The following is a 214,396-nucleotide window of genomic DNA, read 5'->3' as shown; positions in this document are numbered from 1 at the left end:
ACTGGAAAGACGTCACAGGACTGGTAGACGAGTATAGAAATGGAGAAAAACGTCAATGTTCCGGCACCTCGACCACCCTAGACAACAGTGTGGTACCTACATGGAAAATAATGGAGACGTCAGGCTTGACATGGAGCTGAATGGAATGGAATGGAGACGGAACTACCATATGGAACATCGTGGGACAATGGAAAATGGACAGTAGTACGGAACGTGCAGCGAGGACTTTTTGGTGATACGAACACAGACGTTTAAAGTGGTAAGTCCATATTATCTATTATTATGGTATTTCCTGATTCGTATAATATAAAGTATAAAGTAATATTAACGTAATTATCATTTAAGACGCACATTACCTTTTAAGTTTTACCTATTTTTACTTAATTATTCTATTTTAATTTCCTTATGATACCAATATTTATCAAAATATACAGAATTTTTTTTAACCCTGATATTAGTTATTATAGGATGTAATATACATTTTATTTGATACTGATTTTTATATGATTTTTTTATATATTTACCAACATATTTTATCTTTGCTGATTCTTATCCATTTATTATGGGACTACTGATTTTTATTACACTTTTATTGGCTAAGCAGTATACCCCTTTTTAATGGTGATTTATATTGAGTGATATACTGATTTTTTTTATGGCAATTTACTATATTTTTACTATTTTTGACATAATATTTTTCATATATATTTACTATACCTCGTAAGACTGTCAAATTTATGCGTTCGTTACGGGTACAGGAATAAGAAAATTATGAATAAATGAGTAGCAACAAAGTTACTTGGGAAGATTTCATCAAAATAGTTGAGGAGATTACGCAAGAAGTAACAAGACAAAGTAGAAGGGTCTTGAAGAAGAAAGTACCTAAATCTAAGGATATACAAGAAGAAGTAACGACACAGCTAATTAAATTGTATAACAAATTCACACATTTAACGAAGAAAAATTGGGAAGCGCTATCGGTCAAACAAAGAGAAGCGTGCAACAAATATTTCGGAAAAATAAGAGACAAAGTTATACGCTCATTTCAAGCTGTAAACTTAAGGACAGTAGTTCCAAGTTCAATACATCAACTAATCGACAAGGAAATAGAGGAAGAACAAAGCGACGAAGAAGTAGAAGAGGAAAAAAGTGACGAGGAGATAGAGGAAAAAATTGACGAGGAAATAAAAGAGGGAAAAAGCGACATAAAACAAGAGATAAAAATATTAAACATGGCTCTGACAATCAACGAATTTTTGAATATTGCAAGCAAGGTATTGTCCAACGAGTTTGATGGAAGCGCAGGGAAATTACAACCATTTTTAGACGCATTAGAGTTACTTGGAAAAATAGCAGAAGGACATGAAGAAACAGCAATAACATTAATAAAAACAAGATTGACTAATAAGGCTAGAAATCTGATAACTACAGAGGATACGATCCCACTTATAGCAGCGGCACTGAAGAAAGAATTAAGAGGTGACAATCCGAAAACGATAATAGACAAGTTAACAAAGAAAAGGCAAGGAAACAAAGATGCAGCAGTGTACGCATCCGAAGTAGAGGAATTAGCGGAACAGTTGAAAGTAGCATACATAGCGGAAGGAATGCCATTGGAGCTAGCGAAAAAATACACAACGGAAACAGTTGTAGCAACAATGAAGCTAAACGTTAATACGGATAGAGCAAAGTTAATACTGGAGGCAGGTAATTTCACAACACCGCAGGAAGTAGTATCTAAATTTTTATCGATTGATACGACAGAGGAGAACACACAGGGAAGAGTGTTCAATTATAGGACGAATTATGAAAATAGGAGAGGACAACAGCAATACCGAAGAGGATACCACAACAAATACGATAGAGGAAGAAGAAATAACTTCGGACAACGGAACGAAGGAGAAGAAACAGGAAACCAACGGAATTATTCCAACAGAGGATATAGACAATTCAACAACCAAACGTACAGAGGAAACCAGAGAGGAGGACGAAACAGAAACGTAAGGCTACTTGAGTTAGAAGACAGCCAAGAGGAAACAGAAAACCAGCAGTTGGGGTTTTGAATGAACGAAACAAGGAAAGTACACAGTCAGAAGTGGAATATAATATTTACAACTTCGACTTAAACCTAACGAATTTTGTACGAATGAAAACAGGAATCCTAGAAAACACAAATAAATACCTTTATCATAGACACAGGAGCTGATATTTCAATACTGAAATGTTCACAAGATTTTATGAAGGAACATGTGAAACCAAACACAAAAGCGAAAATAAAAGGAGTAACTAAAGGAGAATTACAAACAATGGGAGAAGTTGAAACAACACTAGAAGTAAAAGGATCTCGATTTGAGCATATCTTTCAATTAGTGGAACCTAGCTTTCCTATTCCAACGGACGGAATCATTGGGAGAGACTTCATTTCAAATTTTCAATGCATACTAGACTATGCTAACCTTAAAATGCACATTAAAGAGGACAACGATTGTTACATTAGTACAAACATTTTGGATAATATAGATAATGACACGATAATAATACCGCCCAGATGTGAAATTTACAGAATCGTAAAAATTTTTCAAACGCTGAAGAACGACAGGATAGTGGAACAACAAGAAATACAACCAGGAATATTCATAGCGAGAGCAATTATTTCAAGTAATAATCCGTACATCAAAATTTTGAACACAACCTACGAAACAGTAAAAGTAGAGACAAACGAAATCAAAACATTAGACATTAAATTATTCAATATATATAGACTGATCAACGACAGCAAGGATAGGAAAAAGGAATTACGGGAATCATTGAGGTTAGACATTCCAGAATACATACGCGATAAGTTAGTATCTTTATGTGAAGATTATTCAGATATATTCGCCCTAAGGCACGACATGCTAACATGTAACAACTTCTACGAGCAGAAACTGAGAGTTAAAGACCAAACTCCGGTATACATTAAAAACTATAGGACACCTCATGCACAAACAGAGGAATTAAACCGGCAAGTGCAAAAACTGAGAGGCCAAGGAATAATAGAACCGTCTACATCAGAATACAACAGCCCAGTAGTACTGGTACCGAAAAAGGCGATAGATGGAAATAAAGCATGGAGATTATGCATAGATTTTAGACAACTGAACAAGAAAATAGTCACAGACAAATTTCCTTTACCAAGGATAGACTCGATACTAGATCAACTAGGAAGAGCAAAATGGTTTTCAGTTATAGACTTAATGTCAGGTTTTCACCAGATACCATTAGAAAAATCATCGAGAAAATACACATCGTTTAGCACAGAAAATGGAGCATTTCAATTTACCAGATTACCTTTTGGATTAAATGTAAGCCCAAATAGCTTTTCAAGGATGATGTCAATAGCATTTTCGGGATTAACACCAGACAAAGCATTTCTTTACATGGACGATATAGTAGTGATAGGAATATCTGAAAAACATCACCTAGACAACCTGAAAAAGACATTTGAGACATGTCGAAAATTCAATTTGAAACTTAACCCAGGAAAATGTCAATTTTTTAGAAGAGAAGTAACATATTTAGGACATGATCTTTCTCAGGAAGGAGTATCACCAGACAAAGCAAAATATGCAACGATTGAACAATACCCGACACCTAAGACAGCGGAAGAAACAAAAAGATTCGTAGCATTTTGTAACTATTATAGACGTTTTATTCAAAATTTTGCTGAAATATGCAGACCACTCAACAGATTATCAAGAAAAGGAGTAGAATTTTTTTGGTCAGAAGAATGTGAAAAAGCATTCAATAAGCTTAAATCATCTCTGATGAAGCCACCGATCCTAAAATATCCAGATTTCAATAAACAATTCATCCTAACAACAGACGCATCCAACGAGAGTTGTTCAGCAATTTTAAGTCAAGATTATAACGGAATAGACCTACCTATAGCATACGCATCAAGAAGTTTTAATAAAGGAGAATGTAATAAACCTATAATCGTTAAGGAATTACTAGCGATTCATTGGGGAATTAATCATTTCAAATGTTATTTATATGGAGCACCAACATTTTTAGTAAAAACGGATCATAAACCACTAACACATTTATTTGCAATGAAAGAACCAACTTCGAAACTTACAAGAATCAGATTAGATTTAGAGGAATACGATTTCGAAATAGAATACATAACAGGGAAAAATAACTATGCAGATAAGATAGTCTTTCAAGAATAACATTACATCAACTAAAGAACCTATACATAGACAATACCCATATATTAGCTATAACACGAGCTCAAGCAAGAGAAAATAAGAAGGAAGCAAGGCAAACGAAGGCAGAAAGCGAACTCGCACTACAGCCAGAAGCCCACAAACAGACAGTAAGAAAGGTACTAAATAATTTAGAGGCGCATAGACTACCAATTTTGTCTTTTGGAGCAGAACTAATCTCACCAAGGGCATTAGGGTCAAAAACAAAATAAAGTGCAGCAAGAGCATAGCCACAGGATTCAATCATTTCGATTTAAACCAAATGTTGGCACAGCTTGATAAGCTGGCGGTAGAGAATGCAGTACGTAAAGTAAAAATATACGTAAACGATATTATTTTTAAAGTGTGCACAATTGAGGAATTTATTAAACAAGGAAACAAAATATTAAAGAATGTTGAAATATACATATGTGAAGTACCAGAAACAATAGAAGAAGACAAAGAAAAACACAGGCTAATAGAAGAATATCACAATCATCCGATGTTTGGAGGACACGTAGGAAATAACAGACTCATAAAGAAGCTAAAAGCAAGATTTAGATGGAAAAAGACGTAAGAAAATACGTTAAACAATGTCATAAATGTCAAATTAATAAACCGAAAAAAACACATGTCGAAGAATTCGTGATATCGGACACTTCTTCCAAACCATGGGACATAGTATATATAGATACGATAGGTCCATTCACTAAAAGTAACGAAGGTAATAGATACTGTATAACAATGTTATGTGAACTTACTAAATACGCGGTCAGCATACCCGTGTGCAATAAAGAAGCAGATACAATAGCCCGAGGAATTTTTGATCATTTCATACCAACATACTGACTCATGAAGCAAATAAGAACAGACCAAGGCACAGAATATAAAAATGAAGTAATGCAGGAATTAACAAAGCTATTAAAAATAGAGCACAACTTCTCAACGGCATACCATCCACAGTCCATTGGAAGTTGCGAAAAACTACACAGAACATTAAACGAGTACGTAAGAGCATTCATAGATGAAGACAGAGAAAATTGGGATGTGTGTTGCAGGATGTTCACATACTGCTACAATACAACCCCTAACGCGTACCATGGTTACACACCGTTTGAACTATTATATGGCAGGAAGGTTAACCTACCAGAAGACCTTACACAGGAGGTTCAACCATGTTACAATATAGATGCTTACTACAATGAGTTACGTTACAAACTACAAAGCGCACACGAGAGAGCTATAACCTTCTTACTAAAGCACAAAAAAGAGCGACAAGAAAAGAATAAGCTCAAAGCAACACCACAACAATTTAAAATAGGAGACCTAGTCCTGGTAAAAAGGGAAGAGAATGGTAAGTTTGATAGTCTTTATGTAGGCCCTTTCACAATAACAGAGGTAAATAATGTTAATTGTAAGATCAGATCGGAAAACAATAAAATCAAGGAAATACATAAGAATAGACTATATGCTTACAATCCGAGAACACCGTGAGTGACAAGTGAAACGGGAACAGTCTAGATAACGAACATTTTCACTTTTATTTTTTGTATCTAATTAGTATTTATAGGAAAAATGTATATATTGTACTTCGTAAATCGCAGCAAGTAATTAGTGGTACTATTAGAAAAATTTTCTTCCTTTTCCGTAGTCAGAAAATTTTCGGGGGAAGGGGAAGATGAATTGGGATACACAGCATCTCAATAAACATCATATTACAAATAAACCTTTTAATAATTAAATGTCCGTGGTAATGTTTGTTTAATAAATACGAGTAGCCTAGTTTTGCATGCTAGTATTTGATACAAGGTCGAGTTGCAATAATATTCAGTGGGTGTTTATTAACAGTCAGCACTTTAAATCACGGTCACCTCGGCTTACCAAAACAGTAAATAAACAATAACCGACTTTAATTATATTTTTACGAGAACAGATAAAGGAATGGGCAGTTGAGATTCGACGGGGTAACATCGAATTCAAGTAAATAACATACCACCAGTTACTTTCTGTGATATAGTTAACGTGTAAATAAATGACTTAACAACGAACTATATTTACTACATCAACCCTCATCTTCGGGGTAACCACCCCTAAGTATCCAGGGTGGCACAGAAGGCAGGAGCCACCATAGATTGATGCAACTGATTTATTTAGCGAGATAAAAGCTTTATAATTAGGTTCTTTAATTGCCTAACTCATCAGATCCACTTTATATTCTTCAATATATATTTGAAAATAATCTAACTTCATCTTTACCAAATATCACTGTTTCATGAAGAATCATCCTCACTTTACCGTTGTCTGTTGCTTCTGGTGAGAGATCATTTTCAAAATTAAAGTTCATTAAAAATTGTTTGAGCTGTACTATGGTACAGGAAAGATTATCTGGTTTGGTAATATTAACAATCGAGCAAGAGCTCGTCAATAAAATTGACTTTAAAGATATTATAAAAGAATTTGCTGCAGTCAAATTTAGAAAAACACCCAATTAATTCAATTTAGATTTAAGGGCGTTGGCGCAAAATTTCGCGCCAATGTATATTGTGCAATAGTGCAATATATACATTATGTCTTTTCGAATCCTGAGAAAACTAATATGTAAGAAATTTTAAAAAAATCTAAACGCAGAATGAAAGAGGACCGAAAGTCCTTGAAAACTTCTATATTGTTTATTTTAATAAATTACAGAAGTGAAAAAAAAAAGAGAAAATCTAGTGTAATTTTTAATTTCAAATATCTCATTCAAAAGTACTTTTTGGTCATTCTAAGGGACTTACGGCCCTCGGTAATAATGTAATCTTTCATTCTGCGTTTAAATTTTTCAAAAATACTTATTAATTTTTTTAGGATTCGAGAAAAATTAATGCATTTAAAACACATTGGCCCGAAATTTTACGCCTACGTCCTTCACTAATATACATATTAACGTTTTATTTGTTTTTTGTCATTATCAGTAAATTAGTTACAAGAAAAATAAAATTTGAGTTCTTGCAATTTCTGTTGTTTTATTACGAGTAAAAAATACAAAATCATAGATTTATTTCATAATTGGATATATAGATTTAAAGGGCGCCAAAATATATTCAGCACGCGGGCGCCGCTCAACCTTGCGGGGGCCCTGTCTGATCCTATACTAATAGTTTGTATTAATGTCGTGGTAAGGCCTGAAAATTTTTCTAATTATTTTTTTCGCTTGAAACGTCGAGGTTTTCTTCGTTTACTTTGGTCATGGTATGGTCCACATTTCGCATCCATTTGTTAGTACAGGTCTGACGATGCGGATTTATAGATTTTGATCTTAGAACTTCTTGTAAGATTTTTTGATTTTATAAGCTGATCTAGTGCGAATAGACAGCGATTTGCCGATTGGATTCTGCCTTATTTCTTCAGTAGCATCGTTGTAAGCTGTGATTACGGCCCCCAGATACTTAAAACGTTGTACTCTTTTGAAATTGAAGGTGTTGACAGTCACAATTTGTCCTATCCTGTTTCTTCGAGTTGTTCTATTCATACACATCTATTTCGTCTTCTCTTCATTAATATTCAGCCCTACTTCACTTGTTGCTTCTTTCACCTTCTCGAAAATGTCTTTTATGGAGTCTCCATCCTTTGCATTTCATAATTAATTATTTTTCAACAAATTTATTTGTAATAATGCTATACAGTCAGCTACGAGAAATTCTTCCTCTAGTGGATTTGGATTTTTAAACTAAATTAGGCTGAACAAGAAATTAAATTTGTTTGTTCATATGTCAACACCGAGTTAAATGTGTGAGATAAATATTTTGTAAAGTTAGAACATAAATAATTTGAAACACAAACGCTAATAAAGTATTGTATTTGTTTATCAATAATAATAATCAGGGGCGGCTCGTGATAGTATAAGGTGGTGAGGCACACTACACCTGAGGAATTTTATTATTATGGTTAGCTTCTCTTTAATGACCAGAAAGTTGATTTTGTGACGTCATAACGCTAGGACGAATCTAGGACCAATAATCCTGGACAAAAAATCCTCACAAATTATCCCTGGACAAGAAATCACCAGACAAATAATCCCCGGACAAATATTCTACAAAAATTTTTTATTCAAAATATCCCTACAAAGAATTCCGGACAAAAAATCATCAAGAAATATTTGCTGCCAGCTAGTTCTCTAAAACTTTTCCAGTGAATTATCCGATCGACTCCAATGCTTTCAGCCTCAGTGCATAAAGTTATTTTGAATTCCAATTCCATATTGAAAACTTCAAATTTTACATAACAAAAGAGTGTGCGTTTTTTCAAAAATCGTGGAAGATCTATGGGGAATGAGCAGGGCCGCGTTTATGTCAATTGACGCCCTAGGCAATTTTCTAGTAGCCGCCCTTCAAACATGTACCATTTTTGCGAAAAAAAAATTGCAATCAGAATTTTTTATTTAAATAAGAATACACTAAAAATATATTTAAACTACGATGTTCATATACATATAACAGGAAAAATTATCATTCCAGTTCGGTCGCATCAGATTTCTTTCTTGATTTTTTTTTGTGGTAGGGGAGCCCAAGCAGGGATTTTTGCAGTTACTCGAGCGTGTCAGATTATTACATGGGGAGAAACCTTGTACCCTAAAAATGTACCTCTACCATATATTGACTCTAAATACGGGGGAGTTCGTTAAGGGGGGACGAAAAAAAATCTATCCTTAGAAAAACTCAAAATCGTCAGATTCAGATAAGGTAAGTTAAGTACATGCAAAACAGTGTATATTTCAAAAATCTGACGATTTGAGCGGGGCGTAAGGAAATGGGTGAGTCCCAAAGTTTCACAAAAAAAAAGAGAATATTTCGCGAAATGAATGACAGATCGAAAAACTAAAAAATACGTACTCAATATTTTTTTTAAAATCTGTCGAATGATACCAAACACGACTTCGCACGGAGAGGGGTTTGGGTAAATTTAATATTTTAAATACGAAAATTATAAACACGACCCCCCACGGAGGTGAGGTGGGGGGGGCTAGTTTAAAATCTTAAACGAAAACCCCAATTTTTTATTGCACATTTGGATTCCTTGCGTAAAAATAAGTAAACTTTTATTGCAGACTTTTTTTCGAAAATTAAATTAAAAATGAAAAGTCCCCACTAAAATGGAAAACTTTACTTAACTTTTTTTGGTTTTAGGACCTACTTTTCACAACCCAATAAGTCCCCAAAGCGCCCGAGCGACTGCACATTTAGCATACTTTGCTCCCCTACCATTGGTAAAATCATCTATAATGTCGTCATAGTTTATCGCCTTTGTTACGTCAGTTTCTATGGACAAAATCAAATTGCAAACAAGAATGCAAACATTGAATAATACTGACTCTTTGGCATCAAAAATAAAGTTATATCCAGTGGCGACGCGTGCCTTGTTCTATAAAGTGTTGCCAAAACCAAATGAAAAAAATCTTATTTAAAAAAAATATTTTGAACCTCTCAAATATAAGTTTGTGTTTTCAATCCTCTGGGATAAAATTAAACAAATCACTATTCCCAAATTATATGTAATAGGTAAAACAATAAAAAACAAACTAAACAGATTATTTTACCATAAAATTAACATAAAAAATGAACAAGTAGGAAAAAGAACATATTTTGAAAACTATTGTTTATATTTTAAGTCTTCCATTTTAAATAATCTCATTTTTTCTTCAAAATTATATACTTATAAAAAAATATACAAGGAGAATGACTTTTCAAGTAGTTGATCGATTACGCAGCGATACTCTTCCATCTTTAAATGCACGCACACTGTAATCTGTAATAGGTACTAAACTGACGTTACCAAAACAAAAATTGGTAACAAGCCTACTGATATACACAGCGGGCCCACGCCGTCGCTCCTTTAAAATTTTCAGAAACGAACCAGTCCCGACCGATAGCGAGGATCATCCTGCGTAACCACAATCAAAAGTGGTAACAACGTATAATAAAGTGCAACGGATTCACATAAACTCGACAATATTTTCGTGCGTCTAGTTGGCTATTTACTGAATTAGGTACACTTCGCGTCAAAAAAAACTGGTACAACTCTTATAACCGAAAATCGTGTTTTTCAAGTTGTGTAAGTTGATCTTGTCACAAGTGTCATTCTAATTTCTAGGGCAACGTTGCCAGTTCAACGAAAACATTATATCAAACTAGGTAAAAACGGGGCTGTGCGACAGACCGCATTTTTTAATATACTAAAAACTAAAACAATTGTAATTTTCCGTCATCTCAATTAAGTATCCATACATGGATTCCTGTTTTATTATAATTTATGAAAATATTTCAATTAAAAAATAATGATAGATAATAAATCTTGACATGAATTTAAATTATTATGTTTAATGTCAAATCGAGAGGTGTGATTGGTGCATTCAGTTGTGTAGAATAAATAAAACACTGGAAAACTTAAAAATTTAATTTGAAATTAAGACAAAATGAATAACTTTTACAGTGAACAAGTGTGGAATTTAAATATGTATTAAAATTCGAAGTATACATTTTAAACGTTATTTTTTTGTATTTAGATTTAGTGCAATTCCGTTATCTGTGATGGCAACAACGAAGTGATTCACGAACAATAATTGTCAGTCTGAACACAGGTTTACATTGGGAAAAAAAAGTGTACCAGTTTTATATGACGCGAAGTGTACTATTAACAAATATTTCTGTTGGTAAAAAATATAAATGGAATGATTTTATAGTAGTCATAAAATATTTATTTGAAAGATTTTTAACTGTTACCAATGGTAACAGTGGTTACATGAACGCTTCTCCAGTGCTTATGTCTACAATGGGACTTCCAAGTTGCAGTATAAATCAAACCAAACCAAGTCTTTAGTTTCTGCCTAATGTGCAAAATACATTTACATTGAAGTGTTCAATGACACGCCTCCTTTGCGGTAGTACATGCCGCCCAATAATCACTAAATTTTACGACTTCCATAATTTTTGAATTAATAGTGTTAAGAGAATGCAATTTGTTTTCTAGAAAGTTTTCCCGCTTCTATTCCATTGATGGATGTACTTAAATGTTATTCGATTTTAGTTCTTATATACAAATATTTTTTTGTACAGTATTTTTGCCGCCTTCTCATAACTTGCCGCCCCTAGGCAACTGCCTATATATTGCCTAATGGATAAAGCAGCCCTGGGAATGAGCTAAGGCTGTGGGAATCATGTTGCAACATTATTCGCTGAAATCTTTTGCTCACTCTGATTTGAATGTATGTTCAAAAAAAATTTACAAAAAAAAACACAACCACAGCATATATGCATATATATTGTATACAACATTTTTGAAACACTTAAAAACTACTTTTGTATGTAAACGTCCGATGTGGAAGTGGAAACGTTAATAAAATCATTTTTTAAGTTAAATTGTATATGTAATCTTATTTCTCATTTAGAATAATAAATTACATAAATGCCACAAAGAAAAAATAGCTTCAGAACAATATATTATTAGGTGATGATGAACAATGATTTAAAATGAACACTGTTTTAAATACATATCCATAAACTTCTAAAATATAATAAGCCATTCGTATATACCGCGCGTACATAGAAAGCAGAAAGCTATTATCGTTGATTGAAATATTACACTGGTATTACCAGTGTAATATTTCAATCAACGCTATTATCTACAATCGACTTGTGCTTGTACTAGTCGGCTCAGTTCGGCTATTCCCGTTCCTCGGAGCCTGAGGCCGTTCGGCTATTCCTATTGCGGAGCCGGAGGCAAGCCTCAAGGATGGATGAATTTTGTTCCTAGAATTGGTGGCACATTTTTCAAATTTTGCCGGTTAAACTGTTGGCGTTGTCGCATACTGTTGCAGATGGTGTGAGGCTAGCTTCAACCTTCAACTGTAATAATTTGAGAAAGTTGGAATGGCACGTGGAAGACGGATATATAAGATAAAGAGTCAGGGCCGTACCGATTTTAATTTTTTTCATAAAAATAAAGGTATTTAGGAAATTTCAAAAAGCTAAATTATATTTAAAAAACTGATTATAAAACAACGAAATAACGTAAATAGTCGATTGATATACTGGTGAGGCACTGCCTCATAGGACAAGCCGCCACTGATAATAATATGTATTTCTTTCTGAAACTCTACTGTTGAAAAAATGTCCCAGTTTTCTCCGTGCCAATTCCTAGCAGTTATATAATTAATAATACACTAACATATAGCGACATCTAGTTAGTAAGGCTTAAATTTGCGCTCACCAAAATTGCAACTGTCATTTTTGTAAATCATTTATTTTATCCTAAAATTCCAAACTAAAAACTTATTTGTAATAAGAGTGAATTTAACATAAACATTTTTATTTCTTTACTGGTTACCACACATAGCAAACTTGTCTGCTGTGGACATAAAATCGTTTGAAAATAACTGTTCCAAAGTATCGTTTCTATCGTCGTGTGTGGTCGTGTACAGTTGAGTCCGCGAGTCTTTACCCGTGCGTCATTAATACCTGGCGAGATAAAACACATCATACTTTTTATCTAGTATCATTCTCTTCCATGCATGAAACTCATGACAAACCAGCTGCCGTTTGTTATTAAGTAACAACATATGTTATTTTTATGAACAATCTAGACTTAGTGCATTGAAAAGAGATAGGTACAAAAAAAGACGATTCGGTATGTTTTCATATTTTAAGCACAATTTGTTTGACGTTTCTGATTTGTTTAATTTTGTGGCTGTCAGTCAGTTGAACTTTTTGCGGTTTTTGTCGAATTTTTGCGTTTTGAAGTTTCTTTATATTACACAAACAGTTGTTTTCACAACTAATTTTATATTGGGCTTTGAAATTTTAAGGTAAATAATTATATTTAGGCAATTAATATTTAAAACATACAAAGCTAACGTCATTCACACAGTAAAGAAATGACTGTGTTTAGATTTCCGTCAAAGTGAATAAAATGACAAAAATAAAATATGTAATTGGATTTTTTTATAAATTGTTTATTTATTTATTAATCAATAATAATAATAAAAGAATTTATTAAGCTACTTCAAATGTGGCTGTAATTCTGCGCAAAAATTTTGAAGCAAAACTTACATTTGACATTCTATATATTTGATAACGTCAAATTTTATAATAAAACCCATAATCGGAACAGTAGCCACTTTCTGTCAGTTGTTGTTGCGTGAAATAGATTTCCGACTTATTTCCTATACTTTAAGTGATGACGCACGGGTAAAGACTCACGGACTCGACTGTACGTGTAGTGTATGTGTATTAAGTGCGTTCGCGGGTGCCTGTCGGCGACTAGTCGGCGTCAAATTAGCAGTAAAACGCATGCGCACTTTAAAATGTTATAAATAATATCGTTAATAGATAAATATACAAGGTATATTTACCTATTATATTTTAATAATCAGCTATTAATATTAATTAAAAGTAAATATATCTTGTATATTTATCTATTAACGGTATTATTTATATTAAAGGCGGCTGCACAATTGCCCGGGAACGGGAACGAGAACGGGAACGGGAACGGGAAAAAAGTTAACCTCTACGTAAATTAATGTTGTAGATGCACAATAACTGAGAACGAGAAGCTGTCCGGTAACGGGAACGGGAAAGTTGACCATGTTTTAACTTTCTCGTTCCCGTTGTATCCCGGAACCAATCAGAAGGCAGTATTAAAAATACTGTCAAATGCCCAATAAAAATTTGTAGACTTTAGACTGTCAAAGTTGAATGATATACTTATATCAGAGTTCTTTGAAAAAGCCGTTTAGTTGAGACAGAAAAAGTAATACTGCAATAATTTTTGTCACGTAGCTGCAAGAACTATATTCCGAAGTTAATTCTGAGAAAATTTGGATAAAAATAGCTAATAATTTGGAATTTAAAGTTTGATTGATTTTTTGACAAGGTAGTGGTGTCAAAATTTGAATTGCTGTCCGCTTTTGAAAGTCAGGTATTTTAATAAAATCTTTTATAAATTATAATTCTAATAGCCTAAATTAAAACACTTTAATAGAATAATTAAAAAAAAATTAAATAAATAAAGCAAACTAGTTTTAAAAATGGGAAACACGTCTGGGGGTGATAAGCCCCCAGATTTAAATTTAGTCGAAAAAAATGATAACTTTGATGTTCCAATGACTACAAATACGAGTTATATAGGCAATCTAAGTAATAATAATAATTTAAGAAATAACAAAAAACAAATAATTGTTACTGATAAAAAAGAAAGTATAAATTTAAATAACATCCCATCTAGATATGATATTTATGATAAAGGTCCGTTTGAAGTCTATATAGAATCCAATAATGAAAATTTGAATATCGGGAAATATAACTATTTGGCCATAGCTAGAGAAATCTATGATCTAAAATTAAACGAAATCTTTAAAACTCATAAAAAGGGGATAAATAGAATTAGTGTGGAATTTAAAAACAGAAAAGCGGCAAATGATTTTTTGGATTCAAATACGTTAAAAGATAAAGGATATGACTTGTTCATCCCTAATAAGAATGTAACCTGTAAAGGTATTGTAAAATTTATCAATAGAGACTTCACAGAGGATACCCTGTTGAAATACTCAGAACCCAATACAAAAAATTGTAAAATTATTCATGTCAAACGTTTTAATAGAAGAATTAAGCAAAAAATGGATGAGATATCTCAACAGGGCAGCCAAAGTGAGGAGGTGGTTACACTTCTCCCAACTGGAACTGTTTGTTATACCTTTACAGGGACTACTTTACCGAGGGGAGTATTGATCTGCGGTATAGAACATAGAGTCTTGCCATATATAATGCCAGTGATACAGTGTTATAACTGCTTAAATTACGGGCACACCAAAAATCTGTGCAAAACAAAAAATAGTAAATGCATTAATTGTACTAAAATACATGAACCAAATGAAACGTGTGTTATGAAATGTGTTCACTGTAACAGTATTGAGCATAATAGCACAAGCCATCAATGTCCCGAATTTATGAGACAAAAAAAAATTAGAGAGATGATGTCTTTAGAAAATCTATCTTTTTTTGAGGCTTCTGAAAAAATTCCAAAAACAAAAAATAATAATTTCATTAACCATCCGAGTGATTTCCCTGCCTTTCAAGGCACTAAAAACCTGGAACCACAAAGTATCCCATTAAACTCTAGACGAACGACACACGTCAGTAATCAACAAAAATCCAGCACTTATAGTGTCACACTTAAAGGAAATAAAAGGCGAGCACAAGATAATGGGACATACGATAAAGATCTACACAACGAGAATATATTAAACCCCAATGGTAGGTTGCCATCCACTTCCTCCATGGCATATAGTACCCCAAATTCACCAAATTTTAATAAAACCAATAAACAAACCTCTGAAAACGTTTTCAGAGAAAGCTCTCAGTCCCTTCAAGATATTATGAATATGGCTAGTAAATTAAATAATTCAGACAGAGAACATGTTCTCAATTTTATTGCACAAATTTGTAATTTTAAAAGCATAGGCTCACCTACGTTTGACACAGGCTATTTAGATATTAACTCATCACCCCCATCATTTTATGGATCAAAATAAAAATAAAAAATTCCAAATGCAAGGCTGTTTCACTCTCATGCAGTGGAACATTAGAAGTATTAAACCAAATTATGATAATTTAAAAATCTTCATTAAAGAACTTAAACCAGATGTAATCTTATTAAATGAAACATGGACAAATAACACGTATATATTAAATATAAAAAACTATTTCATATACAGGGAAGATAGATATGATGGATATGGTGGCATTATGATCCTAATTAAAGATAGTTTTGAACACACTAGTATACGAGTGAGCAACTCTGACAGAACATCAAATATGCAGGTGATAGGTATAAACTTACCAAAATTTGACCTAAATATAATTAATATCTACAACCCTTCAGGTCAGCAAATAAAACAATCGACATGGAATAATATTAAAAAAGATTTTCACAAACCTTATATAATCATGGGAGACTTAAATGCACATGATCAGGTATGGGGATGTGCTGGTAACAACCATAATGGGAAAATAATAATGGAATTCGTTGATGAAGAACAATTAGTTATAATGAATGATGGTACCTCCACCAGAATGGTACAACCAGGGCAGAATCCATCAGCAGTTGATCTTACCATAGTAACTCAAGATTTAGCATCTAAGTGTCATTGGTGGGTACACCCAGATAGTGGACAAAGTGACCATTTCCCAACTATATGTGAAATTATCCAAACACAATCCTCAAATGGAGGCAGCATATTAGGTACCAGAAGAAATTTCAAAAAAGCAAATTGGCCAAAATACATGGGCACTATAGAAACAAAGCTGTCTGATCGACATGACGTGGATTATAATGAATGGCATAATATTGTCAATTCTAGTGCAGAAGATAATATCCCTTACATAACAGTTAGAGATAAAACTAAGGGGGCACCATGGTGGGACAACGAATGCGATGAGTTAATAAACAATAGACGAAAAGCAATCAAAACCTATGTAGATAACCAAACCGTGGAAAATTACATAAACTGTAATAGAATTAAAGCTTTCGTTAAAAAACAATTACAAATTAAAAAAAAATCTAGTTTTAGACGATTTTGTGGATCACTTACGAAGGAAACTCCAGTTAAAAAAATTTGGAGCACAATTAAAAAATTTAAAACTCATTTTTCTAATAGCCATGTAACTTTTCCCAATAACGAAACCTCGATAAAAATTCTAAATAATTTAACTTCATGCAATGTAGATCCCTGGTTTAAACTTCTGAGCCCTAGCAATGAAACTGTTGAGGAAATAACCTACACTGAGTACACTAATATAATATACTCAAAAAAAGATAAGGCCACTGGTATGGATAAGGTATCATATTCGATGTTAAAAAACATACCCACAATAGCAGAATCCCATTTGATAAAAATTTTCAATAATATATTAAAAACAAGTAAGATACCATGGCAGTGGAAACAAACACTAATATTACCTTTCCTAAAACCTACTAAATGTCCAAACAGTCCAGAAAGTTACCGACCAATCGCCTTAACGTCATGTGTAGGTAAAATTCTAGAAAACATAATTAAAAATAGAATAGAATGGTTCGTAGAGCATAATAGTATTTTGCCCAGCTATCAGCTGGGCTTTCGCAAAGAAAGTGGATGTAGTAATGCGCATGTAGCGCTTTCCCACATAGTACTTAATGCTTTTACTGAGAGAAAAGCGGTTTTAACGGTCTTCCTTGATCTAAAAGCTGCTTATGATAATATAGATATCTACCTTTTATATAGAAAAATGGCGGATTTAAAAATACCATATACATATAATAACCTAATTTTTGAATTCTTAAATAACAGAAATATTTATATCCGAGATAGGGAATACCAAATAATTGGACCCAACATCACTGATAAAGGGCTGGCTCAGGGATCGCCCCTGAGCCCACTACTATTCAACATATATACCAAAGCGCTACATGACATTATTCCATCTAATTTCAGGCTAATTCAATATGCAGATGATCTAGCCCTCATAACAGTTGGTGAAGATATAAATAATCTTATAAGATTAACTAATATATGTCTTACTCACATAATTCAATGGTTAACAGAAAATAAACTACCCTTGTCCCATGGTAAATCCTCTGCAGTAATCTTTAACAAAAAGAAAAACATCATCAATAATATTCCGGTAAAATAGAGGGAGAGATAATTCCTATTAGAGAATCAATTAAATATTTAGGGACAATATTCAATAATCGACTTAACTGGATTGAAAATATTAAACGTATCGAAACACAAGCTCAAAAAGGTTTGAATATAATGAGGGCAATATGTGGAACCTGGTGGGGAGCAAACCCCCATACAGTCTCATTAATTTATAAAGGAATCGTAAGACCCCATTTGGATTATTCATGTGCAATATTAAAACCCTGTAGTAAGTCCCCACTCTTAATATTAGATAAAATTCAGTTTAAAGCTTTACGAATCATCACGGGCTGTATGAGATCTACCCCCACTAATGCTTTGCTAGCAGAAAGTGGAGAAATTTCATTAGATGCAAGAAGGAAAATACTGTGCGCTAAGTTCTATCTGAAAATCCTAGCTGATCTGAAAAATCCACTGAACGAAATCCTGTCAGAGTTGGGAACCAAAGTAAATTATAAAATAGGATTTTGGAAATCACAAGAGCCACCATATTTGATTGAAATCAAAAATAATTTTGACAAATACCTCATTAATCTATATAAAGAGAATATTAAATCCTGCTTTCAGATCGAACTGAATTATCTTACGGGAACATTTCAGACAATTTTCTCAACCCACAAAAAAATGGAAATCTATACTCATCAGGAATTTCTTAATGAATTTTCAGCTTCATATGGAAATTATACATGGGTATTTACAGACGGTTCTTTAGATCCCGAGTCGAGGACAGTAGGTTTTGGGGTACACATACCTTCAATCAATTATAACTATGCATCCAGATTACATGAGCACACTCAAATATGCACTGCAGAAATTATTGCAATTAACAAGGCAGTATCTGTTTGTATTGAAAAAAATATTAAAGAAGCAATAATTTTTTCAGATGCTAAAAGTGCTATCCAAAAATTACATAACACCACCTGGGGGACAAACAACCATATTGTAAACCTAACTAAAAGACTTATTATTGAGTCAATGGAAGCAGGATTTAATATAATCTTAGCTTGGATTCCAGGCCATACTGGAGTAAAGGGGAATACAGAGGCTGATAAATTGGCAAATATAGGCAAGACTTTAAATGTTCCTGCAGACATTAAAATAGATAAATTTGACTTTTTGCCTTTTATTAAACAAAAAATTGTAAACGAGTTTAAAGTTGAATGGACAAAGCAGTTTAAAACTAAAGGGAAATGGTATCAACAATGCCAAAGTGATTTTTCTATAAACCCTTGGTTCCACAAATTCACATTTGTGGATCGAAGGCACTTAACATCTATATATTAGAATGCGAACGGGCCATTGTCACACACCAGACCATTTGTTTAAAATTAATTGTAGTGATACTCCTTTTTGTGAATGTGGACAGATAGGAAGTATAACTCATATGTTACTTGAATGCCCAATTAACAAAACAAATCAATTTGACCTGTATCAGGAACTAGTTAATATAGGAAGTCCAACCCCTATTTCAATACAAAATCTCTTACATAATATTAATGACCAAACCTTAAGAAAGATCAATCAATTTTTAACAATATTTCAAATTAAAATATAAAATAAAAATAGTTATTTGAAAATCATATCACAATGAATTTAAAGAAGGGAATATGGAAAAATCCAGACCCTTTGAAAAGAGGATTCCCTTCCAGTTAGTCTAAATACGAGGACTGGCCAAGTACCTAAGAGGTGGAGCCCATGAAACTACAAGAAGAAGAGAAGAAAATTTGTTAGATGTGTGTGACTAGAGTCTGTAGCACCAAACAAAAAGAAATTTCGCAAGGCTATGATTGGCCACAAAATCCCGGCTTGCGATTGGTTAGAAAGCTGACTGTGATCATAAGATATAACCTAGAATTTAAATTTTAGTTGACCGTTGTTTGTTGTTTTAATGTCTGTGCAATATCCAATAAAAATAAACAAAATATAGAAGAATAATAATAATATTATGTAATTGTAATGATTTATAATTTCCTAAAGAAATATATGCTTTAGAAAGATGTAACATATTTAAAGAGAAAATGTAAAATGAGATGTAAAATCTTGAGAATCCAAGAGCTGCATGTCTGAAAGCAAAATAAATGAAACTGAGGGCATAGATAGATAACATTTTACTGGTAAGCAATGACATATTTTAGAGGTATAAAGAATCTATAAAGCCTGTCACATTAAAAAATAATTGCTTGAAATACAGAAATTGCTACAGAAATGTTAATTTTCTAATCAGATATACTATTTTTAGAAACACAATGAATAAAATATCACTGAATATGAGAAGATAGTTCATCAAAAGTTGGCGATGTTTAAGAACAATTTTGCTGCATCCAACAATCATAATCGCTGCTGTCAGTCATACAAAGTAAACTGTGCGAAAGTTTAGTCCTATCAAAATTTAACTATGGTGATGTTGTGTATGGGCCATTCCACGTCTGCGCGTCTGCTCTAGACCATCGCGACAACGAATATTTTAGTGTGCAACATAAGAAGTACGAAAGTAAATGGCTGTAAAAATTATTCCAATAAAGAAGAATGTAATTTGCAATTTAGTTTCGTACTTCTTATGTTGCACACTAAAATATTCGTTGTCGCGATGGTCTAGAACAGACGTATATTCGTGGAATGGCCCATATGGACATTGTATTCGATCAGATGACAGAGGAAGAATTCGGGGGGTTCAAAAGACACCAGCCTATTTGTCACAAATTTAAAACATGTAAAATGGTTGAGCGTGGAAAAGAGAAGATTTCTACATGCTGCTTGTCTGTTCCACAAAATTATCAAAAACTCACTACCAACATATCTTTTTAAAAAAGTTATACAGTGATGAGCGCCCTAATAACCGGCAAAATAACGCAAAGGTGGAAAATATTAAGTTGTGAGATAAACAGAAATGAAACTAGTGGAGGTGGTAGATTTAGCGATAAAAACTTATAAGTTTACATTTTACTTATTGTTTCCCACCTTTAGACGTATCAGATGAGTATTTCAACTAAAACTGTCACAGTGGCAGTTGCCAAACTCGTCCAATACATCTAAAGGTGGAAAACAATAAATATAATATAAATGTATAGGTTTGTATCGCTAAATTTCCCACCTACACTAGTTTTATTTCTTTTTATCTCACAACTTAATTTATTAGCGCACTCATCACTGTTTATAGAACTGACATAAGGGACACAGAGCAACAGTGGCCTAACTGCAAAAAACAAAGTTTTGAGATAAATGCAATCTTTGCATTCATATTTACATTGTGCTTATGGGATGATGCTACAAATTATGTAACGATATTTAGCCAAATATACAGGTATGTTGTGTAGACCCTTGTTAATTTGAAGATTTAATGTTGCTACTTTTATTGATGTATTAATCTAAAAATGCTCAATTTGTGCTTTTTTTCTCTTGCTTAAGATGAAAAGTCTAGGTGCTGATTTCTTGAAATCGGTACCAACTGATCTTCAGCATTTTTTTTAGTATTTTGTGCATAGAGGTATATCGTCATTGTCAGAGCCAAACCTCATATGTACATTATTGACAAAATCCACTATTTTTTTATTTATAATTACAACACATAATACTGATATAATCTTCTTAATATTATTTCTAAATTTAAAGAGTATAGTACTTTTTAACACATTTCGGCAAAATGATATTAATTCTGATAAAGATAAAAAATATATAAGAGTTTTTTTCATTTCCTGAAAAATCTCACAACATGCACATATGTACAAGATTTGGCACTGAGGCCGACGGTATATGATTATATTATATCATGTTATATTTTGTGTATTGTTTGAATTTGAACAAAAAATGCAGACCTTTATTGTTATTATTAGATGCAGATATTTCCTCTTGTATAATATAGTAAGACAAAACATTGAATATAATAAGTGTTACCAAATTAGTTCAATTTCAAATTTTTTTCCTATGCAGGAACAATGTTGTAAATGCCAAATCAGATTTTGTCTACAACTTTTGAAAAACATGCAAGTAGTAATGATTTGAAAAAAGCAACTTTATGAGGATAACATGATAGATTTTAGGATGCATCAAGTAAAGTCTTAATATTCCCAATGCTCGGCAGTACATTATTTTGCACATATAGAACTTTGTTCCTGGAAAACCAAAATACAACTATTGTGGTTACGCAAACATTGTTCCAGCATAGGATTCAATTATTATCATAGAAGACACAATTTTTTCAAGACATGACTACTATCTGATGTATCTCTTTTAATTGGAAAAATGCCAAATGTAATATTCAGTCAAATTCTTAGTGTTCCGCACACACATACACACACTTTGTCTAGATCTAGAGTGATGCGTAGCTATTTTTCCACTCTATGAGTTAAAGATTAAGGACAGGTTGTTCTTCCAACATGTTTATTCTTTTCTTGAACCAAACGAATTAAGGTTTGTCAGGTTTGACAGCTATCTTCCACTACATAAACTTTATTAAATTAAAAGCTTCATGTAGATTTGTTGCAGTACATCCTTCATTTTGTATATTTGGCAGCTATTACTGTATTTCATACATACAGAATTACAATAATCGTGGCAGTACTAGCTGTTCTCATGTTTTGAATAAATATTATAATTTCCAACTAATAACATATTAAAATAATATAATATGACCAGGGGTTTTCTGTAGCTTGTAGATTATATGTGTATTAGAGCACTATTTTCCATAGTTAAAAATATTATTTTATGTATAAATTTTATGAAATAAAAGCACATACTTATCTAAAAACAAATTTATTTTATTTTACAAAAAGTACATCTCAAGTATATTTTGAAATATTATATAGAATGAGTAGAGAATGAAAGAGTATATCTATTGGAGAATACACAGGAATACTGAGAACAAATAGAGAAGCAGGGATCTATATAAAGATGATCAACTCTAGGAACTCGTTCACTAAACCCCTAACAAAACAGAAAAAAAACCTGATATACTTGAAAATTAAGTCAGACTGGTGATCAAACTCAAATTTAACAAACCACCAGGTCCAACAATTAAAATACTTTGAAGATGCTATAAGACCAGATACAGAAAACATGGAAACACTCATAAAGAAACGTAACTAGAAAGCAATAGAAAATTTTAAAGATTTGTTTACGAAAACTAAAGATTGGTTCCCACATAATAAATTTGGCAAATGTAACACTGTTTATAGAATAGAATATCTTTATTAATTCATTTAGATGATAGTGTGCTTAGCGAAAACACCGTATCTGCAGACATCACATGAGTAAAATCAATTTTTGTTAAAGTATTCGTATACATTTACACAAGATACGGCATAAGATGCGGTGTGTTTAATGTGTTTTGGTTTAACTTACGTCATTTTTAGTAAGCAAATAAGACATATATGCACATTTGGGTTAGAAAGAAGTAAAAATTTAATTTTTGCAGATACAGTGTTTTCTCTAAGCACTGCAGTATAGGACAAGCCATATATGTAGTTACATAGAACATAATCAACAAGTCATACAGGACAGTTATATAAAACATAATCAACAAACTATAAATTAATAAAAAAAGATATGCAATATAGAGTGTCTCTGAACCCGTCGGTCCTCATTCCTTGTAGTCTTTTATTAAGTCAAAGTAATCATTTAGGTTGTAAACACATAATTCTATCAAGCATGATTTTAATTTATTTTTGAATATTATTTTCATTTCTCATATCAAGTGGCAAACAATTGTAAAATTTAGATCCTGTAAAATCAGGACTAGTTTCAAAAAGAGTTGTGGAATGTTTACATACGCTTATCATCCTCCCGTGCCTTGTCGGGTAATCATGATAGTCAGAGTTGAGAGTAAAATTTTGAAATATAGTTTTAACATGAATAATGCACTTATAAATGTATAAAGCATGGAAAGTCAGTCTGTGATCAATAAAATATTTACGACATGATTGTCTATTATCGATAGATATTAAATATCAATCTAATAATTCTCTTTTTAGTTACAAAAACTCTAGAAGAGTTTCCCTACAAGACAACATTATAGGCTATAATATGACTCATATATTATATGAGTAAACCAATGCATAGTACACACTTATCAATTGATTGGTATTAAATAGAGTTTTCAACTGAAGGATCGCATACTAACCCTTATTCATTTTTTTGCAGACTTTAGTAACGTTTTCATCCCTTGTCATATTACTTTCTAGAATGCTACCAAGAAATAATGTATCACTAAAAGGTATTTCCTCAGAACTAACTGTGATCTTATAATCATGGGATGGCTAACTGCACGAGTAGCACTGCATACAAATAGTTTTCTTTGCATCATATACCATTAAAGAGTTCCTTTTACACCAGGTTGTAAATTCCTGTGCTACCAAGTTCATTTTGGATAAGGGTTCCGACTTCAGTTGACGAGTCAACTACAATAATTGTTGAATCATCTGCATAGAGAACTGTATGATCTGCAGTTAAAAAATTTATCAAATTTATCATTCATCATTCTCTTTGCCTTATCCCTATGCGGGGTCGGCTTCCTTAATAATCTATCTGCATTTCCACATATAAAATTTATCAAATTATTGACATATAAAAGAAATATTAAGGGTCCTAATACGGAGCCCTGTGGTACACCTTGATCAAGATTAAAAACAGATGACTTCTTATCGATTTTTACTAGGAATTTACGATATTGTAAGTATGACCTTAACCAGTTCAAGAAATGGCCCGAAAACCAAGGGCTTCTAATTTATGCAGTATAATGTCAATGTCAATTGAGTCAAAAGCCTTAGTTAAGTCAAAAATGAGTGCACCCACATATCTTTTTCGATCCAAAGCAGCGTGGATATAATTAAATAATGAAATAGAAGCACTTTCTGTAGATTTGTTAGGAAGAAACCCATGCTGGCATTTATTTAAGATATAATGTTTGTTCAGAAAACTTAACATTTTATTGTAAATACACTTTTTGATAATCTTAGAGAGTACACTTGTTACAGTGATTGGCCTGTAATTATCAACCAAACATGGATCCCCCTTTTTGAAAATTGGACTAACTACTCCCGTTTTAATATCACTTGGAAACTTGCCATCCTTGACAGATAGGTTGATGATGTGAGACAGAACTGGAGATATATATGTACATCATAAGTTGATTGAACCTCACTTATCTATATACAATAGTGCACACAAAAAAAAGTTACAGCCCTTTGAAGTTACAAAATGAAAATTGATTTTTTTTCGTATATCGAAAACTTTTAGAGATTTTTTATTGAAAATGGACATGTGGTATTCTTATAGCAGCAACATCTTATAAAAAAATTAAAGTGAAATTTATGCATCCCATAAATATTTTATGGGGGTTTTGTTCTTTTAATCCCCATTATTAGTCTTTATATATTTAGTATTAATCCCCATATCATTAGTTAAACACAATGTTTTTAAAACTTTTTTGCTTCTTAGTACTTTTTCGATAAGCCAGTGTTTATTATCGACATATTTTGAATATTTGTTGAATCCACCACATATTTGTATATGGTTAAGTACGATTAAAGAGACCTGTTAATAATCTGAAAATTTATTTATAATTTGCATTTTTAGGTGTATTTTGAAAAAGAAGCCACATCTCGATAAAAGGTGACTTGCCAAAAAAGACTAAGAGGCAAAAAAGTTTTAAAAACACTGTGTTTAACTAATGGTACCACAATAATAGTTTAAATGGAACGTACACAAACGTTTGGGGGCTTTAAAGGAACAAAACCCCTATAAAATTTTTATGTAAATATATTAAAAAAAAAGCCGCATCTCGATAAAAACTGGATTATCGAAAAAATACTAAGAGGCAAAAAAGTTTTTAAAACGTTGTGTTTAACTAATGGTATCACAAAAATGAATTAATCGGAACATACACAAAAGTTTGGGGGGGTTTAATGGAACAAAACCCCGTAACATTTTTATGGGGTGGACAAACTTCACTATAATTTTGTTTTAAGATCTTCCTGCCACAAGAATAATACATGTCCGTTTTCAATAAATAATCTCTAATAGTTTTCGACATATTAAAAAAAATCAATTTTCATTTTGTAACTTTACAAGGGCTGTAACTTTTTTTATGAGCACATTTGTACTAAGGTAAGTTAGGTTCAATCGAACTATTTTTGACCCCAGAATATGTGGTATAATTTATGACCAATCTTTTCGGGACACCCTGTATAATTAATAAGGTATTACCAAAGTAGAAAGTAAAATAGTTAATTACTAATTTATTAATCATATTTCGTCACCATTTTGATATTTTTTTTGCTTGGACTATAGTCATTCAGCCAGTCTCAATCAAAAGTAAATGTATTAGAGATATTAGATATTGTTAATTAGTGAAACATGGTTATTATATTACAATTTTTTACTTCTTATTTTACCTACTCATTACAGCTAATGTACAGTTACGTTCACTGAATAGTTTACACTTTAATTTTTATATTGTAATACTGTAAAATTGCAGTGTCGTACGGATTTGATAAATGTCTAAAGTCAAAAAATCTCAAAAAGTCAATGCTTGTCAAAAATTTCGTGAGTGTTGAAAAATAAAATAAGAAACTAAACCATATTAAGACCGTAATCCATTTTATTCAAAAAAACTTCTTTCTATATTTTCCATTTTGATAAATTTTGTAAAATTTATTTTTGTTATTTTGATTTTTTAATTTTAATCAACTTATTCTAGGTACACCACTGGCAACGTCACTTTGACGCAAGAGGTGCATTTAAACGAGGTAAAAATTTAAAAAATCGGTTCCTAGATAAGCCAGCCTGTAAACTATCCACTGGCCGTAACTACATACTATGTTAATAAATAATATAAATATATTATACTTGATGTTTATCAAGAACACATAGTGTATACATTTTACAAATAAAAATATTAATGTTAATATTTAAAATAAATGTATTCTTTTTTGTGGTTTGTTTTTTTTTTGTCACTACGATAAGATGTGATCTTATTTTGACACATCTTATTTTGATATTTATTTGTAATAGTTATTTTATCAGTGGTAAAAAAGACTTTGAAAGGTCCTAATAAAAAAATTTCATTTTTGACTTATACATACTCTTAATACATAGCACTATAGAAATAACTTTGATAGGAGACTTGTTTTGTATCCTTTACCTTACGGATAAAGTTGGCCTTTTGTATTTTATAGTTAAACATTAAATCTGGATTACCACTAACATTTGTTAGTCAAAATAAATCTTTTAGCTTTTTACTAAGCTGAAGAATTTCAGTATTGATCCAATTTCTGTTGGTATTATTAGTTATGCGTTTTGATATTAAAGAACATGTTGTAACAATATGATAGGAGACAGAGTTCAAAAAGCTCTATATGCATCATTTACATCACCTTTAAACTTATTTGTAGTGTCTAGTTTGCCTAATGCCGCACTAATATATACATTCATGAAAAACCACAAACTGTTGAACTAAACAATATGAACCTTGAAGTAACTGATCATACAATGTTTTTAGGTGTTCAAATTGATGAATTTTTAAGCTGGTCAAACACATAAAAGAAACTGCAATAAAGTTTAGCACATAATATTTCTGATCCAAATTTGGCTTATTCATAAATAGGTAATTTGTAAATAGGTCCTTTGAATCCATTCTAACAGAAAATATATTTAGGAGAGAAGCCAATTATTCTAATTTCACTAGAACTGAAAAATCATGTGAACTTATGAACGAATATCGGTTTCCACGTGTATAATAATAAGATAAACCATAAAGGCATAAACCCGTTATAAATTTAAAATAATATTTTATGTATATTATACCGTTGATAAATTTTTAAATTTCTGAGGTTATAGTTATGACAAGTTGACATGGTCGCTTCTTGACCAATCGCAAGCCTAAAATTTGTGGCCAATCATAGCCTTGCGAAATTTCTTTTTTCGTGCCACAGACTCTAGTAGTTTTACTGACAATTTTTATACATTTTGCATTAAAAAAAATGACGAACGATTGATTTATTTATTGGAAAAATAATGTCCTCATCCGTATGATGATTGATGTAGATCATAGTACGTACTTATATGGTAATTAGATACATAATAATAATATAAATATTTGAATGATATGCTTTTTGTCTTTATGCTGACAAACCTTTGTGATTGAACACATATTGTGTAAATTAGGTCCAAGATCATAAAAAACGAAAATATTAAAAGCTCGTCATCAAATAAATCCATATTTTTAGAGTTAACAGACATTTTCTTTTAATAAAATTAGAAAAAGATCGTTCCACAAAATTTATTTTGAGAAGAAAAATAATTAACAGCACAAGTGACAATGACACAAAACAGCTGTTAACCATTTAATTGTGAATCTGCTGATACTTTGTTTCCGTTCTCGTTCCCGTTCCCGGTCAATTGTGCAGCCGCCTTAAGTGAAGTTAGAAATTGTCGGCGACAATTTGTCAACTGAACCCGCGAACGCACCTAGTTGCTTGTGTTGTTCTGGTTGTTCATTGGTTGTGTTTATGGTTGTGTTCGATGCTTGTGTTCGGTCAACGGAAATAACTTTTTACGAAAATAAAATTTCGTTCACTTTTTGTCCGACCGTCGGGTTGTTTGTATGATTTGTACTCTATTAGCGATATTCTATTATTTTTTTAGAGCAATGGCCGCCAACCAAGAAAGAACTTTTATAATGATCAAACCCGACGGTGTCCAAAGGGGCCTTGTTGGAAAAATTATCAAAAGGTTCGAACAGAAAGGATTCCGTCTAGTAGCAATGAAATTCATGTGGGTAAGTAATTTACAATGATTTTATATCTAAATTATTCAGATAACACCACATGGCAAATGGCAAGGTCGTCCTAACTTGCCGGTCGGTGTCTGGTGTCTGGCGCCTTGGTAGATAGATATCGATTTTTATATTTTTAATACAGCGTTGGCTATATCTTAATACATTTATAATTTATAAAAGTACCTAGAATAGAATTCAGTAGAATTATCTTGGTCGTTCTAGCAGCAATTAAAACTTGTGACTAAACTCAAGGTTGTTATCAGGTGCAAACTAATTATCTTAATTAAATTATCAACCATGCATTGAATCCCTTAAAATGTATATTTCTCCAAAATGTTGTATTTCAGTACATACCTATATGGTTACATTTTTAAAATTATGAAAGTAAGGGTATTCTAAAAACTGTTCTCTTATTCCCTATTTTATAAACTTTTAGTATAAGTCTTCCATTGGGGTTTGTTGTTCATGACCAGACCAGATGGTTGGGAATTACATTTCATAAATTTCGTAAAAGAGCCTATATTATTATAATCAATGAATACATTTATCGCTATTATCCAGGAGAACAAAAATATTCTAGAATACACCAGATTTACACCAAAAATAAAGCCTAAAATACTGTTATTGAAAGTACAAGGCCTAGAAGGTTAGTTTTCTTCTCGTAGCATTACAATTCAGGCTGGGTCTTTGCTGACTGCACAACTCACTTCCATCTTGAAGGGTTATGAATGATAGTTGAGTCAGTGTGTAGCCCTATTGTTTTTAAATCTGACCATATATCCATCTCATTTGTGCATGTTCTAAGGGCCTTCTTCTGTCAGGACTTACTCCCAAATTAACTTGCTGAGGCAGTTATCAGGGTCTCCATAGCTGGTCAGTGTAATTCTACTTACTTCGTGGTTTTTTGGCTGACTCGACAACATGTCTCTACTCTTCTCTGTCTTGAGCAATGTCTATTCATTTCTCCACACCCATATCTTTCATGTCTCCTGCTATATTATTCGCTCCTCCACTATTTGTTCTATACTGATGTCATAAGTCATAAATTTCTATTTTACATCTGATTGGTTTTTTGCTGATTGGATAGGGCTTTTCAATAACAGCCATTTGTTTTGAGCTTCTGGCATATGTTGTATAATCGGTGTATATTAATATACAGTAGAACCTCAATTATTCGTCAGGGCACCGGACCAAGGGTATGATGGATAATTGAAAAGACGGTTAACAGAACATTAAAAAAAACTACATACAGTCCCTGGCCATATTATTATGACCACCTATAAATTTTTACAAAAATCAACTATTCCACTAGGTAAGTTTTGTTTAAAATATTATTTTTAAATTTAGTTTTGTTATGAAATGTTAATGTTATGCATTAACTATAATATATTTAATAATAAACAACAATAAAATATTTGAAAATATTACATATTTATATTTTTTTAATATTTTGTTGAACTTCTGACCTTAATCAGATGGAAAATATTTGGGAGCTTTTAAAACGAGAAATTTCCGATGAAAATGTCACTAATGAAATTGTTTTGATTAAAGATTAATATATCATTGAAACCACAATGACAAATTAAAGCAAAAAAAATTTAACTGCATTCAAAGTGTTCCAAGACAGGTACTAGCGGTTATCAAAGTTAGAAGGGGGCTCAGCAAAATATTTGAAAAATGCAAATATGCGATATTTTCAAATGGTTCATTGCTGTTTATTATTACATGTATTATATTTGATAATAAACACCAATAAAACATTTAAAAATATCACATATTTTTATTTTTTCATTATTTTGTTGAGCCCCTTTAACTTTGATTAGCGCTTGTATCTGTCTTGACATATTCTGAATGTAGCTAAATTTTTTTTTTCCTTTAATTTGTCATTGTGGTTTCAATGATATATTAGTTCTTTAATCAAAACAATTTCGTTAGTGACCTTTTCATCGGAAAATACTCGTTTTAAAGGCTCCCAAATATTTTCCATCTGATTAAGGTCAGAAGTTCAACAAAATATTAAAAAGTATATAAATATGTAATATTTTCAAATGTTTTCTTGGTGTTTATTATTAAATATAATATAGTTAATGTATAACATTAACATTACATCACAAAATTTAATTTAAAAATCATATTTTAAACAAAACACACCTAGTGGAATAGTTGATTTTTGTAAAAATTCATAGATGGTCATAATAATATGGCCAGGGACTGTAATACAGCCCTTAAATTTTATTTGTATGTTTTGTTTGACAATATAAGAGGTATCTGTGCTCGTACAATCGAATCAATTGGGATTAAAATATTCTGAAATCTGTTGCTGTTGCTTCACATTTTGCAACAGCTGAATTTCTTAATCGGCGTAAGGTCATGCAATCTACTTTGTTGGCGTCTTCTTGTCGAGAGTATCACTTGATAAAATTGTTGCATGTGCAATTCAGCTTCTCTAGCCTCTTTACACAAATCTTTGTTAGTTGCAATAGCATCATCGGCATCACCACCATCAAATTCCTAGTATGTAGAAGCTTCTGAATCTGTTTCGTCCACCTCTGTTGCCACGTGAATAAAAACAAAAATTGTTTACATAAACAAATGCTGTGGTAGCATAACTGTACATTTCAGAGAATTTTGTTTGGTTTATCGCCATGCTCAAAAACAAAATGAATTGTTGACTAAATTTTTTCTTATGTAGTCAATAATATAACTTATGTAGGGACCCTGACGGTTAACAGAGGTAACAGTTAATGGAGAGACGGATAATCGGGGTTCCACTGTACATGGATTATACGAAATATGACAGGAGCTCGAAACAAATGACGATAGAAGAAAAGCCCTATGAATTATTTTGCTCTCATGTTAAATCTGTGGTTATGTTTGCAGACTTTTTGTTTTCCATCCTGTATCTTCCTCCTTTGTACCTTTGTAGACACTTGATGATTTCATTCATGATTAAATTGAAAAATATAGGGCTCAATGAGTCCTCCTGTCTTATTCTGCTGCCTAAGTTGTCAATCTATTCTTACTTCCATTTTACATTTATGAGTCTTACTCTGTCAAATGCTTTCTTCAAGTCAATCAGACCCAGAAATGTTGGTCTATTATACTCGAGTGATTTCTCAGTAATTTACTTTATGACGAGTATTGCATCTGAACACAATTTCCAGTACGAAAACCCTGTTCGAATTTTAATTGTAAGTTTCAGAGTAGTATTTAACAAGTTATTACCTCAATAGTTTTCTGGCTGCTTTTAACTCCTTTTTTGAATAGTAGAATCAGTTCTCTGATTCTCCATTCTTCTGGTATTTTAGTGTTTTATGATTTTTTTAATTGTTTTGTCATTGCTGCTCCACAATATTTCAGTAATTTTTTTGATATTCTGCCTTTACCTGTAGCTTTTCTGTTCTTCAGCTTTTTGCGAGTTTTTGTAACTTCCTGTATATCACAGATTGTAGACCATAGTAGACCATAGAGATTATTTTATGAAGAATAATTATTTTTCGTAAAATTAATAATAAAAAAGTTTCCCGCATGGTTCCAAATAGTGTATATAATGTCTATGTAAAATGTTTATTTGATTACTATTAGTGCTGTAACCATTAATTTTCTTTTTCTGTTTTTCAGCCTTCTGAAGAACTTTTGAAGAAACACTACGCTGACTTAGCTGGCAAACCTTTCTTCGCAGGTCTAGTAAAGTACATGAGCTCTGGCCCAGTAGTGCCAATGGTATGGGAAGGTTTAGGAGTAGTAAAAACCGGTCGTGTTCTCCTAGGTGCTACCAATCCCGCTGACAGTGCCCCTGGCACCATCAGAGGAGACCTCTGCATCCAAGTAGGACGTAACATCTGCCACGGTTCAGACGCTGTTGAATCAGCAAACAAGGAAATCGACTTGTGGTTTACTGAAAAGGAATTAGTACCCTGGACACCAGCTGCCAAAACTTGGGTCTACGAAGACTAGATAAAATACTCTTACTATCTTTTGTATTTAATAAGTAACCAATAACAAAAATAAAATAAAGTCGCTAAATAAAAACATTTGATACAGTCTATCTTTTTTTATTTATAAAATCTCTTATTAATCTAACCTGATTTTATCAAATGCAGTGATGAGTGTACTAATAACCGAAAAAATAACACAAACAATGGAAAACATGATATGTTATGGAATAAAATGAGATGAAACTGGTAGAGGTGTGAAATTACTAAGAGAAACCTATAAATTTACATTATATTGATAGTTTCAAAACTTAAGATGTGTCGGAAGAGTTTGGCAACTGTCATTGGCATGGGAATTTTATTTTTTTGATTTTATTATATTTCACATTTCCCGTGACAGTTTGATTTCGCTACGGTTAAAGATGGCAAATTCTCAATATAAAGTAGACCTCCAGGTCTCTTGATAATTTCTCGCCTCTATTAGTTTCTTCTCTTTTTATTTCACAACATATGTTTTCCGTCTTTGCTGTTATTTTGTCAGTTATTAGTGCACTCATCACTATACAGTGATGAGTGTGCTAATAACCGGCAAGATGGAAAACATACATTGCGAACAAAAAAGAGGTGGAAATTATCGTTATAAAAGTATAAATTAACATTACATTACATATAGGCCTGGATCCTGCATACCAAAAAAAATTGATTAATAGCTTAATGGTGTCTAGTCGGACAAACTATGGGAACAGGGGAAGTTTTAATTGTGGAACAGTTTAAAAATTTAGAACGTCAGATTACGAAAACGTTCCACGTATTTTGACAGAACATCCAATTGATTTGTTACCCTTTCATTAAACTCTCATGCAAAAGTCAGACTGCTATTACTAACCAACATGATTCCCGTCATTTGACATGTTCCACTCATTACAATGCCCACTTGGTGATAAACACTGTGGTGTTCCTTTCTGCATAACTATTATTGTTATTATTGTCATTATGTCATTCACTCATGTCAATGTCATGTCATTGTCATATCATTATATCACAGTTTGTCAATCATAATGTATGTACAATTTTAGTTTATTAAAACCTTTAATTCTCAAGGTTTTCATTATTACAATTTAATAAACTAAAATTTATTCAACAATGGATAAACTACTCAAGCCTGATCGACTAGACATCGATTCCAATTCAACAAATGCAACACAACTCTGGACACACTGGAAGAGAACCTTTCAAAACTTTCTAGAAGCAGCTAATGTTTCTGAAGACAAAGATAAACTGAATTTATTGGTGAATTATGTAAATCCTGTAGTATATGAAGCTATAGGTGAATGTACCACCTACACTGATGCAACTGCTACCTTAGAAAAACTATACATAAAACAAAAGAGTGAAATATTTGCCCGGCACACATTATCTACACGAAAGCAACAAGTGGGTGAGTCCATTGATCAATATTTACTAATCTTAAAACACTTAAGTAAGGATTGCAATTTTCAAGCAGTGTCTGCTGATAGAAATAAAGACGATTACATCAGGGACTCTTTTATTCGAGGTTTAAGTGCTTCAAATATTAGGCAAAGACTACTTGAAAGCGCCACTTTAACATTAGATCAAGCATATAATTCAGCCAGAGCTTTAGAAATGGCCCAACAACAATCAGATTCATATATTATGTCAAATTCTATTGTAAATTCTATTACTACTGATAACACCCTTCAGAATACTGCACACGAAACTGATCAAAACAACTTGACTAGCGCAGCTACCTTTTCAAAATGCTGGTTTTGTGGAAAAAGTCGCCATACTAGAGATAGATGTCCTGCTAAAAATCACCAATGCTCTTGTGGTAAATTCGGACATTTTGAGCAAGTCTGTAAAAGTAAGAATCAAAAACAAAAATCACATGTTCATAACAAAACATCTGCTGCTTTAGTTGGAATGCTATCTGCTGCTTCTCCGTCCTGTTTATCAAAAGCTATAATAAAAATTCATGTAAATAATTCTGAGGTTGAAGCTCTAGTAGATACTGGTAGTACAGACAGTTACATTTCAAATAGTATTGCCATTCAAAATCAACTACAAATATTCCCTACAAATTTAAATGTACAAATGGCTTCCTCATCTTTAAACTCTCCAGTTTGCGGCTTTTGCATTGTTAACCTAAAAATATCTGAACATACCTATAAAAATTTTAAACTTTATGTTCTAGAAAACCTATGCTCAGATGTCATAATTGGTCATGATATCCTTAATAAACATTCTGGAGTGCAGTTCAATTTTGATGGTAAGAAACCTCCAATTTCAATCTGTAATCTAACAACAGCAATTGTAAAACCATACCCACTGTTTGCCCATTTAACAGGAAACTGCAAACCTATCGCCGTAAAATCAAGACGCTATTCCTTTGAAGATTCCAAATTCATAGACACTGAAATTCAAAAATTATTGAAAGAAAATATTATTGAAGCAAGCAATTCTCCATGGAGAGCACAAGTACTAGTTACTAGTAATACAAATCATAAAAAACGTATGGTTGTCGATTATTCTTTAACTATTAATAAATTTACTGAACTAGATGCCTACCCTTTACCAAATCTCGAAATTTTAGTAAATAAAATTTCTCAATATGAATACTTTAGTTCAATCGATTTACGAAGTGCTTATCATCAAATTCCCATACTAGAACATGAGAAAATCTATACTGGATTTGAAGCATGTGGCAACCTCTATCAGTTTACAAGAATTCCATTTGGTGTCACCAATGGAGTAGCATGTTTTCAAAGAACGATTAACAACATAATAGAGAATGAAAGATTAACAGATACATTTGCATTCCTAGATGATGTCACTATTTGTGGAACAACAAAAGAACAACATGACAAGAATCTACAAAACTTTATGGAAATCGCAAGGAAATATAAATTAATTTTAAACGATGAAAAATCGAAATTCTGCATGACTCAAATTAATATACTTGGATATACTATTGAAAAGAAAACTATAAAACCAGATGCTGAAAGACTGCAACCCCTTATCAATTTACCAGTACCAACAAATATCACTTCATTAAGAAGAATTCAAGGAATGTTCGCCCACTATTCAAAATTCATACACAAATTTTCGGAAAAGATACATCCTATTGTCAATATCAAAGAATTTCCCTTAAATCAAACTCAAATATATGCCTTTGAAAAGCTGAAACAGGACATTGTAGAAGCAGTAGTCACTTCTGTTGATGAAAATGAAATATTTACAGTTGAAACAGATGCCTCCGAATTTGCCATTGGAGCTCAACTTACACAACAAGGAAAACCAGTAGCATTTTATTCAAGAACACTTTCAAAAACAGAACATAATCATTCAAGTGTTGAAAAAGAAGCTTATGCAATTGTGGAATCCATAAGAAAATGGAGACACTATCTTATGGGCCGACACTTTAAAATTATTACAGACCAAAGGTCAGTTGCTTTTATGTTTGACTTAAAATCAACATCTAAAATTAAAAATGAGAAAATAATGCGTTGGCGTATAGAACTGTCCTGCTATAAATTTGAAATTATTTACAGACCTGGGAATCAAAACATTGTTGCGGATACTCTTTCAAGAATATCTGCTGCTATTCACCCCACTATGTCAGATAAAAATTTATTCAATTTACATAACACAATGTGTCATCCTGGAATAACCAGATTCTATCACTGGATACGATGTAAAAATCTACCTTATTCTTTAGAAGATGTCAAACGAACTATCTCTTCTTGTCCAATCTGTGCTGAAATTAAACCAACATTTTACAAAAACAAAAGCACTTTGATTAAGGCTACAGCACCTTTTGACAGACTGAATATAGACTTTAAAGGACCTTTACCATCTAACAATCAAAATAAATATCTGCTGAATATTGTAGATGAATATTCAAGGTTTCCATTTGCATTCCCATGCTCAAATTTATCATCTTCAACAGTCATCAGTTGTTTAACTGAGTTGTTTACTACTTTCGGAACTCCTGCATATATTCACAGCGATAGAGGATCTTCATTCTTGTCTGCTGAGGTAAAATCATTCCTAACAAGTCATGGTGTTGCTTCCAGTCATACAACTCCATACAACCCTCAAGGAAATGGACAATGTGAAAGATATAATGGTATCATTTGGAAAACAGTTCAACTAGCAATTAAATCTAGAAATCTTCACATAAACCAATGGCAAGATGTACTACCTGATTCTTTACATTCAATTAGATCTTTACTGTGTACCTCTACTAACTGTACTCCACACGAACGTATGTTTAATCATCCCAGAAGATCAACAAATGGTACATCTATTCCAACTTGGCTTAGTACTCCTGGAACTGTTTTCCTCAAGAAACATGTTAGAAATTCGAAATATGAACCTCTGGTGGAAGAAGTCCAACTCCTAGAAGCAAATTCAGACTATGCACATGTCAGATTACCAAATGGAAATGAAACCACAGTATCGGTCCGACACTTAGCTCCGAGAGGAAATACTTCCCTTTTGGCAGTAGATGAGGCAACTATTGAAGATAATGAAAAACATGTAGAAAACCAGTCCCCCATGATAAATCAAAACATGGAACCATTGAACAGTGTAGAAGAAATTAATACCATAGATAGTCAACTTCAACAACCTTTTTCTGCTCCTGGTGACGGTCCAACTACTTCAACTTCAGTTCCCCCAGAACTGATATTGCAAAAGCGAATAAGAAAGCCTCCTTCCCATTTACAAGATTATGTCAGAAACTAACAGCGTGGATGAATGTGGTGTTCCTTTCTGCATAACTATTATTGTTATTATTGTCATTATGTCATTCACTCATGTCAATGTCATGTCATTGTCATATCATTATATCACAGTTTGTCAATCATAATGTATGTACAATTTTAGTTTATTAAAACCTTTAATTCTCAAGGTTTTCATTATTACAAACACCAGTCTGATTTTTGCATGAGAGTTTAATGAAACGTTAACAAATCAATTGGATGTGTTCGACAAAATACATGGAGCGTTTTCGTAATCTGACGTTCCAAATTTTTAACCTGTTCCATAATTAAAACTTCCCCTGTTCCAGTGTTCCCATCAAAGTTTGTCCGACTAGACACTGTTAGGGCCGGTTGTTCGAAAGCTAATCAACAATGATCATTATCAAACATTTAATTACTGTCACCAACTGTCAATGTCAACTTTGTTTGGGTTGCTGAAAACAATATGAAATTACTTAATCAATTATGTTAATAATTGTTATGTTAATTGATTAACTAATCTCATAATTTTAATCAATTATGTTTTCAGCAACCCAATAAAAGTTGACATTGACAGTTTTGCTGACAGTAATTAAATATTTGATAGTGATCATTGTTGATTAGCGTTCGAATGGTTCGAACAACCGGCCCTTAAACTATTAACAAATTTTCAGCGTGCTATTAATCAACTTTTTTTGGTACGTGGAAACCAGGCCTATATGGAAAATGAAGAATTTTTGATTTTTCTGGACAAAAAAATCTTAAAAAATTGAAAATTAGAAAAATTTTAAAATAGAAAATTTGTAAAATTGAAGCCTTAAATTCGACTATGTATTCTTCTCATCGAATAGTAGTTTATCCATCTGACACATTCAGTTGTGTAATAAAAGTCTCAGATATCCGGAGTAAACTAGATATTCTCCTTTTCATGACCATTTTTCAGTGAGTCACAAATTATAGAAAAAAAGGTAAGTCCCTGATAATACACATTTATTCTAACATGACATTTTAGTTAAATCTGACAGTTGTCACATTTTATTTTCAATTTGGAATAAAAACAAATCAATTGTGTCTATTGCATTTATAAAATGGTATTTTCTTTGATTTGTATAGTCTTATAAATTGTACAGATTATATTAATAATATTATGTATTATTTTATTTAATAAATAATTCTTTTTTGATTATGGCGCCATCTATCGACAACTAGAAGAAATGTTATAAATGTAATCACCGACGTGCCTTTTTTCTGTCACATACAATTTAATGCGTTAGAGAGAAATCGAAAAATTGTTACGCACTGAAAAATGGTCATGAAAACTGTACATATTATGTAGAACTTGATTTGCCAAAATTGTAATTTTTGGACAAGCGTTGTTTTTCAAATAAACGCTTCAATTAAAACAATATCTGATTATTCTTATTTATGCGTTTATAAACGCGACGGTAGACCGCACACTAGAGTAGCACCAAATAAAATATTTAATAAATACAAGAGACAATTCAAACAGAAATTAAAAATAAATTAGATAGGTAGGTATCTACCTTTGAAAATTTGTATATCTAGGTAAGAGATACATAAAACTTTCTATATAAATTTTTACAACAAACATGTCGTTTTTTTAACATAAATAACAGAAATTATTGTTTATTTCATCTCAATAAAACCTTATTTATTTATATTTATTGTTGTTTATTTATTATATACCCACTTTTCCCTTCCCATAATTATATACACACCTTTCCATAATTACATCGTTGGAATTTTTGGGCAGAAATTGTTTAAACAATTTTTTTAAACAAATACAAAAGATCACGTTTTTTTGCTCCGGAACATATATTTTTGAGTTTTGTGGGTCATTCTGAACAAGAAAGGTATCTTGTAAATTTTCTCAGAAATTGATAGTTTTTGAGTTATAGCCGATTTAAAATCTGAAAAATGCGAAAATACACATTTTCGAGGCCTAAAAACTCATATTCAAATTAGTATTTTTGAGGTTGCCAGATACTTAGATTGAAGACTGAACATTCAGCTTCAAGATTCTGAAGAGTGATCGCGTCTAACTTTAATTTATACCGTTGTTTTTTAATTGTTAAATACATATGCGTGTTTATCCGATTTTTTGCCGGGGCGGTGCGCTCCGTTTCAAAAATGTCCTATTTTCCTCCGAAAAATACTTTTTCTAGATTCTTTGGGACATTTTATAGAAAATATGTTTCTTGACATTTTTCTCAAAAGTTAATAGTTTTAAAGTTATAAGCGATTTAAAATCCGAAAGTGCGTTTTTTTCGGATTTTAAATCGCTTATAACTTAAAAACTATCAACTTTTGAGAAAAATGGCAAAATACTTATTTTATTTAGAATATCACAAAGAATCTAGAAAAAATATTTTTCGGAGGAAAATTGGACATTTTTGAAACGGAGCGCACCGCACCGGCAAAAAATCGGATAAACACGTATATTTAACAATTAAAAAAGAATGTGTGTGTACTTTGTACGCACGTAAGAAGTTATACTTCTATTATAATATAATTTCAACGAAATAAATATACCTACTTAACAGTTACAATACAAAAAATTAACAATAATTACCAAAAATGAACCAAAACAATGCCAAATATTAAAAAAAAAAGAAAAAAATATGAATCGTCCAGGATTTGAACCCGCAATCTCGCGATTTTTTGATCTCTGGTCCAATGCTCTACCAACAAGGCCATCAAGCCGCATGCTACTTACCTTTCAGATATACATAATTATACATCACGGTGACAAGTGAAATATAAAAATAGATGTTTTATTATTTTACGCCCAAGGAAGACAAATCCAAAGACAAAAAATTATAATAAAAAACCTTTTAAACCACCTTTTTCAAATTGCGCAAGTTGCATTATTAATATTAATGTTAATAAATGAAATATAAATATTTTGACGTTTCACAATTTGACAATTCACTTTTAACAGCAGTGCCTTAAAAGCACTAGTGCCTTAAAGTAGCATTTTTAACGCTCCTATGGAGTCCTAAAAATTGCATTTTTAACACGTTTGTAGAAAAATATATTTAAAAACACTAATATATTATTTCCACACCTTTTCTGGACTGATACATACATAAATTAAAACATTTTGAAGTTTAACTTCAAAAATATAATATGAAAACTATTTAAAAGGGCAGTATAACTATTAACTAACCTTTGTTGTTTCTCTTTCCACAAATTTTAAAACGCAACAACCATACATAACCAAACCGTCAACCGTCCAAACCACAGCTGCCTATTTGGATAATTTTTGACATGTCATTTGAACATCCAATCAGAACAAAGTTATAATGCGCATGCGCCAGGATCGTAGGTTTTAACATATAAAAATTCACCCTCATATGGCTCATATGACGCGATCACTCTTCAGAATCTTGAAGCTGAATGTTCAGTCTTCAATCTAAGTATCTGGCAGCCTCAAAAATACTAATTTAAATATGAGTTTTTAAGCCTCAAAAATGCGTATTTTCGCATTTTTCAGATTTTAAATCGCCTACTCCAAAACTATCAATTTCTGAGAAAAATTACAAGATACCTTTCTTGTTTAGATTGACCCAAAAAATCTAAAAATATATGTTCCAGAGCAAAAAAACAGGATCTTTTGTATTTGTTTAAAAAATTGTTTAAAACAATTTCTGCCCAAAAATTCCGCCTGGCACCCTTCAGATTTGTTTAAAGGGGACATTTTTGAATAGGAATCCACAAAGAAACCGAATCAGAAATTTTTTTCAGACGGGAGCGGTCTCACCACGTGGACTATTTCTATCTTTGTCGGATCGGTACTCACCGAATGACGTCGACTTTGCTAAGTAACAAGACATTTACTCAACGCACACACTACACTAGGTACCGGATACAATGGCCATTAGTCGTCGAGGCATTAAGCTAAATAAATATTGGAGTACCCATCCGTAAAAAAAATCGCAAAATGCTTTATTTACCTAGCTTTACCTCTAAAACCGTATTAGAAAAATGAAATAAAAAACACTTGAACGCGAAATTATTTATTTAAAAGCAATCACAAATTTAACTGAAAAACAACACTGTTGTATAATAAAATTCTGTTGATTACATGATTTTTAATTTAAGTCCATAAAAAATGATAAACTTTAAAAATATTCGGCGATTTACAAAAATAAATGGACATAAATCTTTTTGACAGTATAACTTTTTGTAAAAAAATATTGTTTGAGGGAAGAATCAATACACAACTAATTTTAAATAAAGTATTAAATAATAGTAAATTAAGAAAAATCAACTTGTGCCTCTTATTTATTTGTAAGGAATCAACATTTTATTGCGAAAGACTATATTTTTGGAGTAGTAAAATTATTGTTTCAGTCTTGTAGTCAGCATTGATTCTTCTAAGTAAAAGTAGATAATAAAGAATACAAAAATAACATGTTTTTGTTAAATTTTTAATCTTTTTTGTATTTATCACAAATGGAGTAATAATATCTAAATTTAATTCATTTAAGACAGTATATTAATTGATTATAAGAAATATTTCTAATAGAAAGTATATATTTATTTTATCCTGAATTTTGCAATATTTAATATCTAATTATTATTTCTTATAATCACAATTTTATTGATTTGATGATACATACTATACAAATATTATCTTAAATGAATCAAGTCTAGTGTTCGATAAATGACGAAATTAAAGGATAAAGATGGATATATAGACCAATCAAGTTAGGTTTTTAGTCGATATACTTGAAAGGACAGGGTTTGACAGTTGAAATGTGTAGTATGAGATATTACAAAAAGACCACCATCTTGGGATTCATCAATTTTTTAGTGGAACAATTTTTAAATTAACAACAAAAACGTCAAACTTAGTTTTTTGCTCATAACTTAAAAACTTGTTTATTTAGACATTTGACGTTCACAGGTAATTTTTCAGATAAAAAAGATTTATCGAATAAGATACGCTAAATGAAAATAGGTTAATAAACACAAAAGTTATTGCAAAACGGACGACAAAATCGCTGTTTTTGGATATTGTTAATAACAATTTTATTGTTGATTAAAATTTGTTTTAACCTTGAGGGTATTAAAAATGTTTGAATGGTGTGCAAAAAATGGTCCAGATCTGTTAAATAGTTTTTGTGAAATTGAATTTGTTTATAAAAATTTTTGAAAAACGAGATAATTTCTGAGGCTTGTCAGGTTAATTTGGCTGACTGGATTTAAATGATCTGGGGCTTATTTCCTTCGTTAAGATGTTTACTAATAGTCTATAAAATTTTTTTTAAAAAAGTTACACAACTTTAAAAAAATTAAATGTCCTACCACCCTCTGGGGCTGAGACGGCCCCTTTTTTTAAATCACTGTTACGTAAATAACAACATTAAGAACTGAAATTAACAAATCTTTTATAAGAAAAGTCAAAGTTTTCAACAAATTTTTTAGCTACAAAAAATATTACAAATTATTTAAACAGGAGGGTTATAAACAAAGAGTATTTTGCGTTCCGAGTAAAAAATAGTGGGTTGGCGTAGCCTAATGAGAATGAATTGACGCGCTATTACACTAACAGCCAGTATAGGTGAAATTTGCTAGTCATTTTAGGCACGATAAGAGCCTAAACTTGAATAGTAGAACCTAAAAGAAAACGTATGGACACTGTGCCGTCACGTTATAGTGAAACACATGCGTCGACAGTGGCGCATCAAAGTTTCCACTTATGGACGGGATAAATAAATTAAAAGGTACCCTCCCTCACTAACACAATTCAATTTATTTCACTTATTAAGTTCTATCTGATTAACAAATAAGACTAGTAATACTTAACCCGCGAGCCGTCGCGCCGTTAGATAAAATCTAACATTTTCTCCTTTTTCGCGATAACTTGATGAAAAATTTTGCAATTTTGAAAAAAATTCGTAAGTTCCTCGAGGAATGGTGTAGTAATGCGCAGCTATTTTTTTTTTCTTCTTCTTTTTGTGGAATTTTATGGCTTTAGGGAGAGCCAATTAGCTTTAATAATTGTTAGAAATAATATTTCTAACATAGCAAGTAAATAAAAATACTATAAAATAAAAATTTATTGTAAATTCGTATTGTGAGATAGAATGTAACACGCGACTGTTCACGTTACAGAAGTGAGCTTTTAGAGAATATAAAGGAATTGTTCAACATATGTCTAAATCATTTTTAAAAGGGTGATCACAGACCTCGAGAATGACTGACCTATAGACCCATGACCTGTTAAACCGCCTCTACAAGTTATTCACAAGAATAATAAACAAATAGAGTGGAAACAAAATTTCAGTTTTACCAATCTAGGGAACAGGCAGGTTTTAGGAAAAACTTTGGCACTTACGATCATCTGCATTTCTCAAAGGGATTATACAAAAATCCGTCGAATACAACCGACCATTGGTCCAGAATTTCGTAGATTTTCGATAACAGAGTAATAAGAACGTCAGACGAAAGTCGTATAGATCATCGGTACTCTAAACTGATCGCAAAAATTATACAAGGTGTCCCAAAAGTAGCGGAATGGTCGAATATTTCGCGAACTAAACATCGGATCGAAAAACTGAAATACACGTTTTCAACATTTTTAAAAATCTATCCAATGACATTAAACACGATCTCCTACTCCAACCCTTGGAGGTGGGATGGGGGGCAACTTTAAAATCTTAAATAGAAACCTCCAGTTTTCATTGTAGATTTAGATTCATTATATAAAAGTAGGCAACTTTTATTCGACACATTTTTAGAGTTATGGATAGATGGCGTTATAATCGGAAAAAACCATTTATCGTGATACCATAGGTAAATTATAGAAACGGTCTAATATCTCGAGAAATACACTTCCAAATGAAAAACCAGAAAATAACATGTTTAATATTTTTCAAAAACCTATCGAACAACACTAAATATAACCCTCCACCCCACCCCCTAGAGGTGGAGTCGGGGGGTAACTTTAAAATCTTAAATAGCAACCGCCATTTTTTATTACATATTTGGATTCGTCATAAAAAATTAAGTAACATTGATTCGAAACATTTTTTAGAATAGTTGATAGATGGCGCTATAACTGGAAAAGGACGATTTAATAGCGCCATCTATCCACGATTCTAAAAAATGTTTCGAATCAATGTTGCTTAATTTTTCATGACGAATCCAAATCTGTAATAAAAAATAGAGGTTGCTATTTAAGATTTTAAAGTTGCCACCCACTCCACCTCTAGGAAGTGGGGTGGGGGGCAAGAACATACATCACATTTACTTTTAACTATTTAGAAGGGAAATAAGCCATGAAGAAATAAAAAAAAAATAGATAGAATGAACTATCTTTCAGTAAAGTCGTCCCAGGAACGCAACTGATAAATATTGGCAATATCATTTTGAAGTCTTCTATTTTAAAGTGTATAATATATGTCCGAATAGCCAATATAAATGAGTCAGATTAAATAAATTATTAGAAGAATTTTTTTTTACTTAGCAACAACATTTTTGTTTAATTTAGTAGTATTTTGTATTTTGACAACAACACCCGATTTGGGCTTCGAAACGTTAATAAAATGATATTTTCAATTTAATTGTGGCTTATTTCCCATCTAAATAGTTAATCATAAAAATGCCACAAGGAAATAGCTTCAGAACAATATTTACTTTTATTACTTTATTGAAGTAGATTGTAAATTAAAAATAAATAAATAAATAATATATAAAAAAAAATATCTGAACACCTCCAAATTAGTTAATTATTTCGAAAACAGAGATAACATAATTCAAAATTTTGATTCCGATTTATCGAACACTACAAGTAAAGTTACTCACTAATTAAGAACTTAGCTTACCTTCTAATTTCGTTTAATGAACTAAATTAAAGTTATATACAAGTAGACAATAATTACAAAAAACGATTTCTTTATATTACACCTATCAGTAATAAATTTATAAAATTTAAACTTGTATAAGAGAGAACGAGCCCTATTGTTAAATTGTAGAATTTGCATTTTAGAAGTGACAAACTAGATCTTTTACCTCAACGTATCAATATCAATAAAAGTTACTATTATTTTTTAAGCAAAACGGAAAAATAATTTTCATTTATAAAGTTGATACTAGCTTATAGTCCTGGATCCCGCGTACCAAAAAAAGTTTATTAATAGTGTTGTGAAAACAACAGTTAAATTAATTCGCATTTTTATAAATCTCTCTTGTAAATCTGTTGGGACAATCTGTATTGTTTGAAAGAATTCATTCTCTGAAAACTTAAGTGTTAGCGTTGTGTTGTTTTGATAAAATAGACATGTTTACTATTTATCGTCTTCGGGGTAAAAGGCATGTCGCTTTGCCAAAGAAGAATAATACCGGATTTATACTCAGCCCTGTTCGACAGGGAAGTGGGCAGCGTGAATGTGTAAATAGCTCACTCGCGCTGCTCCTCGTCATGCTACTGCCATTGCACCTACATACCCAAAAAGTCGGTTCTAGTGACGGAAGTCAAAGGAGAGAAGTCAAAGGCGGGTTTGCCGCCGGCAAAGCGGCAAGTGAGTAAGGGAGCAAGACGATGTTGTTGTCACATTCCTTTCTTGTGAGTCGTTCGGTAATGAGTTGTGGGGACATTGGCGAGGAACTGATGTAAACACCTCAATCGCGTTGATATCGTATTTCGGGCAATATTTCCGTCAACGGCAGCGGCAGTAGCAATAACTGAGTATAAATGCGGCATTACATGTGTGTGGTCCTTTTCAGGCAGAAAAGTGTAAACTAAGATATTAAGGCAGTGATTTGAATAGAATTTTAGAAGTCTCTCGCCAGCCTCTCTAAGTTCGTGAAGATACGGTACGCTTTCCGCAATAATTAGATTAAATACTCTTTCTCTTTCGCTATTAGGACAATTTGTCGTTAATTCCGCATATTTGTTAAACTCGTTGTTGTTAATAAATGTTTTGTTCGCTAACCCTTTTATTTCTCGTTTGCACAATCCTTCATATCGTGTTTATTAGTAACTATAAAACCAGACCAAATAAATTCTTAGAACCCATTCGCCCTAAAAGTTCACTAGTTTGTTAATATCGAAGGACTCTATTGCTTTGGGACATATGCGTGTGGTCCTAAAATATTCACTTATGTCCAATTAGGCAAAAGGTAATAATTAAACCCTTTTCGCCACTGTTGGGGTGAGATTCAATAAAAACTCACACCAAATAGCAATCTGAAAAGGACCCCGCAACACTCCTTATGGAAAAGTGGTCCCGGTCAAATTTACGAAAATTTGGTCAATGATACTTCTCGGTATGTAGATTAAAAAAGTCCATGGGACCTGGGTCTGAATAACTACTATTCTCGAGTTACAGACTTCTGAAGTTGCTGGATTCGAGTGCTCGCTTTACGGTAAGTGCACTAATTCACGGTCAAGTTAACGAAAATATTTATTATTGGAAGAAGAAAGAATCATTTTCTTCATGCATACTTGCGTGTTGTATATGAATTTGTGGTCAAAAATAGATGCATCGTATTTTAGTCTTCAGAAAATCTGCGAAAAGTCCTCAGAAAAATAAAGTAGTGCGATATAAAATGTGCTACTAGAGTGATGTAAGAATTATCATGTTTTCATGAATGCTTCACAGTTATCCAATACCAGCAAAGCTGAAGCTCCTCATTATCTTTAGAATACTACTGAACAGTGGCGGATCTAGGGGAGGGGATGAGGTGATTCCACCCCCAATGAACGAGAAGGAGCTATGGTGGTTGGGGTTGTTTACCCCCGACGAGGGGGTTGATTTGTAAAACACTATTTATCAAACATGTATTTATTTACCAACACTAAATATACCAGTAACGAGTTGGTGGGCAAGGTCTATATTCTAACTACTTGATGTCTAAATAATGAATAATGAATAAAGAATGATCTATGTAATACTTTCTCCGTATATATAAATAAACTCGTAATTGTTTTGTTATGATTTGACGACACGATTGTGACCGTGAAATACTCATAATATCAAAATCGCTGACTGATGTGTTCTCGAACCGATTGGCATAAGCCTACATTGTCACCCAGTTATTTTACTATAAACAATAATGTTTGTTTATGACCTTTAAAAATTAAATCGATATGAATTGTTCTTATTTTTGAATGCTAATATAAATCCTGTACAGAGCCGTCAAAACACATTTATAACCAAAGACCGGATGGTGTGAGGAAAAGACGTAGGCTCAGAGTACGATTTAAGGACCAGGTGGAAGACCGGATCAAAACCGGTATAATTTGACTTGAACTTTCAAATGCTGTAAGAAGAATTGCTATTTTATTTTTTAATCAAAAGTTATTATGGTACAAAACTTGCAATTTTTCGATTTTTTGAAAGTTTAAGCGCGTTTATCTCGAAAACTATGCTACCAAAAAAAACTTGTAAGGTCATTTTTTGCTTAGAATGGCCCAAAAAATACAAAAAAATATTTTGTGTTGCGAAAAATCGCCGTTATGTAATTCTGCAAGTTCTTTGTTTATAACAATCTTATCGACATCCTGATCAACTGTTACCCAAAAAATTCGTGTTCTAAGTGGTCAAAATACATAAAAAACTTGGGTAAGTCCATCTAAATAAAGGAGACCGTTGTACCCCCCTGGCGACAGTACTATGTGTATTTGTCTGATTGAAGAATCTATTGTAACTGGCTGAATGACTAAATGTCTAGTCTATACCATATAAAAAATGAATTCATTTGTGAAAGGGATACAATAATGTAGAGTTGTAAATATTTTATCTTAATTTTTAAAACTCCTGTATACAGGGTGAGGCAAATAAAGGGCCTATTAGAAATATCTCGAGAACTAAAGGTAACAGAATCATGAAAATTGGAATAAAGGGGTTTTGAAGGATGATCTATTAAATGAAAATATTTTCATCTCTTTGCAACTTCCGGTTATACCGGAAGTTACTAATAACGTCGTTTTTTTAAATGGGACACCCTGTATATTTTTACACTTTTGGATTCTCTTCGATATCTTCTTTCTTAAAATATGAGGTTTTGTAATATTATACAGGGTATTTTAAAAGATAATTACGTTTTTTTATTAATTTCGTAGCAAAATTAACACCCTGTAGAATTGTAGTAGTTTGACATCTAAAACTCTACTTACGTTCAAATGATTTTTAATATACTCTACTATTTTTAAGAATCATTAGTATAGCTAAATTTTTAATTTAAGTATACAGGGTTGGTCGAAACTCGGAATGAGTATTTTCTGAGTTTTCTTAAATGGAACACCATGTATTTTAGTATTGTAATGAAATGATATTTTATGGTACTTTTTTATTTCTTAAGCATTCCCTATACCTAACTGCTTTAATTTGTGCTTAATTGTTAATCGTACCAACAATCATAACTAAGTAGTTATTTCGATAGCTAAACCATTATTGGTAATTTTAAGGACCCGTCTGGATTAATATGTATTTATTTCTGAAAAATTATCTGGGATTGAGTATTTTCACGGCCAACCTAATAAAATTTTACGTATTTTTTGTTGCAATTAGTGTTTAGCTTGAATCACCAATAACTCACAAATTAAAGCAGTTAGGTATAGGGAATGCTTAAGAAATAAAAAAGTACTATAAAATATCATTTCACTACAATACAAAAATACAGGGTGTTCCATTTAATAAAACTCAGAAAATACTCATTCCGAGTTTCGACCAACCCTGTATACTAAAATTAAAAATTTAGCTATACGCTCTGAGCTTCGCTGGTGGCGCTCTTAGCGGATTACTAAATCAACTTTCACCGGTAATTTTTAAATTTATTATTTAATTGTTATCGCTTAATATTTACAACGCAAAAAAGTAATTAAATTGTAATCGATTTTTTTAAGATTTTGCTAATCATTTTGACGTTCTATTGATAAATTTCTTACTTCGGATACTTTCACAATTATCGTGTAGATGGCGCCAAGATTAATATATTAATTTATAATTACATATTACGGAACATTAAAAAAACTTAAATTCAGTATTTAAAACGTAAGTATATTTAAGGTAAAAATATATACCACAGCTTTGACCAACTAATATTTTTTATAACTAACGTTTTTAATTTTAATTTTAAATTAATCACTTTGACATTTATGTCAAATTTCCGGTAAACGTTTACAGACTTGCCACTATTGGCGCTCGCGAATTTGTAAATATCCCCTCTACGTACGAGCTCACAGCGTATACTAATGATTCTTAACAATAGTAGAGTATATTAAAAATCATTTGAACGTAAGTAGAGTTTTAGATGTCAAACTATTACAAATCTACAGGGTGTGAATATTGCTACGAAATTAATAAAAAAACGTAATTACCTTTTAAAATACCCTGTATAATATTACAAAACCTTATATTTTAAGAAAGAAGACATCGAAGAGAATCCAAAAATGTAAAAATATACAGGGTGTTCCATTAAAAAAAACGAAGTTATTAGCAACTTCCGGTATAACCGGAAGTTGCAAAGAGATGAAAATATTTTCATTTAATAGATCATCCTTCAAAACCCCTTTATTCCAATTTTCATGATTCTGTTGCCTTTAGTTCTTGAGATACTTCTAATAGGCCAGTTATCTGCCTCACCCTATATAATTTTTTCTTTAATAATTATTACAAAACATGAAACCAGTGTCCGTCGACGCTCTTAGGGACAGATGTGTGGGCGTATCTAATCGACGGGTAGTTTAATGAGAAGATTGTGTTTATTTTCAATCGTCTTTAAGACATAAAGATAAACAAGTAGCCGGCTTGACTAATTTTTATAGCTTTCGTTTATTGGAAAAGGTCGGTACATACTTTGAACCAATTTTAATGGATTGGTTCTCAGAAAAAAACGGAAAAGGGAGATTAGCAGTAAGAGAATTTTATTTAGCGTGGGGGTTGTATAAGCAGTCGATTTTATTAACATCAGGATCTAAATGTACTTGTTCTTTGGGAGAATATAAAAAGACGCTTTAAGACGCAAAGAGACGCTTTAAGACGAATATTATGATAAGCCGGTTATAATATTGATTAGACGCAATTATTTCCAAATACATTTCTTTTATAAAAACACGTAAATTTTGGTCTCAATTAGACAAACACTTTTACATTTCGTCAATTTAATAGCATCTATAATTTAGTTATCTATTTATTTTATTAATTAAAACTGTTAAACATTACACGGACTTTTATTACTATTGTCTTTAACGAATCCTACAATAATATACAAAACTTTTAGGCTGACATTATAAAAAGATTATAATTTAATAAAATAAGATAATAATTGGAGATAATGATCCATAGTTTTCAAAATATAAGTATATTCATTTAATTTTCACATTTTAAAACATTTATTGCAAGTTCTGCGGTAGTATGAAATGTATGGCACTATTGGCTATTCACTCTTTTCATAAAAAAATTTAAAAAAAATCGTTTTTTTGCTTCAACACACCAACAAAATTAAAATTAACACTTAGCCCCTATTTCGTTAATTGAATATAAAGCCTCATTCTGTTTAAATTCTGGCGGCATATTCAAACTTTCTATAAATTCTAGATAGGAATTTCTAAACAGACTCGATTGAGATTTCTTACAAAATTCTTTATACACTGAAGCACACCTTTTCGACATTTCAGCAATACATAGCTTTTGCTGATTCGTTCTAGGTACAAAACTGGATATTCTGTTGCTGATGTCCTGTAAATTCATCTGTAGTTTCAGATTATCGCTGGCAGAAACATACCTTTCTTGAAGTTCCATAAAATCTTTAAAGAGACCAGCTTCACTATTCCAGTGTTCTATATCTGCTGATCCGTCTTCGATCTCTCTAATCAAGAGTTTGATAATGTCGTATTGTTCGTTAATGAACAACGAAGGGAGCAAATGTTCCACAAGAATGTCATTTGCTTTACAGTAATCTTTGGCATAGGCAAAATGATTGAATGCTTCAAAATATCTTTGACTCAACAATGTTTTTTCTCCTTTCACACGATGGATCCACTCTGGTGGTATCTGCATGTTATTAACTAAATTATTTTCTGATTTGATTCCTTCTTTGTCGACGTCTGGAGAAAGATTCCTATCTAAAATTTGCATTACCAGCGTTTTTTTCAATGCGTTGTCTTTGAGATGTAGTAACACTAATATTGACCATTCCCATTCCCCTAGGGATTCCAACTGGTTAGAGAAACTGCTGCAGAGTTTGTTTTTTTCGGCGTCGTCCATGATGCCTACATCTAAGGAGAGGAACAGCTGAAGCAGTAACCAACTAAAAGACAGAAAAATTGTGAATTTAGAGTCAAGCAATAAATGTAACGATACAATTATACAGAGTGTTCAATTAATTCGGCACCATATGGGAAACATTATTTTTAATTTTATGAAAGAAAGTTATTATTTAGAAAAAATTTTGCATGTTCTAAAACCCAAAATACAATCATCAAAATATTAAATTTTTTCAGTTATATACAAGGTGTGTCAAAAAATATGAACTCGTTAAAATTGAATTCTGTTTTAGAATTTTTAGATCATTCAGAACTTTTTATAAAGAATGAAATGATTAATACGATAGATTATAAAATAGGTAATGTCCTTTTACTCATCACAAACCAGTAGTTTTATTTTTATAATATAATATTAGTTAACAAAATTAATGAATTAAACATAAATATAAGATAATAATGAAAATGTAAATAGGGAACTTGCATAAAATTTTAACTTCGAAAAAAATGTTAAAAATCACAACAGAACATAATTTAAAACATGTATCAAAGATAAAAAAATTGTTTTTGTGTTCCGTTTGGCCCCTGAAGACGATTCTAAATTCAAATCATTGCAGCTAGCCCAAAACTCATCGTGACGTCATATGGTTGTATGTTTACATTCTGCACCAACAAAGTAAACAAAATTGTATATACTGTTATATTCCTATTTGACATAAGAAATAAAAGTCTATACTTATATTTAAAATTAAAATAAAAATAAAGGTTTTCGTTTTTTATCGACCGCGGGCATGTAAATTTGGAACACCCTGTAAAAAAACAAATTTTGTATAGGTAGTTTTTAAGAAAGTGTTTCGGAGAAGTGTTTACGAACCCCAGGAACAATACGACTCAAGTAAACAATTAGAATGATGTTTAAAAAGAAAGTGTTCGTGGAAAGATTTGTCAATAACCACCGATAACTCATATTCTAGTAAATAAGATAATAGGTTAATTATTTATATGGGAAATAAGCCACAATTAAAATGAAAAAAATAATTTTATTAACGTTTCGACGCCCAAATCGGGTGCCGTTGTCAAAATACAAAATATTACTAAAATAAACTAAAGTGTTGTTGCTAAGCAAAAAAATTCTTCTAATAATTTATTTAATCTCACTCATTTATATTGGCAATTCAGACATATATTATACATTTTAAAGTAGAAGACTTTAAAATGATATTGCCAATATTTATGAGTTGCGTTCCTGGGACGACTTACTGAAAGATAGTTCATTCGATTACATGAAATTAACCCCAACTCAAGAATATCCGTCATAAAAAATTATAGCATGTGATATGTCTTTAAAAAGACAACCAAATGCAACGACAGTAAAATTCTCGCGTTAGAGACCTCATAGTAAATCACAAGGGAAAACCAGGAAAAACCTGTGATACTATCCCGACATCGTAAGTATTTGGTCTTACATTAATTTACTCTCAAAAAATAATACCAAATTCTGACTTGTAACATGTTTAAATTATAAATATTATTAATAATACTAGATATATAAGTAATACTAAAATATGTACTAGCTCGATATTATTGACTTACTAATCTTGGTATTTTCTTTCTATTGACTTCCTCTTTCAGTATGGGTAACCACATCCTACTGCATTCTACCGAGGAATTTGCGACACAATTGGTTTCATTTAGCATAATTAGAGCCGCTTCTTTGATTTTTCTCTTTTTACTATCTGATTCTTTCAGGACTATACTTGAATCTCTCCACTGAATTCTATGTTCATTATCCCATGCGTGTTGACATATTTGAGATCTCTCAAATTCTCTATTTTTAATATAAGATTGATGTTCACTTATTCTAACGTCTAATGGTCTTGATGTCTCACCTAAATAAAATTGTTCGCATTCACAAGGTATTTTATAAATGCAATTTTTTGTTCTTTTGAATATGAGGACAAAATTAGAGATCTAATTACAAATGGACCTTATAGCAAATTAACGAAGGATCCAACGAAGACACTGAAAAACAAAATATATAGAGCTTTATTCAAATTTAAAAATGATCTAACATACTATCAAAGAAAATTAATGACACCTCACTACAGTAAGACACCACATTTTTATGGAGTGCCGAAAATTCATAAAGCGAACATACCACTTAGACCCATTTGTAGTACCATCAATTCTCCTTGTAGTGAACTATCAAAATTCTTATTAAACATTCTAAAACCATTTGCTAATAATGATGACACTTTTATAAAAAATACAAAACATTTTTTAAACAAATTATCAACTATTGAATTTAATCCAAATAATATTTTAGTAAGTTTTGACATAAACAGTTTATTTACAAATGTACCATTAGATAAAACTTTAAACATAATCAAAACGAAATTAGAGAATGATAATACATTGGCAACTAGGACAAGACTAAATGTATCAGCTATAATGGAGTTATTGACATTATGTACCCATAATACCTATTTTCAACTAAACAATGAATTCTATAAACAAAATTTTGGTCTAGCAATGGGCTCTTCTTTATCTCCATTATTGGCTAATATATTTATGGAGGATTTCGAAACTAATATTATTTCTAAACAAAATTTAAAACCCACAGTATGGTGGAGATATGTAGATGATGTGTTTTCAATATGGCCTCATGGATCAAAATTGTTGGATACATTCCTGAATATTATAAACGATCAAGAAGAGACAATAAAATTTACAATGGAAAAGGAATACAATAACAGCCTACCTTTCCTCGATGTTTTGATCTCAAAGAAGGATATTGGATATGAGACTCAAGTGTATAGAAAACCAACACACACCAACAGATATCTCAATTACAAGTCAAATCACAACATCAACGTTAAAAAGGGAATCATTAAATCCTTATATGATAGAGCCAAAATTACTTGTTCTAACGAAAATTCCTTTTTAGCAGAAAAACAATTGTTAACATCTGTTTTATTAAAAAATGATTATCCTTTATCGTTTATAAATAAGGAATTGTCAAGATTGGATCGAATGGAACAGAACAACTTAGAACGGGATCCTACAACATTCACCAGAAATAATACGAGGAAAATATCAATACCATATATAAAAGGACTATCCGAGAAACTTAAAACAATAGGAAATAAATTCAACATTTCAACAACATTCAAAACAACAAACACATTGAGATCTATTCTATCTAAAACTAAACCTAACAATGATCAAGAAAGAACAAAAAATTGCATTTATAAAATACCTTGTGAATGCGAACAATTTTATTTAGGTGAGACATCAAGACCATTAGACGTTAGAATAAGTGAACATCAATCTTATATTAAAAATAGAGAATTTGAGAGATCTCAAATATGTCAACACGCATGGGATAATGAACATAGAATTCAGTGGAGAGATTCAAGTATAGTCCTGAAAGAATCAGATAGTAAAAAGAGAAAAATCAAAGAAGCGGCTCTAATTATGCTAAATGAAACCAATTGTGTCGCAAATTCCTCGGTAGAATGCAGTAGGATGTGGTTACCCATACTGAAAGAGGAAGTCAATAGAAAGAAAATACCAAGATTAGTAAGTCAATAATATCGAGCTAGTACATATTTTAGTATTACTTATATATCTAGTATTATTAATAATATTTATAATTTAAACATGTTACAAGTCAGAATTTGGTATTATTTTTTGAGAGTAAATTAATGTAAGACCAAATACTTACGATGTCGGGATAGTATCACAGGTTTTTCCTGGTTTTCCCTTGTGATTTACTATGAGGTCTCTAACGCGAGAATTTTACTGTCGTTGCATTTGGTTGTCTTTTTAAAGACATATCACATGCTATAATTTTTTATGACGGATATTCTTGAGTTGGGGTTAATTTCATGTAATCGAATGAACTATCTTTCAGTAAGTCGTCCCAGGAACGCAACTCATAAATATTGGCAATATCATTTTAAAGTCTTCTACTTTAAAATGTATAATATATGTCTGAATTGCCAATATAAATGAGTGAGATTAAATAAATTATTAGAAGAATTTTTTTGCTTAGCAACAACACTTTAGTTTATTTTAGTAATATTTTGTATTTTGACAACGGCACCCGATTTGGGCGTCGAAACGTTAATAAAATTATTTTTTTCATTTTAATTGTGGCTTATTTCCCATATAAATAATTAATCATAAAAATGCCACAAGGAAATAGCTTCAGAACAACATTAAGATAATAGGTTATTAAATTTGTAAAGAGGATTAATGTGGAAAGTAAAATTGAAATGGGGAATATTATTTTTTCTTGAAATCCATTAAGATATTTAGAAAAAGGAAAGTTTGTGTTGGTAAATACGGATAATTGAAAGTTGCATGGGATTGGTTGATTTTGAATGCTGGAAGGGGTATTTTAGAAGGAGGAGAATTAATGAGCAAGGAGAGTCAGTGTGTTTTGAGCGATCGAGAGGCGAAGCCGAGTTTTCGAGAAGAGTGTACAAAAAAGTGAAACGCCCTGTTTGGTTAGTTTTGTTCTTAAAAAAAAAAAGTAAGATATCGTGGAACGAGTGATAGACCGAGTCGAGATAGTATATAACTCCTTGAGTCTAGAGTATCCCGGTTTTGTTGAAGTGTTTGAAAAAGGTAGAACACGGCATCAGGAGAAGGCAGGAACGAGGGCTGTACGAGGCGTAGTTTTCAAAGGAGCAGAGGCATTACTGGAAGACTTGGACGAGTCTTTGGATCGCAACCCAAGCCAATAGGAAACGTGTTTTGTGTGAAGACATTGTCAAATCATCAGTAAAGGTCAGTCTATTTTGTTAGGACATGAATGTATGGTTTGTGTATTAAATAACACATTGAAAATTGAGCTACACAATCACTATAAAAATTTCATCAAACCTCAATCAATTTGTTACTGATAAATCATAATAGTTCATTATAAATAAAATAAATTTGGAGACAAAAAGAAATAAGATTCCCATTTTTGTAGCTGTTGTATTAAATAAAGATAGAAAGATAAGATATAAGAAATATTAAGCAGTTATTGCCATTTAGATAAAATAAACGATTTTTATAATTTCTAATTGAAATCCGTATGTGTGTATTATTTTACTCTCTTTTATCTATCCCGATTAGGAATCCACTGAGAAATACTTTGAAGCCACGAAAGTAAGTAATTGATATTATAATTTAGCCCTGATATTGACACTATATTGGTATTTGATCTGTTTGATTAATGAGATAATTATTGATTAATTAATTAAGATAAATTACATCTGAGAACATCATTAGATTTCAAAAGTAAGATCACAACAATACATAATTTTAAATTAGACATTATAACGTTAGTAGAAAATACAGCTATGTGACGTCACAAGTGTTTTTGATCGTTTGAACTATTTTAAATACATAGAAAACTTGTACTTTTACAAAATGGCACTAAACAACACTTAAAGTGTTTTCTTTTATTTTCCATAGTAAACCTTCTTTCCTTTCCTTCAAAAACTATCAAACTCCAATATCAACAAACGGGTATATATTATTACCATAACATACGATAAATGTCATTAGAATATAAATATTTTTCCCTTATTCCGCGACAATGAGCTGGCCAAATACAAAAGTAGGTGGAGGCCAATAAACTAAAGAAGAAGAACAAGAATGTACCTAAATATAACCATAAATATAAACATAAATAAAGTACATCTGTGACGTCACGGGTTGTTTGAACTATTTTAAATCACAGAAGATTTTAAATTTGTACTTCTAAGTTATTATGAGTTTTTGAAGCGTTAAATTTTTGGAAATCTCATTTTTAAACAAAACATTATTATGTAATAAAAAAATGTGCAAGTTCCCTATTATGGATACATTCTATATTATATTTAACACATTTAAATCAGACAAAGTGACAAAATCGGCTAATTGGAAATAGTTGGCATGTACCTAATAACATTGGACAGTTTAATATCCCTATATACCAACGATTTACCATGAATGTGATTTAATGCTTGAGAAATGTCATATATCCCACACAAGGGATTCCTCTGAAGCTTACGCTTGTAATGTTTTGTATTCACTGAATTAAAAGACACTACAAACGCTATGTATTTATTAACAGTTTAAAAGTGACAAAAATGCAAGATGTGATCTGTTCTGTAGTCGTATGAACACTGGGGTTTTTCAAACCTCAGTGCAAAGTGCGCATCTATGCGCTCTAAGTTAAATTAAATTTGGAGGTGAGTGGCGTGTACATCATTAAACATATATCTGCAGACAAAATCAGCCAAACTGATTTGCGATATCTAATGAAAGGTCGTACAAAGCTGGTTTTGTTGAATATAGCATGATAGCACTACGATACTTTAGTGATAAGCAGACATAAAATTTCAATAGTATACAACATGCTATAAACAGTAGTGACTTCTGTCGTAAGTCCCACGTGCCGTTAGTTATTGTCTTTCGTTTTTGAAATCTATGTCTATATATGTATAATAAAAATAAATTAGAGGGTGTCACAAGAAATTGGAAGGTGACAGAAAAAAATAGGAGGGGTCAAAAAAATAGAGGAAGTCAGGAAAAATTGAAGAGAGATACGATAAAATAGGAAGTAAAAAAAATTGAGTGCTGCGACTGTAGGGGACAATTGATTGTATTTCCCGTCGCATGGCGACGGGTACAATCACTAGTTATACAGTGAGGACGTTTGAGTTGAAATAAATTCATTATCTCGAGAATGGACGAATTTGTAGAAAAACCCTGAGACAGGTCGATTTTTATTTTTAAATTATGACTTTTTGGCATATATATCATACTAGTGACGTCATTCATCTGGGCGTAATGACGTAATCGATGATTTTTTTAAATAAAAGTAGGGGTTGTGATAGCTCATTTAAAAGGTTATTTAATTCCCTATTTAATAATATAAAGCACAACCTCATTATTTGGACAGGGTGGACAAAAACAATTGACACTAAAACAAGAATGTAAGCAATTTATTTAATTCAAAATACATTTTACTGCTGTAAGAAAACAGGTAAAAATGTTTACTTCACAAATAAACATTGCTCTTCGCTTAAATTCAATGCTCAAACTCAAACTGCTAAGACACAGGTGGGTGGCAGCTTTAACATTGAATTTAATCGAAAACAATATTTATTTGTCAAATAAACATTTCTTTCTGTTTTCTGACATCACTAAAATGTATTTTGAATTATATGAATTACATACATTCTTCTTTTTGTCTTAATTAATTTAATTAAAAATTAATTTTCTTGAATACCCTGTACAAATTATTATATTAAACTTTATATTACTGAATAGAGAATTAAATAGCCTTTCAAATGAGCTATCACACAACCACCACTCTCATTTAAAAAATCATCGATTACGTCATTACGCCCAGATGAATGACGTCACTAGTATGATATATATGCCAAAAAGTCATAATTTAAAAATAAAAATTGATCTGTCTCAGGATTTTTCTCCAAATTCGTCCATTCTCGAAATATTGAATTTATTCCAACTCAAACGTCCTCACTGTATATAAAATGCGTGAAAAGAAAGACTAGAAGAGAAGCAGAGACAGTGCTGAAAGAATTGTGTTAAATAATATGGTTGATAATAAAATATATTAACTAAGAATTAAACATTCTAATGCCATGAAATTTAAAAGCAGTTATACAGGGTGTAACAAAAATACAGGTCATAAATTAAATCACATATTCTGTGACTAAAAATAGCTCGATGGAACCTAACTTACCATAGTTCAAATGTGCACATAAAAAAAGTTACAGCCCTTTGAAGTTACAAAATGAAAATTGATTTTTTCCAATATATCAAAAACTATTAGAGATTTTTTATTGAAAATGGGCATGTGGTATTCTTATGGTAGGGATATCTCAAAAAATAACAGTGAAATTTGTACACTCCACAAAAAATTTTATGGGGGTTTTGTTCCCTTAAACCGCCCCAAACTTTTGTGTACGTTCCAATTTAATTATTACTGTGGTACCATTAATTAAACACAATATTTTTAAAACTTTTTTACCCCTTAGTATTTTTTCGATTAGCCAGTTTTTATCGAGATGCGGCTTCTTTTTTAATGTTTACATAAAAATTTTATGGGGGTTTTGTAACGCCCCAAATGTTTGTTTACCTTCCAATTAAATTACTATTGTGGTACCATTAGTTAAAAACAATGTTTTTAAAACTTTTTTGCCTCTTAGTATTTTTTCGATAAACGATTTTTTATCGAGATATTAATATGTTTCAAAATATACCTAAAAATGCAAATTCACAATAAATTTTCATATTACATATTACCAGGTCGCTATAATCTTCCTTACCATGTAAAAATTTGTAATGGATTTTACAAATGTACAAAATATCTCGATAAAAACTAACTTATCAAAAAATTACAAAGAGACAGAAAAGTTTTATTAAAAACATTTTGTTTAACTAATGGTACCACAATAATAATTTAATTGGAACGTACACAAATATTGGGGGGGGGGGTTAAGGGAACAAAATCCCCATAAAATTTTAATGGGATGCACAAATTTCAATTTTATTTTTTAAGATGTTCCTGCAATAAGAATGCCACATATCCATTTTCAATAAAAAAATCTCTAATAGTTTTCAATATATTGGAAAAAATCGATTTTTATTTTGTAACTTCAAGGAGCTATAACTTTTTTTATGTGCACATTTGTACTAAGGTAAGTTATGTTCAACCGAACTATTTTTGGTCCCAGAATATGTGATTTAATTCATGACCTGTCTTTTTGTTACACCCTGTATATAATAATATGTACCTACCTTAACCAGTAATCTAGGTGATTATCTGTATGAGTTGCTGAATTCAAAACAGTACTCAAACGATGTGCTCTTGATTGATACAGTACCAATATGTGATATAATAGATCAAAGGAATTTTCTTCAGCGTAAGTAGATTCGTAAGGTGGATTTGGCAATTCTGCATAATTGTACTCCTCGAATGCTTTTTTATATAACTCTATCACCATTTCAATTGGAGCTCCAGATGGAGAAACATACCTGAAATTAAAAATGTATTTATACTCCATATATTCAAAAATATTCAATGATTTTGTTTATAAAGTCGATTCGCTTATCTCAGGTAAATTTTTACAGATTCGTAGGAAACCTATAACACAAAAATTCCTCCCTCACACTAGGGTCAATCCAAGCTGTCCAAGTGGTCCAAAGGTGGTTGCTTGACTATTTTTAATATTTTTTATTTTTCTACCTTTTAAACTTCAGTCTATAGAGAGTACAAAATTGCATTCATTTTATTTTTAAAAAATTTATTTTGCCGATGACGGCCATTTTTGTTAAAGCGTATCGATAATTTTCACGAAAAACATGGTTTCGCTCTTTTGCTAATATTTTCACCGAGGTTTGTCCTAGAACAATAAACCAAAAACTAAACTTTTTAGAAAGGTATGTTCTAAAAAAACAGCCTATAGCATTATTTAATTTCAAACTACCCTTAAGGCCTTAAATGGACCTCAAAGTTTGAAAAGGTAAACTGATAAAATTTCATTTTCAGCATTTTTTTAACAGCATAAGGCAAGCTGATATTGGTTTGTAATTTTTTTGTGGAAAAGACACGTACATACTTTAAATAAAAAAAGTTTGAGCTTTGAGACTTGAGTAAATTTTTTCAAAAAAATCTCAAAAATGTAATTTTTTGAAAAATCTCAAAGTTTGACCCCTTATATCTCTCATAAGCACGCATGAAATATGGCTGAATGTTAGCCCCTAGCAAGTAGAATAAGGAGTAAAAAATTTAGAGTTGTAGACTTACGTCATAATATAGGAGTTACAGGCCTGAAAGAATAGTCAAAAATCATTAATTTGAGCGTTTTGGGCAAGTAATTAAAATTCAAATAAACTGTCTAATGAAATAAAAATTAATGTTTTATCAACAGATTTCACAATGAATACAAATGTATACAGGGTGGGCCAAAGAGAAGAGTCCACCTCGATATTTGGCAATAGTTACCTATTAGATTTTAAGGAAATGCCGAAATAGGTCCATTTTTATTTTTATATTGCAATTTTTTGGCATAAATTTCATACTCCGTGACGTCATCCATCAGAGCGTGATGCCGTAATCGATGATTTTTTTAAATGGGAATAGGGGTCGTGTGATATCTCATTTGAAAGTGTGTTCAATTCTCTATTCAGTAATATAAACATTATTATCATTATTTGTACAGAGTGACCAAAAAAATATTTTTTGAATTAAATTAATTGGCACAAAAAGAAGAATGTATGTAATTTATTTAATTCAAAATACATTGTACTGCTGTCAGTAGAAAAAATGTTTATTTCACAAATAAACATTTCTGTTCGCTTAAATTAAATCACAAACAGCCTTCCACCTTCCTCTTGACAGTTTGAACATTTAATTTAAGCGAAAAGCAATGTTTATTTCCAAATAATAATTTTTTATTTTATAACAGCAATAAAATGTATTTTGAGTTAAATAAATTACATACATTCTTCTTTTTGTGTCAATTAACATAATTCAAAAATTATTTTTGTCACCCTGTATAAATAATGATTATTGTTTATATTACTGAATAGAGGATTGAACACTCTTTCAAATGAGATATCATACGGCCCTTATTCATGACGTCACTAGTATGAAATATACGTCATCCATCCTTTATGGATGACGTCACTAGTATGAAATATATATAAAAAAAAGAATGTGTGTGTACTTTGTACGCACGTAAGAAGTTATACTTCTATTATATGATTATAAACTAAATTAATATACTTTTTATTTATGTTTTATTTAAATATTAAACTAATTTATACTTACTACTTCCCAAACATTTTTATTAAAACAGTGCCAAAAATTAAAATAATAAAAGAATAAAACACACACAAACACATTAAAAATGCCACAAATGATTTCTGAACATTAATTGTCGGAAATTTTTTTAACTAAATACGTATTTTCTGAAAATAAAATTATATAATAAATATACTTACAATCATAAAATGTATAAAAAAAATAAAAAAATAAAAGTTTCTATTGGGATTCGAACCAACTTATCAGCGCGGTTGGTATTGGCGTTGTATTGGGGTTCATTCGCATTAAACGCTTCGCCACGGAGACAACGTGTCATTATGTACGAAGATCGACTAACTAAACGGATTAAACTTTTGACATTTTTGAATTACATAAATCAAATTATTTTGATTTTGAATTGAAATGATTTAGAATTGAAAAAATACAACAAAACATAGAGTAAGAAAACAATATATTAGGTGAATATTGATAGAAATTTTGATGGTAATCAAATTATGTAAATAAAAGTATTACATACTATGTATTTTGGTAGGTTCAAATAGGTAGGTACCTATGATACATTTAGAATTATTACGTACCTGTTGCTTTAAAAACTATTTAAAAGTCACTACAATTATAAACTTTTTTGTTTCTGTCCTCACAACAATAAAACTAATATATTATACATTTGTTTACCTTCATATTGAACAATTATTTATTATTGACAGATCATTTCAACACCCAATCAGAGCCCGTATAACGACTAATACCATACTGTCGGTGTGCGCATGCGCGCAGATCAATATAAATTCACCCTCAATCTCAATCGCGCCTAAAGAAGTATAACTTCAAAAATTGTAATTTAATAATAAAAATCGACCTGTTTCGACATTCCTTGAAAATCTAATAACTGCCAAATATCAAAGTGAACTATTTTCTTTGGCCCACCCTGTATAAATTTGTATTCATTGTGAAATCTGGTGAAAATAGATTAACTTTTATTTCATTTCATAAGACATTTGAGTTTTAACTACCCTACCCGCAAACGCTCAAATTTGGACCAATTTGATTTTTGACCATTTTTTCAGACCTGTAACTCCTATATTATGACGTAAGACCACAACTCCAAATGTTTACTCCTTATTCTACTTGCTAGGGGCTAACATTCAGCTAAATTTAAAATTTTTTCATGCGTGCCCATCAGAGTTATAGGGGGTCAAACATTGAGATTTTTCAAAAAATTTTTTTGAAAAAATTTACTAAAGTCTCAAAGCTCAAACTTTTTTCATTTAAAGTATGTACGTATGTCTTTTCCTGAAAAAAATTACAAACCATTATCAGCTTGCCTTATGCTGTTAAAAAAATGCAGAAAATGAAATTTTACCAATTTACCTTTTCAAACTTTGAGGTTCATTTAAGGCCTTAAGGGTAGTTTGAAATTAAATAATGCTATAGGCCGTTTTTTTAGAGCATACTTTTTCTAAAAAGGTTGGTTTTTGATTTATCGTTTTAGGACTAGGACAGACCTCAGTAAAAATATTGGCTAAAAAGCGAAGCCATCTTTTCCGTGAAAATGATCGATACGCTTTAATAAAAATGGCCGTCATCGGCAAAATAAATAAAAAAAAAAATAAATGGAATTTTGTAGTCTCTATAGACTGAAGTTTAAAAGGTAGAAAAATAAAAAATATTAAAAATAGTCAAGCAACCAACTTAATTTATATTGGACCACTACTTGGCATGGATTGACCCATTATTATCAGCTGAAATAAACTCACTGAGGTTATCAAAGAACAACCTTTAATACATACAAGACATAAATGAGGAAATCTCATCTACGACGAAAAGGAAAATGTTGGGGATTATTAACAAAACAATGTGATGTAACTTTATCTAGCAAATAAAAAAAAATAAGCAAAAAAATTCAATACTAATACAGCCTTATTAATAAAAATTGCTTAGTCCAACGTTAGTCTCGGACTACTTAGTCCGAGATTAAGCGAGTACTAACTTCATTTTAAGATTGTCATTAATAAACACGGACTAAGCTCGGACTAACTAAACCTTCCTTAGTCCTAGTTACAACAAATTTATGTTGGCAACCCTTGCGAAAAAGAACAGAAATGGAGAGAATTTTGCGAAAAAGAAGAAAATGTAGAGGATTTAACCTCTCTTTCCTCTAAACAGAACAGCTGTTCGGTCGGTGCCATTTCTGCATAAATTTTAATTAACTTTTGTTGGACTTCGTTCTGAGAAGGTGCTACCTGTTGTTTTATATTTTATATTATTGTATTATTGTTTTGTATTTCATATTAACTGCTGTACCTTTTGAAAATCGGTATTTGATTTTAAATTTACCTTCTAATTCCTCTAAACTAAAAATTTTTTTATAATTTTGTATATTTTGATGTGACTCACAAGAGGAATATCGTTCCGCTTCCGCTGATTTCTATCCTCATTTAATTCGTCTATTAATTATCTTAAATCATTAATAAAATAATATCTCTCCATTATCAATAATAACATAATAACGTTATTATATATTTATTATACAAGCAAGCAAAAGCAAATAATGCATTTAGCAAGTTTGTAAGGTTATGAATACAAAATGTCAAGTTAGTCTCGGTTTAAACCTACTATTACCTCGGATTAAATTTTAGTCCGAGACTAGAGAGGGTTTAGCTTAGTCCATCGTTAGTCGCTGTTTATTAATAGGGAAAATGAATGGTATTGACTTAGTCCTCGGACTAAAGTTAGTCGGGCGTTAGTCCGTGTTTATTAATAAGGCTGTTAGTGTTAAAAAGCTTACCACATGTGCATTCCAAAGGCTCGTTTCCAATCAATATTCTCGAAAATATTTACTTCATCTTTGACAGGAATTCCAGAAAGGAGTAGATATATTCTTTTCATATCTTCGCTGATGTGATTAGAGCTCATGGATTGATACCAACTTTCTATCTGTTCTTGAAGGAACATTTTTGTTCTGTTAGTTAAACTCAATTGAGACAGTATCAATGACAAATTTGGAAGTCTTTTGTCTATAGCCAAATTTGCTGCTTCGTTTATTTTGAATACGGAAAGGTTATTGAAGATCTCCTGAGCTGGTTCTTGACTAGGTTCATCATAATTTGTGTTCATTCTTAACCTGAAAATCAAATAAATTTTAGTAGGAAGTGAAGCACATATGGATGTGAAACGTGGACCCTTTCAACCACTGAAGAAAATCAACTGAGAATATTTGAACGTAACATACTAAGGAAGATATGTCTATTAAGCCAGATCATCCATTTCATAAGTCCATATTTGGAATAGTTTCATATTTTTTTGCTAATTTTTTGCTAATTTATTACCACAAAAACAAATTTTTTGCTCCACCCCTAACCGAGAAACAATGGTTGATCTAGCTTAATATTATGTCACATCATCGATAGCCATATCTCGCGAACCTAAAGAGCTAGAAAATCGTACGACGCGGTATATTTTTTTGCTAATTTATTGCTGTCGATCTGCATATGCAACATACCCCAAAACCACCCCTGCTTCCCTTACAGCTAAACAACACCCCCAAAAAACAACGAAAAATCTTGAAAAATGATTTTTGTGATATAGTTGACGGTTGATATTTAATTGCTAATTTTTTGCTGTCATTAGCCGTAAAAAACAAATTTTTTGCTCCACCCCTAACCGAGAAACAATGGTTGATGTAGCTTAATATTATGTCACATCATCGATAGCCATATCTCGCGAACCTAAAGAGCTAGAAAATCGTACGACGCGGCATATTTTTTGCTAATTTATTGCTGTCGATCTGCATATGCAACATACCCCAAAACCACCCCTGCTTCCCTTACAGCTAAACAACACCCCCAAAAAACAACGAAAAATCTTGAAAAATGATTTTTGTGATATAGTTGACGGTTGATATTTAATTGCTAATTTTTTGCTGTCATTAGCCGTAAAAAACAAATTTTTTGCTCCACCCCTAACCGAAACAATGGTTGATGTAGCTTAATATTATGTCACATCATCGATAGCCATATCTCGCGAACCTAAAGAGCTAGAAAATCGTACGACGCGGCATATTTTTTTGCTAATTTATTGCTGTCGATCTGCATATGCAACATACCCCAAAACCACCCCCGCTTCCCTTACAGCTAAATAACACCCCCAAAAAACAACGAAAAATCTTGAAAAATGATTTTTGTGATATAGTTGACGGTTGATATTTAATTGCTAATTTTTTGCTGTCATTAGCCGTAAAAAACAAATTTTTTGCTCCACCCCTAACTGAGAAACAATGGTTGATGTAGCTTAATATTATGTCACATCATCGATAGCCATATCTCGCGAACCTAAAGAGCTAGAAAATCGTACGACGCGGCATATTTTTTTCCTAATTTATTGCTGTCGATCTGCATATGCAACATACCCCAAAAGCACCCCTGCTTCCCTTACAGCTAAACAACACCCCCAAAAAACAACGAAAAATCCTAAAAAATGATTCTCATGATATGGTTGACAGTTGATGTTCAATAACAAATTTTTTTCTATGATAAGTTCTATCGATCCAAAGCTTATTTTAAATGTTTTTTAATGATACTTATGCACGTATTATAAAAATTGAGTTATCCATCGAGTTATCATTTTTCAAGATTTTTCGTTGTCTTTTGGGGGTGTTGTTTAGCTGTAAGGGAAGCAGGGGTGGTTTTGGGGTATGTTGCATATGCAGATCGACAGCAATAAATTAGCAAAAAAATAAGCCGCGTCGTACGATTTTCTAGCTCTTTAGGTTCGCGAGATATGGCTATCGATGATGTGACATAATATTAAGCTACATCAACCATTGTTTCTCGGTTAGGGGTGGAGCAAAAAATTTGTTTTTTACGGCTAATGACAGCAAAAAATTAGCAATTAAATATCAACCGTCAACTATATCACAAAAATCATTTTTCAAGATTTTTCGTTGTTTTTTGGGGGTGTTGTTTAGCTGTAAGGGAAGCAGGGGTGGTTTTGGGGTATGTTGCATATGCAGATCGACAGCAATAAATTAGCAAAAAAATATGCCGCGTCGTACGATTTTCTAGCTCTTTAGGTTCGCGAGATATGGCTATCGATGATGTGACATAATATTAAACTACATCAACCATTGTTTCTCGGTTAGGGGTGGAGCAAAAAATTTGTTTTTGTGGTAATAAATTAGCAAAAAATTAGCAAAAAAATATGAAACTATTCCAAATATGGACTTATGAAATGGATGATCTGGCTTAATAGACATAAGGAAGATATCTGGACCAACCCATTGCAGCGATGTTTCGTAGAGAATTAAAATGAACTTATATTAATAAGAAAGAAAATAAAAGAGGCTAAATCCACCTGGCTGGCAAATCAATGTAGTGAAATAGAAGAATATTCTAAAAAGTATGAAAGCTTGAACATGCACAAGAAAATAAAGGAAATGACAAATACACAGCGAAAAAAGAAAGATGGAAAGATTGTTTGCGTGTAATGTCCTCTCTCAAAGATGCTTAGATATGAACCTGGATATTTATTCCTGTTTCACCGACTTCGAAAAAGCGTTCGACAGGGTCCGATATGAAAACTAATAGAATTATTGAAAAACGGAGATATAGACAGACGAGATTTACGAATTATCATCAATCTGTATTGGAATCAAAAGGCCAATATAAAGATAGAACAACAAGAATCCGAGAATATTGATATAAAGAGAGGGGTACGACAGGGTTGTGTTCTGTCGCCGCTACTGTTTAACCTATACAGTGAAGCCATATTTCAGGAAGCGATAGCGGAGCTAAGTGATGGAATCTCTATAAACGGAAGAATAGTAAATAACATAAGATTCGCTGATGACACCGTTATAATGGCAGACACCCTGAAATCGCTACAAGAATTGCTAAATAGAATTAACGATTATTGCATTCGATACGGACTAAAAATAAACAAGAAAAAAACTCAATTTATGATCGTCTCAAAAACAGAACATGGAAATGAAAGGTTAATGATAGAGCAAACCCAAATAGAAAAAGTAAAGACATACAAATATCTGGGAACCTGACCTGGGAAAAATGACCAAAGCGAAGAAATTAAAGTCCGAATTGAAACTGCAAGGCAAGTATTTATAAAAATGAAGACACTGCTTACAAACAAAGACCTTCAGTTGCCTCTCAGATTGAGGACTCAAAGATGCTACATATTTTCTATATAGTATACGGAATGGACGCTTGGACATTGAAGAGACAACACATAAGAAGAATAGAAGCATTCGAAATGTGGTGTTACAGAAGAATATTGAAAATTCAGTGGGTTCAAGGATTACCAATGTTGAAGTGCTACGACGTTTAAATAAGGAGTTAGAAATTATGAAAAGTATAAAAACTAGAAAACTGGAATATTTGGGTCACATTACCAGAGGATAAAAATACGAGTTGCTGAGAATTATTATGCAAGGAAAGATCCAAGGAAGAAGAAGCATAGGTAACCTTAGATAATGGTTTAACTGTAATTGATTACAACTTTTCAAAGCAGCAGCAAACAAAGTGACCATAGCCATTATGATATCCAACCTCCGATAGGAGAGGGAACTTTAAGAAGAAGAAGAGCTGGATGAACTAATGCAGAGCGCAGATATTGTTAGATTTGTAACGTCACAAAGGCTAAACTGGCTTGGTCACTTAGAAATAATGCCAGATAATCGAGCTGTAAAAGTATTCCAGAGATAAAAGCCCCAAGCAAATAGAACCAGAGGAAGGCCCCCGTAAAAGATGGATAGACGATGTAGAGGAGGATCTTAAAACCATAAACATCAGGCATTGGTGAAGAAAAGTATACGACAGGGCAGAATGGAAGAACATTGTTAAGCAGGCCAAGACTCATAAAGGATTGTAGCGCCATTATAGGTGAACAAGAATTAAATGAAGCAATGATTCTACCAAATTTTGCAATTGGATGAATCCCACTGAAACTTATTGTATTCGATTTATAATATACTCCTTCTCAAATATACCCGGAACAATAATAAAAAAAAATAAAATATTTAAAAGTGAATTAAACAAGGAGATGGGCTAAGTCTTCTACTATTTATAATAGTCATGGATACCTTAATAGACCAGGAAGGATCTGTTTTTAGGTGGATGTGAGAGGTGGCATTCGGATTTTTACGGATAAAGTTAGGTGATAACTTCGTTAATAATAATTGAATTATGCTCCTTCTCAAATATGCCCGGAACATTAATAAAAAAATAAAATATTTAAAAATTTCAAAAAAATTCTTTTTTTTTTCTACTTTCTTTGACTATAACTTTAAAACGATTCATTTTGGAACAAATTCGTATAGGAATAAATCAAAAATAATTAAATTTTCTATCAGATACAATTGGTTAAAAATGTCTTAATTTAACACCCTTGCTGAAAAATAGCACTAAATATAAAATAAGGGGGCAAAACAAGCCTGTCTTTATTCAATGTTTTTCCATCACTTAGGTTACACTTGGAACCTTCCTAATTCGCTTAGAAAATTTTTGTAATGTGCTAAAACCGTCCACCAAATTTCATTGAAATTGACTTACTAGATTTTGCATAATAATTTTGCAATCTAAACTTTTTTTAAAAAATTAAAATTTTTTAAAATCTTGCACAACAAAAACTAGAACATACAAAGATTTGTCAATTTTTTTACATATAAAGAAGCACTCCACCTGTTTAATGCACTTTACAGAATTGAAATCGGATTATTTAAGCAGCCTCAGCAATGATTTAAAGTAATAAACAATTTTTTGGCTTATAAACAAATTAGTGCTGTGTCAAGGAGGGGGTGCTACGGGTTACTTTATTTAGATGGACTTACCCAAGTTTTTTTATGTATTTTTACCCGTAGAACACGAATTTTTTGGGTAACAGTTGATCCGGATGTCGATAAGATTGTTATAAACAAAGAACTTGAGGAATTACGTAACATCGATTTTTCGCAAAATAAAACATTTTTTTGTATTTCTTGGGTAAACATTTTATGATATTAAAAAAAAAGAATGTGTGTGTACTTTGTACGCACGTAAGAAGTTCTACTTCTATTATGTGATTTAAACGAAATTAATATACTTTTTATTTATATTTTATTTAAAAATATTAAACTAATTTATACTTACTATTTCTCAAACATTTTTATTAAAACAGTGCCAAAAATTAAAATAATAAAAGAATAAAACACACACAAACACATTAATGCCACAAATGATTTCTGAACATTAATTGTCGGAAATTTTAACTAAATACGTATTTTCTGAAAATAAAATTATATAATAAATATACTTACAATCATAAAATGTATAAAAAAATAAAAGTTTCTATTGGGATTCGAACCAGCTTATCAGCGCGGTTGGTATTGGGGTTCATTCGCCTTAAACGCTTCGCCACGGAGGCAATACGTCATTATGTGCGAAGATCGACTAACTAAACGGATTAAACTTTTGACATTTTTGAATTAAATAAAATTATTTTTATTTTGAATTGAAATGATTTAGAATTGAAAAACTACAACAAAACATAGAGTAAGAAAGAAATTTTGATGGTAATCAAATTATGTAAATAAAAGTATTACATACTATGTATTTTGGTAGGTTCAAATAGGTAGGTACCTACCTATGAAATTTTTTATTAGGATACTGATACATTTAACAATTATTACGTACCTGTTGCTTTTAAAAACTATTTAAAAGTCACTACAGTTATACTTTTTTGTTTCTGTCCTCACAACAATAAAACTAATATATTATACAACATTTGTTTACCTCCATATTGAACAATTATTTATTATTGACAGATCATTTCAACATCCAATCAGAGCCCGTATGACGACTAATACAATACCATACTGTCGGTGTGCGCATGAGCGCAGATTAATAATAAATTCACCCTCAATCTCAATCGCGCCTAAAGAAGTATAACTTCAAAAATTAGCCAACTTCTAAGTGGTCTACTTTTTGTTCAGAAAGATTTTAAAAAATTTGAACTTTTTTAAAAACATTTAGATTGCAAATTTATTATGCAAAATTTATTAGGTCGATTTTAATGAAATTTGGTACACGATTTAAGTATGTTACAAAGAATTTCCTAATTACTAAGGTTCTAAGTGCCACGAAAGTGGTTAAAAAATATTGAATAACAACAGACTTATTTTGCCCCCTTATTTTGTATTTATTGCTACATTGCAGAAAAGGTAATACCTTAAGACATTTTTGACCAGTCGTATATCATACAATATTCAATTATGGGCCATTCCACGAACATACGCCTGTTTTGGATTACTTCGACAACGAATATTTTACTGTACAACATAAGAAGTACGAAAGTAAATGGCGCTAATAATTATTCCAATAAACAACAATGTAATTTGCAATTTACTTTCGTTCTTCTTATTTTGCACAGTAAAATATTCGTTGTCGAAGTAATCCAAAACAGGCGTATGTTCATGGAATAGGGTATATCTTTATTTTATTTCTTTACGACTTTGTTCCAAAACGAATCGTTTTAAAGTTATAAGCAAAGAAAGCAGAAAAAAATCGATGTCTTTCGAAATTTTTAAATATTTTAATTTTTTAATAATGTTCCGGGCATATTTGAGAAGGAGCATAAATCAATTATTATTACTGAAGTTGTTACCTAACTTTATCTGCAAAAATCCGAATGCCACCTCTCACATCCAAAAATAGACGTTTTTTCGCAGATTAGTCCTGGTCTATTACTGAACAAGAAAAATGAGTTTCCAAGTGATGAAAAATGATAGACTGTGAACAAATTTACATAAACCTCCAGAAGACGAGGCCCATTCTGAGCACCAGGTGTCTCGGAGACTATCGCCGACATGATATTAGTGTCCAGCGACTCCAAAAATACTGAGTAAAAGAGTAACGAAATAAAAAACCAAATCACCAAATCCTTACCATTCACTAAGAAGATATCTTCTGTTAGAAACTGTATTTTCACTGGGTCCCCAAAGCGAATCCGCCAAAGTCCATATACTATGTAAATATCTAGCTTCTTTAGTGTTATGTCTTTCTAATAAAGTTGAAAATAAGTTGGACTGCTTTTTTAAATATCTAGCATTTTTTGTAATCGTAAATGTTGGTACGTTATTACTGTCTAATTCATAGCTGCTTTCTTCCAGAACGATTTCCAAAGATTTACCTAAAATTTCCTGAAAATACAAAAAGATTAAGACTATTTTCAGACCGTGACAAGACATTTCGTAACGGCGACAGTTCGAAACGTCAAGTAGTCTTAAAAAAAGTACCATTATTGTTAGTATAGAAAAGTATGCAAAATGCCTTTTTGTATAATAATATATTTTATATAATAATGTCTTTTTGTATAATATGTCTCAGTAATATTAAATGTACCCCGCACAAATCTTATGGAAATTAGATCCCAGTGGATTTTGTTCATACTTTGAGAAAATACTCTTTGAAGCATCCTGATAAAAAGTTCTCATGGGCACAACTCAATCGTATGAAGGATTTTCAAGATATAGAGGCACAAACTCGGAAAATTATAAGATTTACTGCGTATTCCAATTCTCTGAGTTACTGGTTATCTGGCAACATGTACAAGTTTGGATCAAGGAAAAGTACTAGCAGTCTAGGATTTTTCCTGGATATCCAATGGCGACCTTTACTTTGACCTTGACGTTCAACGGACGTCATCTTCTAGAGTTTCAAGGGTTTTTGGCAATTAATTGATATAAACAGATTACTCATAGGTTTTTGGGATCGCTAAACACGAATATGCCGTCAGAATTGACTTCCGGAGGACGTGGTGGCCAGGGCCACAGCTAGGGACGTCATCTTCTACAGTTTCGATGGTTTTCGGCATTTAATTGATGCAAATGAATTACTGGAGGGTTTTTTGAGGTCACTAAACACGAATATCCCACCAGAACCGACTCCCTAAGCACCTGGTTTCCAAGGTAAATGAAAGGGGCTCCTGGAGTTTCGAGGGTCTTCGGTACTATATTAGTACAAATGGATTAGTTATAGGTTTTTGGGGTTACTGAACACGAATATGTGATCAGCACAGACACAGGAGCACCTGGTGCCTAAGACAGGTTATCTTCTGGAGTTTCGGAGGAATCAAATGGATTACTCTTAAGTTTTTAACTCCAGAAGATAGCCTGTCTTAGGCACCAGATGCTCCTGTGTCTGTGCTGATCACGTATTCGTGTTCAGCAACCCCAAAAACCTATAACTAATCCGTTTGCATTAATGTAGTACCAAATACCCTCGAAACTCCAGGAGCCCTTTCATTGAACTTGGAAACCAGGTGATCCGAGAGTTGGTTTATATCAATTTAATGCCGAAAACCCACCAAACTCTAGAAGATGACGTCCGTTGAAGGTCAAGGTCAAAGTAAAGGTCGCCATTCTTCTTTCTTTGATCCAAACTTCTACATGTTGCCAGATAACCAGTAACTCAGGGAATTGGAGTACCCAGTAAATCTTATAATTTTCCGAGTTTCTGCCTCTATATCTTGAAAATCGTTCATACGATTGAGTTGTGCCCATGAGAACTTTTTACCAGGATGCTTCAAAGAGTATTTTCTCAAAGTATGAACGAAATCCACTGGGATCTAATTTCCATAAGATTTGTGCGGGGTACAATTTGCTAAATAAATTGAATGTTGGCGTAACAAATTATAATGAACTGTCGCCGTTACGAATTGTTGGCGTTACGATTTGTAGAGTTACAAATTGTCGCGTTACTAGATGTCATGGAACCTGTTCAGATATTCACATTCGAAATACTTACATCAATAGCTTCAAAGTTCTTTATGGAGCCACATTTAATATCGTTGAGAGTTAATTGGATACCACCTTCTGGCTTGGAAACCACATTGTAAAAGTTAAAACCTTTTGACCATCCTACTTTATATGATTTTCCCCTAAATATGCCCATGTCTTGGTAACTTCTGATTTCCATTAGGTCATCGCTACCCTCTTTTTCTAGAAAATACATATAGGTTAGAGAAATAAGTAAAAAAAACCAACAATTGTTTTGAGTAGTACGGAGCTCTACAATAAGAACAGGAGTGCTCGAAATAGAGCAAGTGTTTTAAAGACCAGTTATCCACGAATACTTTACGTTTTTTTTATTGCTCACTTTGTAATCATGTATTATTACTACAAAAAATTGAAATAAGAGCTAATAATGTAAAATGGTTGACTTTGTGATGTACATCACTATACTTTTCGTTGTTATGGGAATGTGAAAAACAAAAATTAATTTGCAATCTGTCACATGAGATTAATTATATTATTGTTATTACTGGTCGTATATTGCTTAAAAATGAGTTCTAACATTGCTTACTTAAATACAGTCCGTCTAATTTACTTACCGTTGCACGTCATTATTTACGTTAGAGATGTAAGTTGACATTGTTGCCCAATTACAAAAAATTCTTGAATTCATTTTAAATTAAATATATCACACAATTTTTGCGGAAGTGGATTATACAGCAAAACAAATTAATATTCAATGTAAATAAATAAAAACTTTAGAAATAGAAAACAAGAATTAAATTATAATCTTACGTTAAAGTACATAATAAAAACAGTAAATATAATGAAACAAATACTTATAGTAAAGAATATAAACAAATATGAAGTGTCATCACCGCAACTGTAAAATAAATGTTACCAATTTATGCCAAAATATCACCTTCGTTCGATTATAGTTACAGTGTATTCCGAACAAATGTGCTTCATAAAAACGCTTTATAATTCATTTATACAAATTAAATGAAACATATTATTGTGTATTTCTTTAAGTTAACATTAATAGAAATCTTTAAATATTATTTCTACGCGTATATAATAAAATATGCCTAGTGGCTGTCACGCCAGTGTACTTGGCAAAGTGATAAGAACACACCTACCGCCTAAATATTTCGTGTTTGTATCATGTGAGGTCTCGGGCTATGACGCGGATGACATTCAACGGTAAGTAAAATAGATGGAGTATAGTAAAGCAGAATCGCAGTTAATAGCGCAAAAATCGGAAGACGCTTATAATATTTGAATAAAGCTTTTTTCTACAATCACTGTTCAAAATCCTGTGACACTATTTAGTCCGCTCACGAATTGGCCTATTTCTTCCCGAAGCTTCTCGGCGTTACGAGACAATACCATTCCTATCCACGGCGTTCGGAGACGACCGCTGCCGAAGTATATATAGAACCGAGATTCGAGCACAGGCCAGTCATTCATTCATCGAAGCGCGTCGCGTAATTTAATGTATTCGAATCGAAGATATGAAATGTTTTTATTAGTTATCGGAATTATTATGTTCAGTTAATTAAATCATAAATTTGAGTTTGTAAATAAATTAGATGTGTTAGTTGGTGTTATTTGTAATCATTAAAAATAAATAAGTGATGTAAATAAAATAATATAAGTAAGTCTTCCTTTATTTAAATTAAACTTAATGCCTAAAGATATAAATAAATAAAATAGTAGAGTCAATCGCGTAACAATCCACTTTTCTGCACAGTTTTATGTTAACAAACTTGCTATTTTCTCACAGTATAAGATATATGACATTAGTGTACAAAAAAGTGAGGTTTCTGTGCCGGAAAGTTCTTTTCTGCACAGTTGACTACCTTTCTGAGTAACGTTATATTCTGTTTACATCCGTGGTTAAAGTTATGGAATAGAAATTAAAGTATGGATGTTACAACTGTTTTATTTTACAATTTTATTCTTAATAAACATTTTATAATTAATATCAAATAACCAATAAGGATTTAGCAATTGCAGCAAGATACGTTGAATGAAGTAGGTTTTGTGGAACTCCGTGACTGCATAAATATAATGTCAAATGTGACACTATTGTGTAATAACTTTTTAAAATAATTTAAATTTAAACAAATTAAGGCAGTGCATTAACTTTTTAACTGATTTCTGTGCAATTTGTTTAGGTATAAGGAATTTAAATTGATTAGTATTAATTAAATACAGTTTAAAACATAACACACATTATTATAATTAATCTTCGTTTAGAAATTGTGATTTTTATTTTTAGGAAAAACTGTGGTTGTAGAAAAAGTATAGTGTGTAACACGTGCAGAAAGGTAATTTCTCACTTGTTTGAATTGCGGCAACTTTTTAAACTCGTGAGAAATTAGTACCTTTCTGCACTTGTTGCACAATATACTATTGAAAGATTTGTTAGTAATATTTTATTCATGTTTTCTTTATTTAACTTTACAAGATATGTACTCCTGTCAGGTCAGATCAATATTTAAAACTGTTGATTTTGTCATCGAAACTTTAAAACACGCACGTTTTTGAAAGTTGAATTTAAACACGCTGATGCGTACTTTAATTTAAATAATAGCAAAATGAGGTACCAATAAAAAAAATTAATTATTGCAACATCATTTTGCAAAAACATGTGCGTTTTCTGCTTGTAAACATTTAGAACAATTTTTTAACCATTGCCTGTAGGAAAATTATTTTTTCATATTTGGAAAGCTTGCATTTTTCACAAATTAAAAAATATATTTCAAAATTCAGTTATTTCGAAAAAAATCGTCATTATAAATACCTTTTTTAAATGGAAAATAACGCACCACCTTAAAAATGCGACATTTTTGATGTCTCGTACTTCCTAAACCTGTTGTTTGATTTTAGTGATTTTCTTAGTATATTATAGCTTTATTTTTCAAGAATATCGATGTAATAATATTATTGCTAAACAGGTAAGTGTCATTGTACACTGGGTGTAATAATGATAGTGTGTTTTTCCTCAAAGTTTGGAACACCGTGTAGAATATTCTAGTGTATATAAAATATTGAAATTAAAACTCAACTGTAGCCTTAGGCTTTATTAACATTTTTCTTTTTGATTCATTCGCTTGTGTTGTATAATAAAACAGTTAGATACTTTAACAACTAACCATGTTATTCGTCAATACAGGGTAATTCTAAATAAGTGCGACAAAATTTAAGGGGTAATTCTGGATGAACAAATAATTGCTTTATTTATTGCTCTAAAAGCGGTTGAGATATGCAAATGAAATTTAGTTGGTTTTATGAGGTAGTTTATTGCGCATTTTTTGACATACAACTAGGAATTTTATATTCACCATTGGAGTGCATACGGGATGTATCTAAAATGTTTATACCCGTATGCACGCCAATGGTGAATATAAAATTCTTAGTTGTATGTCAAAAAATGCGCAATAAACTACCTCATAAAACCAACTAAATTTCATTTGCATATCTCAACCGCTTTTAGAGCAATGAATAAATCGTCAGTTTGTAAGAAAAAAAATAATATCCCGTATCTCGGAAACGAAGCATTTGTGAACATATAATTATTAGGGGAGTGCAATTAGAACGAAAAGATACAATGTTTCGGAAAAAATCAAACAAGGTTATATTTTCCTAAAACTTTTTTTGTTAGTTTATAAATATGTTAAAGTAAAAAGTTCTACTCACAAATTTCGCCGCTAATTGTTTATTAATTGTTTAAACAATAACAATTGTTTTGTATAAATAATGTTAAGAATATGGGTGAATTCAACATTTTATTTTGATAAAAAATGTTTTTATTTTAGTTTTGATTATGCTGAATCCGAATCTGACATTACAATTTGCAAATTCAAAATGGCGGATTTTTTCCTAAAAATCCCTAAAAAGTAGTTGTAAAATCCGAATTTTTAGATAAAACGTGTTTGTTTGCATATATGTGGATATTTTTGAGAGCTTGCTGAACCTGAATCAAATTTTGATAATTTAAATTATAAAATGGCAGATCCAAAATGGCGAATAACTCAAAAATAGTTGTAAAATCATAATTCTTTACAAAATGTATTTATTTCTACATATATTTATTTTTGAGTGCTTTGATAAACCTAACTTAAATGTTAACATTATAAACTATAAAATGGCGGATCTAAAATTCGGATTTTATAAAAAACATAAAAAAGAACATTTTTCTAAAACATTTATTGTCTATATTTTCAACAGGTTTTTGAATCTGAATTAAAGATTAAAAATTTAAATTTCAAAATGCCGGATCCAAAATGACGGATATTTAAATGAAAAACAAGTAGAATCCAATCAAACAAATATGGAATTTCATTCTTAAAAAAAAAGATAAACAAAAATTTTCACAATAATATTAAAAATTAAAATGTATTGGAAAGAATATTAAAAAAAAAAAAACAAATTTTCGATTAGAAGGATATAATTACATATTGGAACATAGTTTTTAATTCCCAACAACTTTTCTTTATAAACATTTTCGATATTGTGAAATATAAAGGTACTTTACTCTTGAGTGAAATTCATATTTTTTGACATACCTCGTACAAAATTAACAAAATTTGATATTTGATGGTTGAATCTTATGTTATATACGTTGCAGAGTATTTTATAAAGAATAACCTTTTTTTCGTAAAACTGATATTAAACAAGTTATCAATAGGTTCCAAGTTACGCAGACATACTGTATAAGAGCTAAAAAAAATTTTTTTGTTGAACATTTATTATTGTTGAAGCTTATTTTTAAATGTATTTTAGGTAAGTTTTACAGAAAAAAGTTTTGATCACTCTGTATATACATTTTTTCAGCCGGTAATTTTCGGTTTTTGTATTACATTTTTGTTATCTTTCTAAGTTTTCTCAAAAATAAATTGTTTATTTCATTTTTAAACTAAAATAATTCAGTGTTTTTTTAAGAATACATCCCAGGCTTTAAAAAAATAGCAAAAAAATTGTATTAGATTTATTCAAACTTGAATAATACCGTCTTAAAATGGTGGGAGTTCTGTCAAACTACGAAGTTTTCAAAAATTGCATTTTTTGAGACATCGTATTATTTGAATTAAATTTTTGAGATTTTTTTTGAATACAACATCGTTTAGTAAGATTATTGAGGGTTAAGTTGTGCAAATTTAAGAGTTTTATAAGTAAAATTGTATTAGTTACACATTTTTAAATCATTTTTAAACAAAATTCATGTAAGGCTCACTTTTCGCCCACACCGTTCTTATGTCCATAGATTATGTTTCTTTTTATTTCAACCATAAGATAGATTATTTCATCTTCTTTCATGTCCAATTTGTAAAATTTCTTCTGATCCATTAGTTAAAGAATTACATTAAAAAAACTCAATCGTGCACTTCTTCCAACGCTAGTTTACAGTGCGCCAATGTGTGTGAGAATGGTGACTTTAGCGTTATAAATAAAAAATTACAGAAGCTAGAGATTTAATTTTAGAAAAATCTTTATATAAGGTTTTTTTTGTAAAATTTTCTGAATTTTTCAATGGTCAAGTCATTTTTTTTTTTAAATTATATTTTCGGAGTTATTTAAAAAAACATCTAACTTCGCTGTTCATTTGTTTAATAAAAAATGAAGCACCCACTTCTCGAGTAGAACTTTTTGATATGTTGTTTATTAAACATTTCTTAATGAAATTACAGAAAGTTTTATCTTGTTTGATTTTTTCCGAAGTGAAAATCTAAATGCACTCCCCTATATTAAGCAAACGGCGATTATTTGTTCATGCAGAATTACCCCTTTAAATTTGTCGCACTTATTTAGAAACACCCTGTATTGATGAATAACATGGTTAGTTGTTAAAGTACCTAACTTTTTTATTATCCCACATAAGCGAACGAATCAAAAATTAAAATGTTAAGAAAGCCTAAAAGTACAGTTGAGTTTTCAATTTAATTTCAATATTTTATACACGCTACAATATTCCACAGGGTGTTCCAAACTTTGAGGAAAAAACACATTATCATTATTATACCCAGTGTACAATGACACTTATCTCTTTAGCAATAATATTATTACATTGATATTCTTGAAGAATAATGCTATAATTAACTAAAAAAATCAGTCAAATCGAACAATTTTAGGAAATACGAGACATCAAAAATGTCCCATTTTTAAGGTGGTGCGTTAATTTTGATGTTTAGTATATATTAATCAGTAACTAAAGCAGAACCCTTACATATTTCAAGTCAGTTTCAACTTGCTCCCTTATACCCATAGTAGTACCAAATAACTTTTTCATGCTATAAAACACTTACTGCCATAATTGTAAACTTTTTCGACTTTAGGCCTCAACATAATCCTCTTCTTGGGCGGACATTCTTCTCTTACTACAGGCATTCTACGAATTTCTTCTGGAATATCCAAATATTGTCTTATTATAGAGATATGACTACCACCACCATCAGATGATCGGTCATCCTCAGCGAATAAAGTAGACTTCATCACTTGTATATTTTTGCAAGAGGTAAACGGATCGTGTGTTAAATGTAAAGGCATATCCGTGGGAATCACGTGATAATCTTCTTCCGAAATATTGTCTACGTACATAGCTGTTTCTATGAGATCATCCTCTGGTTGAAAATGGGCACCTTCTTCGACGAAAATATCATCGTCAAGGCCGAACTTTGGCACCTAAAGAATAAAAAAGAATAAGAGAATTATAATGAATCGAAAATATACAGGGTGTTTCATTATTAATTGAAAATATTTTAAGCTGTAGTTTCCTGAGCTCAAAATATTAGGGTTTAACCCACATTACCTAGTCCGAAAATGCTAGTTTTTTTAAATACCCTAAGCACAGTATATATAGGGTGAGGCAGATAAAGGGCCTATTAGAAATATCTCGAGAACTAAAGGCAACAGAATTATGAAAATTGGAATAAGGGGGTTTTGAAGACTGATCTATTTAATGAAAATATTTTCATCTATTTGGTTATACCGGAAGTTGCTTATAACTTCGTTTTTTTAAATGGGACACCCTATATTTTTTCACATTTTTGGATTCTCCTCGATTTCTTCTTTCTTAAAATATAAGATTTTGTAGCATTATACAGGGTAGGTTAAAAGATAATTACGTTTTTTTATTAATTTCGTAGCAATATTCACACCCTGTAGGATTGTAGTAGTTTGACATAATAAACTCTATTTATGTTCAAATGATTTTCAATATACTCTACTATTTTTAAGAATCATTAGTATAGCTAAATTTTTAATTTTAGTATACAGGGTGGGCCGAAACTAGGATAGATTATTTTCTGAGTTTTCATAAATGGAACACCCTATATTTTAGTATTGTAATGAAATGATATTTTATGGTACTTTTTTACTTCTTGAGCATTCCCTATACCTAACTGCTTTAATTTGTGCTTAATTGTTAATCACAACAACAATCTGAACTTCGACGGTATTTTGATAGCTTAACCATTATTGGCAATTTTAAGTATCAGTCTAGATTAATATGTATTTATTTCCAAAAAATTATTTGTGATTGAATATTTTCACGGCCAACCTAATACCATTTCACATATTTTGTGTTGCAATTAATGTGTGGCTGGAATCACCAATAACTCACAAATTAAAGCAGTTAGGTACAGGGAATGCTTAAGAAATTAAAAAGTACCATAAAATAACATTTCATTACAATACTAAAATACAGGGTGTTCCAATTAAGAAAACTCAGAAAATACTCATTCCGAGTTTCGACCAACCCTGCATACTAAAATGAAAAATTTAACTATACCAATAATTCCTAACAATAGTAGACTATATTAAAAATTATTTGAACATAAATATAGTTTATTATGTCAAACTGCTACAATCCTACAGGGTGCGAATGTTGCTAGAAATTAATAAGAAAACGTAATTATCTTTTAACCTACCCTGTATAATGTTACAAAACCTTATATTTTAAGAAAGAAGAAATCGAGGAAAATCCAAAAATAAAAAATATACAGGGTGTCCCATTAAAAAAACGAAGTTACAATCAACTTCCGGTATAACCGGAAGTAGCAAAGAGACCAAAATATTTTCATTAAATAGTTCACACCTCAAAACCCCTATATTCCCATTTTCATGATTTTCTTACCTTTAGTTCTCGAGATATTTCTAATAGGCCCTTTATCTGCCTCACCCTGTAGAGGTTCCACAGTAAAATCACTCCTCTGTCGGCGCTTTGATCTCAAGAAGTAATACCGGCAGTACGCAATTGGTAATTCACCAGTGGTGGATGCGGGTTTTCCCTGTTAAAATCCGTACGTTTCTATGCGACTAGCAATGCGAGAGTGGGGCAATAGCGACTAAGAACATTGCGCGGTCGCCATGCGCGACTACAGATTTTACTTCCAATTTTTCGGAGAGTGGTTTTATTGTACCTCTTTATACTGTGCCCTAGGTGAAGTAAGAGCTCTGAGGTGCTACATGTTTTCGATACTAAAATATAGACTTAAAAATTGAACACTGAAGCAAGAACACTTATGTAACACTTCTAGTCATTTAAAATATGCTGTTACTGAAGTATAGGACACAGAAGAAAACGAACACGGAAGTATTGCGAGAAATGGGCAAACAATACGAAATAATAAACACAATTTATAAGACGTAGGATGAAGTAAACACTTCTATTGTATTGAGGTATATGAATTCATATTTAGATACTACTTGGTATTACTACTTGATACTAAATACAACAGAAGTACATGAATTCATATATAGTATTTCGTAAAAGTATGTATGTATAGTAAAAATACTATACATACCTAATAGTACATTCTTTCACGGTTTTTGCTGTAAATTTTAAAGAACCGCTTGGATTGACATGAAATTTGGCATACGCATAGCTAACATGTCAAAGAAAAAAAGTGATATGGTGCCGATGTGTGCTTTTGCCTTAGGGGTGAGTTTCACCCCATCTCGGGGGTGAAAAAATATATGTCCAAAATATGTCCCGGAATGGATAAACTGACTAATTTTAAGCAACTTTTGTTCTATAGAGTTTTTTCACCAAATCAATACTTTTCGAGATATTTGCAAGTGAATATGTCCATTTTTCAACAAAATAACCAAGTTTTTAGACGGTTTTTCGCAAATAGCTCAAAACATAGGCATTTTGTAAAAAAAAATATTCTTACCAAAACTATAGCCTATAAAAAAGTGAAAAAAATATACAGTATACAGTAAGAGTCACCCTACTAGATAGGTACATAGGAACCTTGAACTATTACAGTCCTGGACCTGGACCCTTCACTTGTTGCAATGTTTATATTTATGTCTAGTGACGTTCAGAACCTCAGAAAATGTATATAAACTGAACATTAAAATAGAAGGTTGAAAAATAATATATCAGCTATATTAAATACAGCTGATCTGATTTTGAGGTTTATAGTTGTCATTTTGTTAAAGTTGTAAAAGTTTAGTAAGTTAAAGTGTCGTAATATTCTTGGTATTTGAATAAAGTTATTTTAAAGCAGAGTAATAAGACTATTAATTAATGTATATTTTGTATAAAAAAAAAACAATTATTTTGAATAGTTTCTTGACAGTAACATGACAGGGATGAACGTCACATCTGAGAAAGGACCGGATTAGCCCATAAGCATAGCAATTAGGTACCTACCCATGTGTCTAGTATTGTGGCGCGTACTGTATATAAGGTCTCTCTACCTAGCAAAAGCAGAGTTATAGCTAACGAAAAGTAGGTTTATATTCGAAAAATCCCAAATAGAATAATTCAATGTTAAATATCCAAATAATGAAGCATTCTTGGGGAAAACACATTACAACTTTTTTAAAGTGTTTAAAAAAAGCTTTATATCTGTATTTATAAAAAAATTTCTAGCATCAAATGTAACCAAATTGCTCAAAATAAAGTTGACCCCTTTTGTTTTGGCAAAAAAAAAATCAGGAAGATCACCCCCCAATTAGCAACTTAAATGAAATTAATCGTTACCGCTTCACAAGTTACTTTACTTATGTAGTGTTTATATGATCTGTAAGTTTCATCGATTCAAAGTGCTTATTTTTGAAAAAAATTAGTTTTAAAGTAAAATTTTTAAAAATTTTAATTAAAAAAAATGCTTTTTTTTCAAAATAACTTAAAAATTGTTAGAGATACCAAAAATCTTAAACAATAAAAAAAGTCGGTTTTATTTTTCTGAAAATTCCACACCTGTAATTTTGAACCAATCAAAATACGTTATTTTGACAGATCACCATGGCAACGGAGGTATTTTATCGGAAATTTTTTGCTCGTGGGGTACCCAACAGCGAATTATAGTGGAAATTTTTTGACGTTTACAATAACAGAACATTTTTGACAGACTGGTTTTTATTTGTTACATAATTTAGTTTTGATTCATTTTCTATCACTTGTAGTTACTCAAAACTTATGTAAAATTGAAGAATATACTATTTTCTATCTTGAAATGGTATTCCCTTGCAACTACAATGAGTAGAAATTACGAATTTGAAAGCCTAAATAATTGCTGACAAAGCTATGGCGCGCTATTAATCTGTTCATGCAGCTTTGGATTTTCAAATGCAAATTTGGTGTGGAATTTTCTTACCGAATACCACGCGAAGTCAAATTAATATCCGGAAATTTTTTTTTGATCATGAATATTTTTAGAAAATTTCCCTCGTCTGCGACTCGGGAAATTTTCAGAATATTCATGATCTTAAAAAAAATTTCCGGAAATAATTTGACCTCTAGTGGTATTACTAGTGAATATTTTGTATTTTTTTGTTTTTCTGTAAGACAAAAATTGGTTAAGATTCGGTGTTTCTAAATTTGCATACACTCGTGATAAGTGACTCGTTCAAGTCCTTTTAACTACAGCTCTATCAAAAATAAGGACTTTGAACCGATGAAACTTACAGATCATATGATCAATACATACGCGAGTAAAAAACTTGTGAAGTGGTAACAATTAAGTTCATTTAAAATACTAATTAGGGGGTGATTTTCCCGATTTCTTAGCAAAAAAGGGACCAACTTTATTTTCGGCGTAACTTGTTTACTTTTGATGCTAATTTTTTTTTTTTTGAAAAACAAAAATAAGCATTTTTTAAACACTTTAAAAAAGTTAAAATGAGTTTTGCCCAAAAGTGCTTCGTTTTTTGGTTATGGCACGTTAAAATATTCGATTTGGAATTTGATGAATATGAACCTATATTTCATTAGCTATAACTCTGCTTCTACTAGGTATAGTGATCTAATACATACACCATGTTTTTCACTTTTTTACGTGCTATATTTTTGATAAGAATTTTTTTCCGAACAAATACTTATTTTTTGAGTTATTTGCGAAAAACCGTCTGAAAACGTGGTTATTTTGTAAAAAAATTAACATATTCACTCGCAAACGACTCGAAAAGTATTAACTTGGTGAAAAAACTTTATAGAACAAAAGTTGCTTAGAATTAGTCATTTTACCCATTTCCGGACTTATTTGGAACATATATTTTTCAGCCCCAAAAGGGGATGAAACTCACCCCTAGGGCAAAAGCACACATCGGCACAATATCACTTGACTTTTTCTTTGACTTGTTAGCTATGTGTATGCCAAATTCATGTCAATTCAAGCGGTTCTTTAAAATTTAGAGGTTTTGCAATATTTTATCTTTAAAGAACGTACTAGAAATATGAATTCATATACATAAATAGAACAGAAGTGTTTACTTCATTCTACGTTATCTTATCGAAGGTATACAGCCAACTAAAGGGTTTACCCTTTTTAAAGTTTTAAAAATAAAAAAGTTACAAAATCTGGGGCACATAATGAGGAGACAGCGATATGAAATCATAGTACTGATAATACAGGGAAATATAAGAGGAGGAAGGAGTATAGAAAGAAGGAGAGTGTCATTGTTGAAAAATTTAAGTTACTGGTTTAAATACAGATCCATAGGTCTCATCAGAGCAGCAGTAGATAGAGTAAAGATAGTGATGATGATATTCCACCTCCGATTGGGATACGGCACTCAAAGAAGAAGACGTGTTTATTGGAATGAAGAATAGTTATATTTACCTGAGATTTAGTTGGTGACGTTTTTTCAACAGCTTCTTTTTCAACTTGTTTCTCCACAGGTTTAGGAACAGTGACAACTTTGGCAGCTTTTTCTGCTGCTTTCTTTTCAGCTGCTTCTTTATTTAATGGTGCAGCTTCATCATCGCTTTCATCATAACCATATCGAGAAAAGTGGTCTACTTTGAAAACCCACGATCCAGTTTCTGGCCGGTAATCGACAAATTTCGCATCTTTGTTTTCTGTTACCTTACGAAGTTTTTCAGAAAAGTTCATGAGTTGAAGTTCATTGATATCTTTAACCAGCGTGTTGCTACCTGGTCTTTTTGGATAGACATTGTCTAAAGTTACTTGAGCTTTTCGATTTAGACCCTAAAATTTTAAAATAAGCATGTCAATAACTTTTTTTTGAAATATACAATCAACCATATTATCTTGCTTAAAATGAGTCCTAAGATCTATTAAACCTCCAATGAAGAAGACTTGCAGCTACGTATAACTTGGGTGACCGAAGTATGTGTGAATATGGGCTAAAACTTAATACTTGTAAGACAAAACGAAGTTGCAACCAATGAACATCACAGCATATGGAATAAAGTTAAAAAGAGTCCATAATATTACCTATTTGGGTGCCGACGTTAACGATAACTGGGATATAAATAAAGAAATAAGAATATGCATTAAAAAAGCCAGAGTTGCCTTCTATACCTTTAATACAATCAGATTGATATGCTGCTACATATAGAATGGACTCTTACAGATACACTAATGAAAAATTGGAGGCCTTTGTGATGTGGATCTATTGACAGCGAATGAAAAAGAACACAGAAATAACAAAAACAATATTTAGGCCATTAGGTCAGGAACCAAAGCTTTTCACCTCGCAATTTTTACAGAATGGATCGATTTGCTTGAAAATTTGAGAATAAGTAGTGGATAGTCCAACGATCAAAATCTATATGATGCCGAAAGGCGCTTTTACCATGGGGGTGGTTGCCACCCCATCTCGGGGGTTGAAATTTTTTGTCATATTTTGACTGCAAAAATTGATAAAACCATTCATTGTAAGGAAAAAATGTTCTATACATTTTTTTGATAAAATTAATAGTTTTCGATTTATTCGCTATCGAAAGTGTTAGTTTTGTATAGAAAATCATTTTTTAAAGCAAGTTCTTGGGAATTAAATAACCTACAATTTTATATTGAAACATTTTTTCGTATTTCTGATGCTAATCTTTCTATTCTGAAGAAAATGGCATTTTTTACCAAAATACAAAAATTCGTTATTCGCTTTTAACTCCAGTTTTTTAAAAACTAATCATTCTAAGCCAGTCAAACTTCTAGAATCTATTAATAATACATAAATAAATGAGAATGAATAAGGCCTATAACTAAAAACACCGCTAACTTACATTATTATGCTTCCAATTGGATTTCTCCTTTTTTTCAAAAAAAAAATATTGATTTTTTAACCGTATCTTTTTTATTTTTTATCTTAGAAAGTTTGGTAAACAATAATTTTGTAGGTTTTTATAAGATCTATAAGCCTATTAATATTAAATCTTTTTAAAATCCTCAGTCTCAAAAAGAGGTGACTTTAAAAGGGTTGGTAAAGGTGGCTTTTGCATGTTATTACAAGTTTTAATGGTCAATAGCTCGCTCAATTTTTATCGTAGAAAAAAATTTTGCAAACTAGGTTCTTGGGAATTAAATAAGCTACAATTTCATATTTAAACATTTTTTCGTATCTCTGATACTAATATTGCTATTCTGAAGAAAAGGCCATTTTATTCCAAACTACAAAAATTGGTTATTCGCTTTTAACTCCATTTTTTTAAACTAATCATTCTAAGCCGGCCAAACTTCTAGAACCTATTAATAATACATAAATAAAAAAAAGACCAAATAAGATCAATGACTAATTTTAATTTGGGTGGTGATTAGAGGGTTGCTTGCGATCACCTTTTCGCTGATAAAAATTGGGACTGACATTCTTTTCATTATAAGTCACTTAATTTTAGAGCTAGACTTTTTTATTTCTGGAGATATATATTTTTGAGTGCTTTAAATTAGTTTAAACAAGTTGTTCTCGAAAAATGCATAGTTTGCCCGTCTTTTGACTTTGAAACTACAATATTTAGTATTTGACGAAGAAGAGCCAACTTATAATAAAGTATAGCTCGATTACTGTTGATCTTAAGAGGATCGGTACGTATTTTCGGCTGCAATGCTATTCAAATGGGGATTCATTTTTTTCGAATCCTGAGAAAACTAATAAGTATTTTTGAAAAATTTAAACGCAGAATGAAAGATTACGTTATTAGCGAGGGCCGAAAGTCCCTGAGAACTTCTATAATGTTTATTTTAATAAGTTACAGGGTGAAAAAACTAAGAGAAAATTTAGTGTGATTTTTAATTTCAAATATCTCATTCAAAATAAACTTTTTATTTATTCTAAGGGACTTTCGGCCCTCGGTAATAATTTAGTCTTTCATTCTGCGTTTAAATTTTTCAAAAATATTTATTGGTTTTTTTCAGGATTTGAAAAAAATGAACACAATGCCGTGGTAATATTTTCCAAATCTGTCTTTGTCTTACAACGCACTCAACCGAATATAATATTGTCAGCATATATTGTCAGTCAGACACTGACAATCAGTGACAATTTTAAATATTTGACATTGCATCGGGAATATTTTGAGAAATTGATTAAATATTATTGATATATAGTGTATTTGATAAATAATTGATTTAAGACGTGAACTTAATAAAAAGTTATTTATTGTGTATTATTTGTGGAAGATCCAAGCAGAGAATACATCAGATATATCCTGTGATCCAAGTATTTTGTTGTTAGAGATGTTCAAAATCGTAAGCGTTCCAAAATAACAACATATTATTAAAAAATCACTTTAACACTTTTTCCTCTTTTCTCGATTGATTATTAGTTTTTGTTGTACAAATAAATTATTACAATCAGTGAAAAGATAGTTAGTGAAAAAATTATCACATTTATTAACTGAATTAATAATTTGCAATTATAAAAATAACAGTTATCCAAGAACATTCAAAAGCCTCTTTAAATTAATTATGACATTTTCAAGTAGAATGACATTTTAGTAATGTTTACATATCCATACCAGTGTGAATTTTACTACACGTAATTTGCCGTGTAAAGACAGAAAAAGTAGGGATACACGTAAAATATTTGCGAATTATGTACCCATAGCCTTAAAGAAAATTGAAAAAACGGTTTTGTTTATTTTTTTAAAATGTACATTTTTGTTAAGTAAAGTTGTTTTGATAAAACGAAAACTTTTGGAGTTATTAGCAGGAAACTGATTAAAAACATTGAATTTTTCGATATAAAACAAATACTTTCGATAGCGAATAAATCGAAAACTACCAATTTTATCAAAAAAATGTATGGAACGTTTTTTTTAGAATGAACGTTTTTACCAACTTTTGCGATTAAAATATAATAAAAAATGTCCACCCCCGAGATGAGGTGGCAACCACCCCATGGTAAAAGCGGCTTTCGGCATCATATAGATTTTGATTGTTGGACTATCCATAACTTATTCTCAAATTTTCAAGCAAGTCGATCCATTCTGTAAAAATTGCGAGGCTTTGTTCTATTTTAAGCTTCATTACTTGGACTACTAGACCTGGATCCCGCGTAAGAAAAAAAAAGTTGATTAATAGCAAGCTGAAAATTTGTTAATAGCTTAACGGTGTGTAGTCGGACAAACATTGATGCACGGGAACACTGACACAGGGGAAGTTTTAACGGTGGAGCATGATAAACGTGTCGTCCTGACAAGTTAATGATGGTGAAAAATAGCAAGTTGTTTTTAAATTTATTCAATAGCCAACGTTATATAATATATGAAAAAATGTTTGTCCGACAAAAAGGTTGGGCATTTTAACGAGTCCGACACGTAGAACATGTCACATCACAGGAACTATGTTGGTGATGAATAACAGTCTGATTTTTGCATGAGAGTTTAATGAAAGATTAAAAAAGCAATTGGAAGTTCTGTCGGACAAAATGAATGGGAAATTTTCCTAGTCGGACATTCTAAACATGTAAGATATAGACAAAAATGTTGGTGATAAATAGCAAGCTAATTTTGATTTGTTTATGTACAAATTATATTTTGTAACGCAAAAAGTTATATGTCGGACAAAAAGTTTGGGCAAATCGAAGGAAATAAATAAAAAACATTTTTTCAGAATGACTTAGTCACATATTGATAAAGCTATTTTAGTTGTATATTATTATTTATATTCACATATTTGCATGTGCATATATATACATGCACACTCCAAAAACAGTGAGGTAAGTATCAATGCATGTATATATTGCAAAACAATTATTTTTTGGGTGGAGTTTGTTCTAGATATTCTCAAAATGACAATAAAAAATGTCAAAGAACATGTGAAAGCAATCTCTTAGGGTTTTCTAATTAGGCGCATCAGAAAGTACGGAAAATTTCCTACAAAAAACGTTGTATACTTTTTTTCCATACTCAAATCTTAACCCTGTAAACGAAATTGAAAAATGTGAAGAGTCTAAAATTTCGGTGCTTATAAGAATAGACGTAAATATGACACATTATGCTTAGAAGTATGTATTAGAAGGCCGCATTTGTCAGTGTGACACTTTGTGCTACACAAAGTAGTATTTGAAAGTACATGGTCTCTGAGTTTCTGTTTGCCACGTGTGTTGGAAATTAAAATTTATATTAACTATGGAGTATTTTTGTGTCTATTTTTGAGTGTCAACAGTTTAAATTTTAAGTCGCCAAATCAAAAGTGAAACCATTCAACGGAACATTTTTGAGTAATTTTCGAACATTTTACAAAGTTAGTAAAATACTTGGTCATCAATTTAATGAGGTTCAGTTGCCAGATAATTGTGAAAGTTCTATTGAATATCATTCTTCGTGCTATAATGCTTTGCTTGATTGAAAAAGGGTACCTAAAGATATTATTACTAAAATTGTATAACGTAATTTTTCTCAACTTTCTACAAATGGAATAATAATGTAATTAATATGTCACATGGCAAGAAATAATTTGCTGCCAAAATAAATCGATTAGTTTAAATTTGAAGTTACGATTGCAATTTATTATGAATTATTGTCAAAAGTGACAGTTTTTCTTAAATGGAAATGTATTCATAGACATAAGGGTAGACAGGGAATACAGTGAAAACAGTCGATAGGTGGTCTATCTATCTCTTTTAACCAAGCGATCCCGCGCATGTGGCAGACAAAGATAGCTAGACCACTCAATCCATAATATAATTTGCCTGATCTACTATAAATGTATTACAGTGAGGTATCTAAATGATGTTGAGATAAATCGGAAGATATCGATTGTAATTGATTGCAGGTACTTTTGACATAGAATAATTACCCCTTATTGAAATTTCAAAAATTATTTTTTTAAATTGTCCGACTACAAAATCTACCCCTTATTTTTTTCCGACAACAGTCATTCTTGGTAAGGACTAATTTACTTAATTAAATTTCGTCTTTGTCGGAAAGCTATTTATCACCAGCATTTTTGTCTATATCTTACCTGTTTAGAATGTCCGACTACGAAAACTTCCCATTAATTTTGTCGGACAGAACTTCCAATTGCTTTTTTAACCTTTCATTAAACCCTCATGCAAAAATCAGACTGCTATTCATCACCAACATAGTTCCTGTGATGTGACATGTTCTATGTGTCGGACTCGTTAAAATGCCCAACATTTTTGTCGGACAAACATTTTAGCATATATTACATAACGTTGGCTATCGAATAAACTTAAAAACAACTTGCTATTTTTCACAATCATAAACTTGTCAGGACGACACGTTTATCATGCTCCACAATTAAAACTTCCCCTGTTCCAGTGTTCCCGTGCATCAAAGTTTGTCCGACTAGACACCGTTAAGCTATTAACAAATTTTCAGCTTGCTATTAATAAACTTTTCTTTCTTACGCGGGATCCAGGTCTATACATGTAATGAGACAACCAAACAGGTATAATAGTCCAGAGAAATAAGAGTTTTCTCGTGACACATCCCCCCCCCCAGGCCGATACCAAATTTTTTGAGTAGTATGGACATCTATATTAATAACCTTTGTTTCCTGCAGCCGATTTTGATGATATACATAGTTATAAACACATGAAGATAAAAAAACCGTAAATTTTCGCTTTTTTCGTCTATAACCAAAAAGTTAAGTACTTTAAACAAATTTGTGAGTAAGAAACTGATAAATCGTCTAAAAATTTTCAATATGGCGTTCGCTGAATATGTCTATCCTTATTGGTTGCTTAGAAAATTGCAAAATAAATAATAAATTTTGAGTTTTTATAAATATTCATAACTTATGTAAAAATTAACTTAGAACCTTCTTGTTACACGGAATGCTGAGACTTCTGTTGCTTAAATCATATCCTAAATTTCAAAGCAATTGGTCAAATAGTTTAAAAGTTATTTAATTTGTTTATCCCAAATTCATTTTTTTGCAACACTATAAGTCAGAAAATTATGAGGTTACAGTAATACTTCTGACAGTTTATGGAAGATCATTTATACTATTGACTTAATTAAAAAAATGACAAAAAGTAATTTTAAACAGTGTAAAATTATTTTGCAAAAAATTCGTCGATTTTTTGCTTACTTATACAACAATTAGAATAACTTTTTAACCGTTACCTGTAGAAAAATTATTTTTTCATATTTGAAAAGACTGAATTTTTAGACACATTTAGAAAGAAAAACAATTGTCCTAGGACATCTAGGGACGAAGTTAGCCCCCCTTTTTTTAATTCACATGTTTTTGCAAAATAATTTTGCAGTATTTAGAATTATTTTTTGTCATTCTTTTTTAATTAAATTAATAGTATAAATCTTCTTTTTTCATAAACTATCCAAAGTATTAGTGTAACTTCACTATTTTCTGACTTATAGCGTTGCAAAAAAAAATAATTTGGGATAAACAAATTAAATACCTTTTAAATTATTTGACCAATTGCTATGAAATTTAGGGTATGATTTAAGCACCAGAAGTCTCAGCATTCCGTGTAATAAGAACGTTCTAAGTTAATTTTTACTTAAGTTATGAATATTTATAAAAACTCAAAATTTATGATTTATTTTTCAATTTTCTAAGCAAACAATAAGGACAGACTTATTCAACGAACGCCATATTGAAGTTTATTATACGATTTATGAGTTTCTCACTCTCAAATTTGTTTAAAATACTTAACATTTTGGTAATAGACGAAAAAAGCGAAAATTTACCGTTTTTTGATCTTCATTTGTTTCTAACTATGTATATCATCAAAATCGGCTGCAGGAAACATATAGGTTATTATTACAGATGTTCATACTACTCAAAAAATTTGGTTTCGGCCTGGAGGAGGTTGTGTCACCAACAGGATATTTTTGTTCCTTATTTCTCTGAACTATAACCTTCTACACCTCATAATACAGGGCAAGATCGCCGTAAAAAGTGGACCAAGCTGAAGAAGCACATCCTTGCTCAGAAAACTCCGGGAGTGGTATTAAGAGACCACTGCTAACCTGTTTAGAGCTGTTCTAAAAAAAGTTAGTAGATATTACCAATATGATTGGCAACATTCGATAATCGGACAGGGCACTGAAAGAAGAAAATGTACATACCTGTCCTATAGGTGGCTTTTTGTCATCGTCTGGGTAAATATTAATCTCTCTGTACCTAAAATGAACAAACTCATCTAAATTTAGCCCAGACACATCCATTTCTTCCGGAAAATAAACATTTCCATATCCTTTCCTCCCAATTGTGAAACCTTTTACTATGCATCGTCCATCTTCATCAACATACTTCATCAGCTCTTCTGGAGGTGGTAAGGTATAATATTCCGGTCTAGTACAAACTATATTACAAGGGTAGCTTTTTACACAATCTCCAGAACCCCCAGATTCAGTCGGTTCAATGTCGACTTCTACTGATACTCGATTATTCTTTTGTATATTTTCTAAAAAAAAAGTAATATAAATTAATTTTATAAACTTTATAGTTTTTTAAAGCCTTAGTTAAATTACAAGAAGCTAATTAAATATTTCATGTTGGTATCATGTGACGTCATGTGTGACGTCAGGGTATGTATATTGTATGGACCTGTATATTGGAATAAACACCTGTGATCTAAGAATTATTAGCAATCTTTACTGGAATCAAACATCGTCTATCTGCACAGAAGCATGAGAATCCGATATCAAAATCAAATGTGGGATCCAACAGGGATGTATACTGTATACTATCACCTCTGCTGTTCAACATATACGTACTCTGAGGAGATCTTTCAAGAAGCAGTAGAGGACGTTGAAGCCGGAATTCAGATTAATGGAGAATATACCAATAAAATCAGATATGCGGACGATTCAGTGGTATTCGCCGACAGTTATGAAGCCCTCGAAGAGTTATAAATAGTATGTTCTTTAAAGTTAAATATTGCAAAACCTCTAAATTTTAAAGAACCGCTTGGATTGACATGAAATTTGGCATACACATAGCTAACAAGTCAAACAAAAAAAGTGATATTGTGCTGATGTGTGCTTTTGCCCTAGGGGTGAGTTTCACCCCCTTTTAAGGGTGAAAAATATATGTTCGAAATAAGTCCGGAAATGGATAAAATGACTAATTCTAAGTAACTTTTGTTCTATAAAGTTTTTTCACCAAGTTAATGTTTTTCGAGTTATTTGCGAGTGAATATGTTAATTTGTCTACAAAATAACCACGTTTTCAGACGGTTTTTCGCAAATAATTCAAAAAGTAAGTATTTGGTCGAAAAAAGAATTCTTATCAAAAATATAGCACGTAAAAAAGCGAAAAACATGGTGTTTATATTAGGTCACTAAACATAGTAGAAGCAGAGTTTAGAGTTATAGCTAATGAAAAATAGGTTTATATTCGTCAAATTCCAAATCGAATATGTTAACGTGCCATAACCAAAAAACGGAGCATTTTTTTGGAGAAAACTCATTTTAACTTTTTTAAAGTGTTTACAAAATGCTTATTTTTGTAAAAAAAAATTAGCATCAAAAGTAAACAAGTTACGCTCAAAATAAAGTTGGTCCCTTTTTTTGGTAAGAAATCGAGAAAATCACCCACTAATTAGCATTTCAAATGAACTTAATTGTTACCACTTCACAAGTTTTTTACTCGCGTATGTATTGATCATATGATCTGTAAGTTTCATCGGTTCAAAGTCCTTATTTTTGAAAAAGCTGTAGTTAAAAGGGCTTGAACGAGTCACTTATCACGAGTATATGCAAATTTAGAAACACCGAATTATAACCAATTTTTGTCTTACAGAAAAACAAAAAAATACAAAATATTCAGAAAAGTAAAGCCGACTTTTTTTATTGTTTAAGATTTTTGGTATCTCTAACAATTTTTAAGTTATTTTGAAAAAAAAAAGCATTTTTTCAAAATAAATGTTTTTAAAATTTTACTTTAAAACCAAATTTTTTCAAAAATAAGCACTTTGAATCGATGAAAATTAGAGATCATATAAACACAACATAAGTAAAGTAACTTGTGAAGCGGTAACGATTAATTTCATTTAAGTTGCTAATTGAGGGGTGATCTTCCTGATATTTTTTTTGCCAAAACAAAAGGGACCAACTTTACTTTGAGCGTAACTTGTTTACATTTGATGCTAGAAATTTTTTTTATAAAAACAAAAATAACGCTTTTTTTAAACACTTTAAAAAAGTTGTAATGTGTTTTCCCCAAGAATACTTCATTATTTGGATATTTCACATTGAATTATTCTATTTGTAATTTTTCGAATATGAACCTATTTTTCATTAGCTATAACTCTGCTTTTGCTAGGTAAATATAGTGACCTAATATATACACATTTTTTTCACTTTTTTATAGGCTATAGTTTTGCTAGCAATATTTTTTCAACAAAATATTTACTTTTTGAGTTATTTGCGAAAAACCGTCTAAAAACGTGGTTATTTTGTTGAAAAATGAACATATTCATTTGCAAATAACTGAAAAGTATTGATTTGGTGAAAAAACTCTATAGAACAAAAGTTGCTTAAAATTAGTTAGTTTAACCATTTCGGGACTTATCTTGGACATACATTTTTTCGCCCCCGAGATGGGGTGAAACTCACCCCAGGGCAAAAGCGCACATCGACACTATATCACTTTTTTCTTTGACATGTTAGCTATGTGTATGAGAAATTTCATATCAATCCAAGCGGTTCTTTAAAATTTAGAGCAAAAACCGTGAAAGAATGTACTAAAATAGGATTACAGAAATAAGTAAGGAATATGAACTTTCACTAAACAATAAGAAAACGGCAGATTTGTTGGGTCAGATGTAGCAAGCAGATCTTCGTTTCTGATGATGCTTGATCAGAAAATACTTAGAAGAGGTCAGAAGATGTCTTATACCAAGCATGTTATTAATTAAATTGAATATCTGTCACATCATGAGGAACAGCGAAATATAAGGATTGCTGCAATTAATTTCCCAGGGAAAAACAAGAAGGAAAACGAGGACCAGGAAGGCAAAGAATTTCCTGGCTGAAAAATCATCATACATGCTACAAGACAACAATTACAATTTTTTTGAAAGCAGCAGTGTGCAAAGTACAGATTGCCATGATGGTCATCATCATCAACATCCGAAAGTAATACGCACCACAAGAAGAAGGGTATGAAAAGCCATAAGTATATGAGATCGAATTACTACACACATGTAAGATTCCATTGTAGAATAAATAAAAAGGGACAAAACTTAACAAAACATAAAAATGTCGTCTAAATACTCACCATGTGAACTATTTCTAACAGAATTATCTAAAATGAAAGTTGGTGATCCTATTGGCAGACTAGAGTCGTTATTTATTGTATTTTCAAAGTTAAGTTTAACATGAGGTCTTATCTCATTTTGTAAAGTAGTACTATATCTTATATTTTGAATGTTTACGTTTTCATCGTTTATCGGCGTATCAGGCGATTCAAGGTGTTTCAATATATCCATCCTTTGAACAGCGGGAGAGTTACTTTCACCACTGCTTGGTCGACTCTTCAATACTAGTTTTCTGCAGTTTGTTTTAATATAATCCTTGCTGTCTTCTGGAACAGGAGGAGATGCCAAGTCAAAGAGACTATCCTAAAATAAAAAAATAAGTACTATTACTTATTATTACGGAAGAGAATCTGCAACAAATAATAAACATTTACATAAAAGAACTAAGAAAAACGAACATGTAAATAAACACTGATAAGAGCATAACAATAGGGAACTTGCATAAAATTTTAAATTAGAAAAAAATGTTATAAATCACAACAGAACATAATTTAAAACATGTGTCAAAGATAAAAAAAGTTTTGTTTGTTTTTCGTTTGGCCCCTAAAGACGATTAAAAATTCAAATTATACCAGTCAGCCCAAAACGCGTCGTGATGTCATCGGGCTATATGTTTACATTCTGAACCAACAAAGTAAACAAAATTGTATATAGTTTTAAATTAGACATTATAAACGTCAGTAGAAAATACAGTTATGTGACGTCACAAGTGTTTTTGATCGTTTGAACTATTCATAGAAAACTTGTACTTTTACAAAATGGTTTTATTTTACCTAGTAAACCTTCTTTCCTTTCCTTCAAAAACTGTATCAAACTCTAATCTCAACAAACTGGTATATATTATTACAATGACATACGATAAATGTCATTAGAATATAGATATTTTTCCCTTATTCCGCGACGATGAGCTGGCCAAATACCCAAGTAGGTGGAGGCCAATAAACTAAAGAAGGAGAAGAATATACCTAAATATAACCATAAATATAACCATACAGTTAAACTATGTGACGTCACGGCTCTTTTGAACTATTTCAATATCGCAGAAGATTTTAAATTTGTATATTTAAGTTACTATGAGTTTTTGAAGCGTGAAATTTTGGAAATCTCATTTTTAAACAAAACTGAACATTATTATGTAATAAAAAAATGTGCAAGGTCCCTATTGTTCTGAAGCTATTTATTTATAGCATTAAGCTATCAGCTAGTAGAATAGGCAGGATTCCGAAAGAATTACAGTACAGCAGATCATCCTCTTACAGTCAGAACGCTAATAAAGAAAGACAATGAATATCACTTGAATTTATACATTGGCTTCATTGATTATGAAAAGGCATTCCAATTCATACTACTTTGGTCAATGGAGAGTGCTATGAACAACTGCAGGATATATTCTCGATACAGAATGCTCATACATAATATGTACAAAAAAGCTACAATGAAAATACAAATAGATGAGAAAGCTAAAGCTATACCAACAGAGGAGTTCGCCAGGGAGACGTTATTTCACCGAAGCTATTCACACTGGGACTGGAAGACGTATTCAAAGATATTAACTGGGTAGATAAAGGAATAAATGTTAATGGAAGAAAACTGAGTCATTTGAGATATGCTGACGACATTGTAATGACTAAAAAGTTTAATGACTACAAGTTTCGAAGAATTGCAGACCATGATATCGCAACTATTTCAAGATTCGGCAAAAAAAGAAGGTCCTAGGATGAACTTAAAAAAACAAAAATAATGACGAAAACACCGAACATTAGACAAATAACGTTGAATGACATAGATTTAGAAACAGTAAGCGAATATATTTACCTGTGGCATATATAGTCCAAGTAATGAAGCTTAAAATAGGACAAATCGTCGCAATTTTTACAGAATGGATCGATTTGTTTGAAAATTTGAGGATAAGTAGTGGATAGCCCAAGGATCAAAATCTATATGATGCCGAATGGCGCTTTTACCATGGGGGTGGTTGCCACCTCATCTCGGGGGTGGAAATTTATTATTATATTATGACCTCAAAAGTTGGTAAAAACATTCATTATAAGCAAATAAAGTTCTATACATTATTTTGATAAAGTTAATAGTTTTCGATTTATTCGCTATCGAAAGTGTTAGTTTCATATTGAAAAAATTAATGTTTTTAATCAGTTTTCTGCTAATACCTCAAAAAGTTTTCGTTTTATCAAAACAAGTTTACTTAATAAAAATGTACCTTTTGAAAAAATAAACAAAACTGTTTTAATTTTCTTTAAGAACAATAGTAATCGAGCTATACTTTTTTATATGTTGGCTCTTCTTCGTCAAATGCTAAATATTGTAGTTTCACAGTCGAAAGGACGGGAAAACTATGCATTTTCCGGGGATAACGTGTTCAAACTAATTTAAAATATTTAAAAATATCTATCTCCAGAAATAAAAAAGGCCTCTAGCTCAAAAATTAAGTGACTTATAATGAAGTCAGTCCCTATTTTTTTTCAGCAAAAAGTGATCGGAAACAACTTCCTAATCACCACCCTAATTAAAATTAGTCATTGACCTGATTTGGTCTTCTTTATTTATGTATTATTAATAATTTTTAGAAGTTTGATCAGCTTAGAATGATTAGTTTTTAAAAAAATGGAGTTAAAAGAGAATAACGAGTTTTTGTAGTTTGGTAAAAAATGCCCTTTTCTTCAGAATAGAAAAATTAGCATCAGAGCAACGAAAAAATATTTAAATAAAAAATTGTAGATTATTTAATTCACAAGAACTTAGTTTGAAAAATTTTTTTCTAGAGCAAAAATTGAGTGAGCTATTGACAATTAAAACTTGTAATAACATGCAAAAACCACCTTTATCAACCCTTTCAATGGCATCTCTTTTTGTGACTGAGTATTTTAAAAAGATTTAATATTAATAGGCTTATAGATCTTGCAAAAGCCTACAAAATTCTTTTTTTAAGAAACTTTCTAAGATGAAAAATAAAAAAGTTACGGTTAAAAAATCAATATATTTTTTTGAAAAAAAAGGAGAAATCCAATTGGAAGCATAATAATCTAAGTTAGCGGTGTTTTTAGTCATTGGCCTTATTCATTGTTCTTTATTTATGTATTATTAATAGATTCTAGAAAAGTTTGACTGGCTTAGAATGATTAGTTTTTAAAAAACTGCAGTTTAAAGCGAATATCGAATTTTTGTCATTTGGAAAAAAATGCCATTCTTTTTAGAATAGAAAGATTAGCATCAGAGATACGAAAAAATGTTTCAGTATGAAATTGTAGGTTATTTAATTTCCAAGAATTGGTTTGAAAAAAATTTTTTTACGGCAAAAATTGAGTGAATCGTAAATGAGTATGCAATCGAAAAACATTGATTTTTTAGATATAAAACTAACACTTTCGATAGCGAATAAATCGAAAACTTTTAATTTTATTAAAAAAATGTATAGAATGTTTTTTGCTAAGAATGAATGTTTTTATCAACTTTTGCGGGCAAAATATAATAAAAAATTTCCACCCCCGAGATGGGGTTGTAACCACCCCATGGTAAAAGCGCCTTTCGGCATCATATAGATTTTGATCCTTGGACTATCCACTACTTATTCTCAAATTTTGAAGCAAATCGATCCATTCTGTAAAAATTGCGAGGTGAAAAGCTTCGGTTCCTGGACTAATAAAGAAAGTTAACAAAGAAAATCAAACTGCCGAAATTACCAGAAGAATAAGGTTGGCGTGGGCAGGATTTAGAAAACTGAGTTGGATCTTGAAAAACACTAAAATAGAACAACATTTGATATCCAGAGTTTACGATCAGAGTATCCTCCCTATACTAACGTATGGTTCACAGACGTGGAGACTCACCAAGGCCAATATGGATAAAATAGTAAAGGCACAGAGAACGATGGAAAGATCAATGCTCGGGGTGAAGCTTACAGACAAGAAAACAAATAAATAATGGATTCGAAGTAAAACCAAAGTAAAAGACGCAGAAGAACATAATGCCCAACTGAAGGATAAAATATGGAAACACGAACTACAACAATGGAGACCATGGTTAGGAAGGAGAAGCAGGGTGAAGGCCACAAATGAGATGGGCTTGTACAGGATTATCAGCATCCAAAATAAGAGCAAGACATATTCATTTAATTTTTAAATGTCTTACAAAACAAACATCACGTTTGTTGTTAAATAATTAGGTGACACCGATTACTCAACACAAGTGCGTTAGTTTTCAATAACGCTTTGTCAGCTATTCAATATTATTCTTAATTCACGGCCAGACCGTGTCAGCATTGAAAACATCAATACTTTTCTAGTTTATTTATAGATACAAAAAAAGCATCGCGGATCATTCTTTTATCAATTATCATTCGTGATTCACATACATTATTAGACAGTTAGATTTCAAACGCACCAACTAGTTACTGTGATATTTAGAGTTTGTAAATAAATAAGTATTCAGCAAATAGTGTCTACTTCATCAACCCCTATCATAGGGGGTAACTACCCCAACTAACATAGGACGTTCCTGAGGGTGGAGTACCACCATAGGCTGATGACATTAAGAAAATTGGAGGACACAACTGTAAACAAGTGGATTGAATTGCGGGAGGCCTATGTCCAAAGTTGGATTACTTAAGGCTGAAGAAGAAGAAAGGTGGTGTACCCAGAAGGTACAGGGGGCTATTTTTAAAATTAACATTAACATTGGAGAGGGCTAATATCTTGAAAAGCGTTTTATACAGTTTTTAGATAAATACGAAGATTGTTTTACTTACCTTGATACTTCTAATAGGCACAACTCTCAATTTGGAACCTGTAGAAGTAGTGACTTTGTTGGAAGCATCCAATAAGGACTTCAATTCTTTTGGGTCGGTGGCTGATATTGCGGCAGGACTGCTCTTTAATTTTGGCTCCAAACCAGCGAGATGAGGAGCATCTCCAAAGGGATCTGCTGTCAATAAGGCAAGGTTTGTAGCGGTTTGTTGTTCAGCGGAAGGAAACAACCTATCAGTAATAAAATATGGGTAAATTATACAAATTAATCATGAAAATTATGTAGCAGTGTTAAAATTATATCGTGGGCGTACTGGGAAAATCCACTTAATCACAAAAGTAAAGTTTGGACAAAAACGCATTTAAACATTATTATACCTTATGGCAGCGGTCGGGGAACCGGGGTAAATTACCCCAAACGGGGTAAAAATGAAATTTTTGGGGGGTAAAAATGAAACTTTTGTGAGTAAAAAGTATATATTTTTAATTTTCTATTTATAAAAAGAGGCGATTTTGTTTCTTTTTGCTCTTCGCCATGGGGTAATATCAACTTACACAAAAATCTTTTGGGGTAATGATTAAAAAAGTTCCCCGACCGCTGCCTTATGGCGTACGTCTTAAAAATCGGGTACACTAGCTGTTCGAGTTTTGGTACCTGGATATGATTTTGAAGGATGTTAACCACAGGTGGTGTATATATACCTACATTTGAAAAAACATTATTTAATTCATGAAAATTTGGAAAAAGATGGAGTTAGTTGCTTTTCTTTGTCATTGAATGTACCGATTTAAGCACGGTGGATGACGAATTTGGAGATATACGGTTTTTCCTGTTAACATATTGATGTTTGTGGATTTAATGGTATTAAAATGTCAAAATTGAAAAAAAAATGGAGTTAGTGGATTTTCCCAGTACCCCCACGATATGTAAAAATAAGACATCAGATGTATCAGATGACTTAATGAGTTACAAGTTATTCCTCATGCCAGGGACGGCTCGTGATAGTACAAGATGGTGAGGCACACTACACTTGAGGATTATTATTATTATGGTTAGATTTTCTTTAATAGCCGGAAGGTCGATTTTGTGACGTCATAACGTCACAGAACGGCACCGTATTTATTTTAAGGCTTGCAAACGATATTAAATATCAATTTTATTCGCAAAAGAATAGCTACGAAAGTTCTAAGTCTCTAACAGGTTCATACTCATAGTAGCTGTTTTTTTAGCTAAAAATAATAATTAATATGATACCACATATCAAAACAGCATGAATCAGATGTTTCGTCGTTGGCTCATCAGCGTTGAACACTTGAACAGCCATATTAAGCAAAATTTACATTATATACTACAGTGGAACCCCGATAAGTCGGCCCCCGATAACCCGTAAATCCGGCTAATCCGGACCGATTTTCATCAGACAAACATTTCAACAATAAAAATGTATGTAATTTAATATTTGAGAGATGTGTATTTGTGTAATTTGAACTATAGGATAGTAAAAATGCCTCATGGCACACGGCAGCAAAGTGACGTTCATTTTCTCGGATTATCGGAAACAACAGGCACCTGTAATATTCCTTTATTAAGTTCAAACTGTCTTAGCACTATTTAAAAAAGACTAAAAGACTATTTAAAAAATTATTTTTTAAACAATGGTATTAGTCTCCACTGTTCTTAAATAACATAATATCGTTCCGATTGTGACTGTATTGTGTGGAGTACAGTCTTGTATTGTTCGCTTCCGTTTGCTTAGGTTTGTCTTTGCGTGTTTTTAGTAATTTAGATGTGTACTGTGCATAATATATTTCATGTTGTTTCAATTATAACGGAGTTTATACTACATTCGCTCTCGCGAGATTTTTTTTGAGACATTCGGAATAGGAAACGTACAACACAAAAATTCCTACCTCACACTATTAACTGCTAAAATCAACTCAAATCAACTTAATCTTTCGTTAAAAAAAGAAGAATTATTAGAAATAGTGGGAGTGTCTACTAATCTCATAAAATTTTGTGAAGTTTATTTCTACAAAATATTTTTATTTTGTACAATAAATAATTTTCTCATTTGCTATCAATACATTATAATGGTTTAAATAAATAAATATTGATTGGCGTAAGGTTTATGTTATTTTTATGTCTGTTTACTATTAATAATATTGGATATGAGCAGGTGCGTTGGTTTTGTAGTAATTTCCAGTCACTTCTCACAACTGAATTTTTCAAAAAAGAAATTACTAACGTCAGTGTCAAAAAAAATCTCGCGAGAGCGAATGTAGTATATCTGTAAGTATACCGTATTTTATTAATTTTTACCATATTCTCCGGCTAACCCGGATTTTCGATAACCCGGATCGACCGCGGTCCCGATTAATCCGAGTTATCGAGGTTCCACTGTACATGAAAACAACGGACAACTGATTCCAGTGGCGTAACTGGGGGGGTTGGGGGTTATAAGCCTTAAATGCCTTAAATCCTTAAAGCCTTAAATCCATACCCCCAGAGACCCACCAGTTGTAGCCCCCCTTAGGATCATTCTGGTTTGGCCGTTGACTGATTCTGTTATTATTAATCACTTGCCAAAATGAAATTATGGTACGCAAACAATATACCTGCAAACACGTGATAATTTCATTTTAGAACCAATTTTATTATATTGTAAATGTATTGCATATATGCAAATAGAAACAAGCAAGTAAGCAAATTACGGTTATATTATAAGATTGTTTTTTTATGTTAAATAAACTAAGGGTTAAATTTTATTTTTTTGGTTTTTTATTTATTTTATAAACAGCGTACTTAAAAGTAAATGAATTATTATGAGAGAAATCATAATTTCTAATTTTTTTATTAATTTATTTATTTAATTGACATTGGCAAATGACTTTCAGCCAGTCAGAGCATAATAACATATTCTAAACATCTATTGTATCTCTTATACTAATAGTAAGTACACGTAACTAGAACAAACTGCTCTAACAAAATACCTAAAACTGCAAAACCAAGCTAGAGGCATATTTTTGCCTGCCTCTGAAAGGATACTTAATCCCGCTTCCAAAAATTATTCTCAGTCATGCTGCCGGCCGATGTCCGTCGGCTTCGTAATTTATCATAAAAATAAAGTTAACAAAAAAAGTTTTATAATAAAAATTAAATTATTTAGCAATTTTCAAAAAGTTAAATTGTATTTAAAGAATTATTGATGATGATATAACGAAAATAAAGTTATTTAGCAAATTTCAAACAGTTAAATTGTATTTAAAGAATTGATGATGAAATAACGAAATAACGTAAATAGTCGATTGGTATACTGGTGAGGCACTGCCTCACCTGCCTCATAGGACCAGCCGCCACTGCCTCATGACTTAATATTTCATCAACTTTGGCAAGATCATGCGTATAATGCTTTTTAGTATGTTAAGTCGGTTCATTCAACTGAGATTCATTTTGACAGATTCAGAGTGGGAATCAGACAACACAAAAATTCCTACCTCGCACTGTTAACAGCTCAAATAAACTTATGTATCATTAAAAAAAGAAGAATTATTGGAAATAGTGACAGTGTGTACTAAACTCATACAATGTTGTGCAATTTATTTTCTCAAAATATTTTTATTTGGTACAATAAATAATTTTCTCATTAGTTATCAGTACATTATATTCAGGTGTAAATAAATAATTATTGATTAGCGTAAGATTTATGTTATTTATATCTGTTAGTCTGTTGACTACTATAGCGTTTTTTCACTAAGTCAATACTTTTTGAGTTATTTGCGAGTATGTTCATTTTTCAACAAAAAAACGTTTTAGAAGGTTTTTCACAAATAACTCAAAAAGTAACTATTTTATCGAAAATATCGAAAAAATATTCTTAGTAAAAATATAGCTCACAAAAAAGTGGAAAAAATTTCAAATAATATTTATATTCTATTTATATATAGAAAGTATATAAAAAAGCTTTATTTTTGTTTTTAAAAAAAAATTCTAGCATCAAAAGTTAAGCTCAAAATAAAGTTGGTCCCTTTTTTTTGGAAAAAATTGGGAATATATGATCCCCTAATTAGCATTTCAAATGAAATTAATCGTTACCGTTTCACAAGTTGCTTTACTTATGTATTATTTTTATGATCAAAGTGTTTATTTTTGAAAAAAATTGGTTTTAAAGTATTTTTTTAAATTTTCAATTTTGAAAAAAAAATGCTTAAAAATTATTAGTGATACCAAAAAATTTCAAAAGGTAAAAAAATGTAGGTTTTGCTTTTCTGACAATTTTGGAATTTTTGTTTTTCTGCAAGACAAAAATTGGTTAAGATATGGCTGTTCAAAATTTGCATACACTCGTGATTAGTGACTCAATCAAGCACTTTCATATACAGCCCTTTGAAAATAATCACTTTGACCCGATGAAACTTACATACATAAACAATACATACACAAGTAAAAAAGCTTGTGAAGTGGTAACGATTAATTTCATTTATGATGCTAATTAGGGGGCCATTTTCACGATTTTTTTACCAAAAAAAGAGGGACCAACTTTATTTTGAGCGTGACTTGCTTACTTTTTATGCTACAAACTTAAAAAAAAAAAAAAAAACAAAAATTAAGCTTTTAAACCCCTTAAAAATTTTGTAAGTTTTCCCCAAAAAGTGCTTGAAGTTCGATTTGGAATGAGATTCGTCAAAAGCATGAACCTATTTTTCATTAGCTACAACTCTTCTTCTACTGGGTCTAGAACCCTCATATACACACCATTTTTTCTTAAGCTATATTTTTGCTAGGAATATTTTTTTCGATAAAATACTTACTTTTTGAGTTATGTGTGAAAAACCGTCTAAAACGTGTTTTTTTTTGTTGAAGTATGAACATATTCACTCGCAAATAACTCGAAAAGTATCAACTTAGTGGAAAAACGCTATAGAACGAAGGTTGTTAAGAATCAGTTATTTTATCGATTTCCGGATTTATTTTGAATGCTTTTCACCCCCCAAGGAAGGGTGAAACTCACCCCGAGGGCAAAAGCACACATCGGTACAATATCGCTTTTTTCTTTGACATGTTACCTATGTGTATGTTAAATTTCATGTCAATCCAAGCGGTTATTTAAAATATACAACTTTTGCAATATTTTACCATTAGTGAATGGACTATAAACTCCACGACATTCAATGTGGTGTCCTACTGAATGATTAAACCTTACTGAATAAAAAAGAAATACTTACGACTGCTGAGCAGCTTGTGGCTGGAGATTAAATCCAGTATTTGTTGGGAAAGTATTACTCTGAAAAGTGCCCAATCCTGTTGTGCCAGTATTGTTGAAAAATCCTCCTGGTTTGACAGCATTGTTTCCAAAAAGTGGGGCAGCTTGAGGTTGTAATCCTAAATAACATTTTAAACATTTTATAAATTAATTTAATACATAACACAGGTCAACAAAAAATAAAATTTTGAGTCTGTTATTTAGTAAATATTTTCTGTTTGTATTGGGACCGTGCAAGTTCGGAAGAGCGACATATGGTTTCAGAGCTCAGCAACATTTTTAGCACTTTTAATTATATTGGCCAATTATATTAGTCCTGGTTGCTGGATAATTGTCAAGGCCATAGCCCAAAAAAATAATAAGAAGATAAAGTAAGAATAAAGTTATGTTATTAAAAGGTAAACAACTGTATAGTCGGTTCGCTAAACTCAAACACAACTGGCTAGTGATTTTAGCAAGTAATTTTGCCAATTTGCTAAAGTTGGCAAAAAAATAATTACTAAATAGTTAGGGCCGGTATTTCCAACCTCACTTAAGCCAAAGCTTACTTTAAGCCTTTGCTTAAGCTTAAATGCCTGTATTTCCACTTCAATTTGAGGCTTAAGCCTATGCTTAAACCAAATAATTTTAAGCTCACACGGGAGTTGGTTTAAGCCTTTGCTTAAAATTTGTTTTCTGTTTTTTGAGGTTATTTCTATAGATTATCAATTATAGAGTTATTTTGAAAACCAACTTTTGAGTAGTAACGTTATTATTAGATTATTAAATAATAATCTAATAATCTATTAATTTATTAATCGTAATAACGATTAATAGAATTCTTACTACTTTTGGAAGGTGTAGGCACATAAAAATTATTTATTTCTTTATTTATTTATTCCATGCTTGGTAGGTATATTTATTTTACAAAAATAAACTTACATTCCAATTTGACATTTCCTATATTCCTATATATGCAATAAACAAAATTACAAAGACGGATCTATTGCTTATGCAAAATAACAATAAAAATATAACCAGAGAAAATACAGACAATAAACTAACAACACATGTAATATGCACACAAAATAAAGTGAAGTAAATGACATTGATACAGATGACAAGATAAAATTAAATGTCAACAGTAGTGGTTTTTACCTCAGAACAGTTAGTTCTGGCATTTTGACGTATTCAGAGGTACCAAACCAATTAACTTTACAGTTGAGCATCAGTTTAGTTAAGGAAGTGATGGAAATACGGCACCCAGCTTAAGCTTCTCCTTAACTTTTGACATAGGCTTAGCTAAGTAAAAGCTTAAGTAGCTATTGAAATACCGGTCCTTAGGGTCAGTATTTTCAACCGCACTTAAGCCAAAGCTTACTTTAAGCCTGAGCTTAAGCCTAGATGCCTGTATTTCCACTTCAATTTGAGGCTTAAGCATAGGCTTAAACCAAATAATTTTAAGCTGGCGCGGGAGTGGGTTTAAGCCTTTGCTTAAAATTTGTTTTCTGTTTTTTTGAGGTTATTTCTATAGATATAATTCTCGAGTTATTTTGAAAACCGACTTTTGCGTAATAACATTATTATTGGATTATTAACGATTATTAAAATAAAATTCTTACTCCATTTGGAAGGTGTAGGCATATGAAAATTATTTATTTCTACAATGCTTGGTATATTTATTTTACAAAAGTAAACTTACATTTTCAATTTGAAATTTTAAGGAATATAAATCCAATATACAAAATTACAAAGATGGATCTATTGCTTATGCAGAATACCAATAAAAAATATAACCAGAGAAAATATATGTACACAATATACTAACAACTTGCTAACAACACATTTACCATGTACACAAAATTAAGTGAAGTAAATGACATTAATACAGATGACAAGATAAAATTAAATGTCAACAGTAGTGGTTTTTACCTCAGAACAGTTAGTTCTGGCATTTTGACGTATTCAGAGGGACCAAACCAATTAACTTGACTGTTGAGGAAGAGTTTAGTTAAGGAAATGATGGAAATACGGCACCCAGCTTAAGCTTCTCCTTAACTTATGACAGAGGCTTAGCTAAGCAAAAGCTTAAGTAGCTGTTGAAATACTGGCTCTTAGTAATTTTGCCAATTTTGGCAAAATAGGCAAAAAACAAAAAAAATACCTACTAAAATCTTTAGCCAGTTGTGTCTGAGTTTAGCGTTTATATGTAGTAAATAAAATTAATTATTAAAATGCAGTATTACAAGTAAAATACCTACAATTAATTAAATTCACTTCAATAATTGAATATCATATCAATATTGTGGAGCATATTAATGCATGATTTCATAATGACAGTGAGTATAAAATATGTCAATATGACAATTTCAATTGACAATATGAATTATTTAAGTACTTGCACATAGCGAATACATCGAAAATTAAGCAAAAACTTAATAAATAATAAATATAGTTTGCTTTTGTACCTATAGAATTAAATATCATGATTCGTCAAGATTCTAATGCCTTTCAATTTATAAATCAATTTTTCCGAAACTATCAGATGCTGACAATTATTACAAAGAGCTTATTTCTAATATGCTTGATAGGTTCAAAGTCATGGGTTGCAGGATGTCTCTTAAAGTAAACATGCTACATGCTCACTTGGATCAGTTTAAAGACAACTTGGGTGCATATTCAGAAAAACAGGGGAATACCTTTACCAAGATGTAATGAACTTCAATCAACGGTATCAAGGAGAATATAATGAGAACATGATGGTAACTAAGTTTGTGGGCTCCTACGAGATAGTCCTTGTTTATACAATAGAAATACCAAAACTGTTCATGTTTTAAAGTTTTATTCGCTACATCTTTTAAGTTATGTAGCGCAAATAAGGTGTGCGTGAAAAGAATATATTATTAGTGTTTTTAGTAAATATATTTATTATAATTTTTGTGTCTGTGGATTTGTCTTCCTCGTAATAAGTATTATTGAAAATGTTTATTTTCAATTAATCTATCTTTCCGTGATTGTAGTTATGTCCGAGAAATGATCGTGGTTCATCCACACCACTAAGAATGACAATTTTTAATTTTCTTGTTTTTGTAAAGAATATTTTAATTTATTTTCTTTTCAATATTATAATTAATTATTAGCGAAAGAATTTATTATTTCCATTGTTTCTAATTATTTATTAGTTTTTGGGACACACCGTGTATACGAGTAGGCTAATACCTAATTCAGTGAGTATCAATTTTTATCTTTTTTCAAGTAAAAACCTTAAAGTTTTTTGTAATATAATTACCTACCTACTCGTATCATTTTTAAAAACAAAGACATTCGCCAACCAACTCTCTTGGTAAGCAGTCACAATTCCGAAAAGTGTATTGAAAATAAATATAGTCCTCGCGAGTGATTTCTACAACTCAACAATAGCAGTACGAAGAATAGCAGGCCTGCTCCAGCTTGTTCAACGAGAATTGACAAGGTAGGAAATCTTTCCATTGCAATTTACTTTAAGGTCCATTTTTGTACTGTTATTTTTTTATTTTAAATTCACCCTATGCTAAACAGTCCACTCATAAAGCTCACTGAGTTAGTAGTCTCCTCCAAGAAGATTTAGATCGTATGTATACACAACGGTGGTAGCTCATCGGTAGAGCATTCGCATACGGATCGAGAGATCCCCCGTTCAAATCCGGAAAAAATTATTTTTTTTTCTTTTTTTTTTAATTTTTGGTATTCTTTTAGTTCTTTCTAAAATTAATTTAATATTTAAATACAATACAAAAAACTGTTTAAAGTAGATATATTGATTTCGTTGAAATCATAATATGAAGTTAGATTATATTATAATAGAAGTATAACTTCTTACGTGCGTACAAAGTACACACACATTCTTTTTTATTTTATAATTAAAGTTAATAAAAATATATAATTTAAAGTTTATTTATTTTTTAAAAATAATTTAAATTAGAAAATAGAGCTTTTTCATAAAATTTGAAATTTCGTTCTAGTAAATTCCAAAGCCATCTTTATTAGATAAAAATATTTTTTCTTTCTTTAGTTAGGCATAAGTAATCAAAATCAGAGGTAAAGAACTCAGACTCAAAATTCATGTTGACTAGTGGAATCCATACACTTACCTGTACCAAGTGTGTTACCAAATGCCGGAGTTGGAGTAGTACCAAAAGCAGGCGCTGCCGGTTTACCAAGGGTGGAGCCGAATGTGTTTGTACCAAAAGTATTGGTGGCTTGTCCGAAAGCAGGTGTAGTCGACGTTTGTCCGAAAATTGGTTTATTTGGTTGAAACAGACTAGACGCCTGTGTTGAAGCGGCAGGTGTAGAAAATGAGAAATTGGCATTTGGTGCAGTTCCAAATCCTACAGTAGGCTGAGCCGGTTTTCCAAAAATTGATCCAGCTGTATTCTAAAAGTAATGGAATTTCAATAAATTGATAATTACGATGACGCATACAAGTTGAAGGGCTGAAATAATACCGGACGGAAATAATAAATATAGTCTGTTCGCTAAACTCAGACGCAACTTTCTAGATATTTTAGTCGGTAATTTTGCGAATTTTAGAAAAATTGGCAAAAAATAATTACTAAATAGTTAATAATCACTAAATAGTTAGTAATTTCGCCAATTTTTGCAAAATTGGCAAAAAACAAAAAAATTATCGACTAAAATATGTAGCCAGTTGCGTCTGAGTTTAGCGAACAGACTATAATCATAATATATCGACGCATCCAACGAAGACAACAACTAACTCAATTTTTGGCGTTTTTGAGTTACACCCCTGACAAATTAGATAACCGTGATGCCTTTCACCGAACAAAGTTCTATGTTAATTTGTTTACGTTTAGGCAACCAATTTTGCACTTCGATATTGTACTAACTTATATATCTTTACATTATCCCACGAAAACTATCCTATCTCCTATCTGAGATAGGTAATAAGCTATCTCAATCAAAGTTAGTATAGTCTTCCTCGGCATTCCGAACGGAATCGTCATTGTCTCGTGAGTTAGTATAGTTTTCGCATTTTAAGGTTAAGTAAAATACGCCTACGTGAACAACATTGTTTACGTTTTAAAAGTTGTACAGCGCACATAGGAGTATTTGGGTAACAAAACCGGACAAAACTATAATAACTTATATTTAATTTATTCTACCTGCCATTTCGTACATTTAGACTAATTACTGGGTTTGGGTCAGGTAAATACTTTATACTCGTATATGACCTGTTTAATATGCTTTGAATTTGGAACTTATTTAATTGTTTATGCAAATAATCGGATTAAGTGTTGATAGCATAATGCATTGTAGGGATTAAGTGTTACTAGGAGCGAGTTACTGAAATAAATCTAATAAGACTGCAACACAACAAATAGTCATAATTAAAGTGTATTTAGACTTTGCATACATTATACTACATTTTAAATATTTTTTAGCTAATATTAATCGTCTTCTTCTTCACTTTCATTTTCTTCCTGATCTGTATTATCGTCGGTATCCTCTTCATGAGATGTAGTTGGAGTAAACAAAATGGCGGAAGTAGGCGGATGATTTAACAACGTTGTTTGTTAGCCAACAAGTTTATTAATACTACTATGCATAAATTGTAGCCCGACAAGACCTGACACATTAACAAAAACACTGCTGTTTGTTAAATTTAAGTAAAAAGTAAAAATATACCAAAATAATTACTTTTATTATACAGTGCTAGTCAAAAGTCCGTACCCCCCCTCGTATCTTTTGATCGGTTATACCTATAATAGTGAAATTTGGAGGGAGGAAATAAACGGAGGTAAGCTTCTTAACTAGTCATGACAGGTGGCGTAATAGTGACAGATGACGTTACAGAGCCACTGTGACCGATAATATTAAATGGGACTTTATGGCAAGTGATACCTCATTTGAAAGATTCAAAATACCTATTCAGTTATACTAATTTTTTTGGGTTTAAGTTGATTTTGATTTTGGTGAAAAAATTAAATAAATATAATATTGTACTTGCGCATTTAATTAATAAAAATTCAAATGTCCGCCTATGGGGTTTTTTTTGTCAAAAAGATGACGTTTTTCTCTCTGATTCTGGCTTTGGTTTAGAACTATAACCTTTAGCCACGTAATTGTATAACTTATCACTAAGTCAGGGGAGTAATGTGTAGTGTGTGTGTTGAGTAAGTGTCTTGTTACTTTGCAAAGTCGACGTCATTGTCTTTGCAAAGAGACGCTGATTGTTTCCGAACGTCTGCGGTCCCTACGGTGAGTACCGATCCCACAAGGACAGAAACTATTTTTCATTCACTAATTTATAATAAATGAAAAATTTCTGACCCTGGGAGTTCGAATCCTACCAGGGTCAGAAATTTTTCATTTATTATAAATTAGTGAATGAAAAATAGTTTCTGTCCTTGTGGGATCGGTACTCACCGTAGGGACCGCAGACGTTCGGAAACAATCAGCGTCTCTTTGCAAAGACAATGACGTCGACTTTGCAAAGTAACAAGACACTTACTCAACACACACACTACACATTACTCCCCTGACTTAGTGATAAGTTATACAATTACGTGGCTAAAGGTTATAGTTCTAAACCAAAGCCAGAATCAGAGAAAAAAAAATGACGTTTTTCAATTGTCTAGTAGTTTTTACGTCAAAGTCAACATTTTTGACAAGTAATCATAGGCGGAATTTTGAATTTTTTAAATTAAATGCGAAACTACAATTTTATATTTATTTCATTTATTCGTCAAAATTAGCTTAAACTCAAACACAATTAGTATGACTGAATAGGTATTTTCAATACCTTTCAAACGAGGTATCACTTGCCATAAGGTCCCATTTAAAATTATCTGTCACAGTGGCGCTGTAAAGTCATCTGTCACTGTTACGTCACCTGTCATGACTAGTTCAGAAGCTTACGTCCGTTTATTTCCTCCCTCCAAATTTCACTATTATAGCTATAACCGTTCAAAAGATACGAGGGGGGGTACGGACTTTTGACTAGCACTGTATGACTATTAAATATGAAAAAGAATTAATTATTCATTAGTTGTAATTTTAAAATAGAATGCACATCTTCTTCTTCCATATTCACAAAGTTTTTCTACTAAACTCCTCTACACAAAAACACAGTATTAAATTTAAAATTCACAGAAACTAAAAACGCCGAGATCAAAAGCAATCGATTTCGCCAAGAACTAAGTTCCAACTAACCTAGCTGAGAGGTGCACACCAGGAGGTTGGATTTATACCTACCATTAGATGGGTCGGTTACTTACGTAAGGGAAAATGAGGTTTAGCCAGGGTTTTATTTAAGTTGCCGATTTCGACTTTTGTCCGGTTTTATTAAATAAATACTCCTATGTGCAGCGTATAAATTTCTATTAGATAAAAATAATACATGTGAATAGAAGGTGCATTTTATAAATATAAATAAGTATCCAGGATGTACTATCCAGGATTTTCTCGATTTTTTCCAGCGAATACTGTACTAACTCATTCAAAAACCATATAAAGAAAAAAAATTGACATGTTCAAAAGCACAAATAGAATAATATGGTAAACACAATGGATAAATATAAAAACAATTTAGTAAATAAGAAACCCTGATTTTTTGCATTAATCAAAACTTTATCTTGCTTTATTCGAAAACTTAAAAAAATGAGTTAGTACAGTCTTCGCTGAATGAGTCGATATGATCTTTACCATAAGCTATCCTTTTCTAGAAGATAGCTTATGGTTATTTTCTTTCTTGCATTTGGCAAGATGCAACATATTCTAAAAATAACGCTACCGATTTGCTTGAAGAAAAAAGATTACAACCAGTGCATACTGCCGGTAATAACATATGGTTCCGAAACCATAACTTTGATTAAACATTCTGCAAATAAATTAAGAATAATTCAAAGAAAAATGGAAAGAGCAATGTTGAGAATAAAAAGGAGAGATATGGTAGGATAGTGAGAGAGAGGACCAAAGTAACAGATGTCATAGAAAAAATTGCACAAGCCAAATGGAGATGCGCTGGACATTTAGCACATTTAAATGATAATAGGTGGACCAAAAGATTCATAGAATGGAGACCTAGAGAAGATAAAAGACACCGAGGTAGACCACCAAAAAGATGGATGGATGACTTGAGAAGAACAGTGGGAAATTGGATACAGAAGGCACAAGATAAAGAACAATGGAAGAATATGGATGAGACCTATATCAAAACAGTGGATCCAAGAGGTTGAGGAATGATGATGATGATAATCCTTTTTTATAATATCAACAACAGTTATAAACTATTTACTTTGTTTTGTGTTCCGAGTTTATGATTTGATCTGCTTGGGTAACAATAATTATTAAAGATAGGTATTATACGCCAGCCAATGGGAGCAAGAATAGGATATTATCTCCGAATTCTATCCTTCTGCATGGATTTTAATGAAATTTTGGACCTAGCCTCTATTTATCTCCTGATTCAAAGTCTACCCTATGCAAATGTGTGCTTTTATCTTGGGGGTGGTTCACACCCCTTCTTTGGGGTGGAAAATTTTTTGGTTAAAATTACCACGAAATTCGCTAGAGAACCTAATTCTAAGCAAAGACTGTTCTGTAATCTTTGAAGATATTCTTCTTTAGCGACGAATCGATTGAGGGTAAAATTGTACATCAACCACGCGCCTGCGCACACTGACAGTATGTAGTTCATTGCTAATCTTTCAATATAGGTATGTATGACAATGTATGTATCTGTAACCGTGCAAATAAGTCATTAAAAGAATATATTAGTGGTTTTAGGAAATGTATTATTTATTATAATTCTTGTGTTTTTGGATTTGTGTTTCCCTGTAGTAAAATAATAAAATATGTAAGCATAACATGTTTACAGTTTGTCGCCGTGTTGTGTAATTATATCCGAAACTTACGTGTCAATTCAAGTGGCCCGATGGCGTAGTTGGCAGACCGGTGGGACAGAGAACGGAAGCACACGGAAGGTCGCGGGCTCTAATCCTAGACGATTCATACTTTTTTTTATTTTTCGTTATTTTAATAAAAAATTTTTGGAAGTGGTAGATAAGAAAGTTAGTTTAATTTTTAAATAAAATACAAATAACCTGTTAGGTATATTTACTTCGTTTAAATTACCTATATAATAGAAGAATATCTTCTTACGTGCGTACAAAGTACACACACATTCTTTTTTTTTAAACTCAATACTTTTTGAGATATTCGTGGTTGAAAATTGGCCATTTTCACTGAAACATAATACCTTTTCGAACGGTTTTTTGCGAATACCTTAAAAACTATGCATCTAACTAAAAAACTATATTAAACATTTTTGTATGTTATAAAAAAAAACAAAGAGACACTTGTCTTCATAAATCTTCTAGTTATAAATACTAAAAGAGATATATGGTAAGTGAAAATAGTTTGTTTTTTGGTACATTTTCAAATTGGTGTATTTTGAAATAACAGAGAAACGGTCGATTTTAGGTATATAATGCTACTAATACCTTTTGTAGTGCTTAAAAAGACCTTTAAAATAAGCTACATTAAAGGCCCATTACATTAAAACTAAGCGAGATATGCTGCAAACAGAATTGATATTCTTGTTTTCATGAACATTTTTCAGTGCGTCACAGTTTTTCGATTTCTCTCTAATGCATTAAGTTAGATGAGACGGAAAAAGCGGTAGCTCCGTGATTAAACACAAAAATAATGCAGCATTACAATGGTTATATACATAAGATGTCTATTCCTAACCTACGTTTGATTCGTTGATATTTAGAATGCGCGTTTTTTCTAGCCAATCAAATACACGTATTACGAACATTTGACGAAAACTTCGTTCATTTTGGCCATTTTTTAGAAGTGTCAAAGAGTCAAGTGACGGTTATTATTCAGGTCAGTATTTTGTGTACCTGTCATTTTGAAATTTCGAATTCGACTTCCCTTGTGTTTCACAACGTCTTTGTGCATTTTTTTTGTGTTTTGGTTTAGAATTTAGTTCGTTAAAAGTTAGTCATTGGCGTGAGGAGACTAGAGACATTTGAGATGTACCGAAGAGTGCTAAATATCTCATGAGTAGATAGAATAGCCAACGTGGAGATAATGAGACTTACCCATAAGGAACGAGAAGAACTAACAAATAAGAAGAAAACTGAGATATATGGGACATGCGATGAGAGATGTATATCTAATACTCCAGGTCATTATGCAAGAAAAAGATCTATAGTAAGGAGACGTAACTCATGGCTGAAGAACCTTAGGAACTGGTTTGGATGTAATAACAATGAATTATTTAGAGCCGCGGTTTCAGAAATAAAGATCGCTCTGATGACTGCCAACTTTTGAAGCGGAGACAGCACCTAGAGAAGGAGATAAAAACACAAATAATGGATAGTTTTGTGTCATTTTTTAATGTTTCCATATTTATAAATTTAATTAACAATATTGTTTACTTTTTAATTTTATTCCCCTTTATAAAAAATACCTACATGTTAAGGCTATGGGTACATAATTCGCAAATATTTTATGTGTATCCCTACTTTTTCTGTCTTTACACAGCAAATTACGTGTAGTAAAATTCACACTGGTATGGATATGTAAACATTGCTAGAATGTCATTCTACTTGAAAATGTCATCATTAATTTAAAGAGATGGGTTTTGAATTTTCTTGGATAACTGTTATTTTTATAATCACTAACTATGTATTCAGTGATTGTAATAATTTATTTGTACAACAAAGACTAATACTCAATCGAGAAAAGAGGAAAAGTGTTAAAGTGATTTTTTAATAATATATTGTTATGGAACGCTTACAATTTTGAACATCTTTAACAACAAAATACTTGGATCACAGCATATATTATCCTGATGTATTCTCTGCTTGTATCTTCCACAAATAATACACAATAAATAACTTTTTATTAAGTTCACGTCTTAAATCAATTATTTATCAAATACACTATATATCAATAATATTTAATCAATAACTCAACATATTCCCGATGCAATGTCAAATATTTAAAATTGTCACTGATTGTCAGTGTCTGACTGACAATATATGCTGACAATATTATATTCGGATGAGTGCGTTGTAAGACAAAGAGAGATTTGGAAAATATTACCACGGCATTGTGTTTATTTTTTTCGAATCCTGAAAAAACCAATAAATATTTTTGAAAAATTTAAACGCAGAATGAAAGACTAGATTATTACCGAGGGCCGAAAATCCCTTAGAATAAATAAAAAGTTTATTTTGAATGATATATTTGAAATTAAAAATCACACTAAATTTTCTCTTAGTTTTTCACCCCTGTAACTTATTAAAATAAACATTATAGAAGTTCTCAGGGACTTTCGGCCCTCGCTAATAACGTAATCTTTCATTCTGCGTTTAAATTTTTGAGAAATACTTATTAGTTTTCTCAGGATTCGAAAAAAATGAATCCCCATTTGAATAGCATTGCAGCCGAAAATACGTACCGATCCTCTTAAGATATTGTGTAAAAATCAAATATACTAAATTACTAATTAGTTTAATTCCACCAGCTATTCACCTATGGCTAAGTACGATTCTAGCATCTGTCAGATTCGTCAATAATTACATGAAATAAGTCTCGACACACCCAATACAGTATATGACGTCATAATTAATGACGCACTGAAAAATGATCATGAGAACAAGAATAACTAATGTATTTTAAGAAAAAATGAGAAGTAAGTAATATTAACCCCCATCCACCAAAATGTAAATGCATCGTTTTCCTTCTACAATACCTTTTATTATAGTGTTATTTCTATGTTCAAAAAGTTGGACGGGTTTAACATGAATGGTTTAAAAAAAAAGATCCAATTATAAAGCGTATTTTTAAATTTTCTTAAAAATCTTCCTTTTTCTCCATGTAACTTGAAAATGATAAGAGATACAGTAATGAAAAATAAAAAGGAAATTTTAATCTGAAAAAACCCTACATTTTTGTATGGTATCTTTTTTTCGTATTTCTTATCTTTTTCGAGTTACATAGAGGAAAAGGAAGATTTTTAAGAAAATTTAAAAATGCACTTTATAATTTGATCTTATTTTTTTCAAAAACCATTCATTTTAATCCAGTCCAACTTTTTTAACATAGAAATAACACTATAATAAAAAGTATTGTAGAAGGAAAACGATGTATTTAAATTCTGATGGATGAGGGGTTAAATACACTTCTCATTCTTCTTAAAATGCATGAGTCATCAACTTTTTTGCAAAATATCTCGCTTAGTTTGAATGTAATCGACATTTAGTATTGCTCATTTTAAAGGTCTTTTCAAGCACTACAAAAGTTATTAGTATCATTATACACCTAAAATCGACCATTTCTTTGTTATTTCAAGTTGAATACACCGATTTGAGCATGCAGCAAAAAACAAACTCTTCTTACCTACCATATCCCTCTTTGTATTTTAGCTAGAAGATTTATGAAGAAACGAATCTCTTTGTTTTTTTATAACCTACAGAAATATTTCATATAGTTTTTTGTAAGATGCATAGTTTTTAAGGTATTCGCAAAAATCGGTCCGAAAAGGTGTCATTTTTCAATGAAAATAGCAAATTTTCAACCACGAATAACTCAAAAAGTATTGAGTTTTCAAAAAATAATTATAGAACAGTTGTGGCCTAAAATTAGGTTCTCTAGCCTCTTCCGTGGCTATTTTAACCAAAACATTTTTCACCCCCGAGAAGGGGTGGGAACCACCCCCAAGATAAAAGCGTACATCAGCATAGGGTAGACTTTGTTTCTTGAGCTATTCCCTACTTACTGTGAAAATATCAAATATCAATATCAACTTTTAAATCAGCTCTACCTTTCCTAGCTAGAAGGGGGAGCAAAAATAAATATATCTAAAAAGCAGATGATGACAAATCTTGTAGTCAGCGAAGATATAGGAATAAAATCCATAGATCAGGTAATGGTCTATAAATACCTGGGTCATGAGATTCGCACAGGAAAAGTTAATTGGACTGTTATGCTTCTCCGTCGTATAAGATTGACTTGGACAGCCTTCGGTAAGTTGAACCATATTTTCAAATCGTCTGACATACCCAATATGCCTTAAAAGAAAAACCTTTGCTCGGTGTATTTTGGCGGTGTTGACTTACGGAACGGAAACATTGACCATGACAAAGAGAACAGTGCAAAATATCCGTGTGTCTCAAAGGGTGATTGTGCGTGCTATGTTGGGCATTTCACTACGAGACAAGATTCCAAACCTCCAGTTACGACAAAGATCAGGAGTGGCTGATGCAGTAGATAGAATAGCAACACTGAAATGGAACTGGGCAGGTCACATGGCTCGAATGACATAACAGATGGGCAAAGCAGATACTGGAAAGGAGACCAACAGATGATGCCTACAGAAGCCGAAGTCATCCATCAATACGTTCAACAGATGATCTAAAACGTTGTCTTAGGAATTGCATGCAAGAGACACAAGATCAGAACAGATGGAAAATTATGAGGGAGATATATGTCCAGCAGTGAACAAGCGAAGATTTAATGATGATTATTTCAGCATTTCTAATATATATTTAACCTACCTGTGTATTTGTTTGACCAAAAAGACCTCCTCCAGTATTAAATCCAGATTGCTGGGTAGTCGCTGTGTTTGTACCAAAAATAGATGGTGTTACACTACCAAACGCTTTTGGTTGTTGTGCTGCTCCAAATGGGTTGTTGGTTTGTGTATTGCTTCCGAATCCAAAATTCAGGGATGATGTACTTGTAGGGGTTGCAAATCCTTTAAAAAGAAACAATTATATCAACTCTATTGAACATCAGTACCATTATCATACAAAATTTAGAATGACAGAATGGTATACAATCATTTTTTTGGAATACAAGTTTAATGTTAAATATTACCAAAAAAAAAATTACTAAACAATTTCCAAAAGTGAAATTTAACAGGACGAGTAGTAGGTTTCCTCAGAATCCCATAAAACCACTTTGGAATCATGTTACATACAATATTTTTTTGCAAGCGATTATTGTTATGTAGTTGTTCCTATCTTTAAAAAACGGAATTATAGCATTTATTATTAGGGGCAGTTCAAAATCAAGGGGCAAATCTTCAAAAATGACCCCCCCTATGTAACGCCCCATTACAGTGCGTTACATAAGGGGAGGGGGGGTCAAAAATCTTCAAAAATCGCGTTACGTAATACTTGAACGCCCCCTTAGGTTTTCACATAAGTGTATCACTAACCTGTTGCCGGTTTTCCAAAAAGTCCTCCAGTTTGTTGTTGCTGATTTGGCATTCCAAATCCAGTATTTTGTCCAAATGTTGATGTGCTCTGACCAAATCCAGTAAATGCTGGCTTAGAAGCATCAGGTTGTCCAAAAAGTGAGGGGGCGGCGGACGACACTTGATTTCCAAATGGTGTTGCACCAAAGCCACTTTGTTGTTGAGGTCCTAAAATAAATTTATTTATGAGATTTGCTCCTGATTCAACACATATTATTGTTTGCTGTTTTTGTTTTTTCTTCCCGATTTTATCTTACTGAAATGTAGAGAATCTTTCAAAAAGTCTTTTTACACTTTTTGCTTGCTTCAATGTGGTAAACAACAAAATATTTAAATTGAATATATTTTACTAACCTTTTCTGTTCGCGGCATAATCTTCGTATCTCAATTCCTCAAAAGATTTACTCTCATAATCCTTCATACAAGTTATACTGTGAAGTTTAGTGTTAATACTGTTGGAAACACCATTTTTTAGCATTGTATCAGTTCCTGTTACAGCATTGAATTTCACACCTCCAGTTCCTGTAGATTGCTGTCCAAATGCAGAAGTTGTGCCAAATAAATTACTTGTTGAAGGCTGAAACATGCCAGATGTTTGTGGTTGAGCCGCTTGTTGGCCAAATAGAGTTGGTTGTGCAGGTTGAGCTCCAAAACCAAATGCTGCTGGTTTGTTTTGTTGACCAAATGTGGAAGAAGTATTAAAAAGACCTCCAGCAGCAGGCTGTTGTTGTTGTCCAAAAAGGGTAGTAGTTCCTGAAATATATAATTAGTTTTAGTTAAAATGCTTCTTCCGTAGGTTTATACAAAATAAAGCGTAGTTTTTATTTTCTTACCAAATCCTGTAGAAGGTGTGGAAGCAGGTGTTCCAAAACCAGTACCTGCATTTTGAAATAAGTTATTTGGTTGGGCTTGACTTGATGGAAAAAGTGAAGTGGTTGCAGGTTGTCCAAATGCAGATGTTGAAGGGCTTCCAAATCCACCTGCAGGCTTACCAAATAATTGGCCTGTTCCAAAGGGGTTTGGTGCAGCTGCAGTAGTTGTTCCAAATCCTGTGAATTTCCATATAAATATTATTTACTGATTAAAATTTTACTCTTACAAAACAGAGCAGTATTATAGGATGAAACAGTGACAGGCCACTTAGATGGAATGAATGAGATGAAGTCATCGAAACATTTATAATCAAAGACTGGATGGAATGAGGAGAAGACGCAGGTCAGCAGCATGATTGATTACCAGGTGGAAGATGACTTTTAAGTATTATGAGTACAATATTGGAAAACAAAGGCGAAGAATACGCAGGAATGGAAGCTGATTCCAGAACAGGGCAAGACTCACTATGTGTAGAGCCAATGAAGATGATGATTGATAGGTTGAATTAATACAGAACATATATATTTTTTAATCGATTATATTAATGAATTATATGAAGGGCACAATATCGTAAAATCTGTTTAAAGTCAAATACTGTCATAACTTGTATTAACTGGGATATGTCCAGAGAAAAGAAGGTACAAAATCAATAAAGAAAATATTACAATAGAAACCACAATTACAATTAATTTCTGATTACTATGGTTTAAATATTTATATACTGTAGATATTATTGGACAACCTATGTACAGTAGGAAAAATGAAAGAATACCCATGAAAGAACATATAAAACACGCTGTATTTTCCTGTCATTGTGTCAGACAAAAAATTGGCCAGTGCAAGTACATGTAATAATTATCGTTACATGTACTTGCACTGAAAAATTTTCTTTGTGCCACAGTGACAGGAAAATACAGCGTGTTTTATATGTTCGTTCATGGGTATTCTTTCATTTTTCCGACTGTATATGCCAATAAATGACATAAAAGAAGCTATAAAAACGACCATTGTAATATTAGCCATTTTCTATTTCTTACAACAGACATACGTTTGCCTCACATATTTTGGTTTATTTCCTATAATTCGAATGATGACAATGTGCAAAGATACAGTGGAAGAACTATAACAAAAGACTTGTGTGCCTTAAAATTTCTACCAATTTCAAAAATTTAAATACTTGACTCTTAGTCTTAAATAAATTCAATATAAAATACATTTTTGAGCTATAAAATAAATTTAACAAATATGATTAGGTACACTTCGCGTCATATAAAACTGGTACACTTTTTTTTCCCAATGTAAACCTGTGTTCAGACTGACAATTATTGTTCGTGAATCACTTCGTTGTTGCCATCACAGATAACGGAATTGCACTAAATCTAAATACAAAAAAATAACGTTTAAAATGTATATTTCGAATTGTAATACATATATTTAAATTCCATACTTGTTCACCGTAAAAGTTTTTCATTTTGTATTAATTTCAAATTAAATTTTTAATTTTTCCAGTGTGTTTTATTTATTCTACACAATTTAATGCAGTTTTGTCCTACAATTTACGAGAAACCAATCACACCTCTCGATTTGACATTAAACATAATAATTTAAAGTCATGTCAAGATTTATATCTGTCATTATTTTTGAATTGAAATATTTTCATAAATTTTAATAAAACATGAATCAATGTATGGATACTTAATTGAGATGACGGAAAATTACCATTGTTTTAGTTTTTAGTATATTAAAAAATGAGGTCTGTCGCTCAGCCCCGTTTTTACCTAGTTTGATATAATATTTTCGTTGAACTGGCAACGTTGCCCTAGAAATTAGAATGACACTTGTGACAAGATCAACTTACACAACTTGAAAAACACGATTTTCGGTTATAAGAGTTGTACCAGTTTTTTTTGACGCGAAGTGTACATATTTATATTTAATTTTATTTATATTAATGAAATTAAAAAAAAGCATGAAATTTCGTTTATTTTAACTGTTCCTCTCGATTTACAAGCAATTTTTCAGTTGTAATCAGCAAAAAGATGGGTACCTCATTGAAATCTAATCTCACTATTTTTTAAATTGTGTTAAAATAAATACTTAGGTAATTATATTTTGATACATTTGATATTTATCAGAGATTAAAAAATATTGATCTCACATCAAAGGTAAACTTAATATTTAATAGCAAAAATTAAATTTAAAAACAATAAAAATTTGTTTATGAAACATTAAACTTTAAATATATTTTAGCCAAAAACAAAATAAAGCATTATAACATGTTCACTGAGCATGAGTTCGGTTGGAGTCGAAGTGTGGAGTCAAAGTGATACTTTACTAGATGAGCATGACTCTGATCAGGGACAGTAATCTGTTGATTTTAAATGGCTGTATATTTTTGCTGCTGTAAATAATAATAAATGCTCATGTACCAAAGTAATACAGTAACTGCAGAAATTGACAGGTATATATCTAGCCAATAGAGCATACTATGAATTAAAGAAAGTTTTCACATCAAACATACTCACAAAAAGAACAAAAATATTGATATATAGAATTCTAATCAAGCCTCACTTATACATCAGAAATGTAGATGATAACAAAAAGTGATGAAGAACGGTTAGGCTGTTTTGAATATAAAATCCTCAGACATATCTATAAAGGTGTGCAGGAAAACTGATTATGGTGTAGAAGCTATAATTTTGAGTTTTACCACTTTTTTAGTGAGCTTAGTATTAGTAAATCTATCAAAATATACAGGCTGAGGTTGAGCCATCAAAACACATTTATAGCCAGAGACCGGATGGAGTGCGGAGAAGAGACGTTAATATACGAAGAATTGCTAAGAATTGCGAAGAAGTGTAGATTCCTTGAAGGAGTAGGAGAGGAAGACCAAAGAAGACCTGGGTGGAGACGATAAAGCATGACATGTTGGTAAAGGGGATAACATTGATATGATCCAAGATAGAATTGTGTGAAGAAATGCAATTAGGGAAGCCGACCCCGCATAGAGATAAGGCAAAGAGAATGGTGATGATGTTGTTTTTAACTATTAAGTAAATGATATGAACAAAATACTTACCAAATGATGTCGTAGGGGCACCGGTTCCAAAGGCAGACTTTCCAAACATCGCAATTAGGACTTACGACCTCAAATCGTAATTTTCTAATCCTAAAATCCAGTTCACTAACCAATTATGTCTCAATAACTAACACTTTACCATCAAAATATCAACGTAAATAAATCTAACTTGTTATTAATATAAATTTTTATATAAAAGTCAACACCTTCCACCACTCGTTTATAGAGTCGTTGAATGACAGATGACAGACAGATTGAAGGATTGGATCCTGCACGCGTATTGGTCAGAAGTACTTGTATAATTTAAATTTTTTTCATGAATTTTCTACTTACTTTTAGTGCTTTTACAAGGGGATCTTTAAATGTCTAACTTTCGATTTTTTATTGAAACTACGTTATTAACAGTAATTTTTAAAGATTCTTGTGTACGGTACGGGAAAAATAATTTATTGTGTAAAGTTTTGAAAGATGTCTGTAACAGTGTTGCCAAAGTTACAGAAAAAATGCAATGACGTATATGACGTCATTGGAAAAAGAATCATAGGACCGAAATAATTTGTAATACAGGATTATTCAATATGTGGCAATTTTAAATTTTTAACTCAAATTCGCTTTGTAAATTTTAAAGTCCTAATATAATGAAAAAGGAAAAAAAGAAGCAGACGAAAAAAAAACTATCAAACATAAATGTCGAGAGAAATAGAATAAATCAGTAGATATGAGAGTGAGAGACGATAAGAAAAGTAAAAGTAAGGCAGAATAAAGTGAGGTAATATTCTTGTAGAAAATGTATTGAATGCGGGAAAAATAATTTAAAATCTTGCAATATTAGAAATTATTGTGTAAAATTTTGAAAGATGTCTTTAGCAGCGTTGCCAAGATTACAGGGAAAATGAATCATAGGACAGAGATAATTTGATTAGTATTTTTACTACAAAAGCGATATTATAATGAATTTATTAATAAACATGGCAATAATGAAAAGTCACATTCTAATGTTTTGACAGTTCTCTTACGTCAAAAATTTTGACCTACGTATACCTCGTCCAATTTACTTACCGTTGCACGTCATCCGCGCCATAGCCTGTGACAAAATACCAACACGAAATATTTAGGCGGTGGGTGTGTTCTTTTTTAGAATCAAAATGATTCTAAAGGGGAACACACCTACCGCCTAGATATTTCGTGTTGGTATCATGTCACAGGCTATGGCGCGGATGACGTGCAACGGTAAGTAAATTGGACGAGGTATACTAATATCGCTTTTATAGTAAAAATACTATATGCTTGTTTATTACAAAAATACGCTTACGTCATTCGAGATTTCTGACGTCAGAACTCCACAGCATTGCCAAAGCATTAGATAGAATATTAGCATTAGCCTTCGGATGACCAAGGGCATAGATAAATAATATAGTATTACCAAGGGGGTCAATTAGAGCTCAATGTATGTTTCTCTTCAGTAAATTGAGAAATATATTCAATTTGTAACTCATTATTATACTGGGTATACTCATTATATTGTACTGGGTTATATACTTCGCAGTTGTGCTGATCTTTCCCTTAATACAATAAAGGCTGTTTACTCATCATTGGTTATATCTATATTAGAATTCTCCTCTATTGTCTGGTCACCATTTTATAATGTTCATGTTGTTTGTCTTGAGAGAGTTCAAAATAAGTTTTTAAGATTTGCAGCATACAGATTGGGATATAATGTTATTGAACTAAACCACAACTATACCATCATCCGTAGTGATCTCAATTTGTACTCCTTAAAAGACCGTAGAATTATAAATGATCTAGCTTTTATTTATAAACTATTAAATAGTGAAATCAATTGTCCTGATTTATTAAAATTAATAAACTTTAATATTCCAAACCATAATCTGAGAAATAATAACTTGTTCCATGTACCTCATCATTCAACTAACTATGGTCTTAACTCACCAATAGATAGAACTTTAAGTCGCCTGAATGATTTGGACATCGATTTATTCTCTTCTTCCAGTCGAGTATTTAAAAACCGACTAAAATCAATTTTTCCCGTCAGCACTTATGTTTAATATTTAATATTATATTTTCAGTGGATTTGTTAATTTTTGCCATGGATAATGCTTTTGTATTATGTAATGTGTTAATTTTTTATTGTCTGTAGTTAGTTGATTAATGTCAGTTTATATTATATTATTATGTATTGTCACTGCATAACGTGGATTGTGTGTATGTTAAATTTAGTTTTATTGTAATGTACTTACTACAGTTTTATGCTGTCACACTTTCATTTAATTAATTTAATTTTATTTTTAGTTTTTTACTGTTTTACTGGACTTTACTAATACTACTTTTACTTCTACTTATTGTTTATATATGTATATTTTTTTTTGAAATTGGGGAAACCCGTAAATAAATAAATAAATTATTTTTTTATCTGACTTTAATAATATCATTCGACTAGATACCCTCTATCTAATTAGCCTTCTTCGATCCATCTTTGGACATAGGCCTCCCCAATCCTTTGTTCCATTCTTCTCTGTCTGTCACTACAGTTATCCAACTAGAGCCCACGTGCTTCTTGATATCAATTATCTGCCCATGTCCTTTGGGGCCTTCCTCTGCTTCGATTATATTCCCACGGTCTCCAATTTATAAGAATTTTGTTCCATCGGTCTTCTTTTTGTCTTATATTGCTTTCTCTTTTATCCAGTCGTTTCTCTTTATATCCATTAGTATTATGAGCAACATTTACCTTTCCATTGCTTTGCGTTTTTATGATTTTGACCATGTTTGCTTGTGTAAACGTCCACCTTTGGTTTTAAGATGTGGATATCTTTTGTTTTTAAGGATGTTGTTTAGTTTGCCAAATTCCGCCCATATCAGTCTAACTAGTCTTTTGATCTCTATTTTATTCCCTATATTTCACAAATAAAAATATTTCCTGAATTTGGGGTCAAAGATGACACCTTCCATGTTCCAATTTTATAATAAGAAAATACCGCCTATTATGTGGAATTCCGAGTAATTTTACGCTGCCCATTATCAAAATATATTTGCCTTGTACATACATAAATATGGAGGCTTTCTTCAAGATTTGGCCCTTGAACTAGTTACACCTTTCATACAATCCCGACCGCGCCAAGGTTTACATAAACACATTCAAACAACCGTAGATATGGTGCCAACAAAATTTTCAGAAGATGATGAGGCAACTGACAATCCCAGAAAACTGAAGTAAAATTTGCACATTCACATCGAAAGGCAAACATTTTCTTCACAAGGAACGAAGGAACATTCCAATGTTAAAAAAAAATGTCCAGGCGGGCGGGCGGTCATTAGACCCAGGAATCAATGAAATCTATCCGGAAATGTATAAAAAAGGTGGTGTTCAACTTTTGCATCAATCCATAAACTAATAGTCATATGACAGAATGAATTGGTACCAGAAGAGTGGCTAAAGGGAATAATAATATGTCCGTTGCATAAAAAAGGTGATCAACTGGATTTTAAGAACAATATAGAGGCATTACTCTGTTAGCATCTTCGTATAAAATCTTAGGCAATGTACTTCGTTTCCGAGACACGGAATGTTGAAATTTTTCTTACAAACTGACGATTTATTTATTGCTCTAAAACCGGTCGAGATATGCAATTGAAATTTGGTAGGTTTAAGAGGTAGCTAGTATGCATTTTTTGACATACAATTAAGAATTTCATATTCACCCTTGGCGGGTGAATATGAAACGGGTAATATGATCGGTTCATATTACATGTATGTGTGCCAATGGTGAATATAAAATCCCTAATTGCATGTCAAAAAATGCGCAATAACTATCTCTTAGCATGTCAAAAAATGCGCAATAACTATCTGACTTACCTAAACTAACTTAACAAATTTCATTTGCATATCTTAACCGGTTTTAGGACAATGTTCACCATATGCGCACGGAAGGGTCATATTACCCGTATGTGCGCCAATGGTGAATATTAAATTCCTAATTGTATATAAAAAAAATGCGCAATAACTTAAAACCCACCAAATTTCATTTGTGTATCTCAACCGGTTTTAGAGCAATAAATAAATCACCAGTTTGTAAGGAAAATTTCAACATCCCGTATCTCGGAAACTAAGCATTTGCGGACACACGTTTATAAAGCAAACTGTCATTTTTTTATGCACAATTACCCCTTAAAGTTTGTCGTTACTGAAGAAAAACATGGCCAGTCGTTAAAGTACCTAACTTTTTTATTAGCCAACATAAGCGATTGAATCAAAAAACAGAATGTTAAGAAAATCTTAATTTGATTGGTACACCCGGTATACACTGGCAATTTACCTGTCTAGTAACCATATTATGACAGCGATATTGTTAATGAATAAGGCTATGACATTAAAAAGATCACTTAAATCGGACGACAGGTTTAGGAAATTCGAGACATCAAAAATGGCCCTTCTTTAAGGTGGTGCGTTAATTCCTTGGAGTAGTGTATTTGAATTATGAAATTTTTTATTTTTGAAGATGCGTCTCACCAAAAATGAGTTAATGGAATTGGTTGAAGGAAGCTTAAGACCAACAGAACTGAAAGAAATTAGGGAAGACCTCTGTTCAACTTTGAACGCAGAAGGGTGGATGATGATGTGCTACTTATCATTCTTCCATTTTTGTTTGCTTTCAAAATTCAACAATAAAAAGTAAAAATAATAAAAAAATTGTGTTATCAAAAATACATATTTATTTATCTCAAAATAGATATTACAACTCTAATAACGAAGTTATAAAATATTAATAAAATACAAATAGAAAATAATAAACATATTTATAGTTTAAAAAGTTATGTATCACCTAATATTATGCTTATTTTCATCGCTGATTTTTTCAGGAACCGATTAACGGATTCCGCTAATTTTTTTTATTATTTTAGATTTTTCTTTGGTGTTTAAGGTACGATTACGACAAAGACTGCAGACAGCAATTACAGTTGTCATAATGACATACGTCATTGCTTTGCACTTTTAATATGTATAACTATTAGCAACTGACGTTCTGCCGGACAGCAGTTGCAGTCAGATGTCGGAATCAGTCTCATACAAATTAATAGTACAAAGTATGTTACGGCGACAAGTGCAACTGACGTCTGCAGTCGTTATCGTACCTTCACACAGTTGGCCAAAGGTTTACTTAAACTTCTTTTTTGTACTTATACCGGGTGGAAAAAAAGAAATGTTTTTCTTATGTTGTTTGAGACACCTTGTAGGGGGGACAAGGTACAAGTGTGAGTGTGCATCGAAATCGTATTAGTCTTATGTTTTGTGAACATTTTGTTTTTTGAATGTCCCTGATATCTTTAGAAACAAAGAACATATACGGTTTTATTGTGTAAAACTTGTGTGACCAGAGATAAGAAATTTTTGATCGATTACTTCAATAGGTAAAGCCTGAACAGATTGATTTTTGTTCTGACCACCGCAAGTGTCCCTAAGTAGTCTAACACTTGGGGGATTACATCTAAACAGTTTGCTGTTCAACTATGTGCGATTAAGAAGCTTGCTGTAGCGAACTCGGCTGGTTCAGTGTTCGGTTTTCCCACACAGGTTTTGGGAATTCTTCTTTTTCTTTTTCGAAGGACCAGGTGGGAATACAGCACCTGTAAGGAACTTACTTTGTTTTTAGGTGGATGGCTCTAGTTCATCCGTTACATTTCTTTAACTATTTATAATGGGAAATAAGCCACAATATTATTAAAAAATGATTTTTATTAACGTTTCGACGCCCAAATCGGGTGCCGTTGTCAAAATACAAAATACTACTATATTCAGTAGTATTTTGTATTTTGACAACGCCACCCGATTTGGGCGTCAAAACGTTAATAAAAATCATTTTTTAATAATATTGTGGCTTATTTCCCATTATAAATAGTTAAAATTGTAAAAATGCCACAAGAAAATAGCTTCAGAACAACATTGCATTTCTTTCTTTGCAATTCGGAAAGGCCCAAAGTATGATGCGTGGAGAAATCGGAGAGAAGAGGATATGGGACTACTGATGATGGGAAAAAGACCTCCGAAATCGGTATAGACTCTTCCTGCACTCTCCGATTTAACCAGAGTAGTATGCAGCTGTTGCATTTGCGTGTTGCAAAGAAATTGAAAATGTTTATACATTTTTACAATTAATTAAATTTACCTTTATATAATAATTGCATATCAATATATAATATTTCTTCTTCATTGATAGTAGATATCAAATATACGTCAATTTGACAATTTCAATTGACAATGAATTATTTAAGAAAGTTACAATATTTCTCCGCTATTATCGCACGATCGTTTCTCGTATCCGCTCCAAGTACTTGCACACCGCGAATACTTTGTCCTCCCTACATGGTATCTCAAACTTAACATCAGAAAAACATATATTTTCTTCCACCCGGTATAAGTTGAAAAAAGAAGTTTGAGTAAACTTTTGCCCAACCGTGTAAATACCAAAAAACTAAAATAATAAAAAAATTTGCTGAATCCGTTAATCTGTTCACGAAAAAATCCACTATGAAAATGAGCAAAATTTGAGATGATGCATAACTTTTGAAACTATGTGTATAATACAAAATAGCTGAGAACACTTTCAAATTTTAATAATTTTAATTTTAAAAAATATTTGATCGTCAATCAAATATTGAATCTCAGAATACGTAAACGTTATTACTGTCATATCATCATCAAAAGCAGTTTTAGTATCTGTCACTAGGCCACAAGAATTCGTCTTACGTACCCCAGAATTTTTTTCTTTGTCCAGAATATCTATATCAAAAAAGTAACAGGAACTTTCATACGAAGGTTCAATCAACTGAGCTGTGAAACAAAGTTCATTATTCTTATATCGGGAAAGTAATCTAAATATTTTAGACTCATAGACAACAATAAAACAACTTCTGCAAATATTTTTGAAAGTACCATTTTTTTCTTTACAATCAATCTCCAATATATCATCCTGGTTCTTTACAACGTGATCATAAACCACGTCAACGCAAGTCTCTTCAGAATCATCAAGGCACTCTTTCAATGGACAATTTGTAGGTGAATAAATGCAAGTACTTTGGTGTTTTCTAATGTCTTTAGATTTGGCTACAAAGTTGCATCCGTCATATTTACAAGGATAGTTCATATGCTCAATGACTTGAGCGAGTGTAAAGTTCTTTGTGTTCTGGAATTCTCCTCTACAAATGGGACACTCGATAATGGATTCTTTGCATCCCTCACATATACTGTGACCCGTTAAACATTGGTAAATTGGAGGTAACATATATTCACAGCAAATCTAAAACAAAAATGTATAAATAAGAGACATTTTTTTAAATCTAGATATAATAATAATAATGTAAAGATGTGCTGTTCACCCGCCGTTCTTGACCAGCTAGTCAGAAAAGGACCGAACGCGTTTCCATACCTGCGCAACTCCACTAAGTGCCACCTGTCCGATGGAACCAAGGAGTGATGGTGACCGAGAGTGTACTTAAGGGGAAGGGTACGTATTTTCGGCTGCAATGCTATTTAAATGGGGATTCATTTTTTTCGAATCCTGAGAAAACTAATAAGTATTTTTGAAAAATTTAAAAGCAGAATGAAAGATTACGTTATTACCGAGGCCGAAAGTCCCTGAAAACTTCTATAATGTTTATTCTAATAAGTTACAGGGGTTTTTGTGGAATTAAAATATTAAAATACAACAAAATATAGAGTAAGAAAATAATATATTAGATAAAGATTGGAAGAAATTTTGGTGGAAATCAACTTGTGTGAATCGAACACCGCTGTCCTGCGCGTAGCACCAAAAATTAATGTTTATTTAAAACATTTCTTGACGTAGTGGTAATTAATCGATTTTAATTTTGCAAATTGCAAATAAAAGGTACAGGACACTTCTATAAGCAAAAAAATTCAACTTGCTATCTGCTTTATTTTTAGTCCTGCAACATTTAAAAAAAAATGAATTTTTTTGCGAAAGCTGGACTGCAAAATTTATTTTGCAAAATCTATTAAACCGATCTTAATGAAATTTACAGTGTTGTTTCACTATATCATAAAGTTTTTCAGGGTAAAATATGAATGTCCTAAGTGTAGCATAAATGGCTGAAAAACGTAAAATGCGAATACTTGTTTTTGTATGGTTTTTTTCGCAATTATTGCTATTTTGCAACAAGGGTGACTATTTTTTAAATTTTTAACCAATTCTGAATTGTAGAAAATTTAATTACGCAACTTTTATGTCAGTACAACTTTTCTCAAAAATGAACAATTTTAAAGTTATAATCAAAAAACCAATAAAAACATCGAATTTTTCCTTCATATTTTGACATTTTGATTATTTAAACAATGTTCCGGACCATTTTGAGTGGGAGGATAACTCAAATATTATTATTTGAGTTATTTTCAAGCAATTTCTGCAAAAAAATTTGAGTCACCTCTCAACGTCCATCTCAAAACATATGCGCCCTGGACTATTACCATTTTGTCCCTTATTTGTTAATAACTAGAATTCTCGTCCGAACTGTGACGGGCATTTTTGTATTTAGAATATATCGATGGCTAAGAGGACAAATATTGTATGTCCATTTTTGTTTAAAATGAGATAGTCCCTGGGATCGTATTTTCGAATTCAATCGAATTTTTTCGCATATCGGTTAACTCGAATGAAAAATTTCGTATACGAATCTGAATGTGTATTTTTGAACGTCTTTCGAAATGTTATACGTATACGAGAAGAATTTGCATCGGCAACACTGCAAATTCGAACAACATTAAAGTTATTTGTCATCTGGAGAGTCACAGTGTTGCCATATTTTTTTGTTTATTTTTTGTATAATTTCAATGATTAGTATAATCAGAGTATTAAAAACGAATGTTATATTTGTTATATTATAATACTGTGGTATAATGTACATACAAGAATAAGATTGTATAACTTTTAAAATATAAAGATAGACTTTGATAGTTTGAACAAATTATATAAAAAAGCCGTTTTTGGGAAAAGTTGTTAGCAAAAGTTATTTTAGCTGGACTCGAATCTTTAGATTGCATATATTGTTAAGGCCATGGGTACATAATTCGCAAATATTTTACGGCTATCCCTACCTTTTCTGTCTTTACATGGCAAATTACGTGTAGTAAAATTCACACTGGTATGGATATGTACATATTACTAGAATGTCATTCTACTTGACAATGTCATAACTAGCTTAAAGAGATGGCTTTTGAATGTTCTTGGATAACTGTTATTTTTTGTATAATTGCAAATTATTAGTTCAGTTAATAAATGTGATAATTTTTTCACTAGCTATGTATTCAGTGATTGTAATAATTTATATGTACCTACAACAAAAACTAATATTCAATCGAGAAAAGAGGGAAAGTGTTAAAGTGATTTTTTAATAATATATTGTTACTAAGGAACTCTTACAACTTTGAACATCTTTAACAACGAAATACTTGGATCACAGAATATATCTTAATGTATTCTCTGCTTCTATCTTTCATAAATAATACATAATAAATAACTTTTTATTAACTTACCTTTTAAATAAATTATTTATCAAATACACTATATATTATATATCAATATTATTTAATAATCAACTTAAAATATTTCCGATTCATGTCAAATAATTATTTAAAATTGTCACTGATTATCAGTGTCTGACTGACAATATTCTATTCGACTGAGTGAGTTGTATGACAAAGATAGATTTGGAAAATTACCACGGACATTGTGTTCATTTTTTTTCGAATCCTGAAAAAACCAATAAATATTTTTGAAAAATCTAAACGCAGAATGAAAGACTAAATTATTACCGAGGGCCGAAAGTCCCTTAAAATAAATCAAAGGTTTATTTTGAATGAGATATTTGAAATTAAAAATCACACTAAATTTTCTCTTAGTTTTTCACCCCTGTAACTTATTAAAATAAACATTATAGAAGTTCTCAGGGACTTTCGGCCCTCGCTAATAACGCAATCTTTCATTCTGCGTTTAAATTTTTTAAAAATACTTATTAGTTTTCTCAGGATTCGAAAAAAATGAATCCCCATTTGAATAGCATTGCAGCCGAAAAAACGTACCGATCCTCTTAATATCGGTTTGCAAAGTACGCTATTTTATTTATTATAATTTTTTGGTATCCAGTATTTACATCGATATTTTACTACTTTACTACAAGTAGATTAGTAAAATGAAGTTTATTAGTGTTGTATGTTGACGAACTACTTTTTGTAAAGTGTTGGTGTAAAACGTCCTAGACCCTCAAAAAAACCACTTGCAACCAGGCTGGTCAAGTGTCCCGACAAAAACCTTATTTTTCTGGACTATATGATAAGGTGTTCTACAACATATGCTGTTAGAATGTCCTTTACATTTTATTGAAATATCAAATTTCTATACCAATCTAGTTCAAGTTAATGTACAATTTCCTTTTAATCTTATATACCTTTTACAATCAAACAATCTAGATGTTTATAAAATTTTATACAACCATGTTAATTGTTTAAAATTAAAGTTCTGATAAAAAAATTTAATAAAAAACCTCCGAGGTGTTGAATCGGGTTTAGGTCTTAGCGTAGTAAAAAAATATACAAAAAACACATAAAAAACAAAAGAAAAAAAAAAAGAAAAAAAAACAAAACAAAAAATAATATTAAAAAAACAGAGTAAAAAACTTAGTAATAGTAATAATTTTAAATTTAGATACTAAGCATATATTTTGTAAAAGAGAAAACTGAAAACATATTGACTAGCCCAGTGGCGGCCGGTCAGGGTCGGCAGTGCCGACCCACACATTTATAGATATAGATTTTTTAAATATTTGTATCTGTGAAATAAAAAAAAATCTATCAGATAATACAGACTAAAATTCATTCATGGTTTTTAAAAGAATTTGATCAATCCGAGCTTTAAGTGATCCCTGCGCATAACAGACTTCTCAAAAAATGAATGATCCGAGCCATTTATCTGACTTTTCGGCTAGCCGTCCCTAACATCCGTAGCTTGACAATTTACACGTAAAACTCAACGACATAACAAGTCGATGAGCAAGCGAACATTACTTCTCTCCGTGGGCACTAGCAGATACGGCATGGCAGGTTAAGCGGCAAGTACGGCACATTTCGGTCTGCCGGTCGGTGTTTCATTTGGAAGCATGCATCGGTAGAAATTGTCAAAAATAATCACGCCGTTTTACGTCGTTTAATTGATATTGTAATTTTTTTAAGTTGTCAGGAATTATCATTTAGTGGACATGATGGATCGAAGCATTTGTTAAAAATCAAAGTAATTATAGAGAATTAATAAAATTGTTTTAGAAATACCTATTTACTTTCTGATTCGAAGTGTAATCGTAATACAGAATGAACTAATACATATAATCAAATAGTTAAATTTTGAATAACGTTGTTGAATCTGAGATTTAGAAAACCATTTGCTTTTCACTGAAAGTAGATGAAACTTCTGATTATCATTATTTTGTTCGATACGCGTTACGTGGTAATATTTATGAGAGGTTTTTAGGTTTTAAAGATGTGAGTAAAAGCAATAAGGCAGAATATATTTTTGGTGTTTTAAAGAAGAGATTCAAATTTTTTGATACCAAAAATAAATTGGTATGGCAAACTGGGGCAATCTTATGACGGCGTTGCTGTGATGAGTGGTGAATTGAATAGTCTCCAGGCAAAAGTTAAAACTATTGCATCACAAGCTTTATTTACTCACTATTATGCGCATATAATGAATTTAGTTTTACATGATACGTGTAAAAAAATAAAGAATAACGTCTTTTCTTGCCAGTTTAGCTCACCTAAACGGATTACTACTTTAGAACAAATTTGTTTCGAAAAAAAAGCGAACAGTTTGTCAGACGCGATGAAATTTTAAATATCGGTTAGTTTTATCTAAGCAGATTATCTCTTATAGTTTTAGTATCTGTAGCAGATTTTCGTGAATAGCTTTTGGAAGTTTTTGATTTTATTATCGAAGGCGATGATTTTGAAAGTGGCGATACCTCGATCCGTGAAGCAATCGGTTTGAGAACTTTATTAAATACTAATGACTCTTTCAATATTTTTTTAAATATTTTTAAGACAGAGTTTGCCCAAGATATTCCTTGTTGTTCAAAATCAGTCAACTGACATTATTTATTCTAAAAATAGAATACGAAAGCTGGTGCAAAATCTCAGAGATTTTCGTAATGATAGTAGTTTCCAATATATACGCAGTGACGTTTTGGATTCGCTTGATATTTCCGAACCACCCCAAAAAAGACAACGACATGATACATATCTCGAAAAACGAGTAAGTATATCTTGAAATTTTGGATACCTACTATTATATGCAAATAGATATGTACTCGTTTTTCGAATTTTGAAGATTTGCGAATTTTTGACCTCTTTGACGATTGAAAATTTAAAAGTTACGTTCGTCAAAGAATTTCCAAGATATTTATTATTACAAGTTAGGTACTTAAAAATTATGCTGGTCCAAATATTTTCAGAAAGTGGGATAAGTTTCACAATATGTATGTATAATTCTATGTAGTAAGTACTGCAATTCATTACAACAAACTGTTTATCAATTTTCTTATTATCACCAATTTCTGCCTAAAAAAAAACGGGATTTACCTTGTCTCAAAAGAATCAACACGTATTGTCGAAACACCATGAAACAAGAGAGAATGTCTCAAGTACATCAAATAAAAAAAAGCAAAAAACAACAAAATCTCCTATGATGAATTAAGCCTTTTAGTTTGATGGTATACCTATATGAGGAGACAAAAAAACCTTGCCGGCCCTGTCTCCAAGGCCACGAGCCGCCACTGGACTGGCCAGTTGGTTGCTTAAACCAGTGCCAATATAAAAAGAAGAAGAAGATAAATAATAAAAACGGGGTATTACAAAAAGTTCTTTTTTATAAAAGTGTAATTATTTATTTGATACGAAGGTTATTCCAATAACGAGTTCGACTGTATAACAAAACAATTACATAATATATCAGTAGATATAAGAAGAAAAAAACTCACCAAGCATTCCAATTCTTGCAATATATCATAATTTACATTACTGTTTGATTCTTCTCCTTTCATAATAGGCTTCTTAGCCATTTTTTCACCTTTGTGAATTTCAAATTTAACCAAGTTCATATCCAGCTCGTCTACTCGAATGGGTTGATCTAAATCTTCTAGTTTAACTCGCGTGGTTACATTTATTGGATTCTGGATTTCATAATACGGCTTTGAAAACGTATTTTGAAAAATCAGTTTGTAAAAACTACCGCCCTTATCTGAATCGTGACATATGTAAGAAACTGTAAAAGATAATATTTTTTTCCCTACATCAGCTGAGTAATTAAATAAATATAAGTCGTCCTCATGAGACAAAAGATAATTGATGTCTGCGCTAGGCTTGGTTTCTAACCAAGCTACCCCAGTCCGTATAATACACTCTTGATGACACTCGGAGTAGTGTTCTAATAGTTCGCTAGAAAAGCCTTTCCATTCACAAGCTGGAGTTAAAATCATGGGACAGAGATATTTTTTAAATCTACATATACTTTCGTGTTGTTCCACCTGTTTCGGAAACAAATTTTCTGAACATCCATGTTCTTTGTAGCAGCAAGGAAATTGTAATTTTTGGGCCAGTAATTCATAAATGTCATTTCTTATACAATCTTTGGGATATGGACATCGGCCGCAAATAAAGCCTTCTGCGGTACAAAAAACTGGGAATCTGGAGAGGATTTTGTGACACTGTATACATAAAAATCGGGATAAGTTCTCTGTGATAATGTTCTCTCTCAGAAGGGTCTCTGTTGGTAAATCAATGGAAGTGGTTGAGACATCGCTATTGGACCTAGAAATAATTTAAAAGAAAATTATTAATTTATATCAAATTATTCTTTTACATTTTTCACATTTGTAGCTATAATGCAATTCGACTACATTGGACGATTTTCTTTTTCCATGAAAATCACCTGTTAAATATTTGGCCCGAGAGTTCACGCCACAACTTTAAACCATTTAAGACCATAATGGAGAAATAAATAGATAACAAACCTAGTCCAGAAATTGAAATCAGGGGAGGAGTTAGCCAGGGATGTATTATGTCTCCATTACTATTTAATGTATATATTGAAGCCATTTTTGAAGAAGCATTACTATCTCAAAGCGAAGGAATAGTAATTAACGGAAGATCTATTAACAACATAAGATATGCAGATGGCACCGTGATTATGGCAAGCTCTCCTGGACAACTCCAATGGACAGCCTAAGTCTAACGTCACAAATGTCACAAAATTGGGAGGAGCTTATATTGACTCCAAACAATTTTGTTTGTAACGTTAAATAGTCCGTTCATTAACGGTAAAATATTGCAAAACCTCTAAATTTTAAAGAACCGCTTGGATTGACATGAAATTTGGCATACACATAGCTAACAAGTCAAAGAAAAAAGTGATATTGTGCCGATATGTGTTTTGCCCTGGGGGTGGTTGTCACCCCCTTTTGGGGGTGAAAAAATATTCGTCAAAAGAAAGTCAGGAAATGGATAAATTGGCTAATTTTAAATAACTTTTGTTCTATAGAGTTTTTTCACTAAGTCAATACTTTTCGAGTTATTTGACAGTGAATATGTTCATTTTTTCAACAAAATAACCACGATTTTAGACGGTTTTTCGCAAAAAACTCAAATAGTAAGAATTTTGTCGAAAAAACATTTTTAGCAAAAATATAGCCTGTAAAATATTTAAAAAAATGGTGTATATATCACGTCTCTACGCCTAGTGGAAGCAGAGTTATAGCTAATGAAAAATAGGTTCATGTTCGTCAAATTCCAAATGGAATACTTTAACGTGAAATAACCAAAAATGAAGCACATTTCGGGGAAAACTCATTAACACTTATTTAAAATGTTTAAAAAAAGCTTCATTTTTGTTTTATAAAAAAAATTTCTAGCATCAAAATTAAACAAGTTACGCTCAAAATAAAGTTAGTCCCTTTTGGTTTTGGTAAAAAAATCGAGAAAATCACCCCCTAATTTGTATCTTAAATGAACTTAATCGTTACGACTTCACAAGTTTCTTTACTCATGTATATATTGTTTATATGATCTGTAAGTTTCATCGGTTCAAAGTCCTTATTATTGAATGGGTTGTAGTTAAAAAGGGTTGAACGAGTCACTGATCACGAATTCATGCAAATTTAGAAACACCAAATCTTAATCAATTTTTGTCTAACAGAAAAACAAAAAAATACATGATATTCAGAAAAGCAAATCTGACTTTTTTTCTTTTTCGAGATTTTTGGTATCTCTAACAATTTTTAAGTTATTTTCAAAATTTAAATTTTAAAAAATTTTTCTTTGAAACCAAATTTTTTCAAAAATAATCACTTTGAATCGATGAAACTTACAGATCATATAAACACAACATAAGTAAAATAATTTGTGGAGCGGTAACGATTAATTTCATTTAAGTTGCTAATTAGGGGGTGGTCTTCCCGATTTTTTTTTGCAAAAACAAAAGGGACCAACTTTATTTTGAGCGTAACTTGCTTAAATTTAATGCTAGAAACTTTTTGTAACAACAGAAATAAAGCTTTTTTTAAACACTTTAAAAAAGTTTTCCCCAAAAAGTGCTTAATTTTTTGGATATTTCACGTTGAAATATTCTATTTGAAATTTGGTGAATATGAATCTATTTTTCATTGGCTATACCTCTGGTTCTACGAGGTCTAGAGACCTAATACGTACACCATTTTTTTACTTTTTTATAGGCTATATTTTTGCTAAGAACATTTTTTTCGACAAAATACTTACTTTTTGAGTTATTTGCAAAAAACCGTCTAAAAATGTGGTTATTTTGTTGAAAAATGAACATATTGACTCGCAAATAACTCGAAAAGTGTTGACTTAGCGAAAAAGCTCTATAGAACAAAAGTTACTTATAATTAGTCAGTTTACCCATTTCCGGACTTATTTTGGACATATATTTTTTCACCCCCAAGAGGGGGTGAAAGTCACTCAAGGCAAAAGCACACATCTGCACAATATCACTTTTTTCTTCGACATGTAAGCTATACGTATGCCAAATTTCATGTCAATCCAAGCGGTTCTTTAAAATTTAGAGCAAAAACCGTGAAAGAATGGACTAAAATGGTCATAAGGAATTTTTCATTTATGTGCTTTGTGTGGCAAAATACGACTTCTTAGGTATTTCGTTAAAGAAACGTGTTAATTAAAAGATTTTTATTCGTTTTTGCTCAGGTGGTTTTTATTCCTTAGTGGTTGAAAATAAACATAACGTCAAAACTGTTTACGTTCTAATCATTGCATTAAATTAACTCACCTGGGCAAAAACGAATAAAAATCTCTTAATTGACACGTTTCTTTAACTAAATACCTAAATGAAACGTTTTATTTTGTCACACAAACCACGTAAACCATAAATTAAAAATTCCTTATGAGTGTTTAACATTATAAACAAAATTGTTTGGAGTCAAATATAAGCTCCTCCCAATTTTGTGACGTCAAGACATAGGATGTCCATCATTGCCAAACAAACCAAACAGTTTCTGTGAAAAATATGGACTAAAAATGGATATAAAAAAGACCAAATAGATTATAATAACAAAGAAAACAAATATACAAACAAACATTCATTTGGGAAATGTAACGATAGAAAGCTTAATAAATACAAATATCTAGGAACCTGGATTTCAGACAATAACGATCAAACAAGAGAAATAAGGGCCAAGATAGAAATAAGCAAGAAATGCGTTTGTAAAAATGAAAACAATTCTCTGTAACAAAGACCTTAGATTAGAACTGAGAGTAAGAGCTTTGAGATGCTACGTGTTCTCGATACTGCAATGTGGACCTGAATCTGGACATTGAAGCAAGAACACATAACTAACACGGAAGTATTGCAAGAAATGGGCAAAGAATGCCAAAAAATATACACAATAAAAAATATGAAAAAAATTTTTTTTAAGAAACGCTTTTCTTTAGTTACAAGTGACTTAAATTAAAAATATTATAAAAAAATCAACTAAAAAGCAAAAAATAAAAAAAAATTGAAAAAATCTAACACATTCGTTAAGAGGATCGGTACGTTTTTTCGGCTGCAATGCTATTCAAATGGGGATTCATTTTTTTCGAATCCTGAGAAAACTAATAAGTATTTTTTTGAAATTTAAACGCAGAATGAAAGATTGCGTTATTAGCGAGGGCCGAAAGTTCCTGAGAACTTCTATATTGTTTATTTTAATGAGTTACAGGGGTGAAAATCTAAGAGAAAATTTAGTGTTATTTTTAATTTCAAATATCTCATTCAAAATAAACTTTTTATTTATTCTAAGGGACTTTCGGCCCTCGGCAATAAGTTAGTCTTTCATTCTGCGTTTAGATTTTTTAAAAATATTTATTGGTTTTTTCAGGATTCGAAAAAATAAAACACAATGTCCGTGGTAATATTTTCCAAATCTATCTTTGTCATACAACGCACTTAGTCGAATAGAATATTGTTTTTGTTCTCAAACTATTGTTTACAACACAATAAAAAAAAGTATTAACCGATAGAGTCGCAGTCTGGCGATTAACCAAGAAGTATAATGCTAAATTACTATCCACTGAGATGAACACATAAGAAATGACAACATTAGACAACAAATGGGAATAGAAAGAACAGTCATAGATGACATCGAAAGGCAACAGCTAGTAACATATATGGGCATGCAAGACGAATGGAGGAAAGAAGAATCCTCAAAAAAGTTTTAGAATGGACGAAAACGAGGAAAATTAGCAACCACATGGATAAAGGGCATCACCAAGGCGATGTCAGCAGAAAATTTAAGAGATGAAGACTGTCACTTATATATAATAAAAAGGAGTGGCAATTAAGAACAGAAATGTTGTTTAATTTCAATTTAATTGTGACTTATTTCCCATCTAAATAGTTAATCATAAGGACAGAAAGGCGGCTATCAAACCCGTTCAAATTAGAAATACAAAATAGATCTATTCTTACTGCTATTATGCGAATTAAAAATTGAATATTAACTTGTATATTTGGTTGGTAAATGGTACTCTATGACCATGAATGTTTCTGAATACTTGTTGCTGATTTGGCCATTCCAATCCAGTACTTTGTCCAAATGTTGCTGTATTGTAATTTAATCCAGTGAATGATAATTTGAAACATCAGCTTAGCAATTAGAACAAACTTTATTTTATAGGAAAAGTCAAACTGGTTGAGAAAGGGCGTATAAAAATAGACTGAAGGACCACCAGCCATGGGCTGGAATGAAAAACGGTTTAAATGCAACACATTTTATTCTTAGGCTATTGATTATATTCAAAATAAGATAGCTAAAAGGAACTACAACGTTAACGGGGTTTTATTATTTGATATAGTCAATGGACATCTACATATGAAAAAACCGCGGAGTGCTACCATTTAAAGGGGTGCGTTTTTGAGAAATGGGTGAATTAGTCCCTGGGCACAGGTTACATTAGGGTGAGTTCTATGCACTGTTGGTACAAATACGTCTACATAAAAATTGTTTCTGGTTAAATTTCCTATCTAAATATAACTGTTTAAAGTCAAAGGTACTTTTTTTACAAAAATACATTCAAAAGAAAAAGCACAAATAAACCCAAAAGAAAGAAATTTTGTTTGATGTCCCATAACTTTTGTCCACGGGGATATAGGTATAGACATTGCTTCACATAAAAAAAAACTTACATATTTTCTCTTTAAAATGATGTTTGGTATAAGTCATTATGATTTACAGTTTTCGAAATATGATTTTTCAAAGTTCGCCACTCACAGCAATTTTGGGCAATTTTCCTTGTTATTTCGCAAATATTGTTCTATAACTTTTTTCTACGTAACTTTAGGTATATGCAATGGTACACGTAATAGGAATAGAAATCAATTACCTTTAAAATGGTCTACTGTATAACGTTGTACGACTTTTTTTAAAGAGATTATGGTTTTTCAAGGTTTTATACTTTTAACGATTTTTTATAATATAATATAAAAATAAAATAAAATTATTATATCATATATTATATAATACCTAATATAAAAAAATATTATTTTTTACATTTTTTACGATTATTTTTAAAATTTCTCATTATAACTTTTTTTTCTTGTACATGAATATACTATCTATATATTGCGCAACAAAGAGGGCTTACTTTCTGTTCTTTAAAATGGTGGTTTAAAATAAAAATCAATTACATAAACATTAGTCTTAAAAAACATCACTTTAGTTAAAATTATTTAAACGTTGACATTTAAAAATTTTTCAAAATCAAAGTCCATCTCTTCGTTAGCATTAGCTTCAATATCTTCCTCTGACACCTCAGTTATCTTAGAGTTCCCCCAATTAGCACCCATGCACATGCACCCTTTGCAGAATATTGAACAACTAATTCCTATCTTCCTACAACCGCAGTTTTTTGTACATCCTTTGGTACATTTACATGCTATTTTTCAAGCAAAGCTTGTGGTGCAGGAGCTTTGACAGTAAATATTGGAATAAATCCATATTTTGAAGTTTGCTCGGCCGAGTCAAGTGAATCCAAAGTATTACCTATAAAAAATAATATTTAATCATAACACACAATCACATAAAAAAGTTATAATGAGGAAATTAAAAAATAATCCTAAAATCAAAAATCGTTGCAAGTATTGTACGTATTACAATTTGAAAAAGCATATCTTATTCAAAAATAACCCTAGAATTTTTTATAATACACCATTTTAAAGTAAACAGAATTTTCTTTTTTTTTATTATATAATATATACCATATAGAAAAAAAGTTATAATGGGAAATTTAAAAAATAATCGTAAAAAATATAAAAACTCGTTAAAAGTATAAAGTCTTGAAAAAGATAACCTCTTTAAAAGAAGTCGTACAACAATATACATTAGACCATTTTAAAGGTAACTGATTTCTATTCCACTTACATGTACCATTGCATATACCTAAAGTTAGGTAGAAAAAAGTTACAGAACAATATTTGCGAAATAACAAGGAAAATTGCCCAAAATTGCTGTGAGTGGCGAAATTTGAAAAATCATATTTCGAAAACTATAAATCTTAATGAAATCTACCAAACATAATTTTAAAGAGAAAACATGTAAGTTTTTTTTCTGTGAAGCAATGTCTATACCTATATCCCCGTGGACAAAAGTTATCGGACAAAACACAAAATTTCTTTCTTTTGGGTTTCTTTGTGCTTTTTCTTTTGAATATATTTTTGTAAAAAAAAATATCTTTGACTTTAAAAAGTTATATTTAGATAGGAAATTTAACCAGGAACAATTTTTATGTAGACGTGTTTGTACCAAAAGTGCATAGAACTCACCCTAATATAACCTGTGCCCAGGGACTAATTCACCCATTTCTCAAAAACGCACCCCTTTAAATGGTAGCATTCCGCGGTTTTTTCATACGTAGAGATTCATTGACCATATGAAATAATAAAACCCCGTTAACGTTGTAGTTCCTTTCTATAGTACATAATCAATAGCCTATCTAGCACAAATAGTGAAAAAGAAAAGGTTGTAATGTCAGGAATCACTGTTTTTAAAATGTCACTGCACTTCACTGTTATCACTGTATAGCTAATTACAACAATAATGGTTGCTGCTTAAAGCAGTGGCGTAGCTAACTCCACAGGGGCCCCATATCAAAGTTTGTCGCGGGGCCCTTTTTCACCATTGATATGGCATAGTGCTAAAAAAATTTTCACTAGTAATACCACTAGAGGTCAAATTATTTCCGGAAATTTTTTTGAGATCATGAATATTTTGAAAATTTCCCGAGTCGCAGACGAGGGAAATTTTCTAAAAATATTCATGATCAAAAAAAAATTTCCGGATATTAATTTGACTTCGCGTGGTATTCGGTAAGAAAATTCCACACCAAATTTGCATTTGAAAATCCAAAGCTGCATGAACAGATTAATAGCGCGCCATAGCTTTGTCAGCAATTATTTAGGCTTTCAAATTCGTAATTTCTACTCATTGTAGTTGCATGGGAATACCATTTCAAGATAGAAAATAGTATATTCTTCAATTTTACATAAGTTTTGAGTAACTACAAGTGATAGAAAATGAATCAAAACTAAATTATGTAAACAAATAAAAACCAGTCTGTCAAAAATGTTCTGTTATTGTAAACGTCAAAAAATTTCCACTATAATTCGCTGTTGGGTACCCCACGAGCAAAAAATTTCCGATAAAATACCTCCGTTGCCATGATGATCTGTCAAAATAACGTATTTTGATTGGTTCAAAATTACAGGTGTGGAATTTTCAACAAAAGAAACAAAGACGCTTGTATAGAATAGAATAGAAATATGCTTTATTGTCACTGAAAGTTTTACAATTTTGTGGAGTGTTACGAAGATTAGGAAAAAAACAATTGCATATACAGTTTACTGAAATGACAAAAATCGTTAATATTATTACAAAATAAAAGATAATGATATCAAACAAAATAATACAGGATGTTTCATTAATTATTGGAAATATTTTAACTGTAGATTCCTTGGCTCAACATATTAAGGATTAACCCAAATCACCTACTCCGAAAATGATTCCTAAGGAAGCTGGAGTTCTTTAAAGATGGTGACTTTTGATCAGTTTTTTTTAAATACCTCTAGAACACTTCTATTTAGAAAAACAAAAACTGGAACGTCTATTTATCTTCCTGAGGTAAATCGATTTCATAAATTATGAATTTCTAGTACCGGTCATATGCGTCCTCTTTGGGTAGGGCAACGGATATTTTATCGCATAACTTTTTTGTCTTTGACTTTTAAGCATTTTTGAAACTGGATTATTAAATCGTGAGGTATTTTAGTACTAAAAGTTACTCTTACTTTAAGTCGGTAGGATTCACCGTCTTCTAGGAAAATCGATTTGAAAATGATTCGTTTTTTGAATTTGAACAAAATTTTAAAAAATGAAAAAAAACGGTGTATTTTATCGATCTAAAGCAAGAGTAACTTTTAGTACCAGAATACCTCTAATTTAATAATCTAGTGTCAAAACGCTTCAAAATTAAGCACACAAAAAATAATGCGAAAAAATATCAGTTGACCTACCCAAAACGGACGCATATGATCGGTCCTAGAAATTCGCAATTGATGAAATCGATTCATCTCTGGAATAAACGTGCCAGTTTTCGTTTTCTGTTTTTGGGTTAGATCTTAATATTTTTGAGCCCAGGAATCCACAGTAAAATTATTTCCAATTATTAATGAAACACCCTGTATATTGCAAAATTTAAATAAATTGCAAATTGCATAATAATAATACAACCTTAGAAACTAATAAGTTCTGCGTATAAAACCCAAATATAGATATGTAATAATAATAAACCTAACACACTCTAATTAACCAAAGTCGAAAAATAGATTTGAATTGTTGGCATTGTTTTAAAACAGATTCAGTTTTTTTAAGCCAAGGGTAAATGGACATAGAAAATGAACGTAAACAAAGAAGCTCTGTACTTTAACGGCGAAAGACCGGCAAATACATAGATATACCTAAATACAATTTATAGATAAAGAACAGATTACACGAAAATATACGCAAACAATACACAGTGTTTCAATGTTTCAAATATTCAAAGGTAAAGCGATTACAAATATTGCAATTTGGCATTATACATTATACAATGTCTCACATACAACCAAGCTTGAAAACAAAAAAGCTCTGTAGTTACTGAAAGACGAGAGGCAGAAAATAGATTGGTACCTGTACATAAATATAGTTTATATACTTATAGATAAAGTATCCATTTCACCAAAAAGTCGATATCCAAACAATATACACAGTTCAAAGCGTGTTAAGTGAAATAATTGTAGAATATTTTGTTCAATTTTTTTAATGGAATTTTGTGTCAACATGCCGCGCTGGGGCCCCTGAATGTCGGGGGCCCCGTATAATTGATACGGCGGTAGCTACGCCTCTGGCTTAAAGGAATGTTCTATGTTACGACGAACACTGTAAGCAATGTGAACACTTAAATAGGTATAACACCAACAGAGCGAATATTAGCGGCGTGAAGCTTGCGAGATCATGCGACTGATCTAATCGATGACTTGTACGGAACTGGAGTGTGAAACTAGAAAACAGGCAGTAAATTTTTCATTTTAGCGGCTTTTTAACACATTCGCGGTCATGACTGCATATGAAGTCATTTACTCCATAAGAATACGTGTATAAAATGACAGCGTGTCCGCGAATGTGTTAAGGTCCTGTTAAGTCACTTATATGCTCTAGGATTGGTTTGTGTATTTAACGAATATTATTTTGTACAGGGTAAAACGTAATTTCACCACAAACAATAAGGAATGCACGTAATTTTCCCCTTGTTGTCCTATTCTAAACTTGAAAAAATATATAGTGAATAATCAGATTTTTTTGACATGACATTGCTATTATAGGGAGCATTTCATTGGCTAGAATTAGTGACGAGTTTATATGACGTCATTATTATATTTATACATCGATGATCTTGCTGAATCTGTAACAGATGAATCATCTAGCCTTATTAATTTCGAAGGTAAATTATCTGATTTGGGCCAAAACTGTTAAGGAGTTGCTCTTAAAAACAGGTGAAAATCTGGAGAGGGCTGAGAGATGGTTTGCTGGGAATAAATTATTGTTGAACTGTGATAAGACTGTCTTCATCTATTTTAGAACCATTCAGTCTCGAGGTCCGATCACGAATATGGTAAATATTCAATCAGACCACATAGAAACATCCAATTCTGTCAAATTCCTGGGTATCTACATTGACCAATATCTGCAGTGAGATGTACACCTATTGCAGTTATGTAAAAAACTGAACTCTGCATGCTACTCAATAAGAGTGCTTAAAGAGTACTTACAGCAGGATACTCTTCTTATTGTTTATTATGCTAACTTTTATTCTCGACTACGTTATGGAATCATGTTCTGGGAAAATGCAGTGGCAACATCAGAGCTTCTTATCATTCAGAAAAAAGTAATACGGATTATTCTTGGGATGAAAATCAAGATCAACTATTTATATGGAAAATTTTTTCAATTTAATCGTGGCTCATTTCCCATATAAATAGTTGATAATTTAATATTAATTAATATTAAGTTAATAAAATTATTTTTTCAATTTAATTGTGGCTTATTTCCCATATAAATAGTTGATCATAAAAATGCCACAAGGAAATAGCTTCAGAACGACATGAAAATCAAGGACTCACGCAGGGGGAAATTTAAACTACCAAATATACCAGCCATCTACATTTATGAATGTTTAAAGTTTCTTTTTAAGAACCCTTCATTATTTAACCATTACATCCCCAATCATACCCATCACACAAGAGGTCTAAACCTAACTATCCCTAGACACAGGATTACTCTAACAGAACGGAGTCCACTATATGCTAAAAATTTGTTGAATTTGTTTGTCGTCAAGTTTGTACCGATGTGTTATGATGTCATTAAATCTATGACATACTTCCTAATTGTTTGACTTTTAGTCTACTTACCGTTTTCCTTGTCTATCTTATAATCTTCATGTCTCAATTCTTCAAAAGATTTATTCTTATATATCCCCATCACAGTTATACTTTGGAATATTTCTGAACACCATCCATCAGTAGTTGCAATGAATTTACCTAATCTTGTTCCAGATAATTTTTTGTTGTCGGAGTCTAAAGATACTTCAAATTGAGAAGAAACATTTCTGGACCTCGGAGGTAAACTACACTATGTCGACATGATGTTATTTTGAACAAGTTCCTTTAATCCACTTATTTTATTAATTGGATTATACAAACTGGCTATATATTATCCAGGGCCGTAACTACGATGTTGGGGGCCCCGGGGCAAACGTGATCTGGGGGCCCCCTACGGGTGGTCACGGGGGTTTACCCCCCAGAGGAAGGGGGGGAGTCATCTGGAAAACGTTTTACGAAGTTGATTGCTTTATTTTGAAGGTCTTGTTCATTGGCATTTAAAATAAAATCAGGTTGAACAATTCGGTATGTATCTTACACTGCTTTTATTCCTTGAAAGCGATTGTCTAGCTGATGGCATAATGTGTCGATCATTGAGTAAAACACGGTTACTCTAAAGCATGACTTGGGATCTTGAAGTCATTTATCTTCGCACAGTTCTCAAAATATTTTTTCGTCTTCTGCATTCTTTTTGGAGCGAACCTTAATGGTATTCCCCAACATTGACACATATTTGAAGCCACTTCAAAGAAGGTTTCAAATTGTCCTCTCATTTCAGTTAGTTTTAAGAGGCTCTCTTCAAGTAAACTGTAAGCTGTTAAAAGGTCCAAAGATTTTGATTGCAGTGTTTTCGAGACTATGTTGAGGATTTCAAGGATTTTATTTTGTACAACTAGTAACAAAACAAATTTGAATGATTCTATTTCCTATTTTTCAGTTGTGCTGCTTCGTCTCTTTCATTTCTTTTGTTACTTGTCAGAACTAGACTTGAAAGGCACTTCAAAACATCGCAAAATCTGTATTTCAATGTATTGGCTGCATCAAATCTTCCAGCCCAGCTTGTTGAATTGAGAGGTTTTAGAGTCACTTTCGAGGAACATCCTTCAGATTGGTATGAGGACTTCAGTGCCTCCCAACGAACGATACTGTTCGTTGGGTGTTGGAAAAATATGAAGATATGAATGTTTATTTGGAGAAAATGCACCAAGAGGTAAACCAGATTGCTGAGAAGATACAGGAATCGAAGCCATCTAAAAGACGGAGCTGCTTTGTGGTTTGAAAGCAAAGAAAATAAGGTGACTTTATGGAGAGATTTTGAGACAAAATTGTTTATAATGGTGCAAGTGAAACAAGTTAAAATCAATCATTGAAGTTGCTAGAATTAATATGCCGTTTAGTTATTACAATCAGACAACTCGAAGTAGAACTTGACTGACCTTACTTAAAAAAGTTTATTTGACCTCGTTACAATCTATGCACGGCCAACCAAACAGCTGCCCTGCGGGGGCCCTCTTGGCCGGGGCCCCGGGGCACTGCCTCGGTTGCCCCAATGGTAGTTACGGCCCTGATATTATCATTAAAATATGGTCATATTGTCCTTCAACCAATTATGGGATATATCAGTTTTTTATTAAAATTCTAAGTGCTCTAAACTTTGTTGCAAACACAGGCTAAACACAGTTGCTCGAAATGACATAGTGTAGTTTGCCGCCTAGGTCCAGATTTGTAAACATAGAAGTGGACAGCTTTTATTAGTGTGCATTCGGACCAACACTAAAAAAGTGTGGGTTGGAAAAAAACCAAATTCAAATAAACCCAGAACAAATACCTAGGGTGTGGAAAGTATATTAAGAATATTATGAGAAAACATTTGATAACAAGTAATAAAATGTCACTCATAAATGTTTAAATTGTGAAAATTGTTGTAAAAATGGATGAAATACATTCAAAAAGTAATAATTCTCATAGAAAACGAAATATTGCCAAAATTTTTAATTTGTAATTTTTTTTCTTGAATTTTATGAGAGATTTTCGCAGGTCCGATAAACAAAAATTAACAGTAACTGAATTAGTGATAAGAGGAGCCCAAATTTGGAGATACATGAGCTATATTTGATTCCTTTTAGTAAATTGTAAAATAAATTTGTGTTGTTTAACATAATTAAAATCTAACCCTCACATACAAGTTGTAGTCCATGTGACACACAACTTCTTTGAGAAACTGGGTTTATTTATATTGTGTACAATTATTGCTACAAGTAAACTCTTTTATTATTATTATTAGGTATAAAGGAAGACATTGTAATAAGTGAAGGAGAAGAAAAAAGAACTAGAACAAATAAGTAAAGAAGAAGTAATAGAAGGATTATCAAACATAAAAATAGCAGGTGAAGATGATGACATTAAATCAGAAATGGTGAAATAAATGGGAGAAGAAGGAATAAACTGGCTATGGAAAATACAAACAATCCCCAAATACTGGTAGAACAACATCATCGTGCCGATATACAAAAAAGGAGAACATGTAAATTGTGAAAACTGTAGAGCTATATGTCTGTCATCGGTATGATTTAAAATATACACGAAAATAATAGAGAAGACACTAAGACGAAGTAATATAAATGGAATTGGGAGAATAACAAGCAGCATTTAGACCAAGAAGACAGACAAAAGACAACATATATATAATCAGGAACCTAATGGACAGAAGCATAGACACTGGGAAAAACTAGTATTAGCGTTCATAGACCTAAGAGCAGCGTTTGACATGTTAGAAAGACAGATTGTAGAGAAATGGTTGAGGAAAATAAATGCACCAAATTCATTAACAATTATAGAAAGCACTTACAAAGAGGTAAAAGGAAGAGTTCAAATAACAGGGGAAAGATCAGAAGAATTTAATTGGAAGAGAAGGATTAAACAAGGAGATAGTCTCAAGTCTCAGCCCTTTGCTATTCATAATAGAAATAAACGAATTGATAAGAACCAAACAACTACAGACAATGATAGGATACCATAGACTGCCATAGAGTACAACCGGTAACAATAGAGTCCAATAATAGTATGCGGAAAACAAGTAACAAGTACCAATAGATCCCCAGAATAAAATGCAAAAACTAATGGATATATGTATAGAACATCGATTACTAATCGATTAGTTAGTGATTGCGTTGCTGAATGCACCCAATAATATAACGATAATCAGCGCCAAAAATGATGATTGATTACAAATATGAAATATGTAACATTTATTGTAACTTACCAATTGGTTTGGACATGGTTAGCAGGTTAGCCCAGTACTTTTCCTATCTGAGTGAATAATATATTGCCAATAAATCCTGTATTTATTTTATGGATGAAACTATAGTAAAATTATTAACCCTTTCACTGTCTTTAACTCTTTCACTCTCTGAAAATGTACAAAGTATAAAGGAAGAAGGAAAAGAAGTAATGTTTATAAATAATAAACATTTTTTGTTTACGTCTGTTCAATCATAACATGTGATCATAACATAACATAACAAATGACATGTATGTGTATGTGACATGTTGATGATGATGGACTATCTAGTTGCGTTCGCGGGTACCTGAATTGGATAAATTGTCAGAACAGGCATGCGCACTTTAAAATAATATCGTTAATAGATAAATATACAAGGTATATTTACCTAGTATAATTTAACAATTAGTTATTAATATTAATTAAAAGTAAATATACCTTGTATATTTATCTATTAACGGTATTATTTATATTAAGTGAGGTTAGAAATTGTCGGTGTTAATTTGTCAACTGTACCCGCGAACGCACCTATTATATGGCCATCTTTATTTGAATATCCCGTGCTGTCGTCTTAGATGTGGCACCACTGTTGCGCTGACAAATAGAGGGCCTATTTATAAATATAATAAGAGGATGGGGAGTAATACAATATGTATGTATATAATTCATGCTCCAAATGACAAGTATTTCATTGAATTTTATGGTACTTGTACTTCTTCTCCCTCTTTATAAGCAATTCTGCTTGTTCATTGGCGGATTGATACCTCTATGAAATATGAAAGGTTGTCACTCCATCTTTTGCGCGGACGTCCGATACTTCTTCTACCGATTAACCGATTTTGGTGATTTATCTCTTGCTATTTTGACCACACCACACGTGTACTTGTACTTGCAGAATGTAAATTGAAAATGTTTTTTACCCTAATTATTTTTCTGGTTCATAAATTTGTCTTTAAACTAAAACAATGATTAGATACTACCTAAAAACTTCCTATAATTACCAAACCAAGCAGATCAGGTTGAAACTTTTTTTTGTATTTACACGAAATCTTTGTAAAGCAATATTTAATTAACATAGATACTTACTTACTTAATCAGTAGACCCATTGATACCTTTCGGTGTTGGGCCATTTATAATACAATTCATTACAATTTTACTAAACCTAATTGGTTTAGAATTGCCAAGAGTAGAAATCGATGGAAGCAAATGGAAGAGGCCTATGTCCAGCAGTGAACGAACACAGGCTGAAGAAGAAGAAGACAAAACCTATTTACAATCTTCTGAGGTGTCGAGTTTTAGGTCTAGCTCTTAATGAACCCTCTCCATTTCTTTCTATTGGTTGCCATATGTGTTGCTTCCTGCCAAGTCTTACCCTTACTCTGTAGTATCTGCGTGATGTCATTATATTCCATTCTTTAATGGGTCGAACCTATTGATTTTGCTTCCCACACTATTCCATATTAATAGGTTATATATGTATAACCATTTTTCTTTTGCTTTTACTCCTATATATTTCATCATTTCTGGTACCATACTTCATCGCTTCCTGGTGCTTTTCCAATATTTATCTTTCTTATTGCTTCTTCCAGTTCTCATTTTTCTACAGTTTCTGGATTTTCCGTGTTTCTCATTGATCCTCTGTTGATGTGGCTTTCTCTTTCCATTGATTTCGCTTGCTTTCCATTCAGTATCAGGTCGAAATGTTCCCTCTATCTTTCCATTATTTTCTTATCGTCGTTTTATTGTTCCTTCCTTGTTCATTATTTGTTTCAGTTTCGTTTCTTTGTTGCTTCTTAGGGTTTTCAGTGTTCTATAAAATAATTTTACGTTTTCTGTGCTGTTGTCTTCCACTTTTTCCCAACTTTCCTTTTTCTCTTTCTTAACTATCTGTTTAACTTTTGTTCTTTGTCTCTTATAATTTTCATATTTTTGTTGTATTTTATCTTATATGTAGATAGTCTTTCCATAATTTCTTCTTTTCTTTTATTTCTCTTTTCACTTCATCGTTCCACCAATATGATGTTCGTTTCCCTGTTTTTGTTTCTTGTAGTTCCACATATTGATTTAGCTGTTTTTATGATCGCATTTTTAAATTTTGTTTCTGTTGTCATCTCTCTTTCTCTAGCTCCTCTAAGTGGATCTTATTTTCGTTGATTCTTTCCTTAGTTTATAAATTTTTATTATTTCTTTGTGTTTTCTGTTTATTTTCTCTTTCTTTTGCTTCTGAATGTGGTTTCTAGTAGATAGTGGTCACTGCCAATTTCATAACTCCTTTTCACTCTTACATCTCTTATCCAGTTCTTCTATGTTTTTTGCACATAGTATAACCTAGTCTATAATTGATTGTTCTCTTGATTTGACTTCTCTTGTGATCTTGTGTATCCTTTTATGTTGGAAGTATGTGTTCATAATCACCAGATTAATGTCTAGACAGAATTTGAGTAGAAATTTTCCATTTTTGTTTTGTTTTAATTAACATAATTACTGTAAAATAGAATAATGTAAAGCGTTATGGGTATCAAAAGATAAAGAAGAATTATAATATCCAGAAGATTTTATATTCACTTTTATTTTTTTATATTAACAATTGTTTATATTAACAATGGATTTTTATATTAACATTTGTCCATCTTTGTATAATTACATTATTTACATTATATACATTATTTACATTATTAGGCAATATAGACTAGGAGCCGGTATAAGTAGATGGAATTTGCTCAAGGTCCCTATACCATAGGTTGTATGGTAACTTTGACATTGACAAATGAAATATTGTCATCGTGACGTCACCCAGACGATCAATTTTACGAATTGCTTGTAAACATAATAGGATACGTGGTTTGGAGGCTATATTTTGTTATTAAATATCGTTAGTGTTTTAATTTGTGTTTATATCTTGAGATATAATGTATCTATAGATATCATTAAGCGTTTTTAGTATAATAACTTAAACCCAAAACTCTTTTACAAGTGTTCAGATACATTTTAATGTGGTTGCGTTAAGTACCTACTTACTTACTGGATTGCAGCCATCTGAAGATCGTTTGAATAAACAATTATAAACTAAATGAATATATAAAATGGGGAAAATTCCCTTTATTGCACTGAAATTGTATTTTTTTTATAATTTATTGTTAACGTAAAACTTCACAGGTACCTATTGAATGGAATCATAATGTTTTCATAGTTTTAGGTATTATAATCAAGTACCTAACGTAATTAGATCCTCTTAAGGGAAAAACTACTAATTTTGATACATAAATCTTTAGTTTAATCTCTTTTTCACCATGTTTTACATGTTAGGAGGAATTTATAATAATGTACTACATGCATTATCCCCAATTCAAAATTATTATATACCTACTCAAAATCATTTAAAAAAGTAAATTGTATTCAACCCATTATTAATATACCTAGGATATTTTAATGATTTAGTCCCATATATACACAAGAAAGAATCTACTTCTGCTTTAATTAAGTATGTAGTAATGCTATTCCACTGCATATATTTAATTGCAATTATATTCTATGATTTTTGTAACTCTACAGGCATCTACCGCATTTTTTAAAGAATATATGAAATAAATAGTCATTAAAAATCCAAACGTATTTTTTTTTAATATACATATTTTCAATACATTCCTACTTTCCGAGTTCATTTCAATGAGTGAAGTGAATGAATTTGAATGCAGCATTCTGGGTGACGTCACTCCCGCCATTAGATTCTCGACGCTGATTGGTGGAAAGTTACCATACAACCTGTCTATTTATGAACCTTGGAATTTGCTAATCATTTTAGGCACGATAAGAGCCTATAACTTAAGAGGATCGGTACAAAGTTTCGGCTCCAATGCTATTTAAATGGGATTCATTTTTTTCGAATCCTGAGAGAAAACTAATAAGTATTTTTTGAAAAATTTAAACGCAGAATGAAAGATTACGTTCTTACCGAGGGCCGAAAGTCCCTGAAAACTTCTATAATGTTTATTTTAATAAGTTACAGGGATGAAAAACTAAGAGAAAATGTAGTGTGATTTTTAATTTCAAATATCTCATTCAAAAGAAACTTTTTATTTATTGTAAGTGACTTTCGGCCCTCGATAATAATTTAATCTTTCATTCTGCGTTTAAATTTTTTTAAAATATTTATTAGTTTGTTCAGGATTCGAAAAAAAATGGACATCATGTCCGTGGTGATATTTTCCAAATCGAACATTCGCTATCTTGTCATACACGGCACTGAGTCGAATAGAATATGGTGACAAGACAGTGACAATTTTAAATATTTGACATGGCATCGGGAATATTTTGAGTTGTTGATTAAATAATATTGATAATGTATTTGATAAATAATTGATTTAAGACGTGAACTTAATAAAAAGCTATATTGTTTATTATTTATGGAAAATTCAAGCAGAGAATACACCAGATGCGGAAGCACCCCAAATAGAATTCTATTTTAGTGACGTCACGTTGCCTAGCAACCGTCGATTCTCCCATTATGAAATTCTATTTTGTGACGTCAGCAAATCTCTGGGCCCAGGTGCGGGAGCACGCCAGATAGAATTCTATTTTGCTGACGTCACAAAATAGAATTTCATAATGGGAAAATCGACGGTTGCTAGGCAACGTGACCTTACTAAAATAGAACTCACCAGGTGCGGGAGCACGCCAAATAGAATTCTATTTTAGTGACGTCACGTTGCCTCATCAACCCTCGATTCTCCCATTATGAAATTCTATTTTGTGACGTCAGCAAAATATAATTCTATTTGGCGTGCTCCTACACCAGGATATATTCTGTGATCCAAGTATTTTGTTGTTAAATATATTCAAAATTGTAAGCGTTCCATAGTAACAATATGTTATTAAAAAATCACTTTTCCTCTTTACTCGATTGAGTATTAGTTTTTGTTGTACAGTATATAAATTATTACAATCACTGAATACATAGTTAGTGAAAAAATTATCACATTTATTAGCTGAATTAATAATTTGCAATTATACAAATAACAGTTATCCAAGAACATTGTTTATCCCGTCCATAAAGTGGAAAGTTTGAAGCGTCGACGCATGTGCCACTAAAAAAGTGACGGCACAGTGTTCATACGCTTTCTTTGAGGTTCTACTATTGAAGGTATAGGATCTTATCGTGCCTAAAATTATTAACAAATTTCACCTATAGCGGCTCCTAATCTATAATAACAGAGTGGGCCAAAGAAAACAATCCACCTCGATATTTGGCAGTATTTATTAGATTTTAAGGAACTGACGAAGCAGGTCGATTTTTGATCTAAGGGGGACACATTTTTACGGTACATATACATCTGTCATTTGTCAACCCCCTCCCTTCCACTTCCCCTACCCCTTATTTTTAAATAGGGAATAGGTGTCGTATGCTAGCTCATTTGAAAGGTTATTCAATTCTCTATTCAGTAATATTAACATTGACGTAATTATTTATACAGGGTGTCCAAGAATTTTTTTTAAATTAAATTAATTGACACAAAAAGAAGAATGTACGTAATTTATGTATTTAATTCAAAATACATTCTACTGCTGTCATATAACAGAAAAAATGTTTTTTGATAAATAAACATTGTTTTTTGTTTAATTTCAATGTTCAAGCTGCCACCCATCTGCCTCTTAGTAGGTTGAATATTGAATTTAAGCAACAAACAATGTTTATTTATCAAATAAACATTTTTTTTCTGATTTTTGTCAGCAGTTGAATGTATTTTGAGTTAAATAAATTACATACATTCTTCTTTTTGTGCCAATTAATTTAATTCAAAATAATTTTTCTTGTGTGTGTGTGTGTGTGTGAAAAAATGGCTTGGATGCGAGTCCGTTAGCCACAGATTTTTATTTTATTTTTACCTCAATTTATTAGTTTTGTTATATTTATACGTATTTCACTTAAATGATTATATTTGTTTCTTTCAAGTAGTTTATGAGTAATTTAAATATTTCCATTTTATGACAACTTAGTAGATATTCTATACTAATTGGAAAATGAACTTGTGTTTGTCGTAAATTGTAATATAATTGATTTATATATCTCTCGTTAATTTTGCATTCCAAGAAAATATGGTTTAAATCTCTAATCGAAACATTATCACAAAAACATACTGATGAATTAATTATTCCTAATTTGTGCAGATGTGCCTCATATTTCCCGTGTCGAGTTTTTAATCTGACGATAGTAGAAATATCTTGCTTTGGCAGGTTATATTTAAATATGTATTCAGATGGCGGAGGAAGTTCTTGATGTAAAGAAAAATATAAATTTTTTGACATGCTTGTAATATTTTTCCATTCTTTTTTCCATATTTTATTTATTCTAACTTTGACGTCATTTATTGCATCTGTCGATAAGATGTGAGTTAGTATCTCACCTTTTTTTATTGCATCTTTGGCCAACTCATCCACTTTCTCATTACCCAGTATACCGGCATGCTCTTTTGCCCATATAAATACTACTTCCACTTTAGACAAATTATTTTTTATATTACATAAAATTTTTGATTTGTATGAACTAAAATCAGTATTTTCAATTGCATATATTGCAGATCTGGAGTCTGTTATTATCACAGCTTTTTCAATATTATTCTCTTTGAATAATTTTTCTTGGACGCCCTGTATAAATAATTATGCCAATGTTAACATTACTAAATAGAGAATTGAATAACCTTTCAAACGAGCTGGCACAGGAGCCCTATTTTCTATTTAAAAATAAGGGGAGAGAGATGTGGAAGGGAAGGGGTTGACAAATGACAGATGTATGTACCGTAAAAATGTGTCCCCTTAGATCAAAAATCTACCTGTTTCGCCATTTCCTTAAAATCTAATAAATACTGCCAAATATCGAGGTGGACTCTTTTCTTTGGCCCACTCTGTATTTAGCGAAACCTTCACTATAATTTAATAGGGCAGTGAGAGTTCATTCATTAAAAATATTGCAAATTAAAGTAACATTCTGTATATAAAGAACATAAAAAAAAGAAAAATAACAAAAAAAAAGAAGTAAAAAAATACCAAAAAAAAAGAAGTAAAAAAAGTGTTTACCACAAATTAAAATATAAATATAATAAAAAAACACAGTAAACTAATTAGCAAACAAAATAAAAAAACAACACAATGTACATACATACCTATCAAAAAAATAATATCAAATATCAAAAAAATATAATATAATAATATCTATGTATCAAAAAAATAATATTGTAGTACTTGAGTTATGAAATAAGAAATTTATGACTATGAATCTGAAATGAATCACAAACAAGTCTGGCAAATTGGCTCTGCCAAAGCCATTTTTCAGGAAAAAAAACATTCTGTATTCCAAGGTTTGGTGGATAAACTGTTTTGAAATTTAAATTGGAGGATGCTTTTATTAATACAGTAGCTTCAAGTTTATAAAAACCAAGTTGATATAAAGCGGCCCACAAATTGCGTTATTGTTCAACGAGCAAGTCTGTTTGAACAAAAATGACGGAAAACGAAAGTGTGTGGGTTGAAAACTGTCGTTGTTGCTCGCTTGCAATTATGATGCAATAAGCATTTTTGTTCGAACAAACTTGCTCGTCGAACAAAACTGTCGAACAAGAACGCAATTTATGGGCCGCTTTACATACTTCCCGACTAGCTTCTTTTTCTTCTTCTTCTACGGCACTACAGCCCAAATTGAGCCTTGGCCTCCTTTATTTTTTGCCTCCACTCTTGCTTGTCTGTGGCTGCTCTTCTCGGACTCCTAAAAGGGCTTGTGCGTCGCTGTTTACTGTGTCTTCCCAGCGCTTTCTTGGCTTTCCAACCGGTCTCTTTCCCTGCATTCTAGCATTCAGTGCTCTTTTTGGTAGCCTATCCTCTCCCATTATTATCACATGTCCGACCCATTACAATCTTTGTATTCTAATGAAGTCTGACAGGGGTGCTTCCCTATAAAGTTAATAAAGTTCGTTGTTGTATCGACTTCTGAAGATTCCGTTTTCCCTCACAGGTCCTAGTATTCTCCTCAGTACTTTCCTTTCGAATGTGTCGAGTTTGTTTTTGGAAGTTTCTTTCAGGTCTCAAGCTTCACTGCCATAGCATGTTATGGGTCGAATTAAAGTTTTATAGATGCTCATCTTTGTATTTCGGTGGACACTTTTAGACCGAAATATATGGGAAAAGGCAAAATAAGCTCTGTTTGCCTGCGTTATTCTCTTCCGTATTTCTCCATCTTCTGATCCGTCGGCAGATATTTCTACTCCCAGGTATGTAAACTTTCCAACCGTTTCAATGTCATCTTCATGTATAATGTTTTGTGGGACTATATTTCTTCTCGTCTGAGTCATTATTTTTTTCTGTGTTAATTTCCAGACCTAGCATTTTTGTTTGTGTTCATCGGCATAATCGGCCAGTTGAACCGTTCGGTTGGTCAGTAGGTTTCCTCGTCCAGTTTGCATTTGCCTAACCGCGTACTCCAGTGCCAGGTTAAACAATGTTGGTCCAGCCCATCTCCCTGCTTTAGTCCCTGCGAAATTTTGAAAAAGTCTGTCCGGTGGTTTTGTATTCGTACACATGCCTGAGTTTCATCCATTGTGGGTTTAATGAGTCTTATTAGCTTGTGTGGTATTGCCAATTCAGCCAATATATAGTACAGTTTGTTCCTTTTGACTGAGTCGTATGCCTGTTTGAAGTCTACAAACACGTTGTGAACATCAATATCGTGTTCCCATGATTTGCTCAAGATCTGTTTTACTGTAAATATTTGATCCAGTGTCGATTTTCCCCGTCGGAAGCCCGTCTAATACTCTCCAATAATATCTTCTGCCAGTGGTTGGAGCCGCTGGTTTATAATATACGTGAGGACTTTATATGCTGTACATAGTAGAGAGATTCCATGGTAGTTTTTGCACTGGAGGTTGTCTCTTTTTTTATAGATCGGGCATACTATACTTTTGTATAGTATGCCCGAGTATACTTTTATATAGTATGTTTTATGTCTTTGATGAGTGCGTGGATGTGACTTGCTAGGTGGTCGCCACCTACCTTATACAGTTCTGCTGTTATTTCGTCAACTCCCGGAGCTTTATTGTTTTTCTGGGCCTTAATAGCTTTGAGAACTTCCTCTATAGTTGGAGCTTCTACTCCATTATCTAGTTCATTCTCTTCTACGTAGTTTATACCCATTTCATCTTCCGTGTCTACTTGTGTTCCAAGTAGGGTCTGAAAATAATGCTTCCAGGTTTCTGTGAGCTTCTGTTGGTCACTGATTATTTGCCCACTTTTATTTTTACATAGACTTGTTTGAGGTTTATACCCACTTTTTATCTTTTTAAGGTATTCGTAAGCACCTCTAATTTCGTTGTTTTTGAAATTTTCTTTCATTTTTTCTATTTGTCTATTTTCATAGGCTCTCTTTTTCTTTCTACATATCTTGTCTGCTTTCCGTCTTGCGACTTCAAATAATGTTCGTCTTTCCCGTGTTCTTCTTGTTATGTACATTTTGTGTACTTCATTTCTTTCCTCTATTGCTTGTCTGCACTCGTCATCAAACCATGCTCCTCTTTTCTACTTTTTCTTGTTTCTCAGGGTGGACGCTGCTGCTGTCAGTACTGCTGTTTTGATATTACTCCATTTGCCCTCTATGGAGTGCAGTTCTAGCGTCCTTAACTCATTTGCGACTTCTTGTTCGAACTTCTCTTTACATTCGTGGATCTTCAGTTTTTCCAGGTCCAGTTTGTTTGTTCTTTGTTTTCTTTCATTTCTTTCGCTGTTAATTCTGCATCTAAATTTGGTTTGTAGCAAAAGATGGTCTGATCCACAGCATGCTCCTCATCGTGTTCTCACATCGGAGATACTACTGGCTGCCCTTCTGTCTATCAGCACATGGTCAATTTGATTGGTTGTGGTTCCATCTGGTGAAATCCATTTCCGACTAGCTATAAATCTGAAATTTTCAGAATTGCTAGGAACTCGAGGACAATGCAACATTCAACAGTTTTTACACGGATGCATTAAGTTTTATTTGGAATTTTAAGCAGAGCCTATTTTACCACTAGGCCCATGAAGCCCCTGTCCCGGGCCCGAAAAGATAACTAAAACAATATTTTTATTGAAAAAACAAAATAAATTTTCAAAGATAGATACAGCAGCTCAATATTTCACCACCCTTGCGCAAGAAGCAGCATGGCAATCTACACCACGAACTGAACGCAGACCGACACATACAACAAATGTTCACCTACACATTCGCCAACTCATTGCTGAAACACGTCGTGCGAGAAGAAACTGGCAAAGATCTAGAAACAACATAGATCAACATAATACAATAGACTACGTAGACAACTTGGAGTAGCCATAAAAGCTGCAAACAACGAAACCTTCGAACATTGCATTACAAACTTTACAGCAAATGATCAGATGCTATGGAAGGCGACTAATGCCTGGTTGCACCAACAGATCTTAAGTTCCAGATTAGCTAAGCTCTACTTATAAATAGGGCCTCCTTGAGTATCACTTACGTTGCACCATAATTTTAGATTCTTACCTTATTATCAATGATACCTATTATTATATTATGATATTTTTATTGTAATATATTATAATTATATTATATTAATTCTTATGATATTCTCGACTTAAGCTTAAGATCTGTTGGTGCAACCGGGCATAAGATGCTCAAAAAACCATACACGGCTATTCCTCCCCTCCATAAACCAAACGGTGAATGGGCTCGTTCCAACAAAGAAACAGCGAACGTCTTTGCTGAACATCTTACGAGTGTATTTCAAACCGAGCCACCACACCCTGATGAAGAAGTGGAAGAACTAATTAGCGCAGCAAGTCAAATGTCCCTTCCGATCAAAAGATTTACTCGTATAGAAGTTAAGAAAGAAATAAACAAACTCAACTCACGAAAGGCCCCAGATTATGAGTTAATCTCGGCACAAGTACTAAAACAACTTCCTCGTAAGGCCATTATGCTAAAAGTTATATTTAATCGCATGCTAAGCTTATCATACTTTCCAAAATTATGTAAATTTGCAGAAATCATAATGATCATTAAGCCAGGCAAAGAGCAAAATGAAATAACATCTTATCGACCCATCAGCCTACTCCCAATCGTTAGCAAAGTTTCTGAAAGATTGCTGCTACAAAGAATATACGCAGATCATAAATTCCTAACATTACTACCAGACCATCAGTTTGGTTTTCGGGAAAATCACTCTACTGCACAACAAGTCCATCGAATAATAAATTAAATATCAAAAACTCTCGAGGAAAGGAAATACTGCAACGGTATATTCCTAGATATCTCACAAGCGTTTGACAAAGTTTGGCACAGAGGTCTGCTTTACAGAAGTAAAATTAGCACTATCCAGTAACTATTTTCTCCTAATCAAATCCTACTTATCAAATAGATATTTCTCTGTAAAATTCAAAGACCAACAATCCATCCTCTGTCCTATTAACTCTGGAGTTCCGCAGGGTAGTGTTCTCGGGCCGCTGCTTTTCTCATTATACACAGCCGATATACCAGAGTCTCATAATACTACGATCGCTTCCTTTGCTGATGACGTAGCAATACTAGCTGTAAATGAAGATCCCATATCAGCCTCACAAGACCTGCAACACCAAAAGTAAACAAAACAAAATCGTCTCAAATAACGTTTACCAACCTCCACAACACATACCCACCTGTAAGCATGGAAAATGTACGAATACCAACAGTAACAGACGCTAAATACCTTGGCCTCCAACGTCTCACTTGGAAGAAACATATTCAGACCAAAAGAAGACAGCTCGACTTGAAATTCCGGCAAATGTATTGGCTCCTTGGACGCAGATCAAAACTCAATATCCAAAACAACATTCTTCTGTACAAAGCTCTACTCAAACCTATTTGGTACTACGTGGTACTACGGACTACACCTATGGGGCTATGCAAAGTCAACATCACTGAATATCATCCAAAGATTTCAGTCTAAAGTTCTAAAATCAATAGTGGATGCACCATGGTAAGTACGTAATCAAACACTTCATGAAGACTTAAATATACCTTTCATCAGAGAAGAAATCCATCGAGCCACGGAGTCACAAAATGAGCGTACCATTCACCATGAAAATCAGTTAGTAAGGGAATCATTCCACAATGGCCCTGTCGCAAGGAGACTAGCTAGAACCTGGCCTCAAGACCTATTTTAAAACACAAATAGAATAAGGTGAGACATCATTGAAAGTCTCTCATCTCTCGTTCATGCCCAAAAACATGGAACACATTTATTTAATACTCTTGAAATGATGTGGATTATAAATAAACATAATTATACAGTGATGAGGATGTAAAAATAACGCAAAAGATGGAAAACATAATACATTGCGAAACAAAAAGAGATGAAACTAGTGGAGGTGGAAATTATCGTTATAAACGTATAAATTAACATTATATTACATAGTTTCTCACTTTTAGACGTCTGTGACAGGAGTATTTTATAAAATTCTACCGTCACAGTGACAGTTGTCATACTCCTCTGATACATCTAAAGGTGGGAAACTATGTAATGCAGTGTAAATTTATACGTTTATAACGATAATTTACACCTCCACTGGTTTCATCTCTTTTTGTTTCGCAATGTATTGTGTTTTCCATCTTTTTCGTTATTTTGCCGGTTATTAGCGCGCTCATCACTGTACAATATATATAATATATAAGAAATTATTTCATTTTACGAACTTCTTTTTAAGTGCCACCTCCGTGACGGAGGACGGCAGTCATCATAGCTATTCGGATCTTAGAGACGGCTGCTCTGAAAAGTTCATATGATGTAAATCCGTACCATTCTCTCAAGTTGCGGAACCACGATATTCTGCGTCTCCCTATGCTTCTTTTTCCTTGAATCATTCCCTGCATAATCAATTGGAGCAAGATGTATCTCTCTCCATGTGTAATATGTCCCAGATATTCTAATTTACGAACAGGAAATGCTAAATGATAACAAATTAGGTTAGAGTTATATTTATAAACCATAAACCGTTCGTATCATAAAACTGCAATAAGGAGTAGGTAGATTGCCTTGTCGGCGTCAATAACAATAAGCAAAATTTAGACACCACTCCGAAAGATTAACAAGAGGTATTGTCACATATTGTTATAATATTTACTCAAAATGCATTTTTAAATTTAATATTTAGTTTGATGTTTGATGCTGTTTTCTGCACAGATAAGTGCAAGAATATACTGAGGATTTTCATCTCGCCAGGCATGTCGATTCAAATATGGTAGAATCCTTCTATAGCGAATTATATGACACAAAACAGGAGCCTGATAATAATTCATAAAAATCTAAAAAGGAAAATTAAAAATGTCAACTCTGAAGACCGCCCTATCTCAAATGAATAATAACAAAGCTGTTATACAATTATACACATCTTGAATATATGGCAAGGAAACTAATAAAGGAATATAGAAAATGGGTCTGTAAGTAAATACCAAAAAAAAACACAATATCTATGCGTAGGAAGGGAAGAAACGGAGAACCTGAACCTGGAACAAGAGACAATTACAAGCTGCAATGAATACATATATCTGAGATTAAAACTAACTAGTACAGGACCAAACGAAGAAAATATTAGAGAAAGGATAGTAAAGGGAAAACAGGTGACAGCAGCCCTAAGTTCGGTACTATGGCAAAAAAATATAAGAACAGACAATAAAAAACGAATTTACAAACACAATATTAAAACCAGTGTTAACCTATGGAGCTGAAGTCTGGTAATTAACCAACAAGTACAAAGATAAATTATTAGCCACTGAAATGGATTTTTGGAGGTCAACAAGAAGATCTAGACTAGTATGAAGAATTTGACAGACAGCCTGTGGAGTCAACGGAGACAGTAGCAGCAATGGTCACCAAAATAACAAACGGGAAGTGGCTCAAGCGCTTCAAAAAATAAAGAAAGGAAAAGCGGTAGGACCAGATGATATTTCTGGGGAAGTATGGAGAGCATTGGGAGAGACAGGAACAAGGTGGCTAGCAGGTCTATTTAATAGAATTATGGAAGTTAGACAAATGACAGACGAATGAAGAAGCAGTATACTGGTACCTGTCTGCAAAAACAAGGGAGATATACAACAATGTACAAACTACAGGGCTATAAAACTGCTTAGCCACACCATGAAAATATGGGAAAGAGTAATTGATAGACGGATACGTGAAGAGACCGAAATATCCGAGAACCAATTTGGCTTTATGTAGGGCAGATCAACAACAAATGCAATTTTCATTATAAGGCAGTTGATGGAAAAATACAGGAGTAAAGAAACAAACGTTCATATGGTATTCATTGATATTGAGAAAGCATATGATAGAGTTCCTCGAGAGATTCTGTGGTGGGCACTCAATAAGAAAGGAGTCCTTGGTGAATATGTAAAGATTGTGAGGGATATGTATGAGGGAGTAACGACTAGTGTTAGGACAGGTGTGGGAGAGACTGATAAATTTCATGTAAAAGTAGGATTGCACCAAGGCTCTGTGCTTAGTCCGTATTTATTCTCATTAGTTTTTTACCAGATAACAGCGAAACTACAGGGTAACATTCAACGGAATGGGACGTTTCGGCGTCGCCGTTTCGGCGTGGCCATTTCGGCGTGGCCGTTTGGGCGTAGAGCCGTTTCGGCGTAGGCCGTTTCGGCGTAGGCCGTTTCGGCGTCGGCCATTTCGGCGCCTGCCGGTTCGGCGCCCGCCGATTCGGCGCCCGCCGATTCGGCGCCGGCTGATTCGGCGACAGATACTTTGGCAAAGTGAGAGAGAAAAAAAATAGTTGTTAATGTATGATAGTCTGAAATTTTCTTTAACAAAAAATGTAGAGTCAGGAGAACAATTTTCGACATTTTAATTTTAGAAGATGTAAAATAATACCCGAAAGTTAGGTTTGGACCGAAGGGTTAGGTCTTCCTCCTTTGAAAATTGTACTGTATAATATATAATATATATAATATATTAATTTTTTAATTAATTATGTGCAATTAAATAGCTTACATTTACAAAAGTTGGAAAAAATAACATTTAATATATTTTTTTAGTGTGGTATAGATATAAATCAAGACCCAGCAAACAGGTTTGACCCCAGTTACGTGATGATTACGTTAAATTTACGGCAAATTTCAACGAATACGTAACTTGGTGATTTATGACGGGAAAAAACGTATTTCAGTGCCAAATCATTCACCTATACAGGGTGTCCCGAAAAGATTGGTCATAAATTATACCACAGATTCTAGGGTCAAAAATAGGTTGATTTAACCTCACTTACCTATATACAATAGTGCACACAAAAAAAGTTACAGCCCTTTGAAGTTACAAAATTAAAATCGATTTTTTTTATATATCGAAAACTATTAGACATTTTTTATTAGAAATGAATATGTGGCATTATTATGGCAGCATCATCTTTAAAAAAAAAATTAAATTTGTGCACCCCATTAAAATTTTATGGGGGTTTTGATCCCTTAAACCCCCCAAACTTTTGTGTACGTTCCAATTAAATTATTATTGTGGCACCATTAGTTAAACACAATGTTTTTGAAACTTTTTTGCCTCCTAGTCATTTTTCGATAAGCCAGTGTTTATTGAGATATTTTGAATATTTTTCGAATCCACCACATATTTGTACCGGGTGTCCCAATAAGAATGGCTCTCGGCTATATCTCAGGAACCGTTTATAGTAGAGCTTTGAAATAAAAAATTTTATAACAAAAGTTGCCTCAGGAAAAGCCTGGAAATTATTTTCATAATTGTGGGACCACCGCTAGAGGGCGTAATTGAATATCAAAAATTTAAAAATCTAAATTTTACAAAATTTTCCTAATGAAGGGGCACTGGAAATCCGATCGTCGTATTCTTCATAAAATTCTACGCATACTTGATTTGACAAGTTTAGGTCTACCTTTGGAAATAAGAGGTGGGGGTGAGTGGGAACCTTGTTATGAAAAACTGGCTGTGAGTCCGGTTCTGCTTAATCAAATTTTGCAAACTTGGTCTTGTTAAAGATAGATCTTTTTCATCAATGTAAAAGTTATGATTTCGAACCAACTTACTGAGTAATATGCCAGCTAGAAGGCGTTATTTAATTTTTTTCAGAAATCTAGTGTTCCTTGGAAAATATTAAATACAAACATGCATTTTTAATACCATATTACAAAATTAGACAAAATTAGCAACAGAATAGCGAAAACCGCATGTTAATAACTTTTTTCTATCTCGAGATACCTTACAAAACGTGTAAATTTAAAAACATAACTGTTATTGTCACCGGTAAACGAAATAATTCATTAAAAGTAGTGTGCTATGGAAACAACAAAGAAACATTTTCCAGCTCTCAACGTATATTAGGTCTTTTCAAGGCTTCTCATTTGTTTCGAGCCTCATTCATATCTCGTATATTAATATTATACACGGATTATACGGCATATGACAGAGGCTCGAAACAAATGAGAAGCGTTGAAAAGCCCTATTACAAAGAAATAAAAACAACTATTTAGTGATGACATAAACGTTCAAATTTTTGCCCATCATTTTCGTTGCAAACATTTACTCTTTCAAGAGTAGATTGAACAGCAGTCTCAATTTCTGCTCTCGATATGCTTTGAATGGCGTTTAGTCGAGCCTCTTAAATTTCTAAAAAAGTAACGTAGGTATAATCTAATGTCTTACTAATAGACTCCAATGTAGGTATTTAGTCAACTAAAATAAAATCTCTGACGCCGAAATGGCCGACGCCGAAACGGCCTACGCCGAAACGGCTCTACGCCCAAACGGCCACGCCGAAATGGCCACGCCGAAATGGCGACGCCGAAATGTCCTAGACCCAACATTCAATGGTGCTTAATGTATGCTCATGATGTCGTGTTAGTAGGAAAGAGTGAAAGAGACTTAGAACAAAAACTGGAACAGTGGAGGCAAGCTCTAGAGGAAAAAGGTTTAAAGCTTAGTAGCATTCCTTAGTAGGAATGTTCATTTAAAGATGGAGTTACTACAAATAAAATGGTATCTTTGGATGGTGAACTGATTGTAAAAAGCAATAGTTTTAAGTACCTGGGATCGGTATTACAGAGTAATGCAGAAATAGATGGAGATGCATGAAGTAGAATTAGGGCTGGATGGATGAAGTGGTCTCGAAGTCTCGAAGAACCTATACGTCAGATTTTAAAACAAGAAATAAATGATAACTTAAAGAAAATCAAACAAGACTTGATAAAGACAACATATGTTAATGACAAATGGAACATGATACAAGAAACGTTAGTAGAGGCAGGAAAGAAAATATTACAGACAAAAATAAGAAAAAAACAGAGATGGATGACTTCAGAAATCCTAGAGTTAATGGAGGAAAGAAGAAAACATAAAGGCAGGAATAAGGCAAAATACAAAGAAATACAGAGGTTAATAATAAAGAAAATAAAAGAGGCCAAATCCACCTGGCTGACAAATCAATGCAGTGAAATAGAGGAATATTCTAAAAAAACATGATAGCTTTAATATGCATAAGAAAATAAAGGAAATTACAAATACACAGCGAAAAAAGAAAGATGGCCTTCTTAAAGGCATAAATGGAAAAATTATTATAGAAGTCAAAGAGAAATTAAAAAAGTGGAAGGCGTACATAACAGATGTGTTTGAGGATAATAGACAAGAACCGGAAGAAATCGATAGCGAAACGGGACCAGAGATCATAATGGAGGAAATCGAACAAGCAATACGAAACGCAAAAAACGGAAAAACTGTAGGTCCAGACGAAATACCTGCAGAATTACTGAAATGTCTAGACGATGAAACTCTACCTGTACTACTGGATCTGTTTAATGAAGTATTTAAAACCGGAAAAATACCTCAGGAATGGTTGGTGTCCACCTTTGTAACAATACCTAAAACAATATATGCCAAAGATTGTTCAGACTATAGGACAATATCACTAATAAGCCATACCCTCAAAATATTTCTAAAGGTGATTCATGGAAGATTATACAGAAAGCTAGAAAATGATATGGATGATACCCAATTTGGGTTCCGCAAAGGACTTGGAACAAGAGAGGCATTGTTTGCATTTAATGTCCTCTCTCAAAGATGCTTAGATATGAACCTGGATATTTATTCCTGTTTCATCGATTTCGAAAAAGCGTTCGACAGAGTCCGACATGAAAAACTAATAGAATTATTGAAAAACAGAGATATAGACAGACGAGACTTACGAATTATCATCAATCTGTATTGGAATCAAAAGGCCAATATAAAGATAGACGAACAAGAGTCCGAGAATATTGATATAAAGAGAGGGGTAAGACAGGGTTGTGTGTCGCCGCTACTGTTTAACGTGTACAGTGAAGCCATATTTCAGGAAGCGATAGCGGAACTAAGTGATGGAATCTCTATAAACGGAAGAACAGTAAATAACACAAGATTCGCTGATGACACCGTTATAATGGCAGACAACCTTGAGTCGCTACAAGAATTGTTAAATAGAATTAACGATTGTCTCAAAAACACAACATGGAAATGAAAGGTTAATACTAGATCAAACCCAAATAGAAAAAGTAAAGACATACAAATATCTGGGAACCTGGGTTGATGACAAAAATGACCAAAGCAAAGAAATTAAAGTCCGAATTGAAACTGCAAGGCAAGCATTTATAAAAATGAAGACACTGCTTACAAACAAAGACCTTCAGTTGCATCTCAGATTGAGGGCTCTAAGATGCTACATATTTTCTATATTACTATACGGAATGGAAGCTTGGACATTGAAAAGGCAACATATAAGAAAAATAGTAGCGTTCGAAATGTGGTGTTACAGAAGAATGTTGAAAATTCAGTGGGTTCAAAGGATTACCAATGTTGAAGTGCTACGACGTTTAAATAAGGAGTTAGAAATTATGAACAGTATAAAAACAAGAAAACTAGAATATTTGGGTCACATTACCAGAGGAGAGAAATATGAGCTGCTGAGAGTTATTATGCAAGGAAGGATCCAAGGAAAAAGAAGCATAGGAAGAAGACGCATCTCCTGGCTGAGGAACCTTAGAGAATGGTTTAACTGTAGTTCATTACAACTGTTCAGAGCAGCAGCCAACAAAGTGACCATAGCTATTATGATATCCAACCTCCGCTAGGAGATGGAACTTTAAGAAGAAGAAGGATGAAGGTGGAAGGAAGCGAGTGGTGTGTTGTGTGACAGGAAAATTCCAATGAAGTTGAAGGGAAAATTCTATAAAACAGCCATAAGACCGGCTATGATGTACGAAACTGATTGCTTGGCAGTGAAGAAGAGAGAGGAACAACGAATGCATGTGGCGGAAATGAGAATGCTTAGATGGATGAGTGGAGTGACAAAGAAGGATAAAATTAGAAATGAGTATATTAGGGGAAGTTTAGGTGTGGTACCAATTGATGCCAAAATGAGACAGCATAGGTTAAGATGGTTTGGTCATGTTCAACGTCGAGACGTTAATCACCCAATACGAAAATTAGCTGAAGTGCAGATTCCTGTAAGAAGAGGAAGACCAAAGAAGACCTGGGGGAGACGATAAGGCAGGACATGTTGGTAAAGGGGATTGACATTGATATGACCCAAGATAGAATTGTGTGGAGAAATGCAATTAGGGAAGCCGACCCCGCATAGGGATAAGGCAAAGAGAATGATGATGAGCAAGAAGATCTAGACTAGAACACGTAAGAAACGATGACATTAGGCAATAAATGGAAGTAGAAAGAACAATCATAGATGATATCGAAAGACAACAGCTAGTATGGTACGGACACGTAAGACGAATGTAGGAAAGGACAATCCCCCCAAAAAAAAAAGTTAGAATAGACCCTCACAGAAAAACGCAAACGAGGAAGACCAGCAACTACATGGATAAAGGGCATCTTCAAGGCGATGTTGGAAAGAAACTTAAGAGAAGAAGGCTGCCACAATGGAAAGGAGTGGCGATTAGGGACAGAAAGGCGTAGAACGCTATAAAAACCGATATAATATATTATTACACAGGGTAGCAAGAAAGAATGGAAACACGGTGATTTCTCGGAAATCGCTCGAACGATTTTTATAAATTTTGGTGGGTAGGGGTGTCCTAATGCGGCCGATATTATAGTGGTAATTACATTGTTGTCAAATCTTCCGTTTTTCTGGAAATCTAATGAACTTTATTATTTTAAATGGAACACCCTGTATATTTTTTGCGTTTTGAAGTCCTTAAAAAATACTGATTATTTTTCATGTTATGTTCCCTATACCTAAATGCCATAATTTCGGAGTTATTGCTACATTTATTAAAAAAAATTTTTAACAATTTATAAAAATTAATTTTTTCGTCCCAAGTAGACATTATTTTAGGTTCTTTGGATCATTGAAAAAAAAGGGCTTTTATAAACAATTTAAAACTGAAAATAAAATTGAAAAATAATGATTTTCAAGGTTTAAAAACACAAGTAAAAAATCATTTTTAAAATTACGAAGTACCTAAATTCAAGTTCAAACGTTTTTCTATCAGATCCCTATAAGAATTTTTGGCATATTTTATTCTAAAACATTGTATTTTTTAATTGTTAATAAAGCTCACCCGTCATGAGGACGGGCTATCGCGCATCATTAACAACTAAAAAATAATGTTTTAGAATGAAATAAAACCAAATCACCTATCGCCATCTGTTAAAATAAGGTTTGAACTTGAATTTAGGCAATTCATAGTTTCAAAAATAATATTTTTTACTTATGTTTTTGAACCCAGAAAATCGTCATTTTTCAATTTATTTCAGTTTTAAATTGTTTATAACTCGGAAAGGATTAACTTTTGAGAAAAATTACAAAAGACCTTTTTTGTTCCCAATAACTCAAAGAACCTAAAATAAAATCTACCCGGTTCAAAAAAATAAATTTGTATTATTTGTTAATTTTTTTTTTAAATAAAAGTAGCAATAATTCCGAAATTTTGGCATTTAGGTATAGGGAACATAACAAAAAAAAATAATCAGTATTTCTTAAGGACTTCAAAACGCAAAAAATATACAGGGTGTTCCATTTAAAATAATAAAGTTCATTAGATTTCCAAAAAAACGGAAGATTTGACAACAATGTAATTACCACTATAATATCGGCCGTATTAGACTACCCTTACCCACCAAAATTTATAACAATCGTTCAAGCGGTTTCCGAGAAAAAATCACCAGTACAGTAGAACGTCAATAATCCGGATTAATTGGGACCGGACCCCATCCGGATTATCAAATTATCCGGATTATCGAAATGACCCCAAAAAAGGCCAGTATACACATTAAAGTACAACAAACGTTTTAAAATTTTATGTTTTCTCTTGTACAGTAAAGTGTCTAGAGGTGAAATTAATCAAAACATTTTTTTACGTTTAAACACTGTATTGTAATTAATTTATAATAGCACCATGTGTACACTAAAAACATCAGACACTATTTGGGCTTTTAAAAAAATGTGTAAAATATTTTTGAACTGCGGTAGAGGTTCGTTTTTCGCAGCGAAGTTCTTAATTTATTTTAAAAGAATCAGATATTTTTGCTAGATACAAATCCGGATTATTGACGGTCCGGATTTTTGACGTCCGGATTATCGACGTTCTACTGTATTGCAATCAGCATTTATCACCAACTGAGCATTTTAATAAGTCCAACACGAAGAACATGTCAAATGACAGGAATTATATTGGTGATAAATAGCAGTCTGATTTTTGCATGAGAGTTTAATGAAACAGTAACAAATCAATTGGAAGTTCTGTCAGACAAAATACATGGGGCGTTTTCGTAATCTGACGTTCCAAATTTTTAAACTGTTCCACAATTAAAACTTCCCCTGTTCCAGTGTTCCCGCTATCAAAGTTTGTCCGACTAGACACCGTTAAGCTATTAATAAATTTTCAGCTTGCTATTAATCACCTTTTTTTGGTTCACGGGATCCAGGCCTAATTGAGTCCCGGCGAGATGAAATCCTCAGTATATTATTGCGCTAAGAGAATGGTAAAGTTGCAGAACAGTACCTAGATCTTTTCAGAGCAGCCGCCAATAAGGTAAGAATAGCTGTGATGATAGTCAACCTCCGATAGGAGAAGGAACTACAAGAAGATGAAGATGTAATAAAATACATTGCTAAAAAATAAAAATGAATTTTATACAATCATTCGATTTTGCAGTCATTTTCTTTATGATATTTGAGTGAAGTTTCAAAATAAAATTTCTTTTTATTACATTTAGTACATACATACGTGGGTTTTATATGGTACATATGTGGTCTATGTACCACTTGAATGTGCCTTTTTATACCACTCAGTCTAAGATTGTGCTTTTCGTTACAAATGACACAAAACCGTTTGCCCAATATATTTTGGACCTGTTTGACCATCTCATGGAATTTCTGATCTTTTTTTTTGGGAATAGTTTTCTTTTTTATATTCTTAAACTTTTGTGCCCCTTTTCGCTCTAAAAAAAATTATTCCATAAATGAATATTACTTTTAAAATGGTACCGTACACATGGCCTACTTTGCCCAGCAAATTTCAGTTTTATTTAAATATTTCTTTTTATAGCACATATAAGTAAATACAAAAATTATTTTGAGAACTCTCGAAATATTAACCGAGAATGTTCTTATCATTTTTTATAAAAATCTGTAACACAGCCGAGAAAAAAATATAATTACAAGGTGGGCAAAGTTGCCCCGGAAAAGTTCAACATTGCCCACCTATTTTAAATTCACTGTAGGGCAAAATTAAAACGTAATAGGACTACTTTGCCCATTGCATACGTTTTAATTTGTCTACTATTCCCACGATATACGTTTTGAATTTAATTTTTTAATAAAAACTACAACAAAAAGCTCTGTTTTCAGAGCTTTCTTTAATTTCGGAGAAACTTTTATTAAAAAATTAGAAAAAAAATTATTACACTTTTATTATAAAAATAGAAAAAAATATTACACTTTTATTAAAAAACATACGACAAACTATAACTGAAAAAAACTTAAATTTTCTTTAAAAGAAAAATATCCTCTTCTACTTTTGGAAGGTTCCTTTAATATTTTTATAATGTCTTCAAAATTGACGTCCGATATGTCTAATATGTTTGGATAAAAAAACCATTTATAATTTTTCTTAAAAATTTTACGGTGCAGTATGTATTGTCGTCGTTTATTACTACTATAATTCCGATGAAATGTTTAACGGTTTTTTTTTTGTAAGAAATTGGACCACCACAAAAGTACCAATTTTTAGATTATTTCCATCTACTTCGATGTTTTCATCAGACTCGATATTTTCAACCATTTCATCCTGCTCTTCTTCATGTAATTCATCTGCCTCCACACCAATATCATCGTCACTGTTAGTCATCCTCATTTCTTCTGCTAAATTTTCGTTGTCACTCGTCTCCTGATTCTGACCAATTTCTTCAAATTGAACTGATTTACCGGGTATTAAGCAACTTTTTCTTTCGCTTTTTAATGGTATTCCCTTTTTTTTTTGTTGTAAAAAAATTTAATAATGCATTATCAATTTCAGAACTTACTCTTATGGCAAATCTCTCATTTGGCATCTTTTTTAGCACTTCATGTGGGCCAAAAGGACAAATTCCAGTTGCACGAAATGAACTTTGAAGATTTTTTTGAAAATTTGGTTCAATCACGTCTATTAGTTTTGTTCGCAATTGAGGAAAGATGGTTTTTTCAACTGAATTTAAGTTAGGTTGACTAGTTTTTAAATCAGTAGGGATCTTTTTCCAGGCTCTTTTTAAAGGTTGGAAAAATCCAACATCAAGTGGTTGTGTAAGCCCTGTAGAATTAGGTGGCAAAAATACAAACCTTATATTTGCCCTTTGACAAGCCCTTATTATCTCAATATTCAAATGTGAGAACAAGTTGTCCCCAATCAAAACCTTTGTGCTGTTATCCCGTTTTGACCAAGGTAAAACAATTTTAAAAAACCAGTCTTGGAAAGTTGATGCATCAAGGAGCACCATATTCTGCACTTGCAACATTTACTAAATGACGTTCTTCTATTTTAGTGAGTGTACGGGGATGGCCAATGGATGAAACATGCGTTAATTTAATTTTATTCAGAATACTTCGGCGTGGCACCTTAAAACGTTCTTCTGCCTGACGGGAACTTAAACCTCCTCTCACTGCTTCCACAGCTCGTTCAAGCATGGTTTCAGAGTAGTTTACATACTGCCTTGCTCCCAATTTTTTTTCTGTTTTTTCTTGGCATTTTGATTGGTCCTTGAACGAAAAAAAAAAACAATTAGGTAAATACAGACATGCTGTTTTACGTAAAAATTAATACTTTGTGGCGTTAAACTCAAAAGCACACCTCCGTTTCCTTTTAAATGCCTCTAAAACATTTTATATAAAACAATAAAAAATAAAAAATTAAAGACAAATGACAGGACAACATTGCCCACTTGGATTTTATTTTATAAAGAAGAAACATGTAATCCCTGATAAACGTTTCATCTCAAATTCAGTTAAAACAATACTAAATAAGATGTATAAACAAATATTTAGTTAATATTCCTACTGGTGTATACCCAGCAGTGCTTAGCTTTTACCCTAAAAAAACTACAAACACGTGTTCAAATTTCTTACCTTACTACAAGCATTACACTTCACTCACACAGGTTAGATTAAACTGTTTGGATTTATGCAAGTTTCTTAGTGCGCGCGTAAACGTCTGTGGTACTTTGTTATGTTGTCAAGCATTTTTTTTTACAAATATTATAACCCTTACAGTGGGCAAAGTTGAACCCACTGGGCAAAGTAGGCCATGTTTACGGTAGTTTAACTCTCCGGTAGGCATATTTACAGATGCTAGCGTGTGTTGACTGTTGACACTTGGGGCGTTGAAATCAGTTTTTAGAAAAAACAGTACATTTGCAAATACAGTGGACTCTCTCTATAACGAACACGGATATTACGAGGTTTCGCTTATAACGAGGTACACTAGATGTCCCATGAAATTCTTATTGAACTATAACACCTCTATAACGAGGAATATTTGGTTATAACGAGAAAAAATTAAATCGAAAAATATGTTTATTTACCTGTTTTTAGCGAAGTATTGGCTATAAATCAATACTTCGATTGATTGTGTATAGAAATTTCCAACATCTGTCTTATTATCGAGGATAGTGGTGTAATAAACTCCACCGCCTGCAATAAACTTATTTCTGTTTATCTATCGACCGATATTGAATACATATTTTAGGAAATTTACAATTTACGATGGTACGAAGTTTCATTGTTCAGATCGACCATCGACACCTAATAAACTACGTAAGAGGCATCAAAACTATACAAGAGGCATCAGACTGGTGTTTATCACCACTGGGCATTTTAATGACAGGAATCTTGTTGGATGTAGTAATCAATTGGAAGTTCTCTCCGACAAAATACATGGAACGTTTTCGTATTCTGACGTTCCAAATTTTTAACCTGTTTTACAATTAAAACTGCCCCTGTTCCAGTGTTCCCATACATCAAAGTTTGTCCGACTAGACACCGTTAAGCTTTTAACAAATTTTCAGCTTGCTATTAATCAATTTTTTTTGGTACGCGGGATCCAGGTCTATATGTACATGTATAATATATAACCACAACACTCTGGTGTCCAAATCGGTTCGTATTTTCAAATGTACTATTTTTCCAAAACTTAACTGATTTCAACACCCTGGTGTCAATACACGCTTCTTCTTCAGCCTTCAGTAATCCAACTTTGGACATATGCCTCCCCAATTCAATCTAGCGTTGTCTATTTTGCGCCACCTGTTTCCAGTCGTGTCCTCCAAACTTCTTTATGTCATCGGCCCATCTCATTTGTGGCCTTCCTCTACTTCTTCTTCCTAACCACGGTCTCCATTGTTGTATTTCGTGATTCCATCTTTTATCCTTCAGTCGGACATTCTGTCCTGCGAAACTCCATTTTAATTTGGCAGCATGTTCTCCTGCGTCTTTTATTTTGGTTTTGCTTCTAATCCATGTATTTGTTTTTTTGTCTATGAGCCTCACCCCGAGCATTATCTTTCCATCGCTCTCTGTGCCTTTACTATTTTATCCATATTGGCCTTGGTGAGTGTCCACGTCTGTGAACCATACGTAAGTATAGGGAGGATACACTAATCGTAAACTCTGGTTCTCAAATATTGTTCTATTTTAGTGTTTTTCAAGATCCAACTTAGTTTTCCAAATCCTGCCCACGCTAACCTTATTCTTCTAGTAATTTCGGCAGTTTGATTTTCTTTGTTAACTTTCATTATCTGTCCCAGGTAGATGTATTCACTTACTGTTTCTAAATATATGTCATTCAACGTTATTTTTGTAATGTTCGGTGTATTCGTCATTACTTTTGTTTTTTCCAAGTTCATCTTAAGACCTACTTTTTCCGATGCTTGAAATAGTTGCGTCATCATGATCTGTAATTCTTCGAAACTTGTAGGGAATATTACAATGTTGTCAGCATATGTCAAATGACTCAGTTTTCTTCCATTAACATTTATTCCTTTATCTACCTAGTTGATGTCTTTGAACACGTCTTCAAGTTCCAGTGTGAACAGCTTTGGTGAAATGACGTCTTCCTGGCGAACTCCTCTGTTGATTGGTATAGCTTTGGTTTTCTCATCTATTTGTATTTTCATTGTAGCTTTCTTATAAATATTATGTATAAGCATTCTGTATCGAGAATCTATCCTGCAGTTGTTCATAGCTCCCTCTATTGCTTAAAGTTCTATGGAGTCGAATGCTTTTTCATAATCAACGAAGGCAATGTATAAGTTCAAGTGATATTCAATGGCTTTCTCTACTAGCGTTCTGACTGTAAGAAGGTGATCCGCTGTACTGTAACCGTTCGGAATCCTGCCTGCTCTACCGGTTGATAGCTATCAAGCTTCGACGATAGCCTATTATTTATTACTCTCATAAACAGTTTGTACATTTGGGACAACAGGGAAATTGGCCAATAGTTCTTCAGATCTCCCTTGTCTCCTTTTTTGAAGAGAATTATTGTCAAGCTTTCTTTCCAATCATCTGGGACTTCTCCTTTGTGAAGGCATTCGTTGAAAAGATTTTTCAATTCTTCGAGAATAATTTCACTCCCCTCCTTTAACATTTCGGCAAGTATTCCATCTGGGCCCGGAGCCTTATTGTTCTTTAGTTGTGCCATAGCTTGTTTTATTTCGAAGGATTCTATATTAGGGAGTACTTCTGAGTTGACATTTATTATCTTTTTCTTAAGATTTTCCTTTGCATTGTTATCTGGGTCTTTGTTTGAGGAATATAAATCACGGTAAAATATTTGTGTTACTCTTAGGATTTTGTTCTTTTTTCTTGTTTCTTTTCCATCTTTATCTTTTAATGAGATTATTAGAGGCTTTCCTATATTTGGTCTTCAGAATTTTTGGCCTCGGTTCTTTTCTATAATTTTTCTACCTTGTTTTCATTGTAGATCCTTAAGTCTTCCTTTACTCCCTTTTTATTTGTTTATTCAATTCTTTGAAACCGTTGGTGTTTCGCTTTCCTTCGCTTAGAAATAGGCGCCTCTTTTCCATCAACCGTTTTGTTCCAACGCTTATTTTGTCTTCTTTACTTTTCGTTTTCTTTGCCGCTAGCATCATAATACACGCTAGCATCTGTAAATAATATGCCTCCGGTAGCCACATTACGTCTTAGACTAATGTGAAATTCACACTGGGAGTGCAGTACGGTTACGATGGGAATGCGCATTCAGTGTTGCCACAGTTTCTGTGTGACGCTCTTGAGAGAGCCATCAACAAGTGGTGAAGACCAACAACCCTGCGCGTTTATTCCCCATTAGAGCTGTATTGCCCTCTCTTAGCCACACTGCACTTTCGGTGTGAATTTCTCTCTAGAAGGAATAGGATCATGAACGACTTGATTAAGGAAAGAGCCAGGACTACAGTCTCCAAAACAAAGACTGCAATGGTTTGGTTAGATATAGAAATGAAAACTATGTGGAACGAAGGATAGAGCCATGATACTATAAATAACAAGATAATATATTATTGCACATCCGAAAGTCGTGACGCAACTGGAGACCGGCAAGTTCGTAATGGTTCGTAATCATTCCTAATGTCCGATTAGTTTGAATTGTTCGCGGTTGTAAGCCAAGTGTATTTTATATTTTATTTTTGACAGATATTCTGACAGGAATCTCGACATTAAATTTTTTTCGAATACATTGAAGTTAAATGTTATGTTGCTAATTGAATAATTTCATTACAGAATGCATACAAATCCCATTTAACTTTAACAAGAATTCAAATTCAACTTCCGGTCCAGTTACGTCATCATGCGCGAACTCGGACGTATTTGAGCTACGGGAAGATACTATCTCATTATTTATAGTATCATGGATAGAGCCGTTAGAATTTGAGGGAAAGAGAGGTAGACGAAAAAGAATGAGGGGATGGAAGGACTGTGTGGCAGTAAATTTGAGAGAGAACGGTTTGGGTGAAAATGACAAGATGTATAGAAATGAGTAGCGAAGATTAAGGAACAACGACCACTAAAAAGGAAAAAGATAAGAAGAAGTTGTCAGGACAACGCACGAAAAATACTAAACATTTACCAAACCTAGTCTCGACCTCGACTTCAAAAATATATGTGTCCTAAAATACTAACCTGTTTTTTTCTTAGGAGCTTTTGAATTTTTTTTCTGAAACAAAACATAAAATAAACGTTTATTATCAAATTTTTTTTTAAACAAAGTAAGTGATCAATCGAAGTAGCACAGAAAAAGACAATAAATATCGCTTCCATGCCACCAGATTGACAACAGGTGGAATACTTTCTTTGGTTACACCTCCTGAGATTTTCAAAATTTATAAATCAAACAGAATGCCGAGGAAATTAAGATGAGAGAATTTTAAATAATTCACAACTCATCTGCTCAGCGTGGTAAAAGTTCCAACAAGAAAGATTCCTTAATACTCAACAAAAGAGTAAATGAATTAAAAATGGATAAACATTAAGCTACATAATACTCTGGTTAACATAGGTGTAACTGTTTCAGTTGAAACGATAAGAAGAAGAGTTCGTGCCAAGAAGTATACAGCAGAAGACAGTTATGGGTTCCCGAGTTATCCAGGCAGCATAAGATTGATCGCCTAAATTGGTGTCTTCACCACCAAAACTTGAACATTATGGGAATTGACAAAATGTGCTATTTTCAGAAAAAGTCAGCATTTGTGTAAAATCAGATGACCCACGAAATCGTGTACTTAGAGGTTGAGTAAGACAAGCAAGAACGAAAACTATCAGATTTGTTCACAAATATAAAAGGGGAAGTATAATGTTCTGAAGAGGAATTGTGATCCGTAAAAAAACTCCTTTAATTTTCATCCAATTAACTTTACTGCTCATAGGTATGTTGATAACCTGTAGTTAGGTTCTGGGGAGGTGCAACAGGAGAAAATTTACTTTTCATGCATGATAATGGACCTCCACATACCATTAGAGTGACTAGAGACATCATTGAAGCAGAAGGTATCCCTTGTTTGGAGTGGCCTGCTTGCTCACCCGAGCTTTACCCTATAGGGTATTTGTGGGATATGCTTAAAAGAAAAATTAGAGTTCGCCGAGAAAATTTGGAACTTCGCATAAGAATGGTCCGATGTTATATATTCCCAGTACTACTTTACGGGGTTGAAGCATGGACACTGACAGAATCGCTTTTAAAAAACCTAGAAGCATTTGAAATGTGGGTCTACCGCCGTATTCTGAAGATCAGTTGGGTAGAAAGAGTCACAAACGAAAGGGTTTTGCAACGTTTGAATAAAAGTTGCGAAGTAGTGAACACGGTTAAAAGGCGCAAATTGGAATACTTTGGTCATATAATGCGTCACCCAGAAAAATATGACATACTTCACCTTGTCATGCAAGGTAAAATAATGGGAAAAAGAAGTGTGGGCCGCCGTACAACTTCTTGGCTTAAAAACCTACGCCAATGGTTTGGGAAAACTAGCACTGAACTATTTCGTGCGGCTGTAAATAAGACAATGATTGTTAATATGCTGCACAACATGAGAGCCAACGATCGACAAGCGGTCTCGGCACCTTAAGAAGAAGAAGAAGAGAAAATCCACAAAACACCGCACGGCTAATACAAGCGGCTCTTGAAGAATGGAGCAACTACCACAACAAAATGTCGATAATTTGATTAGGAGCATGCCCACGCAAACTGAAGCTTGCATACGGACTAGAGGTGATAACACTGACTACAAAAAAAAACAAAAAAAAAATAAATAAAAACAATTTAAACATTATTCGTTTTACACTGAAATTTTGTATGCTATTGACTTTAAAACCAAACGAGAATCGCCAAATCACGAGAAAAACCAAATGCAAAATATACAAAACCCTGATAAAACCGGTCCTTATATATGAATCAGAGACATAGACACATATAATGAAGCAAACACCAGTAGGGAGAAGATCAAAGGGAAGACCCAAACTTAGATACATGGAACAAGTGGAACAAGATCTGAAAACACTTGAGATTACCCACTGGAAGAACAAAGCAAGGAACAGAACAGAATGACGGAAAATCCTAGAACAAGCCAGGACCCAAAAAGGGTTGTCGAGCTACTCATAATGATGATTGACTTTAAAACAACTAGTTTCAATTTGTTGTTGAAATACTTTATTGTTTTATTTAATTGTTATGTATTTGTTATTAAATTGCTTTAAAATAAATATTGTTTCATCTAACAATATTGTTTGACTTTCTGTGTTCGTTTTTGAAGTTATATTTCTTTAGGCGCGATTGAGATTGAGGGTGAATTTATGTAGATCTGCGCGCATGCGCACACCGACAGTTTGGTATTAGTCGTTATACGGGCTCTGATTGGGTGTTGAAATGATCTGTCAATAATTGTTCAATATGGAGGTTATCGGTAAACAAAAATGTTGTATAATATATTAGTTTTTATTGTTGTGAGGACAGAAATAAAATCAAATTTATAATTATAGTGACTTTTTAAATAGTTTTGAAAAGCAACAGGTACGTAATTCTAAATGTTTCAGTTGTATTCCAATAAAAAATTATCTTCATACCTATTTGGAAAATGTAAAAAAAATAATGTACTTACCTAGTACTTGCTATGCTATACCCCTAGTAGGCAATGCTTTAATTTACATAATCTGATTACGAACGAACTTTCTACAAATTTTCATCTAATGTATCGTTTTCTTACTCTATATATTGTTGTATTTTAATTCGACAAAAATCAAACTAATAAAAATTCATATAAACAAAATGTCAAAAAGTTGTTCAGTTTGTGTATATTCCCACATGACGTATACGCGAAGGTGGTACAGTTTGAAATCGCTTCGACTCTCGTACGGCGGGATACACGGGAAGTAGGTTCAAGCCCAATGCAAGTTATATCATTTTTTTTATTTTTTTATAGATTTTATGATTGTAAGTATATTATTATATAATTTTTTTCAGAAAATACGTATTTAATTAAAATTTTTGGCAACGATTATTGTTCAGAAATCATTTGTGGCATTTTTCAATGTGTTTGTGTGTGTTTTATTCTTTTATTTTTTTAATTTTTGGTGTTGTTTTAATAAAATTTTTTGGAAAGTAGTAGAAAAACTGTTTAAAGTATATTGATTTCACTGAAATCATATAATAGAAGTATAACTTCTTACGTGCGTACAAAGTACACACATTCTTTTTGTAAATCCGCACGAAATAATAAGAAATATCAGATGATTCCATATAAGTTTGGGTGTGTGTATTTAACCTACCTGTGTGTTTTTTTGACCAAAAAGACCTAATTCAGTATTAATTCCAGATTGCTGGGTAGTGGCCGTGTTTGTACCAGAAGTAGATGGTGTTACACTACTAAAAGCTTCTGGTTGTGGTGCGCCAAATGCATCATTGGTTTCTTCCAAATTGCTATTGCTTCCAAATCCAAAATTCAGGGACGATGTACTTGTAGAGGTTGAAAATCCTTAAAAAATAAACAATTATATCAGTTCTTGAACATCAGTACCTATCATACAAAATTTAGAATTACTTAATGATAATAAAAGTAAGTTATCAATCGAAGTAGCACAGAAAACGACAATAAATATCGCTCCCATGCCACCAGATCGACAACAGGTGGAATACTTTCTTTGGTTACAACCTCCCGAGATTTTCAAAATTTATAAATTACACAGGATGCCGAGGAAAATAAGATGAGAGAATTTTAAATAATTCACAACTCATCTGCTCAGTGTCATGATATAAGGAAGCATAAGATATGACATCATCGCGCACTAAACTTGTATATCTCGCGCATGACGTCACCTTGTGCTAAATTTTCAAAATGTCTCGTGCTTGCGGATGAAACGAACTGCAGAAATTCAAATATAATTTAGTAGATGTTTTTTTACTAGGTTAATTTAAGCTTAAGTATGTGAAATAATGTATTGTGTAACCATTGTATAATAACACCTATGTCAAATATTCAGAAAATTCTACAAAAGCATAAAAGAAAGCACAGAGAACTAGTAACTGAAAATCAAAAAATTATAATGAGCTGAAAATAATATTTTGAAGAAAACCTAAAAGCAGACAATGAATGATCAAAACAAGATTATAGGCCAATTAAGTACATTGTTAAATGTAATATACAACAATCTTTCTGGTATACGTTAAAGTAGATTATTAGAATACTCCGAAAATATAATTGGTGATTATCAAAATGGATTCAGACCATATAGAGCCACTACAGACAATATATTCATACTAAGAAGGATACAAGAAAAAGCTTATGAATACGACATAGAACTATTAATATACGACTTTAAACAAGCTTTTAATGGTGTGAAAAGAAAATGCTGGAAGACCTTTCTTATGTATACCTAAGAAATATCAGCCTCATAAAAATGACGTTGCAGGGTTCAAAAATCGCAGTCAGAATAGATGGAGAACTGACTCCCCTGTTTGACATCAACATGGGAGTGAGATGAAGAGACGCTCTATCAATCAAGTTTTTGAGGCAATCATCAGAAAAACCCAGTGCAAGAGGAAGAGGGCATATGGAGAATCAGGAGAAATGACAAGGTTAATCAAGTGAATAAAGGTTGCGATATTGTTAATTTGTGAAAAGTCAAAGACAGTCAGTAGAAGAAGAATTTCCTAGCTGAGAAACTTAAGAGAGTGGTATAGTTGCAGCTCAGTAGATCCTTTCAGAGCAGCCGCCAATAAGGTACAAATAGCTGTGATGACAGTCAACCTCCGATAGGAGAAAGAACTACAAGAAGAAGAAGAAAGAGAGTCATGGCTGAGACATGTTCAGAGAAAAGACAATGCAAAAACAACGAAGAAAATATTACAATGAACCCCAATAGGAATGCGAAAAAAAGAAAGACCCAGAATGAGATAGTTTGATGACGACCTGAAAACCATGAACATAAGACAATGGAGAAGAAGGACACAAGAGAGATCTGAATGAAGGCACATAGCCAGGCAAAAGAAGAATTAATTAAAATGTATAGTTTACAAAGAATTCAACAATAGAACTACTTTCGTTCTGAAGATTGTACCATATTATATTGTTAGTAGTGATCAATAGGTCGGTAGGTTCTGGGTAAAATAAAAGAATCAATTTACTTCTTACACATCTTTAATGTACGATTTTTTTCATTTTTCTTTTTCTAGAAACAGTAGAATTATACTGCTTGCATTTCCTTGTCTTTTGAAAAGCTATAAAATGCTGGACCAGGTACAAAACGCTTGCACATATTGTCAACAGCACAACCACAAACTGCACACCTCATATTTCGAAAAATTTAAAACTTTTAACACTCTTAAAAATATTATTTTACTGAAAATATTGGCTACGAACCGTAAATATACATAAAGACCGAAATACAATATGGCCAGATCTATCACAAGCTGACGTAGACATAACCACGCCCACATATGCGTGGAATCTTATCTCTGTATTATTGTATCATGGCTCAGTGTGGTAAAAGTGCCAACAAGAAAGATTCCTACAATACTCCTACAAAAGAGTAACTGAATTAAAAATGTATAAACATTTTCAATTTCTTTGCAACACGAAAATGCAGCAGCTGCATAATACTCTGGTTAAATCGGAGAGTGCAGGAAGAGTCTTCAGTTTTCTGTGCTACTTCGATTGATAACTAACTTTGTTTTTCGATAGTTGGCTCTAGTTCATCCGTGACATTTCTTTCTTTGCAATTCGGAAGGGCCCAAAGTATGATACGTGGAGAAATCGGAGAGAAGAGGATATGGGACTACTGATGAGGGGGAAAAGACCTCCGAAACCGGTATAGACTCTTCTCGCACTCTCCGATTTAACCAGAGTATTATACAGCTGCTGCATTTTCGTGTTGCAAAGAAATTGAAAATGTTTATACATTTTTAATGATAATCATTCAACACTGAAACTCTGAAATGAAATCTTTCACGACCAAACTTATCTAAAGCGTATTTCAGTAAAGCATAAATAAACATCAGCATTTTAAGCTGCAGTACATTATGTTATGTTTCTGATCATCATCATCATCACACAGCCAAATTTGTCCACTGTCGGACATAGGCCTCCTCAAGATGTATCCACCCTTTTCTGTCCTGCGCAACTGCAATCCAGTTTGTCGCTATTCTTTTAATGTCGTCGGTCCATCTGGTAGGTGGTCTTCCACGACTTCGCTTGACAACCCTTAGCCGCCACTATAAAATATTCTTTGTCCATCTGTTGTCTCTCTGTCTTGAAACGTGTCCTGACCATTTCCACTTCAACTTCGTAATGCGCTTTATGATGTCTTCCACTCCAGTTCTTCGCCGTAACTCATCATTTCGTATTCTGTCTCTCAAAGTTAGGCCAAGCATGGATCTTTCCATTTTTCGTTGTGCTACTTGTAATCTTCTTATTGATAGATACTCTAGTCAATGTCAGTATTTCAGCTCCATAAGTGAGCACCGGAAGTACGCACTGGTTAAATGCTTTTCTTTTTAGCTTTTTTGGGATGTTTTCCTTGAACATGTCTCTTAATTTGCCATATACGCTGCCCATCCTAAAGCTATTCTTCTAGATAATTCGCATGTTTGGTTGTCTCTACCTGTTTGTATTTTGCGGCCCAGATAGATGTATGGATTTGTCAACTGTTGATATGGCAATTTTATAATTTCAATGTCCGCTAGGTACTAAGTTTCATCTAAGTCATCATTTTAGTTTTTCCAAAGTTTATTTCCAACCCTACTTTTTGAGAAACTCGTTGTAGTTCTTGAAGCATTTCGTGGGCTTCCTTTAAGTCGTCGGTTATTAGAACTAATTAACGGAATTAATTAATTCATTTTTAGCTTGTCCAGTTTCTGAAGGGCCTGATGATGGCGTATAAAAATATTATGTAAACGCCAAAACCGGTCGCCCGCAAACTGTTTAAATAAAAACCTTCAATAACATTATGAGCATTAGACTCTTTATATCCCAACATTTACACAATGTGCTCATATCAGCAACATTTTCATCAGTTTTTTACACTTTGCTGCTGCTTCAATGTGGCAAACAACAGAATATTTAAATTGAATATATTTTACTAACCTTTTCTGTTTGCGTCATAATATTCATATCTTAATTCCTCCAAAGATTTACTCTCATAATCCTTCATACAAGTTATAGTCTGAAGTTTAGTGTTAACACATTTGTCAACGCCATTTTGTAACATTGTATCAGTTCCTCTTACATCAATGAATTTCACACCTCCAGTTCCTGTAGATTGTTGTCCAAAAGCAGAAGTTGTGCCAAATAAATTAGTTGTTGAAGGCTGAAGCATGCCAGATGTTTGTGGTTGAGCGGCTTGTTGGATAAAAAGAGTTGGTTGTGCAGGTCGAGTTCCAAAACCAAATGCTGCTGGTTTGTTTTGTTGATCAAATGTGAAAGAAGTGTTAAAATGACCTCCAGCAGCAGGCTGTTGTTCTTGTCCAAAAAGGGTATTAGTTTCTTAAATATATAGATAGTTACAATTTGTCTGTAGGTCTGTAGAAAATAAAGAGTAATTTTTATTTTCTTACCGAATCCCGTAGAAGGTGTGGAAGCAGGTGTTCCAAAACCAGTACTTGTCTTTTGAAATAAGTTATTTGGTTGGGTTTGACTTGATGGAAAAAGAGAAGTGGTTGCAGGTTGTCCAAATGCAGATGTTGAAGGGCTTCCAAATCCACCTGCAGGCTTACCAAATAATTGGCCTGTTCCAAAGGGGTTTGGTGCAGCTGCAGTAGTTGTTCCAAATCCTGTAAATTTCCATATAAATATTATTTCCGGATTAAGACCTTTACGATTGATATTGATAGACCACTTACAGAGAATGAACGAGATTAAATGACGAACAGATTCATGAAAACATATTTATAACCAAAGACCAGATGGAGTGAGGAAAAGAGACAGGCCCAGTGCTCCACTTAAGGACCACCATACAGCACTGAATTCACACCTCCAGTTCCTGTAGATTGTTGTCAAAATATTGAAGTTGTGCCAAATAAATTACCTGTTGAACGTTGAAACATGCCAGATGTTTGTGGTTGAGTTGCTTGTTGACTAAATAGAGTTGGTTGTGCAGGTTGAGTTCCAAAACCAAATGTTGCTGGTTTATTCTGTTGACCAAATGTGGAAGAAGTGTTAAAAAGACCTCCAGCAGCAGGCTGTTGGTGTTGTCCAAAAAGGGTAGTAGTTCCTTAAATATAGAAATAGTTACAATTTATCTACTGTAGATTTATACAAAATATAGAGTAGTTTTTATTTTCTTACCAAATCCTGTAGAAGGTGTGGAAGCAGGTGTTCCAAAACCAGTACCTGCATTATGAAATAAGTTATTTGGTTGGGCTTGACTTGATGGAAAAAGTGAAGTGGTTGCAGGTTGTTCAAATGCAGAAGTTGAAGGGCTTCCAAATCCACTTGCAGGTTTGCCAAATAATTGGCCTGATTCAAAGAGGTTTGGTGTAGATGCAGTAGTTGTTCCAAATTCTGTAAATTTCCATATAAATATTATTTCCGGATTAAAATCTTTACTATTGATATTGATAGACCAGTTAGAGAGAATGGACGAGGTTAAATAACGAACAGATTCATCCAAAACATATTTATAACCAAAGACCAGATGTAGTGAGGAGAAGAGGCAGGACCAGAGCTCCACTTAAGAACCACCATACAGAATTGAATTCACACCTCTAGTTCCTCTAGCTTATTGTCAATATACAGAAGTTGTGCCAAATAAATTACCTGTTGAACGTTGAAACATGCCAGATGTTTGTGGTTGAGCTGCTTGTTGACCAAATAGAGCTGGTTGTGCAGGTTGAGTTCCAAAACCAAATGCTGCTGGTTTATTTTGTTGACCAAATGTGGAAGAAGTGTTAAAAATACCTCCAGTAGCAGGCTGTTGTTGTTGTCCAAAAAGGGTAGTAGTTCCTTAAATATATAATTAGTTAAAATACGTCTACTGTAGATTTATACAAAATAAAGAGTAGATTTTATTTTCTTACCAAATCCTGTAGAAGGTGTGGAAGCAGGTGTTTCAAAACAATTACCTGCATTTTGAAATAAGTTATTTGGTTGGACTTGACTTGATGGAAAAAGTGAACTGATTACAGGTTGTCCACATGCAGAAGTTGAAGGGCTTCCAAATCCACTTGCAGATTTACCAAATAATAGGTCTGTTCCAAATGGGTTTGGTGCAGCTGCAGTAGTTGTTCCACATCCTGTAAATTTCCATATAAATATTATTTCAGGATTAAAATCTTTACTATTGATATTGATAGGAAGATTCAGTGATAGGCCACTTAGAGATGATGAACGAGATTGAATGATGAACAAATTCGTCAATGCATATTTGTAATCAAAGACTGCATGGAGTGAGGAAAAGAGACAGACCCAGGGCTCCATTTAAGGACAACCATACATCATTGTATTTCACACCTCCAGTTCCTCTAGCTTCACTGAAGGAAACCACCAAATTTCACTGAAGAAAACTATGAAAGCAATGAAACTGGTGGAAACAATGGAGAACATGAGTATCATACAGTCGAATTATAAATATCCCCACCAAGCATGGAAGAAATTAGGCATGCCATAAAAACGCTTAAAAACGATAAATCGTCTGGTCTGGACAATATTGATGCCGAGATCATTAAACAAGGTGGTCATGAACTCATAAGTAAAATCCATCAATTAATATAGGGCTTTTCATTCACAGTCATTTGTTTCGAGATTTTGTCATAGGTCGTATAATCCGTGTACCTATATTAATATTATACACAGATTATATACAACTTATGACAGAAGCTCGAAACAAATGACAATCGATGAAAAGCCTTATAGAAAAGGCCTAGCAACAAGAAATGATGCATAAAAAGGATGATAAAAAGGAATCATGCATGAACTACAGCATGAACCAACTCTCTGATCAACACTACGCATAAAATATTGGCTTCGGTATTATTAAAGACATTACTACCATACGCCGAAGGAATAGTTGGTGACTACCAGTGTGGTGTCAGGCCTGAAAGATCGACCATTGATCAAATATTGACAATAAGACAAATGCTTGAAAAGTATTGGGAGTCTAATCAAGACGTGCATAAGATCTTTATAGATTTCAAATAGGCTTTTGCTTCAATTAATCGTGCAACATGAAGGCAATTATCGAGCTCGGCGTACCCAAGAAACTAACTGCGGTAACACAAATGTGTGTAAGTAACTCATTTGCACAAGTTAGAAAAGGGGGAAAATATCAAATGCTTTCTGCGTAAATTCTGGACTGAGACAGGGAGATCCGCTATCCCCACTGTTGTTTAACCTGGCCTTAGAATATGTCATGCGAAAAATTTATCCAAAAATCAAACCAGACATAACAGCTCGAGGAGCAAAAATCATACTCGCTTTTGCGGATGACGTAGATGCAGTGGCACAATCAACATTAGAAGTTAAGGATATTTTCTCGAGCTTTGAAGAAGCTGCATTAAACATCGGTCTAAAAATAAATGAAGACAAAACAAAATACATGGTCGTCTCAAAACAAGAACGACAGCGAATAAGGCAAAACATTATTACATATAAATGATCATAACTTCGAAGTGGTTAAAGAATTTAAATATCTAGGAGCAACAATCACAAATGACAACAAAATAGTGCGAGAAGTTGAAACGCGAATAATAACAGGAAACAGAACTTCTTTCATGAGGGGCAAAAATCCAGATATATAAGACTATAATACGACCAGCAGTCGCTTATGTTGTGGGAATGTAAAATCCTTCGAATGATATATGGCCCTTGCAGAGACAGCGTGACAAACGAATGGAGGCGCAGATATATTAATGAGTTAGGGTCTCTATTCGGAGGAGAAAATCTGGTCAGATATATAAAGGCCCATAGACTCAGATGGGAAGGGCATGTGATACGCAGTAATGACAATCGCCTTATAAACAATTTGTTCTGGGAAAGGCCAGATGGAAGAAAGTCTGTAGGGCGGCCTAGAAAAAGGTGGAAAAATTCAGTCAAAGAAGATCTAGAGAAAATGGGAATTAATGACACAGGACCGACAAACATGGAAGGCAATCGTAAACGCGGCAAAAACTCACGAAGATTTGTTACTCCATTGATGATGATGATGCTGATGATGATTTCCTCTAGCTTGTTGTTCAAATGCAGAATACATGCCAAATAAATTATCTTGTTGAAGGCTGAAACATACCAGATGTTTGTGGTTGAGTTGCTTGTTGACTAAATAGAGTTGGTTCTGCTGGTTGAGTTCCAAAACCAAATGCTGCTGGTTTATTTTGTTGATCAAATGTGGAAGAAGTGTTAAAAATATCTCCAGCAGCAGGCTGTTGTTGTTGTCCAAAAAGGGTAGTAGTTCCTTAAAAATATAAATAGTTACGATTTGTCTACTACAGGTTTATACAAAATAAAAAGTAGTTTTTTTGAAAACAATTTTTGTTTTCCAGCTATTGAAACAAGCCTACAACATAATATTAAAAAAAGTATGAATCTATGGAGCTGAAGTCTGGCAATTAACCAAGAAGTACAACGCTAAATTACTAGCCACTGAGATGGATTTTTGGAGGAGGTCAGCAAGAAGATCTAGACTAGAACACATAAGAAATGAAGACATTAGACAACAAATGGGAATAGAACAGTCATAGATGACATCGAAAGACAATAGCTGGTGTGGTACAGGCGTGTAAGCCGAATAGAGGAAAAAAGAATCCTCAATGACGAAAAACGAAAACGAGGAAGACTAACCACATGGATAAAGGGCATCACCAAGGCGATGTCACCAAAATGTTTAAGAAATGTTGCTGTCTAAATGGGAGGTCATAAAAGTAGAAAAAAATAAACAAACAAAAATCTTACATAACCTTTGATAGGACAATGTCAGTTTGACACTTGTAGTACAGATAGTTATCTTTGTTTCACATTCTTATAAAGACAAAGAGAAACAGTGTAGCCAGTAGCTGCTTTGGTGAATACATAGGTGTGTTTTTTATTTGGCAACAGTGCACAGCGTTTTCCTGTTAAACTTGACGGTAGCGAAAAAACTTAATATATGAGGAAAAATGGACCGTGATAGTCGTGACGTCAAATCAATGTTGGCTACTCTGGAAAGATTTCCAAGCAAAACAAAAATCTGTCAAAAATTCACACGTGGTGTTTATTTTCGTTTTTATAATTGGAATATATAGTTTGTAGGATATTTAATTTTTACAAAATGGTAATATGTTAGGTACCCGCGATTGTAATCAATGCTCATAGCAAAGAATATAGACTTTATAGAAGGGTACTGGCCTGTAACGTTTCAGCATAGTATTTTGTGCACCAACTGAGTAGCTGCAGGTGGTCTGACAATGACTACGGTATTTTCAAGGGACAAATACACGTGACCATTCAAACTTTTCTTCTAGGAGAGTATAATATATTCTTTACTCAGAACATAGTATATTTCCAACCATATTTCCAAATAGGACTGGTTAAGAACCTGAAGAAACGCAGTAAGTACTATGTAGTGTGTAAATCCTTGATTTTGTGTAGGGACATTTATAAAATTAAAAGAAATATGATTGATATGACTAACAAGGATTGTGTCTTTAGAAAAAGTGTGAAGATGATTTTTAAAACAAAATAAAATTAAAAATTATTACACAAACCACGTGTATAATCAATTGACAGACGTCAACCGTTTGCTTTGTTTGGAAACCTTTTTGACGTTTTGATGTCACACTATCGCGGTCAGAGACATGTAAAGAGAATAGACTTGGCTAGGGATATGCCACTCAATGCATCCGGGTGTAACGTCGATATCAAGTACGGTCGTCTAGCTATCTTTGTCTGTCGTACGAGTGTGAGCGTATCTACCAAGAGGTGGGAGTAATGGAACGACAGTGACACAGAGGCGGCAGCCATCATATGCTAGAGAGAGAAAGCTAAGCGCCGGTAGAGAGAGATAGATAGACCACCGACCCGAACTGCTCCACGTTACGCTATTTTTCGGAGTTGGCCAAATCTATGTGTATAAGATCTTTGATCACGGTCCATTTATTGTTGAATTTGTTTGCCGTCAAGTTTGTACAGGTGGGTGGTGGGTTATGACGTCATTAAATATATGACGTATATTCCTAATTGTTTCTTTAGTTTACTTACCGATTTTGTTGTTTATCTGATATTCTTCATACCTCAGTTCTTCAAAAGATTTATCTATACATAACTCCACCACAGTAATACTACGGATTCTTACTGGACATCCGCCTTCATCATTTTCTTTGTTCATCGTTCGATATTTTTTATCAAAATATCGGAGTTTACAGATCAGCACTACAAATTGAGAAGACATACACTGCGCGTCAGAGAAAACGGGCCCCCCAAAAAATGGGTAATTTGTGATGTCTCGTATTTCCTAAACATGTTGTCTCATTTAGGTAATCATTTAGGTAATTTTTTTAATATGTTATAGTCTTTAGTAATATCGCTGTAATAATATTGTTGCTAAACAGGTAAATTTTCATTATATACCGGTTGTACGAATCAAACTGTTTTTTTTTTCTCGAAGTTCTTAACACCCTGTGGAATATTCTAGCATTTATAAAATACTGAAATTAAAACCCAACTATAGCGTCAGGTTTTCTTAACATTATGTTTTTTGACTCATTCACTTATGTTGGATAATACAAAAGTTAGGCATTTTAACAACTAGCCATCTTCTTCATCAGTACAGGGTGTTTCTAAATAAGTGCGACAAAATTTAAGGGGTAATTCTACATTAAAAAATAATGACCGTTTGCTTTATAATCGTATGTCAAATGCTTCGTTTCCTAGATACGGGATGTTGAATTTTTTCTTACAAACTGACGATTTATTTATTGCTTTAAAACCGGTTGAGATATGCAAATGATTTTTAGTGGGTGTTAAGACGTAGTTGTTGCACATTTTTTAACATACAATTAAGAATTTTTTTATTCACCATTGGCGTGCATACGGGTAGTATGATCGGTCATATTACCCGTATGTGCATACCCACATAAATGGTGAATATATAATTCTTAATTGCATGTCAAAAAATGCGCAATACCTATCTCTTAAAACCTACCAAATTTAATTTGCATATCTCAACCGGTTTTAGGGCAATAAATAAATCGTCAGTTTGTAAGAAAGAATTCAACATCCCGTATTTCGGAAACGAAGCATTTGCGGACATACCTATGTTTATTAAGCAAACGGTCATTATTTTTTCACGCAGAATTACCCCTTAAAGATTGTTGCACTTATTTAGAAACACCCTGTACTGATGAAGAACATGGCTAGTTGTTAAAGTACCTAACTTTTGTATTATCCAACATAAGCGAATAAATAAAAAACAGAATATTAAGAAAAGCTGAGGCTATGTTGGGTTTTAATTTCAGTATTTTATAAATGCTAGAATATTTCACAGGGTGGTGCGAACTTTGAGAAAAAAACACAGTTTGATTCGCACACCCGGTATACAATGAAAATTTACCTGTTTAGCAACAATGTTACTACAGCGATATTGTTAAATCATAAGGTTATAACATATTAAAAAAATTACTTTAATCGAACAATAAGTTTAGGAGATATGAGACATCAAAAATGATCCATTTTTTGGGGTGCCCGTTTTCTCTGACACGCAGTGTATTTGTAAACATAGGTGTGAACAGCGTTTTTTAGTGTGCGTTCCAACCCACACTAAAAAAAGAGTGGGTTGGAAAAAAACCAAATCCAAATAAACCCAGAACAAATACCTATAGGGTATGGAAAGAATATTAAGAATATTATGAGAAAACATTTGATATCTAACGAAGTAATAAAGGAATATATATTGTAATAAGTGAATTTAAAGAAAACAGAGCTACAGCAAATAATATTGTTCTGAAGCTATTTCTTGTGCCATTTTTGTAATTAACTATTCTAATTGGGAAATAAGCCACAATTTAACTTAAAAAAATAATTTTATTACCGTTTTTAAATATTGGCAATATTATTTTAAAGTCTTCTACTTTAAAATGAATAATTTACGTCTGAGTTGCCGATATAAATGAGTCAGATTAAATTAAATTATCATAATAATTTTTTACTAAGCAACAACATTTTTGTTTAATTTATTAATATTTTGTGTTTTGACAACGACGTCCGAAGTGGAAGTCGAAACGTTAATAAAATTATTTTTTCAAGTTAAATTGTGGCTTATCTCCTGATTAGAAGAGTTAATTTTTAGAACCACTGATTATTAGAAAAAAACGCAAAAACACGTCAAATAATTATTGAAGGGAGAAACATTATGCCATATTTACGCTTGCCGGGAAAGGTATCCTCTAACCCCCCGTATCATCCCATATTTTTTTTAATTACTTCCACCTTTTTTTTATTATATATTTGAATCGCTTACCTATTTCAGAAAAAACCCAAGTCACATTTTGGCAATTTTGAGTTTATTAAACCAACATTATATTTATGTGGGTTACACACAATATAATGCAGAATACACCTAAGTCTAAGTCCCGTAAGCATAGTTGATTTTATAACGATTTAAAATATTCATAATTAGCCCAATAAATGACCGTTTTGGAGTGTCATTTCCAGGGGCAACTCCGAATTGCATGAAAATTTGGATTTAGGTTCTACTTACCCTCCACTTCAAAGTTGAATTTGTGCCGTTGGTTGCTTTTACTTGGAGGTGACATTTACCCCTTCTCGGGGGGTGAAAAACGCGTGTTTAAAATAAGGCCAGAAATGGATAAATTGATTTATTTTAAGCACCTTTTATTCTATAAAGTTTTTTACGTAAGTCAATACTTTTCGAGTTATTCGCGATTTAAAATGTTGATTTTTCGACAAAAAAACTAGATTTTCAGACCGTTTTTCCCAAATAACTCAAAAAGTAAATATTTTATCGAAAAAAATATTTTTAGCAAAAGTGTAGCCTATAAAAAAACGAAAAAAATGGTGTACCAGTAAAGTCTACAAATTGAGTAGAAGCTCATGAAAAATACGTTCTTATTCGTCTAATTCCAAATCGAATAATTCAGCGCTAAATCACCGAAGAAAAAAGAGTTATTCGGGAAAATCTTATTAACATTTTTAAAGTACATATCGAAAAAAGCTTATTATTTGTTTTTTACAAAAGTTTACAGCATCAAAAATAAACGAGTTACACTGAAAAAAAGTTGGCCCCTTTTTTTTGGTAAAAAAAATCGTGAAAACTTCCCTCTATTTAATCGTTTGGCTTTACCATCTATTTTAACTGTATGTGTATTTTTTATATGATCTGTAAGTTTGATTGGTTTGAAGTACTTATTTTTAAAACATTTGGTTTTATAGTAAAAAAATTTTTTAAATTTTTTGAGAAATTTCATTTTTTTAAAATATCTTAAAAAGTATTAGTGATAAAAAAAATCTTAAAGAGTAAAAAGATGTAGATTTTGCTATCATAAATATGCTAGTTTCATTTTGTTTCTCCGTAAGACAAAAATTGGTTAAGATATGCGGCTGTTCAAAATTTACATACACTCGTGATTAGTGATCCATTCAAGCTTTCTCAATTATAACCCTTTCAAAAATAAACACTTTAAACCGGTGAGACTGACAGATCATATAAAAAATAGATAGGTAAGTAAATTGTTTGTAAAGCGGTAGCGATTAATTTCATTTGGGGAGCTAAACAAGGCGAGATTTTTATGATTTTTTACAAAAAAAGGTGCCAACTTTATTTTGAGCGTAACTCGCTTATTTTTAATGCTAAAACTTTTGTTAACAATTAAAACAAAGCTTTTTATAAACATTTTAAAAAAGTTTAAATGGGTTTTTCCCGAAAAGTGCTTAATTTTTCGGTGATTTCACCTTGAAATATTCGATTTGGAATTAGATGAATAAGAACGTATTTTTCATGAGCTACACCTTTATTTTTATTTGATTTATAGACTTTACTGATACACCATTTTTTTGGGTTTTTTATAAGCTACACTTTTGCTAAGGATATTTTTTTCGATAAAATATTTACTTTTTGAGTTACTTGCGAAAAACCGTCTGAAAACGTAATTTTTTGTCGAAAAATCAACATTTTCAATGGCAAATAACTCGAAAAGTATTGACTTAAGTAAAAAACTCTATTGGGACCGTGCAAGTTCAGAAAAGCGACACCTTTCTACGCTCTACACTTTTATTCGCACTTTTAATTATATTGGCCAATCATATGGTCCTGGTTACTGGATAATTGTCAAGGCCATAGTCCAAAAAAATAATAAGAAGAAACAAGAATGTGTGTGTACTTTGTACGCACGTAAGAAGTTATACTTCTACTACATATTATGTGATTTTTAAAACAATACCAAAAATTTAAAAAAATAAAAGAATAAAACGCACACAAACACATTGAAAAATGCCACAAAGAAAAAATGATTTCTGAACGATAATAATTGTTGGCAAAAATTTTAAATACGCATTTTCTGAAAAAAAAATTATATAACAAATATACTTACGCCCGGTCTTTTCACCTCCGAATAAAAGTTATCCGGAGGTTTATTTGACAGATTTACATGTAATCTGCCGGATAAACTTCCGGATAAATATTTATTCGGAGGTGAAAAGACCGGACCTTACAATCATAACATGCATAAAAAAATAAAAAAGTAAAACTTGCATCGGGAATTGAACCCTTGAATTTCGTGCCGCTTTGACTCGTAATCGAAGCGTAGACTCACTCGTCCAATCCTACATTATTTATCATGTGGAAAAATACGGTAACTGCACGTTTTACTGTTTGACAGTTGTTTTGAAAATTAAATTATGTAGGTTAAATTTTGTGGAAGAAAATATAAAAATATAACAAAACAGTAAGAAAACAATATATTAGATGAAGATTGGTAGAACTTTTGTTGGTAATCAAATTAAGTATGTAAATCAAAGCATTACATACCTACTAGATAAATAAATCTACGCCAAAAAATCGTAATTTAAAAATAAAAATCGAACCTAATTTGGGATTTCTCTCTAAAATCCGCATTCTTGAGAAAATAAATGTATGTATTTCAACCTAATACAAATGTATAATTACAATATGATTATAATAAAAACTACTTACCAAATTAGAATGAGTTTTCCTTGTCCAAAATAGTCCAAAAGTCCAAAAATATAGGTATATGAAAACTATTTAAAAAGGCAGTATAACTATTAACTAACTTTTGTTTGTTGTTTCTTTTCACACAAATTTTAAAACGCAACAACCATAAATAATCTAACTACAGCTGTGCCACAGCCGCCATATTGAATAATTTTTGACATGTCATTTGAACATCCAATCAGAACAAAGTTATAATGCGCATGCGCCCGCTCGCTAGGTTTTCCCATATAAAAATTTACCCTCTATCGCCGGTAAAGAAGTATAACTTCAAAAATAAGATTTAGGTTATGTTATTAAAACGTAAACAATTGTATGTAGTAAATAAAATTAGTTAGTAAAATGCAGTACTGCAAGCAAAATACATAATAAATTTACCTTTATATAATAATTGCATATCATATCAATATTGTGGAGCAATGTATAATTTTTGTCCTTCAATGACAGTAGTTATGAAATGTACGTCAATTTGACAATTTCAATTGACATGAATTATTTAAGAAAGTTGCAATATTTCTCCGCTATTCGCGCACGATCGTTTCGCGTATCCCTTCCAAGTACTTACACACCGCGAATAGAATAAAATTTGCTTAAAATCAGTCAATTTATTCATTTCCGGTTTTATCTTGAACGTATGTTTTTTCACCCCCGACAAGGGATGACTGTCACCCCCCAAGTAAAAGCAACCAACGGCACAATTTCAACTTTGAAGTGGAGGGTAAGTAGAACCTAAATCTAAATTTTCATGCAATTCGGAGTTGCCCCTGAAAATTACACGGTATCGCCGAATTTCCCGTTCATTTACTGGGCTAAATATATATTTCTGAAACCACTTTAGTCCCACAGAAAAACATGTAAGTAAGTTTAGTGTAATAAAATCGCTAAAATGTGACTTAGGTTGTTTCTGAAATAAGCGATTCGTTAGGATTCTCCTTTTTGTACCGATTTCAAAAATGTAGGTATAGGTAACACTTGATACTTACAGAGATTACTATAGTTTATGAGAAAAATAAATACACAAGCAAGAAAACTGATTGAATAAAAATTATTCTTTTAACAATTTTATAACATTTAGAATGAACATTTCACTAAAAAATTTTAACAATAATAATTATTCACAATTTTAACATTAGATAATTATTCAAAATTTCAGAAGTCATTTTGAATATTGATTGTTAAAATTTTTGGTAGTGAAATGTTCACTCTAAATGTTATAAAATTGTTAAAAAAATAATTTTTATCAATCCATTTTTCTTGCTTTTGTATTTAATTTTCTCATACACTAATCCTTTTAAACATGTGTTAGGTATACATTTTTGAAATCATTACAAAGAAGAGAATTCAAATATAAAATAAAACAGGTGGAAGTAATTTAAAAAAAATAAGGGATGATACGGGGGGTGAGAGGGTGCCTTTCCCGGCAAGCTTAAATATGGCATAATGTCTCCCCCTTCAAGTAATATTTGACGTGCTTTTGCGTTTTTCTAAAAATCAGTGATTCAAAAGTTATTTAAGATGGATAGTTTTATCTGAAGAGCATCATATACCTACAGCAGTGTAACAGCCTAGCAAGGGGCTGCGCGAACTGGGCGGCTGCCCAGGGCGATAAATTTTTAGGGGCGGCAAATTATAGATGACACCCAATTTTTGTGTACCAAGAGTCTACTAAGTAATGAAGGGAGCGGCGGTCACCGATATTGTCCAGAGCGGCAAAATCCCTAGGGCCGCTCCTGGGGCTGCGTGATACATATTGACATGGCACATGGCCACAGAATAACTAACCACACAGAAGCGAATCTGACTGTCGTTTCCATTGATTTTGTGGGGACCGAAATATTTGACCTTGTGCACCAGTTACAGATTAGAACTTGATGTTCTAAGGAATAGACCATTCCAAATGATGTGATATTTTTGACAAGTAGTTATTAATTAAATATGAAATATGAAATTTGACTATAAAATATAAATAAACTATAAAATAAAAATATCACACGGAAAAATTCCTGTACTGGCTGTATACCATAAATCACAAAAAATAAAAACCTTATTTTGTAAAAGGTATATGTATTTAAAATCCCTAAAAAGGACTGTATGACAACAAAACGTTTTCGGAATCACTATTCCATCATCAGTGTTATTACTGGTTTACATGCTTTAAGCCACCAAAATGTACGGGTAAGAACCCTTAAATTGATTTTAAACAGTTGGGGTTACATTATATTATCTGATTTTGAAGGATGTTAAAAATATTTCCAGATTAACCCCTGGCATCACATGACATCCACCATATTGGTTGGAAAATTGTAGGTAGAACCTTACATGGCAGAGTTTAGGTAAGTTGTCACCTAAACTCTGAAGGCCGCGTCTCACCATCAAATAATTTGATCAAACAGTTTGAGCAAACTTGACGTACTTGAGGAAGTACGTCAAAGTGACGTCACAATTGCAGTTTTTTTGAAATTCTAAAAATCTGTGCTCTCACTATCAGTCTAGTTTGATCAAATTTTTTGTATTGAGTTGTCTAACTTGTTTGTACTTTATTTAAAATTAAAATTTTTCATTATTATCCACAATGAACACTCAGGATGTGACGTCACTAACTGTCACTTTCAGTTTGCTCAAACCAGTTTGATCAAATTATTTGATCGAGGGACGCGGCCTTCACATGCAAGGTTCTACCTACAATTTTCCAACCGATATGGTTGATGTCATGTGATGCCAGGGGTTAATCTGGAAATATTTTTAACATCCTTCAAAATCAGATACCTAATACCGGGTGTCCACTTATATTTTCCCCCATTTTAACTGCCTATAACCTCTAAACGGCTCAAGATAGAAATATGCGGTTTTCGCTGAAATGTTTTATTTTAGTAAAAGTTTTGTCTGAATGGATTGAATTTTTTATATCGCTTTCAAATACGAAAAGAAAAATGGCGGATTTTTGAAAAAAACGTTGTTGACTTTTTTTTAATGGAACACCCAGTATATTTTTTTGTAAATTGAAAGAAAGGTCATTCACCTATCCAGCGATTAAAGTTTTTCAAAATCGGTTGTCAAATCACTGAGTAATTAATTTTTAAAATGAGAGGTGCAACGTGGATATCACATACCTAAATAACATAACTAAGTGAATTGATGTGATTTCCACATTGCATCTCTCATTTTAAAAATTAATTGCTCAGTTATTTCACAACCGATTAAAAAAAAATTATATCCTTGGATAGGTAAATGACCGTTTTTTCAAGTTTTTAGGTAAATGACCATTTTTTATATCGCTTTTAAATAAAAAATAGCGGATCTTTGAAATAAAAAACGTTGTTGACTTTTTTATTGAAACACCCAGTATATTATTTTGTAGCTTGAAGAAAAGGTCCCTTACCTATCCAGCGATATAAAATTTTTTAAAATCGGTTGTCAAATAACTGAGCAAATAATTTTTGAAATGAGAGATGCAATGTGGAAATCACATAATACCATTTTGCTTAGTTATGTTATTTAGGTATGTGATATCCACGTTTGACCGCTCATTTTAAAAATTAATTACTCAGTGATTTGACAACCGATTTTGAAAAACTTTATATCGCTGGATATGTGAATGACTTTTCTTTCAATTTACAAAAACATATACTGGGTGTTCCATTAAAAAGAAGTCAACAACGTTTTTTCCACAAATCCGCCATTTTTTTTTCGTATTCGAAAGTGATATAAAAAAAGAATGTGTGTGTACTTTGTACGCACGTAAGAAGTTATACTTCTATTATATGATTTAAACGAAATTAATATACTCTTTATTTATATTTTATTTAAATATTAAACTAATTTATACTTACTACTTCTCAAACATTTTTATTAAAACAGTGCCAAAAATTAAAATAATAAAAGAATAAAACACACACAAATACATTAAAAATGCCACAAATGATTTCTGAACATTAATTGTCGGAAAATTTTTTAACTAAATACCTACGTATTTTCAGAAAATAAAATTATATAACAAATATACTTACAATCATAAAATGTATAAAAAAAAATAAAAAAATAAAAGTTTTTATTGGGATTCGAACCAGCTATCAGCGCGGTTGGTATATTGGGGTTCATTCGCCTTAAACGCTTCGCCACGGAGGCAATGTGTCATTATGTGCGAAGATCGACTAACTAAACGGATTAAGCTTTTGACATTTTTTAATTAAATTAAATTATTTTGATTTTGAATTGAAATGATTTAGAATTGAAAAAATACAACAAAACATAGAGTAAAAAAACAATATATATTTGATATATATTGATATGAATTTATAATAACATGGTGAACATTGATAGAAATTTTGATAGTAATTAAATTATGTAAATAAAAGTAGTATTACATACTATGTATTTTGGTAGGTTCAAATAGGTAGGTACCTATGATACATTTACAATTATTACGTACCTGTTGCTTTTAAAAACTATTTAAATGTCACTACAATTATAAACTTTTTTGTTTATGTCCTCACAACAATAAAACTAATATATTATACATTTGTTTACCTTCATATTGAACAATTATTTATTATTGACAGATCATTTCAACACCCAATCAGAGCCCGTATAACGACTAATACCATACTGTCGGTGTGCGCATGCGCGCAGATCAATATAAATTCACCCTCAATCTCAATCGCGCCTAAAGAAGTATAACTTCAAAAATTCAATACATTCAGGGCCGGTCTTTTCACCTCCGAGTAACTATTTATTGGGAAGTTTATCTGGCAGATTACATGTAAATCTGTCAAATAAACCTCCGAATAACTTTTATTCGGAGGTGAAAAGACCGGGCCTCAGACAAAACTTTTACTAAAATAAAACATTTCAGCGAAAACCGCATTTTTCTATCTTAAGCCGTTTAGAAGTTATAGGCAGTTAAAATGGGGGAAAATATAAGTGGACACCCGGTATAATGTAAAGTTGGATTTATAGTTTGACGTAGCGTAGACGTAGACGCAACGGAGACGCACTGGAAAAGATCAACACCGAATTTTGTGTACTCGTGTTTATAGATGAACGCAAGCGCCTGACGGAACGTAAGAGAAACGTAACGTAACATAAGCGCTTGTTCACAATGGACGTAAAACGTAATTTACGCATAATGCATCCGTAATTCATAAAGTCGAACATGTAGAAATCAAACGTAAGTATTCACAATGGGCAAACGTAAAATTTATGGTTATGGTTGTCTTACGTTTAAACGTAAGGATTACATAAAGTTGAGATTGTTTCAACTTTATGTTCGAATTACGTGAATTTTAAGGATAACTGTAGTATTTTTTGTATTTTAATGTTGGTGATCAAAAGTTTGACATTTCAGACGGGTGGATTCTGTCAGTTTACTTATGGTTTGTTTTTGTTTACCCCATTACTCTATTAATCTATATTTATCTCACGTTTTGGTAATATAAATTAAATAAAATGGAGAACGTGGATATTGAACTTTTAATTCAGCTTGTGCGTTCAAAGCCCTAGCCCTAATTATAATATAGTAAGGGTGAAAAACATTTTTAAATTGTATATAAAAATCCTTGTGTAAGTAAAAACCACTGTGCATCATACAACCTCATTTCATTCATAAGACTCCTAACCTCTCCTTTTTTCTTTTTGGTTTATGTATTTGTTTTTTAAATTACCCGTAACAATAAAATGGTAAGCAGGTCACAAGCCAAACCAGCTGTATTCATATTTTTGTTAAATAAATACACACAAATTCAAAAACAAACATGTAGGTATTTACATCAACCCATAAATAACGTTTTGACAATTGACAATCAAAATACCTGTTTTGTTACGTAAAATTTAAGTCTATTGTGAACGCTGCATAAAATTATGTACAAATTACGGTTTACGAAATGATAACGGTTTACGTTCACCTTATGGTTACGTCCATTGTGAACAAGCGCTTAGAGATGACCAACTTTCATCTTTTACAGTGCGTTTCTTCCGTCTGGCCAATCATAAGGCAGAATTTTGTTCTGTCACTCAAAGTGGACCCGCCCCGCCCCCTCATTCCTTGTGTTGTGTAAAAAGTTGATTGTCAACATATTCGAATTTTGTTAATTATTTGTTAATACAATGGATGTTAAGTTATTAATTTAATAAAAATATATCATAGTCATTTCAATATTTCAGATAAATATTAGTTGTTTATTAGCCTAATTCGTGGTTATCCACACATATTATACGATAGGTAAATCCAATAAACATTTAAAGACCAGGAAATGAAACAAAATAGTTGGAAATCCCACGGCATGCGGCACCAAAGAGCATACTTTCGTTTATTTCCTAATCCATGTAACAAACAAAACAGATAAATATTATAATAAATAATAGTATAAGTATAAATAAATAAACACAAAGTTTGTTTACTGTTCGTATAATTTATAGGCTATGTTGTTGAATTAGAATTAAGTCATTGTTTACTCTTTCTACTCATGCGCAAAAATTCCGCTACGTCGATCTATAAATTGACATAATATTTTCTTCCGTCTCCAGTCCGTTTCTTACGTCTACGTTGCGTCTACGTCTACGCTACGTCAAACTATAAATCCAACTTAACCCCAACTGTTTAAAATCAATTTAAGGGTTTTTACCCGTACATTTTGGTGGCTTAAAACATGTAAACCTGTGATAACACTGATGATGGAATAGTGATTCCGAAAACGTTTTGTTGTGATACAGCCCTTTTTAGGGATTTTAAATACATATACCTTTTACAAAATAAGGTTTTTATTTTTTTATAAAATAAAACATATAAAATTTAACCAAAAACAACTGTCACTGTCAGTCGCAAAAGTGAGGTTGCACCAGTTACGTGACGCATGAGCATGAAAATTGTGTTACCGTTTTTCGCTTCTGTGTGGTTAGTATTCTGTGACATGGCTAACTCAAGTCTGTCAATATGTTTGTCACTGTTCACTGACATAATGTCAGTGACATTACCATGACATTACTGACAACTTGTCATTTGTATGATTTTTTTATTTTGATGTCACTCAGATATTTTAATAAGATGTATAAAAATATACTCTACTATTAAGTTTACTCAGTACTTGGTACTACTGGTACTACTCAGTAATAATATGATTGTTTGACTTGTAACCCATGTATTTAAAACATGGCGCAGTCAGACAGCTAGTTGGGTTATAGTTTACAGAGTTTAGAAAGGGAGATAGGGTAGTAATAAGAAGTTCAAAAGATAATTATTGGTGTAATGTAAAGCAATTGTGTTAGAAAAAGCCAGTGAACCTAGATCATATTGGGGGAAAAAGAAGATATGTAGTTGATTCGCTAATCTGAGACACAACTGTCTACACTACAATCACAATAAAGATGCAATAGAAATAAACAAGCACAAGGAGCACTCCCAAATCATGATTTGGGTGTGCTCTTCGAACATTCAACGTGTCTTGGTTTGTTTATTTTTATATAGTGCATTTTTATTGTGATTGTAGTGTAGACAGTTGTGTCTCAAATTAGCAAATCGACTATAACAATAAAATTATTAGACGGAATTCACACCAAATGAAACATTCATAGAACTGAACACTTGAAAACGAACTCATTTTAGAACCTGAGTTGCACCCTGATATTCAGTCACAAAGTGTTCATAAAGATACCACTAACATCCACGTAAATTATAGTGTTAATAAAATATACTTTGAGTCATAATGTCAACCCAAATATTGAAACTTCTAACAGTTAAAAGACCAGAGTTAGTCGTAATATAAAGACCCCTTATAGATATCAATCTTAGGGAGAAGGTGTTTAATATGCAGTGATGAGCCCACTAATAACCGGCAAAATAGCTCAAAAGATGGAAAACATAATAGGTACATTGCGAAACAAAAAGAGATGAAACTAGTGGAGGTGGATATTATGGTTATAAACGTCTAAAATAACATTACATTACATAGTTTCCCTTAGACGTATCAGATGAGTATATTTTATAAAATACTTCTGTTACAGATGTCTTAAGGTGGAAAACTATGTAATGTAATGTTAATTAATACGTTTATAACGATAACTTCCACCTCCACTAGTTTCATCTCTTTTTGTTTCGCAATTTATTATATTTTCTATCTTTTGAGCTATTCTGCCAGTTATTAGTCTGCTCATCACTGTATATAGCTGTGTATTGTCCTTTTCATGATCATTTTTCAGTGCGTAACAAATGATAGGAAAAAGGGTAAGTCCGTGATAATACACATTTATGACATTTATTCTAACACGACATTTTAGTTAAATCTGACAGTTGTCACATTTTATTTTCAATTTGGAATAAAAACAAATCAAATGTATTTCTTGCATTTATAAAATGGTATTTTCTTTGATTTGTATAGTCTTATACAGATTATATTAGTAATATTATTATCTAATTAAAAAAAAATTATTTTTTTTTATTATGGCGCCATCTATCGATAACTAGAATAACTAGAATAAATGTTATAAATGTCACCGACGAAATGTAATCACCGACGTGCCTTTTTTTCTGTCACATACAATTTAATGCGTTAGAAAGAAATCGAAAAACTGTGACGCACTGAAAGATGATCATGAGAAAAAGAATAACAGCGTAGCAAGGGGTTGTCACTTGTATGATTTTTGATATGTCACTTGTATGTCAGGTATTTTAATAAGATATATAAAAATGTAAGTTTACTCAGTAACATGATTGTTTGACTTGTAACCCATGTGTTTAAAACAATGACAACATATATCTGGACCTCTGAGGTAAACTACACTATGTCATTTCGAGAAGTTGTGTTTAGCTAGTTTGCAAACAAGTTTAGAGCACTTAGGATGTTAATAAAATATATTTAATGACCATATTTTAATGATAATATATAACCAATTTGTATAATCCAACTAATAAAATAAGTGGATTAAAGGAACTTGTTCAAAATAACACCATGTCAACTTGGTGTAATTTACCTCCGTGGTCCAGATATACAGGGTGTCCCGAAAAGATTGGTCATAAATTGTACCACACATTCTGGGGTCAAAAATAGTTCAATTGAACCTAACTTACCTTAGTACAAATGTGCTCATAAAAAAGTTACAGCCCTTTGAAGTTACAAAATGAAAATTGATTTTTTCCAATACATCGAAAACTATTAGAGATTTTTTAAAAATGAACATGTATCATTCATACGGCAGGAACATCTTAAAACAAAATTATAGTGAAGTTTGTCCACCACATAAAAAATTTATGGGGGTTTTGTTACCTTAAACCCCCCCATACTTTTGTATATGGTCCAATTAATTCATTATTGTGGTACCATTAGTTAAACACAACGTTTTTAAAACTTTTTTACTCCTAATATTTTTTCGATAAAACAGTTTTTATTGAGATGCGGTTTCTTTTTTAATATATTTACATACAAATTTTATGGGGGTTTTGTTCCTTTAAACCCCCCAAATGTTTGTGTATGTTCTAATTCAACTATTATTGTGGTACCATTAGTTAAGCACAGTGTTTTTAAAACTTTTTGCCTCTTAGTCGTTTTTTTGACAAGTCCCTTTTATCAAGATGTGGCTTCTTTTTCAAAATATACCTAAAAATTTTAATTATAAATACATTTTCAGAATATTAACAGGTCTCTATAATCATACTTAACCATATACAAATATGTGGTGGATTCGACAAATATTCAAAATATGTTGATAAACACTGGCTTATCGAAAAAGTACTAAGAGGCAAAAAAGTTTTAAAAACATTGTGTTTAACTAATGGCGCCACAAGAATAATTTAATTGGAATGTACACAAAAGTTTGGGGGGTTTAAAGGAACAAAACCCCCATAAAATTTTTATGGGGTGTACAAATTTCGCTTTAATTTTTTTTAAGATGTTGATTTAAGATGTTAATTTTAAAAAAATCGATTTTTATTTTGTAATTTCAAAGGGCTGTAAATTTTTTTGTGTGCACTATTGTATAATATGTAAATGAGGTTCAATGAACATATTTTTGACCCCAGAATTTGTGGTATAATTTATGACCAATCTTTTCGGGACACCCTGTATAATCAGGAACCTAATGGACAGAAGCATAGACACTGGAGAAAACTAGTATTAGCATTCATATACCTTAGAGCAGCATTTGACACGATAGAAAGACAGATTATATGGAAATGGTTGAGGAAAATAAATGTACCAATTTCATTAATAAAAATTAGAGAAAGTACTTACGAAGAGGTAAAAGAAAGACTACAAATAACAGGTGAAAGATTGGAAGACAGGTACTAAACAAGGAGATAGTCTCAGCCTTTTGCTATTCATAATAGAAATGAACAAATTAATAAGAAATTGTAGGGCAAGTATCAACCAACTACAGACAATAATAGGATACCATAGAGTATTTAAGAGTCCAATAATAGTATGTGGAAAACAGTGCCAATAGATCACAGAGTAAAATGCAAAACCTAATGGATATAAATATGGGTAGAACAAAAGAGAGCTAAAAATGGAAATAAACGAGGAAAACAATAATATAATGATAAACAGCGGCAAAAAAGATGTTTAACTATAAATAAGTAACAATTATTGTAACTTACCAATTGGTTTTTCCTTCCTAGGAAAATATTCCATCAATAATTATTGCAGAGTGGCCAAAAAGAACCGAATTTCTGATTTTCGCGGCAAATGGGACTTTTCATCGATTGTCATTTGTTTCGAGCTTGTGTCATATGTTGTATAATCTGTGTATAATATTAATATATACGGATTATACGAAATATGACAGAAGCTCGAAACAAATGCCTGTGAATGAAAAGCCGTATAAATGACTGTTGTTGAAAAGCCATATGATTAACAAAAGTTATCCATCTACACACAAAACTCCGAACCTCACAAAAATTCTAGGAACCTGTAATGTTAGTTATTTAATAATAGGGCTTTTCAACGATTGTCATTTGTTTCTAGCTACTCTTGAAGCCATTGGTCTTGTTATTTATAATTTAATTATCTCATTTTCATGGTACTGTTTCTTTTAGCACCATCTTCTTAATTTGTCAAATATTTTGGAAGTCATAAATTTGGAAATATCTTTGGACAGCACTTTCCCTACGAGAAAGTCATGTCCTCGGAAAAAGTTTTAAAACACCTACAGAATACAAATATTTTTATAGGCCCTCTATTCAATGTTGCCAAATTTGAATATTCTGATAGCAGATCTTCTCACTGACACAGACAGAAATATATAACCTCAAAATCTGGATATTTTATTTCTCTTAAAAAAGTTATGGGAAAACATAGTGGAAATTTAATGGCACAAGAATTGCTAGACTCTAAAGAAATAAACAATATACTTAAGTGTGTTCAAAATGGAAGTACATTAGATGTAAAGGAACTACTTAGTAAATACCCTCACATTCATTGGAGCTCCATACAATATGACAAAACTGGCGATACAATACTTCACTGTGCCGCTAGACTAGGAAACAATCAATTAATAAAGTTCTTGCTACAAAATTTTCAGCCTACTGCTGTAGATTGTAAGAACAGGGATGATAAAACAGCCTTACACGAAGCTGCACAATGTGGTCAATATGAAACATGTAAGTTGCTTCTAGAATGTGGCGCAGATGTTAATGCATTAAAAAGGGCAGACTGGACACCTATTATGTTGGCCTGCACAAAAATAAACGGACTTGAGAATTATAATATTATCGAAACGTTTTTAAAATATGATGTATGTGTAAATCATAGAAATAAAGACGGTTGGACATGTTTCCACTTAATTTGCAGAGAAGGTGATGTTGGTATTCTTGAGCTATTGTTGAAATCTGGTTTAGATCCACATGTAACGACAAAGAATGGACGAACTGGTTTGCATATTGCATCTCTACATGGACATTTGAAAATTGTAGAGGTCTTACTAACTTTAAATATTGATGTCAATACAAGAGATAACAGTGGCAATACTCCTTTACACGAAGCAGTTCTTGGTGGTCATATTAATATTTGTGAAAGACTTATTCAAGCGGGGGCTATAGTAACTCATAGGACCAATGGTGATTATACATCGTTGCATTTGGCTAGTTTACAAGGACACGTAGAGATTATAAAATTTCTTTTAAACTATTTAGATATTAATGAATCTAATAATAGTGGCTTGTCACCTTTACATTGTGCAGCCAAGAATAAATGTAAAGAAGCTTATGATGTATTAATTCAATATGGAGCTAATGAAAATTTTGTAGATCATTTTGGCAGAAAAGCTTCAGATTATATGGCACTTAAGTAAAATACTTGTTTGATTTGCTATACAGTAGACTCCCTCTATAACGAGAACTGAAATGGCAGATTAATTACCTCGTTATATGCGGATCTTGTTATATCAGACAACAATAAATAATATTGTGCGTACATATGAATATACACTTTTCTAACATTAACTTCCTATAGTGAAGCCATTAGGAGCAATTTAAGGTGCTAAATATTGTTTCCTCAACAATAAGGCTTCGCCATCATAAATTGTAAATTTCCTAGGAAGAAGTTTATTATAGGCGGTGGATTTTATTACAGCACTGGCCTCGATAACCACACAGATGTTGGGGATTTCTGTATACAGGCAGTTGGGGTATTTATTTATAGCCATTACTGCGCTAAAAACAGGTAAAGAAACATATTCTTCAATTTCATTTTTCCTCGTTATAGAGGTGTTACAGTTCAATAGGAATTTAATGGGACATCTAGTATAGCTAGTTATAAGTGAAACCTCATAATAACCGTGTTCGTTATCGAGAGAGTTTACTGTATTAATGCTTAAAGAATTTTGATTTTTTTTAAAGATATAGTCATTCACCCAGCCACAATCAGATTATAATTTATCACTAGCTCAGGGGAGCAATGTGTAATGTGTGTGTTGAGTAAATGTCTTGTTACTTAGTAAAGTCGATTTCCTTGTCTTTACAAAAGACACTTATTGCATCCAAATGTCTGCAGTCCCTCAGCATTTTGATTTACTCATGAGAAAAAACAGCACTTAAAAAATATAATATCTCTGTAATATAAAATATTTGTGGGTCTCTTGATGGAGTTGGTGATATACAGGATCATCTGTTTTGTTTTTCAAAGACTTTTGTACTGGGACCAGATGAAGAGGCAAATATAAGCCTCGAAACTGGTAGCCCACTCCAATCCCCACGATGAAAACTGCTTAAGAATGTGAGTATTGACTTTTTTCTTAATTTCGTATTCGAAATAATAATTTAACTGGAATGTACACAAAAATTTGGGGGGTTTAAGGGAACAAAACCCCCATAACATTGTTATGGGTGCAAAAATTTTACTATAATTTTTTTTAAAGATGTTCCTGCCCTAAGAGTGCCAAAGGTCCATTTTCAATAAAAAATCTATGATAGTTTTCATTATATTTGAAAAAATCGATTTTCATTTTGTAATTTCAAAGGCCTATATTTTTTTATGTGCACATTTGTACTAAAGTAAGTTAGGTTCAATCGAACTATTTTTTATCCCAGAATATGTGATTTAATTTATGACCTGCATTTTTGTTACACCCTGTATATTGAAGGTTTCTTGTTTCATCTTTTGTATTTTTTATTATAGACCAGGACTAATCTGTAAAATAACGTCTATTTTTGGATGTGAGAGGTGGCATTCGGATTTTTGCAGATAAAGTTAGGTGACACCTTCAGTAATAATAATTGACTTATGCTCCTTCTCAAATATGCCCTGAACATTAATCAAACAATTAAAATATTTAAAAATTTCGAAAAACATCGATTATTTTCTGCTTTCTTTGCTTACAACTTTGAAACGATTCGTTTTGGAACAAAGTCGTAGAGAAATAAAATAAAGATAATTGAATTTTGTATGATATGCGACTGGTCAAAAATGTCTTAAGGTATTACCTTTTCTGCAATATAGCAATAAATACAAAATAAGGGGGCAAAATATGCCTGTTGTTATTCAATGTTTCTTAACCACTTTGGTGGCACTTAGAACCTTAGTAATTCGCTTAGAAAATTCTTATAACTTACTTAAACAGTCTACCAAATTTTATTAAAATCGACCTAATAGATTTTGCATAATAAATTTGCAATCTAAATGTTTTTAAAAAAGTTCAAATTTTTTAAGATCTTTCTGAACAAAATAGACCATTTAGAAGTTGGCTATTTTTTTACATAATATAAAGAGATTACAAAATTATTATGCAAAATCTACTAAGTCAATTTTAATGAAATTTGGTGGACGGTTTTAGCACATAACAAAAATTTTCTAAGCGAATTAGGAAGGTTCCAAGTGTAACCTAAGTGATGGAAAAACATTGAATAAGAACAGGCTTGTTTTGCCCCGTTATTTTATATTTATTGCTATTTTGCAGCAAGGGTGATAAA

At 32.1% G+C, this 214,396-nt stretch overlaps 4 protein-coding genes and 1 long non-coding RNA gene across 10 annotated transcripts; 4 read left to right on the top strand and 1 right to left on the bottom strand.

The window, feature by feature from the left end:
• The first annotated feature begins 19,674 nt into the window (after nt 1-19,674).
• On the top strand, nt 19,675-23,665 carry LOC126888371 (uncharacterized). The gene is made up of 2 exons (XR_007699527.1): nt 19,675-20,051; nt 20,177-23,665. It is a non-coding gene; the product is annotated as an uncharacterized LOC126888371 (long non-coding RNA).
• A 4,742-nt stretch (nt 23,666-28,407) lies between these two features.
• Nucleotides 28,408-32,754, top strand: LOC126888369 (nucleoside diphosphate kinase). Its single transcript, XM_050656566.1, has 2 exons — nt 28,408-28,708; nt 32,330-32,754. The coding sequence occupies exons 1-2, from the start codon at nt 28,535-28,537 to the stop codon at nt 32,663-32,665; spliced, it is 510 nt and encodes a 169-aa protein (XP_050512523.1). The 5' UTR covers nt 28,408-28,534; the 3' UTR covers nt 32,666-32,754.
• Nucleotides 32,755-33,786: 1,032 nt separating this feature from the next.
• LOC126888012 (uncharacterized) lies at nt 33,787-37,559 on the top strand. The gene is made up of 2 exons (XM_050656003.1): nt 33,787-34,492; nt 37,552-37,559. Exons 1-2 carry the CDS (start codon nt 33,787-33,789, stop codon nt 37,557-37,559), a joined length of 714 nt encoding a protein of 237 aa, XP_050511960.1.
• A 13,035-nt stretch (nt 37,560-50,594) lies between these two features.
• Nucleotides 50,595-190,791, bottom strand: LOC126888365 (nuclear pore complex protein Nup98-Nup96). Of its 6 annotated transcripts, XM_050656547.1 has the most exons (19): nt 190,611-190,791; nt 190,140-190,355; nt 189,880-190,065; nt 122,344-122,559; nt 121,865-122,263; nt 121,472-121,678; nt 120,807-121,006; nt 111,360-111,642; nt 107,213-107,369; nt 101,992-102,220; nt 97,190-97,532; nt 94,033-94,370; nt 86,348-86,716; nt 80,579-80,954; nt 74,281-74,474; nt 72,421-72,674; nt 65,277-65,612; nt 60,460-60,696; nt 50,595-51,692 (listed from the first exon to the last, which is right to left on the bottom strand). In XM_050656547.1, exons 1-19 carry the CDS (start codon nt 190,627-190,629, stop codon nt 50,891-50,893), a joined length of 5,361 nt encoding a protein of 1,786 aa, XP_050512504.1. In that variant the 5' UTR covers nt 190,630-190,791; the 3' UTR covers nt 50,595-50,890. The 6 variants fall into 6 exon arrangements, with proteins under 6 accessions (XP_050512504.1, XP_050512506.1, XP_050512507.1 ...); XM_050656549.1 differs by lacking the exons at nt 189,880-190,065; nt 190,140-190,355 and having other exon boundaries at nt 190,611-190,762; XM_050656550.1 differs by lacking the exons at nt 122,344-122,559; nt 189,880-190,065; nt 190,140-190,355; nt 190,611-190,791 and adding exons at nt 150,050-150,214; nt 153,282-153,536.
• Nucleotides 190,792-211,224: 20,433 nt separating this feature from the next.
• On the top strand, nt 211,225-212,282 carry LOC126888364 (ankyrin repeat domain-containing protein 16-like). The gene has a single exon (XM_050656546.1). The coding sequence runs from the start codon at nt 211,276-211,278 to the stop codon at nt 212,278-212,280; it is 1,005 nt and encodes a 334-aa protein (XP_050512503.1). The 5' UTR covers nt 211,225-211,275; the 3' UTR covers nt 212,281-212,282.
• The last annotated feature ends 2,114 nt before the right edge of the window (nt 212,283-214,396 follow it).

The sequence above is a fragment of the Diabrotica virgifera genome, chromosome 7 (genome assembly GCF_917563875.1).
Source record: "Diabrotica virgifera virgifera chromosome 7, PGI_DIABVI_V3a".
NCBI lineage: Eukaryota > Metazoa > Arthropoda > Insecta > Coleoptera > Chrysomelidae > Diabrotica > Diabrotica virgifera.
Note: the sequence above shows the minus strand (reverse complement) of the source record. Positions and strands in the feature narration are given on the sequence as shown.

What these genes read in the sequence shown, in the direction of transcription:
- LOC126888364 (XM_050656546.1), top strand. Translation starts at nt 211,276, where the DNA reads ATGGGAAAACATAGTGGAAATTTAATGGCACAAGAATTGCTAGACTCT.
- LOC126888012 (XM_050656003.1), top strand. Translation starts at nt 33,787, where the DNA reads ATGGATAAACTACTCAAGCCTGATCGACTAGACATCGATTCCAATTCA.
- LOC126888365 (XM_050656547.1), bottom strand. An exon ending in TTATGCCGCGAACAGAAAAG is followed by an intron (nt 121,679 to 121,864) that starts GTTAGTAAAATA and finishes AATTTATTTTAG; the next exon opens with GACCTCAACAACAAAGTGGC. An exon ending in TGGTAACACACTTGGTACAG is followed by an intron (nt 107,370 to 111,359) that starts GTAAGTGTATGG and finishes AATGTTATTTAG; the next exon opens with GATTACAACCTCAAGCTGCC.
- LOC126888369 (XM_050656566.1), top strand. Translation starts at nt 28,535, where the DNA reads ATGATTTGTACTCTATTAGCGATATTCTATTATTTTTTTAGAGCAATG. An exon ending in TAGCAATGAAATTCATGTGG is followed by an intron (nt 28,709 to 32,329) that starts GTAAGTAATTTA and finishes TCTGTTTTTCAG; the next exon opens with CCTTCTGAAGAACTTTTGAA.